General features: G+C 35.8%; 31 protein-coding genes, 2 long non-coding RNA genes, 1 other non-coding gene and 1 pseudogene across 75 annotated transcripts in view; 17 read left to right on the top strand and 18 right to left on the bottom strand.

Annotated features, from left to right (window-relative positions):
* The window catches only part of LOC105830999 (ras-related and estrogen-regulated growth inhibitor), a 90,195-nt gene extending 52,235 nt beyond the window's left edge, over window positions 1–37,960 (bottom strand). For 2 of the 5 annotated variants that reach the window (XR_004963286.1, XR_004963285.1), the window contains exons 1-4: window positions 37,070–37,960; window positions 19,923–19,979; window positions 15,271–15,347; window positions 1,940–2,121 (exon numbers count right to left, since the gene is read on the bottom strand). Coding sequence is in view for 3 of the 5 variants with exons in the window: in XM_012670789.3 (XP_012526243.1) it covers window positions 1,940–2,121; window positions 15,271–15,347; window positions 19,923–19,979; window positions 25,305–25,365 (377 nt within the window). In the remaining 2 variants the exon portion in view is untranslated. Of the gene's footprint in view, window positions 1–1,939; window positions 2,122–15,270; window positions 15,348–19,922; window positions 19,980–25,304; window positions 26,708–29,237; window positions 30,120–37,069 lie in introns of those variants that run through there. The other 3 variants (XM_012670789.3, XM_036286934.1, XM_012670791.3) reach the window with 3 other exon arrangements.
* Window positions 30,009–37,191, top strand: LOC105830996 (RNA polymerase II-associated protein 3). Its single transcript, XM_012670786.3, has 11 exons — window positions 30,009–30,143; window positions 31,185–31,674; window positions 32,126–32,405; window positions 32,649–32,865; window positions 33,092–33,253; window positions 33,464–33,591; window positions 33,882–33,985; window positions 34,171–35,089; window positions 35,302–35,425; window positions 35,834–36,004; window positions 36,870–37,191. Exons 2-11 carry the CDS (start codon window positions 31,511–31,513, stop codon window positions 36,947–36,949), a joined length of 2,349 nt encoding a protein of 782 aa, XP_012526240.2. The 5' UTR covers window positions 30,009–30,143; window positions 31,185–31,510; the 3' UTR covers window positions 36,950–37,191.
* Window positions 37,961–38,281: 321 nt separating the features above from the next.
* Window positions 38,282–38,353, bottom strand: Trnaa-cgc. The gene has a single exon. It is a non-coding gene; the product is annotated as a tRNA-Ala (tRNA).
* A 382-nt stretch (window positions 38,354–38,735) lies between these two features.
* LOC105831004 (mothers against decapentaplegic homolog 4) lies at window positions 38,736–50,848 on the top strand. Of its 5 annotated transcripts, none has more exons than XM_036286712.1 (12): window positions 38,737–39,619; window positions 40,005–40,214; window positions 40,545–40,693; window positions 41,117–41,396; window positions 41,728–41,994; window positions 42,500–42,637; window positions 43,609–43,773; window positions 43,923–44,096; window positions 44,197–44,451; window positions 44,529–44,810; window positions 44,934–45,064; window positions 45,404–50,848. In XM_036286712.1, exons 2-12 carry the CDS (start codon window positions 40,148–40,150, stop codon window positions 45,482–45,484), a joined length of 1,989 nt encoding a protein of 662 aa, XP_036142605.1. In that variant the 5' UTR covers window positions 38,737–39,619; window positions 40,005–40,147; the 3' UTR covers window positions 45,485–50,848. The 5 variants fall into 5 exon arrangements, with proteins under 5 accessions (XP_012526259.1, XP_036142605.1, XP_012526258.1 ...); XM_012670802.3 differs by having other exon boundaries at window positions 38,739–39,619; window positions 43,579–43,773; XM_012670803.3 differs by having other exon boundaries at window positions 38,741–39,619; window positions 41,743–41,994; window positions 43,579–43,773.
* A 466-nt stretch (window positions 50,849–51,314) lies between these two features.
* Window positions 51,315–52,787, top strand: LOC105831003 (probable 28S ribosomal protein S26, mitochondrial). 2 transcript variants are annotated; one of them, XM_012670800.3, is made up of 3 exons: window positions 51,315–51,469; window positions 51,799–52,035; window positions 52,176–52,787. In XM_012670800.3, exons 2-3 carry the CDS (start codon window positions 51,809–51,811, stop codon window positions 52,609–52,611), a joined length of 663 nt encoding a protein of 220 aa, XP_012526254.1. In that variant the 5' UTR covers window positions 51,315–51,469; window positions 51,799–51,808; the 3' UTR covers window positions 52,612–52,787. The 2 variants fall into 2 exon arrangements, with proteins under 2 accessions (XP_012526254.1, XP_012526255.1); XM_012670801.3 differs by having other exon boundaries at window positions 51,353–51,469; window positions 51,804–52,035.
* Window positions 52,788–53,274: 487 nt separating this feature from the next.
* On the top strand, window positions 53,275–68,915 carry LOC118644044 (Kv channel-interacting protein 2-like). Of its 2 annotated transcripts, XM_036286713.1 has the most exons (6): window positions 53,275–53,450; window positions 53,726–53,940; window positions 65,499–65,726; window positions 66,058–66,128; window positions 66,279–66,497; window positions 66,838–68,915. In XM_036286713.1, the coding sequence occupies exons 2-6, from the start codon at window positions 53,778–53,780 to the stop codon at window positions 66,946–66,948; spliced, it is 792 nt and encodes a 263-aa protein (XP_036142606.1). In that variant the 5' UTR covers window positions 53,275–53,450; window positions 53,726–53,777; the 3' UTR covers window positions 66,949–68,915. The 2 variants fall into 2 exon arrangements, with proteins under 2 accessions (XP_036142606.1, XP_036142607.1); XM_036286714.1 differs by lacking the exons at window positions 53,275–53,450; window positions 53,726–53,940 and adding an exon at window positions 62,436–62,571.
* Window positions 54,622–58,858, bottom strand: LOC105831001. The gene is made up of 4 exons (XM_012670792.3): window positions 58,694–58,858; window positions 57,044–57,271; window positions 55,712–56,885; window positions 54,622–55,512 (listed from the first exon to the last, which is right to left on the bottom strand). Exons 1-4 carry the CDS (start codon window positions 58,778–58,780, stop codon window positions 55,007–55,009), a joined length of 1,995 nt encoding a protein of 664 aa, XP_012526246.2. The 5' UTR covers window positions 58,781–58,858; the 3' UTR covers window positions 54,622–55,006.
* A 691-nt stretch (window positions 68,916–69,606) lies between the features above and the next one.
* On the top strand, window positions 69,607–72,778 carry LOC118645665 (palmitoyltransferase ZDHHC16-like). 3 transcript variants are annotated; one of them, XM_036287261.1, is made up of 7 exons: window positions 69,608–69,887; window positions 70,104–70,251; window positions 70,832–70,853; window positions 71,014–71,148; window positions 71,310–71,500; window positions 71,574–71,884; window positions 72,282–72,778. In XM_036287261.1, exons 1-7 carry the CDS (start codon window positions 69,841–69,843, stop codon window positions 72,370–72,372), a joined length of 945 nt encoding a protein of 314 aa, XP_036143154.1. In that variant the 5' UTR covers window positions 69,608–69,840; the 3' UTR covers window positions 72,373–72,778. The 3 variants fall into 3 exon arrangements, with proteins under 3 accessions (XP_036143153.1, XP_036143154.1, XP_036143155.1); XM_036287260.1 differs by having other exon boundaries at window positions 69,607–69,887; window positions 70,839–71,148; XM_036287262.1 differs by lacking the exon at window positions 69,608–69,887 and having other exon boundaries at window positions 70,125–70,251; window positions 70,832–71,148.
* A 2,804-nt stretch (window positions 72,779–75,582) lies between these two features.
* On the bottom strand, window positions 75,583–76,595 carry LOC118645584 (annotated as a pseudogene).
* Window positions 76,596–79,258: 2,663 nt separating this feature from the next.
* On the bottom strand, window positions 79,259–94,063 carry LOC118645583. Its single transcript, XM_036286960.1, has 16 exons — window positions 93,664–94,063; window positions 92,911–93,276; window positions 92,450–92,714; window positions 91,877–92,124; window positions 91,526–91,669; window positions 91,197–91,385; window positions 87,921–88,286; window positions 87,461–87,725; window positions 86,888–87,135; window positions 86,543–86,686; window positions 86,301–86,402; window positions 83,973–84,107; window positions 82,942–83,514; window positions 82,273–82,549; window positions 81,661–81,908; window positions 79,259–81,416 (listed from the first exon to the last, which is right to left on the bottom strand). The coding sequence occupies exons 1-16, from the start codon at window positions 93,728–93,730 to the stop codon at window positions 81,073–81,075; spliced, it is 3,981 nt and encodes a 1,326-aa protein (XP_036142853.1). The 5' UTR covers window positions 93,731–94,063; the 3' UTR covers window positions 79,259–81,072.
* On the bottom strand, window positions 85,592–89,090 carry LOC118645465 (serine protease snake-like). Its single transcript, XM_036286533.1, has 7 exons — window positions 88,671–89,090; window positions 87,921–88,286; window positions 87,461–87,725; window positions 86,888–87,135; window positions 86,543–86,686; window positions 86,191–86,402; window positions 85,592–86,049 (listed from the first exon to the last, which is right to left on the bottom strand). The coding sequence occupies exons 1-6, from the start codon at window positions 88,735–88,737 to the stop codon at window positions 86,212–86,214; spliced, it is 1,281 nt and encodes a 426-aa protein (XP_036142426.1). The 5' UTR covers window positions 88,738–89,090; the 3' UTR covers window positions 85,592–86,049; window positions 86,191–86,211.
* Window positions 94,064–95,550: 1,487 nt separating the features above from the next.
* On the bottom strand, window positions 95,551–98,749 carry LOC105827858 (serine protease snake). Of its 3 annotated transcripts, XM_036286532.1 has the most exons (8): window positions 98,664–98,749; window positions 98,161–98,276; window positions 97,893–97,953; window positions 97,428–97,692; window positions 96,855–97,102; window positions 96,504–96,647; window positions 96,152–96,363; window positions 95,551–96,010 (listed from the first exon to the last, which is right to left on the bottom strand). In XM_036286532.1, the coding sequence occupies exons 1-7, from the start codon at window positions 98,728–98,730 to the stop codon at window positions 96,173–96,175; spliced, it is 1,092 nt and encodes a 363-aa protein (XP_036142425.1). In that variant the 5' UTR covers window positions 98,731–98,749; the 3' UTR covers window positions 95,551–96,010; window positions 96,152–96,172. The 3 variants fall into 3 exon arrangements, with proteins under 3 accessions (XP_036142425.1, XP_036142423.1, XP_036142424.1); XM_036286530.1 differs by having other exon boundaries at window positions 97,893–98,276; XM_036286531.1 differs by having other exon boundaries at window positions 97,893–98,273; window positions 98,664–98,738.
* On the bottom strand, window positions 98,480–105,385 carry LOC105833736 (general transcription factor IIH subunit 3). Its single transcript, XM_036286534.1, is given in 8 exon segments — window positions 98,480–98,864; window positions 103,096–103,376; window positions 103,484–103,520; window positions 103,673–103,808; window positions 103,891–104,013; window positions 104,102–104,191; window positions 104,194–104,600; window positions 104,709–105,385. Coding segments are annotated over 7 exon segments (1,020 nt in total). The 5' UTR covers window positions 104,731–105,385; the 3' UTR covers window positions 98,480–98,864; window positions 103,096–103,171.
* Window positions 105,386–107,211: 1,826 nt separating this feature from the next.
* LOC118645582 (general transcription factor IIH subunit 3-like) lies at window positions 107,212–108,030 on the bottom strand. Its single transcript, XM_036286958.1, has 3 exons — window positions 108,021–108,030; window positions 107,418–107,920; window positions 107,212–107,337 (listed from the first exon to the last, which is right to left on the bottom strand). Exons 1-3 carry the CDS (start codon window positions 108,028–108,030, stop codon window positions 107,212–107,214), a joined length of 639 nt encoding a protein of 212 aa, XP_036142851.1.
* A 1,054-nt stretch (window positions 108,031–109,084) lies between these two features.
* Window positions 109,085–114,101, bottom strand: LOC118644045 (serine protease snake-like). 3 transcript variants are annotated; one of them, XM_036286527.1, is made up of 7 exons: window positions 113,878–114,101; window positions 113,135–113,331; window positions 112,006–112,647; window positions 111,530–111,838; window positions 110,909–111,158; window positions 110,328–110,575; window positions 109,085–110,086 (listed from the first exon to the last, which is right to left on the bottom strand). In XM_036286527.1, exons 2-7 carry the CDS (start codon window positions 113,199–113,201, stop codon window positions 109,749–109,751), a joined length of 1,854 nt encoding a protein of 617 aa, XP_036142420.1. In that variant the 5' UTR covers window positions 113,202–113,331; window positions 113,878–114,101; the 3' UTR covers window positions 109,085–109,748. The 3 variants fall into 3 exon arrangements, with proteins under 3 accessions (XP_036142420.1, XP_036142422.1, XP_036142419.1); XM_036286529.1 differs by lacking the exon at window positions 113,878–114,101 and having other exon boundaries at window positions 112,006–112,146; window positions 112,549–112,647; window positions 113,135–113,590; XM_036286526.1 differs by lacking the exon at window positions 113,878–114,101 and having other exon boundaries at window positions 113,135–113,598.
* A 345-nt stretch (window positions 114,102–114,446) lies between these two features.
* LOC105835392 lies at window positions 114,447–124,276 on the bottom strand. Of its 6 annotated transcripts, none has more exons than XM_012678630.3 (13): window positions 124,200–124,276; window positions 123,395–123,591; window positions 122,822–123,089; window positions 119,345–119,558; window positions 118,707–118,940; window positions 118,489–118,617; window positions 118,155–118,354; window positions 117,947–118,067; window positions 117,611–117,717; window positions 116,298–116,479; window positions 115,694–116,148; window positions 114,870–115,616; window positions 114,447–114,644 (listed from the first exon to the last, which is right to left on the bottom strand). In XM_012678630.3, exons 2-13 carry the CDS (start codon window positions 123,540–123,542, stop codon window positions 114,516–114,518), a joined length of 2,934 nt encoding a protein of 977 aa, XP_012534084.1. In that variant the 5' UTR covers window positions 123,543–123,591; window positions 124,200–124,276; the 3' UTR covers window positions 114,447–114,515. The 6 variants fall into 6 exon arrangements, with proteins under 6 accessions (XP_012534084.1, XP_012534085.1, XP_012534082.1 ...); XM_012678631.3 differs by having other exon boundaries at window positions 123,395–123,594; window positions 124,200–124,266; XM_012678628.2 differs by lacking the exon at window positions 124,200–124,276 and adding an exon at window positions 123,698–124,193 and having other exon boundaries at window positions 123,395–123,594.
* LOC105835395 lies at window positions 119,916–122,536 on the top strand. The gene is made up of 7 exons (XM_012678638.3): window positions 119,916–120,218; window positions 120,349–120,592; window positions 120,789–120,987; window positions 121,121–121,254; window positions 121,345–121,527; window positions 121,793–121,962; window positions 122,360–122,536. The coding sequence occupies exons 1-7, from the start codon at window positions 120,205–120,207 to the stop codon at window positions 122,484–122,486; spliced, it is 1,071 nt and encodes a 356-aa protein (XP_012534092.1). The 5' UTR covers window positions 119,916–120,204; the 3' UTR covers window positions 122,487–122,536.
* A 139-nt stretch (window positions 124,277–124,415) lies between the features above and the next one.
* Window positions 124,416–131,005, top strand: LOC105835391. 3 transcript variants are annotated; one of them, XM_036286519.1, is made up of 10 exons: window positions 124,416–125,105; window positions 125,355–125,767; window positions 126,715–126,840; window positions 127,005–127,298; window positions 127,440–127,592; window positions 127,733–128,126; window positions 128,459–129,368; window positions 129,495–129,621; window positions 129,710–129,852; window positions 130,731–131,005. In XM_036286519.1, exons 1-10 carry the CDS (start codon window positions 125,059–125,061, stop codon window positions 130,947–130,949), a joined length of 2,826 nt encoding a protein of 941 aa, XP_036142412.1. In that variant the 5' UTR covers window positions 124,416–125,058; the 3' UTR covers window positions 130,950–131,005. The 3 variants fall into 3 exon arrangements, with proteins under 3 accessions (XP_036142412.1, XP_036142414.1, XP_036142415.1); XM_036286521.1 differs by lacking the exons at window positions 124,416–125,105; window positions 125,355–125,767 and adding exons at window positions 125,907–126,161; window positions 126,371–126,599; XM_036286522.1 differs by lacking the exons at window positions 124,416–125,105; window positions 125,355–125,767 and adding an exon at window positions 126,027–126,599.
* Window positions 131,006–132,360: 1,355 nt separating this feature from the next.
* On the bottom strand, window positions 132,361–136,287 carry LOC105828407 (inhibitor of growth protein 3). Its single transcript, XM_012666717.3, has 6 exons — window positions 135,976–136,287; window positions 135,153–135,224; window positions 134,696–135,055; window positions 133,989–134,412; window positions 133,299–133,497; window positions 132,361–133,230 (listed from the first exon to the last, which is right to left on the bottom strand). Exons 1-6 carry the CDS (start codon window positions 136,001–136,003, stop codon window positions 133,114–133,116), a joined length of 1,200 nt encoding a protein of 399 aa, XP_012522171.1. The 5' UTR covers window positions 136,004–136,287; the 3' UTR covers window positions 132,361–133,113.
* On the top strand, window positions 135,715–137,526 carry LOC105828409 (anaphase-promoting complex subunit CDC26-like). The gene is made up of 2 exons (XM_012666721.3): window positions 135,715–135,994; window positions 137,026–137,526. Exons 1-2 carry the CDS (start codon window positions 135,919–135,921, stop codon window positions 137,244–137,246), a joined length of 297 nt encoding a protein of 98 aa, XP_012522175.2. The 5' UTR covers window positions 135,715–135,918; the 3' UTR covers window positions 137,247–137,526.
* LOC105828408 (general transcription factor IIH subunit 3) lies at window positions 137,448–139,084 on the bottom strand. Its single transcript, XM_012666720.3, has 6 exons — window positions 138,905–139,084; window positions 138,304–138,800; window positions 138,109–138,231; window positions 137,891–138,026; window positions 137,704–137,740; window positions 137,448–137,589 (listed from the first exon to the last, which is right to left on the bottom strand). The coding sequence occupies exons 1-6, from the start codon at window positions 138,912–138,914 to the stop codon at window positions 137,514–137,516; spliced, it is 879 nt and encodes a 292-aa protein (XP_012522174.1). The 5' UTR covers window positions 138,915–139,084; the 3' UTR covers window positions 137,448–137,513.
* A 144-nt stretch (window positions 139,085–139,228) lies between these two features.
* On the top strand, window positions 139,229–142,701 carry LOC105828406 (sideroflexin-2-like). Its single transcript, XM_012666716.3, has 6 exons — window positions 139,229–140,310; window positions 140,499–140,669; window positions 140,752–140,953; window positions 141,287–141,585; window positions 141,697–141,744; window positions 141,847–142,701. Exons 1-6 carry the CDS (start codon window positions 140,129–140,131, stop codon window positions 141,956–141,958), a joined length of 1,014 nt encoding a protein of 337 aa, XP_012522170.2. The 5' UTR covers window positions 139,229–140,128; the 3' UTR covers window positions 141,959–142,701.
* A 166-nt stretch (window positions 142,702–142,867) lies between these two features.
* On the bottom strand, window positions 142,868–148,250 carry LOC105828410 (sideroflexin-2). 6 transcript variants are annotated; one of them, XM_012666722.3, is made up of 9 exons: window positions 147,796–148,250; window positions 145,477–145,666; window positions 145,034–145,204; window positions 144,458–144,656; window positions 143,824–143,949; window positions 143,550–143,616; window positions 143,314–143,413; window positions 143,168–143,215; window positions 142,944–143,058 (listed from the first exon to the last, which is right to left on the bottom strand). In XM_012666722.3, exons 2-9 carry the CDS (start codon window positions 145,629–145,631, stop codon window positions 142,944–142,946), a joined length of 981 nt encoding a protein of 326 aa, XP_012522176.1. In that variant the 5' UTR covers window positions 145,632–145,666; window positions 147,796–148,250. The 6 variants fall into 6 exon arrangements, with proteins under 6 accessions (XP_036142428.1, XP_012522176.1, XP_012522177.1 ...); XM_012666723.3 differs by having other exon boundaries at window positions 147,801–148,250; XM_012666725.3 differs by having other exon boundaries at window positions 147,792–148,249.
* Window positions 148,251–148,969: 719 nt separating this feature from the next.
* On the top strand, window positions 148,970–151,256 carry LOC118644131. Of its 3 annotated transcripts, none has more exons than XM_036286524.1 (3): window positions 148,970–149,104; window positions 149,177–149,437; window positions 150,599–151,256. In XM_036286524.1, the coding sequence occupies exons 1-3, from the start codon at window positions 149,038–149,040 to the stop codon at window positions 151,192–151,194; spliced, it is 924 nt and encodes a 307-aa protein (XP_036142417.1). In that variant the 5' UTR covers window positions 148,970–149,037; the 3' UTR covers window positions 151,195–151,256. The 3 variants fall into 3 exon arrangements, with proteins under 3 accessions (XP_036142417.1, XP_036142418.1, XP_036142416.1); XM_036286525.1 differs by having other exon boundaries at window positions 149,177–149,457; window positions 150,599–150,751; XM_036286523.1 differs by having other exon boundaries at window positions 149,177–151,256.
* A 140-nt stretch (window positions 151,257–151,396) lies between these two features.
* LOC105834256 (PWWP domain-containing protein 2A) lies at window positions 151,397–166,854 on the top strand. The gene is made up of 7 exons (XM_012676591.3): window positions 151,397–152,102; window positions 159,290–159,611; window positions 160,208–160,436; window positions 161,261–161,939; window positions 162,119–162,674; window positions 162,786–162,920; window positions 163,104–166,854. The coding sequence occupies exons 1-7, from the start codon at window positions 151,942–151,944 to the stop codon at window positions 163,248–163,250; spliced, it is 2,229 nt and encodes a 742-aa protein (XP_012532045.1). The 5' UTR covers window positions 151,397–151,941; the 3' UTR covers window positions 163,251–166,854.
* Window positions 166,855–167,196: 342 nt separating this feature from the next.
* Window positions 167,197–174,673, top strand: LOC105834257. 6 transcript variants are annotated; one of them, XM_012676596.3, is made up of 6 exons: window positions 167,197–167,307; window positions 169,714–169,880; window positions 170,431–170,648; window positions 171,016–171,090; window positions 171,481–171,715; window positions 173,080–174,673. In XM_012676596.3, the coding sequence occupies exons 2-6, from the start codon at window positions 169,721–169,723 to the stop codon at window positions 173,193–173,195; spliced, it is 804 nt and encodes a 267-aa protein (XP_012532050.1). In that variant the 5' UTR covers window positions 167,197–167,307; window positions 169,714–169,720; the 3' UTR covers window positions 173,196–174,673. The 6 variants fall into 6 exon arrangements, with proteins under 6 accessions (XP_012532050.1, XP_012532047.1, XP_012532049.1 ...); XM_012676593.3 differs by lacking the exon at window positions 167,197–167,307 and adding an exon at window positions 167,314–167,513; XM_012676595.3 differs by lacking the exon at window positions 167,197–167,307 and adding an exon at window positions 168,935–169,077.
* Window positions 174,674–185,987: 11,314 nt separating this feature from the next.
* LOC105840426 lies at window positions 185,988–189,882 on the top strand. The gene is made up of 6 exons (XR_004963151.1): window positions 185,988–186,218; window positions 186,926–187,190; window positions 187,387–187,597; window positions 187,998–188,143; window positions 188,408–188,891; window positions 189,006–189,882. It is a non-coding gene; the product is annotated as a uridine 5'-monophosphate synthase (long non-coding RNA).
* A 1,735-nt stretch (window positions 189,883–191,617) lies between these two features.
* LOC114255021 (general transcription factor IIH subunit 3) lies at window positions 191,618–197,904 on the bottom strand. Of its 5 annotated transcripts, none has more exons than XM_036286510.1 (7): window positions 197,447–197,904; window positions 194,659–194,756; window positions 193,401–193,912; window positions 193,192–193,314; window positions 192,974–193,109; window positions 192,785–192,821; window positions 191,618–192,677 (listed from the first exon to the last, which is right to left on the bottom strand). In XM_036286510.1, exons 1-7 carry the CDS (start codon window positions 197,656–197,658, stop codon window positions 192,374–192,376), a joined length of 1,422 nt encoding a protein of 473 aa, XP_036142403.1. In that variant the 5' UTR covers window positions 197,659–197,904; the 3' UTR covers window positions 191,618–192,373. The 5 variants fall into 5 exon arrangements, with proteins under 5 accessions (XP_036142403.1, XP_036142404.1, XP_036142407.1 ...); XM_036286511.1 differs by having other exon boundaries at window positions 193,401–193,705; window positions 197,447–197,903; XM_036286514.1 differs by having other exon boundaries at window positions 197,860–197,880.
* LOC118645464 lies at window positions 194,743–196,257 on the top strand. Its single transcript, XR_004963153.1, has 2 exons — window positions 194,743–195,483; window positions 195,583–196,257. It is a non-coding gene; the product is annotated as an uncharacterized LOC118645464 (long non-coding RNA).
* LOC105833678 (protein pinocchio) lies at window positions 197,192–242,264 on the top strand. Of its 2 annotated transcripts, none has more exons than XM_012675597.3 (6): window positions 197,192–197,450; window positions 197,877–198,080; window positions 235,599–235,671; window positions 237,726–237,857; window positions 238,755–238,884; window positions 239,245–242,264. In XM_012675597.3, exons 2-6 carry the CDS (start codon window positions 197,927–197,929, stop codon window positions 239,353–239,355), a joined length of 600 nt encoding a protein of 199 aa, XP_012531051.1. In that variant the 5' UTR covers window positions 197,192–197,450; window positions 197,877–197,926; the 3' UTR covers window positions 239,356–242,264. The 2 variants fall into 2 exon arrangements, with proteins under 2 accessions (XP_012531051.1, XP_012531050.1); XM_012675596.3 differs by lacking the exon at window positions 197,192–197,450 and adding an exon at window positions 197,549–197,640.
* A 281-nt stretch (window positions 242,265–242,545) lies between these two features.
* LOC105833676 (succinate dehydrogenase [ubiquinone] flavoprotein subunit, mitochondrial) lies at window positions 242,546–255,086 on the bottom strand. The gene is made up of 9 exons (XM_012675594.3): window positions 254,419–255,086; window positions 250,442–250,865; window positions 247,041–247,439; window positions 246,135–246,303; window positions 245,884–246,050; window positions 245,346–245,572; window positions 244,929–245,073; window positions 244,529–244,833; window positions 242,546–244,327 (listed from the first exon to the last, which is right to left on the bottom strand). The coding sequence occupies exons 1-9, from the start codon at window positions 254,488–254,490 to the stop codon at window positions 244,241–244,243; spliced, it is 1,995 nt and encodes a 664-aa protein (XP_012531048.1). The 5' UTR covers window positions 254,491–255,086; the 3' UTR covers window positions 242,546–244,240.
* LOC105833677 (HMG1/2-like protein) lies at window positions 248,483–250,130 on the top strand. The gene is made up of 3 exons (XM_028192758.2): window positions 248,483–249,112; window positions 249,177–249,395; window positions 249,648–250,130. Exons 1-3 carry the CDS (start codon window positions 248,960–248,962, stop codon window positions 249,768–249,770), a joined length of 495 nt encoding a protein of 164 aa, XP_028048559.1. The 5' UTR covers window positions 248,483–248,959; the 3' UTR covers window positions 249,771–250,130.
* A 978-nt stretch (window positions 255,087–256,064) lies between the features above and the next one.
* Window positions 256,065–261,490, bottom strand: LOC105833671 (succinate dehydrogenase [ubiquinone] flavoprotein subunit, mitochondrial). The gene is made up of 10 exons (XM_012675576.3): window positions 261,144–261,490; window positions 260,669–260,955; window positions 260,333–260,471; window positions 260,068–260,236; window positions 259,480–259,675; window positions 258,798–258,995; window positions 258,107–258,301; window positions 257,500–257,643; window positions 257,212–257,322; window positions 256,065–256,702 (listed from the first exon to the last, which is right to left on the bottom strand). The coding sequence occupies exons 1-10, from the start codon at window positions 261,244–261,246 to the stop codon at window positions 256,616–256,618; spliced, it is 1,629 nt and encodes a 542-aa protein (XP_012531030.2). The 5' UTR covers window positions 261,247–261,490; the 3' UTR covers window positions 256,065–256,615.
* Window positions 261,491–262,336: 846 nt separating this feature from the next.
* On the bottom strand, window positions 262,337–274,861 carry LOC105833680. The gene is made up of 8 exons (XM_036286957.1): window positions 274,249–274,861; window positions 270,494–270,771; window positions 269,883–270,274; window positions 269,411–269,488; window positions 266,421–269,051; window positions 265,931–266,014; window positions 264,683–265,609; window positions 262,337–264,356 (listed from the first exon to the last, which is right to left on the bottom strand). Exons 1-8 carry the CDS (start codon window positions 274,397–274,399, stop codon window positions 264,152–264,154), a joined length of 4,746 nt encoding a protein of 1,581 aa, XP_036142850.1. The 5' UTR covers window positions 274,400–274,861; the 3' UTR covers window positions 262,337–264,151.
* A 2,145-nt stretch (window positions 274,862–277,006) lies between these two features.
* On the top strand, window positions 277,007–280,355 carry LOC105833685 (enoyl-CoA hydratase domain-containing protein 3, mitochondrial). Of its 2 annotated transcripts, none has more exons than XM_012675611.3 (6): window positions 277,007–277,408; window positions 277,671–277,736; window positions 278,118–278,309; window positions 278,384–278,571; window positions 278,716–278,876; window positions 279,084–280,355. In XM_012675611.3, exons 1-6 carry the CDS (start codon window positions 277,358–277,360, stop codon window positions 279,305–279,307), a joined length of 882 nt encoding a protein of 293 aa, XP_012531065.2. In that variant the 5' UTR covers window positions 277,007–277,357; the 3' UTR covers window positions 279,308–280,355. The 2 variants fall into 2 exon arrangements, with proteins under 2 accessions (XP_012531065.2, XP_012531066.1); XM_012675612.3 differs by having other exon boundaries at window positions 277,012–277,408; window positions 278,118–278,291.
* The last annotated feature ends 357 nt before the right edge of the window (window positions 280,356–280,712 follow it).

Genomic DNA, 280,712 nt, shown 5'->3' with positions numbered 1-280,712 from the left:
CATTTATCCGCATACTTGTCGAACCGCCGCCGGATCATCGACGGCAATACGTGAAATGTGACACGTGGCATCTAGCGCAGACCGCAGTGTCAGTATCGGATGCCGCCGATTCGAGAGGCAACCCGGTAGTGACCGCGTCGTTCGTCGCTCGTCTAGAAACCGTTCACGCGATATTTCGCCACGCCAGATCTGTTTACCTGTCCAGGTCGCCTGACCGACTTGGATGAGTCGCTCGCCGAAGTTGACGTGCCAGTCGGCCGATTAATTTATACTCCGTCATCGCGTGGCCGATCGAACGTTCGGTTCGTTGAACTGGTTTTTGCGAAAACGCGCGCGTCGTGCCGGCAAGGGGGAAAAAAAAAGCAAACGAAACTCCACGCACGCGCGCGGCAAAAAGTCTCTCCTCTCCAAACAAAAACATCGCGCGCAAAAAGCGCTCTCCGGCAATTCCGGTAGCTCGCGTATGGACGCAAGAAAAAAAAAAACGAGAACCCGTAGCGATTAATAATATGAAGTCATAACTTAGAAAACGTGGACGAGCGAATTAATGTCGAACGCCCGAGGGGATATAAGAATGTTACATAATACAACGATAAATCTCTTCTACGTGCACACTTAAGGGCTGTAACTTTCAGAGGACATGAGGGACCAAAGTGCCTCATTTTCCTCCACTGCGAGACCACGAAGTAACCGGTTCGCGGTGGGCAACGTAACTGAATGTGGCGAGCGAGTGCTGAGTAAGGGATAACGAAATCGTGCCGTGGGACAACCTGGTAAAAAGCCGCGAGGGGGGGAGGGGAACACCTAGAAAAATATAGAAATCGCGTGGCGCACGCGAAATCTCACCCTGTCCGGGAGAACGGCCGGCGAGGATCCTGTTACTCGCAGGTGGAAAGTGAAGTGCGGGATTAATAGAATGCGGGGCACACACGTATCTATACGCGCGCGCGCGTGCGTGTACGATCGGCCGGGATAAAACGCGACGCTTGGAGAAAAAGAGGAGCGATCGAATAATCGACGGTCCGCCGAGGGCGATACATGAAGCCGTGTGTCGCGCGAAATGATATTGTAATTCTTGCACCGAGCGAGCCACTTAGGCGGCCCTCATACGATCCGTATCGATGCAGTCGAATGAGCTCTGCGGTTCGATAAATTTCAATTCGAAGAATGGGATTCGGCGTCGCGGTCACGACCCTCGGCACTAAATAAAGCGCGCGAAATCGGCTATCTTGATTTACATGACAAATCCGATTTTTCCTCGGGAGAAGAATATTTCGCTCCTCGCCTCCTCCACTATTTGATGTTCTCTAGTTAAGGCCAACATTAAAATTCTAGACAAGTTATGTGTGATTCATGTAGCGATCGTAGTAATCACTGATTTAAAAAAAAAAAAAAGATTATTTAGAGAGATATTTCAATATTAACCGTGTGAGAACCCCTTAAGACGACAACCGACCAAGTGTGCCAGACTTGCGAGGCCGCCGGTAAAAATGGGTCACGTATAAGCACAACATTATTCACGAACACACGAACGTCGTATCGTTTTTCTTTTGATTTTATTAAGGCGAGGAATATATTCATCCGCGTTCAAGTATCATGTAGAGTGTCAGCAGTTACTCAACAGCGGATTGAACGGAAACTGCGGTAATATAATAGCAAATTCCGCAAGTTCCGATTATTAATTATAATTACAAATGTACGCGCGACGAACGCGGTGCACCGGAAGAGTTTTCACGCGCGCCGGGTGAGGTGGCAAAAAATTATGTCGCTACTGATTTATTAATAGTTACCGTTTTTACGACACGCGTTTACGCGCGCGGTTTATTTCGCCGTATATCAGTCGGGAGATTGTCATCGGACGTCGCCGAGTATAACACGCCCCGGTCCCCTTGCGCAGAATCGTTAATCATATTTCTAACAATATGTGATTTACGCTTACCGTGCGTGATCCAAATCTCTCTTGTTGCCGAGCAGGAGGGCGGTGAAATAGGATGGCAGGCGTAGATCCGCGAGTTGCTTGAGAAGTCCACGGGCTTCCTGAAAGCTCCGCTTACATGTCACGCTGTAAACCACGACGAAGGCCTCACCCCACCGTATGTGCGAGTACAGGCAGCCATTCTCCTGAAACAATCGATGGGACACGATTGATCGCTATGACATTCACGGATCGTGAGTCGGATTTAAATTTGACGTATCTCTATTCGTATCTGCCGACGTCCCAGCGCGTTTCAACGTAAGACACTCTGTCTCTCTAGATGCTATCGGCGAGTAGAAATCGATCTCGGATTTTAAATCCTTCCGTCATCTAAGAGCCCGCGTTTGCGGAACATTATTAAAATATTTAGGAGCTCGAACGAATCCTTAGGAATTTGCCCGTTTTCGCATTTCAGAATTTATGCTGTTTTCAATGCATTCCGCACCGGAATGCATCTATCTACGCACGCGGATAAAATTGTCTTTAATGACTATTTAAAAAAAAAAAAAAAAATGTGTGCCGGATGAACGCGATCAAAATTTGCTGCGCGTTGATTCCACAACTTGCGTTCGTAAATTTCAGCCATCACGTAAACCGCGGCACATCCGGCGGGAATGAGTTTTATAGACTGAGATAAATATATACCCGGTCCGTGTGGGTATGTACGGTACACACGCGGGCGTTATTTACGGTCAAATCTGTCGAATTAACATTGCACATGTAACGAGATCGTAAATAAGCGCCGCGAGAACGCCGGCAACGGTAAGCACGTTCCTTTTATGCAACATAGGGTTGTAACGTCTTAAGAGTATCATAGATATTTCCACTTCAATATGTTGACTACATCGTGTATCAAGTATTATTGTCCAAACAGAAATTCGATCTGAATCATTGATGCGTATAATTAATCATAAATGTAAACGATAATTTAAGAAACCTTGAAACACACAAGTGTGTTAAAATTACAGAAATAAGAATTTTTATTTTTTTAGAATAAAATCTCGAGATTATGGAGGGGGGGGAGGAGTAAATTTTTGTGAAACCTCTCTCTAATTATAAAATTTTTTAAATTATAGAGGCGCGGTCAGATAACTGTAATTTAATGGTCGAATTACAGAGTTCTTAGATAAGGAGATTACGAAATTTACATATTATCAAGATACTCTGGTTAAATTGTCAGAGTCTCGTTACTCTGGCGTACGTTTCGTACTTCGGAAGATCAAGAAAATTCAATTGTTCGAACAAGGATATACCGTCCTGTCTGTAGCGTCATCAATGTCGGCAGGCGTGCATCAGTCGCGTCGCGAGACATGCTCGAGCCGCTCATAAATATTTATTGATCGATTGTATTCGAGGCAATTGAACGCGATGCCGGAATTGCGTTCGCGCGTGTCGCGTGAATGCATCGGCGTGGTGGATTGTGCAATCCGCCGCACGCCGACGTGATTCGTCCAGTTATGAAATAATGCAGAACGCCTCTTGATTAAGCAACGCCTTTAATGCACTTTGCGTCCCCGTCGCGTAATTTCGTGAAAATGAGCCGCAATTATTCACTGACACCGTGTCTTCTCGCGGCTGAACGTGACAAATAAGCAACTGCGTACGTGACAATCCAATCTGCATTTATAATTTTGCCTGTGTAAATCCATCTTTGTATTTAATTTAATTTCGGGCCGGCAAATTTAGAGTGAACGGCTTTGAAATAAAATTAAGTTGGACCACGTTGATGCAATGAGATTCGATGTTAATAAATTTGATTAAAGGTACACATAAATTTATATATATATTTTTTTTAATTAAATAATACGATAACATATGTGTGTGTGTATAAATTTAGAATATTTTTCACTAAATTAATAAAGTGATGAATAATAAAGTAAATAGTTCAGATAGAAACAACTCTGTCTGTATCTTTTAAAAACTTTTTACAGAAAAAGCACAATAAATAATCAACAAATTAAATTAATATCAATAATTTCAAAATAATTTCTTAAAACTAAAATTTCGTAACATTTCATAAAAATTTTGAGAGTCGTTAGGAATTTGTTGGGTCAATAGAAAAACGTACTGGCTAAAAAAGACTATAATTTTCAACAAGCAGTATTCTTAACGATGCGACAGTTAACAGGACACTGGATAGAACAAAATGATCATACTGTCCATTCGAAATCGATTCAAGTGGGCGAAAATCGCGCGCTTTAACACCTACGTGATCCTGGCGGATAAGCAACAATCTCCCCAACGACAAAGTTATGTTTCTTCGTGTTCGTGACGCAGATAACGATCCCACGACTTTACATTCGCCTTTACCTACAATGCAAACACTGTCGGCTAATAAGCTTTTTCGATTATAAGACCGCGTATTACGCATAAATGGCTTTCCATATAATCAATGAATACCCGGGTATCCGAAACCTTGACTTTTAACATATACGACTCACGCATATGGCAGATAAAAAAAATATTACAGCACGGAATAAATACTGTTTGTATTTGATGTAGTTATGTAACAAAATATTTCCAACAGATTCAGTCAACTAACACTAAAAAAAAAGTTGACTACTGAAATTAAGACACAGTTTTCTACAATAACTTGTTAATAATTAATATTTCTAATTGAAAACTTTACGCACATTTCTATTCAATAATTTTTGTATAATTAATTCTAAACTCAAAATTATAAAACATCTGATACTTAAAATGTTATCTAAATACTAGTGGTGCGAATTGAGCCTGAGAAGCGGGAGTGCGAACGTGGACCCAGCGTATCCCGGGACGTATCTTTTCTTCATGCGACAATGCACGTTTCCACGAAAGCGACATCAACCAACCCGACGCTGCGGGACGTCGCATTATTGCTTGGCCACTGACAATGAGTTACAGTGTTATTACTCGTAGTTTTACAACGACAGAGTTCCTACCGGGTTCATTTCTAAAGAAGAGAGAACGAGAGAACAAGAGAGCGAGAGCAAGAAAGCGAGAGAGAGAGAGAGAAAGAGAGAGAGATGCCAGCAACTTATGGTTGATATAACAAGTAGCAGTCGTTCCAAGTGGAGGAGAGTAAAGTCAAGGCAATAAACTGAATTATCGTGTAACACTTTGAATCGCGCGCTACGATCGGTGTACATGAGAAAGATCAAGTTCACGGGTGTATTGGCCCCAAACGAACAAGTAGAAAACAAGAGATTATCGATATTTAATCGCGGCCTATTTATATTCCGGTCCATTTGTTACACCTACAATGTAACAGAATATTATTAATCTTGTTGCTTAAGTTGTTAAATTGATTCACCTCGAAAACATGTAGCCCATCATAATAAGAGCATTCGTTAAAAACATTCTGCGAGGTAGCCCGCGTCTCATCTCCTTGTTTTTCAATATAATTAACCGTTATTCTCGGAGACACAAGAAAGGCTACGCAATCTTTATAACTTTTTTCGAGAGACACTCGGACGCGTGTGACGCGCGACTTGTTTGCGCACAGGTGCACCATTGAAAAATTAAAGATAAGCCCGCCGAAGTGGAATTTCAATGCCGATCTGTAACTTCGTCATTGAGACGAAGACCGATTGACGTCCGTCGGCATACCACGGGTGTAACGACTTGTAGAAACATTTTTTAAAATTTCCGACAACAACGCGGCAAATTAATGTGACGCCGAGTATAAGATGATATTAAATTAAGACATTCCAGCAAAGAGAGTTCGTTGTAATTAGCCGTACTCGTTGTAATTATGATTAAGATTTACTTGGGTTAATTAAAAACGTCTTACAATTAAGTAAACGATCTTTTGTTTACTTCTAAAGAAACATGATCTAAAACAAAGTAAGATGAAACTTAATCAACGCCGATAATGTATATAATTATTTTCAATTCTCTCTGGTATAATATAATATCCAAAGAAGCAAATCGCATAGATAGAAGATTCAGAATATAGCTTACGGCAATGCGAAAGAAAGAATGCCGACCAATCGCATCCGGTACATCCAAATGGCATCGTTATATTCGGTCTTCCGTTCCCCGCCGTCCTCCTCCTCCCCTTGCCGGGGGCAAAGAGGGCGCGCGCTTAATTATCAATTATCTACCGGTCCTCCCACGAAAAGCAATCGCAATTACCGAGCCGGTCACGAGGCCAGGGAGACCAGTCAGCCCCCTTTTTCTTCCTCCCTCGCTCACTCCCACCCTTCCCCCCTCCCCCCCCCCGTCGTACGAAGATTTATTTCGTACGTGCACGCGGATGAAGAACAATGCGAGAATTGGGGAAGTGTGTCACCAGGCTGCCGGCACTCTTCATATTCGCGAGGCGGAACACACCTGGGCGCCACGCGGCGCGCAGCATCCCGGAGCGGAGCGGCTTGGCCGGCCGGGCCGGTCCGAGAGATGAGGCGGTATGATTGATACTTTATTGCGGTACGCGGCGCACACCGTTGACCCGCAAAACCATATGTAGATTGCGAGAAACGAAACGCGCGAAAATGACAACAAACCAAAATGAGATGAGTAAGAGAGGGCGAAAGAGAGAGGGACAGAAAAGGGGGAGAGAAAGAAAGAGAGAGAGAGAGAGGTCTCTCGGTGGGAGGAAAAAATTAATCTACTAAAAGTGGAACGTCCGCGCGATTGAGACGAGATGAAGTACGATTGATACTTTATTGCCGCCCGAGACATTGACCCATATATCGAAATTATAGACTGAATAATCGTATGTAGATTATAAAAACATGCAACGTACGACCGGTTGCACAGTCAAACTAACATCTGTTGGCAAACAGCACCGCCGCCGCTGTTAATCAACTTTCCCTTCCTCTATCGGGAGATCGAAATGGAATTAATCGGTCAGGTAAGACGAAAAAAAAAAAAAAGAAAAGTACGAATCGGTACTTCGAGCCTAGCTCCTCGAATCTATCACACTGGGAATAATAAGCTGCGTGATTGTTAACGCAATTGTTATCGAGAGTTGCGAGTGTATATAGAGCAGTCAATTGTTCAGAATTAATTATCGCGATATATATTATATTCACTCTGACACCATAAATCTCGACAACTGAATCGGAGAGACAGCTCTCCAACTATTCCCCCCATTTCGTTTCGGTCGGTGGCTAGCCGTGCCATTATCCAAGCGGTTATGAGAAAAGGAGGAGAAACGGTAAGACGATCAGCTGACGCGAGAATATTTGCGGAGCAGCCGCGGAGCAGCCGTTGGTGTAATGATATAAATCGGCCTTATAAATGGTTTCCGTGGTGGGCTTATCTCGACTGGCCCAAGATTTACGTGACGAGGAACAATGCGCGATGGAAGTATTAATCGCGCCGGTCGACGAGGTCGAGAGCTAGCCGAGAGCCAGTCAGCAGCCACCTACCCATTTGTTGCTCGACTTCCTACCTACGTGGCCGATTCCGCTGGAGAGCGCCTACCTGAACTCCCGTGCCCTTGTTAAAGCCGGGTTTATTATTATACCTGCGTTGTGGAACACCTATACTGCGATCTTCGTGATCGATATTGCAAGAGGGGCTCTCTCTCACTCTCTCTCTCTCTCTCTTCTTTTTCCCTCGGAAGCCAAGCGGAAATTCTATGAAACCCGAGCCGAGCCAAGTGCAATCGGCTCGCTCGCCAGTTATGCAGGAAAGTGTGCGATTATTACCTGTGCAACCCCGCGCGGTTACTTCAGATCCCGAAGGGACTGGGATATCGCCTAACTGCCCTATGGGGCAAATTTCTATTTGGGAATCTTTGGAATTCCGTATGCTCGCGATCCGGAAAAACTCTATTGTTGCGAAACCTATTATGTAGATCGCTTAGTGTCGGATTTTAAGAATTTAATTCAACTAACAGCATTTGGCAGTTGGAATTTCTTGTAATCTCGAATATTCGAATCTCAGGACAAATGAAAGTTTCTTCATCTTTCTTAAATCGCGCGCGATTTGAATTCAAGGTTATTGCATTCTTCAAAATATGCGCATATTCGGACGAAAAAAGACCCACGCGTTGAATTGGATTTTAATTCCATGGATTAAAATCGAGATAAATCATCGTGCGTGTCAGAAACCGTCCTTCTCGGATGCAAATAGAACCTGTGAGAGAGTGCATTCACGTCATTTATCTTGGTGGCCGTGCCAGTAAAGGTCTACCAGATACCATACAAGGTAATGAGAAATTCAGTAAATAAAATTAGCGCCTAACGGCGACAAGTATGGCTCAAGTAGGTGCACGCGATCACGTTACAATACCAAAGTGCTGACACTTAAATCGACAGAAATTGAAATGCTATCAGCCTGGCATTATGCGATCGGCATCTAAGAATTTCTAACAAGTCGCAAGATGTTCCCAATACACTTCAATCTGACCGAGTGAAATTAATCGAAACTTGACTCTTAATGATTCCTCGTTTAAAAAAACTTTGAAATTTCTCTTCTTTTAACTTTCTAACAGTATTGATTCTGCTCGCTTTGTTTCGTTAACTTGCGGGGCGCCGGGATGTGTGCAATGGAACGGGTTTCTTAAGCTTAATGAAGACAATTCGTTATCGTTTGGCGCAAACACAGTGGCGCTCTGAGATTAATGAAGTCCAGATTCGTGGAGACGCTGGCGGGCATCAGCAGCAGCAGCAAACGCCGGAACGCAAGAAGCGTTCCCGGCATCCGGGGGAGGATTTATAGCCGCTACTCGCGGATCTCCGTAAAGACGCGTGCCGCTGTCACTGCGGTCGGCGCCTGTGACAGTCGGCCCGACCGACTGTCTTCGTTAGTAATTGACATCACGATCCGCACGCCCGTGCGTCGGACGGACGCACGCACACCGCACCGACTGCAAAAAGGACCTCTCTCTCTCTCTCTCATCGATTTCTTCCCGACCTGTCGCTCGACGCGTGCCTAAGGTGCCACATTGCACGTCGCTAATTGGTAATCGGCGATGCCACACGTCGCGCGCTTTCCAAGAAAATTCGCACGCGCGAAAAAAAGATTTTACCAATTACCATTAGGTCTTAGGAATGGACGTCAGCGAATTCTTTCGACGTTATGCAATTTTGACAAACCGGCTGCGGTTTGCGAATTCTGTGCGGCGGATTGTGAAGAAAAAATACTGTCAAGTGCAGGAAGTAGTAATTCATTAAATCGTTTACATAAAATTGAATAGAACAAAAAATGAACACGGATTAAAAAAGGTACAAAATTGAACCTCACCAGAGAGCAAATCCGCGAGTTGTTGAATTTAGAACGCAAAGCCAGATGTGCTACAAAGTCTCTTATGTTATAAAACTGTTTTATTATATCGTCGATTTAAGTGCATGCATAAATTTCTTGAAAATAATTGTTAATAATATTTTACTTGAGCACTCGCGTTCCTTCTTTCTTCAACTTCCTCGAGATCTATCCGCATTCCCGATACATTTTCGCAATATTTCCTTCCTTCGATTTTCTTATTGCGCGGTTAATGAGGTGGCTCCGGACTGCCCATCGCATTAGAACGGTATTCGTCATTAACATGACGCGTAAGACGGTCAAAGGTAGGCACGCTAAACTGGCACGAGCGGCTGCAAGCACGTAAACGTTCGCGTGAACATAAACGCCGTTCATAGACGTCGGCATTGAGGGACCTCGTGATGCTTTCTCGATAATTAAGGCAAAAGTATCTCAACTGCAGTGTGCTATTCTTACGATACGGTGACATTAATGTTATTAAAAAAATTTTTATGTAAATTTTTACGGCATAAATAGTACGATATTGGACACCACAATTATAATCGAATTTTAAATTTTGTGATAATTTAGCATGCACTCATTAGCGTGCACAATCGAAAGACGCCGGTTACACTTTGTTTTGACTAAATTATTTAAAATGCATCGGATATGCATGAGAACGAGAGCATTTACGTTGAATATTTATTCGTATTTAAAAATACCCAATAAGAGTTGTATGCGCGACCCGTATTAAAATTTTGTGCAATGGATTTATTTATTAAAATACATTTCCGCAAAATTTCTATTTAAATTTCAAACCGTTTAGCACGTGCATTTCGATAGTCAGTTGCTTATAACAAAGAACGAATGAATTAATTATCCGTGAAAAAAGTATAAAGAGGCTTAGAAAGGCGTCGTATCAAGTAACAGAGATTAAACAATGTAACAAATGACATCTGTCGAAAGCAGAACCGGGCACTTCCTTGTTGGCAAATGCAGATCGCGGCCAGCCTTGCGTGGCGCTTATCTGCAAGGACATTTGTACGGTGAATCGTCCTGGTTGGTCGATTTTCAGGCGTATCTTAACGGCGATTGGGGGATCTCGGTATCCGCTACTCGAGCGTTACAACTGGAAAAAGTGCGAGAGCGCAACACGCGGACGTTGACCACGTGCGCTCAATGGGCTCGTGCACTTTAAGTGCCGGTAGATCGCACCCGGCGTAACCGTCGGGCCCGCGCGTATCGGGATATCAAGGATGCACGTTACGTAGGAATGTCGGAAACGGATAATTCCATAGATTAGACCGCGTTTAGGTGCGAGGCTTATGTGCCCTTTAAGCCGCGGCATCTCCTCGTAACGTCCGGCGCAACGCGATTAGCTATCGTTGAGGCGAGAAGTTCCGCTGCGGAAAAAGATACGCGTTTCACGCTAAATTACAACTCACAGCTATAACGAAGAGAATGAATCGACTCGAGTTACGTGCAGTTCCTATTTCAAAAAACTTTTACTTTTTATAAATGTTATAATACAATAAATAAGTATATTTATGTAATTAAAAATATTAAATATTATAATAAAATATATATTATAATACTTCATAATATACCGAGAAAAAAGTTTAGAATAATTAAAAAACATTTTACACTAGAACAAGCTCGGTTTTTATTTTTAACTTCTTTACAAATGTTATTAGTAGGTTCTTTAATATTTAAATAATTAATCCGAAAATAAAAAATCCAACAAAAATCACCTTAATAGTTGTTGTAATTTAATCCAGAAATCCGAAATAGTCATTTTGACGGATTTGATTATTCTAGTGTTAATACGTCATCTTTTTTACTAATAATAAAATCTAAAAAAAGTAGATAATTCTATAAAATAATGATTACCAATTTTGTTTCCAATTCATTCTGATTCGTAGAAAAATAATTATGATTCTACAATGCATTCAAAGATGAAGCAGATAATATTCAGCGTATCGTATCGCCGTCGAAATACAAGATGAGCCTGCAAATTTACATCTTCGTATGTAACATTAAATAAGCCGGGCGAGTGTATTATCGCAGTTAGATATCGCAAAAGTGAGGGGAATCCTGGGATAATTGGAAAGATTACACTCTACCGAACGTACGATGCGTTATGTATTTTACTGGCACGGCCAAGACCTTAGCTTACCGACGAATTATCGGCTATTTGTTCTAATATCCGTTGTACGACTTTCAGATAGTTGAGATAACCGAGGTTTCTTGGTCTCTCTGTCGTGAGGAACATGAAACCTTGGTTCCTCGGTAATTTAAGAATGCACGCGGGTTTGGAAACGTGAGGAATTCACGAACAGAGATCAAATTCAGAAAATTTGGGAACTGGGAGAAAGCCTGGCCATGAAAATGTGAAAGCACCGATCGAAGTTGACGAAGCTTGAAGCACGAAAATTTGAAAATTGAGATTTAACATGGGAGAAATTGACTTGGCTTGGAATTTAGATGCGCAGATGCACGCGCGGCTAAAAGGTCATATTTCAATGTAAAAAGTTAAAAAGTTTTAATCACACAACAGTCGACAGCTTTCGGATTTACTGAAGTTGAACGTGAGTTATGACCGACGCAACCTGATAAGAAAAATGCCGAGATGAAAACGATACGTTGCTCGTAAATGTTGCAGTCGTGATAAACAGCGCGTTATTCAGGATTGATTGATCCCGGCGCACGCGGTGGAGTTTCGCGGAGATTTACCGGAGAGTAAAGGGTACCGACTTAAAAGTCTCGTTCACAATGGGACCTCACGCGTTGAACGTGATATATTGGTACAGAGGAGTCGGAGAAGTGTCCGCTGAGATGGTGTGCACATTTAATGATCCGCTTCTTCTACGCGCGGAATCACATCGACTTCCTGCACCACTGCCACACTAATCCACATCGATATCGATCTTCCTAGATCCTGTTCCTCAACAACATTCCCGCCATAGTTTTCTTGCTAAACTAACTAAAGTCAAAATATTTTTTATCTAGAATTCAAAATTGTACAAAAACCTCTTTTTTGTATAAAAATTATTAGTATTTTTTTTAAATAAAGGTACATAAAGTATAAAGCCAATATTAAAATATTTGTGTATTTATAAACTCTGTGTCAAAATATTTTTTTTAAGAATTCAGTAATATCAGCGGGCGAAGGTGCATTTAAAACGTAATTTTATGCGAATACGTACAAATCGCCAGCATCGCTTCCTGTTCCAGATTATTTATTGTATCCACAGGCTAACGGTGCATGCATCCTTACGCGTTCCACGTACAAGGTTCTCTAAATGGACAAGCATTGTTTGCCAGCGAGTCGTGTAGTGTCGGTTAATGGTGCAGTTGTATCTAAGAAAGATAATTTAAATATCGATGTTATATCGCGAGTAAAATTAAGTTTGAGTCGCGAATCTAAAAGGAAAATAATACTAAAGAAGTAAAAATTAAAAACCAGTCGGGGAAAAAATAAAAATTCTCTCATTAATATGAAAATTCGATTGCCTCAACGTATAAATTGGAAAGATCCGGTGTGTCTTAAATTAAAACAAAAAATTGGAATATTCAAAAGTTCGAGAAAATTGGAGTAATCGTGATAACTTGAGAATCTAGGAAGTGAAGAGTATTAATCCTACATCCAACGAGATGTAGAATTCGAAGAATCGCGTCTAGCCTGCCATCCTGCGGATCCACGGTTCGCGGCCTTTTAAGCGACAGGTGCAAACATTCGGGGAGCAGCGCAAAAAAAGAAGCCGGTAATTGTAAGCCCCGGGTAGAAAAACCAGTTTGCTAAAAACAACCCGGGCCTGATCGAGTCTCGTTGCGGGGCTACCGAATAACCAACGGGTGTCGGTGTAGTAACGAGTGTGAGAAGCTCATGAGGCGGCTTTTGGAAATCTGTCTTAAAATGTCTCTTAAAACTTCCATCCCACGGGAATTATATTATATAATATATCCATTTCGTCGCCCGGGAGAAAATCTCGGATATATTCAATTCACTTTAAATTGAACAATAAATTATATTAGAATGACCATATCGATATAAACTATTTTTATGCGTTGCCGGAAGGAAAGTTGAACCCTCTTAACATTTTAATTACTTATGCGTCCCTTCAAAATTGCAACTAAATATAAATTAATGAAAATGCGGCGGTAAAGTTGTTCGACATTTGTTCTTTAGTGCGACATTCGTGTTTAACTCTAACGTAATAAACGCACGCGGTCATTCTGTCACGTTGAAGAGGCGCTAGAGAGTCGCAAATAAGCTTAAACTTCTGCAGGAAATACTTTCTATGAATGAACTTTCTCGCCGCTCATCGAGGAAAATAAGATACAATTAAATGCCAAAACAAATTGAAGCCGAAGCGGGATCCGTAAAAGAAAAAAATTGCAACTTATTCTCTCATTGCAAAAAGCTATCTTCCGTGGTATTATTAAATTACAAGGAACTGCCATTTCAATTAATATAACAAAGTTTGGAATTAAAAGTTTTGAGAGCTTGTGGAATTCTTAGAAATCAGAAATTTCGGAACACAATTTCATTTTTAATGTAAAACGAAACAAACAAGAAAAATTCGAGATTCAAAGAATTAGAGAACTAAAGCAACAAGATAGTCTTCAAATTTTGCAACTTATTGTTGGAGAAACTTCAAACTTTCAGAACATAAATGAAAAACTTGGAGAATCAAAGATCAATATATCAATAAATACGAATTTCCGTTGTGTTTACGTTCGTGTCTAACAACAACCTATTTCATAAAAAAGAGGAACAATGCTTTATACGACATGCTATAAGCGACCTCGCTGGAATTCGAACAAGCTCTCCGGCTGCGACAGGTGAAGCCACGTGTTGTTCGTGCAATCGCAGTCGCCGTTCACAGTCGCCTAGATTCGAATTTAAAGACGTTCGTTATTCAATTCAAATACGCTAACGGGCTAACGGGCCAGCTCGCAGAGTTTCCGCCTCAGCGCGATGTTCGTTACTGTATTCTAGAAGAATCGGGTTAGGAAAGGTCAGGTAGAGACGATCGACCTGGAGCCGGTTGTCTGCGAGGAGACTCGCAGTTAAGTATCATTTTTCAGAGAAAGTATCTGTGGAAAGTGTTTGTGTGTCTGGATTATACATACGTAGTATATACATTAAAAAGTAGAAAGCATTATACATTATTAAGTATTATATAAATTATCCTGAGAAATGCGTAAATTATACTTTAAAATAAAACGCGAGATTAATCTGGATATGTTACAAAGCAGCGTGCTAAATGTAACATATCATAATTAAATAAATATAATTATAGTTTCTTATATTTATAAATATAAATAGTTTCTAATGCTGAGATTAATTTCTCTTGGGTCTTAATGTTTTCGTCCAAAGTTAAAAATTTATTTATAGATCGCACAAGCAATTTTTGCGGCTAATAGGACACGCAGTGTCGAGTATTCAAAGTCACTCGGCAAGAACTTCGCGATTTGCGAGTCGCTCGTTATTTTGCCAGGGTATGATGGATGTGGGCCTTAAGGACTGCGGGAGCCCTATATTATATACGAGGGCCGCCGTTGAAAGAAGATATATTTAGACCGGGCCCTTGAAAGATACTGCCTCGTCTTGGAACGTGTCGTGAGGCGGATTCATTTTTGAAAGCGCGCGCGGGGCCTTTTCCTTGCGGATCACAGGAATGAAAGTTTCACGAAAGGACACAAATGCAAAGGATACCGTCGCGTCGATGCATTACTCTTGCGACACACGAGCGCAATCGAGTATAAATCAGATAAGTAAATTGATCCATCAAACTCGCCATTAAAGACAATTGCGCGCATCAAAATGTAAAAAAAAGAAATTTCATAATTTCGAGTACTTATTTAACAGCGGGATTATTAATATTTGGCTAAAATTTATAGATCAGTATTTTATTTAAAAAAAATATAGAATCTAAAAAATAATTTTTCCTTGCTCTTCCCCTTTTTTTCCAAATTTGCGAATTAAATTTATTCTTTTCTTTATTTTATTCTAAGATGATTAGTATTTCAAACAAATTATTTTCTTATAATTAAATAAAGTATATTAAAATTTAATTAGTTAAGTAAATTAAATATGATCGTTATAAACTTACCTCGCACCTGGACGTGTCAAGTATCTCAACCTCCGTCGTAACGTTATCAATAGTGACGCTGTGTCGGTAGAGAAAATCTGCAACAAGTAGAAATTCATATATTTAATTAATCAGAAAAAAACAACGCCTCTAGTTCGATTATTATCGCTCTAAGATCTCATATAAAATTCGCAAGATAAATCAAAGAACAACGGACGGACGCAATAATCTTTCGTAATCGGCGTCATTTCGACGATACTTTTTGATTTCTTTGGAAAAGTTCAAGCGACATTTTCCCAAGGATAGAAAACGCGGTTAATGCGCGAAAGTGCCGTAGCAATAACGAGAAATGACAATTCCAATTAGTTACGCTGACGCTCGTTGCTATGTCATTACGATCATTGACAATGACACGTGACTTTCGCTGGAAATTTGTGATCAAAAAGATTCGGACAGCCGCATATTTAAAGACATGCACTTTTGAATCGTTAATACACGCTTCGAATTATTCGCACATGTTATGCTCCAAAACGCCTATTAAATATTTGCATTTCTGTTACGTTTGGGCTAATAAATTCTTAAAATTTTGCATTTAAATCAAGGACTGTTGGATTTTTAGTGTTTCTAAAATCTTGCGTAAATTCTTGAACTTTGATTTTTGTCGCACCCCAAATTTCTGACTGGTGCAATTTTTACATCTTCAGCTTACACCTTCAACAGAATAAGCGAAAAAGGGAAACCTCATATTTCTCGGAGCTGATTAGAGCACTCGAGAAGTACGTGCTGGAGGAGAACAAGAAGAAGAGAAGACGCGGAAGAACATAGAACAATAATCCTAATAGGGGAGTAAGCACAATAAATAAACGATAAACAAACTCATAAACACCTCGTAGTGTCGGGCAGCGTGGAGTTGAAGAGAAGCGTAGAACAAGCAAATAAGGATGCTCGTTATATTAGCGGCCGTTACGCTCGAGAAAGTTTATTGCCGGGTAATGCTAATGGGAAAACGATTTGGCCAAGCATTGTGACGGAAAATTCATTGCATCTTGCGCCGCCTTACGCGAGAAACATCGCGTGTGGAAAAGGAAGCTTCCAACACCGCGCGAAACGCAATTCTGCACGCGGGGATTCCCTCTACGCTTGTGGAAAGGAATCGGACGATCTAGATAAGCTAGGAGATAGCTCAGACCGCAAGGATGAAATTTAACGAATGAAATTATTTCGTAGATAAGGTGGGACGTGCGCAAGAGTCTAGAAATCTAATTGTAGTCCCATCTAAATACAGGAACAATTTGCATATCAGACGACGACATGGAAAGTTAAATCTGTGATGAGAAACGTTGATAAAAGTACAAGATTTAATTTCTAAGAAATCGAAAGTACAGCGAAGAGATATAATAAAAGCTGTAAGCTAACAAAAAAAGGGGGGGGGGGCGACACACTTTCGTCGGACGCAACTGGAAACGCGACTGTCACCGACCACGCGGATTCGGCTTCTGCTCCGGAGTTCCATCTCCGGCACGTGATCCATTGTCGATCGAAGAAACGGGATGTACACGATGTAATCTTCCCCGGGCACGGAAAAACCGTTATCATCCGCGCACGCGCGCGAGAGAATCGACAATAACGACGAGACTCGCTTTCTAAATCATTGCCTGAAATTATTCCGCGCAAAGAGAGATTTGCATTGTTAATCGAGATCAAAATAATAACAAGTACACTGCATCGGCATCGTGGCGAGAGATGAAAAGGACCGATTATCTCCCGTAAAACAAACACGAGCCGCGCTCGTGTACGAATGCCTTGTTATTGAAATTGCCGGTAAAGAGATCATCCTCGATCTTCCATCGGGAGATCAAATTTAAGTCGTGCGGTGGAAGTCAATATAAAGTGGCTATATCGAAAGTATCATTTTGCATGTTTAGATGTCTAAATTTACGGGAAAGAAAAGGAGAGATTTTTCATAAAGATTAAGAGAGATTTAAAGAACGGAAATAGTTAGATCGTTAAACTCTTATATTTCTAGGCTCTTATGTCTTCATATCTTAGATAATTCTGTATTTTAATTAAAACATTTTTATACTTAAAATCCTCTATTTTTAGACTTTTAAAATTTACTTCTTTTTACAATTTACTCTCTTAAATCCTCAAGAAAACTTGTTTTCAAGTTATTTAATTATCATTCAATTAATCATTCATGATATAAAAATTTTAGAGTAATTTATTTATTTTTTTTACGGATTTTTATTATTTATTATTTTTCGGATTTATAAAAATAATTTTTATTAACGCATTAAAGAAATTTTCCACGTTTTGTTCGCGAGGATTAGCTGAAGGAAATCAATAACCCCGCGCTTTCACCGTTTGAGGGCGTTTTCTTCGGAAAAGTGATTCTCCAACGATCGGGAACGAAAGTGTGCACGATAATCCGCGCACGAGTCGCACGAAGTGTCGACGCATTTTCAATTCGTTTCACACGAGAGCGAGAAAGAAAGAGAAAAAGAGAGAAAGAGAGTCCATATGATCGGCTTGAATGACATTTCAATCTCAATTTTTAAAAATGAAAAATCATCATCAATGTTTCTTAAATAATAAAAAATTTAAAGACTTGATATTTTGGTATTTCTATAAAATACACAACAATTTTAATAGATTGTTAAAATGTTATACTATATATTGTCATAAAAATTTTGTGCGATATATTAAAAAAAAAGATAAAAGCAAAAATATTTCTTTTGAAGGTATTTCTCTCGTTAATAGAAACATTTGTCTAATTCGTATATATCTTTGGCACTTGTTGAGATTTATTTTATGCAAAGCGGTCTAATATCTTCAGACACTACCCCTCGCGTGTTTGTGTCACGGTTTTTTATCTGTGATTATTTTTATTATTTTTTATCGATCCTCAATGAACGGCGATCGTAGCGCTCGCGGCGTCATCTTTGAGGATCGATTAAGCGATTATCCCCCTTCTCGACCAAGAGGGGAACACCTGAGATTATCCGCTTCCTGGTTACATTCAAGAGTGATTATCCATCATTTTCCCAGGAAATTAATTAATACCGATGGTAGGAGAGAGCAATCACGGCGGCGCCCTTCCATTCTCGTTCGACATTATCAATCGCCGCATTATAGATCAATAGAGATCAAGATTGATTCCAAGTGCCAGTTATACATGAAAGAAATTCGATAAATCGATGATTGCGCTATTGTACTGGGAAGCTTTCCGCACATTACATTACGTGGATGCAAAGAAAGCAAAGAGAAACTTCGTACAGATTGACCTATAAGTCTTCTTGTAAATTATCTACAAGTCTTTTCATAAATTATCTATCGATTCGCAAAAAATGTGTTTTATATTTTTCATATAAACTGCACTCGAAAAATATCTATTTCGCGTATTTTTCTGAACTCGATTCAAATTATTAAATTACTAACGTCTACAATTTAATTAAAAAGAAAAATAACAAGAGACAAAATTACTAACATAAATTATTAACGTCTTGCGAAATATCAGAAGAAAAATGTGTAAGATATGTTTAATATAATCCTTGTGGCTTATGTCAACACGGAAAAAGTTAAATCCTTCTCCAAAAAGGAAGCGTAATCCCGAACACGCCGATAAAATCCCATTCAAGCAGTTTTATCTGCAATCTAGTCTTTAATCGAATAAATTTACGTATTTTACATAATATTCGCTTCAAGCGCATCGATTATCCGTCGCGATAATGTCCCCCGCGACTATCAGGGATTCGCGCGATAAAATGTCGCCGCACTCTCTCGCCGGCCAGGATATGCACCTTGGTACATGCAGCCGGCTCCTCGGCCGTATGGTAGAGGTGTTACAAAAATATATACGAGCGGCCGGCCGGTTCAGGGTTAAGGGGACAATACTTCACGGTGGAATTTTTCCGAGGCGGCTCGGATATCCGCGAAACTCGCCGTCATAGCTTATACGTCCGCGGGCGTACACGGCAATTATTACGGCGAAGTAGCCGGTATGAGTTATGGGAGAGATCTGCATTCTGCGCGCAGACCCTCCCCATAGGCTCTATTTCATATCGAGTGTTTAAATCTCCGCCCTCCACGGGTCCGCCGATGCTCATTGCGTTCTCTCTCTTTCCCTTTCGATCTCTCTCTCTCTCTCTCTCTCTCTCTCTCTCTCTCCTCTCTTTCTCTCCCTCTAAATCTCTTGCCGCTGCCCTACCCCCCTTTTATCCGTGTATTTCTGTGACCGCTAGAATGCCCTCGGGACTCCGCTCGCGAGGCGCCATGATTAAGATTTTTCACCGGTACCCTTGAATTAGAGTCCGGTTTCGAGCGCGAGAATATTTCACGGCGGATTTTTCCGTCCGCGCCGGAGCAACACGCGAGAAACACCGATCAAGATTTAGATTCGCGTTTTGTACTACGGGGTGAGGTATCTCGCGCGCACGCGAGTCGAAGCCGTTTCCCCACCCCTCCCCCCCCTTCCCGCCTGGGAGATATTAAGCCGATAGCGAGAGCGAGAAAGGAAACTTAGATACGAACTGGACATTTATCCCAGCGTACGACGCCTCGAAATTAGCAACGAATGGACGCAATCATTCACGCTTCGCATCGGCAATTATCTCGGAGGGAAGAAAAAGGGGATAATGAAAAGCCAAAAAGAAAAAAAAAGGAAAAACACTTACCACTGGTCGAGCTGTACTCGCCGATGTATCGCCTCGTCAAGTACCGCACAACCACCGCTGCAACAGAAGGAGAAAAAGGAAATTGATTAGCTGCAAAAAACGATCTCGCGCGAATAATAATCTTCATGGGCCGAGCCCGACGCGCTTACGTCTATGGAATCGTAATTGCAAGTAATAACATAAGAAGGCGTATTTTCGTTCTCTAGAAGGTATAAGAGGGACGTGCGCGTCTATGCATCGCGCAGGTGTTGAAACGCCATTAACTTATTTTCAATGTTAATAAAGAAACCATAAATATTCGCGGGGAACGGGTTCTCTTGTATGCGGATTGCCGATAAATTTCTTGCATCATAAATTCCGTTTCGTTGCGGCGCGCGCCGCTCTAAGACTCAACATGCTGACGACGACGTTCCTCGCCGTCGCCGTCGTCGTTCGAACGCCGCGAGACTTATTAAGTACATAGATTCGTACCGCTCCGTACTCGTAGGTACACCGTTTATAAATCTGTCGTCGAGTTCAGCCCGGCGACGACGGCAGCGGCGACGACGACGACGACGACGACGGCGATGGGAGGTAAGAGGAAATATCATGAAGAGAAGAGAGGAGGAGGAGGAGGTAGAGACACGAGCAAGAAACGGAATATAGAACTTCACATTCGTGAGCTATTTGCTGAGATGAGAGATAGAGTGCATATCTTCGAAATATCTTCGTGCAGCTGGACGACGATATTTCAACGCCGATTCAACGCGCGCCTGCGGAAAGTCGATGGACCGGCGAGAACTGGTCCCTTCAGAAAGAGACATTATTATTTAAGAATTATAAATTATGATATTACCCGCGTAAATCGCGCGAGTATTTTATATATTGCGCATTTTATCTAAGTAAATTAAATATCTCATAAATATAAAAGTGTACAATGCTTTATCTGTGGAAAAAAATTCACTCATCCCTTCCGTTTTATTACACCTTGCACATAAAAGTCAAATTAACCGTACAATGGAAGATCAATCACAGGTCGCGATATAATTAACATTTTACATTTATAATTAATAAAAATAAAGAAATATTCTGAAAGGCCGTATTCACAAGCGGCCATGCGAAGAAATCCGCGAATCATTACCGTGCCAAGCAACCTGGTAATCGCGAATGGAGCCATTCTCCCTTGAAGATGACTGTCATCAAATCGAGACGACGTCACGCGTAATCTTATGCAGGCCGCGCGAACCGGAGTAATTGATGTAGACACGAGAATGTTGCTCGTAATGCCTAATAGTCCCAACAGTAATCTGTGCCAAACGCCCGGGTCTAATGAAAGCACGCTCTCCGCCGTCCTCGAGTCGAAAGAACGCGAGGGAAACCCGACACTCTCGTATACCAGGGTACAAAGCGTTTATGAAATTCTTATCTTTCGTTGGGTCAACTCGAGCGCGCGATGACAATATAGTGAGCCCATGGCCGTACTTACGAAGGATGAGAAATAACCTAGCTGGCACACGTAGAACGCGAGACGTTCTATTGTTTGTCATCGAAGAAAAGTTCTGAAACAAATTCTAATTTTTTTTACAGAATATTGCACGAACTAGGCTTTTTTATTGAAGTCGATTGTCGATTATTTGGTAAAAAGAAAATTAAATTAAATGTAAATTATTAAGCGTTGATGCAGGTTGTTACAGATAAAGTTTTAAGTTTGTACTTCATTAACTTGTGTACCTGAGATTTTTTTATAGAAACTTTTCAATATATTCTTTATACAATTTTAAAAACGGATATTAAAAAAGTAAAATTGTCAAACACTACGATTTTTAAAATTAATCTGGAAATTTTCATTCCTACAATACTATAATTTCAGAATTATAATAATACAGGATATGTTTACACACCAATCTTCTTGACGACTGACGCCAGCCGGCTCTGGCTCCAAGAAACAAAAAATGTAAAATTAAAAATGGGGCCCCTCTTACGCACTCGCGAAATCCTACACGATAGAACGACTTTAAATGGCGAAATTATAAAAAGCGTCAGTCAAAATCTTTAAAAAGAAATGTGATCTTTCGACCGAGAGCATAGTGACCGCGTACAACGCGATAAAAAAAAGGACAGAGAAAAGAAAACGGGGCGGGAAGAAGAACGGAGCAGGAAGAAAAGAGCAGAAAAAGAAGAATAAGAAGAGGCAAGCCGATTAAGTCACCTGCGGAGAATTGTGTGTAATGTGAAAGAGAGATGCAACAGTACGAGCAAAACGCAGTCATTCGCGGTGCCATTCTGCTGACGTACGATGGTTGCCAGCGTTGGGTTCTATAGATAGATCGTTGGAGGATAAGCCGCTTCGGTGGATGTAAGAAAATAGTAATTATGGCCACGATCACTGTGGATGGAGGAGGACAAACAGATAAGAGAGAGAGAGAGAGAGAGAAGGGGGGGAGGGAGTAGGAGACAAAAAAAGATTGAGATAGTGCGGCGCGTGATCAACCAAGCGCATCCTCTCTTGTCTCGTTAAAATTTTCTCTCTACCCCGAAGATTCCAACGATCTTTTATTGATACAAATTTCGCTCAGCTGCATCTCGACGTTTTAACTTTATACGTCTCACCTTGGCATCGAATTTACATAATTTTTTTTTAGTCGTCACGGACAATTTTTATGTGCGCTAACAATTTTGTACAACAATAAAAAAAAAGAGAAAGAGGAAAAATAAATGTAATGCCGACTGAGCAACACTTTTCTTTAAAATGTATGGAAATAACGGGAAGTGATTTTCCTGAAAAAACGAAAGATTAAATCGTAATCGTGTAGAATGTGTAGAAAGTTATATATTTAAATCATTAAAAAGGTATAATAAAAGCCTCAGATTAATCCAGCTTGAGAAAAGAAACCCATTGAAGCTGGCAGCTTCCACGAGCTACTATTCCGTCTCCGCTTTTCTTGTGACACGGCAATAAACCAAGTCGTTTACACCAAATGAATTTATGAACACGTCTCCCCGGCTTGGGTAGCGGACCTCCAATTGCCTCTTCAATAAGCGCTAACGCAGATAAATGGCAGCAGATAACAATCTTGCGTTTCTCGCGTGGCCATAATTCCTTTAATGATTCCTCACTGTCGGGCGGTTTTTGCGAAATCTACTTCTCGCCGAAGAATTCACCAATTTACTCGGAAACGTTCGATTCATATGTCATGTATTATCGGTACTTTTTGCAAGAGCCACGTTTCTATTACACAGTCAGCGACGTAGTAACGACCGAGTTACACAAATTCCAAGTTCCCCAGGCGAGAATTTTCGTAGAGAAGAGTTACGGTTACGTTGCTTCGCGTGCAGGGACGTTCTCTCGCGGACTCACACCGCGTACCAACCGTCAGGTACGCACACGAAGATGCGATAATACGAAGAAATGTTACCGCGTAAATTCGGAATCCAGAATCGAACGCCGCGGGCGTCCACAGGACGGATGTATCGGATGTCCAGATCTTATTATACATACAACTTGCTGCCGCTGCAACCGTGAGGGATTTTTCGTGGCGTGATTCCCCACATTCTCCCCTTCCCCCTTTCCTCATTCTCCCCCCCCCCTCCCTCAGTCGCACGGGACGATATCCGATAACGTCCACGGAGGTCCTTATTATACTCGGCCAACGGGGTCCCCACGAGGGACTTTTAAGGATTCGCTCCCGTCGAGAGATATCCCTCTTTCCATCGCCGTCGCCGCCGCCGCCGCGTGAGAATGCACCGTTTTCGCCGCAAAAAGTAGAACGGACGACATTGTCGCGTGTTTTACCGCAATCACGATCGCACGGGGCAGTAGAACGGCAGCAGAGGAGGCGAATGCAGAGAGGCGCCGGGTCGCAATTAAATAAATATGTTCGCGCAGAAAAGATGCAACATCCGGACTTGAAACGAGGCCAGTTCGTAGCGTTTCGGGAATGGGAGCGCGACGACGTGTGGCTCGCGGTCGGCGCGACTCTCTCTCTCTCTTCGAAAATCTTATGATTAAAGATATTCAGGAATTTCTAGATCTAAATAGCGTCACAATGGAGATATATCCATATTCTTCTAGGACAATTGAAGGCGAACGCAACGTAGACTCTTCCAGACGACCATTAATATTGCGTCGACGTTCAAATATTGCGCAACAACATTCAGCGCGCTTTGAGAAAGATGCAAGTTCACGGTTGACTCCAGCGACTTAACAATGTAAAGATGCAAAATAATTGGCGAGCGAGAGGGAAGAGGTAGGGTAGGGGAGTCCGTATACGGACAAGATCGGAATAAAACGACGAGCGCGCCTTTATTAAGGTCCTAGCGGTTATTAATAGGATTTGTTCGAGAGGTCGGCGAACCGCCTTATCTCACGCCGGTTCGTTTGCTCGCTTTGTACGCGTCGCGCGACTGTCGGGTCTAACTAATGCAACGTATTATTCCGCGGACCGCGCGTATTCATCTTAACGGCACTTTCATTCAATGCCCTTACGCTCGCGCTCGAGCGCGCGCGCGCGCGCGCACGACGGTGCGCTATTAGACAACGCGCAGAAATTACACGCCGCGCGACGACGCGCGTATTAGTATCGTCCGCCGTCATAATGAACGTCCTTCCGACGTGATTCAATATTTCACGACGTGGATTGCGCACCATAATCGACCCGCGCGCATCTTTTCCCGCCGTTTATCATTCGCGCGCGAATGAATATCGCAACGCGACGAGCCTCGGACGACGTGTTCTCATTCCGAGGAGACAGCAACACGTTGTCTCCGCAGATGTGTACCGCGTTGCACCGCGATCTGATTTAATTTCGTGCAAGGTCGTAATACTTTTTCTCTTATCGTAGATTATAAAACAACGGCCCCTAGTAGCACAAAACATTGATGCAATATTGGAAAGTAACGTAAATGCAATATTGGTTCAATATTATAAAGTGTACGCTTCACCTTATTTAGCCAACTTGTCCAAGTGGCAATATTGGTTCAATATTGGTTGAGCAAATTTCATTGCAATTCAACACTCAATTTTTCATACTGAACACAATTGCATTCTACACAATTTGCAGCCAATATTTTATGATCAATATTGGCGTAACATTGAGAAAACGGTGTATTGTCAATATAACCAATGTTGAACCAAATATTAGTCAATGCGCTGCCAATGTATTGTGCTACTGGGAGCGAGGCTACATTGCGTGATTTAATTATAATTTCTCAATTCAATCCGAAGCAAATAAATCTCGTGCAAAATTGCCTCAATGATTGGAATAAATTCATCATTAATCGTGATGTTTTTAATTCAAAACTCCAAGGATGAACTGCCGTTAGTGCAGTCAACGAAAATAAAGGGAGAGGGGAGGGGTTTTCTTACACGTGAAGGTAAGTGAAAAGACAGAAAAGAAGGTTCACCTGATTTGCCGACTCTGGGGCCGCCGAGGACGACCACCTTGATTCTGTTTACGTTTGTCATCAGCTGCGTGGGCCAAGCGTCATTCGAGCCAAGCTGGCATCGCACATCGCCACACGGCGGACGCACCAATTACATCACTTTACACTCTAAGGCTCACCGTCCTCCGCAGGTCCTTCGCGAGGGACACTGACACCCACCGAAGGCCGATGTCCTTTTTCGAACACGCGACAACAATCGCGATACACTCGCGAAATTGATTATTGTAACGCACGAACGCCGATCGATCTCTCCATTAAGCTCTCACGTTTTCGCGCCGAAGAAAAGCAGAAGAAGGTTTATCTCACGCGATCGTAGAATCATTGATTATTATGGCGCAGCGTGGAGGCACAAAGGTATTTGGAACGGAAACAACAAGAGAGTTCCCCCTTTCGCTCTCGATCGGGATATTTAATCAGCGGTTATCTATTAATCATCAGAGCCGAAGTCGTCACCGCCGTCAGGTACCGAGGGCTGTTAATGGGCAGCGTTAATTAGAACTCGCTCCCCGCTAATTCTCGGCAACTCTCGGGAGAAACTCGACGTTGGCCGCCGATGCTCTCGGGTGTCGTTTTCCACCTGGGGAATGCGATTACGGGGAGCCCGCCGTTGCCCGCACGTCCGCGAGACTCTTCCTCACGCTTTGGGATTCTTTAAAGCCGCGCGTTGAGCAACACAGCCCCCTTTTTCCAGGTCGGTCTTACGCAACTCTCTTCTGCAAAACTCGCTTCGAATATCGTGCGCGACTGTTTATTATAACGACTATCTTATCGCGATTTCTCGGTATCTTGAAACCGACGAGTCCCGACGCGTGGCGTACTTCCGTTTGTCTTCCTCTCGTCCTCTTTTCTTTTTCCTCCCTCCTCACCTCGGAGCCTTTGTCCCTCGGAAAATCTCCACGATTCAATTTTAATTCTCTCCGAGAATTTTATTCAGCTTGTGCGTGCGTCAGTCAGGATTACGCCGCGTTCCCTTCACTTATCACTTCCGAACGGCTAATGACACCGCTGGCGATATTTATTTTTACAAGCGGAAGCCGAGGATTTCCAGCGGATCCCGCAACAACTGTCGACATCGCACGCAACTCTCTCTTTCGCCTTCCCCGTCCTTTTTCCTCACCGACGAGTGTCAATGCCTCCGCTCTGCTTTACGCATCAATTAACCGTGTGTACGAAAGAAAGAAAGTTCCGCGCTTCCTCCTCCGAATTCCTTCTTCCCTCTCGGTCCTTCGCCGGACGTCGAACCTCGATAGCTCGATTCGGAATTGCGGAGCCGGGGATCCCCTCTCCTTTCTCGCACCTCCTTCAAGAAAGCAAGGGTGACTTCCGAAACGTGCCCGGTTCGCTCGCTCGCTCGTCCCGCTGCGCTGCGAATAACAACACAAGCAGCGATTCAAGAAATGCCGTCTCTCTGGTTCCATTTATAACGGGTCGTCGGCCTTCCTCCGCGTCTTCTAGCTTGGCGCCGCCGACACGTCGGCGATTACGAAAAAAGGACAGGCACGCACGCACGCATGCACACTGGTGCGCATACGCGCGCGCGCGCAGAGACGAACCGCAAGAAAAGTAGGATGCATTCATCCCCCGCGGCGACACGCAACTTTTTGCTCCGCCGTTGTTTTTTTTCCCCGCCGTGAATACCGCGAGCTAATTTTAACGTTTCGAGAGAATGCGGCGGGTTTAATTTTGAGTAAGGGATTAAGTCATTTCGGAGCACGCGCGCTTACCGCTATAAAATATTGCGGCGGGCGAGTCTTCTCTCTCCGCCTACGTCCGATTGTCAAGGAAAGAAGAAAAAAAAAAAAGGTAGATTTCGCGCGAAGAAAGAAAGTCGTGCCGTAAAAATAGACCCTCCGCAAAAAGCTGTGGTTTACACAGTTAAGATTACTGTCAATCGAATGTGGTGCGGCGAAAACTCTCCCCATAATTTATACGTTACGCTTAATTAGAACAAAAAATCCGGGCGGCAATTAGTATGACAAACGAGCAAATAATGTAACGGGAAAGCAACTCGGGAGGAAAATCGGGAGGGCGATCGACGTAGCGGGAAGTAATTAATGGATAAACAATCAACGTAACGACGGAATGCGTGTGACGGTAATTGCTAATGGAAGAAAAAAAATCATTGATATACGAGGCGGTAAGAATCATCGAACTTTTCGCGCGCTGAAAATCGCCCAAGTCGTCACTTTCGCCTCTTATTCTTTCGCCTCTGCTACGCCTTAAATATTTCTAGATTAGATAACGCGTCCCGTATCACGTATTAAGCCTCATTATCTTTCAGGACGCATCGATATTGCGTTCGTAAGAAATTCTTTTCTTAACGGGATCTTATCGCGAGAGACTCCCCCGTCGCAATGTTGGACAACAAAGCCGTGAATTGCAACACGCGCTAAATTAAATCAAACGCGAATAGAATAATATCGCGAGTGTCGAATCGTATATTTGAATAATAAATTTGCGATCGTGTCTCGACAAATTTCTTAGTTAATTGACAAGTACGCTGTGTTCCGTGTAGCGAAGTGAAAATCGGATAATGACGGGGTTGTTAAAGTTATTTAAAAAATAAATTTCCATTCAAAAATCCGGCAAGAGAGAACGATTCGTCGAAATACGTGATTACAGCACGGCCAGCCGATATAAATGTTTATTAATCGTATAGCACATTCATAAACAAATCGCGATTCAGCATTTTCGAAATGGCAACAAATATGAAGTCATCGATGATACAATTAAGAGTCGCTTGATCGCCGCGATTAATTAACGCGGTTCTATTACAAAAGCGCGCTTTGTTCGTGCTAAATTATTTCCGCACAATTATCCCAGGTTGAATCGAGTAATTTTTATATACACAAAGTTAAAGTAAATCTCTGACGTTGCCTCGAATAACATTGAACGAAAGGAAATTATATTCATCCGAAAAATGACATCTGAGCCGGAATAATCTCGCGTAATTCAATCGAATATTTTGCGGTCGCGCGATTGATTAAGTCTTTCAGTTTCGGTCTTTATCTGCCTACTTAAATTTCGGCATGTGTCCACGAGTGCTTTCGCTCGTCGAGAGATCGGGAATCGGCTCGTCGCTCGCGAGCGAGAGGAGCGTGTAATCGGAAACTGCGGTATCGGTTTCCCCGCGCGTATACCAAGTCTACGAGACATGTAAATACTAGGTGCGCAGATGCGCCACACTTGTTTACTTAACGCGAGATCCGTTTCTCCTCGGAGAGACTAATCGCACAGGACTCTCGCCTCTCTCGCGACGATCGTTATGTATTTTCGCGCATCTTCCAAAAATTCCTCCGATCGTCTCCCCGATCTCACCAAACGTCGATTAACGACGATTATAATCAACTATAAGTCGATTTTTTTCTTCTGTCGCGGTGAAAATTATTACGCGGAGAGAGAAGAATCGGCTGGGAATTAATCGGCGAAAATTAATTACCGTGAGAATATCAATCAGCGCTGGAAGAGAATCGAGCCGTGACTTGGCGTTTGCGTCGAAATATACGCGGCTTGCAATTTCAATTAACGCGCGCGCGCGCGCGCGCGAGGTTCCTACATATATTAAATTAACTTTGTGATCGATTAACGTAGCGCGATCGCGGGCGTCGCGTTGATCGTGTCGAGGGAAAAGGCCGACGACCCGTGGGATTAAATAATACATATTTCTCCGCTTGCCGAGCGTTCCGCCAAGATATTTTCAGCCGCGTTGCAACGTGCCGGCGCGCGCGCGCGCGCGTCCGACACATTAATTAAGTCACGCGCGTTAACAAGAAAATTAACTTTTGTAATTGATTTTAGGGGCCGATCGATGACCTTTAGACCTCCCCCCCCCCCCCGAACGAAAGGCGAGCCGAAGTCGCTCTTGGCGGAATCCTTCTAGGCGGAATAAATTACCTGATGTCTCGACCGTTACACAACCGTTAAGTTGGATTCGGCGGAGTCGGAATTCGGCAATTGAAAACCGATGATACCGACTAATACATCGGCAATCGCTCGGTGCACAGCCGAGTGAGGGAGGGAAGGGGCCCGATAAATGTTTAGAAACCCGAGAACGGCACTGAAGGCTGAACTCTCCTCTAACGCATCGAGCACCACTCGCGCGATTATTTCAAGATCACGTCTCGACACTCGAGGGCTCGTGTGTCCACAACTCGACGACGGTCGTAGCCAGCAGCGGAAACGCCGATGAGATGAATCTTCCGGGAAGGATATCTCTCGATCCGCGAATTATTTCTCAGACGGGCGCGTCCCGCATTTGAAACTTTGCAGCACTTGACTCGAGGAACACGAACCCGCGAGAGAGAGAGAGAGAGAGAGAGGAAGAGAGTAAAACACACGACGCGTACCTCTCGCAACGCTCTCCACTCTCAACGAGCGCTCGCCGGCGAATGCGCGGCGCTCGCGGCCGCCTCGTCTAATATGCACTTAGCTGCGCTCGCTCACCGCGGGACCGGCACGGCGGCGACTGCGGCGGCGACCCAACGACGATGACGACGACGATGGTGACGACCACCGCTGCACGCCTCTTTCATTCGCCGCTGTGCGCCTCGCGTTGCGTCGCGTCGCGTTACGATGAGGTTGCGAGCCGACTGCCGTGTTAACAGGGTAAGCGAAGCGTGCTCGAGCGCGTGTCTGCGAGATGAGGAGGAGGAGGTTGTGTTGGAAAAGGGGAGAGTAGATACTACTCTCGGGCACGGTGCTGACGAAGGTGGAAATGCGAGTTTATCCTCGTTAGACATGCGTTGCTGTTCTGTTCCTCGCGGAATTGTAACCTCTCTGGAGTGCAATCAGGAAAAATCGGTAAACACACACTGCATGATTTTCAGTGGTAGATATTTAGAACTTGTCAATCAGTGAAATAAATACATTGATCTTTCAGTGATAATACGCTAATATTGAAGTCGAAATCACTAAAAAATAGTGTATACACATTAATTATCACAGTAACCACTGCCAATTCAGTGATTGTCATTCAGAGAGACAGCAGGCACACAATATTTATGAATCATATTCATAAATATTTATTATATTACTATTTTTTTTTAATAGAATATAAATATTTTATACATATTTTTTAAATATTTTTTGTGATCTATTCAAGATCACGAAAATATTTGTAAAATATTGAAATTATTATAAATAACTGGTGAATCTTTTATAAATATTGTATGCTGTCTATAACTCAAATAAATATATACGTAATTTGTTAGTTTTCTAGGTTGCGAAATTCTTATCCTTTGCAGATTTATCAGTCAAAATAATTACGTTTTTCAAAAGATTTTGGATTGTAAAAAATGTGAAGACATTTTTGGTATACTCTTTTAACATTTAGAGGATATATGATTATACAATTATTTTATTTTATTTTTTTTTGTAAAAATGTTCCAATTTGAAGTATGTAAGATCGGCAAAAATCCTCTGGATCAATATGATCCAGATTGTAATTTACTTAATTTTAATTTATCCTTTTTAAGAAATGTGTACAAAGAAAAAAAAGTAATATAGCCATGCAATAACATATGTGATTGTGAGCTGCCAACTACATAAAATACTCAATACAATAATATTTGTTATTAATGCAAGTACAATGTTGATACTGCAATAGCATATATTATTGTATTGAGTATATCTGAAGTTGGCAGCCCGCAACTACATATCTTATTGAATATGTTACTTTTTTTTCAGTGTATTCATATTTGGCGTAAAGGAATAATCCTTGTTCGAAAATTCAAATGTGTTCCCAGTAGTTTTTAATCGCAAGAGTCTTAAGATTCGAAAGTGCGACACGCGATCATTCAGCGTTCTCCTTCGTGAAAATTTACGTATACACTTACATTTCAGATTCTATCGATCGTTACGAAGGAAGGCCCGAGTCAAACAGAAAATCAACAACTCGCGTATCCGTGGTAACTCGATGAACTAAAGGGCGGCATCGGCGGGGGACAACCGTCAGGGTCGTGAGATCAGAGCGGAGTAGCAGTAATTGCAGGTGATTGGCATACGCGCTCTTGGAGAATCCAACGAATCCGGTTCGATCTCCGCTCGATCGCCGTTGTCTACGCCGAAGAACGCGTGCATGGAAAGAGTAGAACGACGTTTGTCGACTCGGTAACCTGAGCACAATTTGCGGCGTAATCTTCCTCGTTCTCCGCGTGCTCGTTATCGTCATGGGCAATGAGAGGGAGGAGGTGAATATAATCAACGTCGCGCAGAGACCCGAGAAGAAAACTCTGCTCGAGAGGTACAACATACCGGTGGAGCATATCTCGTACGAATTCGTATCGCAGTGCACCGATGCGAGAACACTGGAGCGAATCGTTCGCATCTTGCGGTGAGTGTTATACCTTATCCTCCACAAGAGAAATCCCGCCGGAAACCAGCCTCGGAAGGGCGAGGAACAACGTGTTCGCGTTGACGCTAATTGATTACCGTCGTTACCGTTTTTTATCTTGCACCATTTCAACAACAACAAAAAAAGTTTTCCCTCAACGTCTGCCAATCAGGTTTACCTGCGAGGCTGGTGGGGTCTCGCGAAAGCCCTCTTTACGCGAAATATTATTAATTCCATCTCTCTTGACACTTCCTATTTTGCGATTACCTCTCGGTTAATCCTCGGTACATTATGATAATTACAGTACGTACTGACAATTTTTTAATCTCCGCGCTAATCGTCAGCGAGATTTGCGACCCCACTGCTTAAAACGCCACATTATACCCGTTACTTTCCGGCATATTTATTAACGATCCGTCATAAACATCTCCACATGCGGTTTTAATACCAGTTCTGGGGAAGAGGGAGAGTATCCAGATTTGACGAGGCACACGGAGGAGCGTCTCGCTAGGATTAAACCGACGAGCACCGTACTGAGGAAGGCGGAGCCAGTTTTGAGACGAAATATGTTAAATGCGAACGAACGGCAGGAAATCGACGGCGACATTAGCAATTGGACGTGCGAGATGCAATCTCGCGAGAAAGATTTAGAGGAAGGAAAAGCCATCCTCGCCAATGGACAACCCTATTCGCATCCGGAAATTCGAAAGATTAAAACGGACGCTACTAAGGTATGTCAATATAATAATTAAAGTATGCAGAGAGAAATCCATTTCGTTAACGTATTAGTGCCTCTCGCTTTAAATTCGTATTTTGTGACAGTATTATTTATACTTTAAATTAATTTTTGAAATATCAACTGGCAAGTAATTATTAATTGACAAAAAATTAAATGTATACTTCTAATTATTTATGGATTATTATTAGAAATAAGAAAGTGACGTAGGGAATTAATTCGCGCGTTGTGTTTTAAGGACAAAAAGATGAAGAGCAATGAGAAAAAACGCGATAAGTCCAAACGAATTGCCTCGTGTGATTATGCGGCTTGGGATAAATATGACGTCGACACGGAAATAAACAGGATAGACCTGCACGACGAGCAGCGGCAGGCCGAAATGAAGAAGATCCAGGAACAGCGAAGGGAACTGGATAAAATGAATAAGATGGCACATAAAGCGATGATCGATAAACGTACGTTTCGTAAAGTAACGCCTTTTAAAATCACCAGAGTTAATTAAGAAAGCAAATAACTGCGTCAAATAGACTATTAATTTACCAGGTGTCTCAGAAAGTCCATACGTTTCGTTTCTCTCGTTAATTTCGACACAATTTATAATCTCGATCCTCCTAACTAATTTAATTAGAATTAAATGCTTCCAAATTGAGGTCTACTATATCTTTTATAATATGCTTTCAGTTTCATTAACCGGAACGGAAATAAACGTAATGGCGGAGCAAGAGAGAGAAAAGGGGAACGAAGCCTTCAGAGCGGCTGATTACGGGGAGGCTCTTCGGCATTACAACACCAGCATCGACATAGATTCGAATCTAAATGCCTACAACAATCGTGCTATGACATGTAAGCGCTCTCATTCCTTTACAGTTTCATTCTTGTTACAATGAATTAATAATCGTGATAAAACAATCGAGATATTCGAGTTTCTATTTAATTTTTTATGAAATATTTTTGGACTATTATTAGATAAAAAAGTTAGATTGAAAAATTGAAGATCGTATTAATACTATTAAAAATAAGATATTTTGCACTTTTTCATTATATTGCGTTCAGTTATAAAGCTGCAGCGTTACGAGGATGCGCTTAACGACTGCAACACGGTACTCGCTATGGATTACAGAAATATCAAAGCACTCCTTCGCCGAGCATTATCTCTGGAGCATCTCGAAAACCCGCACGAGGTATAAGAATTGATGTATTAATTTACAATCCATTTAGTATCTAAATTTCACGGTTGTTGAAAAGATAAATTACCAGTCGTTGGATGACTCGTTAATGAATGTCAACAAATCGTCCATTGATTTGATATTAATAAACTTAAAAATCTAATAAATTGATTTTGATTTGCGAAAAAATTGAACATTTCAAAGAAAAACTTCAATTGAAAAACAGTTTCTATTCAAATTTTTCCTCAAAGGTTTTATAATTTTCATATAATTCGTATGTAACTAACTGATGTATTATTTCATAGGCTTTGGCAGATTACGAAGCTGTTTTGAAACTGGAGCCAACCAACAAAACGGCAATATCCGGCGTGAATAAATTGAGAAAACCATCCGACTCGAGGAAAATAAGGTAAAAATAATATTCAATTTTTAAATCCAATATTTTATACTATAATTTTCATCGAATTTCGAAGATTCGAGCTATTACAATATTTATTATAGCACATTTGCCATGGTTAGAACAATTTATAAAGTATGTATGGTATGTAATCACTATATTACTGTTATTAAATTACTGACTAAATTCTTGTACAGGATGAAGATCGAGGAAAATATGAGCGACGACGAAAACACGGGCGGATGTATAAAGACGGAGAGAAATGTGAAAACGAGCAGCACTGAGTGTCCAAAACTGCGTGTTAACAGCGATATATGTTATTGCGACAGAGCGCCAGGCTCATCGCGAAGTATTGCAACGAAGCCGCATTTGAGAGCGAGTTACTGCGTGGAAACCAAGAGCAACAAAGCAGCCACAACAGCAGCAGCAGCACCGACGAATAAAAGCAACAAGAAAACAACGCGCGACTCATCGAGCGGCGATAAATTATCACCTGTTGCGGGGGATTTCGGCGCCAGAAATAAAACGACGGCGCACGAAGGCGCCGTCAGGAGCGACGATATTTTCGCGATTTCGCGCGAGTCATTTCCCGGGCCGCGTGCCGCAAAGGATAAACTGGAAAAGTCTATTTTTTCGTGCGTGGGTAAAACGAAGCCGTCCACGGTTATCATTGAGGAGCTTCCGAGTGACGAAGCCTACGAAAAGCCGACGGGATCTGCGGGCGGCTCTAGCGAGGCAAAGGTGGTCGCGAAGAAAGGAACGTACCTGACAGAAGAGAAAAGTGCCTCGACAAAGAAATCGTGTGCGAATAAAAATAAGGAATCGATTTCTCTCGAGAAAGAAAGCGAGACTAAAACGCCCAATAAAGTTCAGACGACTGACAAGTGTTGCGAGAAATCGAGGAAAACTGTCGGTTCTAACGAGGCAAGGATGGAAACGAAGAAAAAGACGGAAGAGGAGAGGAGAGATACGCCGCTAAACAAAAAATCAAATGTAGACAAGAATAAAAAGTTATTTTCTCCTGAAAAGGAGGGCAAGACTGAGGCAAGAATGTCAACCGAAGTTGTAGCTAACGAGTGTCGCAAAGAAAGCACAAAATTGGAATTGGATCTCCAGGTAGTTAAGATTACAACATACGGTGTATACTTTTTCATTTAATTGAAAAATTGGCAAATATATTTTCAGGGTTTCAAAACAATTTAATTTGTTGATAATCATACAATTATAAAAAGAAGAGTATGAAGTAATAGAAAATATAAAATAGTAATAGAAAATATAAAAAAAACGAGAAGTACATATCATAAAAATATTTCTGTAATCTGTTCCAGAGATTGGATAACATCGAATCTCCTTACGAATTTCTACGTTTATGGCAATCTCTGAAGAATGATGTTAATCTGGAGTTGCACGCGAAACTTTTGCGATGTATAGCACATGAAGATATGAATAAAAGTAAGCTTTACAAAGTATTGATTCAATTGAGTGTATTATTGATATTTAAATATTATTTACTATTGTGATGTAAGAGTTCATTATTCAATCTATTAATGACCGTTCTAACATTTTATATTATTAATTAAAATAGAGATTACTATAATATTTTTAATAACAATATTTTATAATAATACATCTAGTGTTTTAAACGAATTAATAATTTTTAATTCTACAATTCATAATTCGCATATGTTCTAACGGAATTTTATTTATAATTTCACATCCCGTGGTGTATTTTAATATACGTATATATTTTGTAAATTATAAAGACAAAATTCTAAAGAGAATTCCATCTTGAATTCTGACACAAATTTCAGGGCATCTAAAAGTGAGTCTGATGTTCAAGAAGTCATTTTAATTTTGCAGTCATAGGCAATAAATTGGATGCGACAATGTTCAGTCTTATTCTACGTTGCTTGGACCAACAATTCTGCACGCCGAAAGATACGGAATTGCTCACAAATCTGCTGTATTCTGTGAGTCGATTGAGTCGATTCTCCATTATCAGCATGTTCGTGGATTCCAGGGATAAGAAAGGTAATATCAATGAAATTATTATAGCAGCAACATGCAGAGTAATTGACATGATCAAATCAGAAGCAACTTATTTTCGCGAATCCAGATGGCTCGATTTTTTTTCTATAAAACTCTAATTTAATCGATGATTAATTTAATCATCAGAATTACTTAAAGGAAAATTTTTGACTATATAATTCATTGTTTCTAATCTCATCTTTTTTAAACAACGAAAAATCATTAAAATGTTATTTATAACGAAGAGTATAGATATTACTTGATAAGGTAATCGTCAATTAAATTAATTACAGTTTGGTCGAAAGCCTTGAATAATCAAAAAATATATTTAAATAGGATATTTTTAAATATTCTATTCATTTATACTTATCTACAATATATATTATATTCTACACTGAGAAAAAAAGTCAAACTATTAGCAAGTAAATGTTACTTGTAAAATTTTCTTCGGTATTTATTGTTTATGAAAAAAAATTTGTGATGACAAAACATACATTTCTGTGAAACATCTCTTTTTTTTTTTATTAATCGATTTTGTTAGGAATAAAATTTTACTTCGCCGTATTTCAATAAAGATTTATTTCAGTGAAATAAATTTATGCCCTACAAATAAATTTTTGAGTATCTTTTTCTCTCAGTGTATATACAGGGTGAATTTTAATGGCTGTTCTAACTTTTTACCATGAGAGATGGAATTACCGACTGCAATCTTTTGTATATGTCGTACATGTGTGTACTAAGATCGCAGTCGGTAATCCCATCTCTCATGGTAAAAAGTTGAGACAGTATTAAAATTCATCCTGTATATGTATGTATAGATTCGTTATATAGATCTACATATTTGAATAGATTTACGCGTTCATTACAGCTCTGGAAAATATATTGCGTTTCCTGGAAAAGGAGAATTCACCCAAAGTCTCGCAATTACGTCAGATCTATGTCACTTGAAGACCGCGTCATCGAATATAATTACGCATATGCGTTAATTCTCTATTGAATATTAGATTATTTAACAAAAAAAGAATACAAATTTGATTGCAACTAGGAATGTAAGAATAGACTACTCACCGTAACCCGAGTGCTCAGGCGAAGAGCAGCAATCTCCCCTCGCCCCCCCCCCCCTCTCTCTCTCTTTCTCTCTCTCACTTTCTTCGTCGTGGTAATTCTTCCTCGGCGATTCTCGGCGAAAACTCCAATTTCTCTGATGATTGACTAACGAAACGATCGCCCGTTTCACCGATTCGCGACACTCTCGATTACAGACACACAACATTTTCCGACCGTTGTGAAAATTCAAAAAGTATCATGGCGACAGTAATGGCAAACGGTCATCGCGGGGGACGTAATTGGAATGTTGTGTGCGTCGAGAAGAAACGCGATCGCGCGCATCGATTTCGACATGACCGTTCTCGTCGATGCGTTCGGCGCACTCGAAACACTCACCCGCACGCGGAATCCGCTTCCGGACGGAGACGGAACGCGAAAAACGCGGAGCGATCATGAGATTCGGCCGCGACACTTGGATCACTCGACGCGAACTGACCTGCGCCCGTGATACTCGCGTAGGTCACGTGACGCGCAATTGCGCGCGAAAAGAGATTGACACCTTTTTCACGGAAAATCGAAGTATCTTTTGAAATATCAATGATATCATTGATACAAATACATCGCAAAACATAAAGTATGTTGTACCTCGCTCGACAATTGGCGATTCGCGATAATGAAAACCAATGTTGAAGTAACAATACAAAATTTGAACGTATGACTTGTCTAATAGCTGCCCATTGGACGCGGTAAACGTTACTATGTTCAGAGGACAGGAGGCACAACTTAAATTCTTCGTGATTCTCTTGCGAGGGAAAATCAAATTTTCAATTAAATATCCGGATATAATTTGCACTATTTTGTGTAATTGATTTGTGTTATTTTGGTTAGTTATTTATTTTTAATTTATTGAATTATCGGTAGATGTAATTAGTATTGTATTTTAATATTATCTGTACGATATAAATTAATTTGCAATTATCTTAGTAATAATAAATGCGATTATGTTAGTAATAAATAATTTACATTATTATTTTCAGACATTTATAAATTGGTAGAGAAAAAAAGAGAGAAATGAATGAATGAATGAATAAAGATAGAAACAGAAAGGATTAAAAATATATTTATGATGTTAAATTTACTTAATTAGAAAATTTTTATAATAAAACAGATGAATTTAAAATTGTACATATAATATTAAATGTGTGTATATTAAAGATGAAAAAAAAAATGTATTGGAGGAGCTGGGATTTGAACCCAGGACTTTCAGCATGCGAAGCAGACACTCTACCACTGAGTTACACCCCCATTTGAAACAGCTCTGCTTAAACAAGAAGACATGAAACATGCCTCATTTTCTAAATTGTTTTTATATAATTATATAAGATCAAAACCAATTAAATTATATAACAGTACAATATCATATATCAAATATAATTTTATTAATCGCTATTTCTCATGAAAATATAAAATTGTTCTTGTTTAGAATTTAATAATTTATTATGTATATAAAATTTAATATATATTCTATATAAAGTCTGAATTGAAGATTCAATATTATATACTCTATTTTGATAATTTTAGTTTTTTTGTATTAATCATTAATTATATATTATTAACTGTATTTCTATATCTGATATTTTTCAAATTACAGTCTAACAAAATGGAAAAAATTAACTGCTGTAATTAACTTTTTCATCTCCGATAAGAATCGTGAAATGTTAATTTTTCCGATACCGCGAAGTTTTTTACTGCCAATCATAAATTCAAGGACATATCCTTGTTAACATTTATCTTAATTGCATTTTTTACACCGCATTTGAACATTGCTTAATTCTTCCTGCTCTTTTGCAAGGAAGAACATATAACTATCTCGTTTTTAAATGCTGACTGTGAAAACCTCAGCCGACACGAATCGATTATCAAAAAGATTTGCTACAAATTCCTATAACCGATTTTCTCTTTTATCTCGCGATCCCGTCCGCAGCTTCCAAATCCTCCAATGAGATCAGAGGAAAGAACGCTCTCTTCGCAGGCTGCCAACCGCGATGTAGAGGCGGCGTGAACCTGGTGTGAACCCGCCTTGAGAATCGCGGCTGGCAGCATTGTTCACGGCGACATCATCCGCGCCCCGCGGACATGTATTATTGATGCGTTAACCTATTCGAGACAACGCTCCGTCGGCGACCCGTCGCGAGTGAGATTCGCAACGGTTTACCGGTGTACCGGTCTGCTCCTGGGCGATCAACCGCGTGCGAGGAGTTACCGCGCGACCGCTGTCACGCCACGTTGAAATTGCGCCGCGCCGCCAATCCATCGTCACCACCACGACGACCACGACGACGACGACGACGTCGCTCGGCCACCGACGTCGCGCCGTAACGAGCGCGTCTCCCCGCGCGCAGCTGTCACTCGCGCATTGCTCGTTGCCGCCGTCCACGTTCGGTCCGGAGTGCAAGAAATTATACTCCGGCGATCGTCTCCCTCGTGCATGCTGCCCGCGCGCGTCACGGTCCCCGACCTCCCGTCGACCGCTGCGTCCTCCTCGACCCGGCCTCATCCCGCTGCTCGAACGTAAGTTCCACCAGCTCCGAGTGACTCGCTCGAAGTAATTTACGCAAACGTTTTCGACAGTTCATCAATCTGTCAATAAAACGTCATTATCAAGTTATAATTGAAATGTCATTGTGACGTTGGATAAACAAAGGCAGATTTGGTATTGATATGCTGTCTCCAACAATTATTTGCTTTACTGTCGAAGACGTGTACTAAGAACAGATAGTTCATTGAATATGGCTTAACTGTGTTATATTGGGTAAACAAGTGTGTTTCTTTCATACTATTTAGGAATACATTAGACTTTATTGTCTGATTGATTGTTGACTTTATCTGTGACCATGATCAAGAGAATAAAGAAGGGAGGTTATGTAAATAGAGGTATGACTAAAATTATTTACAGAAAAGTAACGGTGTGATACATGGATGAAAAGCGAGTTGCTGCTAGATGGTAGAGCGTGAAAGATTGGACTGTGCCAGGTCCAAAGAAAAGATCAGTGATTTGACGGAGGGAACGCGACAGTGTCCACCACGGCTTTCACCGAGATGGTTGGATTGGCGGGCGGGGGAAGTCACTTGTATCCCTCGCCCCCCATGCAACCGAATCCAGAGTGTAAATATTGCAGCAGTATTTGTTATGTTGTTTTAATCATACTGTCTCTTATTTTTGTTGCTGATTTATTCTTATTCTAAAGAATTTAACTATTAATAAATTATTAACTATTTAATAAAATTGATTGGAGTTTAATTGATAAAACTAAACGTAATTAAATTTTCAACAACTTAAATTACTTCAGTTTTAGTAATTTTTATTTCATTATTTATTAAAAGAATAGTTTTAGTATGATATAATATTTTCTAAATTTGTTACAGAAAAATGTTGAATTTTATTGTTATCTTTTTATTAATTTACATATCTTATTTTTTGTCTTTTTTAATACAGTGAGAGAAATGACCGGAATAGCACCTAGTGCACCAACCAGCGCCGATGCCTGCTTAAGCATTGTGCACTCATTGATGTGTCATCGTCAAGGTGGTGAGAGTGAAGGTTTCAGCAAACGAGCAATCGAATCGCTTGTAAAGAAATTGAAAGTAAATATATATATTTTAATATCGCTTATAATATAATTTAAAGCAAATTTTGATTTTGCTATTTTTTCCATAAAATACTGTACTTTTGATTTATTTTCACACCGTGTTTTATTCTTGCTCTAAAAAAGTATTACAAATTGAGTACACTTAATTCAGTTACTTGTAAATAGTGAATTTTATTCCATCACGACTATTATTATGTAAGAATAAATTTGAGCCTTGATTCTAATGTGCTTGCAATCAATATTTTGTGTATTTACATCTTATTTTTCGCACGAACATAACTGCAAGTTCTAAAACGAAAATATTTTTTATTACACTTTAAAAATTATACTCTACGCGATTTGCAATTTTTTTCCCGATTTTCTGTTATGTTTTGAAAATACTAAGATTAATATATAACACATTTAATTTGATTAACAGGAGAAGCGTGATGAATTGGACAGTTTGATTACCGCGATAACCACCAATGGTGCACATCCAAGCAAATGTGTCACTATCCAAAGAACTTTGGATGGTAGATTACAAGTGGCAGGTCGTAAAGGATTCCCTCACGTGATCTATGCACGCATCTGGAGATGGCCGGACTTGCACAAAAACGAGCTAAAACATGTGAAATACTGCCAGTTTGCTTTCGATTTGAAATGCGATTCTGTATGCGTGAATCCCTATCACTACGAGCGAGTGGTATCTCCGGGCATAGGTATGTTACGACATCTCGCATTAGAAATTATTTTTAATCCATTTAGTGTTTCTGTTTCCCACATATGACACTTTTTACTTCTGTTTTGCAACTTTAATTCTCCTGTCTCCCCTTCCCTTTTTTTTTTAATTTTTGCCTTTATGATTATGGAAAACACTTGATTAAGCTTAATTCTACTTGCAATTGTTCTTGATCATAATCATTCAACGAGACAGAAATAAACTGTGTATCCTGGGGTTAACAAATATAGAGTACTAGAGAAAAAGAAAATCAATTGATTGTTGTGGTCTTCTTGGTGTCTTGATGGAATGGGTTGGTTTCCCCCGCACAGACCCGTTCTTTACAGACCTATCTGGCCTGACTCTACAATCTGGCGTGGGTGTGGGACCTGGCGGAAGATTGGTTAAGGACGAGTACACTGTCGGCGGCGGCGGCACCGCTGCCGCGGCAGCTGCCGCCGCGGTCAGTTCTGCAATGGATGTGGATGGCGAGATGAATCAGACGATTCAACATCATCCGCCGGCCCAGTCAACCGCCTCAAACAATGCACAACAGGCTCAGCAGGGTTTTATACCCGGTTTGCCACCGCCCAATCCGAGTAAGTTGAATGTTGCGTGTTGCAACTTATATCTTTTTATTGATGAAGCTTCTACTTTATCGAAATTTTCATCAATTGGCTTTACACAGCGTAAATCTGTTTGTAATTAATGTGTCTGGTGGCTAGATAGTAATATATTTCAGTAAATTTCAATATTGATGCAACATACATTAACCAAGGACATATCTCTTTGTCTAAATATAAGAATATTAATAAGTTATTTATAAGACAAATCGCAAATTTGGCATGTGAAGGTTACGTTTCAGGAAAATTTATGCGGATACCATCTGACTATGCTAATAATATACGTGCTATTGAATTTGACGCGCTCAATATGATTGTTAATTATTAAAATAATTGCGCTAATGAGCCAGCCGCTTTCGTTTACCGCTTTCGAATGTAGATTTAGCAAAAAATATGCTTTGCAAATTTCTCTCTTTTGTTGCGTAATACGATTTTTATTTTGGCTTCATTGTTTTCTTTTCCTTCTGATTGTTTGGCACAGCCAGTACTGAGGGTATGTTTAGCGCCGGTGGGGGCGGCAATAATGGTAATCCCCATGCTAAACTGGACGACAATAATTGCCCCAGGCAAACCTGGATTCCCACGTCTCATCACTCGGCAGGCCGTAATATGCATCATCGTACGTATTTCATTGTACACAGCATTTATTTAAGAAGCTTTAGATTATATGTCGCTGATTAGCTATCGCTCAATGTTGCCAGTGTGCATTTTTCGTGAGTTTTACAATCAAAACAAAGTTTTCCAAATTAAATATAACGAATCATCAAAGAATATGTTAACAATATTTAATTAAACTTGTTGAGACATTTAGTGATCACCAATCATTCTAGATTTAACCATTTGTTTGATTGGGATAATGTTAGGATTTTGGATTTTGGATACATTAAGAAACAACAAAATAGACTTAATTTGAAAAAGGACACTGAATATCTTAACGATTCTTATTTTTATTTATTTGATGTATTCTCTATTACCAACTTTTAAACATGACACCGCACGTTAGCCATCGGAAATTACGTTCAGCGTTTTCATTTTTTTTTTTGTTTTTTTTAGACTTTATAATTAAGTATATATTAATTTTTTAATATATTAATCAAGCTTTTTTTATCTTTATTTTTATTGGTTAGCTAATTCCAGCTTAAATTAATACTTAAATATAATGCTTTACATAAAAGTAAAATAATTGTGTAAGCACGAAAAATAAATTTATTTCATAGAAAATGAAAAATTTATCTAAGCTGTGAATTAAAAAATTGTGAATATAAACAGAGAAATGAGTACTTATAATGATATTAGACTAATGTTTCGGATATCAACATAATATTTCAAATAAAAGTAATAAAATTTTGATTTTAAAATAATTTAAAAGTTCTGAAATTGGGAGTCATTATTTCTGACTAAGAGTCAACAGACTAAGAGTCGACTATTAAAAAACGTTTGGAATATTTCTTTGGAAAACTCTGATTCGCGCAACATTTCAGAGCAACGATAGCGAGGGTCACGTTCGTTGCGTTTTAATATTTTGTTGCCTGCATCGTGTATGAATTTTCGATTTTGCAGCAGTAGTACATCCTATGAGTCACACTGTAGGTAGCCAACAACAGTCATTGAATGCTGCGTCGAGCGGAACGTCTGGCGCACAGATTTTGAGTCCCGCGCAAGGACAATCAACCGCCGACACATTCTACAGCACTACTACACCCCCACAGGATATCAATCAACCCCCGACAGTCGACGCGTTAGCGGCTTCTCTAGGTATGTAATGAATTCTTAGCGCGCCTTAGATTTAAAAAACACAAAAGTATTACTATATTTCTGTAATAAAAATACAGCTTCTCTAAAAATCTAGATTTCTAGCATTTTTAACACAAAAACATTTTAGCAAATTATTTCTTTTAAAACAGGTGAAGGGCAGAACTCTCCCGTGTCACCTGTGCACCTTCACCATCCAAATGGCTTTCCTGTGGGCACAGCACCGTACAATTCCGGAGCGCCGCAATGGACTGGTGCCAATACTCTCACGTATACTCAAAGTATGCAACCACCAGATCCTCGCCATCTTCAGACAACATCATACTGTAAGTTAATTACGTTAAGCCAAAGAAAAAAAATTCTTCTTAAACCTTATAATATTTAGCGACATAATTTTTAATTGAATTTAATATCACAATGGCACAGGGGGTGGTCATGGAAATGACGTTAGTGGAAATATTGGAGGATTGCTCTCTACGCAACCAGCACCAGAATATTGGTGTTCCGTCGGTTATTTTGAATTGGACATCCAAGTCGGTGAAACGTTCAAAGTCAGCAGCGGTTGTCCCACAGTCACCGTGGACGGCTACGTGGATCCGAGCGGCGGAAACAGATTCTGTTTAGGTGCCTTGAGCAATGTGCATAGAACGGAACAGAGCGAACGAGCGCGTCTTCATATAGGTAATTATTATATAATTGTGAATTTTCAATTAAATATTCAAGAAAAAAAGATCTTTGACTAAAACAAAACATTTTAGGGAAGGGCGTTGTATTGGATTTGAGGGGCGAAGGGGACGTTTGGTTGAGATGCCAGAGCGAGCACAGCGTCTTTGTACAGTCTTACTATCTAGATAGAGAGGCGGGTCGGGCACCTGGTGATGCGGTACACAAAATCTATCCCTCGGCATACATTAAAGTTTTTGATCTAAGGCAATGTCACAAACAGATGCGAGGCCAAGCCGCCACCGCTCAAGCTGCCGCAGCAGCGCAAGCTGCAGCTGTCGCAGGTCATCTCACGCACGGAGCGCCTATAACCAAAAGTAAGAATTGAACACCTATAAATGACGCATTTTTTAAAATAGCATAATTATTTACATATAAATAAATTATTTAATATAACGTATATATGCATGATGTATATATGATGCCAAATTATTACTCAGGTCTTAGTGCGGCTGCGGGGATTGGAGTCGACGATTTACGACGACTTTGTATCCTACGTTTGAGTTTTGTTAAAGGGTGGGGTCCAGATTATCCGCGACAAAGCATAAAAGAAACACCATGCTGGATTGAGGTATGTTTCAAGATTTGACTTCACGAACATTTCTTAAATCAGAAATTCTCTTTTAAAAATAAAAAAGAATGATCGAAGATTAATGTGTGATTTAATAAATATTTTTAAAGACCAATGCATAATATAGAAACTTGTCAATCTCTTTTATCATGTTTCTTAACTTGAGAAATAAACATTTAAAGAATTAAATATTTAAATCAGAAAGAATTTAATTGTCATTTACTTTTTATTAATTTATATCTCTCTATTTATATATCTCTCTAGCTCATTATATCTTTTCTCATATGTATATTTTTTAAAAGATTTTATTTTTAAAATATTATTTTATTCATTTTTTAGGTGCATCTACACAGAGCGCTTCAATTGCTGGATGAAGTGTTGCACACAATGCCCATCGATGGACCGCGAGCAATCGAATAATTCCATCCGATTCGAATCATAAGAAACATGAGGAGAACATCACAATGTTGCTACTGAAATCGAGTGTGCAAGTGTTACGTCGTTTGAACAATCATACAAGCAATTTTGGCTTGGAAATGCGAGTGGACAAATCGGACAGACCAAATTCATCAGACGGAAGTGATCAAACGATTGAAACACGAAATTTGGCCGGGGAGCTCGGGGAAGAGATCTTATATGAAAGCTATTTATATATTTAACGACTCGTGATATAATAACCTGTGTAGGACAGGGGTTCCCAAACTTTCTAACGTCCATGTTATAAATCTATACATTTTGCATGTGCATATTTTTTTTATTATAGAGTGTACATAATGTATCTCTATTTTTTTATTTGCAAATAACTTTTGTTAAGCAATTGAAGAGAAGAAGGGAAAGGTCAATGCAAGTCATCACATATAATGCATAAATGTACGTTATTATGTTTAAATTTATATGTCAAGTTATATAATTGGAGATTTTTTAACTGTTTTTGTATTATTATCTCAAAATTTCCGTAATAAAATCGGAATAGGAATTATTAAAACAGAAACTGTTTATTAATTTTTTTAAATCTTAATGTGACTATTTTATAATTTTTTTTATGTAATATTTATTGCAATTAGATAGTTCAATTTGATGTTTTAATTGGTATTTTAATATTTTTTATTATTTCTTAATTGTATGAGTAATGAACATAGGTGAAATCGAATTATTGTTTATTGTGATATTTTATGCTGTAGTTTTTCAATACTGAAAATGATGAAATTGTTGCACGTTTTAACGTTGTGCGATACAAATTGTACTTACACTTTTATCTTAAGCTATAAAGCTTCTCACTTCTTTAATAAAGAAATATCCATTTTTTATTTTATATATATATGGTGTGTATCTTGAACATATAGGTGTTTATTTTAATTAATTTTAAACTTTAAACTTTAAACATATAGGTGTTTATTTTATTTAATATCTAATAATCTGGTTATTTAATAAAATAATTTTACTTGAAAAAAATTAAATTAGATTATATATTGGGAAAAGGTTTTGATTAAAAGTTTGATTTTAAAGATAATTCAATAATGTATCGCTGAGTAATTCGATGACGAGAGAATACAGCATTGTCGTTCCTCTTACTCTTCTCTTCGCTTTGGTAGTTTCTTAATGGTTTGAGAACCCCTGCTGTAGGATAACATATGTGCCACGGCCTTGCACTACCACCAACGTACAAAAGTGAAAGAAAACGTTATTTTTATTTACGAGATGTAATTTTTTACGGAAAGAGGCGACACGATTCGTCTCACTAACCGAGAGGCAGAAGAAAATAGAACGACAGTCTTCTATTTTGCTAAACGCGTGATAGGAAGTTTCTTCTCGGACGCGCAGTTCGCTAAGCTCACAGTGATACCAGTTTCAGAACCATTACGTAGTCACGACCCTGTTCTTTGAGATTAGCTTCGTAAGATATAACTGAATATACTGTCTACATTTATTACTTACCGCGAATGTTAAGCTCAACATTTGTATCAGACAAAAGGATGGTCTTACTTTTCTGAATTCCTGGATTTACGAACGTGAACTAAAAGAATAAATTAAAACTTTTTTAAATTTGTAGAGAGAACGATGGATTTATATACAAGTTTTAAAATTTCGCAGAACTAGAAGGAATGAATATCGATGAAATGATTTCAAACTTACCAATGAAATTTAACAATTGGATTTATGAATTTTGATATAAACGTCCAAGAATCTAGGAATCCAGAGATCTCGGACTGCAGGGATCTCAGAACCCAGGAATCTTGAAGTTCAAGGATCTAGGGATCCGAAGACATATAAGAGTCCTAGGATATAAGAATTATCTTTACGCACGCGTGTATACAGTAAGGAGATTTTCAAGACACAGTAATACATTTCTGCCAAGTAGCAAACATAGATAGTACGTAAGTATCACCCACGCATACACACAGTTATAATAATCCTTTGTGAGGATAAACTTTTTATATTTAAATTTGCATAGAGGAGAGATATCGTCATGTCACACATTTTTTCTGATTTGTGAAAAGATCATACTTAGAAAAAACATATTTATCACAGTTTATATATATTGTAAGCATAGTTATAATGATTATATTGGCAGAAATTTGGTACAGTGACGTTAGAATTATTTGTTTATTACGAATGGGTAACTTTGTTTATTGTCTGTTTTACAGTTTATAACCAAAAACTATTTTATATATAGAGACTTTGAAGTTCTATAATGAGCATACCTGCTCATTTTTTTTATTTCTTCGTTTCGTCAAATAAAATCTTTTAATTTCTTAGTTATTATTGATTATCATTATTATCATTATTGCGGTTATTGGAGGAGAGACAACAAAAAACTATAAAATAAATAATATGTATAATTTAAAACATTTTTTGTATAATTTAAAATATTTTTATGTATAAAAAAATTAGAAATTTGAGGAAATCTGAGAGCACAAAATTTGAAGATCCAAAAATTTTGGAATAAAGAGATTAAAATTTAAAAAATTATACCATATTACTATATTATTTAATATTTATTATATCTATATTACATATTGATGCTCTGAGAAAAATCGAAACAGTAAATTAAATTTAATTCAAGTGAATAGATTTCTCTCTCCGATTGCGTCTCTTCCAGTTAACCGCCGGATGTTATTACTATTACAACATAGTACTTGTTGAATAATTATACTTACTGTTTACCAGCTATTTTATTAAAATATAGTCGTACAAAATATTCTTATATATTATATATAATATTTGATAATATTATAACATAGAGAGTAATTATATATAAGAATGTAAGAAAGAAAGAGAGAGAGAGAAAGAAAGAAAGAGAGTCGACCAAATTTAACAGTATGCATGTACAAGGTGCCACCAAAATGATCGAAAATACAATATCTTTGTCCACCTTGTGCATATGTACTCCACACGTATACATACATATTTTATTCCAATTGATTATGTATTCGCGAAAACGCAGAAAAAATAGATGTAGAGATAAATGTTTAACGCTTATTTATGACACGTGATAGTATTTATCGATTCTCGCTTCTTTGTTGCAATTCAGCCTTAGTGTTGCAGAATGAATGAATGAATTTTTCCATAAGAATTGGAACGGAGAAGGGGAGGAAAATTGAAGGAGAGATAGAGACGAGGATTGAACGTTACCGTTTAAACTAAGTTCGAGAAAAAATTTGCACTCTGATATAAGTATACATAAAAAAGTTGTCCGGCGATTACCGTATTACTTTTCATCGATAGATCTCCTGACGGAGAGTCCGTGTGCTCGTCAGGGAATCTACGATCGAGAGGAAAGATAATTCAGTAAACGCGGAGAGCGTGTCGATGTACACAATGCCTTCCTTTGATCGACCAATGAAATGTATACACAGCTCAAGTATGTCGTCGACAAGAGATTCTTGCTTACAAAGCCAAGCTAGAAACACATGTGCCATCATTTTTGCGTGCATATAAGGAAAGATATAAAACTTAGAACTTCTTACAAGACTGTATTTTTAACTCCAGAAAGACTAAACGCGTCCCCCGTGAATCCAATAAGAACCTAAACTACCGCTGATCTATAAGAATTTAGACTCAACCGCGAAGCATAATATTTCGAAGCATCCGTAGGTCTAAGAAACTGAAAAAAAAAGAGATTCAGACTTCGACGATTGTATAGATTATTTAAGAATCCAGGAACGGCTCCGAGGCCCTAAGGATCCTCTACGATTTTAAGTAAGGATCAACTAAGCTGCTAGAAGGTTCTGTGAACCTGCAAATTCTGTGGTTCTACATAATAACTCGAGTTCTAATCCGATCGTCTTAGTACTTAGAAATCTCCTGATAGAGCATAGAAAGAGCAGAAAAAGAAAATGCAGCTCTCCTGAAACAAGCCATGAATTTTTTTACGCATACATCAAGATAAAAAGAAAACCACGAAGGGGCGGAATAAGCGAATGAGAATACCTAAAATTAGCGGTTGGAGGGCTCATCGACATGCTAAATGCCAGATTAATAGCTTTTCTTGACGAAGAGACTTAAATAATATATTGAAGTTGATCCACAGCGATGTTTCAGCCGTCACTTATACTGCCACTTTCGAGTTCATGAATTTTGCGAATGTTTCCGTTCTTGATGTGCAGAAGAACATCATGTCGCAAAGTCCAGTCGTTAGAGGATCGCGATTAAATTATCCTCGTGTCGTCTTTTTCACTCACTTTTTTATTCATCATCCGGAGCACGATCTTTAGCATGGCACTGCCCAGAGCCCTTCAACTTCGAAGTCCAAAGCTTCCGAAAGGCGAAAAAACTGCAAGATGTTTGTTACAAACTGCTTCTTCGCCAAAAGAATAGAACTGAGAAATAGACGTATCTTTTTTTTTCTTATTTGCGTTTCTTCGAGGCAAACGGCACAAACTGGTCTGCGTTTAAGCCAAAGATACTATCCTCCGCGATGAGATGCTGCTGAATGTTATAAAATGTAAAAAGTATATACGAATATGACGTGAGATTTCGATTCCTTCTCGCGCTAGGCGTTCCGAAAGAGAGGCTGAATGAATTAAAAAGCGGAAAATCGAATTAAAAGTTGACGAAAATTTTTTTCTGCGAAACTTGATGACCAACTTCACCGGAGGATGAAGAACGCGCGAGTCTCTCGGAGCGTCTTGCGCGTGCACGAAATATAATTTTTCTTGCGTAATTATTTCTGCACATGCAGGCGGAATTATATCGCGATTCTCTTTGATTTGAAATTTAGATTTTGATGTTCGCCGATGCATGAAATTCCGACTACGTTCTATCCGCGAGTGGCGTAACAAAGAGGGAGAGGAAAAAAAATGGGAAAAAGAGTATTGTATAGATACAAATTAATATCTGTGATTATCGTCGATGCAGATATATTTTAAGTAATTTCTACAGCGTTCGGGCACATTTGTAAAAAAGGAATGAAAGAGAGGTAGGAGGAAAGGGGAAGAAAAAAGTAAAAAAAAAACAATAATGGTAACCATATACGGCGATAATACTTTTAGGACGATTGTTGAGATAAGATTTATCCGTGTTTGTGTTGAATGCATATTGTCGTATTACGTGATGACAAAGGTTAATTAATTACGCATTAATTGTAATTAGGATAATTAATATATAGTGCGAGCACACGCTATTGCTGTTTCGGGAAAAAAGGGAAGGGACAAAAAAAAGAGAAGAAAAAGAGGGGAGACACGAGGGAGCTCGAATGAATGTGTTTCGCGGAATCCGATTTTGTTGTTGTACATTACATCGCATTATACACGATCATTTTCAATAAACATATTCTATAAATGACTTCTCTCTTTTAGACATTCGATCTTCACGTCCAAAGTTTATATCCATCCGGAGATAAATTTCTAAAAAAATATTAAATAATATATTTCTAAAATATTATCTACTTTTCTTAAAACAAACAATTTTTATTTAACAAAAGTAAAATACGTTTAAGAAAAATTTAATTTAAAAAATTCTGTGATTGTAGGTAATAAAGCTATTATTTTGAAAGATGCAATATTTTCACAAAATGTGCATATAAAAAGTAATGTAAAAATGAATTAAACCTTTATTTAAATTATTATGAAAGAGACTGCGTTTTTTAATGTGCTTAAGATATTTATTTAAAAATTCACGTTTATTCTTTTGATTTACGTTACATCATACTTTTTATAATAAAACTCCTAACAATTACATAGAGTTACTTACATTTTTTTGTTAAGTTATTGGTATAATTAAAAATGTGACTAAGAATAAATGCGCAAAATTTCGAATGCGCAGGCGCAGCGATCAATGGAGAAAAAAGAAAGAAAAACACCATAACCTCACTTTAAAGAGCAAGGAATTGGAGTAACATACTAACATAACCAAAGTTTTGAACGGAGAATCGAAAGCGTTACAAGATTTATTTCAGACATTGCGGTATTACCATTTTATTATTTTTGTCTATTAACATTTATTTATTATTAGTATTAATTACATTATATGTCAAATTTTGTAAGAGTTTGAACCCGGTGTCTTTTGTACATTTTCTTGATTTTGAATTATTAAAGAACATTCGTTGCAATATCATATTATTAATGCAAATATGTTGAATATCTACTTAGAGAAGTCTTGGAATATTTGATAATAAGTGTGATATAACAGATTAAATTAAATGTATAAACAAATAAATATATGAATATATAGCATTGTAGTAACAATGTGTGAATATTATAATAACCGATAATTTTTTAAATAAATTTTACAAGACTAGAAACAATGCAGACCATGAGAATAATGAACACCCTGACAATGGGACTCTGCGAGACATTTGTTCCAAATTCTGTCTACACACAGTGCGTGCGTTGGAAGAGAAAACCAATTTGGCTGCCCACGGCAAAATCTAAAGTATTTCGTGTACCAAAAAGGCCTGTCATACCAATCGAGGAGAAGGAGGAGCTCCAACGTTTATATAACAATTACAAGACATATATGACATCATTTAGGTACATGCACAAAATATATTCTACAGTTTTGTAACTCTGATTTTGACTGATAAAATATTTTAGATTTATCTAAAATATTCTAGCCACTAAAACTGTTATATTCTCACACAGCTTGAAAACTAACGAATATTATATTACAGGGCATATTTATGGCAAATTGCACAAAAGAACAAGGTACAACTTGATAAAGCAGATAATGTACAGCTCGAAGAGGAGGATTTTAAGAAGTGCAGTGCTATAAATGACGAGTGGAATGCAGAAATAGCGGAGAAACGAGAGATCAGGCTAGAGGAGATGAGAGCAGAACGTAGAAATACTATCCTTCAGAATTTATTAAGACATGAGCAGAAGAAGGAGATGAAGATTGCGAGGCTTAACGAATTGGTTAGAAAAGTCAAGGAAGAATCTGTCACATTCATTACCGCGGAGAATGTGGACGCTGCAATCGAGGAGTGTCTGACAAAGGTCGTCAATCATAATCGCGCATTAGATTTGGAAGGAAATTGGCACGAAGGAAAGTATCCTCCTGTTCCACCTCTTGAAGAGACACAAAAATCAATGGCTGTTGAGCAATAACGTTCAAAAATTTAATATCTAGGTTACTTAAAGAAGTAAAAAACCAAAATTTATTAAACCTATACTTTTTCAAGTAATCTAAACTTTTGGAATAATGATGATAATCATGATAAGTACGAGCTGTTGTATTATAGATTGTAATAAATATAAAATAGATACTCCAATATTGTTCCTCACTATAGATAATTTAATATTCCTAGAAAATTAGGCGATTAATAAAAGTTTAGGCAATCTCATAGAAAGAGAGAGAGAGAGAGAGAGTGTGTGTGTCAAAGAGAAAGAGCATATTATTCTATTTTAAGAGACTATGATTATATGTAATGATCAAATTTAAAAATTATGACAAGTTTCATTATAGAAAATTATATAAAATAATAATACATGAAGAATAATATATAATAAACAAATTTAAAAACACGGCTAATTAAAGTATCAGTTGGTTAGTCAAAAACTTTTGCGTCCTTATCGCGGACTTATGGAGAGCTTACGGGAAGTGTTTGAAGCGGTCTGTATAATTAGCGTAGCGCGCCCACAGAGTACCTCATTAAAACCGCGCAACTGGAATGCAACCCGATTGCATCCGCGATACGCGTATGTATATACATATACATACCGGTGACTGCCTACTGCTGCTATTTATCTGCTTCCCTTTAACATGCATTTCAAGCAGTCTTTCGTGAACGACGCGCCGACTCGCATCAACGATTTCGCTCCGTCTGCTCTTGAGACTAAAAGAAACTGAAAGAGAAGATTCGAAAACCAAGCGACAAGATTTATTAATAAACAAAATCGACAACAGCCAACTCAAAAAGACGTAGTGTTTTCTGTGCAATTATTAGGTAAATACAGATTATTCATGACTTTGTTGAAAAGTTATACCAAGTTCTCGGAAGTTATTTTTTATATCATAAATTTACAAAATTTTGTTGTAAATTTAATCAATACAGTTTTTGTGCTGTGAAATTATGATTTTCTAAAATTTTTTAAATTATAATTGATGTTTTTTTTAAATTGTTTACGTTTAATTTTTAATCCTTCCATTAGAATTATTGAAATTTGTAAAGTCGATTCTTTTCATTAAAAAACGCAATCAATCTAAAAATGTTTTCCGAAGGATTCTAAAGAATCAAGTGATTTAATTGTCACGGATCAACGCATCAACGAAAATGTATAGTGTACATGTGACACCGGGAAGATCCACGGATCGAAAGAAAAACTCTGACGACATGGGCAACGAAATCAGAGCGTATGAGGGACGAAGAAAGGAATCGATTTCCGTGAAATTGATAAATTACATTCGTTCGCAGTTTCAGCCAGATGTTGTATCAGGTGAGTCGAAAAAAGTTAAGCGTTTTAAAGCCTGCGATAAATTATTGAATTTTGATTATAATCGCTAGAAATTTCGCTAACTTTTGCGTTTACGTGTTTTATAATTATCAAATGTGTAATTATATATAAATTGTGCGCATGTAATAGGCGTTTTTTTCTTGATGCATGAACTTTATTTATTACATTTTATTTATTAATATACAATATTCTGCAGCTCTACTGCACAATCTAACTAAAAGTATATAAGGAACTTTCATTTATTATTCTATATAATTTCTTATTTATATTTATTTTCTATATAATATATAGGAAATATATATATATATATATATATATATATATATATATATATATATTCCATATAACTCCTATTAATACTTCTCTCTTAAGACTTGAAAAAAACATAAAAAAAACATCACACAATTACGACCTCACGTACATAATTCAATAAAGTACTTAAATAATAAGTACTTTTGATGGATCGAAGTAGATTGGACATAAAATAAGTATTTTATCTCTAACCTATGGAACACATTTATCCTTCCAAGATATCAAGTCTTTTATCTCGAGGCTTTTATGCTTCAAAATAGGACCTTCAATGATTTGCGATAAAAGCGTTGTTTTATTAAGAGATAGATCCGTCTATCTCCCGAGGTAATAATATCGATTATTCAACATTTATTTTTGCTTGTTATTGCTCTCTGTTCGGTCATCGCTTTCATTTCAGTTACAAGCCACTGAAATAATCGTGCATGTCACTCGTCGCTGATGCAAAAGCGAAAAATCGCCTCGCTAATGTCTCAATTGAGGCATTGCACAAAATAATTATTCAATTGCGTCACTTGCGTGTTACACAAAGATGGATGAACTTTGCTTGTCTCAATTCCAAAGAACAATAACAAGATCCTTCCGTAATTTAAAAACGAAAAAAAAAAAAAATCGCGATTATATTGGAAAAACGATTGCTCATCGTTACTCCGTGGTATGATGAATGCTATGCATTCCACTTCAAATGATTTTATTCTAGTTACTTGTATGCTGTCGTATTATTTCGTGCGCGCAAACTTTAAGTCTTCGCTATATCCGGCGCGTTTGGAATTTCGTTGATCCGACCAACGGTGACATTGTAAAAAAGATGATCTGACATCTGGATGTCGTTGGCGATGGATGACTGCGCGTATTGATTCATCCACACATCATTGATGGAAACATTGTTAGTGGTCTCTCTCAAGTCGTTGTTAGTGATGATAGTCGTGTGTGTCGGCACGGACTGCTCGACCGGATTGCCAAGCACATTCGTCATTCGCATACCTTGTGACGTGTCGTTGTATAACATCCAGTAGGGTGAGAAAGAATGTTGCCGTTGCTCGGCGGTGTATCTTCGTTCGATCGAGCATCCGTTAATCGCCAGGCTGGATCGTTGAGAGACGATCGGAGCCACGTAGCAATAGACACAGGATGTCTGACTTAACTTCGAGTAATCTACTTGTTTGGAAACGTGGTAGTTCAGAATATTCTCCAGATTGGTGTTGGGCTCGGGAGTCCACTTCGGCCAAAATTTCTCCGTTGTTCCTGATTTATGAAATATCAGTTAAAACGTCACGAAAACAGAACGCGCTCTTTGAAAATAAGACAATATTATTTAAGAGAAGTTTATGAGATTTTTTTAAATATACGTATACACTTTAAATCTTATCTTTACGCTTACGTTTATATATCTTTATATTGTCTATTTGTAACAATAAAAAAATAAATAAAACAAAACGCGCACCATTTACCGGTCTCTGGAAATTCTCTGTACGAGTTTCTTGATTAACATTATTTTCATATCCTGTCACAAAATTGTTTTGCTGTTGCTCAAATCTCTCGTTTAACGGGTTGTTCATCTCTTGATGAGTGCATCGAGGATAAAGGTATTGATACTGTTGCTCGTTTGTGTAGATATTTTGCTGCATGTTGTTCTGATCAAAAGTATCAACGTTGCGAAAATATCTCATACCCATCTCCCCATTGTGCTTGCCAAAATTCTGTAGATAATAAATGTCGGAGGAATCGTTAGTCATCATGTCCGTGGTGCCTGTCGTATAGTTAATATTATCCTGCGTGTCAAAGTTAAAATTTTGTCCACCGTTGCAGGCAGTTTCTGTCTGATACTGATAAGCCAGATTTTTATCTACGTTTGCGACGGCCCCAGTAGGATCCGTGTTGTTGTAATAAATTGCATGAAACACCTTGGAGGATTGCTGTAAATCGCCATAGTTGTTGTCAGGCACTTCCATTACGCTAGTTATCGTCCAATTCTGATAGGAATTCGGCTGATTTTCTACTTCACTGGAAAACCTATACTGATTTTCTCCGGCTAATACGCCCGTAACTTGTTGAGGAACCAGGCTTGCCTCGTTCACCAGAAATTCGCCTCTGGAATTCTTTAGCAAATTAGTGTAGTACTCGTTAGTGTTTACATTCAGCTGCTCCTCGTTTTCGTTACACTCCGACTCGGCGGTCAGGGTGTCGGAATTGTCCAATATATTACCGGTCCAGAAAAGAGAGCTGGCAATCTCGCCTAGATTGGCGCCCACCGGCGCCTGTAACATTCTCTTCAGCAAGAACGAGCCCTGCGAGCTTTCCTCGGGTTCCTTTAGCACCTGGTAACTCGATCTTGATTGGTCGTTCGAGATCGCAAGTGGATCCGTGTCGTTAATCGGACTCGTTCTCGTATAGCTCGGCTCGACAAGAGGAATGGTTTGAAGATTGGGCGACATCGGTGCCGTCCGCAAATCTACGATACTCGGATCTTCCACTTGATTATTGTTATTATCGCATGCTTCGAATTCTCGTTGAAAACTTTTGAGCAGAAACTGCTTGAACTCTTCGTAGTGCGGGATTTTATCATCTTCTTTACTCACGATCTCCTCCTCGGCACCAATCTGTAAAAACGGAAAGCACTTTGTCCGAAGTCAATCATTGCCGCTTGTTGGTTGCATCGTGCGAAAACAAATAGAATATAAAGATAAAAAGGATATGGAAGAAAGAACGAGACCCCTTGATCTAATTTTTATTGATGCCACGTTGTGATCAATCGTGAGAATTTATAGTAACTCACCCACTGATAAGGCGACTGTTGCTGCGGCTGCTGTTGCTGATAGTAATAGGTGTCGTCGGCCATTATATAGTCGGGACTATGTAGCGGCGTCGAAGTCATCCCGAGCTTAGAGTCCCTCGACTTTCTGGTCTTCCTCTTGCGGTTCTTCCTTAGCTCGTGTAACATTCGGTAGAACTCCACCTCATTTCCGCTTCTAGCGGTTTGCAGAACCTTGACCAGTACTTTCTTCTGCAATTCGGGATCATGATGAGACAGAGGAATCGAATGTACGCGACAATCAGCGAAGCTAAATGGGAAAAGGATTCTTTTCACGTGGAAACATTCTCGAAATGCTTCCAGAGAATTTATAAATATTTGTATATTCTTGACAAAATTATATCTAATTCATAACTTTTTACATACGGGCACACATGTTTATTTGTGATTTTAAAAAAGTATGGAAACTCTGGATTGAAAAATGATAAATTAGCGTTTCGACTATTTATGTCCATTTTTACCAATGCGATCGACTTACTGGTTAATAACAAAATTATAATTAATTCCAGGAATTAAGAAAAAGTTAAAGAATAAGTTAAGAGATTGAAGTTAATTAAAGTTAATCTACATTAATAGTAGTGGACATTACGAAGGAAATCTGATAATCAAGATTTCAGGAATATCGAAATTGTGGAAATTGTAATAAACACAGTTCTAGCAGAAACGAAATATATTTCACAATCAAACGATCATATTAATACTACAAAAAATACAGGAAATTAGTAGCTAATGATTAATATAGCATGAGCATTTTTCGACTCGATCGGCGGTTGGTTCTCGGGCCGACAATATCTCTCGTCTCCAGCTGCTTACAGAAAGTAAATAAGGATGGAATCTACAGATGGAATTAGCAGACGCGTATGTAAGTACGTAAGGAAAGTGACGGTTATAGCTCTAAATTCACTGCCGGTACTGAAAATCTGCACTTCATGTTACGTGTACCACAGATTTTCAGTACCGACAGTAAATTTCAAAACGCAACCTAAGTCATTTGCTTCAGCTGTACTTAGCTACACTCTACATTCGGATCTTGGAGAGGCGGTGGAAGAAACGCGATGGAGGGGAGGGGGTTAGTCCGTTGAGGCGTCGCAATTTGTTGTAATTTTTGGTTAGGATCTCACGTATCTTCCAGGATCTGCGTTTACGCAGATGAGAAGAAGCGATTTGTTCTTGTCGAGAACACGGGCAATCGCGTCGCGACGGCCGTCCACTTGGAAAGCAAGCGGAACCAAGGTGAAGACAGGGATAACGGCGGATATTCGAATGGGCCGGATATCCGGAATCCTCCTACTGCCCCTCCCTCTGCGAACGGTAAGGTACGATGACAAGGACGATTTTGACGTCGCAGCAATAGCTTCAGGTGATCGAGTGTCTCTTGGTTAGGAATCGCGTGTCCACGCTGATCACCACCACGGCTCAAATCGCGAGGGGGAAGGGGGGGGATTATCTTGGTATTCTCGCCCCGGATGCGTCGATGCTTTCCTTGGCTCGCAACCGCCGATCGATCAGGGGAACGAAACCGGGAGATCGCAAGGGAGATCAAGGAGCGGACGGGAAGAGAGAAATGGCCATCGCGACGCCTTCGTCGCGGCGGCGACGACGGCGACAGCTCACCTTGATGTTACCCGGTACACGATACCTCACGGCCAGGGCCTGCAGTTCCTTATAGGACAGCTGCGCGATATCGCTGCCGACGTTCATGCTGCTGCTGCTACCGTATGGCGGAATATCGTCTGCTTCGTCGCTCGTCCGATTTTCGAATTCGAGCCGACCCGGCTTTTAGCGCGAAATGCCGTAAAGTCGCGTTCTCAGCGGTTCGCACAGGTTCCCGCAATTCGATAGATTTTCGAAGACAATCGTCGTCGGGGGCGTAGGGGAAGGGACGGATACCAGCGAAATCACCAATCGCTGGCGGGGTGCCTATCGATTGGCTCCTGCCGCGAAATCGAGCTTTCATTGATCGCCGACTTGGCGGATCGTTTCCCCCAATTCGCAGGGTGAAAATTGGCGCGCCAATCCCGCGGGAATATACGATTCGAGGAAAAGGCGCGAGGATGTAAAACCGGCTTTAAGCGACGATCGCCGCGCTACATTCGCGGAGATATTGCTGGTGCGTCTCAATTACGCGTGACACGTGCGTCGTGACATTTGATTTTCTCATTCAACCTGAAGCCTCGTGGCGGGATTACGTATGGATAATACCATTATAAGTACGAAAGAAAAGTTCACTTAGATCTAATCGCAGACTCAACGAGCTCCGTTTGTGCATGCTCCGTTTCTGTGGCTCAATTAATTTAGCGAATGTCAACGAATGTCAATGAGCTAAGTTCAGATTTTTCCATGGCCGCTATTCCGTTGGCCGATCCATGGTTATCGATAGTTGTCGGTTCGATAACTGTCGTTGCTCATATATTTTTTTATATCAAAATACGCAACGACACTTATCGAACCGAAATAAAAAATAAATAAATAAATTGCAAGAAACTATACAGAAAAAAAGTAATATAGCCAATAACATATGTAATTGCGGGCTGCCAACTACATAAAATACTCAATGCAATAATATTTGTTATTAATGCAAGTACAATGTTGATACTGCAATAGCATATTACTTTTTTTTCTGTGTACGAGAGAGAGAGAGAGATAGAGAAAGGAGGCAGAGAAGGAAAGAGACAAAGGAGAACTCTTGTATCAAATATCAACGACAAGTGAAAATCAAAAAAGAATAATAAATGTTAATTAAAGCAACATAAGCAATATGTATTGACGAACTGCGTCGCAGACGGACTGAAATGCTACTTTCGCGCGTGCTACTTTTTGCGTATCGACTCGCAAGTTTGTTTACACGGAAAGAAGTTTGTCGAAAGTTTATAAAAAATTTACAGATCGAGATTGAGACGTACATACATATGTATATGTATGCCGCGTGTGACAGTTGTAAGTTCAAAATGGAAAAAAAGATTAAAAGTCAAAGCATCAGCAAGTGGATATTAAAATTAACCCCGTGGACTTTTTGAAAATTAGAAAATTTTAGATGTGTTTAAAGCTTTCTTTAATTAAAAGAATTAATGCACAAAGAAGTATTAACCAGGAATAGTTTTTACATCTCAGCAGCGAGGAAATAAAGTTCAACACAGTAATTTTTATTACTGATCGAGAATTTTATTTCTTTTAATTTTTTCTTATTTTTAAAATATATTGAATATAAATTTATATAAATAATAATCTCACCTAAATTATAGCAGGTTGTTTGTGCGAAAAAGTAGACTATTTTCGTTAAAAATTATATTTGGATATTCATTACGTTTTTTTAATTTTAATTAAGATGTCTCTATTTCCAATTAAGGATCGAGTTTTAATTATGGGTCAAATTTGCAAAATTAAATATTTTACAGACATACATATATTAATAAAATTGCAAATAATTTTTTCTATTCTTTAATTTTTTTGTAGTTATTGTATTACAAAACCACTCAATCGTTGCTTAAAATTATGATACTCTTAGTATATTTGATATATTAAACATATAATGACACACATTCAAAATGTAAAATTAATATCTATACATTAATGCACATTTAATTATGCTAATCCATAATTGAGATTGATACACAAACGGTTTTAAATTTATTTTTTTCAAAATTTTTTAAAATTTGCAATCGATTTATTAAATATATAATTAATTTTTCTTTAAAACTGTAATATTTACTGCTTATACATTAACAACTTTTTTGTTAAATTTACATAAATTAATGAAAATTGCTTGATTGATCCATAACTGAGACTGTCACCTTATTGTCACATCATCTCAAGTGCACAGACTTTACAACTTTTAGACGATATTGACGTTTTGGCGCCCTACGTGACGCAAATAAGTGTAAGAACGTTGTGAATTAATAACCGTTCGCTATTTTTGCTAAATCCAATGGAGATTGATCCGCTTTACTTCGCCGACTTACCTTTATACAGAATCGATATGCGGATATTTGTATAATAGAAAGCGAACCGTCACATGCGTTTAAGCGTTTTAAGCTTTGAGAAAAATGTCGTGCTCTCTTTCTCTTCCTTTCTCTCTCTCTCTCTCTCTCTCTCATAAACGAATAAATCTCTGAAACGAGAGTAAAATATATTAAGAAGCTTTAGCCCAAAGCTTTGGTTTATTAAAAGAGAAACTTTCATTATTATTCTGATATATATCTGATACACGCTTCAAGTTGTGCTTGACAACTTAATAACTCTTGTCAGCCGCGAATATGTTTTTTTAATAACATTGTTCATAAAATTAATGGGCAAATACCTATTTTTAAGCTGAGGCAGCCAGTAATTGAGGTTACTGACTTGACTTGTCAGTTCCGATGACGTCTTACGAACTGGTTACTTCAACAATAGAATTATTATTGGAAGGATGTCGATGAGCCAAAATTCAAATGAAGCAGTTGGCAATGAGATACGCTGTCAGTCCTCTGTTTTGTGATATAATACAATGTTTACCATTTCTTAAGAGCTTCGGAGCTTTCGAGGCCTTTGAGAAAGCCTTTCAAAGGTTCCAAAACTTTTTATTTTTAAAGCTTTCAGTTTTTGCGGTATTCATTTTAGTTGTATTTTTTCAATTATATTTATTATATAACTGTAGTTTTATTAATTTTTTATTAAAAAATTTGTTACCATTGATAAGAAATATAAATTTTCAAACAGAAAATTCTGTTTAATATTTGATTAGATGGACTTAATTTTTTCGAAGATTATTTAATTTTTAGATCGAATTGGTAGAATTAATTCTCTCTTGTAGTAAAGACAAAATCTATTTTATTATTTCTTGTTTTTCAATATTCGATGCTCAGCTATCAATTATTCCTGAGGGAAAAGGATAGGAGTTTTAATTTTTTTCAATACAAATCTGTCGTTTGGAGATTTTATTAAGAATTAATAAGTTTTTTAAAAATAATTTTGCGACATAGTATTGAAATACTCGAGAGGAGCGATTCGAAACTTTCGTTCGACGTCGATTGAGTCGTCGCTAACCACCGGCTGTCGAAGATCGTCGCACTTGCGCGTTAAAGGCGACGTGTAGCACGTTTTTCCATGGACCCCCCGCGGTGGTTCAGTGTGACAGCATCGGCGTAGTGTGTGAAACGTCATCTCCGCAGTCACCACCGCACAGCATCCCGAAGGACGGACAGACGGCAAACCCGCAGCTGCAGACAGCGACGTATCCCCCGCGCAGCATCCGTAACTGCGTGGCGGTCCAGCCTTTGTCTCTCGCTGTTTCTCTCCATCCCTCATCATACCGCTCTCCGTGCGCGTACGGAGCTCCTCTCTCTCGTTCAGAGGGAGCACATCTCGGGGGGTGATGCGTCGCGGCGCCAATCAGTGGTGGTGAAATCGAGTAATCCCGAGTAAATCCCGTCCCGCCGCCGATATATCAGGGGCAGGTCGAGCAGGAAGTCTGCGCGCTTGCTGGCCGATGAAGGCGCGTAAGAGCCGCGACAAACGTAAGTCCGGAAGGCAAGAACATCTGTAAGGAGAAAGAAAGAAAGAAAGAAAGAAAGAAAGAAAGAAAGGAAAAAAAAAGAAAGGCTGCGATCGAGCTCTTCCTCCTGCTTCCTCGCCCCGTGTGTGTCCGTGTACGGCACCGTTCGATATACGTACCCACTGCCGTTGATACTTGGACCAGTCGATCGACTACTCAGCGGAGAGCGTCGTTGACGAGCGGAGCGACAGCCAGGGGTGATAACTGCCGAATGCAGCACCAAGGTGCGATGATGAGCGACCGGGTTTTCAATCTCTTCTCTTCTTCTCTCTCACACACCCTACTCACCCCTGTGGAAATGGCCTGATTATCTATCTGTCCGTCTGTCTGTCTGTCCGCCTTGTCCGTTTGTACGTAGTAATCCCTATGAATGGTAGCTATTGCGTAGGTTGGAGTACAACCCCTTGTCGCACCAGAACTTAATGTGTCAAAGGTCATGTCTGTGTGTGTGTGTGTGTGTGTGTATGTGTGTCGGCTTGGTTCGAGCCTTCTGTATCTTGGGATGGATATTTTAGGTCGACGACATCCTTTCTCTGATCTTCCAGGTCTCGCTTATTGATCCTTCGGATTCTTTCGGCGTTTAAATATACTCGGCTTTTGTAATTCACAAAGCTGTCCTCTTTCATCTCACTCGACAGATTGTTCATTTATCTCTCTGCAGCGCGATGTTGCACAAGATCATTTCTGCATTTTTAACTTCTTAAATTCTTTAAAATTTAATTCTAATATATAATTCTTGGACTCTTTCTCTCTCTTTCTCTTTTTCTCTGAATTCTTATAGCTTTCTCAAGAGTCTTGGATCTTCAAATTTTCCAGTCTTTCTAACTGATCCTAATATTGATATAACACGTACTTTTTTATAAATGTAAATTTTTTTTACATTTATAAACAGTTTGCTTGTTTTGTAGAATTTAGGATTTCTTGAATTGTAGAATTTAGGATTTTTTTGTTTTCAAATTCTTTAAAAGAGATATTACGTATTTTTAAGTTTTCTTTCCTTAAATTTATAGATTAAATTCTCCAATTCTTTTTTATTTTTTCTTGCAATGTAACATTTCTTAATAAAATGACAAGATTATTTATCAACTTATATAAAATAAATTAGTCATAGAAATTAAAGTCTTATATTTTTTATCTAGCAATATACATAAACAATATTTATACATATGTAATGCTATTTCTAATTAACTCCTTCATAAATACAAAATCTTCACTTCAAACAATTTATTCCGAAGACTTTATACCTGCTCATTTCTTCATGTAACATTCACAAAAAGAAGGGGTGGGCAGGAAGTAAGGGGTAGGAGCTGCAATGTTACCATGGCAACCCCGGATACCCGGGACCAGAGCTAATAGTCGCAGCACGCGTAAAGGATGAACAAATGTCGCAATTCTTTAGAAAATGATCTTTGATATCATCAGTAAATTATAGAATTTGCAATTAAAATTTCTCTACATCTCTCATTCTTGCTTGATTTCCATTGTTCAGATTGTTGGACTGCCCCGTTTTTTTTTACTTTTTAATCCCTAAATTTCTAAAGTACTCTTTAGGTATTTAGATTTTAACATTTTTTGCAGCCCTAAGTATATTTGTAAACTTGAATGCTCAGATTTTTTAGTCCCTACATTTTAGATCTGTTTTTGAGTCTAGAATAATTTTTACGTTTAGAGTTCTCTTTTTTTCCCTATATTATAGATTATCGTCTCATTGCTTAAACAGGTTGTAGTTTTCTTTTAGGACTGAACTCTTAGCGAATTTCTATCGTAGTTGAATTAGCTAGTAATACAGCATTAAACTTTCTTAATTTAATCAATTGATTTGATAACAAACGTTACGTTGATAAAAATGTTTTAAAAAATAAAATTGCATCTGTTTTATAATTTGTATTTTTATTTACAAGAAAAGTGTTGAATTACACTTTTCTGCTTTTTAGAAAATATTTGTTCTTAGAGTAAGAAAAGAATCGCACACGTAGTTGGAGAAAAACACACATACAATTAATTTATCACAAAAAGCATTTCCGATCAAATCTTTTTTCGGAACAAATCAATCGTCCAACACTATAGAATTCATATTAATAAACTCTTTTCACTTTCAAAACATAAAGAATATATTCTCGACTATCTTGTTCTTCAAATCTTTTGATCTTCTTCAATTCTCTTGTTGAATGATTCACACTATAAAGATGAAGTTGCTCGTTAAAAATAACGTTATTAATAAAAACTGTTATTTGTAAAATTATTAATTAACATTGTTTATAATTTATGTTGAAATTTGATTAATATTTAATATTAGTTCAAGAAAATTAAAGAGAAAATTATTATACATATAAAATTAATGTAGTATACTTTTGTAATAATAATTATATTTTTTAATTTTTTAATATTTTTTAATTTAATTTTTTAATATTTTTCTATTTTGTAAAATACTTTATTTATTTTTAATACAAAGAACGTAGTTTATAAATTCATAATTTTGGAAAAACAAGCAACTGCATGTAGTACGGATCACCTCCACGATTTCTCTTCACCCCTGTTGTCTCTCGCCTCTCACGACTTCTCCGCTTGCAAGTCTATACGCACTGTGTAGGTCCCCCCTAGAGTAGAGTATATCCCTTCTTCAGGGTTGCTACAATCACGATGGTTCCCTCAAAAAAGAACAATAAAGCAAAAAGAAAAGAACCCCTGAAAGTATCTATCTCTCTCAAAGACAAAAAAATTTATAGAAACCTCCCTTCTTGGTAATCGCGGGCGATGGGAGTTTGTCGAAATCCTTCGTACGAAGGGTTGTCGCTATCCCGTGCTCGATGACAAGAGGAGGGAGGCGCGAGAGGGAGTATCTCGAAGGCGCGACGCAGTCTTAGGAGTGAAGGGCTTGCGAACTTGCAGAAGGAGAGCTTGAAGGACTCGGGGGCGTTTTAGGGAGCTCCGGGGGTGCCGCGCTTGCCCTTAGCGGCCGACACAAGCCGGAGGAACTTGCCACCCTCGCGGCCACCACCAGGTTTTCCCGGAAGGAGATCCAGTTGATCTATCGGGGCTTCAAGCAGGAATGCCCGAGCGGTCTGGTCGACGAAGATGCCTTCAAGCAGATCTTCTCGCAATTCTTTCCGCAGGGAGGTAATGAAAGGATGATGATAATGATAATGATAATTTCAATTACTCTGTTGAACGGTAACACTGATAAACCGTCTTGTTTTCTATCATTGTACGTTTTTAATTGTAAATAAAATAAATGGACATTTTTATTATAATATTATAAAAACAGCATTTTTTTGGATAACATTTTACTTCATCATCTTTTTTAAATTTCATCATTTTGAAAGATATGGATTTTTCTAAATTACGATATTCATTAGATAAATAAGTCTAATATACGATGAAGCCGTATATAAAAAAATTTTTTTTTGAGTTATCATTACCATCCCTTTCTGATCATCACGTGTTATAGATGCAAGTCAGTATGCTCACTATGTTTTCAACACCATGAAGAGGAAACCGTCCGGCAAGATAAGCTTCGAGGTGAGCGATGTCGTAGACAAATGTTTTAAAAGGAACGCAGAAACGTTTCTATGATTTTTACTTTAAATTTACCTACTAGACGATCACGTCCATATTGTACACAAAACTTTACAGTGTCAGTTAAGCGCTGATTTTTTTCCTTTTAAATAGGAATTCCTCACTATACTATCGAAGGTGTCGAGAGGGTCGGTGGAGGAGAAGCTACAATGGGTGTTTGGCCTGTATGATCTGGACGGTGATGGTCTAATAAGCAAGGAGGAAATGCTGGACGTTGTCGGCTCCATTTACGAGATGCTGGGTCGTTATACGCAACCGCAAATCCTTGAGCCGCACGTGGCCGCCCGCGAACACGTCGATCGCATCTTCCACGTGAGTAGTAACACCTTTAATACTCACCACCTGAGTGTTGACACCTCTAATTGACTAAAATGGAAATTCCTACAAAATTAATATCAAAATTTTGTACATTATATAATCAATAGAGGCATTTTGCAATTTCTTCCAAGACTTAGCTACTAATTTTATAATTCACTATTTCTTCTTAAAAAGTGTAAATATTTTTTCTAAATATCTCTTATTATGTAGATTATTATATTTTTTAATTTTATTTATTTTATTTTATTTTTTTTATTTTTATTTTTTAATTATAATTAATAAGTTAGATATTGTGTAGCATCGATTAAAATTAATATTTTATGTATATTTTTAGTTGATGGACGCGAATAAGGACGGTGTGGTGACCATCGAAGAGCTGGTGCAGTGGTGCTCCAAGGACGAGCAATTATTGCGAAGTCTCGATACTTTGGATACCGTATTATGAGATCTTTATCAGCGATTTCAAATTATCAATTATCAATTACGCTTTAAGCAATGACTATAAAATATCGTGAACTTTTCCATCAATCTATCCTCCTCTCTTCATACAGATAAGAGGAATATACAAATTCTCAATAATTTAATGATTACACGTAAGAAAATGATTGAAAAAATATTTGAAAAACTCTTTTGAAAGACAGAAAATGCAAATTAAATCAGGGTATGCATTATGAAATTGCATGTATTATGAAACTTTTTGGAGTGGATTCCAAAAGAATTATTCAATTATTTTCAAAATTTTTATGTGTTTTTTTAAGGAAAACAATAGAAATCTAGGAAATAATTAAACGATTTTAACTGGAATCTATTCTGAATAATTTTATAATACATATCTTATTTGCAAATCGCGAGCTTATAATTTACAAGCACAAAGTGCAATAATTCAATGTTTGTGAGAAGAGAAATTCAAGCGACCAACCAAAGTATCGATGCTCGAGACGTGTCTTTAAAAAGAGACCCTGGACCCTTTCGCACATGTCTTGTAAATATGTATGTACCTCGTTTACACACCTACCCAGTCTTTCAGTACAACTTCAAGTACACTTCCAAAACGTCACTCAACGATCAAGGATCTGAAAGAATCGACGATTTAAGTTGCTTTCGAAATTTCTTAAAACTCCGCAGCTTTGAAATGTTTGAAAAGTTGAAATTATATTAAAAAGTATCTCCAATTATTGATATATGCAAAATTGTTATTCATTAATTATCAATAAAGTAAATCGTCGGTCTGTTCAGATACTCAATCTCTTTCTTAAAAAAGACGAATTAAAAGTAATCGATACAAATTTGATCTGCGATGACAGAAAGGATATTTATAATTTAATTAAAGTTGAAAATCAATTTTAACTCAATTTCCTTATTAATTCCCAGAAAATGTAACGTTTTTCTTCTTAGAAATTTTTCGGTTAACTCTTATATTTTTAGAGGATTGCTATGTAGTGTTGCGAAGTATTTAAACTTCGAAATCTTTAATGATATGCATTAATCAATTGATTCTTTAAAGGCGCAAGTTTGCCCTAGCTTTTTAAGATTTCTAAATTTTATCTTTCAATCTTATCTATGTATTATCGTGAATACCAAATTTGGACTTTTAAAATATCGATTACAAAACAGTACTCCTCTCAGGCCAAGCGAGAAAAACCAATGTTCTCTTGTTATTACTTGGCCTATACCTCGTGTGATTATCCTGTACCTTATTATTATATAATATTAATGATATATATTGATACATAGAATTATATTATCAGAGTTAAGGTATCTCGTTGTCTGCCATACGTGCCATGTCAAAAGGAATATTTCTCGCATTTTCTTGAATCTTTTAATATTATTACATTTCTTGTTTTTTAAATTTCTTTAAAAGAAAGAATTTTCTTTTAAGATTTATAAAATTCTTTTATACCTTATTGAAATCTTAAATCTTTATATGATATCAATTATTCGCAAAAGTTTTTCATTTCTGGAACGCTCCAGTCGCATGGGATTTTTAATTATTAAGCATTCTTTGATTTATAGATATTTTGTGTTCAACTTCTAAAGAAGAATATCTTTTTGTATAATTCTATTCCGATCTTCATGGCAGATAAAGTGTTAGTACTTATTACAATCGTTCTCAAATTGTTGAAGTTTAAGAATTTAATCCCTCTTATTGAAACGAGCTATATTATGTATATATACATTATATGCATATATGTATATATACATATATAAAATCGACTGTTAAAAGCATTCTCTGAATTTATTCTCGTTCGCAAATATAATTGCGATTTTTTCGCCGTTGTAAACGCAAAATGCGCCTTTTGCGTGTTTAACAAGATTAGCGTGTAGCATGTACATACGTGTATGCATTTTTGTTAAAACGTATGTACACTCGTGCATACCTGTGAAAAAATAAATTTACCTTTGTACCACGAACTATTGTGTCATTTATCTTTAATTATTTATTATTAAATTCTCTTTCTTAAAAAATATATATACATAAAATAATATTAAAAGATATATATAAAACTTGAATATCTATATTTTTAAAAATTAGAAATTAAAAAATTTAACATTTTTTAAAAATATTTATTAGATTAATGGTTCTATTAAAGAAACTTGGATTTTAATTAAAAAAAATTTTTTTTTTATGTATGTTTACAGTTTACACTTTTATAGATTCTTATTTAATATTTCTGTTACATATATCTTACAAATTTTTGATAAATAATTCCATATATTTGATAACTCTTGAATTTGAAAATCCCGCTTGCGAAAAATAGTGGAAAAATCAAAACTTATACTCGGTTTTTCTTTTTCATTCTACTGATGCAGATTGCAGTTCTGATTATTATTCTATTTACTATTGTACATATTAAATATTGTATATTTAACATTATGGACGGGATTCATAGACCGATCTTAAGCTCAAGCATTGTCTTAAGTCTAGCTTCGAGCCGACTTGAGACTTACTTAACCAATGAAATAACAGCATTAACGTCTCAAGATCGTGCTTAAGCTGGAACTTGAATAAGATTCGACTATGAATTCCGGCCTATGTATGTAAATTTTTCATTGACGCATTTTCCAATTAAGCTGCCTGCGCTACCTGGCCGGCTGGCCCGAAATCTCTTTTGAAAACAAATATGGCGAACAAGACTGTATTTGCTGATCGATCGAAGCAGATCGAGGTTATCGTTTCTTGCCGCGGAAACAGTTATCAGTTACAATACTTTATCGAATGTCTTATCAAAATGTGCAAAGTGCGACATGATGATGAGCGAACGCATGTTCACGAGATATAACTCTACTATGACAAAATTATGAGTACATTTAAGTGGACTCGACGACAGAAGCGAAAATGGCAAGGATACAGTGGTCTTTGACGAAGGCGCCAAGTGTTCTTCGGTAAATCAATTTTTCTATCCCTTGAAATTAATATTCACCAGTCCTTTGTTAAATTGTTCTTTTTGATCGCACCAAGATTATTCCTATCTCTACTACTTTGTTTATGTCAACACTGTATTAAAAATTATTGTTTTTTAACTCATTTGTTGCCTCTATAACTAATATTTTATATGAATCTAACAAATATAACGATCTGATTTTGACCTGTGTTTTAAGGGTTAGTTTAAAACAAAGGTGGTGGCGGCTTCAAATCGTTTTTAAATCGCTGTTCTACAATGACTTTTTGAATTGGAGCTACACATGTGATATACTTATGGAACCCATGTTCTGGTTTGTCGAGAACTTTACTTCCTTTTTGGGTCCAGTAAGTTTTTATTATTCATTTTTATATTATATTACAAAGTATTGTATTGGATTTATGACACAACTTTTTAATATATTTTTAGCACAAAGATTTTATTTTGTAATACGTTTATATCAAATAATTAACTTTGAAATTGACTTAGTTGAAAAATCAATAGACTATTGATACTTGAGACTACTTGAGACTAATCTTTGTCATAGTGAATTGTCAAATTTAAAAAGAAAACTGATTGGGTTGACATATCCTAATCAATTGAAAAATATTAGAAATTTTTGAATTGCAGTTATGTTCTGTTGTATTAACATTAAATTTAACTGTAGTTTTTTTACAGTTGGTTTATTTTATTTATATGTGCTGCAATAGCAAGTGATATATATTTCATGATATTATATGTGATATTATAGTATAATCATGATATTATAGTGACATGATATTATATTTATTATATTGTATGAATAATATTCCACATAGAATGCTTTATTTGATACAATTATTTTACAAAATATAATTGAATTTATTACCTTTATTTTACTTAAGGCAAGCTTTGTGATATCCACAATATATTTACTAAGCGCTACAGTTTACAGGTTTTCGTTGTAATGGTGAGTCTGCTGACTGTCAGTATCGTATGCATCGCATATTATGTGGGCCTACCTTGGTGGTGGGAACGAAGTCCACTGATGACGATAATTTTATTGCTAATTGGAAACTGGCTACTGGTTAATGTTTGCTTTCATTATTATATGGGCGTGACTGTGCCAGCTGGCAATCCACCACAGGGTGGTCTTATCCCAGAGGCTGTAAGCATTTGCAAGAAGTGCATCAAGCCAAAACCACCCAGAACACATCATTGCTCTGTTTGTAACAAGTGTATCCTCAAAATGGATCATCATTGTCGTATCCTTTGCATATTTCATAGATTAATTTTATATATTTAATTATTTTTTATCAATTATTTTTAACTAATTATTTTTTATCAATTATTTTTAACTAATTAATTTAATTTAAGGTTGTTTTGTAAAACATTCTGTGATAAATCTTCCTTAATCAATGTACAGCATGGTTAAACAATTGCGTTGGCCATTATAATCATCGGCATTTCTTCCTGTATATGGTTTACACCGTAGTTGGTGTTACATTCATTATGATATTCGGTGTACGACTCGCCTATGAGGAATTCTATCCTGATCAGGAACCAGAATTGGATGGCCATCCAGTACGTCTCAATAATTCAGAAATAATTCCATTGGTATGTTAGTTAATTAGACAAAAACATGTTATTGTCTTTTGCAAACTGATAAACGTGCACTTGATTGATGCAGACAGAATCGTTGGAGCACTTGAGCAAGGAGGAGTTGGCAGAAATAGCAAGACAAGTGGCAGAAACTGAAGCCAAAGAATGGCGAAAAAGACTGATAATTTTCGCGGGTCTAATCTGTGTCGCCACATTTGCAGCGCTGGGTGCCCTAGCTTGGTGGCACGCAGGTCTCATTAGTCGAGGAGAGACTAGCATTGAGGCACATATCAATAGCGCAGAATCGAAGAAATATCGAGCTCAGAATAAGTTCTATCAGAATCCTTACGACTTTGGACCAAAAGAGAATTGGAGATTGTTCTTAGGAACAAAAACTAGGTATTAAAAGAGTTAAAATAAATACATCTTAAAACGTTAAGCAGCGCCCTCCGATTAAAATACAAGTAATAATGTTTCATAATTTATACAATAATTTTGCGTGCATAAAATTTTTAGCCAGACATGATAATTAAAAGAATTAAACTTTACAAGACTAATTGAATTTCACACATTATTTAATATGTTGATTATACTAAAAGCATTCTTTTTAATTTGCGCATATTTATTCAATTTTAACATGAAAATGATTTCGATTAAAAAAAAGTAATCACTGAAAAAAATTTTATTCAGTATCTATTTTTGGCATTTTGTCACATGTATTATTTTTGCATTGTTGCATTATGAAAAAATGTATTTACTATTATCCTTTAAATATATTAAATATTTGCTGTTGCAGGAGCTGGTGGCATATTTTATTCCCATCAATTTATGGTCCTTACGGCGATGGACTTACTTGGCGAACTATTCACGATAGCAAAATTTCTTAATTTCTTTTCAAATTTTTGAGATTCCGTATAACATTCATGTCTTCTTGCAAATTCTCTATTCATATATTTGAATATTCTAGTCAAAACTCCAGACTGTTTAATTACAATTCAATTGAAAAGTTATCGAAGTGGCATATATATAGTTAACTATTTGCAATAATTTTCTCGATAGACAATAATTGGAACAAGTCAGCTTTTTGAAATTACAAAATTATTCTAACATAGGAAATTAACATTACATTTTCAAAATAATGAGTAGAGAAAAATTTGCAAATGCCACAAATTCTTTAATCTTTGATTAATTTGACTGGCTAATTATTTGATAACTAACTGATAACTAAGTTTAATACTTGATTTATAGTATTATACAATTTAATAAAGAATGTTTTTTATATCTTTCATAAAAGGCGAATAAATTGCAATTATTATCCTTGCGGCCAGACATTCTCTTCGATCCACTGAAGATAATGGACACTCTAGTATACACGCCAGGACTCGTAGCACAGGCTTGATCGAAGTTGGTGACACCTATTTCTTGATAGACGCAAATTTTATAAATACTATGTTTTTATTTCTGATTAATCATTCACGTTTGAAATATGCGCGTTTCCAAATGGTAAAATCCGATTGGTTGAAATTTCGGTCATGCCGCCATTATGCGCAATGTCTCATCCGTTCCGTTTCATGCATGATACGCATGATGTTCTAGCTTTTTTCTTAGGCCGGTATTCATAGTCAAATCTTATTTCAAGATCGTCTCAAGCAATGTCTTAAGATGCTAATACGGCTCTGTGATTGGTTGATGGCATCTTAAGACAGTACTTAAGATGATCTTAAATATAAGATCCGACTATGAATACCGGCCTTAGGCCCGGTTCCACAACTCACACAACTCATGGTTAACTGCTAACGGGAGATTAATCGACTACCTATCTTTCTCTATATTATTATCTAAGGAGAGATAGAAAATTTATTAACCTCCCGTTAGCAGTTAATCGTGAGTTGTGGAACCGGGCCTTATAAAGTTAAGGAAAGGAAAAATATGTATTCAATTATTCTTCTTTAAATTCAAATGTGATTGGTTAATATCTTACGACTTACAACTTCATAAAGTGTGCTTTCCAGCAAGACACAGTGTAACACAGTCTATTAGTGTGAGAAAGAACATATCAGTGTGTCTCACTCACACTAGTGGACACTGTGTTACACTGTGCCTTGCTGGAAAGCACACAAAGTCTCTCTCTAGTATGATTAGTTATATTATGTAACAAAAATACACAATTTAGATTAAAAATTAAATAAGTACATTTATTAGTACAGATCTAAAAAGCTTGAAAAAAGTTCACTTTCCTCATTTTTACTCTTTTAAAAATATTGTTAATATAATAACAGATCACTTATAATAATAAACTTATAATAATAGACTTCGGATTAAATTTTAGCTATTATCTATAGCTATATTATCTTTTCCTTGCCGTTAATTTAGCTATTATCTAGTTTTTTTTAAGATACTGGTTAGCTATCTTTTTTTTCAACTGTTGGCAACCTGGGGTGCGTTCCGTTTCACGTATAATACGCATGATGCATCGTTCATCCTTATTGTTTGTCAAACGTTAAACTGCGTTAAACAAGGATGAACAATGCATTATGCGCATCATGCGTTGAAACGGAAACGCAGCCCAGTACAGCCCAGTATCTGCCAGTATCCCAGTATTGCCAGTATCTTAGAGGAGGGATTCAAGGGGAGCCATAAGTCATTACAAAGAAGTGTGGTGGTGGTGACTCGTTAGCCGCTCTCAGGTTCCTCTCTGAAAAAGGCCAACAAAATGGCAACTGGTACGTTTAATTGTAATTATTTATTTGATAACGGTTTTTGTTTACTTATTTATTTGTAAATATTTAGATATATCCAGAGTCAAAGATCTAAACGAAGAAATAAAAAAAGATCTATTGGACTGCTTAATATCGATAGTGAGATGGTGTGTTGCTGCACTAATATTATTTCTAATTCTAGATTATATGAGGCTGTTTAATGAAGTTTATATAAAATTAGATATATAAGTGGCACAACATAAAAGCAATCTGTAAATAATTAACACAGTTATTTGGTAAGTTTTTATCACTTTTATTAAAAGATTATTAAATCCTAAATTAATACTTCACCCAATTATGTATAATATATTATTTTTACATTATTCTCAAAAATTTTATTCTTATATTGTACTTAAGTCTTTTTTATTGTAGAATTTGATGGCATATTTATTTCCTTATCTATGATCTCTAATTTACGATCCTTACATGAGTTTTCATCAAAAACTATTCATTAACTATGTTCAAATCTTAAATCTCTTAATTTTGAAAATCAGAAAGTCAACATCAATTCTATATTTTATATTAATTCAGATTTCTTTGTGATTATTTTATTTTTTTATTTCAGTATTCTAGTCCAAATTGCAAACTGTATTGCATTATCTTAATCGCATTATTTTAATTAATTATCTATAATTTTTTAAATAAACAATATTTAAAGTAAATAAACTTTTCTTAAAAATTTCAAAATTATTCTCATATAAGATAAATAAATGTCATGTTATAAAATAATGAAAAGAAGAAACTTGCAAATGCTATGAATTTTTTAATCTTAAATTAATTTGACTGGCTAATTACCTAACAAGTAATGACTAATTATGTAAGACTTGATTTAGCTAATACCATTTAATAAAAAAATATTTCTTGTTTCTTTCCTTAATAAAAGTCAAATAAACTTATTATCCTTGGGGCCAGACATTCTCTTCAATCCATGGGAGATAATGGGAGAGTCTGATATAAACACCAGGGATGTCGATCAATCCACAGTCCTTACTGAAGCTGAGGATAATAATAATGATTCATAATTTATACAATAATTTTGCGTACACAAAATTTTTAGCCAGAGATGATAATTAAAAGAATTAAACTTTACAAGATTAATTAAATTTTATACATTACTTAATATGTTGATTATACTAAAAGCATTCTTTTCAATTTGCACATATTTATTCAATTTTAACATGAAAATGATTTTGATTAAAAAAAAAAGTAATCACTGAAAAAAAATTTGTTTAGTATCTATTTTTGGCATTTTGTCACATGTATTATTTTTGCATTGTTGTATTATTAAAAAATGTATTTAATATTATTCTTTAAATGTATTAAATATTTGCTGTTGCAGGAGCTGGTGGCGTATTTTATTCCCATCAATTTATGGTCCTTACGGCGATGGACTTACATGGGATAACTAACTGATAATTAAGTTTAAAACTTGATTTATAGTATTATACAATTTAATAAAGAATGTTTTTTATATCTTTCATAAAGGGCGAATAAATTGTAATTATTATCCTTGGCCAGACATTCTCTTCGATCCACTGAAGATAATGGGACACTCTAGTATAAACGCCAGGACTTGTAGCACAGGTTTGATCGAAGCTGGTGATACCTATTACTTGATAGATGCAAATTTTAGCAGAATGGATTTCATGGACTATTTGCAGAGGACCACCGATATTTCCTTGGCAGGAGTCCTTGGACCAGTTGTTAATAAGATCGCCAGCACAAAGCATACTTGTTGTGATATTGTGTGGAACTTGAATAGAATTGTTGTATTTTAGTGTACATAACGAATTGTCTAGTAGATCCAGTTTAGCTTTTTGCAATGTATCGCTCAGATCTCCATCTGAATGCATATAATTTAAGTCAATATTCTTAACGTATTCAAATCTGTAATTCTCATAACAAAGGTTTAATAATCCTCATAAAAGGTTTTGCATGTATTAGGAATTCTCTAAAAATGTTTAGTAAAAATTCTTAATAAATGTAAAGCCCTTAAACATTTAAATTTTTTAATCGATTTAGCTTTACTATCCATTACATTTTTTTCTTGTTATTTAATTACTGGTTACTTACCGAATGCAGTGAGACTCCAACCAGTAATTAAAAAACTTGAAGGCACGGTATCATATTGCTGAAAAAGACGCAGGTCGTATGGATGTACTAAATGAGATTGCGTTCATAAGTAATACTAGAGCTACGTCGGCATATAGCTTGGGTGTATTATAGTCCTTATGTCTTATAGTATCCTTGATGGAAACCGTGATGCCTGTCTTGTCTGTTAATTTATGATAGCCTATTCTTGCATCAGTTGGACTACCACTGCAAGAAGATATATTGGAAAGGATTGATTTTGTTAATTATCCTATAAATATAAATTGGAAATTTTATTAAACTCAAAATTTTTAATATGTTTAAACTACAAAACTGGATTTTTAAAATTTCATAATTTTTTTAAAATGTAAAATATATGTTATGTTACGTCGAAGAAATACTATGAAATTAGTCTTAAAGAATATCTTCGCGTTTTAATATTTTGTAAGTTTTATGATTGTGTATATAAAAATATAATTAACTTTAAAAGTTTTTTTTTTCTTCAGTGCATTTATAAATGGTTTAAGATTTAAAAAATGGCAGAAGTATACTTTGGTCCATGAGTGCAATGCGCAGCGGATAGTACCCAGGTATGCGAAATCAGCGTGCCACCGCATGTCAGAATGAATTCGTCAGAATTGCGTCTGCCCAGAGCGACCATGTGAGAAAACTCACCAACAATAGCGGTACCTCCGACCACCGTGGTTCGAAAGGTAATACCAAGTAATTTGAACCTAACATAGTGTCGGAAGGATTAAATATCAACTGCAATGTTTTTTCTGACGATGAACTAGTCGTAGTTGTTATCGAGGGCGTACCCGTAATTTCCTCCACATATTCATCACACTCTATGAAATTTATTTTATAGATATATTTATTATATATAGATATTATTACTATTGTTGAGTGAGAAAAAGTAAGAAGAATAAAATCAGTCAATAAAATATATCGAAATCGTACGTGGTATTTAAGAAAAAAATGTTTTACATAAAAATTGTAAGATTTCAACAAATAAATAAAAAAATAATACACATTTGAGTTTTTCCGTACTTGCGCTTAAAATAAAATAAATATCGCCATTTGATGCATTTATTGAAATCTTACAACCTAATACTTTTTCCTTACTCTGTACAAGGAAAAATGAATCATTCAGATGATTAAAATGGTAATCGTTCAGATGTCTAAAATGGTGAATATTTTATAAATGTGTGCTCGAGTTCTTAGATACACTCATTTAGATTTTTATATCTTCTACTGCACAATATTTTGCTAGTACATTACTTTTCTATTTTTACATTTTTTTATTCTATAAGCTCTTAAAATATATAATCGTACTTTACTTACTGCGTTCTGAAATCGTTTTTAGTGATTTGTTGTTTTAATAGATAAAAAATCCTTTAATGGTAATCGCCTTATTAAGATTGGCGATTTAGGAGAAGTAAACGGACGAGATGTAAAATCTTTATGAAATGGAGCTGAACTAGTAAATGCTGATGTAGATTCTGGTGTATTAGGTAAGCTTGAGATTAGCGATTGAGGAGAAGTCGGTGAAAAAGATATTATAAAATCTTTATGAAATGGAACTGAAGTAGTAAATACTGATGTAGGTAGTATTGTATTAGATGCTGATGTACGATAATATGGTCGTGGTGTGGAAGGTAATCTCTGTATAGTAGGCTTTGGTGATGAGCTTTGTGAAGGATTTTTATTATCATTGCGAAAGAAATTGTTGTCAGGAACGATTATATCGGATGCTTGTGATGTAAAACCATTTGACAAGAATGAAGGCTTAAAAGAGAGATTAATCTGAGAGTTATTATTCCGATCAGAAAAGACTATACTGATATTAAGTTGTAATGAATTGTTATTTGGCAAGTATAAATTTTTATTTTTGTTCTTCAAAGAGCCATTGTCTAAAAGATATACAAGTAAAAATATACTATAATAATTGTAGAAAAGCTTTCTATAAATATGTACAATTGTATATTATATTGTTTAATTTATATTACTTTATGTATATAAATATATTCTTATTCTTTTTATGTACATTAATTTACAATATAAATTCTTAGCATTCAATTTGCCAATATAAAAATTTTATGATGTAAAAGTTTCAAAAAAGCAAATATCAGTATCAAAGATTTTAAAAATCATATTTACAACTATACAGATATCGCTATCTAATAAATATACATAAATATATTTGAGTTTGATAATACTATCCACATACAACAAATAACAATCCAGCAAACAAGGTACTGACAAATAACGACGTCTTTAATTTCAATAAAACGTTAAAATATTGTTTGACGTTATCTTGTTTCCTGAAAATTATTTCACAACGATAATACAATAATACGACATTCATATTTATTAATAACTATCTAAAAACTGTAAAATAATCTAGTTGTCATGGCAATAAGTAGCACTTAAAATGATTACCAATGATAATTCTGAATTTTTTCTATCTGTGGACCAGACAGAGACCACATCAAGGATAATGAAGATCGCAACCAAGATGAAATAAAAATCCATTACTGAAGAAAAACGCGTGAAAGATGTACCAGGATAATCAGTATTTGATATCAACGCATAGAAATTTGACAATGAAGATAAGCTGCTGCAGCGAGGTGCGCAGCAGTGGAATCTGCATGTGTCTCTCTGCCAAAATCAGAATGGTAAACGATTTTAACAATATTGAGGTGATAATTCCATTAAAGAGATTAAAGAGATTGAAGAGATTAACGTTAATGTAAAAAAATCAGATGCAGATAATAAAACACGAAGTTAATTATACTAAAAATTAAATTAAATGATAAAAATCTTAGAAGTATAAATTATTATATTTTTGTAAAAATGTGATACAATTTTTAAAAAAATACAATTTAGAATACATTTAGAATAATAATTTTGTAAAATATAATTAGTAAAGTAAGTTTGTTTATTTACTCCTCCCTCTCGGGTTTTGGGGGACTTCCTAGCTGTTTTTACATCGATTCTACATTGTGTGTAAAATATGATTAAAATACATAAATTATAATCAACACATTTAAATATAACGACTTCTTTATTATTTATAAAGTTGATATAGTTAATTATTATATTAATGATACATTTTTTTTAGAATACGTATTTAGTAACAGAATTAGTGAAAGACTTAATTTTAATTTTTAATCTTATATTTTTATGGAATATTAATTGCTTATTTAATTTAATTTAATATAATAGTTAAATTTGTTTTAAAAATATAAAGCTTCTTCTTTTCTTGTAACATAAAAAAATATAATAAAATAAGAAAAAGAAGAGGAGAAATATATGCAGACAATATTCATACAGGATAATTATCAAGAGCATACTGATCGTCTATCGATCAAACTGGATAATTTATAATTCTAATAATTAAAACAGATAAAACAGTTATTACTTTACATAAAAATATGTAAAATAAAAAGATATTGAAAAAATAAGAGAAAGGTAAGCCAGTGATCGAAACCAAATCGAATCAATTTATAACAAAGTCAATGTATAATAAATTTATTGGTTTCCATTTTCAGTAAGTTCCGCGCAGACAACAGTGCAACGAAATACATCTCCAATCTTTCACAAACAAGTTGTATAAAATAACTGTTCTGCAGTTGATGTAAAAGCTAAGCGATGAGTAAGTCAATTATAGGTAAAATGCTTCTTTGTGCACTTCCTCAATGTTATGAATAAGACCAAGTAACACGTAAGAGATTTACATAATCTTATGCGTTTTTCCGATAATAAATATAGGTGCGTCTCTCGTCATGCAAGCTCCGTCTACAATAAATGTAATAAGCCTTATACCGTATAAAATTGAGTAATCATACTCGATTATTCTTCTCATATTAGTATAATAGGTCAATTTCCCACGCCTAAAGACTTACTTAAGTATTATAGACATATCATAAATGTGGTCTGATAAGTCACCAGGACTTAAATCCGATGAAATCGTTGACCCATTCTGCGGATAAGGATTGACGATCTACAAATGACACCTATACAGTAAGACAGTTGATAACCATTCTGCTTTTTTACTACTAAGATCTGTCGAAGTTCAGAAAGATCTTGTTAATCTGAAACCAAAATTATCAATAGCGGTACTTATCAGCGGTGATTTTGAAAATTGTTTAGATTAAATTTCATTTTTTTCAAATAAATTTTTAAACATACATCAATTGTGAAAATATTCCGCGTTCGTTTCCATAAATCATTGTAGAATAGTAATACAATTAAATCCCACTAATTATCCGCGATAAGTTTTTATTGCCAATAAAGTTTAGCAATACATTTTTATTTAACATAAATATGACCGATTTAAAAAAGAAGTAGAAAAATAATAACGACTATTGAAAATTATGTTTATATGAGAATTTATTGATATTTTGTCAAATATATTGTTATATTTTTTATCGTCAAAACATTTGTTTAATATTAGCCTCATAATATACTTAAATGTTCATCATTGTAATAGAAAATAGTGGCATATTTTATTTCTGTTAAAATTATTCTTCTGTCCACAAAATTATTTTTATAGGCAAATAAAAATCACTATAAAATATTAAACAAAAAAATTTAGAAATGCCATAAATTATTCAGACCTTAATTAATTTAACTAATTAGTTATTTGATAACTAACTGATGACTCGTGTAAGAATTAATAGTCAAGTAGAATGAAGAAAAAAGATTTTTTACTTTTCGTAAAAGTTGAATAAATTACGAATCTTGTTCTTTTGGCCAGACAATCTCTTCAATCCATTGAAGGTAATGGGATACTCTAGTATAAACTCCAGGGACTTCAGTAGTTGCGCAGCCTTGACCAAAGCTGGTGATACCCATTACTTGGTAGACGCAAGGATTATCAGGATGTATTACTTGCAGAGGACCACCGGAATCTCCTTGGCAAGTATCCTTGGACCAGGTACTAGAATCGCCAGCACAAATCATATTCGACATGATACCCTGCGGAACTTCTCTATAACTAGTGTATTTTGCTGTACATAACGAATTGTCTATCAGATCCAATTGAGCCTTTTGCAATCCATTGCTTACTTCTCCACCTAAAAGTATATAATTTAATTTAAATCTGTACTTTATTGCTCTTTGGATAAATACTCAACTTTTATGAAAAAAAAATTTGCATCTATTACGGGAATCTCTTGATAGAAGTTTTTTTTATAACTGCAGAGTCCTCCTCTTATAGACATTTAAATTTTTTAATGCATTTAATTTTATCAATTTTTCTTTAAATTCTACTATTTTGTAACATGCAAGTTTTGTGCAAGAAATTATCGGATTACATACTGAATTCAGTAACACCCCAGCCGCTAATCCAAACTCGTGTAGGCACGGTATTGTGTTGCTGAAAGAGACACGCAGGTCGTATGGATGTGTTAAACTTGACAGCGTTCTCGAGCTGTATCAGAGCTATGTCGTTATATAGCGTGGGTGGATTGTAATTCGGATGTCTTATAATATTTTTGATGGCAATCTTGATGCCTGTCTTGTCTGTTAATTTGTGATAGCCTATCTTTGCTTCATTTGGACCGCCACTATAAGAATATATTAGATTTAAAAAAGATTAGATTTGTTAGAGTTATCAGATAAATAACTGCGAGATCAATTTCATACATTTTAGATTAAATCTTCAATTTCTAATATATTTAAATTACAGAATTAAATTACACTTCTAACATTCTATAACTTTTTCACTTAAGATATAGAATATATCGTGTCGTATAGAAGAGACAGTAACGGAATTAGGCTTGAATATTTTCTAACTTCGAGGTTTCATCCGATTTATAATATCTTTGCATTTAATAAGATTACTAGCAAAAAACGAAAGAAATGAATTTTTATTATCGGAATTTTTAAATGCCTTAAAGCAAAAGTGAAAAAAATATTTATATAGCGTACTTTGGTCCATGAGTGCAATGCGCAGCGGATAGTACCCAGGTATGCGAAATCAGTGTACCGCCGCACATCAGAGTGAATCCGTTGGGATTGCGTTTACCTAGGGCGACCATATGAGGAAACTCGCCGACCAAAGCCTCAGTGCCACCGACCACTGTGATACCGAAGGTTACTAAGCTATATCTATCGCAAGCACTAATCGTGATCACGTTCGACGATGAACTAGTAGTAGACGTTTCCGAAGATGTGCCCGTAACTTCGTTCACATATTTCTCACACTCTGAAATTTATTTTATAGATATTGTTATGATTAATGCTCAATACTTATATAAAAAATAAATTATACATCAGATTTATAAATGTCTGTTTTTACATTACGACTATGTACTTGCGTAAATTCTTCTCTTATAAAAATGTAAACACTAAGCATCAGTATTAAATTAGCCAGCAATTATTAATTATTTTGAGTATTAAAAGTACTAACAGCAGTGATTTTAATACTTAAAACAAGCACTAATTTACTGGCCAATTTAATATTGCTCAGTATTACATCTTTATAAGGATTAGATTCTTAAATTTTTATATCTTATCATTGTTGTGTGTGTACTACAATGCTACCTTTATATTTAGAAAATTGTTCTACAAGTTTTTGAAATGATACACAATACTTACTGCGTTCTGATACCGTTCCCACAGGTAACGATAGATTTTGCGGCGATAAGCTTAAAATTGGAGGAATTTGAGTTTTAGGAGAAGTAGAGGTCGTAGTACGAGATGTCGTAGAATTATTATGAAATGGGACTGGATTAGTAAATGCTGGTACAGGTGTATTAGATGCAGATGTATGACAATAAGGTAATGGTGGTAGATAAGATCTCTGTGTAACAGGAGTATTAATTTCTTTATTGAGTTCTAACTTTGTATTAACTTTTGTATTGATTTTAATACAGTTCACGAAAGGATTCTTATTACTATTAGAAGACGGATTATAATCATAATCAGGAAAGACTATATCGGAACCTTGTGATGTAAAGTCATCTAACAAGAATGGGTTTGAATTACTCGGAGGAAAGGGATTATAGTTATTATCAGGAAAGACTATATCGGATGCCTGTGATGCAAAGTAGTTTAACAACAATAGGTTTCCATTTTCGTTGCCGCTTGACGATTGCAAGAAACGATTGTTCAAGATATCTGAACTATGTTGAACTTTATTTGAGTTCTTTTTCTTTGAAGAATCATTATCTAAAACATAAATTAAAAATTATAGAAAAATATAGAAATTTTTCTAAGTATTCTAAATATATAATATATAATTGTATATCTACATATTATCTCCTCTACATTAACTTACTGCATATATATATTTTTCCTTTTTTAGATTAATTTACAGAATAAATTCTTAGAATTTAAATTTAACAATACAAAAATTTTAAAACAAATACATATTTTAAGAGAATTTAAATAACAGAATCAAAGAATTTAGAAACTTTCCTTACACAGATGTCTCTTATTTAAATATCCATTTCCTTTTTATGTAATTTTTTGATATGTATAGATTTTTTTGGATTTAATAATAACAACCGTAATACCATAAATAATAACGATCACAACAATATTTGACAACGCAAAATAATCGAAACTTAATTGTCCCATGAGCAATATTTGAAATGATCAATAACGATAATATTAAATTTTTTTACCTGTTGATTGAACAGAGGCAACATTAAGGATCAAGAAAATTGCAACCAAGTCAAAACAAAAATTCATTATTAAATAGAAACACGTAAAATACACAAGGATATTCAGTATTCGACGAACATTTGACGATGGAGGTCAGCTACTGCGACGATTAACAGCGATGGAATTTGCGTCTCCCTCTCCTATCTCTCCCCTCCCATAATTTTACAGAAAAAGGAGAAGATGATGGGTAAAGGAAGTAAAAAGAGACAAAAACTGAATTCCAATATTTAAAGTCAGTGCTGAAAATCTATATAGGCAGTTACACCATCCTGGTTTTCGACGCGTTTCTTTTCCTCTTTGAGTGCATCTCGATATTCATTGTTAAAGTTAAAAATTTATACTTTAACAATGAATATCGAGATGCACTCAAAGAGGAAAAGAAACGCGTGGAAAACCAGGATGGTGTAACTGCTTAATAGTATTAGAAAAGATATAATATACGTTATACAAGAAAGATTATAATTGTTTTAAAAAAGTACGCAAACAATATAATATAATTACAAAATTAATTGCACAATTAATCCAATATGTTAAAAAGTAATGATAAATAACTTCAATTTTCCTTATAAAAATGTAATACTAAAAAGAAAAACTTGGCGCTGCTATAAAAAATAATAAAAATTAATAATAACAGTTTATAAAATTATTAATTATAAACAATTTATTATTTATTTATACTACAATGAATTGTTTTCATTATTTTTTAGCACATGGGTGCCTATTTATGTTTGTTAGAAAAAAATCTTACTACTCGTGATTAAGAATATAATATTTAAACAAAATAATTTAATAAACAAACAATGACAATTTTGGGATTCTTTTTACATAATACGAGTTTGCCAAAAATGTGGCAACACTGACTAACGTTAGCTGTCAAGAAAATAAAAATCTTTATTTGATTTATTATAACAAATGAATTGTTTAATTCGGAAATCCACAACAAATCAATATTATATTTTTGTTTTTATAAAAAATAATTTCTTTCTAATTCTTACTCATACATATAGGCTGAAATCGGCTTGACATTTACAACACCTTTTTTATAAATTAAATCTAAAATATCAAAAATCGATTAAGTTTACTCAGGATATGATCAATTTAGCTATTATGATTTTGTAATTAATCTAAGGATTTTTCAAAATGATGATTTGTATAATAATTATAATGTTATAGATTATATGCGAAGAATAATCTTGCTACATGTATTATATGTATGTACACTTGTCAGAAAACACTACTGTATCTCTTGATATAGATGATAGTTTAATTACTTAACACACAGAAGTACCAAACGATTGTTTCTGACCGTTTCTATTTTTTAAGATTGACGACTATGCAAAAAGTATACTTCTAGCAAAATATTCAATGTACAAAACATGCAGCTGAATAACTAAACTAACGACATTTGTTCTCAAATTTAATGTATTTTCAATAGATAGTCAGTAGTCATCTTTAATCTTTCTAGGTTCCTTGTCTGTCTGATATATACTTCTGTTAAAACATACATAATTTCGAACAAATAGAATTGGAAAAAATTCTTAGGATAAAAACAGATATTAGATGGTTTGTATAAAGATGGTTTTGTATGGTCAACGTAATGTACGTATTTATTTATTACTATGAAATACATTTTTCACTATTTTCATCGTCAAAAAATTTATATAATTTATCGTCATAATGTTTACTAGCTGTTGAAGAGACTGATGGCATATCTTAGTTACATTAATTTATAGCTTTTATGGCAATGGGCTTACATGGCGAACTATTTACAATAGTATATAGTATAATGTCTTGATTTTTAAAGTTTAAAAGATTAATACTAATCTCGCATAGTATAATAATCCATACTTACTCACCAATTTTCTATTATGAGTTTTTTAATATTCTAATCAGAATCACGGTTTTATGTTTCAATATTCTAGTTAAAATTACAGACTATTCAACTGCAGTACAATAGATAATGAAGTAATATATTCAATCAGTCATTTGCAATCTTTAATTCTTTCAATAGGCAATAATTAGAGCAAGTTAACTTTTCTGAAATTACAAAATAATAAATATAAAAACATTGCAAATTTTTAAATTCTTTATTCATTTCTGACTAGTTATTTACTAACTAATTGATGACTAATTATATTTTAATTTAGCTAACAATTTAATAAAGGATGATTTTTATACCTTTCGTAAAAATCAAATAAGTTATTCTTCTCCTGGCCAGACATTTTCTTCGATCCACTGAAGATAATGGGACACTTTAGTATAAATGCCAGGAATTCCCATTCCGCAACCTTGACCGAAGCTAGTGACACCGATCACTTGAAAAAGACATTTACTACTAGGATGGATTATTTGTAGAGGACCCCCAGAATCTCCTTGGCAAGCGTCTATTCCTAGTAAAAATATAAAAATTAAATGTAAAGAGAGAATAATAGAAGCGTTAAAACGGAACTTTTATGAAGCGTAAATCGAAACAATGAAATGTAAAAGAAGCGTTAACGCATTCAATTTAAACTTTGATTTATATTTTTACCGGGGTTTTTCTGACCACCAGCGCAAATCATAGTCGGTTTAACACCATATGGAGCTGCTAGGGAACTGTTGTGCTGTTGTGTACACATCAAATTGTCTACCAGATTTAGTTGAGCTTTTAGCAGTTCATTGCTCACCTCTCCGCCTGAAAACACATAATTCAATTAAAATCGGTATTCTTACAAATTTTTAATTAATAATGAAAAGTATTTATTACAAGCAGTTCTGACAGAAGTTTTCAATCAATTAAAAGTTCTTGTACATTTAAATTTACAAGGTTCTTTCTTTGAGTTCTATGATTCTACAGTTTGCGAGATTACGTATGAGACATTACTGGATTACGTACTGAATTCAACAACGCCCCAACCACTAATCCAAGCTTGTGTAGGCACGGTATCATAGCTCTGATAAAGACACGCAGGTCGAATAAGTCTGCTAAAGTTGACGGTGCTCACGAGCTCAACCAAACCTATGTCCGCATACAGCGCGGGTGGCTTATAGTCCTCGTGTCTTAGAGTGCGTTTGATAGGAATTATGATGCCATCTTTATCCGTTAATTTATGGAAGCCTATCCTTGCGTGAGTTGCACCACCACTGCAAGAAAATACAATAAAAGAATTAATTTTGATAGTTATTCCAAAAATCAATTTTATAAAATCATTTGATCCGCAATATCTAATATATTTAAATTATAAAAATCAATGGATTTCTAAATCTTAAAAATTTCTTTTAAGGTATGAAATATGTCATATGTCTTTTAAAGGAACATTACGGAATTGAGGAATATTTTGGAATTTCGAAGTTTTTATTGATCTATCGTTGCATTCAATATGATGTCGATCTGACAAATGGAAAGCAATAGGTAATGACTTTTTTGTCAGAATGCTTAAGTAATTTAAAATAAAAGAAAGAAGTGTACCTGCCCCCATGAGTGCAATGCGCAGCGGTAAGTACCCAGGTATGAGAAATTAGCGTGCCGCCGCAATTCAGTTGGAACTGGGGAGTGGGTTTGCCTAGAGCTACCATGTGAGGAAACTCGCCGACCCGGGCCTCGGTGCCTCCAACCACCAACTGATTCACTGTACCGTCGCAGTTTTTAATCACTTTAATTGCGCCCGACGACGTACCAGTCAGAGGCGTTATCCAGGTCGATCCCGCAATTTCTTCTACATATTCATCGCATTCTAAAATTTATTTTACAAATAATTATATCATTCATGTTGAAGATATAAAAAAAAATGAATTATTTATCAGACTAAAGTGAATCTAGACACATGGTCTGTTACATTACAAACGTAAACTCGAGTAAATATTAGTTTTTTACATTTTTGTGTTCGTAAATTTGTTTAATCCTACTTGAAATATTTGATTTTACTTACTACGTTCTGACACTGCCGAGTTTGTCGGGAATTTGATGTAATACGGATCAAAGATCTGGTCAGCAGAATAAACTTTAGAAGTAGTCGTACCAGGTTTTGAAGAACCAATAGATTGTGTATTACTAGGTATTGACAAACTAATAGGACCTTTTGAATCGGTTTGAATGGAATTAAGGAAATCATTATCAAGATAACTAGGAAAGAAATTAGTATTAACAGTAAAAGTTTGTGATGGAGTAAAAAATCGGTTTACGTTATTTCTTATCGTTGTCTTTTCTGTTGTCACTTGTTGCAGAAAAGAATTATTCAAGATACTTGCACTAAGCCGAACATCGTTTGAATTTTGTTTCTTGTTCTTCGAGTCATCTAAAAAATATTTTATCAAAAGTTATAAAAAATTATAAACATTTGTAAAAAAAGTATATATATACATATAATTATATGTGGATTTTATAAATATAATGATGTATTTTATAATTGTTTTAAATTATTATTTTATAATGTAACATTCCTTAACATAATTACAGCGTAGAAATTTCAATTTTAATGTTTTATTCAAATATTTTTTATAATGTTGTGAACAACTTAAAATTACATGTTTGAAAACGTTACACATTATCAAATATTGTAAATTAAATGTTTGTGTAAATGATATCTTTGCTGATATGGAACAAAGTAAAATAATCCAGTCATTCTGACGATGTGTAACACTTGAAACGAATATTTACAATAATCTTGAATTTTTTCTACCTGTGGAACAAACAAAAGCTGCATTGAGAATCAAAAAGATCGCAAACAAAACAAAACGCAAATCCATCACTGAAGAGAAACATACGCGTGAAAATCACACAAGGATATCCAGTATTCGATGTCAAGATATTATAACGACATAAGCTGCTGCGACGATTAACGACGAAATCTGTGTGCGTCTCTCTCTCCAATTTCTCCCTCCTGATTTTACGGAGAATGGTAGAAGGTGATAAATAAAAAAAGTATACAGATACGAAGAGGAGAAGAGAGTGCTTGGAAGATTAGAATGGGGAGCAGTCCTAACAGTACTGGGATCATGACCCTACCAAAGATATCGTTATAGAAGTTGGAAAGTTTAGTTAAAATTAATTTAAAAAATAATAATTACATTAATAATTAAATTGTAAAATCTTAACAAAATATTATATGTTAAAATGTTGATAATACAATTTATAAAATGTTTTAAACATAATAGTAATTTTATAAGTATACATAATAATTAAAAACAGTATATTTTAAATATGAACATTTTATCTTTCATATAAAAATTGACACAATTATTTACTATTGGGTAAAGAAAGTAAAAAAAGACAAAAGCTGCATTCCAATATTTAAAGTCAGTGCTGAAAATCTATAATACATGTAACGTATCTTATAAATTTTTAACTTTAACAATGAATATCGAGATGCACTCAAAGAGGAAAAGAAACGCGTGGAAAACCAGGATGGTGTAACTGCTTAATAGTATTAGAAAAGATATAATATACGTTATACAAGAAAGATTATAATTGTTTTAAAAAAGTACGCAAACAATATAATATACTTACAAAATTAATTGCACAATTAATCCAATATGTTAAAAAGTAATGATAAATAACTTCAATTTTCCTTATAAAAATGTAATACTAAAAAGAAAAACTTGGCGCTGCTATAAAAAATAATAAAAATTAATAATAACAGTTTATAAAATTATTAATTATAAACAATTTATTATTTATTTATACTACAATGAATTGTTTTCATTATTTTTTAGCACATGGGTGCCTATTTATGTTTGTTAGAAAAAAATCTTACTACTCGTGATTAAGAATATAATATTTAAACAAAATAATTTAATAAACAAACAATGACAATTTTGGGATTCTTTTTACATAATACGAGTTTGCCAAAAATGTGGCAACACTGACTAACGTTAGCTGTCAAGAAAATAAAAATCTTTATTTGATTTATTATAACAAATGAATTGTTTAATTCGGAAATCCACAACAAATCAATATTATATTTTTGTTTTTATAAAAAATAATTTCTTTCTAATTCTTACTCATACATATAGGCTGAAATCGGCTTGACATTTACAACACCTTTTTTATAAATTAAATCTAAAATATCAAAAATCGATTAAGTTTACTCAGGATATGATCAATTTAGCTATTATGATTTTGTAATTAATCTAAGGATTTTTCAAAATAATGATTTGTATAATAATTATAATGTTATAGATTATATGCGAAGAATAATCTTGCTACATGTATTATATGTATGTACACTTGTCAGAAAACACTACTGTATCTCTTGATATAGATGATAGTTTAATTACTTAACACACAGAAGTACCAAACGATTGTTTCTGACCGTTTCTATTTTTTAAGATTGACGACTATGCAAAAAGTATACTTCTAGCAAAATATTCAATGTACAAAACATGCAGCTGAATAACTAAACTAACGACATTTGTTCTCAAATTTAATGTATTTTCAATAGATAGTCAGTAGTCATCTTTAATCTTTCTAGGTTCCTTGTCTGTCTGATATATACTTCTGTTAAAACATACATAATTTCGAACAAATAGAATTGGAAAAAATTCTTAGGATAAAAACAGATATTAGATGGTTTGTATAAAGATGGTTTTGTATGGTCAACGTAATGTACGTATTTATTTATTACTATGAAATACATTTTTCACTATTTTCATCGTCAAAAAATTTATATAATTCATCGTCATAATGTTTACTAGCTGTTGAAGAGACTGATGGCATATCTTAGTTACATTAATTTATAGCTTTTATGGCAATGGGCTTACATGGCGAACTATTTACAATAGTATATAGTATAATGTCTTGATTTTTAAAGTTTAAAAGATTAATACTAATCTCGCATAGTATAATAATCCATACTTACTCACCAATTTTCTATTATGAGTTTTTTAATATTCTAATCAGAATCACGGTTTTATGTTTCAATATTCTAGTTAAAATTACGGACTATTCAACTGCAGTACAATAGATAATGAAGTAATATATTCAATCAGTCATTTGCAATCTTTAATTCTCTCAATAGGCAATAATTAGAGCAAGTTAACTTTTCTGAAATTACAAAATAATAAATATAAAAAAATTGCAAATTTTTAAATTCTTTATTCATTTTTGACTAGTTATTTGCTACTAATTGATGACTAATTATATTTTAATTTAGCTAACAATTTAATAAAGGATGATTTTTATACCTTTCGTAAGAATCAAATAAGTTATTCTTCTCCTGGCCAGACATTTTCTTCGATCCACTGAAGATAATGGGACACTCTAGTATAAACGCCAGGAATTCCCATTGCGCAACCTTGACCGAAGCTAGTGACACCGATCACTTGAAAAAGACATTTACTACTAGGATGGACTATTTGTAGAGGACCCCCAGAATCTCCTTGGCAAGCGTCTATTCCTAGTAAAAATATAAAAATCAAATGTAAAGGGAGAATAATAGAAGCGTTAAAACGGAACTTTTGTGAAGCGTAAATCGAAACAATGAAATGTAAAAGAAGCGTTAACGCATTCAATTTAAACTTTGATTTATATTTTTACCGGGGTTTTTCTGACCACCAGCGCAAATCATAGTCGGTGTAACACCATATGGAACTGCTAGGGAACTGTTGTGCTGTTGTGTACACACCAAATTGTCTACCAGATTTAGTTGAGCTTTTAGCAGTTCATTCCTCACCTCTCCGCCTGAAAACACATAATTCAATTTAAATCGGTATTCTTACAAATCTTTAATTAATAATGAAAAGCTTCGTATTTATTAGAAGCAATTTCTGGTAGAAGTTTTTAATAAATTAAAAGTTCTTGTACATTTAAATTTACAAGGTTCTTTCTTTGAGTTTTACGATTCTACAGTTTGCGAGATTTCGTATAAGGCATTACTGGATTACGTACTGAATTCAACAACGCCCCAACCACTAACCCAAGCCTGTCTAGGCACGGTATCATAGCTCTGATAAAGACACGCAGGTCGAATAAATCTGCTAAAGTTGACGGGGCTCACGAGCTCAACCAGACCTATGTCCGCATACAGCGCGGGTGGCTTATAGTCCTCGTGTCTTAGAGTGCGTTTGATAGGAATTATGATGCCATCTTTATCCGTTAATTTATGGAAGCCTATCCTTGCGTGAGTTGCACCACCACTGCAAGAAAATACAATAAACGAATTAATTTTGATAGTTATTCCAAAAATCAATTTTATAAAATCATTTGATCCGCAATATCTAATATATTTAAATTATAAAAATCAATGGATTTCTAAATCTTAAAAATTTCTTTTAAGGTATGAAATATGTCATATGTCTTTTAAAGGAACATTACGGAATTGAGGAATATTTTGGAATTTCGAAGTTTTCATTGATCTATCGTTGCATTCAATATGATGTCGATCTGACAAATGGAAAGCAATAGGTAATGACTTTTTTGTCAGAATGCTTAAGTAATTTAAAATGAAAGAAAGAAGTGTACCTGCCCCCATGAGTGCAATGCGCAGCGGTAAGTACCCAGGTATGAGAAATTAGCGTGCCGCCGCAATTCAGTTGAAACTGGGGAGTGGGTTTGCCCAGAGCTACCATGTGAGGAAACTCGCCGACCCGGGCCTCGGTGCCACCAACCACCAACTGATTCACTGTACCATCGCAGTTTTTAATCACTTTAATTGCGCCCGACGACGTACCAGTCAGAGGCGTTATCCAGGTCAATCCCACAATTTCTTCTACATATTCATCGCATTCTAAAATTTATTTTACAAATAATTATATCATTCATGTTGAATATATAAAAAAAAAAAGAATTATTTATCAGACTAAAGTGAATCTAGACACATGGTCTGTTACATTACAAACGTAAACTCGAGTAAATATTAGTTTTTTACATTTTTGTGTTCGTAAATTTGTTTAATCCTACTTGAAATATTTGATTTTACTTACTACGTTCTGACACTGCCGAGTTTGTCGGGAATTTGATGTAATACGGATCAAAGATCTGGTCAGCAGAATAAACTTTAGAAGTAGTCGTACCAGGTTTTGAAGAACCAATAGATTGTGTATTACTAGGTATTGACAAACTAATAGGACCTTTTGAATCGGTTTGAATGGAATTAAGGAAATCATTATCAAGATAACTAGGAAAGAAATTAGTATTAACAGTAAAAGTTTGTGATGGAGTAAAAAATCGGTTTACGTTATTTCTTATCGTTGTCTTTTCTGTTGTCACTTGTTGCAGAAAAGAATTATTCAAGATACTTGCACTAAGCCGAACATCGTTTGAATTTTGTTTCTTGTTCTTCGAGTCATCTAAAAAATATTTTATCAAAAGTTATAAAAAATTATAAACATTTGTAAAAAAAGTATATATATACATATAATTATATGTGGATTTTATAAATATAATGATGTATTTTATAATTGTTTTAAATTATTATTTTATAATGTAACATTCCTTAACATAATTACAGCGTAGAAATTTCAATTTTAATGTTTTATTCAAATATTTTTTATAATGTTGTGAACAACTTAAAATTACATGTTTGAAAACGTTACACATTATCAAATATTGTAAATTAAATGTTTGTGTAAATGATATCTTTGCTGGTGATATCGAACAAAGTAAAATAATCCAGTCATTCTGACGATGTGTAACACTTGAAACGAATATTTACAATAATCTTGAATTTTTTCTACCTGTGGAACAAACAAAAGCCGCATTGAGAATCAAAAAGATCGCAAACAAAACAAAACGCAAATCCATCACTGAAGAGAAACATACGCGTGAAAATCACACAAGAATATCCAGTATTCGATGTCAAGATATTATAACGACATAAGCTGCTGCGACAATTAACGACGGAATCTGTGTGCGTCTCTCTCTCCAATTTCTCCCTCCTGATTTTACGGAGAATGGTAGAAGGTGATAAATAAAAAAAGTATACAGATACGAAGAGGAGAAGAGAGTGCTTGGAAGATTAGAATGGGGAGCAGTCCTAACAGTACTGGGATCATGACCCTACCAAAGATATCGTTATAGAAGTTGGAAAGTTCAGTTAAAATTAATTTAAGAAATAATAATTACATTAATAATTAAATTGTAAAATCTTAACAAAGTATTATGTTAAAATGTTGATAATACAATTTATAAGATGTTTTAAACATAATAGTAATTTTATAAGTATACATAATAATTAAAAACAGTATATTTTAAATATGAACATTTTATCTTTCATATAAAAATTGACACAATTATTTACTATTGAGTAAAGGAAGTAAAAAGAGACAAAAGCTGCATTCCAATATTTAAAGTCAGTGCTGAAAATCTATAATACATGTAACGTATCTTATAAATTTTTAACTTTAACAATGAATATCGAAATGCACTCAAAGATGAAAAGAAAGGCGTGGAAAACCAGGATGGTGTAACTGCCTAATAGTATTAGAAAAGATATAATATACGTTATACATGAAAGATTATAATTGTTTTAAAAAAGTACGCAAACAATATAATATAATTACAAAATTAATTGCACAATTAATCCAATATGTTAAAAAGTAATGATAAATAACTTCAATTTTCCTTATAAAAATGTAATACTAAAAAGAAAAACTTGGCGCTGCTATAAAAAATAATAAAAATTAATAATAACAGTTTATAAAATTATTAATTATAAACAATTTATTATTTATTTATACTACAATGAATTGTTTTCATTATTTTTTAGCACATAGGTGCCTATTTATGTTTGTTAGAAAAAAATCTTACTACTCGTGATTAAGAATATAATATTTAAACAAAATAATTTAATAAACAAACAATGACAATTTTGAGATTCTTTTTACATAATACGAGTTTGCCAAAAATGTGGCAACACTGACTAACGTTAGCTGTCAAGAAAATAAAAATCTTTATCTGATTTATTATAACAAACAAATTGTTTAATTCGGAAATCCACAACAATTCAATATTATATTTTTATTTTTATAAAAACTAATTTCTTTCTAATTCTTACTCATACATATAAGCTGAAGTCGGCTTGACATTTACAACACCTTTTTTATAAATTAAATCTAAGATATCAAATATCGATTAAGTTTACTCAGGATATGATCAATTTAGCTATTATGATCTTGTAATTAATCTAAGGATTTTTCAAAATGATGATTTGTATAATAATTATAATGTTATAGATTATATGCGAAGAATAATCTTGCTACATGTATTATATGTATGTACACTTGTCAGAAAACACTACTGTATCTCTTGATATAGATGATAGTTTAATTACTTAACACACAGAAGTACTAAACGATTGTTTCTGACCGTTTCTATTTTTTAAGATTGACGACTATGCAAAAAGTATACTTCTAGCAAAATATTCAATGTACAAAACATGCAGCTGAATAACTAAACTAACGACATTTGCTCTAATTTAATGTATTTTCAATAGATAGTCAGTAATCATCTTTAATCTTTCTAGGTTCCTTGTCTGTCTGATATATACTTCTGTTAAAACATACATAATTTCGAACAAATAGAATTGGAAAAAATTCTTAGGAATAAAAACAGATATTAAAAGATGGTTTTGTATGGTCAACGTAATGTACGTATTTATTTATTACTATGAAATACATTTCTCACTATTTTCATCGTCAATTTATATAATTTATAATTTATATAATTCATCGTCATAATGTTTACTAGCTGTTAAAGAGACTGATGGCATATCTTAGTTACATTAATTTATAGCTTTTATGGCAATGGGCTTACATGGCGAACTATTTACAGTATAATGTCTTGATTTTTAAAGTTTAAAAGATTACTAATCTCGCATAGTATAATAATCCATACTTACTCACCAATTTTCTATTGTGAGTTTTTTAATATTCTAATCGGAATCACGGTTTTATGTTTCAATATTCTAGTTAAAATTACGGACTATTCAACTGCAGTACAATAGATAATGAAGTAATATATTCAATCAGTCATTTGCAATCTTTAATTCTTTCAATAGGCAATAATTAGAGCAAGTTAACTTTTCTGAAATTACAAAATAATAAATATAAAAAAATTGCAAATTTTTAAATTCTTTATTCATTTTTGACTAGTTATTTGCTAACTAATTGATGACTAATTATATTTTAATTTAGCTAACAACTTAATAAAGGATGATTTTTATACCTTTCGTAAGAATCAAATAAGTTATTCTTCTCCTGGCCAGACATTTTCTTCGATCCACTGAAGATAATGGGACACTCTAGTATAAACGCCAGGAATTCCCATTGCGCAACCTTGACCGAAGCTAGTGACACCGATCACTTGAAAAAGACATTTACTACTAGGATGGACTATTTGTAGAGGACCCCCAGAATCTCCTTGGCAAGCGTCTATTCCTAGTAAAAATATAAAAATCAAATGTAAAGGGAGAATAATAGAAGCGTTAAAACGGAACTTTTGTGAAGCGTAAATCGAAACAATGAAATGTAAAAGAAGCGTTATCGCATTCAATTTAAACTTTGATTTATATTTTTACCGGGGTTTTTCTGACCACCAGCGCAAATCATAGTCGGTGTAACACCATATGGAACTGCTAGGGAACTGTTGTGCTGTTGTGTACACACCAAATTGTCTACCAGATTTAGTTGAGCTTTTAGCAGTTCATTGCTCACCTCTCCGCCTGAAAACACATAATTCAATTTAAATCGGTATTCTTACGAATCTTTAATTAATAATGAAAAGCTTCGTATTTATTAGAAGCAATTTCTGGTAGAAGTTTTCAATAAATTAAAAGTTCTTGTACATTTAAATTTACAAGGTTCTTTCTTTGAGTTTTATGATTCTATAGTTTGCGAGATTTCGTATGAGGCATTACTGGATTACGTACTGAATTCAACAACGCCCCAACCACTAACCCAAGCCTGTCTAGGCACGGTATCATAGCTCTGATAAAGACACGCAGGTCGAATAAATCTGCTAAAGTTGACGGGGCTCACGAGCTGAACCAGACCTATGTCCGCATACAGCGCGGGTGGCTCATAGTCCTCATGTCTTAGAGTGCGTTTGATGGGAATCATGATGCCATCTTTATCCGTTAATTTATGGAAGCCTATCCTTGCGTGAGTTGCACCACCACTGCAAGAAAATACAATAAAAAAATTAATTTTGGTAGTTATTCCAAAAATCAATTTTATAAAACCATTTGATCCGCAATATCTAATATATTTACATTATAAAAATCAATGGATTTCTAAATCTTTAAAATTTCTTTCAAGGTATGAAATATGTCATATGTCATTCAAAGGAACATTACGGAATTGAGGAATATTTTGGAATTTCGAAGTTTTCATTGATCTATCATCGCATTCGATATGATGTCGATCTGACAATTGGAAAACAATAGGTAATGACTTTTTTGTCAGAATGCTTATATAATTTAAAATAAAAGAAAGAAGTGTACCTGTCCCCATGAGTGCAATGCGCAGCGGTAAGTACCCAGGTATGAGAAATTAGCGTGCCGCCGCAATTCAGTTGGAACTGGGGAGTGGGTTTGCCCAGAGCTACCATGTGAGGAAACTCGCCGACCCGGGCCTCGGTGCCACCAACTACCAAATGATTCACTGTACCGTCGCAGTTTTTAATCACCTTAATTGCGCCCGACGACGTACCAGTCAGAGACGTTATCCAGGTCGATCCCGCAATTTCTTCTACATATTCATCGCATTCTAAAATTTATTTTACAAATAATTATATCATTCATGTTGAATATATAAAAGAAAATGAATTATTTATCAGACTGAAGTGAATCTAGACACATGGTCTGTTACATTACAAACGTAAACTCGAGTAAATATTAGTTTTTTACATTTTTGTGTTCGTAAATTTGTTTAATCCTACTTGAAATATTTGATCACATTTTACTTACTACGTTCTGACACTGTTTTTGCCGAGTTTGTCGGGAATTTGATGTAATACGGATCAAAGACCTGGTCAGCAGAATAAACTTTAGAAGTAGTCGTACCAGGTATTGAAGAACTAATAGATTGTGTATCACCAGGTATTGACGAACTAATAGGTTGTGTATCAACTCTTGAATCGGTTTGAATGGAATTAAAGAAAGGATTATCAAGATTACTAGGAAAGAAATTAGTATTAGGAGTAGAAGTTTGTGATAGAGTAAAAAATGGGTTTACGTTATCTCTTATCGTTGTCTTTTCTGTTGTCACTTGTTGCAGGAAAGGATTATTCAAGATACCTGCACTAAGCCGAACGTCGATTGAATTTTTTTTTTCGTTCTTCAAGTCATCATCTAAAAAATATTTTATCAAAAGTTATAAAAAATTATAAACATTTGTAAAAAAAATATATATATACATATAATTATATGTGGATTTTATAAATATAATGATGTATTTTATAATTATTTTAAATTATTATTTTATAATGTAACATTCCTTAACATAATTACAGCGTAGAAATTTCATTTTTAATGTTTTATTCAAATATTTTTTATAATGTTGTGAACAACTTAAAATTACATGTTTGAAAACGTTACACATTATCAAATATTGTAAATTAAATGTTTGTGTAAATGATATCTTTACTGGTGATATCGAATAAAGTAAAATAATGCAGTCATTCTGACGATGTGTAACACTTGAAATGAATATTTACAATAATCTTGAATTTTTTCTACCTGTGGAACAAACAAAAGCCGCATTGAGAATCAAAAAGATCGCAAACAAAACAAAACGCAAATCCATCACTGAAGAGAAACATACGCGTGAAAATCACACAAGGATATCCAGTATTCGATGTCAAGATATTATAACGACATAAGCTGCTGCGACGATTAACGACGGAATCTGCGTGCGTCTCTCTCTCCAATTTCTCCCTCCTGATTTTACGGAGAATGGTAGAAGGTGATAAATAAAAAAAGTATACAGATACGAAGAGGAGAAGAGAGTGCTTGGAAGATTAGAGTGGGGAGCAGTCCTAACAGTACTGGGATCATGACCCTACCAAAGATATCGTTGTAGAAGTTGGAAAGTTTAGTTGAAATTAAAAAAATAATAATTACGTTAATAATTAAATTGTAAAATCTTAACAAAGTATTATATGTTAAAATGTTGATAATACAATTTATAAAATGTTTTAAACATAATAGTAATTTTATAAGTATACATAATAATTAAAAACAGTATATTTTAAATATGAACATTTTATCTTTCATATAAAAATTAACACAATTATTTACTATTGTTATGTTAATAATATATTTTTGAAAAATAAAATTAGAAACAGAACCAATAAAATATTTAATTTTAATTTCTTGTAACATAATAGTTTTATAAATAGTTTTATTAATATAATTATATTATTAAACTGAAAGTTTATTAATAATGATTCGTTTTGAAAATACAAAGTTGTCTTTGGCTTGTAACATTCTCGATAAAATAAGAAAAGAGAAGGAAGGAAAGAAGAAAGAATAAATGCGAACTGATATTTGCCAAGGAGAAATATCAAATAAGTATACTGTATACTTCGATCAACTTCGATCAATTTAATTGATTAATTGGGAATCTCCGATTCTGACGCAATTGGTCGAAGTGGATAAACCAGTTAGTTACATTCCGCACAAACTGACGATATAAGAAAATATAAAAAAATTGGAAAAAACAAGCAACTCTGACATTACTCATCAATGTACAGAAATGCTTGTAAATATGCAAATAAAAAATAATAATTTCTCCGTACATTGCACGGAGAAATCGAAGTAGAAATAAAAGAAGTACAAGCAAGTACAAGTTACTTAATAATAAATAAAATGCAAATTAATCAATATTTAATAAATTAAAATATTGGACATAATATAAATTATTACATAAAGTAGATGTACACACACATACGTGCGCATATAAAAAAATGCATAAAAGATTTTATTATATTTTGATAAATGCAAAAATGCTTTATGTTCTTTTTTTACTTGATGCTCATATGATATTACAAAACCATTTCAATTTTATTTAAAAAAAATTACTTTAACTTCTATCTTGTAAATTCTGTGTGTGATTGAATAGAATTTTTCATATATAGTTTCTCTGACAAATCGGAGAAATGACAAATTCCACATTTTACAAAAAAAAATGTAAATTTGTTTTTATTTATTTCTCTTTAGTTAATTTTTTGCAACTCCTTGTTATTCTGATTAAGACAAGCATTAAAAATACGAAATAAAATGTTTTATGATAATTTCGTGTCTTTGTAGCATTACCGCACAGACTAGATTAAACAACATCCTAGGTGAGACATTTAATTGTTTCGAAATTCTGAATATGAGCCAAAAAACCTGTTTTAATTTTTAAGTTCCATGCTAAATAAAATATGTACGACTCAAGCTACAATAAGTTAGAGATAATAACATCATAAATAAGATTCAAAGCCACATCATATCGTAATCAGGATAACAGCAAAAATAGTCGGAATAGATGATTAATTTATGATGCATTATACGTTACATACGATTGTACAGAGCTACATTACACCTTTTATAACTTATAACTTGTATAATTTTATAAATTTCTTTTAACATACCTTTCTTTTTTTATTCAATTTTATTAAACTAATAAAAATACAAAATTTAACACAAAGGATACATATACTATAAAAATTTCATTAAAAAATAAATTAAAAAATAAATTTTTGACAAATATGTTTACAGTATTCATTTTATGCAATTTTTCAAAACATGTTTGATTGAAGTAAAATTATATAATAATTATAATATTAAATTTATTGTTATTGATACCAAGTTTGAAGTAAATCTCAATTGACATTATATCTTACCTTTCAAAGTCGATTGGTCTATCCTTTTCGCGGAAATTGAGTTTCCACGATAGCGTACATGTACAGTATAATAATAATGATCCTACGTAACTTCTTCAGTGAAAAAAATATCTAATCACGATTCGTTTTGTTAACGTCAATCATCTTTCTTTTATGGTACAATTCAGTTATATAAGATGGATATACGTGATTTCCCTGGCGACACTGTCACAATTTAGCAAAATGCAAATCTCGCCTCGAACGAAAGATCGAAATGTAAAATCAAAAAAGTATTAGGCCTAGAGAAAATTCTATCAAAACCGCTACGACTTTGGACCGAGAAAGAACTACTTAGAGATTGTTTTTAAAAACAAAAAATAGACATTAGAAAATTTAAGAAAATCTTAAAACATTAAATATTGTAGCAATTTCTGATTAAAATAAAACCCATAATATAAATTATGAATAAAAGATTAATTAAACGAGATTTGTTAAAATTATATATTTAATCAAAGTAAAGAGAAAATGTATATTACAGAATAGATGCAAAAATATGTACACATGACCTCTTTTTTTAGTACCTTAGCAATATTAAAAATCTATAATACATGTAATGTAAACTATAGATTAGTTATAGATTAGTAGATGTTTGCTAAATAACAAAAAAAAATCATTCAAATGTACATATATTTGTTTAATATGCCAAAGTTTAAAGAGAATAAGAAAGCATACATAATTATTTTATTTTAAAATAAAGAGAATATTTTGTTTAAACTAATTTAGAAATTAATAATAGATAATACAAATTTTGTTTCGCTTACAAGTATTTATTAGTACTTCATCCAATTATGTCTAATACATTATTTTTGCATTATTCTCAAAAATTTTATTCTTTTATTTATACTTAAGTCTTTTTTATTGTAAAATTTGATGACATATCTTATTTCCTTATCTATGATCCGTAATTTATCAAAAACTATACATTAACTATGAATCAAATCTTAAATCTCTTAATTTCGAAAGTGAACATCAATCCTATATTTTATATTAATTCAGATTTCCATGTGATTATTCTATTTTTTCATCTCAGTATTCTAGTCCAAATCGCAAACTGTATTGCATTATCCTAATCACATTGTTTTAATTATCTATAATTTTCTAACAATATTTAAAGTAAATAAACATTTCTTAAAAATTGCAAAATTATTCTCATATAAGATAAATAAACGTTATAAAATAATAAAAAGAAGAAACTTGCAAATGCTATAAATTTCTTAATCTTAAATTGATTTCACTGGCAATACAAACGAAGTAAACAGGTAATTGTCACAATTAACGATTCAATACAACTCTCCTTTTTACCAATCGAACGAATTAAATTTCGCAGTGTAACATAGAAAAATATTGTAAAGTCGCGCGTGTCTATTTGATGAGTATGTCGCGTCTCGTAATAATATTTGTACACAATTCAATGTACGCGTTATATAGTTTCTTCATAAGCGGAACACAAATGAAATGAATCTTTTGTACAATTTAACATTTCATATAAATAATAAATTATGAAATGAATCTTTTGTACAAGTTAACATTTCATATAAATAATGAATTGAGGTGCTTAATGACAGTCATGGATGATGACGAATGAATTCGGTTTTCGTAATCATACGTAATCTCCACGCTGACCGGTATATCCTTCTTTCTCGTAAGTACCAGATGTATTGAATTTACCTCAACCATACGCGCGATTAAATTACCAGTTCTCGAATGATTCACCAATCTACCGAGTTTTTCAGTCTGTTACATCAACACTCGATATTTTGATCTTGTGCGAGTCTTCTTTTTCTTCTCTATCTCCTGTTCCTCTCTCTTTTCTCTCTTTCTTTCATTATTTCTATTCTTATTGCCTGTTGCCTGGCATTATGCAAGGTTCACGCTCTGTCGATAGTTATAGCGTTTTCGATCGGCTTGGGTTAATCGCTCCGGGAGCGATTAATAACGTTATAAGGCCAATCACAGCCATTCTTCTAAAGAAGGAATAACTGTGATTAACCAGTTCAAAAGAAAGGAACCTGAGACGGGTTAACCCAGTACCGGTCGAAAACGCCATTAGTCTATGCTCGAACCCGACTATTAATTATCTCTGGTCAAAACGTAGAGAGGATAATCACACAGAAAACCAACTGATGTAATTACAAATATGTATTTAAACATTACATATGTGTAATGTTTAAACTTAATTTAAACGTCCGCTCCGAATTGTTTTTTTTTATTCAATAAGCATTAAGTAAGTAATAAAAACTTACCAACTGTGTTAATTATTTATACGTCGTCTGATTGCCATCGAATGTTATACCATGTATACGCAATTCTATTTGAATTTTATTCTGCAAGCTGCGCCAATAGCATTGGGAATATTATTAGTATAGCAAAACATTCCATTATCGATATGATGAACCTCTTTATATCTTTTATCATTTCTTCATTTGAATATTTGACTCCGACACAGAATACAAATAATGTGTGGCGAGAACCAAACGCCAACTTTTTCTTCATCAGTATAGGTCTCGGCATTTTGAGTATCGTGCTTAAAAAATTAATAAGTTAATTATTGTTTATGGCAGGTAAACATACAGGTATAATTTTAGTAGACATAGTATAAATTAGTATATTAGTCATAAAAAAAATACTTACTGACAAGTGGTGCATATTGAATTGAACTTGCAGAAAACTGAAAAAATATAATTAATATAAATATAAATTAATACAGAAATAAGTTTAACACAAAATATTCAATATTATTTAAATGTAATTTTATATCTTCTATCATTTTATATGTTGAAATACTCTTATAATAAATTATCAATACAACTTTACACTTACTTGTAAAACATTTAGAACAAACATATCCAATATCAATAAGCTCCTGATGACAAAAACATGCTGCTCTATAATCCACTTTTACTGGCGAAGGAAGAACCAATTCTGACCTAACACTAGGATCAGGCAGGAAAACACACTAAATTATAAAACAAATAATTAATTATGACGTATATTATAATTTGCGTTAATTATGATAAAATTAAGTGTAAACAGTTTACCAATAAATCCTGCAGTAATTCATCAAGCTGTAGCACCTTCAAATAATTACCACCAGTAATGTGACAGCCTTGTTGCAATACTATCAGCTCCTGATCCAGACTGCACACATCTAAAATGACATTCTGAAAGCAGTGTCAGATGAATCTCTTTGCATTACAAATCAATTCTGTTATTGTAATAACATAAAAATTCAATAAAAAGACAAAAAACCATTCTCTTTGCAGTGAAGAATATATTTATGTAGTTCATGTACTGAGTTGCTGAGTTGTTGCTGGTTGTAATGACTAGTATTCTAGTCTGACGCAACTCTGACCAGCTATCTGTTCTCTCTCTAATCGAGCGATATAGCATAATGCCATGCTGAGCGCACCAGAGATGAGACTTTCTTTGTTCAGTGGAATATCCGTAGGGACTTCGTTGATAACCTGCTGTAATTGTTGACACACTGTACGTTCCACCATGATAAACTTTTCATACTGGTCATCCATCTGCCTTATTTCTGCTGTGGTTTCATAAGGGTAGAGGAATTTAGCACTGTGACCATGGCATGCCATTATTGCCAATTCATTATTAGATGACTGCACGAGATGAGCTTTCGCAAAGATAATTGTGGAGTCTAAACACTGTGATAGTATCTTCATTTCTTGCTTTACTATCCGTTGTAATGGATTTACATCCAGAATGATCACCAGTAAGCTCGTCTCTATTTCTATATATTTACAAATAAATAAGTAAACAAAAACCGTTATTAAATAAATAATTACAATTAAATTCAATAAAATAAATGGCTTAAATTTATACATATATAGAAACATATCCACGCAAACGTAAGTTGCCATTTTGTTGGTCTCTTCCAGAGAAAAACCTGAGACTTGAGAGCTGCTATGGGGTACGGGCCACAGCACTTTTTTTTCTATTTCGTAATGTCTTCCGTCCCTCCTTGATTGCGTTCCAAAACTTTCTTCTTCTTTTTAAATATAGGCCTGTTCTTTGTCGCTGCACTGCTGTACTGGTAATAGGCAATAAGTTAGAATGGGAAAAGATATTTCTGTCAAAGGCTGTTTTCCTTTTACGGAACACAATCGACACAAGTATCGTTCTATCTTTGTTACTCATTGAACATAAAAAAGATAGAACGACGCTTGTGTCGATTGTATTCCCTAAAAGAAAAGCAGCCAGGGTCCAGCGTGCTGTCCCATGGGCCTCGGAAAACGGAATCGGAAAGGCGGAATGGAGGGGATCAACCAATTGTAAGCTTTTCGTTCCGATTTTCAACCATGGGGCTCCCCATGGAGTGAGGGTGCTGTCCTATGGCAGCCGGAATCCGAAAAACGGAAAAGTAATAGAGAAAAGATCAGCCAATCAGAAATTTTGCGCGTTTCTTCTAGTAGACAGTTAGGCACGTTCAAAAGAACACAACAGAGATTGATTTTTAACTTTTCATTTCATTTGACAATATTTTCGAAAATCTTTTTCACCATGAATAAAAACATATCAATGGTAAATTAATTTGATTATTTTATTTACTGTAATTATAATTTTTTGTAAGATACGTATTTTATTAAAAGAAATAATAATTAAATATTCTTGTAAATATAAAATATTAGGTTATTAAATAAGCAATATATTTTGTGTCAAGTTTTATTTTTAGTTTAAAAGAAAAAAAAACACTTTATTTGAAATTAAACTAGAGGAAGAATATTAGAAATAGTTAAGAAAAAAATAAGAAGAGTAAAAAGAAAAGTAAAATAAAGTAAGTCATTTATACACATGTACATAAATTATAATGACGTATGCTAGATTATAAAGAGTGTTATTGTCAAATTAAGAGAGGGAGGGAGGGTGAGAGAGGGAGAGAGAGAGAATACACAAACATATGTAGGTTACATACCTTTTTATATGTAAATACGTACATATAAAAATAAATACATACACATAAAGACATTATTAGCAATGTTATTCTCTATTTTGTTGTTACCCGATATTCTTCCTTATTTCGTCTTTCTCTCTCTCTCTCTCTCTCTCACTCTTTTATAATAATTTCTTATTGCAAAAATATATATACTATCCAAATAAGATGCTTAATACTACAAAGCGTGATATCCAAACAAAATTACCTTTTAAAAAAAAGTAAAAAAAAGGCGCCAAGTGTGTGTGTGTGTGTGTGTGTGCGCGCTTCTAAGAAAAAACTATTATATTAGGTAAATTGTCTTATTATTCTATTGTTTTATTATCTTAGTGTTTTTTCTACAAAATGATTGATATGAACTAAATGCGCCAACTATGTGTCAACCTTGAAACGGAAAAAAAATAGACCAAGTACATAAACGCACGCTTTCAAAAATAAATTTAAGATCAATTTAAGGTTGACGCATAGTTGGCGCATTTAATTCACACACACACACACACACACACACACACACACACACACACACACACACACACACACACACACACACACACACACACACACACACACACACACACACACACACACACACACACTTGATGCCCTTTTTACCTTTTTTTAAAAAGGTAATTTTGTCCAGATAACGAAAATGATAGTGCTCGGCCGACACTCGCTTGCTCTAAGCTCTGATTGTTCCCGTCGCTGTTGTCTCTAATCTCGTTGTTGTTCTTTATCGGGCATCCGCAAAACGTCCGTCTACGTTGTCCGCCGCATTCGTAATCTGCGTATGTACACTCGTACACTCTGTCGTCTATTTACCATCTGTAATTAAACGTCGTCTAGAATTCATCGCTGCTACCATGTGGACCGTGTAACCATTAATTTTTTGTATCATGTATGTAATGTTTAAACTTAATTTAAACGTCCGCTCTGAATTGTTCTTTTTTAGGATTCAATAAGCATTTAATAAGTGATAAAAACTTACCAACTGTGTTAATTATTTATACGTCGTCTGATTGCTTCCAATGTTACATATGCCATCTATACCAAGTTTCATTTGAATTTTACAGGGCAATATAGGAAGCAACATTATATATATAATTGAGATTAATAGTGCAACAAAACACCATCTTATCATGGGTCTCAATCTTAGTGGGACCAACTCCCATATATCTTTTAGCTTTTCTTCCTTTAATAAACATACAGAACAAACATATCCATCCTCGATAATTTCCAGACAAAAACATTCTGCATTTCTATTCACTAGCAGACATTTTATTAGCAGAGGAAGAACCGGTTTTGACCTAACACTTGGATCAGGCAGGAAAATACACTAAATTATAAAGCAAATATTTAATTATGATGTACATAATAATTTGCGTTAATTATGATAAAATTAAGTGTAAACAGTTTACCAATAAATCCTGCAGTAATCATCAAGCTGTGGCACCTTCAAATAATTGCCACCAGTAATGACACAGCCTAGTTGCAACAATGTCAGCTCCTGATCCAGACTGCACACATCCAAAATGACATTCTGAAAGCAGATAGATCTCTGCATTACAAATCAATTTTGTTATTTTAATAACATAAAAATTCAATAGAAAGACAAAAAACCATTCTCTGTGCAGTGAAGAATATATTCATGTAGTTCATGTACTGAGTTGCTGAGTCGTTGCTGGCTGTAATGACTATTATTCTAGGATGCAACTTCTGACCGGCAAACTTTTCTCTCTTTAATCGAGCGATATAGCACAATGCCATGCTGAGCGCATTAGAAATGAGACTTTTTGTGTTCAGTGGAATAGGGACTTCGTTGATAACCTGCTGTAATTGTTGACGCACTGTACGTTCCACCATGGTAAACTTTTCATACTGGTCATCCATCTGCCTTATTTCTGCTGTGGTTTTATAAGGGTAGAGGAATTTAGCACTGTGACCATGACATGCCATTATTGCCAATTCATTATTAGATGACTGCACGAGATGAGCTTTCGCAAAGACAATTGTGGAGTCTAAACACTGTGATAATATCTTCATTTCTTGCTTTACTATCCGTTGTAATGAATTTACATCCAAAACGATCACCAGCAAGCTCGTTTCTATTTCTATTTCTATTTCTAAATATTTACAAATAAATAAGTAAACAAAAATCGTTATCAAATAAATAATTACAATTAAATTCAATAAAATGGCTTAAATTTGTATATAAAAACGTACCAGTTGCCATTTTGTTGGTCTTTTGCAGAGAAGAACCTGAGACTTGAGAGCGGCTACGGGTCACCGCACTTCTGTTTCTTTTTTGTAATGGCTCCCGTCCCTCCTTGGTTGCGTTCCAAAACTTTCTTCTTCTTCTTAAATCTCCCCACGTGGATATCCGACCCAAGAAATAGACTAAGAGCTAGCTACATAAAAATAGCATCAATAACCATCGTGGAATGTCTACCTAAAAAGGTTCTTTAGTATTGCCGAACCACCAGTCTTCCTAAGCGGTTAGGAAGATTAAGACGGGGGCCGGACTAAAGATAGTCACGACAAAAAAAAGAATAAGATTTAAACATAAAATCTGCGGGAATGTTTAGTGTTTATTAAAACAAGATGTCATAATTATTGGCAGACTGTTTCCTGGAAGAGAAAGTGTCGGCAGACTACTTCAAAGTGGCGAAAAATTAGCAATAAAAAAAATTATAAGATAAAAATTAATATAATTGTTTATACGTTTAGAAAATGATATGCATAAAAGGCAGAAAGTGAAAGATAACATCGAGACAGACTGCGATAAAGAGCGCGTATTGTAGTTCGGATGATCGCAGTGTGCGCTTGCTGTGCTTAGCAAATAATAATAAAATAATAGTAGAGAATAGCAGAGAATGATAAAATTTAAGCTAAAAACTTACGCTATCTCTTTTATAATTTTAAAATAAGTTCAATAAACCGAAGCAGATCAAAATTCGGATGCTAGTATATTCGTATATAGAGTTAAATGAATGTAGTGATTGCTCATAATACGCTATCTCATGATTTTATTGCATTCATTTCTTTTCTACTTTACTTTTCTCTGTAAATGTAATTTAATATTTATTGATTTATAATTTTATATACTATTAAATACAGGAAATTGAAAAACAACATGAGATTTTTTTATCTATCTTAAAAAAGGTATGTAATGAATATTCTTAATTCTATATTATGATATCCTGTATGGTAAAATTCAAATAGAATTTCGTACACATGGCATAACATTCGATGGCAATCAGACAACGTATAAATAATTAACACAGTTATTTGGTAAGTTTTTATCACTTTTATTAAATGCTTATTAAATCGTAAATTAGTACTTCATCCAATTATGTCTAATACATTATTTTTGCATTATTCTCAAAATTTTATTCTTATATTATACTTAAGTCTTTTTTATTGTAGAATTTGATGGCGTATCTTATTCCCTTATCTGTGATCTTTAATTTATAATCCTTACATGAGTTTTTATCGAAAACTATTCATTAACTATGGTCAAATCTTAAATCTCTTAATTTCAAAAATTTTAAAAGTCAACATCAATCCTATATTTTATATTAATTCAAATTTCTTTGTAATTATTTTATTTTTTTGTTTGTTTTCTAATCCAAATCGCAAACTGTATTGCATTATCCTAATCGCATTATTCTAATTAATTATCTATAGTTTTTTTGATAAACAATATTTAAAGTAAATAAACTTTTCTTAAAAATTGCAAAATTATTCTCATATAAGGTCAATAAACATCACGTTATAAAATAATAAAAAGAAGAAACTTGCAAATACTATGAATTTCTTAATCTTAAATTGATTTGACTGGCTAATTATCTAACAATTAGTGACTAATTACGTAAGACTTGATTTAGCCAAATACAATTGATTAAAAAAATATTTCTTGTTTTTTTCCTTGATAAAAGTCAAATAAACTTATTATCCTTGCGGCCAAACATTCTCTTCAATCCATGGGAGATAATGGGAGAGTCTGGTATAAACACCAGGGATGTCAATCAATCCACAGCCCTTACTGAAGCTGAGGATACCGATTACTTGAAAGAGACATTCTCTGTCAGAATGGACTGCTTGCAGAGGACCACCAGAATCTCCTTGACAACCATCCTTGGTCCAATTACCGTGAGGATCACCGGCGCAGATCATGCTTGTTGTGACACCGTATGGAACTTTTTCGGAACTGTTATACCGTACTGTACAGAATAAATTGTCTACCATATCCAGTTGAGCTTTTTGCAGTCGGTCACGGTCCTTTCCATCTAAAGACACATAATTTAATTTGAAAATTTAGGCTATTATCTTATACAAATATTTAATCATCATAATAAACAACTTTGCATGTGTTGCACATGTGTGTAGAAATTCACGTTAGCACAGATTCTTAATAAATGTAGAATTTTTCAACATTTAAATTTTTTAATAACTCTATAATTCGCTCTTTAAAATCTGTAATTCTGTAACTTTCAAGTTTTCGATCAAGAAATTATCGAAATTACGTACTGTATTCAGTGATGTCCCAACCGCTAATCCAAGCTTGAGTTGGTACGGTATCATAGTTCTGATAAAGACACGCGGGTCGTATAAGTGTGCTAAACGTGACGAAGTTCGTAAGCTGTACCAGAGCGATGTCCGCATACAGCGCGGGTGGATTGTAATCTGGATGTCTTATAATATTTTTAATGGCAACCGTGACGCCTGGCTGGTCCTTTAATCTATTGATGTCCATCCTTGCTTCAGTTGGAGCACCGCTGCAAAAAGATACAATTATGTAAAGTATTAACTTTGTTAATTACTCCACAAATAATTTTAAGATTTTTTGATTTGTAATTTTTTAAATATACATTAATAATAGATACATTTTATGGTTTCTAAAACTCGAAATTTCTCTCAAGACCCATAAAATATGCTATGTTACATCGATAAAATTCTGTAGAATTAGTTTTAAGTGGTATCGTCAAATTTCGAGATCTTATTTGATCTATTGCTGCATTCAATAAAATAAAATAACCAGTAGGAATAAAACAAAAAGAATGTTTTTTCGTCGACATTCAAAAGTAAAAAAAAAAATAACAGAAACATACTTTGATCCATAAATGCAATGCGCAGCGGTAAGTACCCAGGTATGCGAAATCAGCGTGCCAGTGCACATCAGCATGAACCTGTTGAAATTGCGTCTACCTAGGGCGACTATGTGAGGGAACTCGCCAATTTGGGCCAGATTATTACCGACCACCAAATGATTTGCACGAAAACAAGTACTATTTACGTCCGACGATGAACCAGTCAGAGACGTTATCAGATTTACTATTTCTCTCTCATACTCTCCGCACTCTGAAATGTATTTTATAGATATTATTGTGGTTTTAATAGGTGCGTTCGACAAAGCAAACCTGAAACGTCTGAAGAATCCGTTGACACATTCTGTCTTTGTTATTTATTAGCATTGAACAAAGATAGAGTGAGGTAAAAGAGCACTCCGACGTCTCAGATTTGCTTTGCCGAACGCAGTATATGTTAAAGAGATATAAAGATTTGTTGAATATATTTAACAAAATAAGTCATTACATGTATGTGTCTAAATGTGTGACCTGTTATATTACAAATCTATAAATCCTTGGACTTTTAGATTTTTTGAGGTTTTTAAATTATTTAATTTTTTAAATTCTATACGAATTTTTGAAATGCAATTGCCTCTTACTTACTACGTTCTGAAATTGGTGCCACTGAGTTAGTGGGTAATATATCATCCAATGGAGGCGAAACTGAATTTGAATGGTCATTTTGAGAAGAAATTGGTGTACGAGATGTTGTAAAACTATTATCAACTGGTGCTGGTGTATTAAATATTGGTGTAGATGTATAGTAATATGGTCGTGGTATATAAGGTCTCTGCATAACAGGTCTTGGTAAACTAAAGTTTAAAGGAGAGTCTGTAATCGCATTCAACGATGGATTGGTCACAGGCACTGTTGAAGTCGTGTTTGCAATGTCTTCCACATAGCCCACACACTCTGAAATTCATATTATAGGTATTATTGTTTCATATGTTAAATATTTAAACATTTATTAAACATATAAAAAGTTGAATTATTTATCAGATATAAATGTCCTATTACATTATATATATTTTTTAACAAGTTCTTGACAAATATCACGTAAACAATCACATTTTACTTACTAAATCCTGATATCGGTCTTTCTGAGCCGATTTGACAGTTTAGATTGATGCGTAGTGGATCCTTTGATCTTAATGGTGCATGTGTAGTTGGATGTTGAGTTTCAGAAGAAGTAGGAGATGTGAAATTATCAACTGCTGGTGCTGGTGTATTAAATATTGGTATATGAGGTGCTGGTGATGTATAGTAGCATGGTGTGTAAGGATTTTGTATAATAAATCTTGGTATGTTAGATGTATTTGTATTAGACACATTAGATATATTAAGTACTGAAGTAGGTGATAATGTATCGTAATAAGATGGAGGGATGCAAGGTTTTTGCAAATCAAAACTTGGAGATTCTGTATCTACTTTTGTATTGTTTCTAATCGAGTTAAAAAAAGGATTCTTATTACTATTAGGAAAAAGATTGTTATTATAAAAGCTATTATTACGAAGGGTTATATTAGGAACTTGTGATGGAATGATATTTGATAAGAATGGGTTTCTTGACGAAGGCAGGAAAGGATTTGGAATAGAGTTATTTTGAGAAAACTCTGATATACCTTTGGGACCATTTATGGATGGTTGATAAAAAGCGGAATTATTTAAAGAGTCTTGACTAAGTTGAACTGCATTTGAATTCTTTACAATAAAGCCATTACCTAAAAATATACAAGTCAAGTTATATATAGAAAACAAATATTTTCAAAAATACATATAACTGTACACGTTATTTTTTATATATTATCTCACATATAATTTTTGTTTTTTTATATATCACTCTATATATATATATATATATATATATATATATAATAAATTCTTAAAATTTAAATTTTTTGTTAATATAAAAATTCTTAAAATAAAAAAATTTTAAGAATGCAAATAATAGAATTAAAGAATTTAAAAAATCTTTATAATAAAAATATCATTATGCATATCTATTCTTTATATCTTTTAAATATATATAAATTTCTTCGCATGCATAAATTTAATAGCGTTCACGTTTAATAATGTTCACAAACTGTAAAAATAATCGCCACAACAATACGACATCGCAATAACGCAAAATAATTCACTTTCCATCATTAGAATCGTTCCTACTAATAAAAATAACACTTGAAAAAACAATCATGAATTTTTTCCTACCAGTAGACCAAACAGAGACTACATCAAGGATTAGGACAATCGCAACTAGGCCAAAACGAAAACCCATCACTGAAGAAGAACACGTGAGACACACAAGGATATTGAATATTGGAAGTCAAGGCATTTGACGAGATAAGCTGCTGTAGCGATTAACGGCGGTGGAATCTGCGTGTGTCTCTCTCTGCCATCTCTCCCCCCTAATTTTACAGAAAATAGAAGAAGACGATAGGAAAAAAAACAATGAGATGAAGCGGAGAAAAGAGCGCATGGATAATCTGAGTAGAGACAGTACTGGGGTCATGACTTTGTCGAAGATATTGATGTTGCAGCAAGTTAACTGGGAATAAGTAGCTGATAAAATAAGTAGCAACCATGTAATTATACTAAGAGTTTTTTGTGTATATTAAAATTGTGATAAGTATGATTTAGAAAGTGTTTAGGATAAAAATAATGATTAAAATTAAAAATAATTTTGCAAGTATAAAGTATAGTTAAAAAGAGAAAGAAAATATATTTTAAGTATAAATATTTCAGTACTAATCAATAAAATTGACACAATTATATAAATTTATCATCATTATATCAATAATATATTTTCAAAATTTATATTAATAACCAAATTAATAAAAGATTAAATTTTAACTTCTATTATAACGTTTATACTGTTTATTAATTGCTGATTATTGCCGATAAATTTTAGAGTCAATGTAATAATTGAATTTTAGAAACTTGTCTTTATATACCTCGTAAAATTGTGATAAACTAGAGAAAAGCATAGGAATAAAGAAAAGATAGTTGAGGAATGACATTCGCTAAGAATAAATATTAAATGAACACTGTTCTTCGTTCAACGTTTCATTGATGGGAAATTCCTGATTCTGACGCAGTTACTTGAAGCGGATAAACCAGTTAGTAAAGAGAGGGGGAGCGGAGAGAGAGAGAGAGAGAGAGAGAGAGAGAGAGAGAGAGAGAGAGAGAGAGAATGTACATGTATGTATTACAGTGTGTGATAAGATGTTGAAAAACAGGAAAAAGACAAGTCAATCTGGCATTACCTATCAATATACACAAATATAATACATTCGTAAAATAAAAAGTAAAAATATACCTACTCAAAAAATATTACGTAAAAAATAAGTTATTTAAGAGTAAATAAATTAGAAGTAAAAAAAGTACATTTAATAAATTATACATTAGTACTTAACATAATAATAAATTGACTATTCATACACACATACATACGCGTGTGCGCAAAATAGTATATGAATTTTTCATTATTATGAAATAATTTTAATAAAGAAAAATACCTTACTATGTAAACATTTAAAAAACTTTATTACACTAGTATATTTACATATCTACATATTGTCACAATTTATATTTATTTCGTGTTCACATGATATTGTAAGAATACTTCAGCTTGATAGATTCCAGTCTCGTAAGCTCCGTGCGTTGTCGAGTAAAATTCGTCGTGGGTAGCTTCACCGGCAAACAGTATAATTGGTACATTCTGCCATTTGCAAAAATTAAAAATTAAAAAAAATTAAATTATAAATTGTAAAATAAATTTTAATTTATATTTATAAGTTTAATTTTTCATATTTTTATTTTATCTTGATTACACAGCATTAGAAGTCTAAAAAATTTATCACACAAGACATTGATTTCTTTTGCAATTTAAAAACGTCAAAGTTAAATTAAAAAATGCTAAGTAAAACGCGTTATATGATCTTACCTTTTCCGTCTTCGTGTCATTCTGCAACATCGTTGCCCAGATCGGCTCAGCTAACGTTCTAGGCGAGATGTTATCCCCCTCGCAACTTTTAGTGATATGGCTGTAACCGCCTCTCACATATTTATTCCCGTTCCACTTAGTTCGGACGCATTTTTTTACCGGTGGAATATCATGACATCGCAAATGACGTGTCAACAGATTCATACAATCTTGTGCGATAGTCTCCTCTGTCAAATCCTCGATGATACACGCTCCTCGTCCGCCGACCCACACTATAAGAGTGGCCGCATGAGTCGGCAGGACGTCGAATCCTGTGACGTCCTTAGTCCATTCGGGTAAGGACTGGCGATCAAGATTCCTGCTCCAAAGCAGCTGAAAACCATGGATGTTTCTTTGCCACCAGGGTTCGCCGAAATCCAGGAAAATTTTGTTAATCGTTCCAAAACCGAGATTCTCAATAGCGACGTTCAGACGACTCGGTAACAACGGTTGAAACATTTTCTTGTGATTTTCCTTCAAGTAGCCGAGCGAGCAAGTGACTATAACCGCATCGGCGAAAATTTTCGTCCCGTCAAAAATTTTCACGGTAATCGGAGAATCATTTAGAGAATCGAAAGTGTCCCGCCAGTGAATAGTTTCCACGGAAGTGGTTAAACGCACCTTTTGTTTATCCAGATTGTCAACGAGAAGATTCGTTAAAGAACTATAGCCAGACTTGAAGAGCAAATGTTCTGGTCCACCAACGTACTGTAAAAATTATTTTACACAATGTCCCTTATACACAATGTCCATTTTTTAAACATTAATTAAAAAATTAAGTTTACCTTAAACTTTCCCCAAAAAACCGCTGATAAATCGTCTAATGAATAGCAGCAATTATCCACCAAAAGAAAGCGCACGTTCCAATCAAAAATTTCTTCTTTCATCCTTCTCTCCATCGGAGAATCATTTTTCTCGTGTAAATAATCTTCAAATCTACATCTCAGGACAGAACCAATATTCTCCTGCTTCTTCAGAGGTCTTCGAGATTCGCAGATATCGTCTGAAACGGTTCGTACGAGATCGTCGATTTCGCGAACCAAACTCTCGTTCATTATTGTTCCGTCGTCGCGCAAGAAAATTCCATCGCCATCCGTGCCTTGAATGTTCGACAGTAAATCATTGCTTAAACAATACTGAGCAAGCCTGCTTTTGTCACCATGTAAAAATTGCGCTCCGCAATCTATCCAGCCATTATCCCATGGAACGGAATAAATTCTTCCTCCAACTACATCTTGAGCTGTAAGAATAATATGGTTTGAGAAATTTTGTTACATTTATATTTTTTTTTTGTATTCATACTAATTTATGTATTTTTCTATTTCTTCATATACATTTTATGTTATGAATTATTAGTATGAATTAATGTTAAGAGATATATGCATATACCTTCAAGAAGAAGATAATCTGTAAATCCCGCATCCTCCAGAGTTTTCGCTGCCGCCAATCCTGCAATTCCTGCACCTACTATCACGACTCTCGTCTTTTCCGCTCCTCTTGTGTTCGTGTCAATCTCTATCCGCAATGCTTCGTCGAAGTTGTCAATCAATTGATTTAAGTGATTGCACGTTCTACATCATTCGAGTGTAGTCTATTAGTCTAATAAATCTCAGATAAACACACATACACACATACACATACACACACACACACATATATATATATATATATATATATATATATATACATATCTATACTGTTTGCTATTTTTCTATGAGCTCTTTATTCTATATATTCTATATGTATAAGTAAACTACACAATTTATTTAAAATATTCTTGATGTATTAATGCATTAATGATTTATAACAAGCATGACAAATAACTATAAATAGTACATACTATAATAGTATATACACAAATAAGTAATATCTTTTACTAACAATGTTATGGTATATATTTCATTATATTTTTAAAATTTTACATCAATTTACAACAATAAATTTACATTATAATATACAATATACTTTATACAAATTTTTTACATCTTACAAACAAATATTGTAGTCACCCATGCCTTAAATATATTCGGCTGTTGCAAACATTGCAAATTGCAAAGATATTTCTAGTTTTCCATAATCCGTTCATTACGAAGGTGTAGTTGTAGAAGATGTAGTTAAAGATGGGAGTTTAATTGCCTAAGAAAAAGCATGCAATCAATATAATTGCAAAATTATTTGTGCAAAATTAGGAACCAATATGTTCAGTAACAATAAATAAGCACAGCAACATTCATTTCATTTCAATTTTATGCAAAATAAAAAAATATGTAAACTCGAATATTAATAATAAGCTGAACATAATAACATAGTACAACACAACACTGCAGCGTGCAATAAGAAGCAAAAATAAATGGAAAGAATTATTAATTTATAATGCATTATGTATTGCATATGATTGTATAGATGTATTACATCTTTTATAAACTAAATTTTACTTAACACATAACTCCCTTTTTTCATTCCATTTTATTAAACTGGAAAAAATTTTAAATTTATAGTGAAAAATGTACTATAAAAACTTTAATAAAAATAGATTTAAAAATTAATAAAAATTTAATGGAAAGAGAGAATTAATTTCTTGCAATCTTTAAAGCATGTTTGATTTAAATAAAATAATAAAAATGACTATTACAGATATTATTATAAGACTCATCACACGTTGATATCAGGCTTCAAGTAAATCTCAATTGACATTATTTTACCTTTCAAATTCGATTATTCTATCCGCTTCACGGAAGCCAGTTTCTACAGCGCCATGCACAGTGGAATAATAGTGATCATGCGTGGCTTCTCCAGCGAAAAGGATTACCTAATCGTAATTTGTTTCATCAACATTAATAGTTTTTCTCTCAAAATCAATTTTAAGTTACGTGAGATAAAAGTACATGAAAAACTAAAGCTAAAAATAAAAGAACATTTAAGTATTATGAAAAAAATGAGTTAACATAAAAGACTATAAGAAGACTGACTATAATATTTTAAATAATAATTTGCATAACAATTAAAAATATTGTTATCTTTATTTTGGAATTACATACAGGTTTACTTCCATTCACAATTGGCTCGGCCAAATCTCTTGGTCTTATATCTATTTGCTCGGAAAACATGCTTTGAAAACTATACGAGCCTCGAAAATGTTCATCGGTGTACCATTTAGACCTAGAAATAAAAAAATAAGGATAGTAAAATGATAAGTTAAAGCAGATCTGATTATTTTTCTTTCAATCAATTGGAATATAAAACTACCTTAACATTCTTATTGGCTTCACAACAGTGTAATGTTTCTCAAATGATTTTTTTAACAATAAATATAATCCGTCAAGTACGTCAACATCCGATAAGGTTTCCATATGTCTCGCATTTTTTCCAGCTATCCAAGCACATAAAAGATTTGGCTGATGTGCCACAGTAAAAAATGAAAACACATCACAAAGCCATTCTCTATTCTAAGATAAATATTTAACGCGATTAGTAGAAGAGCAGTAAAAATAACAAATTGGTAAAATTAATTTTCAATAACAAGTTATTGTTCTTTATCATCTATAAGCTTAGATAAATGTACATTCAAATGTTTGCTTACTTGACCGTAAGTTTGCAGGAATTTCTTATCTTTGTCCGACCAGATAAAGTTAAAGCTGACTTTATCCTCTGGCCACCATCTGTGTGAAAATTCAAGGAAAATCTTGTTTGCTGTTCCAATATTTAATCCCTACAACAAAATGATGTTACGTAACAAATAATGTTAATTGACATCAACTATACAATATACCATTTCATTTTACAGTGTTATTAATAAACCTCTATCGCGCGCTGTTTCTTCTGCGACAAAGATGGCACGAACATCGTGGAATGTTTGTCCTTCAGGACGCCCAAAGATCCAGTAAATATTACATGTAACGCAGAATACTCGCATCCATCTCTGGTAATCACAGTCACGTTCTCATCTGAGCTATAATTAATAGTTACCACAACCTTTCCGAACTCTATTTTTTCCATCACTGGTAAGCATTCCTCTGCGTTCGGAATTTTTTGCTAAAATAATGATATTTTTAATTAGAAAAAAATTACTAAAATTATAAAATACATATTAATAAAGTGCTATATATGATTAAGATATAAAATATTAAAAATATCTTACAAATATTTATTGTACACTAAACTTTAATTAAAAGTTTAAATAGCACATTTAACTTTAATATATTATTGTAATATTCTTTTAGTTTTCATATATAATCCTCTCTCTCTTTTTTTGTTAATTGTATTTATTAAATTAAACTTATATAGCTCAATTTTAAGTATTTTGACTATTTCTTTTTGACAAAATACCTTTAAAAAAATTTATTGAAAGTTCCAGCATTTTGTAAAGTGTAAAATTATTGAAAATATTTTTATTCAACGCGATATTTTCGGTTCAAAATTATTAAATAATTTCTTACCAATAATAAATCAAAAATTGTCTTATAACCACGATTCTTCCAATCCAAAGTAGGATCGCCCTCGCATTCCCAATATTCTGTCAAACGTTTTGCGGAGACGTCAAACCATGAATCGCTGCACTGTATAGAGTTTTCCATCTTTTCTATCCAAGATAAATATTCAGCAATTCGAGCACGATTCGTGAATGGCTTCTCATCAAAAGCTTTATAATATCTACAACATTGTAATAAATTAATTATTATAACGCATTAGCAATATTAATATCTAATTTATATCTATATACAGTGTTTTTATCTAAATTTAAATAAATGTAAGATAAATAATTAAATAATTTTTCTGTTATTTTTATTCTCAACTGTTACAATGTTTTATAAGTAACTTCTGTTAAGTGGTATATTAATTTAACTTTAAATTCACGTTTTATATATGTATAAATTTATTACATTATAAGCAAATTTTGTTGAATAAAGACAAACGTTTTTATACTTCATATCTTTTCTTATTCAAATTTTGGGCGGGTAAGCAAGTTGATGAATCATCACCCATGTGCTGAACTGTGGGAGGGGGGAGACATTGACCAACTACAACAGCATGTTGTAATCATTCTGTCACATATGTAGAAAGCATAGCCTCTAAGTGATGATATTTTTAAGTTCTAATAGACTGAATTGTTTAACTTGAAATCTGCATTTTTTAAATATAGGTTTGCAATTATCTGAATCATGGAAATACAGTGCATTCATATAATTTCTTCCGCAAATTACTGTAAAACCAACTACAACGGTAATGCGGTCAAATTCCACTGATTACTTTTGACAAGCACTTTTGCTACGAATAAAACTTAGCAAGACATAGTAAGATGCTTCCAAAAAGGTAATAATATTTCTGAATATTATATTACTATTTATTATTATAAATAATTATTATAAATAATTTTATTACTTTTAACAATAATAGAAGGCTCTTACAAATTTAGATATTATTAATATTAATATAATTATAGGAAGGTAGATCCAGAATTGGAAAAGTTAAGAAACGAAGTGGACGGACCACCAAATTTAGACACAACCATTGTAAATATCCAAAGAGAATCATCACGTATTCACGCTGCGTACTTGTTCGAACACAGTGGCAAAGCTACGCTACAGAAATTATGTTTGTTATTGAGCTCCACAGCAACAGGGAAGATGTACGATGGATGGCAGGAGTTTGCAGCTCACATGGGCTTAACAATGGAACAGATACGTGTAAGATTATCAGACAAATTATAATGAATTATATAATTTCTGATTATAATAAAAATTATACAAAAATTCAAGCTAAATTATATATATATATATATATATATATATATATATATATATATACACACACACACATATATAATGTACATATATATAATAGTAATTATAATGTAAGTATAATATTTGTTTTATTGGTTAGTGCATAGATTATGACTTCAAAGGACTTCAGGATCCAACATATTACGTACTTCTGACTTATGTGCAATCTCCGGAGGCAACAATGGACAAAATTTTGAATGTTTTGCAAAAAATGCAACGACTCGATATAATAAATCAGATTAAGGATTACGTATACAATCTAGTCGATGTTGCGTTGCAACATGCCATGAGTCATGATGGTAAAAAAAAGTAACATTCCTTTTTTACAGATATAAACGAGTCAAGTCAAATTCAAAAGATACATCTTTGTAATGACTATACATATTTGATTATAATAATATAAGATTAATTATTCGTTTTCGTACATTTTAGGATCTAAAATAATTCGACCTGGACATATACCAAAAGCACCATTAGTTTTAAGCCCCATTTCAACAGTGGAATACAAAACCGAAATGAAAGAAAGCGAATCAATGTTTATACCACAAGACAATCAGCAGAAGAAGGTTGCTCAACTGATTTAAATAATTACAAAAATTTATTAAAGGTTAAATTAAAATTTGTTAAATAATATATTTTATTATGTCACATAATAGCATGAACAAACATATGGCTGTATAGTTATGCTGACTTTTGCCGACGATGGTTTATCAACTGCTGAGAGTATCACAAACATATTTAGATCCAAACAGCCGCGAATCGGCGTACTTATATTGCAAGAACAAGAAAAACACGTTTATAGTCGAGCTGAAGAATTCATAGACGATTGTTTTAAACAGGTAGATTTATTTCTTCCCTTTCTTTGATGGCTCGAATCGAGCTTTAGCATTCTAAAGAAAAACAGCCCATAAACTTTGTCTTCCTAATTTAATGTCTTCCTAACAATTCTTATGAAAAAAAAATGTAAATTTTTCATTTAACATTCATTCTTTGAGGTCAAATTTTAAGCCTTTTCGAAAATTAGAAATATTTTTTTGAATCGTTAATTATATATTAATTTTTTACATTAATTTATAATATGATATTAAATTAATCTACTTTTAGGTTGATTACGTTATACCAATTCTGACAAAAGAATACATTGAAAGAATCAATAATCCAGTAAAAACGTACGAACAGATGCATAACAATTTAAATAGCAAATACTTGAAGTACATATATTCCTTACTGAGATACGAATATGTAAGAAATCAATGCTGCAACAATCGTGTAAGGTACATATAAATGATACGCTTTTTGAAATCTTAAATTGATAAGCAAATTCGTATAGTAGATAACAAATCTACGCTGAGAGAATTTTCTCTTAAAATTTACCCTCAAAATCTGGTAATTGTAGGATAATGTGTTAACTCAAGGAATTTTATTATACTTTTGAATAAAATTTACTAAAAGTATAGTAAAATTTACTAAAAGTATAGTAAATTTTATTAAATAGTATGGTAAAATTCCTCGAGGTCACACATTATCCCACAATTACCAAATTTTAAGAGAAAATTATCTCTGTGTACAATAGATTAATCTTTAATTGATGTTTATAAGAGAATATTGCTTATATCGTTTACAATTAATGTAACAGCACAACAGCTATTATTAATTGGTCTTTGTTATCAGATGCATTGTGCCTGATAAAGATGTTTGTACGATTGTACGAGCAAGTCTGCATCCCACATTGCAAGCGTGGTTTCGTGAAAGTGATATCGACGGTTTTGTGAACAATATTCTCTTCCATAAAATTTAATGTAAAAAGATCATGAGTGCTTAAACGAAAATAATTATTTCATAATCAACTTTTGGTTCACATTTTCTTAAAAACCTTTAAAAATTTATAATATTGATGGGTTTTTCAATATTGTCTAAATTAAATTTTAAATAAAAAACTTTGTGGATTTATAGAAAAACTCAAAAATTTTGTGAACAACTATTATAAACTAAATTTGTTGTAATTTTTTTTACAGTCTATTTTTTTATGTTAACAAAATAAAAAAGCACATTGTATCTACTTGTTTTCTAATTAATTTGTCTTACAATTATTAATATAAATTTTTAAGTCTGGATAAAAATAAAAATACTCACTCTCTTATGAAGTAATCCCCAAAAGATCCCTCTTCCTCTTTCAATTCTATCTGTTTCATTTTATTCATATTATTAAAGTAAATCATCAAGGCTTCAGTACTTTCTTCATTGGGTATTATTTCACCATTAATATTAGCAAATTCATGTCTGCTAGGGTCAAGTAGAGCAATAAATGAACTCAGCAGATTGTGTTTGGAGGCAAGTTCATACACCACATTTCCAGATTGTCCATGAACCCATTGAGCTCCGAGATCCACCACATGTTCACCTGGAAATATTAAAACAGTCAGATAAAGTTTCTCTACAAATATGTAAAGAAAATTTTAAAAATGCAAAACTGAAACTCTCGACATTAAAGTTATCTAGTAAACCAACAGTAATATAACATCAACATAATTCCACGCTTAACAATATAAATGTAATATGTAACATATGTTGCATACATTGGATACAACATTAACATTACTGTTAGTTGATATTTACAAAGTAATAATCAAAGCTAGTTATTATCTAATGATAATAATAAAAGGAATTCTTATTAAGCCAAGATTAATTAGGGAAATTATTATTTACCGAAGTTCTTGGTGTATATTCGGCCACCGATTCTGTCATTGGCTTCCAGTATCACAAAATCGCTCATTCCCCTCTGCAACAATCTCGAGGCAGCTGCGATACCAGCTGCGCCCGCTCCGACAATCACGACTCTCGTTTCCTTCGGCATATCGAGAGCTCCTGACGACTGCTGTACTGCGTCAAACAATCTCGCCGCACTGCTGAAAGAACGTCTCTGCGTATTGTCGGAGATAAATGTGAATAATGGCCTTAAATAGACTTGAATTGGCTCAAACAGATAACGCATCGGATTAGACGGATTACCGGTTAATAAAAGGGATTGTACTGTTATCTTGGCACATTGACAAAACACAATCTCCCCACCTTCTACGAAGCGAGATATGCAATTAATCCCATGAAATGTATTTAATCTCCAGAGATTGTAAAAAAGTTAAAGGGAGGAAAAGTAATTTGATTTTCTTCCCTCGCGTTCGCCTTTTCTGCTAATCCAATTACGGCAGTTGCGTCTCGCGTAATGTCATTAACCATTACTTCGCACACATCTAATTGATTTTATCTCGCTGGCAAGAGTATCGCAACGAATTTTTATTCAACACTTTGGGATAGAACCTCCAGCGAAAAATTCTGAGGATTGAGAAATGTGTCCACGTGCGATCGCGAAGTCTCTTTCGTGCCTCGTAAAAAGTAAACTTATTCTACGGAGGAACCGACGGACGGCCGTCGAGAGTGCGATGACAACCGATTAATCATTCGGGAAGCAAAGATCCGGCAAACATTGTTTTCAACGGATTATGCTACAACTCACGTTGGCACGCGTTCGCCACATTACGCGTGAAGAATTTTTACTGAACTGGCACACGCGTAAGCGCGACTGTGCGCATGCGTGAGATGACGTACAGGACCGATGGTTCTATCTTCGAATAAACTAATATATGGTAAGTTAGCTAATAAGTAAATATCTACATTATATATTTAAACCAGCATAAATAGATTTCATGTTTATATGTATATTATGCGTCTGTGTAGACACAATAGATAATTTATTTATACCTAAGCTAAAATTATATATTTTGCGCAATAAATTATATTTACAGTCTTTTTGAAGAGGGGAATTTTATAGAGCTGATTCTGAGTATCAACGCTATTAAATTGTTTGTCAATTTAATTTGTAAAATTACGTATTTTCAATCCTCATGTAAAGAAAGTGTTTCAAGACCGGTAAAATTGCAACACGCAAGCTAATAAGTGGTCTTACTTACAAAAAATGTAATACTGAGCAGTATTAAATTGTATTACTCATTATTTCAAGTGTTAAAGGACTAACAGCATTACTGTTTAATTGGAGATAGTAAAAATTAAACAAAAATTATTATTTGGCACAAATTCGCTGCAGATAATATAGGCGATCTTATTTTATTTTTATATATATTCGATATATATGTCGTTTAGTGGAGTTAAAACAGACTATATTTAAAAAACAAAATAGAATTGAAATTTTATTTTAAATTTTGCTCACAACTTCATTCATTTAGACACAACCTATTAAATTTTAGTTATGTTTTTTATAATTATTTATAAATTGACAAGTATTAATTATAGACGAATTAACTCCGTTTAGTAATATATTTGATCAATAAGAATTAATTCAATTTTCTGTCTCCAAAATGTCTAGAATTTCTTTAAAAACTCCCAGCACACTCCAACATACAAGGTAAAAACATCCAATGTTAGAATTAAAGATTAATTATAAAAATATTACAAATATTATATATATAATTTTAATTTAGTCTATTTTTATTTTTTATTTCTTTCAATTATAAAAGATGTATTATATTTTCTTTTCCTTAATTAATTGTATATAATTTACATTAACTGTGCCAAGATTGAATAATCTTTATGTAGCATTTATAGTTTGTTGACATCTAAGAGGGAAAAGTGCTTATTTGTAGAATACTTTTAGAGACAAATGGCTGAAAAAAGATTTAAGATTAAAACCGTTCGGATTTTGTTGTTCCCTCGATCATTTCGATCCTCTTACACGATACGATCAACGAATGCCGCCTTACAAGTCTTCACTGACAGCAATAACTTCCGTTCACGAATGTCCAGTGATTAAATTGCAAACAAAATTTATTATGCCCCGACTTTCCCGAGAGAAGAAAAAACTGCCCAAAACAAAAGCGTCAGACATGGTAGAACACCAATGGTTGAAGAATAGTGGATTAAATTATACCCAGTTTGAGAAAAACAATCGCTTTATAAAACGATATCTAGAAGATGAAATTGCATTGGCAAAAGATATTTTTTGGGCAGAAAAACGAAAAATTCATGAGGAGAAAATCAGTAAAGCAATAAAAACAGCAAAGAAGAAAAGTAAGTTTCCTTCATTCAGTCAAAGAATGTAAAAATGTTAAATAGTTAAAAACGATTATTTTTAAAATGTATTTTATATATATTTCGTACAATTAATATCATTTGTTTAACTTAAATTTTATATCTTAATTATAATAATGAGTACTAAATTAAAAAAAAATTTTTTTGAAATAGAAGATAGTTGAAAAAAGTGTTTAGTTAAAAATTGCAATAAATGTTATTAATTGTCTAATTTATGTGTGTGTATGTAATCTATATTAATATCTATATTAATACATTAATAATTGAAATATTTTATTTCTTTTTTCTTATTTCTTTTTTCTTTGTAGACAAGAAATACTCACTAAAGTTGAAGACGTACCCACGATGGTACCAAGATTTTTCTCCGGATCAAGTAAAAATGAGTGATTTTAAACAGATCTTATTTTGATGAATAAAATTCAAATAAAATACATAAAAAATAAGTGTTTTTAAAATAATAAAGTTACTCTCATTAAGTAAAAAACAATGTTTCTCTTGATCTTGATATTTAAAAGACTTTTAACTAAAATAAAATTACGCGACTCATTCTACATTTTAAAATTAAGTTCTATAAATTCGTAGATAAAAAATTTAATGAAACTGGAAAATGTAATGCACATTGATTATGAAGAGACAAAGACACATGGCACGCAAACAACACTAATAGCTATCGGCGTCATTTCAACATTTTTCCAATTAAAGCCGAGTACTATAAAAGAATTACATAAATTATGCAACTTAAATAGCGTCGATTTTCTGCGTAAAATTTATAGAATCTTAACAGGAAATGATTTCTGCGAAGAAGGATATAGTATATATCTTATTATATTTTTAAACCGAAATAAAAGAATTATTTAAAGCAACTTATTATAAAGCGAGTTATAACACTTCTTAAATATAATTATTTATGTATATTTAACTTTCAGAGAAAGTTTATAATTGTAATGAGAGGATAATACTGTCAGCTATTGCATTTTTAACACTACCAGAGACAGTAAAGGAATTGCACAAGAGATTGCCAGCAGTAACTGTGCCAAAATTGCCACCAAAACGTAATTATATTTATGATTAATAAATTAATGATTATTAAATGTTTAATCAACTATGTTTTTTATTATTATTAAGTTATATATTATATTAAATATTATTAATTATTTAACAATTATTTATTATAAAAATAAATAGATATTATTCACTATTTGGTATAATATTTTAGCAAAACTAATAACATGTATGCCGAGGCGAAAAAATATCTGTCCTTATAAAGAAGAATTATTTACACGTCCTGATTGGGCTAGTTATCGAAATGCTTTGCAGAAATGGCGAAAACATTGTAAACTAATTGCAATTCCAAAAGTAATCTTACCACTGAATGAATATTATGGCCAGTCTTTTATTAATAAGAAATTAGAGATAACAAAAGGGGAAAGAGATATCACTACTGAGCATTTTGATAAAATCAATATAAAAGAATTACAAAAAGTTTCCTCAACTATGTATGACCAGAAAGGTAAAATAAACGAATTAAGCAGAATAAATAAACTTTTAAGGATAATAACTTAGTATATTTTGATAGCACAATAAATAAGTATAAATTTTTAAAAAAATATAAACTTATAAAGAGATATAATAAATGTTTTTGAATTTGTAGACTTTAAAGATGCAGATTCTTCAAGAGAGAGAAATTTAAACTCGGAAGAGTTAGCAACTTCTAACATTTTTGGACTGCCAGACAACGGGAAAAAGTTTGATTTTATTAGGAATCTTGACGAAAAGCCAGAAATTGCAGAATATAAAATTTGCGGTATAAACTGTTACAATCTTATTGCTTTTTTTTAATCGAAAATAATTGTATAATAAAAAGTATAATAATATTCATAAGTTTTAAAAATAATATCAGAAATTTATATGCTTTTATTTTTCTTCAAACATTAAAAAATTTAGACCTGTCGAAACCGCTAGAAGAGATTCAAAAATCTTGGCTGGAAAAGAAAGACCCTGTAACTTACGAGATGGAAGTAGCCAATGTGACACCCAGCAATAGCGACGAGAGATTCTTCGCAGTGCTGAAACTCGGCGATCGGACTAAAAAAGTTTTTCCTAGTGGTAGAGAAAATTTGTCAATAAATTGGCAAGAGTGGCTGCAACACGTTGACGAAAACTATTGGCAGTTAGAAGAAAAAACTGATGAGTTAATTAAGAGTGTGCAAACAATCTTCAAGTCGACATTTCCTGAATCCGTTTGCGATAGTTGCTGCTTGTGTCGACAGATTAAAAAACTTGAAAAATTACAACAAAACAAGATTGACAAAACATTGATCAGTGAAGAAAAAAATACGTGAGAATTATTAATTATTATTAATTTATATAATTTAACTTTTACGGCCAATTAATTAGATTAGAGTAATTTTTAGTAATTGTAGAATTAGTAATATTAATATTAATTTTAAATTTCTTGAAAATATAAATGTTACTCTTGTGATTTTTATTCTAAAGTTTTAGGAAATTTTTAAAACTTTTCTAAACTTTTTTAAACACATTTTAAATTCTTTTTAATTTTATAATCTTTTCTCTATAAAACTTAAAAAATAGAAAACTAAAAATTAAAGTATAAATGATATAACAAAATAAAATATAAGAATATTATTTATGAAATATTATTATGAAAAGGGATTTGATGGCGATGCAATCCTCAGAACAGAATCAAGCAGGATCATTAATTAATCAAGTTGCTTCAGAGGATAAGATTAAAACAAACATCATTATCAACGAGGTTACTACAGAGGCCGAGCAAATTCAAAATCATATAATGGGTATTCAAGAGGACAAAATACACGTATTGCAAAAGTTCGAACCTCCTGCATCTTCTATTTCTGTTAGGAACATTCCATCTTGTTTGTGTGCCATTCAGCAAATGACTGATAAGGGCATAAGTTTATCTGTAAGTAAGGAAGACATTCCTTGGACTAAGGAAGAAGGATTATGTCCCGGAAGGAAGTATAGACCAAATGAAGCAGGTGCATATTCTTGCAAGACGTATCCTGGAGATAAATTTTGCAGGCATAATCCTTTTATAAAAGAAATGATGAAAATGGAGAGAGAAAAAATAGAAAAATTAGAAGAATTAAAAGAAAAGACAGAATTCATTGAAGCAGTTAAAAAAGAAACTCTAGTTCCTAAAAAGAATATTTTTGAGAAAAAAACGGTTAAATTTAATTTTGATTCTGATTATCCTGTATATGACGATTCTTGGAACATATCGCGAACTGCGCCCTCAAAAGTAACAAAAACAGATTATGAAACACCTTTGAAATTGACATCTTCAACATATAAAATAGTAATGCAATCGTTGAACAAGGAAAATAGCAACAAAATAGAAAAAGATAAAGAAATTGACAAAGTAGTTCGTGAAAAGAATGAATATTCTGAAGAAACTGTTGACAAGATAGATCATCAGCAAAATATATCGCACAAACAAGTGATCGATAAGACAGAAGAGAAGATTGATGAAAGGAGTCATCGGATAAACGACGATAAAAAATATATAAACAACAACTCTGATCTTATAGCGATTGTAAAGGTGTGTTTATAAATCTTTTAACCAGATAATTTTATATTCAATCAATTATTTCTTTATGACTAAATGTGATTAAACCAATAATGTTGATTAAATTATATACAATCTAAAAATAACTTAAAATGTTAGGCCGAATTACAGAAAATGGCTGTAGAAGGTTACATATTTGCCAAATTACCAAAATGTTATTTGATGCCACAGCTTCAGGATTGGATCATGTACAGGGAGGGTGTTGCTTTCTCGGAAACCGACAAAAGTACTTTAATAACGGAATTAATTTTTTTAAATCTTTAATTGTTTCCTATTATTTTTTACTCATTTCTTTTTTCCCCTGTTTTCTTAAGAGAATTTGATGCAAGCAACTCGTGCCGTTTGGGATTTAATAAATTTACACATACCAAGAGAGATTGAAAAACCATCATTGCATATGACAAAACCTCAATTAAAAAGGTTGACCTATGATCAGGTCGAGAGGATGAAGAAAAAGGTTAACTATCAATTATCATTTTTATTATTTGAGAATTTATAATACAGTTACACACACACACACACACACACACACACACACACACACACACACACACACACAAACACTTGAGCAAAAATAAAGCATTATCTATTTTGCTTCTCATAAATAAATAGTAACTTTATCAAAAAATATTCGTAATTTTTCAAAAAGTATTACACAGACATCTCTTCTCTCAACAAATACGCGAATTAAAAATAAAGATTTACAGTTTCAAAAACTGTAAATTACATTTGTGTGCGATTTTTAATTCATGTTATGAAACATCGTACAATTCATAAAAATGTTTTGATTTATTTTTAATTGTATACGAGTAGCTAAAAAATCAATAAGTCGTTTACTAAAGTACCGATCTAGAAAATAAAGATTTCAAGTTGTAAAATAATTTTTGGAAAAATTAATTATGATTATTTTTGACGAAGTTACACTTTCTTAAATTTTCCTATCTTTAAGAATAGGTAATGTTTTAACACTGCTGTCAAAAGTATTTTAAATTTTGATTTCTCAAATAAAATCTTCATGAGTAAAGATCATGATTTTTACTTGTGCATGTTCTATGCTGACTGTCTTGGCAAAAGAACTCTCGATAGTTTGTCAATGCCTTTCAAAAAATGGCAATTAATTAAAAATCTTATATATTCTGAATGGATTTGAATTGGGATCTTTAGTATAAAGAGCCGCTATACATACCAAATTTGTAATATTTTATAATTTAAAAATTTTTCCGTTTTCCTTCTTTATTTTTAATAATTCTCGATATTAATTTTTGAAATCATATAAGTTCTAATTATTTATTTTTTAATTTAGAAGAATTAATTATTAATTTGTGTTTTAAACAGATCGGAAAAGTCAAAGCGATATTCCATAGCAAAGTACGTAAAGCACGTGTTTCTTATTGCCGTATGATGTGGAAAACCATGGAATATGGAAAATTTCCGTCCGCATCGTTCAAGAGAACTTTTTTCACATATATGGCTAGCAAAGAAGCCGATGGACATGTTTATAAGCCGTGGTTGCCTTCCGAAATACACCAACGAGATTTTAGTTTTTGTTGCTAGTAACTGTTGATTAATTCACATACAGCATTTATTAAATTAATATTAAATTCTTTAAATAATTAAATACATACACACATGCGCATCCTCAGAATGTCCTCACGATACAAGATTAATGTACGTGATAATTACCGATTAAGCGATTAGCGATCCCACTCGATCAAGAGCTGACCTGTTCCGTGTCCGTTACGTTTCGGAAAGAAATAAGCGAACGCAATTAATTATATTAGAGAGGTCTTCAAAAATAAATTACCGGCTCCATCAACGATACGTTCATGGTATAGCAATACGAATGGGTCACCTGGATTAACTCAAGAAGCAGTAAACATTTTAAAAAGAAAATGTGAAGCTGTTGGTGATAAGAAACTATATGCATGTCTAATGATGGATGAAATGTACATAAGAAAATAAGTTGAGTATAGTCACGCTGAAAAAAGATTCGTTGGATATGTTAACCATGGATTAATAATTGAAGAACCGGAAAATTTACCAGTCGCAAAAGAAGCATTAATGTATTAGTTAACCGGAATCAATGAAAGGTGGAAAATACCTGTTGCGTATTTTTTGGTGGACGGATTAATAGTTGAGGAACGCGCTGAAATTACAAAAAGAGTAATAGATTTTGTCACCACGTCAGATGTACAAATTATTGCTTTAACTTTCGATGGATTGCCTTCAAATATTTCGATGTGCAATGCATTGAATGCCGATGTATTAAATGACAAAGCGTTCTTTACACATCCACCAGATGTCAATGATATTTTTATATTTTTCGATGCCGCACATATGCTGGAGCTTATAAGAAATAATTCGATACACACGCACACTCGCACCAGCTGATTGTGGACACTGTTTATCTGGAGTGGAAATGCTTTTGGACAATTGGGTTTGGACCATATAGATAATGTCTTTAAACCTACATTGGTAAACAATTTGTTATAGGAAGGATAGTAGTTAACTACAAAATTGAATAATCAAAAGTCAAATATTAAAGCTGAAAGATATGTAATACCTTACTTTAAGAACTTTGTTAATTTTAAATAATTTTCAATTTCGAATTTCAAGTAGTTCTTATAAAGGCATAAACTTTAATTTCTTAATTTTTATCCCATTTTCTAAAGTTTTCTAAATAAATAAAATAATATACAATTTCCTATAAATAACAGTATTATATAAAATTAATTTATAATAAACTTTATTTGCAAAAAAGGATTAAATTTATTCGATGTAATTGTAATTGTTTTGTTATTTAGAGAGCAATCTAATTTTTAAAAAATTACAACATTCTAATTCAATATAAATAATGCTTTTCAACAATAATTTTAATTTAACTTAATTTAATCTTAGCAAATTTGAATTATGCTTGTATACATTAAAAAATGATAAATTTAATCAAGAGAAATATGATCACTTATTTTGGCAATGTCGCCTCATTGTATAGATGATTTTATTTATACACCATTTCGCTACAATTCTTTCGAAATTAGTAGATTCCGTTAAAATGGCTTCGAAAAAGTAAGTCGCTATTTTCAGACGAATTCTATGTTATTTCGTTCGGTTTTCCTCCATCAAAAGTAAATTCTTCATTTGCAACTGCATTAAATACTGGAGGTTTAAATTTTACAGGAAATTAAGTTTTTATTAAAAGCTTATCTAAAATTACTTAAAAAGTGAAGATTGTTTATTTACAATTTGTCGGAAAATGTTCTCTATTATAAACAACTAATACCTAAATCTAACTTTTTGACGAAGCAATCAATTTCAAACTCGCCGAAGAATACATTATAATAATTCTCCTATTTCCCGAAACCTTTTACATTTATTTTGTTCAATTTCCTTTATTGCTCGACGATAATAGCAGTGTGGGAAACACACTGAAACGTTTACAAAATCCTTCGGTTTGATATATCCGTTAAATGTATTTCGAAATTTTGATAGAATGTTATCGTTTCCAATTGTATGCTCGACCAATAGCAAAAAGACCGTAGGTCGAGATGACGATGCGGATTCGAAACGGCACATTAAAAAAGTTATACAAAATCAGAGCTAATGACGGCTTTCTAACTAAGTCGGTACTCGATGGATAGTGTCTAAGAGGTAGTAGCAGCAATGCCTTCTTAATGTGGTCAGCATGGTTTCCTAGTTTCTTCTTTTTTTTCTCATCTAATCAGTTCTTCCGTCCGCCACGTCTCTTCATCGAGGACGTACACTGAGGGCAGTACCACTTCCCCTTTGGTGGCGCGGTGATGCCCACGCATGGGTAATGGAACCATTCAAAGGGACACTAAAAGCATTTTTTATAAATTTCTATCCGCTCGTAATTCGTATCTTACAGTTGCCGATGGATCTTACATCTGAATTGTCGCAAGCAACCATGTCACCGTATGACACTTGATTGCATATACAGTAACGCGGCTCGTTCGGATCGTACGTCCAATCTGGATTGTCCGGGTCCACTACTTGTGTAGTTGTGGTAACCACCGGTGGCGACACGGGCTGTTGCACAGTAGCCGCGATTACGCTCGAACTCGGCACGGTGGCTGTTACTTTTCTAGAATTAGTAACAATAATGTATTGTTTGAGCAATTGTATAGAAAAATACTTCTACAAAATAAAATAAAAATATATAAAGCATCTCAAATTTAACAGAGATTTCGAATTCAAAGTATCTAATACCGCATAATCCTTTAATTAAAAATATGTTAGAGATGTTTGAGTTAATTCTGAAATGTTACTGTTGGAAAAGTTTAATCCAATTCGAATTTAGCTACGTTTTATTATGAAAATTTTAAGCTTAAAATAACATTTAATAAAATTTTCATATTAAAATCTATAAAGTAGAAATCTAAAAAATTTCTTAATTATATAAATTAATTTTTACTCATAGTAGTGTTAATGTAAAAAAGATATGAGTAATATTCCAGGATTAATATTAATTGATTTCTAATCCAAATGATTAAAACTTCTAGAGACTCTAAAGAGAATTTATCGAGCAGTTGTTGTTTGTTTTTTCCTTTAAATGCTCCAGCAAATTCTACATACTTTTTATGCTTCTTCGTTGTCTCCTGAATGGCGGCGATGGCGGTTTGTGCTGCGCCGGCCAGTTCCCTGCTGAATTCCGCGGCGTGTACGCCGCCAGTGTTGATGGCCTCGTAGCTTGCCTTCAGACTGGCCGAACGTCTGCCCTGCTGCATCGATTGCGTGGCCGCGATCGCTTGTGACGCGGCTGCTGCAATAGCATTACCGCCGGCGCCGATGTGACCGAGATTGTAGCACACGGATCCCACGGAATTGGCAATTGTTGCCGGGGCTGGCGCGACACTACTCGTCGCAATAATGGGCGCGGAATTCGCTGACGCCGGCCGTGATTCCGGTAGACTCGTAGCCGCCGGTATCTTCTCGATCGCCAGCCGCTTCTCAACCGACGTGGAAGATGCATTCGAGTCCCGCCGTTTCTCCGATCGAGCTAAAATTTGCATGAAATTTAAACAATTTAAGACTATTCATTTAAAAATCGTTATATATTAGAATTTATTTGATTAACAATAAGTTTTTAATAATTAATGAATTTTATGAATTATACTGTCGTCAACGTTAATGTTTTTGTTTAATATAATACGTCTTTAAAAGTTCAGCATATTTTGTCATCTACATTGAAAATCATTTAAATGAATAAAAAATTAGTTCAAACGATTTTTAACGTAGACGAAAGATTATAAATTCATATTATTAGGAATGTTTATACTTACAATGACTGTGATTGTCTCGCGTTCTGCTCGGGGTAAAACTGTAACGATTCTCCTTTTGACTGCTATTCGTGGGTGGCTGGTCCAACTCGAGGGATCTCTTCTCCAGAATTTCGGTGATGCCCTTATTGTCCGCTTCCAGTTCCATCTTAAACTTGTGCAGCTCCTGATCGAGCCTCCTCAGGTACCTGTCCACTAAGTCGTACATCTGATTGGCTAGGTGCACCTTCTCGTCGGCATCCTCCAAAGTCTTGTAGTACTCTTTCCTGATAGCCTCATATTCCGCCTCTTTTTCACTAGGCTTCATCTTCTTAGCGTTTGAGAAGAATGTCTTCACCTTCTTCTCCAGGCTATCCATAGAGTCTGAAAATAGATTTGACGTTAGCTTTATACTTTAGTTATTATTGTCATTTTATTATCCATATTTTTTGTGTTGTACATATATAATATAGATACATACTTTGTACACCTAGATCCATCTCCCTCATTTCAGTAAATCGATCTCTTAGTTCTTGTGGTAAATGTTCGATCACTGAAACCACAATATGAATATCAGCAAATATTACATACATCATTAAATTTTAAATTTTAACATATAATGTAATTCCTGCATTAATTGTTTACGTTTTATTCTTAATAATCTCAATGATCAAATTGCGGTGTAACAAATACTTTGATTATTAAATGACTTTTATTCAATTTATTTCTTTGTCTTTATTCGCAAACTTATTAAGCACGCATTAAAATCAGTACTCCTTTAACATTTTATTCCAATACAATATTTTATTGCTTATTCTCATTTTGTATAACAAAAAAATACATAGTTACTGTGTACATTAGAATTACATGACTCTAAAGGAGGGAGGATATTTTAATGAATTTTTAATTAATTCTGGAAATACATGAAGACAGTGAAATTCAGGTAGTGGCCCGCGAATTCAAATGGCAATTTATTAATCTCTTTTTCTCTTGCGAGAGGAATATGCGTCTCGTCGCGTCGATAAAACGCCGCGACGCCTAACCTCTCGGCGCGGGACCTCACGTCGCCAAGGCATCTTAGGGCGACCGCGGATCACCCACGTCGCGATCGGCGCGCAAAAGGAGGCGCGGCGTCGCGACGGGTCCGCGGAACGCAAAACAAAAATGGCTGTGCCCGCTGCGGGCCCGCGGGCGGGCGAGTCGGGTCACAGCAGGTCGCGGCCGCCTAGGTTAATCGCGCGCGCCATATGAAGAGGAGGTTAGGATCCCGCGGGCGAGCCGTGCGCGCTGTTTCTTGTACGCACTTTCGACGTAATCCTCGAGGTAGAGCATCTTCCCACGTCGCCGATCACCCGCAATTGATACAACTTGACTAGTTAGACGCTGCGCGTCGCCGGGTGGCCGTGAAATTCCGCGGGAACTCGCAGGAAAACGCGCCGCCCGTCCGAAAGCGTGCCCGCGCGCGTCCAACCCTTCCGCGGCCGTATTTTCGTGGCGCTTTCAGCACACTTCCTCGGGGCCCGGCCTGGGGTATTCGGCCAGGATTTCCACGAGGGAGTGCGACCGCCGCTATGAGATTTGTCGAGCAACAACGCGATTGGGGCGAGGAAACTTTGGTTCGGTATTATTTGGGGCATCGTCTAGTACATCTCGCCATATTGCGCGAGGGGCAACAAGGGGACGTCAGGGACGTAGCTCGCGAAGCTCGGCACTTTCGCTCGTCTCTCCTCCCCCAATTGATCCTAAGCCGATTACGGGAGATCTCGGAAACCACTGCACGTTTAATTTTGAAATATTCACAGTCAGCGGAATTCGTATTTCTAAGTAATATTGTCGGCGAAAAAAGCTAGAAAACAAAATTTTTCTTCCTTTTTCAATTTGCACATTTGTATTTTATTTATTCTTGGATTGATCCTCGGCGATTAAACAGCGCGCTTCAGAATTTATATATATACTCGCGAATTAATTTTTGAAATTTTTTTTTCATTAAATTTTAATTACTCCTTAGAATAGTGTGTCATATTTCTCTGATGATAATATTACTGTAGGTGAAAATTCATTCGCATAATCAAAAATTATGCGAATGTAAAACATTTTAAATAATTTTTTTACTTTTTTTTCTTTATTTCCGTTCCACGGTAACGTAACTGAACTAATACTATTTTAACGTAAAAAAATCTTTTAAATATTATTTTAAACTATTAATTTTAATAACACGAACTGTATTAAAAGTTGAATTAGTTTCATCTACAGTAAAAATTTCCTACAATTAACACTTTAGGGCTAAATTAAATTGTTTTTATTCATAAGATTTATCCTGTTATAAGAAAATGTGATGCTATTTTATTTTTTAGCAATGATACGACGAAGTCCAACTCGGATAGAAATGCGTCTGGATGACCTGCAGGTGTATGAGGAGATAAGAAAGGCGCACGAGTCCAAAAAAGATCCTGAAAAGAAAGCGTCGTCGTCTATGAATCCGCCCATGTGGGGCGGAAAGATTCCTCAGAACGAGATTCAGGAACGGATCGGTTATGTGCCGCAACACTCATCCACGCACAACCGAACGACGTAGTAGTCTACTTGAGATACAAATCACAACATGGATACAACCCTCGTTTATGCGTTTGAACATAATTTTGATTTCAAACAATTCGGCACACATTTACACAAATACGATTTATACAAGATGTATTTAGAAAAATACGACTTTTTTTTATAATTCAGTTTCCGCGATTAATTACCGGTTATGATCAAGTAATCATAATCTTAAGAATTTTTTTAGTATACTTGCTGCTTTTATTTACAAAATGTATAATCGCTGTGTGTGAAGTATATGAGGTTAGTGTACGATATCCACATTCTTCTTCTTTTTCTTCATCTTCATCGGCATAGGTCCTGGCATTTTGAACACCGTGCTTAAAAAATTAATAAGTTAATTATTGTTTATGGCAGATAAACATATATAATTTTAGTATACATTAGTATAGTATAGTATAAATTAGTATATTAGTCATAAAAGAAATACTTACTGACAAGTGGTGCATATTGGACTGAACTTACAGAAGACTGAAAAAAGATAATTGATATAAATATAAATTAATATAGAACCAAGTTTAACACAAAAATACTCAGTATTATTTAAATGTAATTTTATGTCTTCTATCATTTTATATATTGAAATATTCTTATGATAAATTATCAATACTTTATACTTACTTGATAAACATATCGAACAAACATATCCAATATCGATAAGCTCCTGATGACAAAAACATGCTGCCCTATAATCCACTTTTACTGGCGGAGGAAGAACCAATTTTGACCTAACACTGGGATCAGGCAGGAAAACCCACTAAATTATAAAGAAAACGATTAATTATGATGTACATAATAATTTGCGTTAATTATGATAAAGTTAAGCGTAAACAGTTTACCAATAAATACTGCAGTAATCCAGCAAGCTGCGGCACCTTCAGATAATTGCCACCAGTAATGTCACAGCCTTGTTGTAAGAGTGTCAGTTCCTGATCCAGACTGCACACATCCAAAATGACATTCTGAAAGCAGATAGATTACAAATCAATTCTGTTATTTTAATAACATAAAAATTCAATAGAAAGACAAAAAACCATTCTCTGTGCAGTGAAGAATATATTCATGTAGTTCATGTACTGAGTTGCTGAGTCGTTGCTGGCTGTAATGACTAATATTCTAGGATGCAACTTCTGACCAGCAATCTTTTCTCTCTCTAATCGAGCGATATAGCACAATGCCATGCTGAGCGCACCAGAGATGAGACTTTCTATGTTCAGTGGAACATCCATAGGAACCTCGTTGATAACCTGCTGCAATTGCTGACGTACCGTACGTTCCACCATGGTAAATTTTTCATACTGGCCATCCATCTGCCTTATTTCTGCTGTGGTTTCACAAGGGTAGAGGAATTTAGCACTGTGGCCATGGCATGCCATTATTGCCAATTCATTATTGGATGACTGCATGAGATGAGCGTTTGCAAAGACAATTGTGGAGTCTAAACACTGTGATAATATCTTGATTTCTTGCTTTACTATCCGTTGTAATGGATTTACATCCAGAACAATCACCAGCAAGCTCGTTTCTATTTCTAAATATTTACAAATAAATAAGTAAACAAAAACCGTTATCAAATAAATAATTACAATTAAATTCAATAAAATAAATAACTTAAATTTATATATAGAAACGTACCAGTTGCCATTTTGTTTGTCTTTTCATAAATCACTTTCTATAACTAGAAAAAATTTTCTTTTAATTTTAAAGTTACTGCAAACATTTTATTATTTTAGTCCAGTTATGGACTATGGAAATAATTAGACGCTAATAATAAATAGATATCAAATAATTCATATATAAGCGCTACTGCACTCTACCAACTATTACTAACACTAACTGACAAGCAAAGAGAACCAGAGAACAAGAGAGACATGAGAGCACAGCCACCGCGACATCAGCGCCAAACGTGCTATGCATGCTATGCACATGAATGTTAGTAAGGGCCTAAACACAATGCCAGGCAACAGGCAATAGGAACAGGTAATAAAGAAAGAGAGAAAAAGATCCTATTTCTCTTTCTCTCTTTCATTATTTCTGTTCCTATTGCCTGTTGCCTGGCATTGTGTTTAGGCCCTCACTCTTTGTAATTATAACGATCGTAACGACTATTCTTTCGAAAATGACCATGTTCCGATTTCGTTTAAATTTTGAAAGTTAGGTTTCTTTTAGAGAGAAAATACATATACGAGAAAAATTTTTGGCAACTCGTTATTAGGTGTAGTTAGGGATCTGAATTTCATTTTATGCATGAAGATATATATTCAATCGGAGGATCACTAAATAAATATTTAAAAATATAATAATTTTTTTGTTAAATTTATAGGAGATAATACTTTTTATATTATCGCTTTATGTGCTTGAAAATATGTACATACAAGCGGTTGTTAAAACAACGAAAGTAAAAAAACAAAAAAATCCGTACTAGCTGTTTCTTTTTCTTTCTATTGCACACGATATTGACATGTGACATAAATATAAAACGCCTAGTATGCTTTATTTTATTAATGTAAAAGGTTTCGTTTATAATTAGCTTATGACATAAATTTGTCAAGTCCTACTGTGACAAAGTGCATTTACATTATATAAATTGAAATAACTATGAGACAAAGAATGCCGGAAATTGTTTCAAATTAAATTATCACGTACTTTTTATCCTTAGTCTAAAACTGTGTAACTATCTCACCAAATTTATGTAGCATAATCTCTTCTCCAATTCTTATTATATATTATTCTTATTATAGTTATCTACAAAAATATTTGCCTGTAGTTTCTACAGACATAAATATTTTTGCCTATTTTTATTAATCATAAATCTAAATTATAATAATGAGAGAGATGCAGTTAATTGGCTGACTAACAATGAGAAAAAAAGGTGATCTTGGAAGTGAATCTAAAAGCAGGATTGACATCGATAACCCACTTTGGAGCCAAGACACGTATCTCGGAAGATGGAAGCATTACGCTTTCATCACCGATTGCCGCACGGTAATCGTGCCGAAGAGCGAATTGTGGGAAGCAAAAAAACTTTGCGAGGACTACAAGTAAGTTACGTTACGATAGTAAAGTTCTCTCTCGTTCTTTCTCTAAATTAATCTTTTTTTCAAAACTTCAATTTTGAAACAATCAAATTTTATAAAATTATTAAATTAATTTAAAAAGTAATATTTATTATTATAAATCATTTAGAGAAATAATCAACTCGTGATTATTACATTTAACTATTATTCAGAGCCGGAAAGGAGCCGAAGGGTCTACAGAGAAGGGACATAATTTACGCGAAGAAACTCAGGGACAGCGCTTTCCATCCCGATAATAATGAGTTTATGCATGTAATAGGGAGAATGGCCTTCCAACTGCCCAGTTCCATCGCCATCACCGCCGCTATGTTGACCTTTTACAAGTTAACTTTCTGCACAAATAATAAATAATGCGTCCCATACGCGACGAATTTTCGTTTAATTTTATGGTGCGATATACTTCAGAACCGCCTTCGGCGTGATAGCGTGCCAACTGGTTAATCAGGGCTTCAATGCGTTTGTTAATTACACCAATCGAAACGCGATGAGCGACGACCCGCAGGACACCAACGTTATCCGACAGGCGTTTGTGCTCGCCACCGCGGCGAGCTGTGCGGCCGCTTTGGGATTCAGAAAGCTCTTTTCCGGCAAAGGAACTCTCTTAGCAGTTAATTCATTCTAAATCTGATTTTGCTATCTCTTCGTTTGAATTTTCTATTCCATTCAAATATAAATATTCAAATCTGTCGTAAAAAATATTTTAATCCTTTTCTACTAAAAATCTTAATATTAAAAAAATGGCATTTATAGTAGTAAAATTTTCTAAAACCGTAAATCTAATATAATTCAACTTATATATTCGATATTTTTTTAGTTTTACTATTTTTTGTACAATTGTCGTTTTATTTAAGAATTTGAATTTCTTTAATTATAAAATATCGAAAAGTTATAATTATAATCGAGGAATGCAAGATAAAAAACGAGTATATTTTCGTGGCAGAGATTTGTTCCGTTTTGTGCGGTGGCTGTCGGCAACATGGTGAATCTCCCCATCATGAGGCAGCGTGAAATCGCACGAGGTATTCCTATATTCACCAAGAACGGCGACGAAGTGTGCGTCATGAAGTCACAGCTGGCCGCCGTCAAGGGCATCTCCGAGTGCATCCTCACGAGGATAATAATGGCTGCGCCCGGAATGCTGATGATCCCAGTTATCACGCAACGAATGCGATTGTATCGTTGCTATCAGCTTCGTCCATGGATCGGTTTTCCCGTTGAAATCGGCTTGCTCACACTCTTGTAATTTTCGCAGCGTATTCACGTGAATTGATGACAAAAAGAATACAATGCAACTATCGATATGAAATATTTTTGGTTCAAGTATTTTAATATAAATGTTTTTCTTTCTAGTTTGTTGTTTATGATTCCTTCGGCGCTTGCCATTTTTCCGCAGAAAAAGTAAGAATTTAAATTAATTCTCTCCATATTTTTGGATAAAAGAATTGATTTTCTTTTAAATTAAAAATATACTAACTTTTTAAAAATTAATTCTCTATTAAGCTCGATGAAGCCGGAACTGTTAAAAATATATCCGGAAGAATACGAAATATTTCAAGAGAGAATGGGTCAGCGTAAACATCCAAAGAAAGTTTATTATAATAAAGGATTGTAGATAAATAACAAAATATACTTATATTTTATTTTTTGTAAATATACATGTATATGTATTATTGAATTTTTTATTCAATCTGTGAAGCTCTAAATTTTCAAAATATCTAATTATAAGAATGGATAAAACCATATATAAGTCAAATAATATTCAATTATCAAACTACATTTATTAACACAATAGTTATACTATAGATAATACTTTATCTTTTATTATAAATTATATATCTTAGTAAAAAATCGATGTTGAATTGATGTCTCTTTGAATCGATCAAAAAGATATAAATTTGACGTTAATTCAATTCCTTTCGATCATATTTCTCACTAAGATGTAATAGAGTTTCTTATTGTATCTCTGTGGCAGCATTTTTACTTTTGACAGGCTTCTTGAAATTTAATAATATTAATGTAACATTAAGTAATATTTCTCTGCATTTAAGTAAAATTGCATTAAAAGTATATTTACAAATTAACATTAAGATGAGGAACAATTAAACGCTTATTAAAATAAAATTATTGCTGTGTAATTGTTTACAAAATAAAAAGCACTAATTTATATTGTCAATATTTCATCCTTTACTATTTATTGTTTCTATTGCATCGCATATATCAATTTCTTTCATTGTAAAATATTTCAGTCTGCTAACGAAGTTTTATTTATCAACCTATAAACATTTACTTTCCGCAACTAATTAATTTAAATCTTAATTTGACTATAAATACTAATTTTAATATTATTATTAACATCGGTGTGACAATTCCTAATTTAATACTTTAAATCATAAAAGAGCTGTGCGAAAAATTTTATCAGCAAATTAAAACAATTCTCACTATAATAATTGACTCTAATTCAATAAGTTATATTAATTTTGGACTCGTCTCTGATCCAGCAGAAGAATTTACAATTTCTATGTCATTTGAAACAACCATATTTATAGAGGAATTATATGGAATAACACTTATTTATAAAACTAGAACTTTTCATAACATTATAACCCCTTGTTAAAATATAAATATGTCGGCAGTTTGCCACCTTCGCAGTTTTTCTTCAAAAGCTCATAATTCTCCGGTTCCCAGCGTTGCAAGGTAGTCGTCTTGATGGGACTGTAAAACGTCACATAATAAAATAAAAATAATAAAATAAAAATAACAAAATAAAAATAAAAATGATATAAAGAGTTCTCTAATGCAGGATATGAAAAATATTGCTTACCAATTTTGTGGGAATAGTGCACACGCTGTCGGCACCATAAACGTCAATCTAAGGTTTTTGATGGAAAATTCATATAATAATTAATATAATAATATAAAATTACATAAGGTAAGTAGACATAAAATTTAAAAAAGTGTTGTACTCACGAAATTCCGCACATCATGATTTGTATCGGCGCGTGCAGTGGTTTAATTCTTTGCATCCACGCGTACTTCTCTAATTTTTCCATTATAGGAGGTAGGATAACTGTAAAAATTAATTATCGTTGTAATTATTAGCTACTTAACATATATTATTATATAATGTAATAAATACATTTGCAATAAATTTTTATAAGTAAGTAAAATTGAGATGGACATTTAATCGATTGTTCGATACGTACGCATGCCAGGCGCGCACATAACAATTCTTGAGATGACGACTTGACTGATGCCTTTCACAGCCGCGAGCTAAAATCGTTTAATAATATTTATTTATAAAAAATTCTAATAAGAATAATATAAAGTTTCATAAGATATACAACGATCCTATTCCATTATTTTGCTATTATGTTTCGTAAATTTAATTTAATAAGATAATATAAAGATATATAGATTTTTGTACGTGTTATGGATAAAATTAAACAAATTTAGTAACCGCCAATAAGTAATATATACCTTTGATTTTGTAAGTTTTTTGCCGTCTTCGTCATTGAGATCTACACCGTTCATAATTTCGTTCTGTCTCATTAGAGGGATATTAGCGCAATTAGCGGCTGCCACTGCGGCAAACGGAACGTATCTCTGAAATATATTTTTCTTTTATATTCAACAAGCTGATTTTCAGCAATTTGAGATGAGTCTTAGACACTTTGTTTTAAATTATACAGGATGATGCAAACATAAAGATTTCAATAAAATCAATTACTTTAAATTTCGTCAAAAAAAAAAGATCCTCAATCATTGATGTTAAAGCCAAAGCTATTAAATATTAAAGAATCAAATTTAAACCAATTCCTTGAATTAAAAACATTTTAATTCTACTTTTAATTTCCATGTATGTTGAAATTTAATACAAAACATATAAATAGTTAAAATAACATTTAATTAACATATTTTTTAACAACTTAGTTTTAAAATAATAAAAGTTATATATTAATATAATAAATTTGAATTAAATTTAACATTTCTTGAGTTAAATTGAGTTAAATTTTAAACTTTATTCAATTACTCAAATTGAATGTAATTCGAATTTCGTAGTTAACAGTGTAAAATTCTGTGTAGTTTTTTAAAGTGCCCTCGTAAAACTTACAGCCATTAGAGGACTCGCGCGCTTCTCCCAATATGATTTACATCCTATCGCAGTTATCATCGCCGCAACAGTAGCACTAACGTAAGCTACACCTAGCTGATTGGTCGTTATAGGACTGTTAGCGTTCCTATTGGTGTAATTGACGAGCGCGTTGAAAGATTGGTTGACCCATTGCCAAAAAACTACCGCCTGTGTTGTTCTAGATCAAATCAACATCGTGTATTAAAAAAAAGTAAAAAAATTGGTTAAAGATTATTCAAGTTTTCGAGATGACCAAGAATAAAAACGAGAGCTTATTTAATAAGGATAACATGTTTTATTAAAATCAAATAATCAAATTAAATAAAAATCAAATCAAAGTAAAATTAAATAAATAAAGTTAATACTTTTTTTGTCTCGGCTCTCTGTCAAAACACTTTTAGTTTGTTCAAAATATGATTAAATATTATTGACAAATAATATAATAAAATATGATCTAAAGATGATTCTTTAATATGATCAAAAGAATCTTCAAAGATCGTAACATGGAAATAATAGGATGAATTCAATGAATCGGTCAAATTTTTTGTAAAATACCTGTAAAATTGAAGCATAGCACCGGTGATGGCCATTCCTCCTGGCACCTGGAAGGACATTCTACCAAAGACATTCTGCAGATCACCGGTGTCGGGATGGAAGGCCGATTCGTACAACTTCTTCGCATAGATAATTTGCTCTCTAGTAGTACCAGTTGGCTCTTTACCAATTCTACAAGGTACACAAATTTTCAAGCTATTAGACAATACAAAGCATACGTACAACATCCAATTAGCGCTTTATTATTCCTAATAATAAATTTCTATTTAAGTTAGAAATTGAACTTAAATTGATGGAAGTTGAACATAAATATCTTAAAATTTTCAGCTGACTAAAAAGAATTGATAGATATACTAAATATATCATATAGAAATATGTTCGATTATATTCTTATAATATTATTAAATGGTAAAAATTTTCAGACTTGGTGTATTTCCTATCACCTGTATTGTTCGCACAACTGTTTAGCAGCTAGCAGCTCCGATTCTGATTTGACGCAAGTGCGAAAGTCCGTCATCCACGCGAAGTATTTCCATCTTCCTACAAAAGTGTTCTGATCCCACAAGGGTTTGTCCAGGTCCAATCTTTCATTCGTCATCGTGTCCAATTAAGAGATAATTCCAGCACAAATCTCTAAGCAGAAATATAATTTATGAAGAACTTATACTGATACTGATAAATTATAAATTTATAAAATTAATTTTGTAAATTGAATTATTTTAATATTTTTCTTTTCAATATGTCATCAATATGTTTATTCATATTTATAAATTGGAACATTTTTGTTTGATTTATACGCGCGATAAAGAATGTACAGAGCGTCCTAAAAAAGGAATGCTGGGCTGGAGTAATATTTTTAGACAAGATATACGTACTGCAAATGTGTTGTACAAATGAATCTTAAGTCGGACTGTGCAAAACATACGTTTCGCATAAGCCGTGCTTCCTTTCGTAATGTTACAAGAAGTTAAGACAAAATGAGGATATATTTATAGGTTCAGTGCGTGAGCTTTGTGCTTGAAAATAGTGCGCTGCGGCCGAGCATTTTTAATATACAGCAATTTTCGCTCCTTCGCAACGAGATGTTATGTAACATTTTTTCTATAAGCAGAATAAACATAACAGATAACGCACACATGCATATATATTTATGGAGCAAAAGATAAATTCTTAGTACTTATTGTTAGTCATATTGTCTTTGGAACAAATTTTGCGTGAACAAATAACAAAATATAATAATAAATCAGAAATTGGTATTGTAAATTAGTCTTTTATTATCCAATGTAATTTTTTAAGTCGACTTGATGTCAGATTTTTATGTGCTTTGCTCACTTTTATATTCGTTGTCAATAAAGTCACCTAATTTTGCATTATGTCTATAAAAAAAATACAAATCTATGATTTATATTATCTTCCAAATTTATTTATATGTGTGTGTATTAAACGATTTATAACTAACTTATTAAAGATCATTGTTGACAATAAAATTCTTTAAATTTTGGCGTATTATATCAAATGTGCCTTTTATATATTTGATGGGAATCGAATTTTAATATTCCTCTTAATCTTCTTTGATTCGAAATACAGTTGCAAACGTAAAACTATAAAAGCTCGCGCTTACGAATATACATTTGGTTATCAATTATATGATACAGTTTTAATTTTTTATAATAATTATTTATTGCAAATCGCATAATAGCGATTACTCGTGTGTAATTTAAGAAAGATTGCAGATTAGGATAATCCATTGTATAAGAAAGCTTTGGATTAAAACTCAAAAGTATCGAAACAGCCGCAAATAAATATACAAATCTGATAAGCAATCAGTATATTAAATAAAATTAGAAGGGTATTCTGCGTGAAAATTGAATATTGAATTGTTTGCAACGTTATGATGAAATTGATAGATAAGCATCATTGTGTATTATCAGTGTTGTGCCATTCATATATCACTGCTAATCATTCGAATGCAAGAACATAATTGCGCAAGAACGTATCACGCATCTCAAGGGCCCTGCACACTCTTTCAATCGAATCATCAAGAATCATCAAAAGCAACAAAAAGAGAAAAATTATAAACAATTAAATAAAAATCTGCCTTTTCCGTTCACATTATTCAATCTTTTCATTAAAATCTTAATTTAAATTAATCAGTACTCGTAAATTAACAATTTTTTTATAATAAAAAATATAATTTATACATAAAATTTTGTTATTTTTTATTTTTCTTTTTCTTACTATATCAATACAATTTGAGACTGATCAAGCAAGATCTTTTTCATCTTTTTGTTATCATCTAGTCAACAGTGGAACTGTCACAGATTTTTTACAGCTGTCAATGAGAATGTGTAAGCACGGCTTAACATGCGTCGGCACATTACACGCACTTTCAACGCGTTATCAACATGCCCTCTCGCGCGTCACTTTATCTCCTCCAGTCCAGCACTCTCACAGCCAATATTATGTATCGACTCTGCGCTCTCAGAAAAGTTGCGGTTGAAGTAGCGACCTAGTTTTCGATAGGGCGCACCGGCCACGACAGTGGTTGAACCATAGACATCTATGGATTGAACTAAATAAACGGCCGGTCGCCTTTTGACATGAAAAATGACAACAACATAGGACCTGGGTGAGGAGGAATCGCGTTGCTATCGAGCCGCAAATTGAACCCGGTAGGAAGGAATAATCCGCCCTCCGCTGCCGTCGTCTCGACGCGCTTATGCAACGTTTTATTAAAGCATAAAACTCTAGTACTCACTCACCCTACCGTGAAACACACGCCGCCGCCTCCGGAGCTGCGCTCGGCCGCTGCTCCGTCTCGACAAGTGCCGGAACCGAGACGTCGTCGCCAAGAGGAGAGCGATACCGCGTGCGGCGAACGGCGTGACAAGACCACCCTTGCTGTACGCTACTGACGCCGGCGAACGGGCCCTTCGGCGGGGAAGTTGAGCGCTAGGTCGCGTTCATACCGTTTACGGCAATGTTGCTCCGCGACTGACAGAGGAGCCAATCCTGAAAAATTTTGAAAAATCAGAAATCTACGAACAAAAATTTTCGTAATTGCATAAATAAAATTGTGCCATTGATGTTGTATCGTGTCACTTTCCCCCTCCGAAAATTTGACGTCGGTTGGCAGCATTGCCCAGCCGCGGAACGAATATAGCTCCGGGAAGGGAGCGCCCTTCGAGCGTCCGCCATGTATACGGACCTGCTGGCGTGGCAGCGGAGGGGCGCCCTCGGCGCGCGCAGGCGCACCAGGAGCGGCGGCGCGCAACCAGCTGTGTAGGCCGCCAGACCTCCCCTTCTACTTGTCAGGTCGACATTCAGTCCCCCCACCTACCTCCTGGCCGCCAAAGCTTCACGCCAGGGTTGCCAGGTCTGGCGCAATTGCGCCAATGTGGCTCCTTGATAGGTCAAAATGGCGCACAAAATTTAAAATTTGGCGCTTGGCGCAATTGTGGCTCCATAAAAATAAAATTTGGCGTAATTATGGCTCCTAAGGGCTCCAGCAGATGTCAGCGCGACGACGTCGCGTATAGAGACTCTGTAATCAGAGACTGGCCATCATCAGGGGGCCACTTTTAATTGGTCCGACTGCCACCAGACGACGCAACGATTTTGTAATACAGAGTTCTTTTATATTTAAGTTTTTCTAAGTTCTTTTTCAGTAATTAGAGCCACCGCACAAGCTTTTTCGTAACACGTTACGTTACGTTAAGTGCTCCATAAACCTAAGTTCGTACTTAAAATTAAACTTACATCAACGCACAAAGAAACTTTTAACGTAAGTTCTTAAGTTCTTACGTTAAGGATTTCTTTGTGCGTTGATTTAAGTTAAATTTTAAGTACAACTTAGGTTCGTATGGAGTACTTAACGTAACATAACGCGTTATGGAAGAGTTTGTGCGGTGGCCCTTACTAGTATGTTCTTTCTAGCTGCACTGTCGCACTTGTGCAATAAGTTAAAGACAAGTATATTTTTTCGTCTGATATCTTTTTTAAACATGCCTAAAAGAAGTGAAAAATTACGACCATTTAACCTGCAATGGTTAAAGGAATCATGGGCTGAAGGTACTTTTTGTAATTAATATTATAGAAATATATTTTGTAAGTTTCAAGAACTTATAAATTTCTGCTTTTTAGGTTGGTTAATTGATGTTACCAAGGAAAATCAATTGCACAATGCTTATTGCAAAGTGTGCAAGTCGTATCTTAGAGCACACAAAAGCGATCTTCTGAGGCATAAAGACAGTGCAATGCATGAACACAATATAAAAAGTCTTGTACCAGATATCAAACAACAAAAACTGACAGACAAGAATCATGTTACTGTTATTTCAAATGAAGAAAAGAAGACTGAATTGTTGCTAGCTGTTTACATCGCAGTTCATTCATCTATAAGAAGTATTGATCATCTCACAGATGTATATAATCGTATTTCTAGAAATAATTTTATAAAGCTTCATCGAACCAAGTGTTCACTTCTAATTAAAAAGGTCATTGCTCCAGCTATTTTGGAAGATCTGTTACACGATATAGGAGATTGTCCTTATTCTCTAATAGTCGACGAAAGTACAGATGTAGCGACGATAAAATATTTATGTATTTGTGTACGGTATTTTAGTAGAAAGATAAACAAAATTTTGATATGTTTTCTAGGATTAGTTGAAGTAGAAAAGGTAACCGCAGATGAATTATATTTAAAATTAAAAGAATTTTTAACAAATTGCGGGTTAAAAATTACAAATATGATTGGACTAGGGACTGATGGTGCAAATAATCTCTGCGGGCGCCATAATTCTTTATATACACGATTAAAAGAAGATAATCCTAAACTTCAACTTGTTAAATGTATTTGCCATTCACTCAATAATGCATCGTCCAAAGCAGCTGAGGCGTTACCGTCAAATTTAGATTTTCTCTGCAGAGAAATTTATGCATGGTTCAGTCATAGCTCTCTGAGAAGAATTGAATATAAAAGATTATATGAAATTCTAAACAAAGGTGACAAACCTTTTCACAATTTTGTGCAATTATGCTCAACACGTTGGCTGTGTAGATATAATGTAATAAATATATTATTAGAGCACTACGATGAACTAAAAACTCATTTCAGATTTGTTGTGAATAAAGAAAAATGTTATACAGCCAAAATGCTCAACGAAATGTTAAACGATGAGACTAATTACTTATATTTTATTATTATTAAACCTATTCTTAATGAAATAAATAAAGTAAACGCTATTTTTCAATCAAGTTATGTAGAAATCGGAAATGCGATTGAAGACTTAAAAAGACTTGTTTTTTTTATTTCTAAAAAAGTTTTAAAACCCATATTTACCAAAAATATTAATGACATTGTAAAAAACGTTAATAACGAACTTGCATATGTGGAAGTAAGTAATATTGATTTTGGAATTGAGTATTATAAATACTGTCATAATGCAAAAGAGAATTTGTCAAAGACTAACATTGATAATGTGCAACATCGAGTTGGTGATTATCTTAAAAAATTATTATTAGAATTAGTTAAAAGACTGCCACTCAATATTGATTTATTTACAGGTATGCAACTTTTAAACCCAAAAATCTGCCTTTCTAACACTACCAGACCAAAATTTTGTGATCTTCCCTTTATTGATATATTTATTAATGCAAATGATTTGAGTACAGCTGAAGTTGAATACAATTCATTAATTAATGTTAACTGGAATTTTTTATACGGAAATAATATATTTGAAAGTAGTTTTAGTTTTTGGCCTATTGTAGCACAACATAAGAATGCTGGAAATTTTTTAGCTTTTAATACAATAGCACAATATGTTTTGAAAATTCTAACTTTGCCAATGTCAAATGCAGCGGTCGAAAGGGTCTTTAGTGTTATGAATGCATCAAAGGACAAAATGAGAAACAGAATGGCAACTGAAATGTTAAATGCACTACTCATGATTAAGTCACATTGTTATGCAAACCAATTTTGTTGTAAAAATTTTGTTTGCACACAGCAAATGTTGGAAAACTTTAATAATAAACATATGTATTTATGTAAAAACACAAATGCGTTTGAAGATGAGCAATATAAAGAAGATATGTATATCGTAGAGGCTGTGAATGAAGATAATAATGTTGACAAAACTACAAACTTTTGTAGTTCAAAATAAATTATAGAATATGCTACAGAATAAGATGTATGATTAAAATATACTTTTATAGAGAAATAAAATCTCGTTTTCTTTTCTTCGCACATTCGCATTCTTGTCAATTAAAAAATATCGATTTAACTGTAATACTACTACCTAACTAATTAACTTTATTCAGTTTTTTTAGATAACATAATAGAAGTACACAAAATAATAGAATATTTACGATTAAAATCTTTTTAGTTCCATGAAATGAGTATTGTTAAAAATCTGTCCTGTAATATGCTTTTAAAATGTTTTCAAACGTTTTGGTGCAAAAATGTTGCCAGGACTGGCGCAATGTGGCGCATTCGGTTGCCAGGACTGGCGCATTGATGTATCTAAAACCTGGCAACCCTGCTTCACGCCGCCCGCCTCACGCGGTCCTCCGCACGGCGCACACCGCCGTGGTCGTCGTCGTTCCTCACGTCATCCGGTTCAAGCAGACGGCGGGCGAGCGAGCGAGCGAGCACGAGCGAGCGGAAGAGAGAGGGAAACAAGGGGCGGTGCGTCGCGGCGCGGAGCGGCGCGGAGCGGCGCGGCGCACGAGACGACGACCACGACGACGACGACGACGACGACGGCGGCGACGACGACGGCACGGGACGAGCCGCTCGCTCTTCTCGGCTCCGGTCGGCTCGGTTGTAGCGGAGCGAAGCGGAAAGCGCAAAGCCCACACCACCAGCTTACTCGCACGCTCGCTCGCAATAACTCTAAACTCGAGGCAAGATGGCGGCCGTGGCGGCGGAGGCCCCGTCCGCGCATCTCGCGCTTGCCACGGGCGAGAAGATCCTCGTGACCGTCGAATCCGCGCTGCCCGACATCCTCGTGGTATCCTTCGTCCATGGCGCCAAGTGCTTCCAAGGTGCGCTCCTCGACGCCGCTAAGAGGTAAGATTAAGGGAGAAAGAGAGAGACAGAGGGTGAAAGAGAATGTGAGAGAGAGAGAGAGAGAGAAAGAAAGACCTCGTGTTGTAACTTGTTCTTCTTTTCCTGTTTTGTTCCGTTCATTAAGGGCCTTTGTTCTGTCGTCGAAACAATGTTTTCAACCCTGACCATCCCTCGGTTTTGAAAAAAAAAAAAAACTTGAGAAGAAAAGGGCGCCCTTATGCGGGTACCGCCGCTGAAACCTAAAGGTTTCCGACGGGGTCCAGAACGGGGCTTGGGATTAGATGATTCATCGATCTGGCGATTCTTAGATCCATTGTTAGGATCAGGTTTTTGTAGGAGAAATGATTGGTGCCTGTGCCTGACACGCACCGAATGTCGATTAAATTTCGCTCGCTGAATCATTGATCTCTGAGGTTTTGCATTTCTGCACTCCTCGCGTTTCCAAGAACAATGTGTACCTTCGGAAATCGGTCGGTTCCAAGGTACTCTGGTTGCTATCTGGACAGAGAATGACGAATACTTCGTCGGAATGTTCAATAGAAAAGTTGATGACTAAGTCCACTTATGATTTGTTTGAGATTTTCTAGAATGTGATATTGGGAAATGCTAGGAATAGGCGTCAAAAGTCAAAAGTCCAAATTTAAGAAAAAAAAATCTTTAAAAACTTTGTCTTTTAAACTTTTGACTTGTCTTTCCGCGTCAGATGTAGGTTCATGTTTTCGATTAAAGTGACAATTGTTTACCAAACCGGATATTAATGACTAGACTCTTTTGTGTCGTTCTCTGGTTATTTCCTTCAGCTTTGTGTAGATGTCTCGGTATCCCGGGGTACCTAGAAGTTCTAGAAGTTTGCGAAGATGTAAATCCTTAAATATCAGTAAATTATTTCTTTAAAATTATAGCAATTGATTATAATACAAGTTTGAGAGAAACTGTTAGTTGTGCTCGAAATACAAATGCTAATAAAGCTTTTCTCGCGGGTTTAATTATTTCAATTTTGTGTAACAATTTTGATATCCTGCAGCAAGAGACGCGAAAATCAGAAACTCTCAATTTCGAGCATCCAAAAATTCAAGGATGTCGAAATTTCACGGATTGCACAGCTGCAAAAATTCTTTACGACAGTTCTTATCTTCGAATTTACAAATCCAAGTAGATTCCGAAATTGCCACATATTAAAGCTACACAGCTATGACCAAATAAAGATTAGAATAAAAAGCAGAATGATCTATGATGTAATAACAATCGATGCTCATGATCAATGTTCAACTATTATAAGGTTTGGTTGGTAGCCGCGCGTAACTTACAATCTTCAATGTTATATCGTTAGCATTCAGAATATTACGATATTTCAAATTTAAAAATTCAGATACCTGAAGCAAAATCGTGCCAAATGTCTGGCAGCGTCAGGATCCCAAGGAGTTATTATATAATCGATCTAAAATTGGGCGGGGGTCACACAAAAGTGCCGTCGACTTTCTCGCATAGCACTCTTGGAATTCAAGGATCTCTCTCTTTCGAGTCTAACTGCATATATATTTTATTTATGATATGTTATGATATGAAATGTATGAATCATGAATTGGGAGGAAAACAATTTCTTCTGCAGAATAAATATGTGTATGTATATTTGTGTGTCTGCACTAAAAAAACTTGATTATAATAATCCAGCCTTGGTCAAAATTAGTCAAAACCTTAGTGAAATAGTTTCAACTAAACTTGAGATAATTATAACAAAATAATGTAATTATAACGAGAGGTTTATAATTATTACCAAACGTTTTGTTAATATTATTATAATTTTGTTATTATTACAACATTTGTTTATAACAATCAAATATTTTAACAATATTACTAAATGCATTTCACAGTTTTATCAAGAATTTTTTTTCGTTGTGCGTAAAAAAACTAGCGCAACAAGTTTCTCCAAAAACTTTATTCCGAGTTGATTTGTTATTTCGAGATAACTTTAGATTGTTGACGCAAAAGATATATTAGTTACTTTACGGAATTTTAGGAGGTTTCTTTTTAAGGAAACTTTCCCAATTCTCACTTTGCTTTTCGAGTCAATGTTTCATTGTGCTTCCCTGTCGCCTTTAACTTTCTAAACGCCATCTGAAATTTGAATCGGAAGGTTTAAACTTCGAGATTCCGGCATTAAAGTATTAGGATACGATTCGAGATATTTTAATTATCGGGATTAAGTTGCCGCGGAAATTGCTCGCGAAGGCGATGCCGTCCGACGGCGCGCGATGGCCCTTCCGTCGGCCTCCGCGAACTTGTGCACACGAAATGTCTCACTTCTTCTCCTACGTAAGACGTAAATAGGTCCGAATACCGAAAGCTCCGATAAAATTTGGATAACTTATCTTGTATACTTCAATAGGAAGCGTTATGTAGCATACGGGTAGCGTACGCGCGTTTTCCTGCTGGCGCCAGGCAGCGATATGGGCGTGGAGGTTTCGCGAGTTTCCTCAAATTTCACACGACTCGGTTGTCGCGAAGTCGTCATATATAAATGAGATATATCACATCCTCCATCCCGTATTTTTTTTCCCTCCACTTACACAGACACACGCGCGTACGTGTAATTACGTGTATACGCGGTGTCGCACGCTTTCCTTCCATGAGAGGCGGATTCATCCTCCATGTGGAATTTTTTTTCGACGATAACCGACGAAAGGAAGGTCGCCGATTATTGGGATTCTGAAGTTCGCACGGTAGTGTCAAAATTAGGATTGCTAGTTAAATTAGTCTTGTTTTATGCAATGATACACTTGATACTACAAACGCTTCGAACTTTATTGACCAATCGGAACAAAGAATTTTACGAATTGACCAGTCAAGCAAAATGTACAGTCTTAACCCTCGAACAAATAAGAGATCGACGAGTGGCGAGTAAATTACGGACGAAGTTTCTCGTTCGATAAAATTTTTTGATTAACGCGACGCAAGCCGACTTCGAAAGATATGGCGGATGAACGTTTTTCACTAGAGTCACCCGGTATATGTTAAAGAGACTTCGCTGTGTCGTGACTCACGGTCTTGCATAGTAAACGTCACCTTTGTAATACAGTCGTTGCCGACTTCTTTGACAGTCGGGCAGTTATTTCGATTATTGGGAAATCAACTAAGTAGTCGTTATACTTATAAGTTGATCGCTGTTGTTACAGGCACATGATAATGTTAATCCGCGAATTTGTGAGAAAAGAGCTCTATAGCCAGGCCAATAAAACACGCGCGTAGGAAACATCTTAAACTAAAATTTACTTAATTATTATAACCACCGAGTTTATCGAATACGGTCACATTAATCAATGAATTACGTTATTGAAGTTTTACCGTGAAACCGTTGAGGTTTATTGAACTTTATTATCCGTTACTGCAACACGCGAATGTATTAAATTTCGCTAATATAGAATTAACTGAATTCGCCGAGTGTCATAATTAAAATGAATATTAAATCGTCAAAAGCTATTTATTTGGCGGGTAAACTCATTTTCGTTCGACGCCGATTGCGATTATCCAATTTGTTGTTGTTCCATGAAATTGGGGTGCAATTTCGATGATTTCGAAATCGCACCGATCCCCGATTACTCGATCTCGACTTCAATTGGCCCCTTCCCTCCCCTCCGGATCACTCTCTCGTTCGAATGCCTCGCTTATTCGAATGGCAGCAATTTTGCTCTTGCAATCGCGCTAGTTTTGCCCGTTGCTCAGACAGTTGTCGTTTTTCTCAGCGCATTTTTCTCAGAGAGGGCGGCCGGGGTTAGCCGCCCTGTGAGCCGGACTCGTCGTCGCTGTGGCCGAACAGCTGTTGCCCGTTTTCTTACCCCGCGCCCTATGTTTTCTTGTCCAAGCCAAGCGGCCAATGGCCGCCTCGTGTCGCAATTGCACAACCATGCCTATAGGCAGGGCTGTAAGCAGGGTCGAGAAGGGTCATTTGAGATCCGATGATCGATCGATTGGCGATACATCTTAATTCAGAAAATTAATTACCAGGCAATATTCAATCTCGACCCCTTCTTCTTATTACGTTTGCTTTTCTTTTGTTGGCTTTACTTACTGCCGCAATAGTTGATGTCACTTTGGGCCTGATTAATAACATTTGGGATAACAATGCCGGCTGTTGTTTTAGTGTGTTTCTTATTTATTGGTTAATTTTTTTGTGCCAATTGCATCGTAATATGTATTTTGTAAAATTTTATTACGTCGAGCTAGATAAAAAAAGACAGGCATAATCCAACGGTAAAGTTCCTGTTTACGGCCCTGAATGCTTAGTCGGGGCCACCGACCAACCAGGCCTGGCTTGTGTCACGTTGTGCACGACGGTATGGCGTGGCAGAGGTTCCCATACTTTTCCGCTATGGATAGATATATACTATAATTCAACACAGTCCACTTAGAGTTCATTCTAGAAAAATCGGTGGTACGTTTCTGAAGAACTTTGCAAAAGATTGATGAAGTATTTACATTCATCGAATGACAATGCTAGTCTCTCAATAAAGGTTTTTGTTCAAGAGACTGATTCAGTTTTTTTTCTTTTTTTTCTGAAAAGATCATTGATATTAGAATTAGCTTTTCAAAGAATTTATTGGAACAGTCTTGAATGGACTCTTAGATGGAACTCATGATCTTTATGTCGTGGTATTGTACGAGATTTTAATTTATTTATTCTTTTAAATAAAATATTGTGACTTTTTTTTCAAGCAGACTTTGTTTCAGCAGAATCTTTGATTACATTGCGCGCCTTATCAAATACACATTAGGAAAGATCGATCGCAAATCGACGACTAAATTAGCAGATGACAGTCCAAGGACATGAATTTATTAGTCTGGGGAACGGTATTTATCGATCTGTTCGACATCGGGCCAAAATACGTTCCAGCTGTGCGGCTCGCGTATGATCCAAGGTTGAGAACCCCGACATAGTGGTCTCGTGTTCGTCAGGAACAAAGGGAATATCGTCGACGTCTCTGAGAACGCCACCATTTGCGGGTCGAAACGTGCGGGTGTGTGCGTGGACACACAGAGTAGAGGAACAGCCACGTATACATCAACGCCATAGTTCACGTTAACCGTCTGTTTTATTAACTTAAGAAATGAGCCAATTATTGTTACACTTGTTTTTCACAAGATAATTGAGAACGCCGGGAAAAATATATTAGAATCTTATTGCGGCTGATCGCAAGATTCGATCGAATTGAAGGTCGTGGAATAAATCGCCGCTCGGTTAAAGATGTAAATTGAGCTAAACTCCGAGATTAGATAAGACAACGATTACGATTTTGGAGTAGGAGACCGGGACGGAGAGGGGAGACTTGAATAATTCTAGGATTAACAAATTTATGGCTTTGTGCGGGATTCTCGTGCTGCAAATTTGTTTACAAATTGGATAAGCAGCGATAGCGGCCGGTCCCCTTCTAATTTATCAGTTCCATCATAATCATTTTCACGTCTTGGCGAATCTGCTGATATTTCCGATATTCCCTCCCGGCCATTTTTCTTCCCTCGGCTGACTCGGAATTTTCGAGGGTCTGCCTCGCCATCGGGATCCAGAAAATATTAATGGATGTACCGTCAGAGGCTGTCGCTCATTGTACGCGCCTCTCGCGAATCAATACCATGACATGGCCGCGTTGTCGGTGCACAAGAAACCGACGGAGCATACCCGAAAGCGTTGCCCAATCTTCTGAACAGCCATTCTCATTTCACATTGGTTTCTATTGAAAGCTTCGGCGCAACGACGACGGCTTAGCTCGCTTGCCGACGAATGTAGGGAAATTAATCTCAAAGAGAGTCGCGAGAGATTTAGAGAACTCGAGTAAAATCGAGTTTTAAGAATCAAGGGAACAAACCATTTATCATTTTCGACAGTAGAAGTCTGTGTATCAATCAGACTTTTCTCGAGTTAGGAAAAATAAGTCCGAAATACTCTATGAAACGCAAATTTTATATCGAAAAAAATCGAGGGAGCTAACGTTGTAGGAACGTCTTACAAAGGAAAACCTCTTCGATTCTCTCGAGCTTATTGATTCGCGTTTATATATGTAAGGTGATACAAATGAATCTATCGCTACGTGTGCGAGAGAGTAGGGGCCTAATCAGGTAGTCAAGCAGTCTCAACCAATCCCCAAGGTAACGGCGTGCGTGTTGTAATGTTCAATTTCAGAATTGTTATCGGAAAATAACCAGACAATATCGAAAGAATGGTTTTGCTGAAGCATTTGAAAATTTACTTAGATCTCTCTCAATACAGATCTAGAAATAATTTTGTTGAATCGTTAAAATAATTATATATAGAACTGAAGAAGCTGAAGCTATTGTCCAAGCTAATTGCTAAACTTTTTGTAGCATATATTGCTCATTATGTTAAAGTGTTTCGTATAATTATTTTGATTATTTAATAAATAGCTCTTCAAGCCTTTGTATCTAGTTAAATTTATATATGATATTTTAGTAAAACTATTATTTACAAATGACGGAAATAATGATAAGATGTCATTATTTTCTTGGATAATTAGTTTAGTTTTTGTTTAAATTTCTGAATAGGATTAGCCGAAAAAGTTTATTGGCTAGAAAAAAAACTATGATAAATTTTAGTATCTTAGATTTTATTTAATGGAATAAACTAATAAAAATTATATGAAATAAAAGACTAATATATATGATTAAAATATGTTTATCTAATTTTATGCAAGAAAATATTTTTATTTTATAAGTCATACTAATAGCTACGTTAAAAAAAAATGAAATTAATCAATAGTAACGAATTAATACAATTTGTAATATTAAAGTCTCTTTTATATTAATAAATTTTATATTAATTTCTAGTTTTGTGGGAAAAACAATAATAACAATTAAAATTTTTTTTTAATTACATAGATCTGTTTTGCGCTATTCAACATCTTATTTTAAAAAATTAAAATGTATAATAAAAACTAATTTGCTTGCTAATGCTTGAATTGGAAAAGACTTTCATCTGACTACGTTACTTTATTGTTTTCTTTTTATTTTATCGTTTTTTAGTAAAAAAGTTCAGTTTTGCCAGTTTTCTCCGGAAAATACAGATTTTATCACTAGTATGGATTTTATCACTAGTATGGAGCTTAAAAATATGGAATTTTGCCAGAACCCTACTTCTGAAACGTTAATTAAAATATGCGTTACAAATTGTATTTTTGTAGGGGCCTTCCCTGCGGTGTTCAACCCCCGGAGCCGGTACCGGACCCCGATGGCGATAAACTGGCAACAATCGCAGCGCGTTTCAGTTATTTCCAGGAGAAGAGGAGCGCGTCGTCGTCATCGGCGGCCGCCGTCGTCGCCAAGGTCGACCTCCGCAGGAATATCAATCCGCCCGCTAGGTACAAGAACGCGAGGCCTACAGTGAGATTGAGGCCCCGCCAGGTGCTGTGTAGTAAGTGCCGGTCGATCTGCAACGAGAACAGTGAGAACGTTGACGTCAGCAGAAAGCGGAAGCATGAGGACGCTCAACAGCAATCGCAGCAGGTATGTGAACGTTATTTAGGATTGTACGTCGTGTACATAGAAAAACGAATATTTTTAAGAACATTTTTATTCTTGAAATGTAAAATATTGAAATAAGATTCCATAATATTAAACGGTAAAGCAAAAATTTAATACAGATTTGAAAATTACTTTTAAATAGTCTAACAAAAAGTTATTTTTAAATTTGCATCTAAATTTTTAAATAGGAAACTTTTCTCGGGTATGATGTGTGTTGAGCATTTTTTTTAAGGGAATTTTTAAAGAATTTACAAAGACAAATATATTGTTATAATATTAAATTATTATTATGTTAATAATATTAAAAGTATTAAAAGTATTTGAGAGCAGGATTCTTAGAAGCTATAAATGAAATTTATGCTTTAAGAAATTTGTAACTATTGGCATCATTAAAAAAGATATAACGTGAACTACTATCAATTCTCCTTTTTAAAGCTCCGATAAGCGACTACTTTCTTCGGTAATGTTATAACTCGTCGAGTTTGTAGAAACTCCGTCGAAATCACTACAGGTTTGATAGATATTCGGAATCCGAATTATCGCATTGATGTAACTGTTTTCTTTACTGATTCTATCAGCTGATTCCGGGGTCCACCAGAAGAAGCGACCGACGTTGCGGTCAGCAACCGCAAAAGACGCAACGGACGCTGTTGTCGGAATATCGGACAGAAAACATCTCCAATCAAGCGACGGCGAAGACGACAAGTTCGAGTACCGACTCGTCGAAACTGGGAGCGTCGTTGATCCCAAAACTATCAAGATTGCAGCCTAGTGAGATCACCAATCAGGAATCCAGTCAATTATCTGGTATATTTTAGCTATCTGTTGCATTTTCGATAAAGTACTATTAATATTAATCAATTAATACTATTACCGAAAAATTTAAGAGAGATAACACAACAAAATTATAGTGTTTACTAAATTATAGTTATAATTATATTAAAAGTAATTTGTATAATTCAGATGTGTGTGTGTGTGTGTGTGTGTGTGTGTGTGTGCATAAGAAAAACTAGTTTAGAATTTATTTTTCTTCAGTGAACAATTTGCTTCTGCGTATTATGTTTTCTAATTATGACGTTGATTAATTGCATATTTTATACGTAGAAACCTAGAGAGCGTTATATTATTATACTAATAATGAGGAGCAGTTGAAACTGGTTACGTAAACAGAAACAAAATCGTTTTAAGAATTAAATTTTTTGTAATCGTTTTAATATACGGCTATAAATTTTAATAGAGTTTTTTGTTAAATAAGTTATTTATATATGTATATACACAAAACAGTAAGATAAAAATTTATTTTTATAGGATTAATTAAGTTATTATATAAGTCATTACACACACACACACACACACACACACACACACACACACACACACACACACACACACATTGTTTTTTAATTTATTGCATTCTTTATTTTCACGAAGAATTTTAATATTCATATATAACTTTAAAATAGTTTTAAGAATATTCAATCTTTGATCTTTTACGAAAATAATAATAATAATGTTTGAAGATTAGGAAATTATTTTCGGACTATTAAATTTTTTTGACAAACTAATTAAGAAGTTTTAATTGACGGTAATCTTGGTTTAAGCTTGTATTAAAAACTGAACGATTATTTCAGACAAAATGAAGGTCGCGGCGAGCGCCCATTGGCCTGTGAGACACGAAGAAGAGGCGTCCTTGAGGAACGTATTGACGTCGCAGGAACGGGTAGTGGAGTCTACCGCTGATTGCGACAATAATCCCTCGACGGCTTATTGTGCTACACCGAGAAGACTTAGTAGTTCGTCGGTGGAGAGTGCGAAGATTCCTGAAGAGGAGGATAAGAAAACCTTCGCAGCCGCGGACTCGACAATGAGACTGAGAACCGGCAGAGTGCCGAGGAAGAAGCGCTCGGTGGGATCAATGGAGGATCTGTGGGATGAATCGGTGTTTGAGGATCCCACAAGGACTGCCAGGACCACGCCGGTAATCAAGATCTCGTTTGGTGCGCAGGGCGAAGGAACAGTTCTCAAGATACCCGCAAAACCTCAGGATCCTGATGCGTACGAGGAGACGGACGATGCCGATGATGCCCAGCAAGAGAAAGATCCTTTAGAACTGCCCAAATCTTTCGGTGACGATTACGAGGGCGAAGAGGATGGGCAGGAACAGGTGGATCCTCAGAAGCAGGGCGACGTGGTGAAGGACGCTAGCGCGAAAGCAGCGAAACGGGCTCTAAAGAAAGCTAAGAAAGAGGCTAGAAGAAAGATGTTAGGCGGAGTATCACCAGCGAGGTCACCTTGCAACGGATCGCCGAGGTAAGACTACAGCCAAGTGAAAATTATATAAATTTAAAAAATCTGTGATTTGTAATTATGAAATTATTTTATTGTAATTAATTTTTATAAAATTTATTTTATTTTATATAAAAATTTTTCATTTAACATCTGTATTTCTAAAAGAATTTATCAATTTATTGTTATTTCAATATGCCCAGGTACAATCCTACATACGGAGATCCACTTTTATATCATCGTCGGAAGCACAAAGTGAAGCATAAAAAGAAGCATAAGGAGGGTAGAAAGCACAAGAACCAACAACAACAGGAACAACCGCAATCTGAGCAATCCTCTTTGGATTCTGTAGATCAATCGCAGGAGCAACAACAACAACAGCCACAACAGCAGCAGCAGAATTGGAATGTTTTACCAGGCGGCGGTGAATCCTATAGAGCCATTAAGGAGCAGTGCCTGAAACAGAAGCTGTCGATATCCTTGAAGAGGCTGAACACGAATGCGTACGCGCGTTGTGATTATCCTGTAAGTAATGCGTCCTCCGGTTGTAAGAGTTCCGGAGGTAGCAGCGATGAGTTGAGCGAACACGAACCGGAAGTAGAAACCGCGCCGGATTTTCCACCGCATCAGTCGCATCCTTTGGTCATGCGCCTTGCTGCCACTCCCGTGGCGCATTGTCTTACGGCGAACGGCAGGCGGATGGACGTGGGCGATGTCGTATGGGGCAAAATCCATGGCTTTCCCTGGTGGCCTGGCAAGGTACGCTCAAGATATTAATAAATATTTTTAGTATAGAATATCATAAAATATATGACCATCATTGTCAGCTTAATATTTACAACTATTATTGAATTTTATTATGATATGCAGGTATTAAGCATCACAGTATCTTGCAAAGAAGACGGTACCTCGTCGGGTCCTCAGGCTCATGTGGCTTGGTACGGATCGTCAACGAGTTCGCTGATGTCCTGTGATCAATTAAGTCCTTTTCTGGAAACTTTTAAGGTATGCTCATTTAAATAATAATAGATAATAAAAATAAACATAATAAATAATGTAATTAAAATATAACAAGTAATTAAAACTGCTTTAAAAGATACAAAGTAGCGATATTCGGAATTATACTCTAATGATAGTAACACGCAACGACTTTTGGAAATTTATTATTAATAGTGGATTTAATTTCAGACGCGGTATAATAAGAAAAAGCGCGGCCCATACAAGGAAGCGATACGGCAGGCCCAAAATGAGGCTCGAAGTCAAGTCACGCCTAACTCAACCAGCAGCGTGTTGAACGTTTGCGGTTCACCCCGTGAAGTCAACGTCCTTTCCTAAGGGAAGTTCTCTGACAACCATTCCTTACTAATGAGCATCCGTCGACGTGATGATTGAAGTACTCGCGGCAAGAGAGTGTGCTGATTGGCATAATTAATAATATCTTTAAACTTATTTAATATTTCTCATCCATATGCGCTTTTTGTGAAACGTTTTTTTCACATTTACGATTGTTGCAACGAGTTTAAACGTTTGGACCTTGCAAGATCTTGGAAATTTTTAATTATTTTGCTCGAAACTTAAGTCTACAATCGTTTAAAATTTCTAAGACTTAAAGTTAAACTCTTTGGAATTTCAGGGACTGATTTTTTTCGCTTCTTTATCGTAATAATTATTGCTGCTAATCGCACTAATGACTGAAGTCCGAAGAAATAATGTTCTTATGTTATGTATGCGGGTCAACACTAACTTTCCCCGAGCGCTGAATTAACGACGGACTTGTCATGTAAAATATGAAATTTTGTACATACCCATTTGCGCTAATGAAATAGTTACTGATCAGTGTTTTGTCAGCCATGTCTCGCTATCAATCGCTTGGAGCCAGTCGCGCCGGCGTTGATCTTTGATTGACATGTTTCCACGCTGATATTTTTTCTACAATGCTATACTACAATTTATACTACTAAAAAAAGTAAAAAAAAATTTATTGATACGATCAGTAATTAATTTTGAGATATGTAATCTTGAAATTTGTATCGTTCTTAAACATATACCGTGTTTTTAAAGGAGCTCTAAGATTGCATTATCTTCAGATGTCTTCAAAAGCCGAGAGCTTTACATTCTTAAATATAAACGAGATATTTGCAGATTTTATATCCTGATAAGATTGAGATATTCTCTAATGTAACGATGTTTGAACTATAATGTTATAGGATCCTGAATCACAATACGTTTTTTTATTCTGAAATATTTTAACTCTGCGGCATAATTGTATTTGTTAAATGTAAATTTTTATTCTTTTTTAACAAAGATGGTCAATGTCTGTGTCATCGACTGACTTCCAGCGAATCGAGTCGCGAACGTTTACTGCCATCGTCACTGGCTTTTCTGTCCTCGGCTTACCAAGCGGACAGTAGCGCGCAAAAGTCTTATTCTAGATACTTCTATCACAAGTATTCACTGTGAGGTTTATTCTTTCGTTAATTAATCTCTCAAACGTCTCGGCGTGACTTGCGATTATCCAAAATTGATAATTATATGTCATGCGATTATCTCAGACTGCACATTATTACAATTTATTATGTGTATATAATAATGAACATTTATTACACATATATGCGGTATATTTTTCAGATTTGATATGTACATACATACAAATTAAGAATATGTATTTATATACATATATCTATATACATATATCATTTAATTTTTATCTATGGCGTGTTTTGGCTTTTTCCGAGACGAGTGAAGCAGCGATTCATATTTGAGGGATTAAATGTATAAAAATTTTTGATATATTGATAATAGTAATTATTTTTTCCGACGGTCGCCATAGTGATTCAAGTCGCAGATCTAGCTGGACAAGTGCGCTTTGTTTGCGTGTGTGCTTAGAACTGTATTTAAATGTAAATTTTCCTTCTTCTCCGACAAAGACAGCCAATGTTTACGCTTTGTGCCAACACTGCCGTGTAATTAAACAATCGATTGTTTGATATTCGAGCAACGATAACTGTAAAGCGAGTTTACAATAGCTTGGTAATTTTTGATTAGAAAAAACTAATCAACTAAAAGCATATATATTTCTTCTAAAAAGGAATATGTGAAACAATAGAAAAAAATTTTTTTGTAGTTACAGATGAAAATTAATAAAAAATAAGTTTTAGAATTCTGATAAAACTTCAAGTTTTAATTACAAATTATCAAAATTAAGAGATAGCTAAATTTTAATTTTATAACTTTGGAATTTATATAAAAATATGAATTATTATAAACAGAAAACTTTTTGAATTATATTTATGACAAATTATTTTATATTTTGCAGAAAAATCAATGGTTAAAAATCGGTCATTTTCTGTAATCTAAAAATAGTGAAGATATTGTGAAATCGCAAATAGTACTTAAGAAATCCTGATTATTGTTACATCGATGTTGTGCCACTGCCTCGACATGATTTTCTTCCACGAAAATATTTCCATGTTTGATCGAAGTCATTGTCGACTGATTTGTTTTTTTTGTAATATTGAAGTTGTATATATCTTGTGGATAAAGCTCTTTTTTGTAGAACCTTCTTATTCACAACGCATACATATTGAAAACCGATCGTCAGAAATTAGAAAAAATATTAGGAATTTGTTGATTAAAAATTTAATATATAAAATAAAATATATATTTTAAATCTAAATATTACAAATTATGTGTATTAGAAAATATTAATAATTTTTAATAATTGAATGACTAAATTTGATTTATCAAATCTTGCGAATGACTTTTGTGAGAACATAAGCATAAAGAGCCCTGTGAAATTGATTGCAACAGCCTTTTTGTTTAATTTTTAATTTAATAATTGAAAGCGAGTGATCATATTCTTGCGATCGTCTATAAATAGGTGCGAAAACAGAATGTACGTATGAGAAATAAAAGTGGAATAAAAGAAGAAAAGAATGTGTAAAAGAGAGAGAGAGAGAGAGAGAGAGAAAGAAATTGAGAGAAAAGAAGAGAGTGGAAAGATAAGGTGTTTTAAGTAACTGTGATTTTTTTGCAAATGTTTTATATATATTATATATATGTATGTTATATACATAAATATGAATTAATTTCTACACATAATATAAACGATGTTTCGATGTCGCTGTGTTTATACGGACTATAGGCTAACATATCGTTAACAGAAATAATGATGACGATTATTATTATTATTATTATTATGGACGATGATTATTATGATTATTATGATTATTATTCCTTATTATTGTTATGAAGCTCGAGTGTTGCTGATTGCTTGCTGTAAGTATACGAGGATGGATCGTATCTATTAGCGCATTTTTACCGCCTCATTAAACAAATCGAAAGGGAAATGTTCAAATCATCATGAAGGAAAAATTTTGTGTATTTCTTATTTTCTTATTACAAAAAGATATTTTCTTTGTTTATTAAGAAGCTTTGTTGCTCGTACTTACGAGGCGCCATTTTACATCGCGTCGGCCGCTTTTGTTATTTAATTTTTTCTCTTTTTTTATAACGTTTTGCGTTAAATAAATATTTCTGTGCGGCAGAGAGAAGGCACTCGTACGATATTGTTTCGCCATAAATTGCATTTTCTTTAGACGCATATTAATTGTTTAATAAAATATAATCTATTATATATTATTGGAAAATACATAATGACATTTGTAGTAATACTTTAATACTGATAGAAAAAGTCTGTTGATTTAGAATAGATTCTGCTTTCATATTTTGTAACAAAAACGAACATTCTGTAGAGACTCAAACTTTCTCGAGAAATATTTATGGCGAATTAATTCCGCCGTACGAATGCTATTTTTACGCATAATGTGCGTTGATTTAGGAATCACAATTATTATTAATTTACGAGATATAAATGTTGCAATTTGGCGAAATTTTCAGGTAGGCAAATGATTTGAATAAATCGGCATATCTACCTCAAGAGTTTTCATCTTTATTTTTAATTTCCCTACAATATTTTTCTAACATAATCCAATCAACATCCTAAGTGTGCGAAAACGAGACTCTGAGCTCAAAATCTTTTACACAAGCATGTTAATAACTTGCAGCAATTAATTAATTAAAACTAATTATAATATTTGGTAACGGGAAAAGAAATGCGGAGATATTATATTTAAGGATTACGTCTAATTGTCACTAAACTATAACCGCTTAAATTGAAAATCGGGTTTGGTCGGAAGGGGATGCTTCCCTTTGGCGCGCGCGCAAGTTGCCGATAAGCCGGCTTCCTTTGATTTTCTGGGGTAGAACCGGCGTGCTGCCGGCAGAAATATTCTCTCTCGCGCGCGCCGCACCCTTGTGTCGTTGGCGTCGCGACGCATCGCGACGCGACGCAACGCGAGGATGTATCGCCGGCAGGTGTGTGAGCTTTCAGGTAATTCAGCGATGGATTAGTCGAGAGAAAGTATATCAGGTGATAACTGAGTTACACTTTCCCCCTTGCAACATGACTACAAATGTCACAGTGTGACTACCAGTGATCGGGGTGTTTACGGGCTGCAATGAGCGTGAAAACGGCTCGATTAAACGTCGCTCGTCTGCGGTGCGTGAAAATGGTTCTGGAGAATCATCGAGATTATGGTTCGTAATAAATTCCGAAATAGTGAACAAACGACGAGTTTTGAAAAGCATTTGGAATTTTAATTTCAGGTTTCTTTAATTCAATCAGCCACGTGCAATTTCACTAATTGTATATTATTCGAATCGAGGGATTTAAAGTCAACAGTCGTTTCTTACAAGTCATTTCTACAACAAAAATTTAATGATGCTCCGGCTTGAAACATTAGACGTGCCGTCGGAGCAAAAACAAACAAAAGTTGAAATAAATAAGAAACTTACTGCTGAGTTAGTTTCAAGAACATTATATTTTAACAGAAATTTTATTGTGAGCTTAATTTGTATTTTAAAATTTTTATTCAAAATCAAAAACAATCTTTATAACCTACAACTTGGATTGTAAAAATGATATCTAATGTTATAATAGCGATAAAGATTTGTGATTATTACAAGTGACTATTAAACTTTAAAAAGTAAGAGTAACTCAAAATTTGTTAAAAGAAAGAAGCGACGTGGCTGATCAGACACCTTGTATGTATATCCATTACTGATTACAAATTTTCTATTTACTGGGAGAAAGGGGATTGTCATAATTTTATTAATTTTTATTTATTAAATTGTTGTGGTAGCGTTCTGATCACGTTATACGCGAAACCGACAGCATGTTATAACCACCCCTTGTAACGGAGTCTCGTGCAATCGATCGGACGAACACACGACGTGGCGCACTCCTGGAAAAATACCAGTCTTCTTACAACCATCCCAGATATAATGTGTCGCTTTGGGAATTCTAAAAATTAATTTGCAGAACTCCATATCGCCTCTTTCGAATTTCTCCTTTCATCAGAGAAATTTTGTCGTTTTTTTATTAATATTATAAGTATAAGTATATACAGGTATACATAGTCTAAATATTCACGTAAAAAAACAATATTTTTTTATATTTCCTACTCAAAGAGCAATTAAAAATTTTCAATATTGCATCTTTTTAGTCATTAATGTTATAAGTTACAATCGGTCATTCGATGGACAACATATAATCACGTAATTTTAATATTTTTAATAAGAAGAATCTGTAAATAAGTATTAACAAATCACTTTTACAATTTTACTATTTTGAATATGTAAAGATCGAAATTACAAAATCATAAAGTGCAACGTGTATGCTTCCAATTGAAAAATTCTACCTTCGCAGAGTCTATGCTTTTTACCTCCCCTTAATTTAAACAGCCAATCTTATGAATCAATTAAACACATAACGAGAGTTTTGAAAGTGTCCATCAAACAAAAAAGAAAGAGAAAGAGAAGTAACACTTTACTTCGCTCTTTAAGGACTCCGTCGCTCAGGTCGCTCTCGTCTTTTTCACGCCACCCTCTCTTTCTTACCCACCCCTTTTGCGCGCAAGCTCTGTCCACTCGCTGGCAGCTGCAGCTGCGCGAGTTCCTGCACAGGAGTAGGTGCACACCCTTCCGCAACTGCAGTTGGCAGTACGCTGCTCCTCGGATTACTAATCCGATGTTGCTTGTAAATTTGACAACGATTCCGATTTCGCCGAGTTTTCACTTGGTAGTGCGTCGTCCTGACACGGCACGTTCATTACCATTGTCGCACACATCAGTTTTTTGATAAATATTTTTGCACATTATAAGAAATCGAACTTTCTCTGATAAAAATTGTCCCGAGTGATGCCTAATCGTTATGGGATTGCTTAACTGTGGCGATGATTGATGGGTTGAAAGTGAAAGTGGCGTAAGTCGGCAAACCTGCCGCTTTGTCTTATCGTATTATTCGTGTGTCGTTACAGTATAAAATTATTCTGTCATATCTTACAACCCATTACTATGCATCTCTTTGTGTCAACTTGGGGACAATATGGAAATTAACCCTTTGTCCATACGACTGTCGTAGATTGATTTCTCGCTTATTGTCTGTCGAGATGTAGACCTTTACATTACTCTATTGTACCGATATTTCTACTAAATCGATATCCGTGAAACAACTTCTTTTAATTTAACCAATATCTTCTATAACTCTTTTGCACGATTTTATTCTACCTAACGCAGGGTTATGAATTGATAATCATGTTTCATCCTCTACGTATATTATAATCTCGGACGAGTAATGATACACATGTGTCGTCTGAAGATGTGTAATATATAATATTATATTTAGAATCATATATAAATTACATGATGTTGTAACTTGAACCACGTTTACTTACAGACAAATTATGATACACGTGCCATCGGAAATCGCGCACAAGTATGATCGGGTGAAACGCAAGGGGGTGACTTTCCTAACGAATCTGTTTAAATCGAGAAAACTGGCGGTAGGAATGAAGATTAACGAAGACGAAGAGATGGAACGTGCGCCTAGGGTGGAAACTCCTGGTGAGATATCGTTCACCTCTCATAAAATTTCTTTATCTTTAAGACATCTCTAAATATACTTCAGTAATGCGAGAATCTGTGAGGTTTTCTATCTCGTTAATTAGTCATTGGTTCAGTTAAACTAAAATTGAAAATTTTTAATAAATATTTAATAATTTTTAAAGGTCTTTGTGTATTGTTAATTTAGGGATGTTAGATACAAAAATACAAAATACAGAAATATTAATATGGATATTATTTAACGATACTAGCTTATGCAAGTCTTTAATTAAAATTGTAGAAAGTTTGATGCATTTATTCCTGCATCTCGCTCACAATATTTCAACGTATTCCTTCAAATTAGCAAAAGGCCTAACTGATAAAATTATCCGTCTATAACAGAATAATACCGATTGTTTCGTATTCAATAAATTCAATTAATAAAGCAAAGTCTCAGATAATGTAAATTATATGCGTTGACTGAAGGAATACTTTATATACGAGTTCTAATGAAGGCACCCACGTACACGCGCGCACACGTAATCGATAGCACGAGTAATATTGCTTGCAGCAATTATTACCAATGCTTATCGCCGAAGCGGCTCGGAGAGTGACAGCACGATGTCACGAATTCCATCGACCTTGAGTGTGACAGCGGTGGATGTCGTTGTCTCCTGTCAGCCGTCACCCTCGCATTCGATTCTGACCCTGACACCCGGTAGAACGCGTAACATCGATCAGGACATGGAGGCACTCAGGCTGAGTCGTCAGGATAATCCTTTCCTACAGGTTCGACCTGGTCATTACCATGCTGCCTCATGAGACGGGCGATTTTCGCGAAACTTTTCCAATCCCGTGCAATTCGCAAATTTTCTGGAATGATTCGAACTTCATAACGTTGTTTTATTATAATTTTGTAAAAGGTATTCTTGATCTTTATATGATTTATCAATTTTTTATCGGAACTTTGAAATTTAATATCTAAACTTTATAAATTAAAATATTCTGTGGTTGAATTTTTTTTTCTTAACTACAGAAGAAACGAAGAATCGTTGCAATATAATGAATTCTTCCATTTCGTGATAATGCTTCATATGGTTATTACTTTGTAATACATGTAACGACGTAATTGTGCAAATTTTCTCTAATTATGCAGGTGTTAGCGAGTCGAGAGAGCCTCGTGGAATCGATCGAGGAGTCCGAGTCCGACGATGCGATTTTAATGTCGCAGGTGAGGTACCTCATCAACTTTCATAAACTTAATAAAACGTTAGAAATTTACGTATTTTCACGCGGCATAACAATTTGCTTTTTCCCCCCTATCATTTACAACTTTTATGAGAAGGGAATGAACTTTTATAATTGCTCCAAATTTTATTCCCAACTAAAGAGTTTAAATAAAAATAAAATTATCGACCAGTTTTCGCGCAGAATTATTTGGGCGCAAAGATTGGAAAAGAACGTAATAAAGAGTGGATTAATTTTCTTGAAAAGAAACCATAAAACGGTAGAAGACAGAGTAAGCTCGTTCAGGAGTATCTACACTCCTTCTGAAAGAAGTATTTGACATTTCTTTCTAAAGGGCGTTTAAAAAGAAGTACAGAAAGACAGGTGTTTTCAGGAATACGGTGATGCGGATCCGCTCACCCTCGCGCAGATACACGAGCACCTGGTACGCAGTCCACCCCCGGCTTCGTGGCCCAATTCCACGGCCTTCCAGTTTCCCAATCAGGATGAGAGTACCACCCCAGGCAAAAACGATGCGGCACTTTTAGTCAAGAGCCCGTCAAAGACGCCCTCGCATCGCGGTAACGATCACGAGCTCTCCAGGAGCGAGACGACGACCGATATTAGAGGTGAGAATTTTAACGGGGATATTTAGGCGTGCAATGTTTGCCTGAAGAATTATTTAAAGGAAGCTTTAATTCAAATTAATTAATTAAAAATCGATAGTAACTTGATACTCGGATATTTATAACTGAAATGTTGGTTTCCTTTGAATTGAACCTTATGCAACATAATTACAAATCATATAAACGTAATATTAAAAAAATGTATATAATGTTTAACGCCAGCTAATATTAGAAGTAAGAATTTCATAACGATATTTAAAATATAATCATAACATAATACTCTCTTAAAAAAACATTATGTTTAAAAAAATTAATTAAAACTGTTAAAATGGCTAAAAATTTGAAACTCGAAAAGTTACTGCTTGTTTATATAATTTATATATAAAAATGTTAATTTTTTCTTTTTTTTAAGAGAGTCGTTATGTTTGCGGCAATGATAAATTACATAAAAAGGAAATATGAAAATAGTATTGTTTAATCGAACTGAAAGTGGGATTCTTTGCGTGTTAAGGCGAAACAAGGCCGACACGATACTGTGAAAATATGGATCGGAGCTTCAGCAAATCGATCCATTCACGAGAGACACTTACGTCCAACCTTGACATTGCACTCTAAACTCTAGACACGCGCGATGCCCCTCTCCACCCCCCTTTCTCTCTCTCTCTCTCTTTCATGAATATACATGTATATTGCCTCTTTCCACTTTTAACTCGATTAAATTAAGGTTCCTGAAAGTGGGCGATCGGAAAGTTATAGCTTTTTATTCTACTGATAAAATTGGATCAATAAAAGATTACATATGTAGGATAATCCAGGGTGAAAAAGGATTAAAATTAATAGCACAAAGCCTTAAGGCTATTGACAAAATATATTTTATTGTGAGATAAGCCAGAATCGTGGAGAGTCGAGCTTAGTCGGAACACGCATTTTTCCGTCTTGCCGACGATTGTCTGCTCGTCGCACATCTCAATTCAAGGTTCAGGATAACAAAATTAATACGACGCTGTACATAGCATGTGCGGTACGCGTGATATAGCAGAAACAATACTAATTAAGTATCTACGTGATCGAACAGAAGATACACAGCTCAACCGTTTTGCCCCTACACATATATGATAAAACTTAACTAGATATTATTTATAGAAATTAATAAAAATTACACAAATTGTGACTTATATAACGTTGTATAAATTTTCCTGTGCACGCAACTAAATATGCAATAATAATAGATAAATAAATAATGTATAAACATACGTGCTTGCATGTACATAAATTTTTCTATAATTAGAAAATTGCCTATAATGGTTTAATTAATCTAAAATACTTTTAATTATTTCTATTAATTATGCTTTTTTTAAAAATCTTAGATCGGCATTCTCATCCCTTCTCGTTACTACATCCGACGCCGATTCGCTCCTTGTCGGAAGTTCGACGACTTCATCGATCAGCCGACGATAGCGTGCAGCTCATGTCGAACGAATAAACTTCGCCAGGACGTGGAATCCTGATTGGAATAAATTTCTCGCAACTGAAGGATGTCGGTTCAGTTCTACCGAATGTCCTTCAAGAACAATGATTGCTGACTGAGTCGAAGAAAATTTCGTTCGTGTAAACGAAATTTATGATCGATTTCAAGCAAAGTTTGTCCCAATTGAAAGAATTGAAAGAAGATTAATAACGCAAGATATACGAAGGATCATTGAGATTTTCACGTATCTGATATTTGGTCAGATTGAAGCTACAATACGTTTGAGGTTTGAGGAAAATCTGAGGGAAATTACAGAGCGATTAATGATAATCAATCACATTAATGATGATTAATAGAGCGCAACAAGTATGATTTTTAAGTGCGATTAACATTCCTTTCACTATATAAGAAAGTAAAAGAATGCGCATGTTGAAAAAAATAACGATGTCATCGTTTTGAATTTCGACAGTTTATCAAATCACATTTTTTTTGTTAACTAAAAATCGTCTCTTAAAATCATTATGAAATACAACTTCGATCTTTGTCAATTGATTTTAATGATTTTGATTATTATGTTTGATGTTAACAATTTCTTCTCAAAAGTCACTTGTAATTATAATCGCGTGCTTTTTCAATAGGCCTATTTTTTTACGAAGCCATTCAATAAACGATCGAAGTACAACATCGACGTTATTTTACTTGTATTTAAATATTAAATATTAAATTAATGTCGTGTTTTTTTTTTAATTTTTATTTGCGGACAGTGTATTAAATGACTTACATTAATTACTCGTATGAACCAGATATTCTTCGGAATAAGTATTCACTTTTTAACTTATTAAAAGAGTATGCCAAGTTGAGTTTAAGATGTCCAAAGATGTTACGGAACATCTTATATATGTTAGTTTACAGGAGATCTTAAGAATTGGACTATTGAACAATTATTGTCAGACTAACAAAGAATATTATCTCTATTAAATCATCAGCTGAGAGATGAATATTTGACGTATTATGTTTCCAAGCTTTAAATTTATATAATTTGGATACCTTTAATCTTTGTCTTTCAATGAGCAATATGATCGTTAATAATCGTTAAAGTACAATGCTTAAAGTAATTATTAAATTATTACTCATTATGAACGATATTGGAATTTGTTGTTGATACGATAGTTATTGTTGAGGCACACGTCTGTAATTATTCGTGCAATTTAGATGTCTATTTTATGTAGCTGTTTTAGAAACATCACATTTACTTGTAATCTTTTCGACCACTTAAAAATATTAATTAATCGATCTTGATTATTGTTAAGCTAACTAAAACATTTTTGTCGACAAGTTATATATCTATACACTGTATAGAAAATTCGGTTTTAACTAATTGTGAGGAAACTGTGAACATAAAATACATCAATTTTCCCATTAAAACTCACTTTTAGAGACAATTTCGAAAAGACAATTTAACTTAAGGCACATAAAAATAATAAATCCAAAAATAATATTAACTGACGATGCGCCAAATGTACAGGCCTCAATGATATAATTCCTCAAATTAGATAAATTAGACGAATAGCGATAAGATCTTTTTTATAGGGCAAAACAGCAGATAAATTTGTCGATAAGAATTTACTTCCAAGATTGAAAGTAATATTTCTTTTAAAACGATAAAAACCGTTGTCAATGAATTCTCAACGAAATCAGAAATATCCCAGGTTGTCCTTTTGCTTTTAGAATAATAATTTTTTATACAGCATTAACAAGATATGATGTGCTCTCTTCCTGTCCAATGTAAGAAATGCTATTATTATAAATTATATAAAATAATATTGGAAATCTTATATAACAGGAAATCTTACGTAATAATTAATTAAAATTCTTATATAAATTGTAACACTTAATATTTAATTTATTGACATATTTATATAATTTTAAAAATCAAATATTAATTTAATATACAATATGTATATATTTACATAAAAAATAAGAAATTAAATTTTATTGAAATTATTTGTCACTTACATGAATTATTATAAAAAAGAATAAAATCTATTAAAAAAATTTTTTATATTAAATTTTCCTTTAAGTCATTAATTATATGTATACGTTTTTTTATTTATTTCTCAACATTAAAATTAATATTGAGCACGTCAGTTTTTTTTTGCAGATTTCTTACAAATTTCTTGAAAAATTTTTGATACGGTTTTTTGATAAGTTTAAATAATAATAAGGACGGGTGGCCAATCGAATGCAGTAGACTCTTATATTTATCACATAGAAATAATACTATTAAAATACTATCATTAAAATTTACATACTTACATCTCTCATCCCATGTATAAAAAGTCATATAAACCAATCGTTAGGACAACTTAACGCATTAATATAAAATAATATTATATTAATAATAGGAACGGTCTTCATTACAAAAGTGTCTAATACGTATATACATCTCGGTCATGGCCACCCGGCACCCAATAGCGTTGGAAATGATTGGTGCAATTTTAGCAGGGTTTATATGAGATAAAAATCAAGTAGCGGAGTACGTAGAAAGTTTATTATTATGAAAAAATTAGAGTCCAATCAACTTGGCCATTGAGAATTGAAAAATTAATTATATTATAATTGTACTTAGACCTTATAAATGTTAGAGTTTGAAAGTTTTCGTGCTCAGAGTAAAGGTACGAAAACACGACACAAACTGAAAAAAGAAAATAAAAGACAGTAGAAAGACTAATTTAATCTAGTCGAATGTGTGTATATAGTATACGGATTGCACGGAGAATCTTCATAGACATATAACATGTTCGGAGCAAAAATAAATTATGGGCGTTATTTGTTACCATTTCATGGTGAACATTTATGTATACATTCTTTTTAAAAAGATGTCGTAGTTGAAATATTTACTAACATTTTTGTAATGCATCCTAGTCAGTAACACATGCCTATTACAGATTTTTTAATTATATTTTTTGTTTAGCATGCGTTTATTTATGTATATAATGGTTAATAAAATTAAATTAGTTGCATTAAAAGTTGCGTTAAGATTAAATTAAAAGTTAATTTTGACTAGCATTATTTATGTTAAATCAGAATGTTATAACTTTTAAAAATTTACTCTAAATAACCTAACAATTACAATATTAAATAAATTTAATATCTATTTTTAGTTTTAAATTAAGTTTCTAAAATAACAAAGAATCATCTTTTTTTATATGGAAATATTTTTCTTTTACAATTTTTTCATTTAGGTTGACATTTTCAACTTAATTATTGTTAGAACTAATTAAACTTAAAAGTTAAGCTATTTAATATAATTGAATTATGTTAAAAATGAACTTTTTAAGTTTATTTAACTTTGAATTTTTTAATTAATTACTATTTAACCTCAATATATGTACATTTATTAAAAATTCTTATTTGTGAAAAATAACTGTAAATGCCGCTCCTGATCTAGAACTTGCAAGAATTATTTTGAACATGTATAATCTTAAGTGTGGATGTATAATATAAATTAAATAATACCATTTTACATTTAAAATAGAATTTACGTCACGGATTTAATCACAGATTTAATCATGTCTTTCTTTTTGAACAATTGATATAGTAATAAAAACTTTACTAAGCGTCTATAATACTCAAGATTCTTAATATCAAAATATCAAGATATAATTAAAGATCTACAAATGACGCATGTTAATCTAACAGTTTAGATTAATTTGAAAGGTATATATTATAAATAAATTCATAACATCAAAAAATCAACGCACAGTAATGACATGAAGAATCTGTAGTATGCAAATTTGACATAAAAGGCAAAAGATTACCGTAAAAAAACTTTTTCAATAGCCAAAATGCTACAACATAATTTTATCTTACTATGTAACGGCCTAGAATGTGTGTAATCGATCACAATGAATATTGATGACAAACGAACACTTTCACCAAATATTTTCACTTCAAGGAACTTCGAAGAATTTAAACATATATCCGCAACTTTGTTACGCAAGTTTTCGTCAAGCTTTAAATAAGAAAAGGAAAAGAATTTTCTAGTGAATGCACAATTTAATTTAAAATATTCTGCATTCTGCAAAATTTTCGTTATATATGTAGAATATAATATTAGATTCCTCATATAATGTCTCATAGACTGTATTGCTATCATTTATCTTATAACAGTTTAAAACATATTATTTAATGATAAAATTAATTAAAACAAATTGTGTTGGTGGTAATATTGACATCAGTTGTTAAAATTTTACTTATTTTTGCAATTATCAATTGCATATTGATTTGAGTGCGCAAAAACCAACAGGAAAACAAAGTGAAAAGCAGCAGCCGTAATTAACTTTAAGTATAAAATATCTAAAAAATAATAAAATTTTAAAGAAGGTTAAAATATGGTCAAAAATATATATTATAAAATAATAATTATTATTATTATTAAATTTTTATTTGTTGTTCTCTAAACTGTACGCGAATATTTTGCTATATTTATCAATGTTTTATCTACATTCTATTTATATTTATTTATATTTTACTATTCGCTTTTGCAAACAAATTTAAGAATATTATTAATATTATTAATATATAACATACTTGAGTGGGTGTATTAATGAGAGACATAGAATGTCCAACACGCACAAACACATACACACATGGACACTTGCGTTTTGCGATCACGCGAAGATCACGTTGCGATCCCTAGAGATATGTTTGTTGTTTTTGAATAAAAGTGAAATATATTTGTGTTACTGTAAATATAACATTATTTTGCGTAATTACTTCCTTCCCTCCCTAGTTTTCGAGGCACTAATATAATAAATGGCATCTTTCAATCTATTTTTCAACAAGCATTTATTTTAAACAGCGATAATAATACTAAATTAATGAAACAAAACAATTGAACACTAAATAAATTTTCAACGTAAAAATATTCAAAGTAAAAAAAGAATCTTAAGATCTCGGCAGATTAATAAATATTCCCATATCACAATTAATATGAGAGTACATAGGGTATAACGATTTTAATATTATACATTAAATATACATATATGTAGAATAATCCAGAATAAAAAAGGATTAAAATTAATAGCACAAAGCGTTAAGGCTATTAACGAAATATATTTTATTGTAAGGCCAGAATCGCGGAAAGTCGAGCTTACAAGGGAACCTCGCAAACTAAAAAATTCAGATTTTAATAAAACTTTGCATAATTGTAGAGAGGATGAATACATGAATTTAGAAATTTTTAGTTAGTGCCCAAAAACGGTTTGAAGGAGTAAAACCACCCTTCAAAGTTGAGACATTTTTGCGGTTTTTCAATATATCTCGTAAACTAAACAAAATATTAAAAAATGTTTCATACAAAAGTTTTACAGCATAAATACCTCCATTTAACTACGCTATTCATTTTTCGGGAAAAAAAATTATAAAATAATTTTTTTTTCAAGTAAATAGCCTACTTAAATAAAGGTATTTATACTGTAAAACTTTCGTATAAAACATTTTTTTAATTTTGTTTAATTTACGAGATATATCGAAAAACCGCAAGAATCGTCTCAACTTTGAAGGGTGGTTTCACCCCTTCAAATCGTTTTTGGGCACCAACTAAAAATTTTTTAATTCATGTATTCACCCCCTCTACATTTATGCCAAGTTTCCTTAAAATCGGAATTTTCTAGTTCGCGAGGTTCCCTTGTTAGTCAGAATCCTTCCGTCTTGACGAAAGGCTTGACGTCTGCTCGTCGCACATCTCGATTCGAGGTTCAGGATAACAAAATTAATACGACGCTGTGTACATAGCATGTGCGGTACGCGTGATATAGCAGAAACAATACTAACAAAAGTATCTACATGATCAAACAGAAGATACGAGAACATATTGCTCAACCGTTTCGCCCCTACATGTATAATGAATATATAATGAATATAATGAAACAAATATATAATAAATATGATGTAAATATAATAATTTTGTTATACATTAGTAAAATTTGTGACTTGTTAATTTAAAAGAATTAATTTCAAAAGAATTATATACATTAGTGTCAAAATAATATAAAATTATCTATTAACTCAACGTAAATATATAAAATAATATTTTATTTTAAGAATATTTAAAGTGCAAAATTAAATAATTTGTGGAATAAATAATTAATCTTAGTTATTATTTATTGACTTAAAACAATAGGTTCATTTTGAATCTAAGTTAATTTTAATCAGATGCATAGGATTGGGAACAGCATAGAATGAATAGATAAAAAACTAAAAAGCAATACCGACCTAAATAATAATGAGTAATAATAGTGTGTAATAAATTTATATTAAATTTGTAATTATTTGTTAAAAAATTATATAAGACTTTTTTTAAATCGCATTATTAAATTAAAAATATATTGTAATATTATGTACAAAATATCAATATAAAGATGCGACAGTGTCTTCCGCCTAATGTAGAAAGACACGCAAGATCCTTTTCAGTGAGTTAAGTTATCTTTTTAACACACTAGAACATTACAAGCTGCGCGCGCGCTATTTGACTTTATACTTTAAAAATAATAATAATTGCAATTTGATTTTCTCTATCTTTCATTTACATTAATCAAACGTCTTCTGCAATTTTAAATAAAAAAATGTAAAGTTTAATTATACATACATACATACATACATACCTACCTGCATACATACATACTAACATACATACCTACTTGCATACTTACTGCTATCTTGCTATCTAGCTACCTAGCTACCTAGCTACCTAGCTACATATTTATCTAGTTACGTTCGCTCGTTTGCTCCCTTCCTTGCACCCTTTTTCACTCACTCACTCACACACTCAGTCACTCACTGGCTCACTCCTCGCTCACTCCTCGCTCACTCGCCAGCTCGCTCACTCGCTCACTCCCGGCACACTTCTCGCTCACTCCTCGCTCACTCCTCGCTCACTCCCGACTCACTCCCGGCTCACTCCCGGCTCACTCCCGGCTCACTCCCGGCTCACTCCCGGCTCACTCCCGGCTCACTCCCGGCTCACTCCCGGCTTACTCCCGGTTCACTCCCGGCTCACTCCTCGCTCACTCCTCGCTCACTCCTCGCTCACTCCTCGCTCACTCGCCAGCTCGCTCACTCGCTCACTCCCGGCACACTTCTCGCTCACTCCTCGCTCACTCCTCGCTCACTCCTCGCTCACTCCCGACTCACTCCCGGCTCACTCCCGGCTAACTCCCGGCTCACTCCCGGCTCACTCCCGGCTCACTCCCGGCTTACTCCCGGCTTACTCCCGGCTTACTCCCGGTTCACTCCCGGCTTACTCCTCGCTCACTCCTGGTTCACTCCCGGCTCACACCCGGCTCACTCCCGGCTTACTCCGGGTTCACTCCCGGCTCACTCCTCGCTCACTCCCGACTCACTCCCGGCTCACTCCCGGCTCACTCCCGGCTCACTCCCGGCTCACTCCCGGCTCACTCCCGGCTCACTCCTGGCTCACTCCTGGCTTACTCCCGGCTTACTCCCGGCTTACTCCCGGTTCACTCCCGGCTTACTCCTCGCTCACTCCTGGTTCACTCCCGGCTCACACCCGGCTCACTCCCGGCTTACTCCGGGTTCACTCCCGGCTCACTCCTCGCTCACTCCCGACTCACTCCCGGCTCACTCCCGGCTCACTCCCGGCTTACTCTCGGTTCACTCCCGGCTCACTCCTCGCTCACTCCCGACTCACTCCCGACTCACTCCCGGCTTACTCCTCGCTCACTCCTGGCTCACTCCCGGCTCACTCCTCGCTCACTCTTGGCTCACTCCTGGCTTACTCCCGGCTTACTTCCGGTTCACTCCCGGCTTACTCCTCGCTCACTCCTGGTTCACTCCCGGCTCACACCCGGCTCACTTCCGGCTTACTCCGGGTTCACTCCCGGCTCACTCCTCGCTCACTCCCGACTCACTCCCGGCTCACTCCCGGCTTACTCTCGGTTCACTCCCGGCTCACTCCTCGCTCACTCCCGACTCACTCCCGACTCACTCCCGGCTTACTCCTCGCTCACTCCTGGCTCACTCCCGGCTCACTCCTCGCTCACTCTTGGCTCACTCCTGGCTTACTCCCGGCTTACTCCCGGTTCACTCCCGGCTTACTCCTCGCTCACTCCCGGCTCACTCCTTGCTCACTTCTTGCTCACTCCTTGCTTACTCCTCGCTCACTCCTCACTCACTCACTCACTCACTCACTCACTCACTTACTCCTCACTCACTCCTCACTCACTCACTCACTCACTTCTTACTCACTCCCGGCTCACTCCTGGCTCACTCCTGGCTTACTCCCGGCTATCCCGGTTCACTCCCTGCTTACTCCTCGCTCACTCCCTGGCTCACTCCCGGCTCACTCCCGGCTCACTCCCGGCTTACTCCCGTTTCCTCCGGCTCACTCCTCGCTCACTCCCGACTCACTCCCGGCTCACTCCCGCTCATCCCGGCTTACTCTCGGTTCACTCCCGGCTCACTCCTCGCTCACTCCCGACTCACTCCCGACTTCACTCCCGGCTTACTCCCTCGCTCACCCTGGCTCACTCCGGCTCCTCCTGCTACCTCTTGGCTCACCTCCTGGCTCACTCCGGCTGCTTACTCCGGTTCCACTCCCGGGCCTTACTCCTCGCTCACTCCTGGTCACTCCCGGCTCAACCCGGCTCACTTCCGGCTTACTCCGGGTTCACTCCCGGCTCACTCCTCGCTCACTCCCGACTCACTCCCGGCTCACTCCCGGCGTTACTCTCGGTTCACTCCCGGCTCACTCCTCGCTTCACTCACGACTTCAATCCGACTCACTCCCGGCTTACTCCTCGCTCACTCCTGGCTCACTCCCGGCTCACTCCTCGCTCACTCTTGGCTCACTCCTGGCTTACTCCCGGCTTACTCCCGGTTCACTCCCGGCTTACTCCTCGCTCACTCCCGGCTCACTCCTTGCTCACTTCTTGCTCACTCCTTGCTTACTCCTCGCTCACTCCTCACTCACTCACTCACTCACTCACTCACTCACTTACTCCTCACTCACTCCTCACTCACTCACTCACTCACTTCTTACTCACTCCCGGCTCACTCCTGGCTCACTCCTGGCTTACTCCCGGCTTACTCCCGGTTCACTCCCGGCTTACTCCTCGCTCACTCCTGGCTCACTCCCGGCTCACTCCCGGCTCACTCCCGGCTTACTCCCGGCTCACTCCCGGCTCACTCCCGGCTCACTCCCGGCTCACTCCTCGCTCACTCCCGACTCACTCCCGGCTCACTCCCGGCTTACTCTCGGTTCACTCCCGGCTCACTCCTCGCTCACTCCCGACTCACTCCCGACTCACTCCCGGCTTACTCCTCGCTCACTACCGGTTCACTCCCGGCTCACTCCCGGCTCACTCCCGACTCACTCCCGGTTTACTCCTCGCTCACTACCGGTTCACTCCCGGCTCACTCCCGGCTTACTCCCGGCTCACTCCTGAATCACTTCCGACTCACTCCCGGCTCACTCCCGGCTCACTCCCGGCTCACTCCTCGCTCACTCCCGGCTTACTCCCGACTCACTCCCGGCTCACTCCCGGCTCACTCCCGGCTCACTCCCGGCTCACTCTCGGCTCACTCCCGACTCACTCCCGGCTTACTCCTCGCTCACTCCTCGCTTACTCCTCGCTTACTCACTCGCTCACTCCTGGTTCACTCCTGGCTCACTCCCGACTCACTCCCGGCTCACTCCCGGCTCACTCCCGGCTCACTCCCGGCTCACTCCTGGCTCACTCCCGGCTCACTCCTGGCTCACTCCTGGCTTACTCCTGGCTTACTCCCGGCTTACTCCCGGTTCACTCCCGGTTTACTCCTCGCTCACTACCGGTTCACTCCCGGCTCACTCCCGGCTTACTCCCGGCTCACTCCTAAATCACTTCCGACTCACTCCTGGCTCACTCCCGGCTCACTCCTCGCTCACTCCCGGCTTACTCCCGACTCACTCCCGGCTCACTCCCGGCTCACTCCCGGCTCACTCCCGATTCACTCCCGGCTTACTCCTCGCTCACTCCTCGCTTACTCCTCGCTTACTCACTCGCTCACTCCTGGTTCACTCCTGGCTCACTCCCGGCTCACTCCCGGCTTACTCTCGGTTCACTCCCGGCTCACTCCTCGCTCACTCCCGACTCACTCCCGACTCACTCCCGACTCACTCCCGGCTTACTCCTCGCTCACTACCGGTTCACTCCCGGCTCACTCCCGGCTCACTCCCGGCTCACTCCTGGCTCACTCCTGGCTCACTCCTGGCTCACTCCTGGCTTACTCCCGGCTTACTCCCGGTTCACTCCCGGCTTACTCCTCGCTCACTCCTGGCTCACTCCCGGCTCACTCCCGGCTTACTCCCGGTTCACTCCCGGCTCACTCCCGGCTCACTCCCGGCTCACTCCTCGCTCACTCCCGGCTCACTCCCGGCTTACTCTCGGTTCACTCCCGGCTCACTCCTCGCTCACTCCCGACTCACTCCCGACTCACTCCCGGCTTACTCCTCGCTCACTACCGGTTCACTCCCGGCTCACTCCCGGCTCACTCCTCGCTCACTCCCGGCTCACTCCTCGCTCACTCCTCGCTCACTCCTTGCTTACTACTTGCTCACTCCTTACTCACTCACTCACTCACTCACTCACTCACTTACTCCTCACTGACTCCTCACTCACTCTCATTCACTCACTCACTCACTTCTTACTCACTCCCGGCTTACTCCTGGCTCACTCCTGGCTCACTCCTGGCTTACTCCCGGCTTACTCCCGGTTCACTCCCGGCTTACTCCTCGCTCACTCCTGGCTCACTCCCGGCTCACTCCCGGCTCACTCCCGGCTTATTCCCGGTTCACTCCCGATTCACTCCCGGCTCACTCCCGGCTCACTCCTCGCTCACTCCCGACTCACTCCCGGCTCACTCCCGGCTTACTCTCGGTTCACTCCCGGCTTACTCCTCGCTCACTCTCGACTCACTCCCGACTCACTCCCGGCTTACTCCTCGCTCACTACCGGTTCACTCCCGGCTCACTCCCGACTCACTCCCGGCTTACTCCTCGCTCACTCCTCGCTTACTCCTCGCTTACTCACTCGCTCACTCCTGGTTCACTCCTGGCTCACTCCCGGCTCACTCCCGACTCACTCCTGAATCACTTCCGACTCACTCCCGGCTCACTCCCGGCTCACTCCTCGCTCACTCCCGGCTTACTCCCGGCTCACTCCTGGCTCACTCCTCGCTTACTCCCGGCTCACTCCCGGCTCACTCCTCGTTCACTCCTCACTCACTCATTCACTCACTCACTCACTTACTCCTCACTCACTTCTCACTCACTCTTATTCACTCACTCACTCACTCCTTACTCACTCCTCACTCACTCCTTACTCACTCCTCACTCACTTCTCACTCACTCACTCACTCACTCACTTACTTACTCACTTACTCCTCACTCACTTCTCGCTCACTCTCACTCACTCTCACTCACTCTCACTCACTCACTCCTCACTTACTCTCATTCAGTCACTCACTCACTTTTCACTCACTCCTCACTCACTCTCACTTACTCTCACTCACTCACTCACTCACTCACTCATTCACTCACTCACGCACGCACCCCATCCAAGTCGCTAACCCATGTGCACACTGCAAACGAAGTAAAGTTCACACGTGTTTGCAGGTTTTCAATACAATGTCTGGTAACGGAATTAACATTTACTCATTTTACAAGTACACCCATAAAAAAAGTAAACAAAGACATTGCTTCGCGTTGGTCACACACAAACACAGACACACACACACACATTTAAATTTTTGTCTACAAATTATGGATTTCTTACTTACCGACATTAAAAAAAATTTTTTTTGAGTCGCCAAAAATCCTTGCATATGTTTTTTTTCACTAAATGTAATTTCCAAAATTTGAACTAAATTGGAGATTGATCCGTTTCGGAAGCTAAATTATTTGTACATATTTTTATGTCCGAGTTTGTCAGGTATTAAAAAAATTATGATAAACATTTATAAAAATATTTAAAATAAATATTTATACCATTATTATCAAAGAATATAAAAAATATTTCAAGTTTATATACCACTAGACACCACAGACGCGTGCTTCGCGCGCGCTACTTAACTTTTTATTTTTTACTTTTTAAAAATAAATTACAACAATAAATGTATAGATAATATTTATACAAATTTGACAGCTGTCAAAATTCAATTGCAATGACAGCTACTCTTGCAACACGAAGTAAGCGCAGCGAGAGAACCAATTGGTATCGCGGAAAAGCGACAACAATGATCTTCGAGAAATGCGAGCAATCGACTTTACATGCCTTTTTTTAGATAGGATAGGATAGGATAGGATAGGATAGGATAGGATAGGATAATTAAATAAATATATAATTATACATATATAATATACAATTGATATATGATAAAGAGCAATATACAATTAAAAAAATTATACTATAATCGTTGGTCTTTAAATATAGATATATGAATGAACGGAAAGGTATAAGAGCGAGGGAATGATAACGCGACAATTTTTATATGAGAATGAGCGAGAAAGTAATGAGAGAGAGCAAGATGATTACAGAAGCCTGGAGCTTGAGCTTTTTTTCCCCCTCTTTGTATTATTATTCTCATCTCGTTCATTCCTATTATTGTCTCGCTCGCTCTCCAGGCTCTCCTGTGGTCATCTCGTTCGCTCTCATTACTTTCTCACTCACTTTCATATAGCTGTCGTTCATGTGATCCCGTCTGTGCGCACTCCACGAGAAGTGGCGTATGCGCAGTGCGCACTGCGCACCCTTCCAGAACGTTCGGTCCTGTTCGGAGCGGACCGTCGCCGTGCCGGTGCCGCGTGCTCTGTCCGCGCCACTCTGCGCCACTCTCTGTCGAGCCGAGTTGTGAGTGACACGTAGTGAATGTGAGTAAATGTGAGTGAGAGTCGTAAGAGACAGAAAGCCACTTGTGTGAAGAAGAAGAAGAAGCAGCGACACCGGCAACACGTGATTCGCAAGCAATTGTAAGAAGGTAAATATTCGCGTTATGACTGTTGATCTATACGAACGTACGAATCCCTCTTACTAAATTCTTTCTGTTTTGCCTTTTTTGGCTTTTGATTTAATTCTGTGAAGTGGATCGGCTAACTATATCATCTTCTATTTGGATAACTAATACTGTCTCTCAACTAAAGATTTTAAAAGTTTGCTTTGCCTTTATATTTCAGATCACTCATCTCTCGATTTGCGACGTTCCTATTAATATTATTCTTTTTTGTTTTGCTTATACTTTGCTTTAAAAATAACATCTCAATATATTCTGACTTTTTACTAAGAATTAACATTAGTAATGGTACTAACTATATGAACTCTCTTTCAGACTTAAATGTTTTATTTCTACATATTTTATTTAATATTTTATTCTTATATATATTTAAAAAAAAATGCATATTTAAGAAAAAAGAGATCACCGCGCTCAATAGAATTACTACAAAATATGCCTATACTAAAAACTTTTTGTTTAATACAAGGATTTGTTCACACGCAAGTTTCTCTTGCATGTGAATGCAGTTCGATTAAACAGGATTTAAATCATGTTTTTTTTTGTCCTGTTCTATATTGTACGCTAGCAGGATATCTTTTATTGAAGCACTTTTTGAGCATGGCTTACAGGCTTTTATATATAAATTATCTAATACCAAATATTAAAAATATTGCTATATTAATAATTTATTACAGATAATTATTTGAACCTTTGACAATTTTATACCATTTTATATTGTCGAACTCTATTTCACTGAAACCTCGCCATCACTGACGACAAGTTTAAATTAATTTGTGGATCTTAACCCTGCTAATTTGTGACATTTGTCCAGCCTTGGGAAGAAATATTGTTATATTATATATAACTGACCCTCTTGCTCCAGGAGTTAATTTTAGGTCTTTGACCCTTTTTGAGTCGAAAATCCTATAGGGGTCTCTGAAGAAGAAGAATTGTAAGAAGGTAAGTAGATATTGCATTTGCCTTTTTCTTGTTCTCTAAAATTCAATCTTTCTTTGTTTAATAATATAATAGGAAATAACATTATATAATAATGTTATAATTTTACTTTAAAATAATTTATAAAATGTATCATTTTATTTTTAAATAATACATAAAGTATATCTTATAACATCTTTAAATTTTTATAATCTTTTAGAAAAAAAGAAGGAAAGGAAATAGGTTGGTAGACAGATAGATGTAGAGATAGAAAGAGAGAGGGGAAAGAAAGAGTCTCGACTTTTGTGGAAAGAAGAACTAGAAAAAGAAGCAGAAGGAGAAACAGCGATTTTTATAGAAAGAAGGAGCGGAGAGAGAGAGAGAGAGAAAAGGAAAAGTGTGTAGAAAGAAGTAATAAAGAAATATATCAGGTAATAATATAATAAGAAATTACATTGTACAATAATGTTATAATTTTACTTTAAAATAATTTTTAAAATGTATATTTTCCTGTCTTAAAAAAAGCATGTAATGAAGCCTCTTTTCCATGATGATTAGTTCTTTCGCTGCGCTTACTTCGTGTTGCAAGAATAACTATCATTGCGATTGTATTTTGAGCTGTCAAATTTATATAGATAGTTATTGTTGTAAAACATTTAAAACTAAAAAATAAAAAGTCATAGCGCGCGTGAAGCGCGCGTCTGTGTCTAGTAGTATTAAGTTAAAAATTCAAATTTTTGCTTGTCGAATTACATTCTGAAGCTACTTGTTTCGCAATCAAATGTTTAACACTGCGCACGAAAAATTTTTTAATACGCCGCATGATTACAGTTAAGATGGAAACGCTCTTAAAGGAATTGGCTGTAGAACTATATGATATTCATGCCATAAAATTCGGAGAATTTAAGACGAAAATCGGCTTAATTACACCGATATATTTTGACTTGCGTATGATAATTTCTTATCCGAAATTAATGGTAAGTATAAGCATTTGACGAATTTAGGATCTTGATTAAATTGTAATCAACTTAATTGATGATTAACTTATTAATACTACTTTTTTAAGTTGGAAAAAATATTATTTTCTGATGCATAGAAAAAACATTAAAGACATTAAATTATATGATTAAAAATTTTGCTGTAAGCAACTTTGTTAATTGAATTAATTAATTTAATTAAAATTTAGTGGAAGTTACTCTTATGAGATGTGTATAATATTAATTCATATTTTTATTGTATAGCTGAAGTTATCAAAAGCTTTATGGACATTGGTAGACAACCCTACCAAAGTGTCCCGAATCTGTGGTGTCCCATATACAGCACTACCATTAACTACCTTGATATCAGCGCAGGAAGAGATTCCCATGTTAATGAAGAGAAAAGAAGCAAAGTCATATGGTACAAAGAAATTAATAGAGGGTATCTTCTCACCTGGCGAGAACTGCATAATCATCGAGGATATTATAACAAGTGGTAGCAGCATTTTAGAGACTGTCGATGCCTTAAAGAAGGAAAACTTGAATGTGAGGGAGGCCTATGTGATAATTGATAGAGAACAAGGTGGTAGAAAGAATCTCGAAAATCATGGGATCAAAGTTAAGAGTCTCTTTGTGATAACGCAATTCATGAAGTATCTTCTCGAGGCTGGAAAGGTTACGTCTGAAATCGTCAAGGATGTTAATAATTATTTGGCAACGAATCGGGCACCAAGCATTTCCGTTCAAGGTAAATTATCTATTTTATGATCTATTATATTGTATACACAAAGTAATGCATTGTAATTTATGACTTTATAGTTTAATCATTATCATATCTATTATCTATTGCTTTTATTTGTAGATGTGCCAGATGACAGATTGAAACTGCCATATAGTAAACGCGCCAAGCTAACGACGAATCTATTGGCCTTTGAGCTGTTTGAGCTAATGGAATCGAAACAAACTAATCTTTGCTTGGCGGCCGATTTAAAGGAAACGGACGCGATTTTGGAATTGGCGAACATAGCAGGGCCTCATATCGCAGTGCTAAAGACTCATGTGGATGTCGTAGAGGATTTCAGTGAGAGCTTTGTTCTTCGGCTTAAAGAATTGGCAACGCAGCACAAATTTCTGTTGATGGAAGATCGTAAATTTGGCGATATCGGCAATACGGTATCGTTACAGTACAGACATGGCCTGTACAAGATTGCCGAATGGGCCGATTTGATCACGGTGCATCCGGTATCGGGCGCATCTGTCGTCAACGCGCTTAAAAAAGGTCTAGAGAACATCACCGAGCCGCGCGGCATTTTCCTCGTCGCCGAGATGTCGAGCAAAGGTGCACTGACTACCGGTGATTATCTGAAGAGCGCGGTTTCGATGGCGGAGGAAGCTTCTGATCTGGTGGTAGGTCTCGTGTGTCAATCCAATCTCACAGCGCAACCCGGACTAGTTCAGTTAACGCCTGGTGTCAAACTGTCTAAAAGCGGGGACAGTCTAGATCAGCAATATAACGATCCGCGATCGATTATCAATGCTGGTGCCGATTTAGCAGTCGTCGGTAGAGGTATCACGGAATCGCCTCATGGTTATTTAAAGGCCATTTTAGAATATAAAAGACAACTGTGGAACGCGTACGAGGAACGAATAAACATAATCAATATGTGATAGTATATATAAATATATAATACATTGTATATTAAACTTTGTAAAAGTAATGTATATTAAGAGGATGCTAAACTGCTCGTCAAACTTGATCGAGGTCGATAATGTAGAGTCATTTAGACACGTCATTAACAAAATTTTGTATGTATTTCTTTTATAGATTTAGAAATCCTTTTCTAGAATTAAAGTTTTTTTTATGTATTTATGTATTTATGTATTCCGCACACTGTTATCGTCTATACTTTAATTGTGGAGAAGGATTTTAGAACAAATTGTACAATTTTGTCGATAAAACAGATAGATCCCCTTAAACACGGAAAACTTTTTCTAAGGTTCCTAGGCTTATTCTAAAAGCACAGTATTCTTTGCTAAAAGGCCAAGTGCGCCTCATGCTTATTTTATACGTACAAAGTCTAAAACTTTTATACGCAGCAAATGTTTTCACGAGTCGACTACAGAAGTCGATAATAAAACTATAATTTTCTAACTTTCTTTCGTTTTTCGTATGAAATTCATTGCAGCGCACCGCGTTACTATCTGTACTTTAATTTTGGAGAAAGATTTTCAATTTCATGCAATCAATAAAAAGATTTCGGTGTCCAAAAAATTAGTGATAAAACAGCAGTTTAGTATCCCCTTAAGAGGATGCTAAAGTTATCCTGTCTTACTAATAATTTTCTGGCTCATTAATGTTTTAATTGCATTTACAGAATTAAAAATCCTCCAGGATTAAAGTATAGACAATAACAAGGACGGTCTACATTATTGACCTCGATCAAGTTTGATGAGCAGTTTAGCATCCTCTTAAAGAAGACAATATATTTACGATAATAAGAAAATTGTATATACAGCATAGAACTTATACTAATGGAAGCGGAATAACGTATACCGTCCGTATGCCGAAACTGTGTCCAACATCTGTGCGACAAAGATAGGTAGAACATGACTTGAGATGAAATGAGACAGAACTAGTTTTCTGTCTCATTTTATAACTTTTCCTCACAATGCGCATAAGCGGCCGTATTTGTAGGTATAAGAGAGAACTAGTTTTCTGTCTCATTTCTTGGACACACTTAAACAGGTTCTTTTCTCCTTCCATTAGTATAAGTTCTATGATATACAGGCCCACAAAACATTAGGATATACGTAGTATATACAATGTATATACATCCATGTATATTACATGTACTATGTATATACAGGGTGAATTTTAATGGCTGTCCCAACTTTTTACCATGCATGTGCATGACATATAACCAAATGTTTTACACAATATGTAAATAATATACATTTCATATACATGTGTACATACAGAGGACCGTCAATGTACATCATAACGATACATTTGCACATTCTATGTATATCCCGTTTATATACAGTGCACCACGGAAGTATAGGGTGAATTTTAATGGCTGTCCCAACTTTTTACTATGAGAAATGGAATTACCGACTGCAATCTTAGTACACACATGTACAACATATGTATGTGCAAATTGATGTAAATTTTTTGTGGCATAACGGTCAAACAAATTATTAAAAATATCTTTATTGTTTGAGATAATATAGCATATTTTTGGTAGGAATATCTTACATATTCATGCGTCAGTTTGTTTACTAGAATTTATCATCATAAAAAGATTTATGATACAATGTAAAATATGATTTATAATAAACAGATTTACAATATCAAGAATGAATTTCCATAGAGACTTTACAATGTTTTGTAAATTTCTAAACAAAGGTGCAAGTAATTTCTTTCAATTCAGTATTCAATATTTTGACTTGCTTCTTAAAATAATTAAAAACCTGTAATTTTTGTATTGTTTTATTTAACCAAATATTATATTACAAAATGAAATTTCTAGATACAATACAAATATGTTACCTATGGAAGCGATACAATGATGTTCCCCGTTCTTCGGGTTGAGCAGAAAACATGTCATAGTTTTCCACAATGCTATAAAATGTCTTTGAGACATTTTTGGCACGGTTTTGAGCCAGATGGACTGTCTTTTGATGCTATCATCGAACGCAAGTTGCGTAAACTAGAGCACTGTCTCTTTCTATTCAACACCAATAGAAAGAGATAGTTACATGAAACTTTTCACTTTTCAAGTTTTCGCCTTAAGGAAAAAATTACATGATCGCTGCCCTGAACTGGCATCGTTAGTTGGGATATCACTGAGGCCCGGTTTCACAACTTACGGTTAAATTAACTGGCCGATTATTCCATTGGAATTGACCAATCGTATTTGTCGTTAAGCAAAATTAACAAATACGATTGATCAATTACAATGGAATAATCGGCCGGTTAATTTAACCGTGAGTTGTGGAACCGGGCCTGAATACAGTACATAATTTCGATAATTTTTTGATCGAAAACTTGAAAGTTATAGAAGAACAGATTTTAAAGAACAAATTATAGTTATTTAAAAATTTAAATGCTGAAAAATTATACATTTATTAAGAATCTATGCTAACATTAATTTCTACACACATGTGCGACACATGCAAAGTTGTTTATTATGATGATTAAATATTTGTATAATAGCCTAAATTTTCAAATTAAATTGTGTCTTTAGATGGAGGACCACTGCAATACGTCGTCTGATTGCCATCAAATGTTATGCCATGTATACGAAGGTCTATTGGAATTGTATCATACAGGCTATTATAATATAGATTTAGGAATATTATTAGTGCAGCAAAACATTTCATTATCCATATGACGTACTTCACTATATCTTTTAGCCTTTGTTGCTTTAGATATTCGACTGTGACAGAATATACAAATAATGTGCGGCGAGAACCACACATAGACTTGTTCTTCATCTTCATCGACATACGTCCCGGCATTTTGAATACCGTGCTTAAAAAATTAATAAATTAATTATTGTTTATGGCAGGTAAACATACAGGTATAATTTTAGTAGACATAGTATAAATTAGTATATTAGTCATAAAAAAAATACTTACTGACAAGTGGTGCATATTGAATTGAACTTGCAGAAAACTGAAAAAATATAATTAATATAAATATAAATTAATACAGAAATAAGTTTAACACAAAATATTCAATATTATTTAAATGTAATTTTATATCTTCTATCATTTTATATGTTGAAATACTCTTATAATAAATTATCAATACAACTTTACACTTACTTGTAAAACATTTAGAACAAACATATCCAATATCAATAAGCTCCTGATGACAAAAACATGCTGCTCTATAATCCACTTTTACTGGCGAAGGAAGAACCAATTCTGACCTAACACTAGGATCAGGCAGGAAAACACACTAAATTATAAAACAAATAATTAATTATGACGTATATTATAATTTGCGTTAATTATGATAAAATTAAGTGTAAACAGTTTACCAATAAATCTTGCAGTAATTCGTCAAGCTGCGGCACCTTCAGATAATTGCCACCAGTAATGTCACAGCCTTGTTGCAACAGTGTCAGTTCCTGATCCAGACTGCACACATCCAAAATGACATTCTGAAAGCAGTGTCAGATGAATCTCTTTGCATTACAAATCAATTGTTATTGTAATAACATAAAAATTCAATAGAAAGACAAAAAACCATTCTTTGTGCAGTGAAGAATATATTCATGTAGTTCATGTACTGAGTTGCTGAGTCGTTGCTGGCTGTAATGACTAGTATTCTAGGATGCAACTTTTGACTGGCGATCTTTTCGCTCTTTAATCGAGCGATATAGCACAATGCCATGTTGAGCGCACCAGAGATGAGACTTATGTTCAGTGGAATATTCATGGGGAATGCCCATAGTAGAATATTCTCGCTGATAATTCTCTGCAATTGTTGACGCACCGTATGTTCCATCATAGTAAACTTTTCGTACTGGTCATCCATCTGCCTTATTTCTGCTGTGATTTCACAAGGGTAGAGGAATTTAGTACTGTGGTTATGGCATACCATTATAGCCAATTCATTATTAGATGACTGTATGAGATGAGCTTTTGCAAAGACAATTGTGGAGTCTAAACACAGTGGTAGTATCTTCATTTCTTGCTTTACTATCCGTTGTAATGAACTTACATCCAGAACGATCACCAGCAAGCTCGTCTCTATTTCTACATATTTCCAAATAAATAATAATAAATAAAATGTAAACAAAAAGGTAATTGTTCAATTTAGCTGCGCTAGTGCAAATATTGATAAAACTATGCTCATTCGACGTGTTTTTGCACGAAACGAATCTGGCAGAAAAAAGCGCCGCTCTGCCCCGCGAAATGAGATAATAATCGTTAAGATCCAGTACTTGATAGGACATGTGAACTTTGTTTGCAATGTGTACATGGTTTAGCGACTTGGACGGGGTGGGGTGCGGAAGGGGCCGTAAGCCCCCTGCGTGCGCGCGCGCGTGCGTGCGTGCGTGCGTGCGTGCGTGCGTGCGTGCGAAGCATTCTCTGCACCACATGGATTTGCGACTTGATATTGTAAATAAATACGTCGCTGCATTTCGTCGGTATGACAGGTTTCATAACCTGTCAAGTAGTGGACTATGGCTGCGTTCCAATATTCATTGCCAGTACTGAAAATCTATAGTTTACGTCACATATACTGTAGATTTTCAGTACTGACAGTAAATATTGGAACGCAGCCTCTAATGATTAACATCTTGTTTCGCGGGGCAGAGCGGCGCTTTTTTCTGCCAGGTTCATTCGTTTCGTGCAAAAACGCGTCGAATGAGCATACTTTCACCAATATTTGCACTGGCGTAATTAAATTGAACAATTACCAACAAGAACCATTATCAAATAAATAATTACAATTAAATTTAATAAAATAAATGGCTTAAATTTATATAGAAACGTACCAGTTGCCATTTTGTTGATCTTTTCCAGAGAAGAACTTGAAACCTGAGAGCGACTACGGGTCATCGACTTCTTTTTCTTCTTCATAATGGCTCGAATCCTAGAGATGTTTGTCGAAAATCGATATTATCGAATATTCGATATTTTTTTCACTTCGATATAAAAATATCGAATAAAAAAAATATGAATAAAATATCGAATAAATACTTTTAACCTATTTCAACAACATTAAAAACGAATATTTTTTTAAAGAGATCATTTTAGAATACAAGTCCTTAGGGCCATCACACACGAAATAACATAAGCTGCATATGCATAGCATAAGACCGTTGAACCAATGAGCTCCTAACATAAAGTCGCTATATTGATATACATAAGATGCTTATTGACCTAGCGTTCTTAAGGGCCATCTATAATGGAGTGTTTTAGCCGTAACAGCACTAAAACTACAGCAATGCTGTCAATAATATAAACGACGTAGCAATAATATACAAGCCGGCTATCATAGAGAGGTGACTAAAAACTAACCCCGAACACCTGAACGCTCATCGTAAGCACCCACTTGCGTTTATTTTAATTTTCACTTTTGGTCAATCATTTTCTTGTAATGTTAAACGTGAGTAAACAGTGATACTTAATGTATCTAACTGCACAGTTATTATAAAAATGTTAATTAAATTTGTGTGAACTTGCATGCAGTTGCTAGGATATAACATCCAGTCGAACATCGATTTATTAGGCAATGTGACAAAATCGTATCTTTTCGCCACCTTCTATTGTGCCATGAATTGTCTAATTTTAAATAAAACATTGCAGGTACTAATTAGGTATGTATCATGCACAATTACTTTATACTAGTTTAATTGAAACAATATTATGACTTAATTGAAACATTATAAATGTTTTTTTCTTCCATTTTTTTACAGAAACTCTTATTCGTATGTGCGTTTTGTCGGCATGTTAGTATTATGTATTTTTTTTTCTCCAATTGCGCATTCGTTATATTGCTGCGTTAGTTCATTTCTCCAATGAAATTAATTATTAAATCTATGAAATTAAATCAAAGTTCTATCAAAGCGTACAAATATTTATATTTATAAAAAAATTATATGTAAATCATTCGTGACTTGATGAAAATAAAATAAATTTATATATTTCTTTACGTAGGATTGCACACATGATATTATTTCGCTCATACACATTGCACACATGACACTATTGCACATAAGCTAAAGAAACAATATTAACACATTGCACACATGATATTAAAACATTCATACACGTACATTGCACACATGATATTATTACGCTTAGCAGCGCGAGAACTTTATTAGGATCTCGTCAAAGCTATCTCGATAACGTTGCTGAAACTGAAGCGAAATCTGATGTTTCATCTCTAAAAATACGTTTAATACGTATTTCTTATATATATAATTTAGTAATACTTTAAAACTGAAAGTTCTTACGTGTGCCTGCTTTTTATAATTCTTTTTCGTTTAACGAGCTAGCGACCATCAATTATAATATAGAAATTGAATCGGTGTCAAGCGTATAATGTACATTTAAAATTATTTCAATAAATAAATCGTTTGTATTACGTATTATATATTTTCCTATTACCTGTTTTGATGTACTACGATCCTTTTCTAAAATTCATATTTTTTGAAAATAAAACACGCGTTTTGCGCCACGTGTAGACAACAATGATATTACTTATTTGCTACAATAAATAAATAAAAAGTTATTATTTATAAGTTTTTAGAAAAAGAAAATAGTAATGAGAAATTAATACACTAAATAAACAGTTAATACTTTTATTCTCTATAATGAATTATAAAGTTGTGCAAATCTAAATTTCGATAAAAATTAATGGTTTATAAAATTAATTTAATTATGTTAAAGTTGGACGAATAAAACTAATTCAGTTTAAGTTGCGTTAAAATTAAGTTAATTTAAATTAAAAGTTAATTTTAAAAATCAATATTAAATCATATATCAGTATTTATTTAATTTACAACGTTCTAATTTAATATAAATAATACTCTTAAAATTAGATTGTTTTAAATATTTTGTTTATATAATTCTATTACAAGAAATTATTTTTTTATTTATACAGATACATTCTTAAGAAAAAGATTAATAATTTACATGTTTTAAAATATAAAAAAACTAAGTTATTAACTTTTTAACTAGTTTCTACCTAAACTTGATTATAATGCACATTATTATCAAAATTAGTCTTTAAAATAATGTTACAAAATGATTCAAAAACACAAATTAAAAAACTTCATTTTTTAAGTTAAGTCGTTTTAACAGACCAATGATGTATATTACAAAGCTGCCCGTGAATCTCAATTTCTCTTTCCAAAAATATACGGATTTAAGGAGTTCAAGAAAAGCTGTGCAGTTTTGTAAATCGCAGAGACCAAAAGGAAAAAAGGAGCTCGCGATATCGTCCTGAAGTTGGCCGCGCGCCATTCGTCGGCAAGCGGCGATTTTTCGCGCGATAACGCACGTCAGGTGTCAGTCGGCCGCTGCTTGTCGTCGCGCGCGGATCATCGAAGGAAAAAAAAACGCAGAGAGAAAAAGCGCGGGGAAACAGTAAGAAGGGGGGAAGAGGGAACGTCACGACGCGCGACCGGCGCGACGGTTACTTCGAACCTCTCTCTCTCTCTCTCTCTCTCTCCCCCTCTCCCTCTCTTTCACGATAACCAAACGTTGCAAAGGTGACGACAACGATAAGCTGAGCTGAGCATGCCCACGTGAAAAGCGCTTTCGTATCATCGTTACACAGGTAATAGCTGCCGCCACGCAATATCCATGTAATTCCGTAATCGTGCGCGATGTACATATATATACGTATTTGTCGTCTCTTCAGCTTCACAGTCCGCCCGCCGCGGCCTCTTGTCGCGCGCTGAGAAAGTCTCGTGAAAACGATCGAACGCCGCGGAACGTGTGAACGTGTCCAGCCTTGAAATACTCGAGTAATTAGACCTAAACATATGTACACGCGTGCACGATAAAGAGTGACACGAGACAAGAAGCACATGATACTTTATTGTATCTGCAATAATCCTTGTCGGAACGGAGACGCGCGTCGCGTTCACGTTCCGCGGCGCGGCTTGACAGTTTCCACGATTCCGCAGAAATGCGAGCGTAGTATTTCACACGCGGGCTCACTCACTCAAAACTGTCTCCCTCACCCGCGATATTGTTTCAGAGAACCGAACCGCCGAGATTTTCCCTCCCCTTCCCGGCGCCTCGTCCGCGATGCATCGGCCGGCAACGACGGAGGCGACGGCAGCGACGACGCTGACGGAATTCGAGGAGAGCGTGTCCTTCGACGCGGACGATCCGGATTTCGCGCCCACGCCGAGCGTCCTCCTCTGCGACGCGGTCGTCACGTCGTTCGACGTTGGCAAAGGTAGGTGGTAGACATCCGCACGCAGACCCCGACGATCCTGTACCTAATCGTCTGCTCCTCCGGCGGCGCGTTCCTCATTTCTTCTCAGCCTAATTTTAGCCTCATTTCAAACTCGTTCCTCTCGCTTCGTTCCTCTCAATTTGCGGCGGAAACGACGCATCACGAGGGGTAGAGGAGAGGGGGAGGGGCGACCGTCGGACGTTCGGCCGCGATCTTTATTATTGCCATTGATTATTTTCGAGAGGTATTAAGCTTCAAACCGCTTTTGCCGCCGTTCTAAAAGGAGTAGCTTTCCGTAAATAACCTAACCTACGCCCGGAAAGCTCAACGGCCTTCTCGCGCTGTCCTCCTTCCCCTCTCCCATTCTCCGAAACGAGACAAGGCGCGACTGTTTTAGAAAAGTGTCTCTCCGATTAGACGTCGAATTACGCTCGCCGTTTGCTCATCAATTGAATTGACCGTTATAATTTGAAAAAATAACGTTGCACAAAATACAGTGTGCCACTGTTATTTTTAGACCGGCTGTGTAAAGGTTTGAACAAGAAGTTATTGGTGTCGAGCCCGTGCCACATTGTGGCGTGCCGAAGTCTCGTTGTTTTATTGTTGTTTTATACTACTTTATACGAATTAGAGCGTGTTGAGGGGAATGAAGAATTTAATCTGAGGGAAACGGCTGAAGAATTGTTGGCTTTTAGCAACAATTGCACGTGAAAGAATGAACGATCGTTAATCGATATATGATTTATTCAATTTTACGCGTCGGAATAAAAGAAAAGAAGATTGATTGAATAAAGTAATAAACGATCGTCTTTTTTTTGCACGTAATATCATTAATAAATAATCTATGTATATGGATTATAAAATATTACCAAAAATATAAAATTTTTAAAAATTGTATTATATCTATATAAACTTTGAGTTTTGTATTGTTTTTATTTACGAAAAGCTAAGTATAAAGAAGTAAGAAAACAATTATCCATGTATTAAATATATTTCTTGAATTATAAATGTATATGATTATACATAGATAATTTTTTCTTATTTATACTTAATTTTATCTTTTTAATTAGTTTTTGACTTTTTAGTTAGTGTTGTAAAACTAAAATGTTTTTAAAGGCGCCAACAGATGGTATATTCTCGATTCGTCCGTTGATATCGCGCGAAATGTGAAATTTTGTGGGAAGCGGGCAAATTGAAAGGAATTGATATTCGACTTTCTAAATTAATATTCTGCAAAACTTACAAATCAAATCGATATCAGGAATGCGAATTCTGAAACTCTCTCGAGTTCTCTTCTCACTTTCATCCTTCCGTGCACAAGTTAATAATACATTTCCTCGATTCAAACAATTCAACAGTATATCGCTTTCTAATTCACGCTTCATTCGATTATATTGCTATACACATGTTTCATAGTTATTACTTCAAAATAGAGATTGATCTAGATCGTTTATCTAATCGCTCGCTTGAGATAAAGGGTGTTAAGTCGCCACGGCATATAAAGAGAAAACCTAAAGTTACAAAGGAGGATCCGAACGAATACAATCAAAGTTTCCAGATCAATCTCGGGATCAATCTCGAGGAGAACGATTCTTCGCAGTTTCCGCGATACCGGTCATCTGTCTTGCTTTGGATGTATTCCGTTAAGGTGGGAAACATTCTTTCCCGCGTTTGCATTCGTATCGGTGTGCGCTCGTACACCCGCAAGCGGGCACGCGCCGGGGCGCGTGACCGATGCGTGCGATATCGCGCGCTCCGACGATCGTGACGCGCGTGCAGATTTTGACGCGCGCGGCGCAAAAATTCGCACGACCACATTCGGCCACTCGGGATCCCCGATGAATAATGAAACGTTCGCGCGGGGAAGCCGTCTTTTCCTCGCGGATGACGAAGAGACCGCGCGCTCGCACTTTCATCCGTCCGATCTTTGTGCTCGGCCCCGATACGAACGAATTATAACGATGATGACACCGGGCGGTGACGGAAGTGCTACATTTGCAAAGCGAAATCTTTTACGTAACGGAATTTTCCTCGCGTGCGTCCGTTCGAGGCCCGAATGCTCGATTAGCCTCTTTCCCCGCGAGAATCTTCCTAGGGCACAAAAGTCCGTTATATGACAATTTAAAACGCGTCTGAGAGAGATAATATAACGTGTTAGTTTTTAATTTTATGGTAAATATATATAGAAAACACTTCACTGATTTTATTGTCACTTATTAGATAAATTCTAGAGGAAAGTATCCTGAATTTTGTGCAGGGCATTAGTTTCAGAGATTATACAATAACAAATTAAAATTAAAATTTTTTTGTTCTTTTACTCGTGCATTATACTGATATTGGATATTGGAACAATGAAATGTTTTTGTACACCGTACTAGTCTGTTTACCTTGTAAATGCAAAAAAATTATAGGTATTTTATCAATAGTGCGATTCACCGATTTCTCGTAATTCGTCAGAGGCTTTTATATGCAACTACACGAATTTTTAAGCCTCATTGAGAATCGTAACAAGATTTTCTCATTGAGCGAAAGGTTATTCACGCACATATTAAATATCCGTGGTGTAAAGCAAGTGTAAAATTAAATCGTGAACGTATGCTTATTATGTGTCATAGCGTGAAATATAAAGCTACATAAAAAGCGACGCAAATTTTACTGTGAGTCTGTATCATAAAACATGGTTTTCGTACTCTCATTTGAGCATAGAGGACACGTGCAGATTTATTGCATATTCTTTAATAATGCGTCCTCCAAGACACGCATTCCTCAGGGATGAACTCAGATTAGTCATAATACTGTTGTTAATTGGTCATATTTTTATCGTGAGATTTTTCAATAATTATTTTAATATGAAAAAGAATTACGACGTTAAATATAATTATTTATCTGAGCTTTTATATTTCTTTTTAATCTCCTGCCATAACTGGACAAAGCGATAAAGTGAATTTTAGGTAAACATTCGAGTTTTAGATAGAAATAAAAAAGTTATTGATTCTAATTACAGGATCAAGTTACTCACTTTTTAAATATTTTAGTAAGCCTCTTACTATTTATATAAAAGCAATGAAATATTGAATAATATAATTTCAATATATTTCTACAGATACAAGACTTTTTAAATCGTATAACATTTATACGTCGCTAACGCTGTTTAATCAAAAACACGAGAAAGGCGGAAACCCAAAGAGCCGTAATATTTTTAAACGAAGACTCATCTGCGTGAGTTTCGCGTATTCAATTTCGCGGAATCAATTCCCGCTCGTGTTGATCCAGCTAACAATCCGCCTACTCTTTGCATATTCCCGACTGCGCCGCGATAATCCGCGATCTTCGTGCGCGGGGATGAATCAGCACTCGGACGAAAACGAGGATCTTCTCGGAAGGATCTCACGCGAGAAACGCGGCGAGCTCCTTATCGTCGCTGCTGCTTCTCTCCCTCCACCCCACTCTGTCGCGGTTGCCCCGCGACTCTATTATTATATTATACTCACACGCACGAGACGAAGGGCACGAAACTCGATCTACCGACAAAATTGGATCCGCGACGGCTATCGCCTTTCTTCCCGAGAACTCGACGTGTGTCCGGACCGACGACGCCGGTGGTGGTGGTGTTAAGTATACGTCTCGCACGTGCACTAATCGTGCATGGAGATAAAGAGTATCCTTTGCTGCATATGATAGAGAAGGAAGGAGGGTATGAGAGAGAGATGCCCCTTAAATTTGTTCCTTCCACCGAAGGGTATCATTTATGTTCTTTGGCAGGTTCATTGTACTATAATCATAAGGATTGATAATGTTATTATTCAAAAAAAGAGCATGTTGAAATATTATATATAATCAGGGGTGGGAAAGTTTCTAATTTTTAGAACTAGAATAAGATAACAAGTAAAACTGAAATTAAAGGAAAAAAGTTTATAAGTTAAAGCTAAAAAATATGTTTTAAAAATATCAAAATTTTAATTTTAAATATAACTAGTTAAAAATTAAATCATTTAAATTATCTAAATTGAGTTAAAAGTTGTTAACTTTTTAAATTTATTAACTTTTAATTTTTTTATTAGTTACTACCCAACCCTGCATATAATTAATCAACCGGTTCATTAATGCCGCATATATGCGCGGGAAAAAAAGTGCCGCGACTGGTAATACCGCATATAGTATATGCACTATGAATATTTCTTTCAATTTTCAACGGATTTGCCAGCGAGTCAAAAAATACCTTACAAGTAAACTTTCATATAAAATATATAATTATTAGCTCTTACTAGTTTTGGCACAAAACGTTGATTTTGATCCACCAGTGGACCGGTTAAAGAAAGAATTATATTTATACGTATAATCTTGTTTGTGATTTTAACTTTAGATAAAAACTAGTTAAACAGTTAAAATTAATTAATTTCTTTATATAATTTTGCATTTTTTAAATATATATAATTGTACAGTTTTCTACTATATCAAACGCATTGGTTTCTCATAATCGCTCGTTAGATGGCGATCAAAAGACCTTTCCAAATGGAGAAGCTGAATAATCATGAGTAGTGCTCAAGCTGTTATATTACTTTTTTTTACATAATATTTTTAAAAAATGAAAAATACATTGATGAAAGTTAAATCAAGTTTTATAGAGTCATCACAATCATATTTTGTTGCGTATCTTGTACATACGAAATAAACGAGAAATTTTATATTCGCCCCGCTTCCCGCTCTCACTGTGGTTCCGGTGAGATTGGAATTTTATTTCTTGAAATAAATTTTTATTGATATTTTTTATGTAATTTTTTAATATAAAGACATCGTGATTGATTTACATCGATTTTTTAAATTAATTTGTTTTAATTTATTCTTTTACACGTTTCGTCTCTGCGTAGTAAATTTTTTAAGCGCTTGAAAACTTTAGTTTTTTATTTACGTTGTTGCATAATCCTGCGCCACATTTCACGGAAAAGAAAAGATGTTAAAAAATTGCTTCTTATGTAGAACATTCTGCTAAAAAAAAACAGACAAGTTTCAAATCGAGAGATTGAATTACGCGTACACGAGTGTTCCATTTCGTTCTCCTTACACGTGGCTCGTGTATACATAGCTGATAATACACGTTAATTAATGAATTCATGGAGAAATTCCTATTCTACGTCTTCTATCTTCTATGTTTTTCAAGTAAATAGAACATAATCAAACGTTCGACAGGAAAAAAAGGGAAAAGATTCGCAAATCATGAAGTGCAATTAAAGAAATGATTATTTGCTTTTTAATCTTTCCATTTGCATTAATAAATTGCAGGGTTGCGTAATAACTGAAAAGTCAAAAGTTGAATAATAATAAAGTTGGAAACCTGACAAATTAATAAAATAAAACTTTTAACTTAGTTAATTTAAATAATTATATTTTATCTGTTAATTATATTATATTCAAATTCCTAACAATTACATTTTAATTTAATATAATTAATGCTTTTTAAAATTATCTTTTAATTATTTAATTTAATTTAATTTAATTTTAACTGAATTTTTCATTTATTCTTACAATGTAACTAACGAATTAATTTTGTGAGTTTAATTTAATTTTGTAACTTTAATTTAGTTTGAAAAATATATTAACTTGCGAACTCAGGCAAATTGTTTCATCATCTTGAGAGACCGAAAATTAACAGGTCTAGTATGTACGTTTCTGTTTTAAACGCATAAAATTTTCCGCAAAAACAGAGGGTCGCTGAGTTTATCAAAGACCCCCTGCGTACATGTGTATAGACGTCACGATCTTTCAACTTTGACATTAACGCCTGCGATAACAATAATAAATTGTCCGACATTACGTATGCTAGTTATCTCAGAAATTGGTTTTCTCTTCGGCTGATGCAGGCGTGAAGTTTGGCATTCTATTTTCAAAATATTGATAAAATTTGGAGATTTTTGATACTAAATAATTTTAAACATATCAATGAAGTAGAAGGCCCTATACGGATTTGGAAAAAATACGCATTTAAGGGTCGACAACGCATTATCGGGCTATCCCGCGAAAGACTGGTTAATTTTATCTGCCAGCAACGAGAACTCGTCGCTCACGTTATGTACTTTGCGATCCAAAGTGCAACGTCTAGACATGTATTATTTATCTTTTTTTTTGCGACGACGACGGCTGATATTCACGTGACAATATTTCCATAATTTGGAATTTGATCGCATTAATAAAATGTTAATCTGTCAAATAAAAAGCAGACATGCCATAGTATATTTTTTATAATATATATATATATAATATATTCTGACGTGACAAAACGTCCAACGTTTTTAACTTTATTTTTTTTAATAGACAAAATCTTTCTTATCGTTTGTCTACTTCGTAATTTTTGTACGATGCAATAATATAATTAACGTTATCATGATACTAAGTTAATAAATCAAATAATATATTATTTATAATGAATGTAAAGTTGCGATTTAAATATCATGCAAATTATTTATGAATAGTCAGACAGTATGAAATGTTTATTTATCGGAGTCTTGGCCGATGCATCTTTACATCGCGACATTCAACATGACCGGGCTGACTATTACCGATTATATGCACATTATAGATCATCGCCTACGATACGCGATATCGCCACGAAAGTTCCACGAGTCAGTTTGCCGATAATAATTCGATCGCATTTCCGCCCGACGCGACGCGACGCCAGTCCGCGACGTCAATTGTAATTTCACATGGCCTTGTATTACGAAAACGCCAGGGGCAGACCTTTGTAAGCTTTGTAATACACTTAACGCGATAATTAGTAGTTACATAACATCGCGAGAAACATAACAGGAAAGACCTAATTCTCTTTCGTAATTTCTTTAAACATATTCGCTTCAAGGGATTTACGAGCGCACGAGTTTTCATACAATGTGTTTATGTAAAATGAGCGACGAATCAAATTGAATTGTTATTAAGATCATTCTGTGAATTCTGTGAATTCTGTGAATTCTCGCTTCTCTGACAGAGATTATTCTTATTACGTCGATTTGATAGTGAAATTTTTCTTCCTTATATTTTTTTCCAAGACAACATTTTCTTCTCAACCACCAGTAACGTGTATTGCGATTTGAAGAATTCTACATTAAAGAATATCTGAATACACGACGCGTGCTTGGAGCATGAGCCAGAAGTATGAATCAAGCCTAATATATCTTCAAGGAACTGCCTTTGTCCGAGTATGTCAAACTCTTTATCGGCGTGATCCACTTAATGAGACGAGCGCGATGGAGGGCGTCGTATACGGTATACGTGATAGGTACGTGGCGGTGTAATGTCAAGTTCGCGTTTTAATGCCGTGACGGTCATCGACGCGATAAATATCTGAATGTGTATCCCGTCATTGATACGTTTATAAATAAGCTGAGACACGCATTATATATAACTATTTGTACATGCGCCGGTGAGGATAAAAATTCTACAAATAAGAGAAAAAAAAAACAAGAATAATAAGACGGCAAGGCAAAGGTAGACGAATGCATTTTTATCGAAGCAAGACAGTCTGAAAGCAAAATAGAACAGGCAGGTGAGCAATAACGAGACAATAAAGCGAAAAATTTCCGCGGAAGTCAGTCTTAATAATAATTCCATTCGACTTGAATGGCGGTAGTTGCTCTTTTTTTTTATTTTGCATCTCGGTTATGCGATTTAAACGGGTGGAGTCATGTGCGCGCGACGTCGAGATTGCAATGTCAATAACAAACCCTGTTGTCTTGAGAAAAGAGTTGGCGGCAGAGAGATAGAGAGAGAGAGAAAGAGATAAGTGTGACGAAAACATATTCAGCGACTCACTGGGGGTCTGATAACCCCGGATCCCGAGAGAGGAAGCCATCGCTCTTTTTTCCTCACATTTATCACCGACACTCGTATTGTTTTCTATATTAAACGGTTGGTTCGTGTGTGGTCGTGTGCGGGCGTACCAGCGATACGGCATGACATTTACGCAGCAACAAATTGTGTAATAATCCCCGTCAGTTTACAGGGAGATCGGCTTCACTTTGAAAGATGATAGCAGACTTCTGCGGCCCCGCGATACGTCGCTGAAAACGAATCCCACGCGTCGCCTTCGATGCAATTGAGATAACGTTTTACGATCGTCGTGCTTCCTTTATTTTACAATCGGTAAGATGAGGCGGCAAAATAGCGCACAAAAGTTTCACCTCTCTTCGAGAACGAGTGATCTGAGAAATGTCAAATTATATGAATTATATGAATTTGTAGACGAACCCGAAGGAAAAAGAAAGAACATCTCAATATCCCCACGGCTGTCTTTCTCCGGAAATATGTCGTAGAAAATGCAAATTGCTCTTTCTCTCTTTCTCTCTTTTCTTTTTCGTATTTTATTATACATGCGTCGTGCACATATCGGACAGGAACGAGTTCTCGTGACGATCTCTCGGGACGTTTACTAATGTATAAATACACTTTTACTTCTTGCTCTATTAAGTCGTTATTTAACGCTCTAATCGCGATGATGCTATGTCGTCTCGCGATTTTCCCTCGTGTCAAGAGAGACGGTAGTCGCATGACATTATTGTATCCGTCTTCTGTGAAGAGTGCACGTATCTTTATTCATACGACTTATTTGTTTGCCCCATTCATTTCGCCTTCCTCATTCCGGAATATTCATCCGGGACGATCGTCACGAGCGAACCGTGATAAATTCACCTTTATCTCGTTACACAGCTTAACGAAGCGAATAGATGCTTTTCTTGAGATTTTCTCACGTAAAGAGTTTTCCTACGTAAATTCAGTTTATGCAGCGTCTCTACGTAAATTGTTCCGAGGCGACGACGCACATCCTCAGGTGACAACTTGTCATCCATTCATCACAGTGTGTACGTCCAACGCTGCTCATTATAATTTTTCTTATTTTTGTCGCATCTCATACGTAACGAAATTTATTAACGATTTCTTTTTCTCTGCTCTTCTAGCATCATCGAAAAATGATAAATGAGGATTTATAGAATTGCCATCTGTTGTCTGGTTTGAATCCGGACTGTCAGGTTTTCAGGAGTCCTGTCCGATGTCCGATTTACAAGTTAAATCAGACATATGTGTGTCCAGTTTTTAAGTATACCTAATTAATAAAATAAAATTTATGAAAGAGGAAATTTGTAAACAGAGTTTAGATTTCAGTGACGTTGCCTCATTCCAAGCGTCTACTGTAGCCGTGAAAAACTATCATTTAGCATCGACGATCCTCTGATTTTTGTAAAGTAATGTGAAGCTATGTGTAAAACATGATTTAAGTTTGATAAAATTTTATTCTATATTAAACGATAATAGTTTATTATTTTATTTAAGCAAACTGTTTGGAAAATAATATTGTAAGTAATTTCCATTAAATTTTGTATTCATTTTACTTTCATGATTACTATTTCTGTTCGGTTAGGTTTTATTACAAAAAAGGAAATGTCCGGTAATTTAAGATTCAGCAATCCTAGATTTACGTCGTATAACTTTTTTATGGCACTAATTTTATAGATAAAGTATTAATTTTAGAATGCTACCGGATGTTTTTATCCAGATGTTAATTTAAATTTAGTACAATTTTACTCGTTAACTTTTTGATATTTTAAAATAATTTTTATTAAAATTTTTTCACACAAAAATATTTCAGTTATTTTAACAACCTTGCGACCTGTAAAGTAGAAAAATTCTTAAAGGTTTAGAGAATTCTTAAAGAAAAATTCATAATTATGGGTAAATTTTCCAGAACGTAACATTAATATAAAAAAATATGAGAAGCACTCTAGTAGCAAAGAATGTTAAATTATGATTCTTGAAATATTTATTGTAATTGTTCAGTAAACTGGGCTTGTCGGCAGAGTTCAAACAAATCTTTATTAAGGCGGCCTATTTTCAACCGGACCCCTATGTAATACAAATTATATGAATAAATACATATGTATTATATATATGTATATATACATATATATACATACGACACGCACACACACGCACGCGCACGAGAATAAGCAATTTCCTTAAATGAAGGAAGTGGACAAATGCCTAACCTTCTCTCCAATAGGAGTCGCAACCTGAATGGCGCTTTACGAACAGTAAAATGCGTTCACGTGATTGACATGTGCCGTTTCCCAAGTAACTCGACCCCACGTATTGTAAGATATCGATTTCGTGACCGATCGGTCTTCGCACGAGGCACGTATTTTAATTGGCACTTATAATGTATTTCCCTCGATTCTCTAAATTATATGAATTAATCCTTGTTTAGTTTTTTGCGATTTGATCCTGTAAATACCAATAATAATTTGGAAGAATATATTATATAATGTTCAGAGAGTCTATTTTTATATATAACGTAACATAAATATAAAAAATATTTTTATTACGCCTTTAAATTATATTTTTTTATTATCTTTTCAATGATATTACATTACACGTGTAAAGTACCTATTATTATTTAATATACAATTAATGTATAAATTTTAAAGAAAACGTGTTTTTTTTTTATTTTTTAAATATTCCGTATAAATAATATTCTAAAATAACGAATTATAATATAATATTATGTATTAATATTATTATTATTATATATTAATAAAGTTTAAAGAAAATATATTGGAAAGTGAATTCGCTCAAAATTTCACTTCAGTTTGATCTGAGGAAAGTAGATCCTGGATCATTAACCGTCAAGGAATCCCGATGTTCCCGACGTTCTTATTGCGATTTATCCTGATTCGAAGCTCGTCCTGACCGAAAAAGAACACCGTACACGGTAGAGAGCGGTTATTTTTAGCACGGGTGTTGTATGTCGTGTATCTTTTATTAGCTAAGCGGTTTGCATTCAAAAACATTCTTGATGAAATCGCTGATAATTCGGATTGCATACGTGAAACCACTTCGGAAGGAATGCGCGCGCGCGCGCATGCATTGCGTAATCCTATATCAATAATACGTCTTATCGCTGATCTCGAAAAAACTTTACACGATTGATCTCATGATGATACAAATTCCCTTGAGCTTGTAATAATGATACAAGCGACGTGTTATTTACTCCATTATTTACGTTTTCTAATGATATGATAGTGCGGAAACAATAATCGATAACAATGGTCTAAAAACGAAAACACTCTTACTTTGCGAAAGATTTAACTCACAATCAGAAAATTAAGGCCGATCGCTTATCATCTCTTCATTTCGAATATCTTGATTAAAGGTAATCAAAACTGCGAAATGGCGTGCCATTAAATGTTGCTTAACACATAAATTTTACTTTTATCATCTATTTTTAAAAACCGTAACAGATGCAATTTACACACAATTTTTAACATTAACATTTGTACCTCGCCGTTTGTCGAGACCATTTTCTCAGCCGCCAGATGGTCCCGAGAGCTGTTTGTCTTCGTATGTAAAATCACCTGACTCCCGCCGTCGCACCGGTGCAATCCGGCTCGTGATACGTTCGAGAAAAGCTGCGTTAAGAAAATAATAGCAGTGTCATTGTGTTTACCGGGTTCAACTGTGTTTACGGCGAAATATGCACCATACGCACTACCACGTGTCGACTTTATGATCCACTAATAAATTAAATTTATAAATAGCCGCAAATAATTCAAACCGAACTAAAAATAACCAAGCGCGTCGGATAGTTTTTAGTTTGTCCAAACAATTATTCCGCTTCGCACTTATTTTGACCCGCACTTCCATCTTGAATATTCTTATAAGTTGCTTTATCATTACCGGGTATTGTTTGAATGGCGGATTTTTTTAACCTTTGTTCGGGTTCAACTCAAGAGAACGACACTGTCTTGAGGTGACATTTGAAAGAAAAACTCAAAGTTACATAGAGATATCGCGTGTGCATTTATTTTTATTTAAAAGTTGTAGTTTCAATGTTTGTCTCTCGTTTAAAACTGTACCGAATGGAGTAAATTTAATTAAAGTTTTATATTACAGAATTTTATAAGTTTTTATTACACGAAATAACAAATTTAGAATATATTTGAGTGAAAATGCAATATACTTATCGAAAACTTAACGTCGAACTCGTCTTCGCGCACGTCATCGTACGTACTCGCAGCACATTTTAATCCCTGTGCGTGAAGAATTACACCGACAATTGTGACGTAATCGATATTGGAAATGACAGTCTTTGCGATTTACGCTGCGGAAGTCCATCTCTCTTTCTCTGTCGGCGGTTCTGTTGCGGATTGTGAACAAAAAAAAAAAAGAAAAAGTCCCAGTTTAGTGCTCTTATCTCAGGTGTTTGAACTCCGCTGAAACGTCGGATAATGAGAGCGTTTGGAAAAGTTCTTTTTTTTTGCCGCAAGCTCGCTGGTACGACGATCACGCTCGTCATCGCCGACCTCGAATTTCGCAACGACACACGCTCGAAACGTGGCCGCGAGCGCGCTGCGAAACCGTTTATCTGATAAGGTGCGAAAGGTGGCCGCGTTCTTATGGCAGTCAATTTCCTTCCCGTGCTCTTCGCTCGATAATAACTTAATGAGCGCTGATAACTCAAAGATACGGGGGTACGTGATTATACGAGAAAAAAGTCGGTCGACCGTTTTTGTTTCGCGTACATTCGGATCGATAAAAAGGATATTTGTGTGATAAGCGAATATTACTTTTATGCCGGAATTTATAAAGTTCAGAATAACGACGGGAAATTATATAGTGGTATTATATAAATACGGACACGCACGTAGCGTATATTTATATAATATAGTTATGTATATTGTATATTTTCTTAATTTTGCGAATTGTTTAAATTACATTTTTATTTCTAATTATTATTATTAAATTATGTTTCTAAATGTAAATAACTGTCGAATCTTTTAACAAAATTCTTTTACATAATTTTTTTCTAATATAAAATATGCATTACATAAAAAAAAGGATATTACATAAGATTCATAAAAATACTTAGAATACTTAGGAAAAAGGAAAACTTACTATAGATTAGATATTTCTATTTGTGTAAACGTGCACGTGCACGTGCTCACAGTAATGTTCGTGCTCTATTTTTTGTTTGTTAATAGAACGGAGATGTTTAAGGAGAAATTTGAGACTTGAGAAACGAGTGATGAGAAATCGGGAGAGATTGTGGCTTATCGAAAAACGAGAGACGCCAGAATGATAATTTCTACGATAAAGTGCTGCTGGTCTGGTCTCGAACGTGCGCGTAGCTCTGAACTTCAGCACGCGAGATAAATCACGCGAACGGGACAAAAACTTACTGCGCTTATTGGGGCAATGCACGCGCTGCAAAAGTGATTTACATATGATGAATGATGAAATCCTGAGGCTGAGCGAATCAGAGCGAAGACGCGACCGGAATCTCCCTCTAATTCGAACGTGCAGTAAGATTTATCAGGGAAGCTTCCTGACCGTTCGATAACGTAATAACGCCACGCAGGACCTATGAACTTGGTGTCTGGAATCTCGCTTTTTAATATTCATAGGAAGATTACTACCGCTTTGCTTGGGTTTCTTCAGTTTGCTTTCATTTAATTCCGTCTCGTTGCTCTCGATGACTCACTGAAAAGCAAATTGCTGTCGATTTTGACTTGCGATTTGCTCACACAAATTGCTCTGTAGAGCCAAAATTATAAACTTGAGGTCCGATTTTAACATATATATATTTTTTTTTTTACTAAAAATTCAAATTTCTGTTGCCCAATAAAACTTAAACCATAGGAAACGCAGTAGGATTTGATGCTTTACATAATTTTGCTATTAAAAGATTTTTTAGAATAAAAATTTATTTAATATTAGCTTAGATTTTTTAACGGGATAACTTGACAAAATTCTTAATATGGAAAAAGTAGTGATTACTTTATATTTTTAACACATAATTGAAATGAAGTACTGTCATACATATATCAATTTTGGAATTATAAGCCAGCTCTACCTTCACATAATTTATATAATTTACCTAATGGATAAATGTGTATAACATCCATTTAATAAATTACCATATAGTTTATTCGAAGGCACAAAATATTGTATAAAATGTTAGTCTAACTAGCTATCGAACCATGGTGCTTGTAGCGTACTAACGTATAGATTCATGTGCCCGGTTGTGTCACAAGATCACAAATTGCACTATTAGCTTGCACGCAAGCTCGAAGGAAAATTTATTTAATAATCGTTCAAGGTCGTATTCATTTCCACATGTTTATATAATTTTATATAATTTCCTTAATCATTCTTAAGTCAGTAATTGAAGGCACAACTTGGAGCATCCAAAGCACTGTATATCCGCGTTAGTGGAATAATCGAGGAGGCCGATGAGGAATCAGGCTGGTGTGTCCTTGTGTCATCGTACAAAATTCGTGAGCATGCCATTCCTATCGATCGGTTGTATAAGTTTTATCGCGAATTTTCAATTCATGGAAAGATAATGCGGTAACGACAGAATGCCGCGCATAAATTTCTCATAAAATTAATGCACTCGTGCTCGATTGAAAATCGGAATATTCAACGTAACCTCTTTAACAGGAAAGATCGCGGAAGATCCGTCGTTTGACGGAAAAGCGAGTGCGTCGTAATAAATATCGAATCGACGAGGCAAAAGCGCCTCCGGGAAAATTCAGCGTTCTGAAGGAGCGAGGTCAAGATACAGGCTTCCTTTGCCTTGTTAAATAAAATATAAGGTCGCGGCACGCAATGGTACAGATCATTTATTTATTTTGTTGTTCGTGCGGTACGGCAATTACTGAACGGACAGCCTTTCCTGAATGTCGATCGAATGCACGCGAATCTCGAGGAACAAAACGTTTGCCCCAAACGGGACACTTTAGCCACTGCACGGCTTACACGGGATTTTTTATTCGCAATCTCTATTCGAGTTTGATTTACAATTAAATGTGTATTGAAATGTTTAGGGAGAAAGCCGTTTTTCTTTTCGAATTACTACTTTTTTTTCTTAACTCTCTGATTGTGAAATAAATTTGAATACACGCGCCAGAAAGTAAAGCCGTTCTAACTTTGTTGAAAAATTTACCTATCAGATAAATATGTGTCTGTTTTTATTTATTTCAGAAAAAAATGTAGATAGTCACATACTTACCTGACGGGTAAATTTATCAAGAAGTTGGGACAGCCGACTGACTCTATGAGCTAAACAGATGCAAAAAGATCTGAGTGGAATTCTTTCACGACGAGTTTATGACGATCCTAACAATTCCTGTCCCGAGGCTTTCAAGTTCGAACGTTTAAGATCAACCGTAATGAGAAGCGATATACGTATAATTGCCATTTATCGACAAATTATATAATCAATATAGCAACGCAAGAAACTTCGGCGAATCGCATTTAATGTATGTACGTTCGTGCGGATCGACATTAGCTACGATTACGAGATTCTTCCTCGCTATATTACCAATATAATGTTATGATATTATTTCGATTAAACTAAAAGGAATGTATATACATGTATAAGAGCCATTATGAATAGAACAGTAATGTGAATCATGCTCAAACACGTAACAATCGAACGAAAAGTTTTACGTGTATCGATCTTAATTTTACATTATTAACAGTCATTATTATTCTATCGTTCTTACCATGATGACATACGACATTTTGAATATTATGGATCACGTTCTGGATATATAATTATAAATTCATGAAAAAAAAAATTAATATCGCGGTAACTCAATTGATGACTTTAGCTTTCTGGCAAAATGTATTGAAAGATAATTGCAGTGTTGAAATAAGTTTAATCGAGGAAATGGCGTTTTTGCCAAGTTAAGAGTAGCGAATGCTTACAGGCTCGAGAGACACATTCGCGGAATTGCATCTCGCATAATCCGCAAAAGCGTACGAGAGGTGCATCGACACTCGGTGCGTCGTCGTACGACTTATCGCTCGCTGCTCATTAATCCAATATGCCTTAATCGAGTTAGCTAGGAAAAGCGTTTCAAGGTCGCGATTTATTGGACGGACGGGAATTGAAGCTCGCGACACAAGCGCGCGAGATGCAACAGGAATGCAAGCTCCAATACCTATCTGCGATCGCACTCGTCAACTATATATTTTTACAGTAAAACAATTTACGTAAAACTGTCGGAATTGTGAGACTATTAATTGGAATGAAGCCTAACATTAATAAAATAATTTTGAATTATCTATCCAATTTATCATACAGATGCTGCACACTTTGTTTGTTCTGTGAATTAGGCTTTCGGTTAATTAATTTATTTGCACTTGGCCTACGTGAGCGGTAGGCAATTTACTGATATAAAATGTAAAAAAAAAAATTGTTCAATGCTTTCAACACAATGTGCAGCAACGAGCCCTCGTTAGAGGATACTGGATGTACTGAGTGCACTTTGAAACGTCGGAAGCAAAATGCCAAGGATTATGCAAGATTTATACGCGGCTCACATACGTCTCCCTTGCTGAATAACATTAGCATTCTCGAATGATCTTCTTCCTGGTTTACAAAGCGTTTTAAACTTTAAAATAGCATCAAGCGATCGAATTGTCGTGTAAATTATTTTCCGTCCATTTTTCCGACCCAATCTGATATGTTTAAAAAATTTCATATAATGAAACTTATATTTCTGCGTAAAAATATATTTATCGCGGATTCGGTAAATAAAACAGACTCGAAAGGAGTCTATTTCATTTTGACCGATCTCGAAAAGAGGCAAGATTTAAGAATTTTATGCAGGTCACGGATATTGAAGAATTGCATCGCTCTTTGTGAATCTTGTTTCTCCTCTTTTTCTTCTATAGCTTATTTTCCGGGAAGGTCGCCGACTTGGTAGTTGAACTTGGAACCTGTAGAGCGGCCTTGGGAGGTCAGGGACTTGTTTTCGCATGGGAACAGATTGGCTTGGTGTTATTTGCTCCTATGTTTACAATGACCATGCTTTTTTGGAGAATATAAAAGAAAACTTGAAAAAAACTTGAAAGTTCAGAGTTTTTGTCCTGTTTAGTCCCATACATATTTCTAAACCAGTATTATGACTGTTAGGAATTTCTGCATCACATTTTTTTAAACAATATATTAAAATAAGATATTGCGTGGTTTTACGATAGTTTGAAATTGGCTTGTGCTATATTGGAACAAACCGATGTTTAAATTTGAAATAGTTTCAAAAAACAGTTTTAAAATGATGAAAAATAAAAACAAATTTAATCTGAATAATTAATAAAAGAATTGAAAAATATAATTGACACACACACAAAAGACAAAACAAGTTATATTTCTATATATTATATATCTTTTTAATTGTGTTTTAATTAATTTGTTAGTACATTAGATATCATAATGCTGATTAGAAAGAAATTTTTCAAAAATATTATTAAAATAAAAGACAAAATTGAGTTTTGAAAAATTAATAAGTCTAAAGAGTAATTATTAATAAAACAGTTATGGGATGCGACTTTCTTCGTTTTACAGAAATTTATTTGAAACAAAGAAAGGGAAGAAGTTACTACGTATTTTCACTCATCATTTTTTTCTTATTTTTTAAAATGTCAATCATATTCGAAATACAATATTTTTTCTTTTTTACCCTTTTTTCTTACATATTACAGTATTCTATTGTTTCCACAAAAGATTATCATGAAGGTATACTAAAGGTAATATTTCATCTGTCTGAAATATCCGAACTTTCTTGATTACTGTTTAGCAGAAGTTCAACGAGATTCTCGAGCAATTCAACTTACTTTGCTACTCCACACACAGCTCAATATATTTCTTATAAAATAAGATGTATTACAGTTAGGATGAAGTTCGATGTAGGCACGTTCCCACAAAATTTCGTGTAGCTATGTGTATTCGCCTTCTTCGAAGAGAAAAAATGTTCTATATACAATGATTGAATGTGATCTCATCTTGCTTTCTGTTCTCATGATTTCATCAGACAACTCTCGTCGAAGATACATAAAAGAGTCAATTTTGACAGGCAAATATTTTTTTTCCCGCTTATAGGTAGTCTCGGGTTACCGTTGTGCGTTTCCCACACGGCCGATTTATCTTTCCACAGAAACGATGAGAAATTTGTAATGAGAGATATCGTGTCCGCTTTCCTGGAAAACGTTCGCGGGCGTTTTATTGCTTTTGTGTCTGGGGTTTTAGCTATAATGTGCATTTTACCGCAACCTTGCGAGTGCATTACGCAGATTAAATGGCGCTTCTCGGACTTGGAACACTTGTCACGCGTGTGCACGTGTGCGTGTCACAAATACATACACATATATGTATGCAACATTATTTCCATTTATATTGATCTTGATGAGATTTATGATGAATTCTGTTTACAGGATAAATCCATTGTCGCGTAAATTAGCATCCTCATTTTTAAATGCAATTTTGTGGTATTATTTACCTTTATGTTTTACTATTTAACTTTGTAGTCTCTTAATTGTTCAGTAATTACATCATTAATTTTTAAGGAGAATTAATAGCTTTTCAAAGCTATTATCACTTTTGTTAAGAAAATGTTTGAATGAATAATTCTATTACCGTAACATCTTTATCTTTAATTCTTTTTACTAATTATATTAATTTTAATGATACTTGTTAATATTTTATTCCTTTTTACTTAATTATTTATTTACCATGTATCTTTACATTAGCTACTAACATTATTACAATAAATTACACATATACATATTATAATTGTTCCAAAAATTATTTAGAAATACTATGTGTATATATACAAGTATTTTTTAATAATGTATAAACTGTAATATATAATGTACATGTAATAATGTTTGCTCTGTTCACGGTTATCTCTTTCTCTTTGATTAAAAAGAGAAGATTGCAGGAAATTTAATTACGCAGAATATTGTGAGCAACCAAAGTCGAAACATAATCGCAATACGCAAAAAATTTACGATAGAATGAAATCCGCGCATATACGTATATCAACAGTAGACCGTTGGTTTCTTTTTTTCCCGTGGATCCAAACACCGCCGCGCTTTTTCCCATGATTTCATTCGTCGCTCCGCTTGCGGACGATGTATTTGCGAGGTTGTTGCCTGCATTTCGTGGAATGCAGACAGTGAGAGAGTCGCAAAAACCAATGTCCTCCTATATCTCGCTCTTCCTTCCTTCTCCCCCGCCCTCTTTCTGTTCTTCTGGCTCCGTTTTTTATTTTTGTTCTTTATTCTGCGAATATCTCACCGCTGCGCGTATGGCGAATCCACGAGCCGAGGGTGTTTACTACAGCGGCTTTGTGACTTCCGAAACGGTGCATTAAAAAAAACTTACGAACTTTATCAGCCACGCAGTGTCCGTCTGATTTATGTTTATCCATGTTTATGCTGTTATCTCATAAGACATGGTCCCAAACTTTCCAAAATTTATATTTCTCAATAATCAGATATATGTATAAACGTAATAAGAAGAGTTACCAATATATTCTAATATTTTTTATCATCAAATATATAACGAATGTATATATAACCATTAATTTTCTCTACTTTTTAATAATTTTCTCAATTTTACTATATCCAAACAACACATAACTAGTTTATCGCTTTGTTTTTTCGCTTTAATTTTATAGAGCTGATCGATGATCAGTTTAGCTTGTAAAAGATTCAAAAAGATAAAAAAAATATATTATTTTTATTGAAGTCTTAAAAACACGTTGACTCTTACTGCTTTAAACCGAACTGTCAATTCTAAAGAGAAACAATTACGAGCGTCTAAATACACTTAAATATTTGTGAAACGCTAAAAATAGCAGGTATCGAATTACGTGCGCGAATGATGATAATCTTGAAAAGCGAAAATGAAATAATGTCAATCGATTTATCTCACGTACGTATTTATTTGGGACCGCACAAGAGAATTAAAGAGTATATCGATATATCTCTTCGGTCACGAAGTAACGTTCAGTCCGACATATGGGCCAGAACCGAAATTCTGCTTTTATATTCTTTTTTCTTTGCGATAAAATTAATCAGCGAAGCCACGCACGATAAAAATCTCTTATCGATGGAAATGACGGTGACCGTACCGTGTTTAGTATTCTAGACTTCAATAGATCGATAACATGAATGGAAATTTTTTTTTGATGGACGTTAATGTTAAAGAGAATTTTTTTTCGATAGAACAATATGTAATATAATATAAAGTATGTAATGTTATGAAGAAAAAAAGTCATAAGTACTAACATCAGTATTTACTGTAATATTTTTTAGCATTTTACGAGTATTCTTTAAGTACATGTCTAGGAATCTGCAATTATTTTCTTTTCCAATCAATTTTTCGGGATGGATTTTAATTTAATGTGCATGCATAAAATAGCAAATTAAAAAAGTTCTTAAATTATAGAATTGAGACCAATTGCCTGCACGTTTCGTTATTTATAAAAAGAATAAACGAAATAAAATGTATTTGTGCACAATCATCAAATGCCTTTCTCTATTTCTAGTTTTAAGCGAGATCATTTAAACCTAGTGCTAGTCCGATCGATTAACGTCACCATGAAACGATTCGCGACTTCTTACGACCGGCTCGAACTAGTTTCACTTAAAGCTCGTATGAGACGGAGACGTTGTTCGACATTTTGCCTACGACATCTGTGATAATGACGCAGTTGGTGCAGGATAGGATAATTCGGGCATTAATCAAAAAGCTTTATTTCGACATTTTTCGGTCTTTTTAATTTTCATTCTTCATCACACAATCATCTATCAATGATATTTTATTGATAATATATATGGATATATATCAAAAATTGTAATTTTGTATTTGCTTGGCATTTCGTTTTTTATCGTAACATATGTTATTACACAAAAAACATACACATTGAATGTTTCCATCAGAATATATTGAGAAATAACATTTTTCCTATTTGACGATATCAATAAACGATATTACAAAAATATGATCTTTTAAGAAAATTATTTGCACAATATTGTTTATAGCAGTAATAAAATATTAAATAAATAGAAAAAATTGAATAACATATATATATATATATATTCATAAAATTCTTTTGATATTTACACGATCTCTATTTTTATTTTAAATTAAAAGTTTATATTTAATATTCTTTTGCACGTTGAAAAACGATATCTTGTTTATTCGTGCTTGCATTTTCGTCATGTGAAAAAAATTAATAGTTTCATGTCCCATATCTGTATGAGAATATTATCATTATGTCTCTTCAATTTTATGAATTTTTTAATGTCATTTTTCATGAATAACTTTTTTGTAACATATACAAATTGTTTAAATAAGCAAATATATATCGTGTATATTATTTACGTATAATATGTTTGTATATGTGTATATTTGTGTGTGTGTGAACATACATACACACACACACACACGTTAAATTAATTTTATAATATTTATAATTAATGATTTATAAATTATTATTACATAGATTAGTTTTATTTATATATATATTGTTGAATTTGTTGATTACGAAAAATCTTAATGAACATTTTGTTGTCTTCTTAAAAGGAACATTTACTCAGGATTAATTCGAGGCTAAAAATTTCGTTACCTATTTACGATCTCGAAGGCTAATTCACGAGAGAGATTAACGAAATTAATTTGCGAGCCAACGAATACAATCCTTGAGTCGATTGTATTTCCTCGATTATCAATGTCAGTTTATCTGTTTGTTTGTCTTATTCATCAGATGTGGAATTGCTCACAGGCAGCCGATAGTATAATAATCAAAGGTCTTTCCGACTGATCGTAAATTATCGAAATTGTTGGTGGACGACGTCGCGACGATCGAATTCGCGAGCATCACGAGCGCTCCGTGCTACATTATTTCGTTCAAGGCCTACATCGCGGTCTTCCGCGGAAATTCATTTCATGCAATTCTTCAAATTTCAACATGTTCCCCGTCCTTGAATAGACACGTTTCACGGCCGTTTTGAACCGTCAGGTTCAACAATTCTCCCGTTTTCTTCTGATGTTACAAGTCCATGTAGCGCGTTGAAGGAACACTGCATGCTTTACTGTTATATGAAATTCATATTATCAGGCTTAAAATTAAATTATTCTTTCACAAAATGCGATATGTGAATATTATATAAATATTTATAATTATCAGCTTTTATTACTTATGCGATGTTTTGTTTTTATCGAATTTGATACGACGCTTGATATAATAACAGTATTACATAAAATGTATATATAAAATGTATAGGGCATATCTGATTTTATTTTTTTATACAGTTTAATTTCAGCACAAAGATTCAATCTTTGATTCACGAGATTAAATTCGTGAGATTAAATTTTCGATTGAATCAAATATATTTCTGATAACAGTCAGTCTAGAGGCTTGTGATTGCTTCCGAAATTCATTACGATACTTAAACATAATCATTTTGACTAGAACTCGCAAGTACGTAAATATGTACGCTTCCGAGAGGGGGACGTGCGTATTCGGGTGTATTCTTTTTCATAAATTGTGTTTACCATCATTTCTTCTCGTGATAACGAAAGCTATCTGTACACACGCTCTTACTGACGTAAGAACGTATTAGGAAATGAAATCGCGTTTACATATATGTATCAATATACATTTTATGTAACCGCGCCGTCGTCGTACGAAACGTACTCGCACAACTCGATCGAACAATACCGTCAAGTATTTCTTCCTCTGAGAAATGGTATAAGCCGTGCACAGATCCGGATTCTACACGGCTGTTCGTATCAACGTGTGTTACCGGAAAGCTAAGCCGCAAAGTAATTTTTCAGGTCGGCTGCATAGCGTAAGCACGCGCGCGTAGAAGAGGAGCATCCTGCTTTCTTTTTTCACACTTTACGAAACATTCTCCGCATTACATTTGCATAAAATAATAGCTGAATAATAGCATGAACTCTCCTCCCGGAAGGAAATAAATCCTTTTGGATTCGGCAAGTGTAAATATGATGATATGATTTCTGCGATAAAAAGTTTTGCGAGTAACGATTCAGGACGTCCGGCGCGAGTTTGTTTTTTTTTTCCTCCCGTTCATAGATTCGCCGAATTGACGTCGATCGAATCACGCGATGGGAAGTTGATGAAACGTGACAGGCGCGAGCGAATTACGAAATCGCAGGATGAAAAATACGTTAATCTCCCGGGCGTCACGAGATCCGCCGACTCCCTCACGTGATCTTATCACACGATGGGATGTTAGAGAACAGCGTGAATAATTATTGCTTCGCGATATCGCGCGGTTAAGACGATCACGAGGAGCGAGATACTAGCGTGGCTTTTATTACGCGCTAAATTATCGCTCGCGAGCTCGATCGTTGCCTCTTCGTGTCGCAGGATCATACGCCATCCGAATGATCAACTGCGACAACAATCGAAGTATTAATTGCGGGTGCATATACATTCGTCCACGTGACGATTGCAATGACGAATGACCCGCTAATTAACCGTGGCTTTATGTGATTTGTGACGTGTCGGAGGCACGTGGATAACCACATTTAAGAAGAATTTTAGTTACAGTTATTTTGTTTTGCTTCAATGATATATCTAAAAAGAAGCAGTTTATGCAGTTTTTTTCCTTATTGTAATTAATAAATCAGAAACTATTAGAGAAGAGAAAATTATTATATATATATATATATATACATTATTTGACAATATTAAATGTGTATACTCAGTAAAAGACGATTATTTAACAATATTAAATAATGATAAGAGTACTCAGTAAAAGATGATACTCTTATTTATTTATACAAGTGTCGTTATTTCCACACATTATTTCCAATAAAATCTCCAAAATTTACGATTTAAAGGTAAATGGTCAATATTTTTTTTCACTTTAATACGTATTGTAAATCACTTTTGTCCTCGCAAAATTGTTCTTGCATCTTATGGACGTATTTTAAGTTCTTTTAAGGTTTTTTTAAAGAAATTTAATTATAACGAAGTAAACATGGTAGAATTCGATGACGTCATTTAATTACATTAATGCCGTCATGACGCTGTTATTGAATCATGAAAAAATCGCTGACATTCTTAACTATCTTATAAGGTCCTTGTGTATCCGTGACGTCACTCTGAACTTACTGACCGGCGATATATTGATCTGAAGGTATTATTATACCGTGGCTTTTCCATGCGGCAAACTCGTTCGAGAGTATATCCTTATACTTTTAATAAAAAGTATACTCGAGACGCTTAATGCTCGCTTTGGGAAAATTGCGCCGTTTGAGGAAACATCTCCCGTGCAAAAACAAGAGCGCGTGCGACCGACGAGACGCCTCGTGCGTTTGCAAATAGAACCCGGCGGCAGAACACGCGAAGAAAGCTGCATCTAATTGTAAGTGGCTGGCACGTGTCTCCACGTCGCGGATATCGCAGCACGCGGCAGTTACGTACATGCGTCGCCGTGTCCGCGTGCGACGATGCACACGCACTTCATGCGCTTTTACGCACAGGTGTGTGTGCGCGCGCGTGCTCAAACGTTGAAACGGTTTCTCCTTGCACCTGAGAGAGAAAGAGAGAGAGAGAAATATCGACCAATTCACCGACCACCTACACATTTTCCCAACCACGTAGGTTGGTACTGCCCACACATGTTCTACGTGTAATAATGACTGCACCACGTGTGTAACGAGAAAAGCCCGAGACTCGTATACAGAACGAGAAACGTATTGGCACGAGATTGATGAGCGACGGAATTACCAAAGGTTGTCGAATCAATTCTCAGTTACATTGAATTGTTATCTTTGCAGCAAAGTTCCATTGTCATCGCGAATTACATTATCTCCAAAGACCACGTCGATTATTTGGTTCGATCATATCTTCACTAGAGAAACGCGTGTCTCTCGCGACTGCTCGTTATTTCTCTTGTTTTGAGAATTGAGAATGATAGTCAATATCTAAGGGTAGTTAGCACAGTTGTTAGCAAGTTTTTATGGGACGTTCTTGCGTGGTTGAGCCGGGAAATTAATTTTTAATCGCGGTCATGACGTCCCGATTCGCGACTTATTATAACGACTAACTTCATTAATAATGAAAGCTACGAGTGTTTCTATTTTAAGAAGTTTGTATATGGAAATGTCCTGAGAAAGACATTCCACGCTGCGAATTATAGATCGTTTAAAGTGGGCGTAACGGCCATGGGAGTTGCTGGTTAAAACTTTACGAGAACCTATTTCCTGGATGCACCTTGCACGCCCTTTACCATTTATCGAGTTGAAAAACCCCGGGAGTCATTGATAAAGTGCAGAGCGCATGCGGATCTGGAAAATTCGCTGGGGAACGAATATTTTTAATGGTCACAGTCTAACAGAACCATACCTTTTCCACGATGAATTAATATTACAGTTGAAGCCCCGAGATATGTATGCGCTGCACGGTTCAATCTTTGTTAAGTATGAGGAAAATGAGAAGAAATACCGTAGGAGGAAAGTACTTGTTTTCCTCTTGGATTTTCTGCAACTTTTAGTGCCACGTGTAGTCAACTGTCGTTTTATAATTAATTCCATTGTGTACGTAGAAAAAGGGCAGACTTACCTTATTGGGTTTAGAAAGAGAGTGACATTAAAAAAAAAACTCGGTTGTGTCTAAAACGAATCATAATAATTATGTGTACATAATAGAGAGAGAGAGAGAGAGAGAGAGAGAGAAAGAAAAGCAAAGAGAGAATAACTTTAAACAAGAATAGGTTTAAATACATCATAATCGTGTAAATATAATCTTGACGCATTTGACATAATCAAACAAATTACAAAATTGGTCGTTGTTGTAAATCGTCGATGAATATGCTCGATAAAGCCCGACAAATTGTAGCGAGATAAGTAGATCATCGATATTTGTTTCGTGCGTCATTCAGTTGATCCGACAACATTCCGGACTCGAGTATCGACTCATGATCGCAAAGCTTCTATATGTCATCGACGAAAGTTGTAAATAATCCAGCTGGAATTTATTATGCAGAATGTACATCTTACGTGTATCTTTCGTGTATTTCAAGGGTAGACACATTAATATTTTTTAAATTAAATTTAAGTTTAATTGAAATGAATAGCTTATGTAAAATTATTTGTGTTAAAAAGTGCGTTAAGATTGAGTTGAATTAAAAATTAATTTTAAATTATTTATAAATTTATATATAGTTTTTTAATTAGATTATTTTAAATAATAAAACAATTACAACATGGATTAGCAAATAAATTTACCACTATATTTTATATGTAAATTAAATTTATATAAAATTAAAACATAATTTTTTTGGAATGTTTATAAGAATTCTTTCTTTGCAATTTTTTTTATTTTTGTAAGTAAATTTTATATAGGTATTTAACTTATAAAAGAAATTAATAAGTTAAAGTTTGTATCTTTTAAAAATAACTAGTTGAAGTTAAAAATTAACTTTATTATTTAACTTTTAACTTTTTAACTAGTTATTACTCAACTCTGATATATTTATACAAGATGTGTAAGATCGAATTTTCTATGAGTTCTTTATTTAATTTTCTCTCAATTGTTTTGTGTCAATTATTTAAAAAAATGATAACCGAAGTAATTAAAGTTGTTTAATATTAATAATTAAATTAATTTTTATTTTTCAAACTGTGTTAACAACAACAGAAACTTATTTTTACTCGATACCACGCAAGTGAACTTTAGTTTCATGGATTGATTGGGGTTTCATAACTTTATCATACTAGTGGGAGGAGAGGACAGAAATACAAAATTGATATTGCGATAAAGTTGCCGGAAAATGATATTGAAGTAATAAGTGTCTACGGCTTCTCATCCATCACCCTAAACGTAAACGATGTTTTTAATGTATTCTCGCTATAAATATTACTGTTATTATAAATTATCTGTTCCGACGTTTTCTATACATTTGAAAATGTTAAACTGTGTTGTAAAAGGGAAAGTCCCTTCCACCCCGCCGATGGTGAGAGATGTTGAACGCTTCCTTGTCCCATTCTTATCGCTAATATTTTGTCGAGAAGCCTCGCGGATGATTCGACGAGCTTTCCCAGGATACCTGTCCCACCGTACAAAGGATCTAGGCAACATCCTTTGAGAAAGCCGCGCTGCAGCGTGAGAACTGACGCGCAAAGTCGTTCGCTCTTGGTAAGGGAATCGATAATTCGATATTCGTTCCGTGAACTTCGTAGACTCAACGAGCTGGAACATTAGCTTCTCGTCGGCAAGAATAAAAAAATAATATGCGCTCGATAAGCTCTCGTAATTTATTTTTTTTCCCAATTTTTTTGTATGTGTTAACACGCCTACACTCATTTAAATTAAATATTTTTTAGCGAATTTAAAGGATCTAAAAGAAAAGCAAAATTGAAGCTGCATTACAGCATTGCTAACACAATATATTGTAATACAATCTTCTTTTATTTATATATCGAAAAAAACTAAAAGTAAAGTAAAATTGAAATTGTATTTTGCAGTATATTTTTAAGATAAGTGAGATTTTTAACAGGATACTGTAATACAATCCCCCTTTTTTATTTGCATTACAAAGAAAGTGTTTTATTCTCTTCGACAGTTCTTGATATATCTCTGTAGAAGTTAATATCGGGCGTCGGATGCACGCATTGAGAACCGCTACGCCGCAAGAGTGGGCATATTGACTTGATTTGATTTCGACCAATTTACAAAATTCTTTGTAAGATAATTAATAAAAATATCAAAATGCAAACACAACGATAGGGAATGCAAAACGCGGTCGATTGCGTCAGCAACGTTAAAAAATTTGGTCGGTGACGAAAAGCACCCAAAGCGCAAGGCATATACTGCGCCGCGTCGGCACTGTCGTCTGTCGTGTCGACAAGAATTCATGCCGCGCTTCCCCCCGCTCTCAGCTTCTCTACCCCCACCCTCCTCATACCATCTCTCACCCCCATCCTATGCCATGGTGATATAAGGACCCCGCCCGACCGCGGCGCTTCAGTTCAGTTTGATCTGCGACGCTGCGAAGTGTACGACGTTCACGTGGTCTCTCTCTTCCGACGTTCACGTTCGCTTCGTTCGATTTCCGCTCGTTACGACCGTTATTAGGGACGCGCCGTCCCCCCGAGAAGGTGCTTTCTTTCCGCAACGCATCCGACGCCCCACGTCGTCGTTCAGTTCCGCGCCGTTGTGGCCTGTGTGCGAGCTGTAAGCGCGCGAGGATTTCCAGAGATTTTCCACGGAGGTTTCGATCGGAGGGATTTTGCTAACACCGAGACGAGTAAGTCGAGCGTTCATTTAATACAGCGGGGGAACTCCCTTATAAAGAGCGCGGAATGAGTGAGAGCGAGTGAGAGGGAACGACGGTGAACGCGCGCGGCGGAGACCGACGACGCCGTGCGTATCGACGCGACGCGGCGGCAGCGACGGCGGCGACGGTGGCGGCTTTTGCCTGCTGGACGCCGTGAGATGATTCCCGCGTGAGTTAGGGACGACCGACCACCGACGCGTCGGTCCCTTTCTTTGATCCGCTCTCGGGGGCATCCCCCGGAAATTGGAGACGTTAGTACGCCGGGGCCGCAGTCCGTTTTTGACAATCCTTTTGGGAGAATTTTTCGCACGATACTTACCGGTAGCCAGAGTCTTTTCTTCAGATTTTTTGTTAAAAGATGCATTAATCACTTTTACTCTTGGGATACTTATCTATTTTTGTTCGAGATTTTAAGTATTAAAATGTGGTAAAATGAAATATATCAACGTTTACATTCTGTCAATCTTTTGTTCTTCAGAAATTTGTCGGTAACTGTAGTTTCTCATCTTTTGTTTAAGATTTCAATTTAAAAATGTGCTAATCACGTTGCTAAAATGAAATGTATCAACTTCTACGTTCTGTCAATCTTACTCTTCAGACATTTGTCAGTAACTGCAGTTCATCTCTGTTTTTTTGTTTACGATTTCAATTATTTAAAAAAGGTGCTGATCGCGTTGCCAAAACGAAATAACTTATGCCTACGTTCTTTCAATCTTTTACTCTTAGCAAAGGTTGAAAAACTTTTACACTTGTGGAAATGTTGAAAAACATCGATCGGGCGCCCAAAGATCTCCAAAGAGAGAGAAACGTGCGAGCGTCCCGTAAGATGAAGCGTCAAAACAAACACGCGTGCTGCCAAGTTAGCAGCGGGCTTGGCTTAGCTCCTGTCGTTCGGTTTTCTCCTCGATATTGCGATATTCTCGACGCGTCTCTCGTCGCGTAATCAGTACCGTCTGTCTCTATTTCTTCCTCTTTGCGTAGCAGAGAAGCTACGTGAATTCCCAATTCTTCCGAGAGACACATCCGCGCGGCGACCCCTCGGCGAGGAGACGCTTTCACCGCAATTTCGTTCCGAGAAAGCCAAGAGGTCTCCCGACAGAAGGAAAGAGAATTCTCTTTTATGTCGCAATGTGGAATTACGCAGTAAAGACGAGAACGGTTGTCGCGGTTCTGAATTTTGTTGGCGGCACGCGCACGCCTGTGCCGCCGTCAGAAGAGGATGATTGACACGACAGGAAACAGGGGAGACTGACATCCACGTTGCGGAGTACACACAACGGTGAATTCGACGTGACACAACACATACATACACACACATGCGCGCGCGAGGCTCGACGTGGACCTTGTCCCGTGCCGTAAATGGCCATGCAATTTCTATCTCCCGTCAGATGTTGCGAACGAAGTTTCGCTAATAGCCAACGCGTTTTCAACTACGATAAATCATAAAACGGCCAAACGGGTAGGAGAGGGGAAGAATATAATTAGGATATTTCATTTTGCTGCGGAAGGACTAGAAAGCCCCGCGCACGTCGAGGCGAACATGATGGATCGCGAAGCGATCGCTTCCGCTATAACGTAACGATTTGAATTTTTAACGACGTAAGAGCTTAGGGATAGGAAGAGAGCTGTCCTATTCGCCGCGATATCGCAAGAGCGCGCGCGCGTAGGTGGAACAATGGCACGAAATTACCATTTGCCATTGACGATTCGCCAAAGCGCGGTTAAGTAATCGGTTGCCGAAGGACGGCGATCCGAAGGCGGTTATTTTGCGTCGTCGTGCACGCGGCGTGCGCGGTTTTTTCTCTCTTCTTTTTCCCTTCTTTTGCTCGCTGCTGCGCTGCTTCACCTTCGTCGCTCGCTCGCTCGCTCGCTCGCCACGTCGAGGAGAATCAATACTCTCTCGCGTGCTCCTCTCGGGTTCTTCGTTCGGCGCCCAACAGGCGGCCATCGACCGGAAGATTGCATCGCGCTTCGTCGCGGCATCTGCGGCAAAATCTCTGCACCGAGAGCGATCGTGACTAATTCAATCGCTCGCGATTAAGAGGGAAGCCCCGAATTAAACTTTCACGATCGTAATGACGATCGTAAACGTAACTTCTCGGAGTAAACGCTCGGATTACTCAATTCTCCGCCGCTAATGACGAATCTATTGGGGACCTTTCGTTAAATTATAAATCTTAATTGAATTGTTCCTATTGAAATGAATATTTCTTCAAGTTCCTTGAGATTGATCAGCCTTTTAGTAAGCGTTAAGTAAAATTATTAAACATAAATTAGAGTCAATTTGCTAATAGGTGTAGTAAGCTTTTGAGCCGTAAAATTCAACTAATCACAGTCAATTATTCTCCTTATATTCGACCGTGATTAGTCAATTTCTTATCTACCTATATATTGCAGATCGATCCTTATAGACTTTGATGTCAGCACCGAAGGATTAATGTGAAATTAAAAAGAAATCGGCGGCCTCCGATCAAGTCGAAAGATTAGCTGGAAGAAGATGCAAGGCCGGCCTCTCGCATAATCGAATAATATATCGGAAAGGAAATCTTTTACTTCTATATATAAAAGTAATAAGAATTCAAATAAGAATTTAATTAGCAGTACCGGGAAAAGTGTGCATTCGATGAAACGGCACAACGCTGACCGCGTTTCATTCGAGATCTAATCGGAAACGGATATCTCGCGTCGTTTTCGCGAAAATCATTCAGCTTAACTTTAAGTAGGTATACCACTTTCAAAACACAAACGACGACGCAGTTATCGCCCGTAACGAGGTCAGTCCTTCTGCTCGTCGCTTCTCCCGCCGCCCGCCGTGAGAGAACGACCGACGTCGTCGTCGACGGACGGACGGAACCCGTTACGCCGCCGGCGTATGGGCCGCGCGAATTCCTAAGTCCCCGGAATTTTAATTTCTCAATCCTGTTAACGCTTCGTGACATTCCAGCGTTCCCGAGTCTCGCTGGTCTCGCCCTCGTTGCGCTGGCTGCAACTGCGTCTTGTACGCAGTCGATTGCCGCTCGGCCCGTCCCGGAATGCGGCACGCATTCGAGGCGCCGATCCTTCGGCAACGGTATTATGTAAAAGAAGAAGAAAAAAAAGACCACTTGACTCATCGGTCGGTCGAGAGTAGATAGTTTAAAACGATCCGCCTAACAGTTCTATTGTGTAACCCAATGAACGCGCGGAATTAGCTTTTGCCTTCAATTTCACGGACCGATCTCTTTTTCTGTTCTATTTTTGTTATTTATTGTTCGTTGTTGTTTATTTCTCGTTTGGAGAGCCGTCCTCCCCGAGAGAGAGGGAGGACGTCTTCCTTCCTTCCTTCGTTTGCCGACCGACCGCGTGCAAGACACCGCCAGGCCACTTTCGCACGGGGATCTCCTTCCAGTCGACCTGATTCCACCCTGGCCCGACCTACGTGCATCTATGTGTTGTGTGCGTGGGTGTTATCCAGAATAGCCCGGGGTCGATCGATATCCCGTGCAGCTCCCGCGTGCTCCTCTCCTCGTGGGTTTGTTGGCCTGATTTCCACTTTACGCGACGGAAGCGCGGCCCCGGTGGAGCGGGCTGCCCTCTCACGACCGGAAACCGAAGAGAGCACCGACCGCGTTTGAGTTTGTAAACATCTGGAAGAAATCATGGAGTCGCGAAAAGGCTCTCTCCTGAAAACACGATTTTGTCATGTTTTCCTCTTCCGAGGAAGGAAATTCCCGTTGTACCCCACTCTGATACCAAGCCAAACGACCCTCCGGACGACTTTGCGAGTTCTTCATGTGTATGCGCGCGCCACTTGCATTTTGCCTTCACGCCCTCGTCTATTCCTGTCTAAACGGAACGAAAAAGACGGCTCACGTGGACCGGGGTAACCGTGTTTCTCGGGCCAGTTGCCAACCTGGGGTCCGCGTACTGGTTTCGTAAACCGGGCTCGCGTCCCGAGGGCTAATCTTAGGATTTAATTGTACGCGAGAGGGAACGGCCGCCTGCTCGCCTTTAAGGGGAATCGTGTAACACAAAAGAGAAGCGAAGATGAGAAGCAATCAGGCGATTTCGATAAAAAATATTTAATTTCCGTTCAGATAGTTTCTTTAGATAATTAAACGGTTACGATTTGTTGTGTAACCGTCCGTGTATCCTGGGATGAGTTAATTACCCTTTACTTCTCTTTGTCTTTTAATTTTGACTGAAATGACAGCGCGTATTTTTCCTCGGAACACGTGTGTGCAAATCCTAACAGGAGATGAGTAAATTAAAGGATAATCTGTCTTCTTATGAATACCCCGTGCGTGGCTATAGCGATGTATATCCTGATTAGAACGCGATCATTAACGAGGGAATATTATGCCGTCTCGGCGCGCATGACCAATTAGCCCGCAGTCCTTGAAGGTGACTTGCGAAACGGAAATGTCCGTAGGTTAGCAGAGATTAGTTACTCGCTAATTCGTTCGTGTATATACATATCGAAATGAACGTGTTTCACGGAAGCACTTTGCGTTAATGGAATTATGGTACTTACATTTAATATTTTCCCGGATTCGTTAATACACGGATATTAGTAAATGGACGCGTGATTGAATATCTCGACCAGTTGGTAAAAACATGCCAGTCACATATCTCTATGGAAAGTTTCTACTTAAAATAATTTATATATATATAAACTATTAAAAAATACTTTTTTACTCCAGTATGTATTTTGATGATGTAAGATTATTCTATATATTTTTTGCGGTGAAAACACGCTTTCTCAAACGCTTTGTTATTTGCCCCGAGATTGCGGCGATTAATTTTCTGAGGATAATTATTTTGTCCTCCGCCCGACGTCGAGACGATTAAATCCGAATCCGATCATAAAGCTCTATCGAAGGCCGGAGCGCACGTATGTTGTCTCTCAAGAGTGACATCGACCGGTTTCGCGAACGTTATCGCGAACCGACACACTCTTCTCGGGCGGGGATAGAGGGGGGTGTTATAAATAATTCCAGGCGCGGGCGAGAGTGGCATAACATCACAGAATCGACGTTATCTGTGTCGTCGTTGACTGTTATGGCGTCATTCATCTCGCACGCGTAGACATCCTCTCGCCCGCCTCAGGAAATCTGCTCCATCGATTCCGAGGCGTCATCTTCGTCGTAAAAGATGGACGCGGAGTGATTTATAACCGTGACGTTATCTCCCTTACACTTAAATCCAACGATATTTGAGAGAGGCAAGAGAAAAATTGCGAGAAATAACGCGGAATTTCTTTAGAGTTCCCTCTCCTTTAATATTAGAAGTATTGGCAATTAAATCAGCAATAATTTTTCAATATTTGTTTCGAAGGAGTGAGGGAGGTGAGAATCACGCGCAATTTACGCGCCTTTGTAGATTTCGATGCGCAAAATCATCGTGACGCGCTTACTCGTTCATTGAAAGTCGCCGGACTTTAGTCGACGATAACTCAATCTTCTTACGAGATTATCCGCTCTTCGAGAATAGTGCGCAAATGGAAAGGAATTAGACTGAAGTTACGTACGCACGTATATACACATACGGTGCATGCATATGTATGACGAGTGTCGCGTCGGTATTATCCGGTTATTTATAGTTCTCAGCTTTATATTTGCGGCTTACAGTTCTATTTTCGCGGCAACGTTACCTACTAATCCCGCGGTTTTTTAACGCGAGGATCTCGGGTTTATCCTACCATGATATCCCTTTCATCCGGTGTCTTTCATTCGTATTTTTCTTCTTTCTTCCCTTACGTTCGCTCACACCTCCGCGTGCGGAAACTCGAGAGAACAGGCAATTTAATTCGCAAATTCCCCCCCTTGGAAATAATCAAGTGTGATCTTTATTTTCACAAGTGAAATAAATTTCGCGATACGGTCGGAGTAATTCTCGAAACTGCTTTTTACGTATAAAGCAAATTCTATCTTCGGGATAAGCCGTAAGGTCCAAGTTATTTTTCCCCTCTGAAGTCCGAAGTCCTGGCGCCGCGTCTCGTGAGAAATTGCGTTACCTTCGCGATTTAACTCACTGAGTCATCGTCATCAGATCCCTCGTCGCTCAAGTGACGTGCAATTGCGTACGACTTGATTTCCGAAATTACCGTCGAGCATCGGATAGCGGTTCCCAGTCTTTCCGGATCGGCCAACTGTCCGTTTCTCGAGGTAAATATCTCGAGCGAGTTCCACGGATAGAAAGGCTTCGTTAAGCTCCTCGATTTGTGGCGAAAATCTATCGCGAGTGTAAATATTTTGCCGGTAGTCAATGCAAATTGCAGTACTCTTTTTTTTAAGGCACAAAAAGTGAACGAGACCGCAAATCGCTCTGTTTATACGGAGAGCATCATCACGGTTACGCGTGATCGTAATTCATTCAACGAGGAAAACCGTCCGAGATTGATAGCCGTGTACGAGTCAACAATAAAAGTCATACCGACATATCATAAGCATCGACACATCGCGAGAGGGAAGCACGCCGATAAAAATAAATAAATAAAACGTAGAAAAAGAACATTACCGCTAAAAATAAATCTTTATCAGTAATTCATATATATATATATATATATATATATATATATATATATATATATATATATATTTATATGGGGTTACACGGCCCAGCTGATAAGCTCCCAAGGCTCGCTTAGATTTTCACGAAGCAGTCCGCAATTCCGGGAAGTCCCGCGAGCACGTGGGCGTACGTGTATCCTTTTTCGTGGCCGTCCCCATGTACATACGCACGCGCGCGCGATAAACTCTTATCGGCGCGACTCGCGTAGTTCGGCGAGATTATCCTCCATGCCTGGAGCGAGGGAGGGGGAGGGCGACGTTATCGAAGTGGGCTGCGGTTGCTTAATCCCATTTCCGTTCGATTATATTGAAACGATCTCGGACGATGGACGGTTCTTCTCGCTTCTCGCGAAGCCGACCCCGTAGGCGTGTACCGATTACCAACGTTTCGAGGAATGCCGAGAATTTGCCGCGCAGGATGACTGGGACTGTTTTTTTTTTTTTTTTATCAGCGATTATGCTATCGCGCGTTTAATGAGAATCCGAGAACGCGCAGAACACGCGCGACGCGTGTGCCCGCCGCGCGCCTCGTCGGCGACGGGATTCCCCTCTCCTCCCCCTCTCTCCCTTTCTCCCTCGGGGGGTTTAATAAATGCAAATGCAAATCGATCGCGGTTTGCGCGCGGCGTAGTAGGTGCTAGGTGCCGACGACGCGAGATATCGATCTGACGGCCCCGTGTGTACTTTTAATATGACCCGCGTCGAAACGCGAATCGATAGCGCGATACTAGCATACGCTGACAGAAAAAGGACACTTGGTTCAAATCATTATTTGAATGTAGTACTACTAGTAACATTTTGTTGACAATAATATTTATTTCAAACGAATAATACTTTCTACAAATTTTTTATAACCAAATAAATATTTATTTAAGTCGAGCATCCCTTTCCATCAGTGCAAGTAGTATCTTAGGATCTGTAGTATCTGTTTCCCCATCATCGAAGAAAAAAATGATAAGTCCGCCGCATCGCGGTCTTTCGGACGCGATTGCATTTTTTTACTTGTATATTATTTTATTACGTTATTTTTTTTGTAAAATAAAAAATGTAAAAGATTGTGAAATAGCGGTAGTAGAAATTACTTTGGGTCAATTTTGTGTATCTTCTTGACGTGCAATGTACGAAGAAGTATCTCTCTGTCGACTTATTTATTTTGTAACTCCATGCGGACAGTGGGTTGCGACATTATTTATTTATACATCATCGCTGTCGAAGGAGCTGCTCCTCCTCCTTGGCGCCCCGTTTATCCCCTCGTGGGAGAGTTCGCTTCGTTGGCGGCTCCACGTGTCGGTCCGTGAAAAATAACTTTCTCCACTTATTCACAAGATCGCAGAATTATTTATTTCCTAATTGGTCCATTTCGTAACGACTCTCCCGCCGTTGATTTGTTCTCTATCGAGTGTGTAATTTCTTTTTTTTACATCATTGACTTAAATTTTTTGGATTTACACTGGGACTTTTTGCGTGTTTTGCAAAAAAAAAAAAAAACGAGAACCGAGAAACACGGCGAGTCGTAAGGTGTCATTTCTCGAGTGTGTCGCACGATACTTTTACTTTGTGTTGCGTAAAATGATTCTCTTTTTGGATGTGGGCCGATCGCGTTGTCGGTAAAATAAACGAACGATAGACGAATTCGCGAGAGTCGCCTCTATTCGCCTTTCGCCCGGTAACACGTGACAAAAAAGTAAAGTGCTTCATCAATAGTCATAAGCGCGCGAACCACACGCATATGTGTCGACCTGTCGATATTCGCGTAGAAAGCAAGAGCAGCGTTTCGTGCCAAGGTGAGATCGCGATGAAATCCGCTTACGCGATGCCCTCCGCTCGTTGTCGGTTGCGTACACGATTCTAGATTCTTACACGAATACGGCGCTCTAATAAATCACTAAAAGCTAAAGCACGCTAACTCTAACGTACACAGACACGTTACACGATAACCTCCTGTGCGGCCTTGGTGTTTAAACTTAAGGACCACAATCACGGAAAATTGTGCGCGAAATTGAAGGTTTTATGCTACGCTGAATTGAGTTTCAAGAGGCACCGGCCACGCGTAGGAAGAATGTCATTCCTCTTAATATTTTTGCGTGGTCGTCCCAGGAGAATGTGGACGGAAATAACTGCATAATATTGCAATAAACTTTTATGGTGGCCACGCACTCTTGGGCACCTTGAGATTCGGTGAAAGGCGCGCATACGATGCGAGATGTAATAATTATCAACCTTGGCCTTTGATATAATGCCGATTCTAACGAAATCTCTCCGGTAACTATTATTGCGTAATTTTTTATGCATAACCGTGCATAAAAGTATCGTGCGTAAAAGTATTGTGCGTCTTACTCGTTACGTGTATCAACATTTCAAGATCCCTTATCGACGTTATCGGATTCCGGGGATTTTCCGGTGGCTCATTTGTTTGTCGATGTTCTCATTTATGCGTTGAAAAAATCTCTGAAGTTGCTTCCGAGAGAGAGAGAGAGGGGGAGGGGGAGGCATCACTATTTTAAATAAGCATTTGTTCATTATATTTAAAACTTTTTGAAATTTATTTGTATAAATTAACTTTGTATGTGCTATTTTCATCATCCATGTATTTTTGAACGAATTAAAATAGATTTAAATATAATTCGAGGTTTTAATTAAATTTCTTTTAAAACGAGATGTGAAGTTGAGTGAAGTATTTTGTAAATTCTGAAAATGTGTAAAACTTTTATTTCGTTTGTTACGAATGTGCTCTTTTTTTTAACTCATCTATGATTATAACTCATGAGATTATAAATGATCGATTATAAATAATTTTCTCATTTATTTGTTTCAGTATCCACTTATCAGTGCAACATGTCGGTCACTTCCGTGCAACCAGCCACGACCGAGAGCCTTTCCCGCCACGGGTGAGTAAAATCATCGTCAATCTAATCCTTTCGCGAACCTCGGATTGGATCGAACCGCATCGGACAACCGCAATTTATAATTGCAAATATCTGTTCGACTCGCACAAACGATTTTTCCTGCTGCGGAATGCGTAGTCGATATTAAGCAGGTTTTCCCGTCGCGGAAAAGTAGGCGATACGAAATTTCAGATCGTTTAATGTTTAATGACATGTTCTAACCTTCGCTGCATTTTTTTTTCCGATAAACTGTATGGCCTTGCTCTATGAGAAAAATGGAGTACACGTGCGGCGTTTCAGACTAAATATAATAGACGATTAGAGGCGGGGCTCGTTATCTTGCAAAATTTATCTTAAGCATGGAAATGTGTGGAAATACGTGTGAAAACATTGCTTAATGAATAGCAAATGATGAACATCTCCCCGGAGGCTTCGCTCATCGCCTAACCGGTTTCGTAATTAATTTCGTCGCGGCTGATTAACGCTAGACACGAGCGGTGCAATTTTAAACGCGGGGGCGCGACCGCAACTTCTCGTTTCTCATTTCCGTCGAAACACGCCGTGTAAACTCGACTTCCTACGCAACGTCCTGCGGAAACCCCACCGGAAACGCCAATCGGGAAACATCGAACCGTTTACCGCTTACGTAAACCAAATCGGAATCATTTCCCGAACGTTGATAATCGAAAGGGAATTGCAATTTCAAAACTCGGAGAGCTGCAACTAAACTAAACTGAACGAAGTGTTTATCGATTCGACTCGCGGATTTATACCCTCGCGTTTTATCGGTACGGAAAAAATTTAAAACCTTCACGCGCGTGCAGAGAATCGCAATAAATTACCGGCGGCTCTTAATTAAATTCGTCGATTAAATCGAATCGCGCGGCTGTTTCAGCCGTAATTTCAAATACTCCCCATAATCGCAGTGCACTCCAATTATTCCACGGTCATCGTTACGTCTCGACGGTAATATCGCGGCAAGAATCACAACGTGGTTTTTTTTTCCCGTTCTGAAACGCGCCGATGAGTACGGCGATACCTTTACTTAAAAAACACTATATTACGTACATGCGCGAGAAAGGACAAAACACACGTCTCTTCGAGTCGCCGCCGTTTAATTAAGGAGTTACATAATCGGCGTGACGCAGAGCGGACAGGCACGATCTTCGCCTCGCGATTTACGACCTTTCGGGAAAGCCTTCGTTTCCGCGGCCTTTGTTCCCAAATCCCCCTCCGTTCTACCTGTGCAACCTACGCCTGCATAGCCGCGCGGACGACCGCGCGTCGTCGTGGGCTCATCACGCGTGCGTTCACGTTGCCGTCACGTGAACGACGAACGCGGGGCTTTTTTTCCTTCCTGATTATCAGGCGCGCACGCTCATTCGAGCTAATCGCGGGGCGGGCCTCTCTCTCTCTCTTCAGCCGGCTCAGGTTCAAGGCGGCGAACCGCCCGCGAATTTTAGCCACGCGATTTCCCCGACAAATCGCATCGCCGGGAATCACGTGTCCCGCGGATATTTAAGTTTGCCAGACGAGAACCTTTGCCCCCTCACGTTCTCCTCTCCTCTCCTCGACGATGAAGGGTACCGAATCCTCGAGAGAGAGAAAGAGAGAGAGAGAGAAGGAGAGAAAGATTGAGGTCGGCATGGTCGGCATTACGCAACGAAAACTTTGCACTAAGAGCTTCTCCGCTGAATTAAATAGACCAATAACGTCTTGATTATGAAACGATTGCTTTGAGCTTGATTTTGCTTACGTTGCCACGTGTATACGCAAAGCTAGGGAAAAAACCATGGAAGAAACTTTTAATAGGATTTGTTCGAGCTCAATGAATATTAATAATAATTATTATTAATAATTTAAACTAGAACTACTTTTAAATATAAATCACACGGACAAGTATAAAGAAGCGCCAGCTGCGGATCTTGATGTCTCATATTACTTTATAAGTAAATTTTAAATGTACATATTCTTATGAATTGTGCGCCGAGCATCAACGAACATTGCCGACTGGTAAGATTGGCTAGACTACATGGATCATCGTTTTCGATTTGCAGGAGCAACATCTCGTTGTCGCATCATAGCCTGTGCGGGAGCGTGGACGACGGTCTGCAGGGCTCGCATCCGCAGTACCAGGATACAATCCTCACGATCGAGGAGCTGCGCGCCCAGCTCAACTCCTGCTTCACGTAAGTCGAGATTTTATATTGTGCGAATTCCCAGACTACACCGCGGACCGTGGGAGTTGATCGAGGGATTACGCAACCTCACGTTATCGAGTGATGTGCCGGACAATGGAATCCGGTACGATCTGGTGACTTCAATTCGTCGTCGCGCCGCGTTTAATTCTCCCCCAAGTCAATTCGGGAGGCGAAATGTCCCTCTCTTAATGAAGATTATTATTGCACGCTCCTTGGCTCGCGTGAGACGTCGAAGCCAAAAACGATCGAAATTTCGGGACGGTTTTGGACACGGTCGCCGGAATGCGAGGGAAACGCGGCTAGTAGGGCTAGAGCACGCCCTAGCGTTTGTATATCCGGACGGTGGACGCGCGGATATTCCGGTAAATCGATGCCCTACATCGTGGGGCATGTGCGGCCTCGGTGCAATGCGCGGCATTTCCCGTGAAATATTCACGCGCGGTGAGACTCAAACTCGATCAAAAAAACATTCGAGGCGTAGGAAAAAAAATTCCCGTTCCCGTTACCTACTCTCCAGTTTCTGCGCGAGACCTTTATTCACGATAGAATTCTTTACTCTGCACGTCAACCTAGTTCGTCGTAATTCCGCGTAAATTCCTCGGTGTTACCTGTCGATTATTTTTGCTGTTACAATTTTGCAATGTATATCAACCTTGCGCAAACCGGATGAATCGATCGAATTGTTAAACCGGATCCTGAAAGCTGCCTATAGTTTTGCAGATCGCTCCTTCGCGGGCAAATCGCGTCGCGCGATTTCCGTGTCGCGCCTCTATTATTAGCATAATCGCGCGCGTATGTGTGTGTGTGTGTGTGTATATATATACATATGTGTGTGTAATTCGTGACGACGAGCGATTCATTATCGTTATCTTGTTCTTTGCACAGATGCGGGGTGTCGTGGAGCGAGGAACACGTCTCTTTGGACTGCAGCGAGTGCGGCGGCTACTCCCTGCAACGGCCATGCCCGCTCTGTGACGGACGTTGCCACACCGCGTGGAAGCGCGACCTCACCATGGTAAATATTCACCCTTTTTCTCTCTCTTTCTCTTCTTTTTAGAAGAATCGATCAATTCTAACGTGACATTAATTTTCGCCGACTTTTCTCATTAAATCGTCGATTAAATTTATCACTTGTCTTCATCGTTCATTTTTTCTTTGCGAGGGATATTCATTTTATTTTTGTTGACTAATTGAAAGGCAAAAATGTAAATATTTCGCAGTATTAACTCTATTATTAGTGATGATTCAGCGATAATTGAGAGACTTTAGCATTTTTACAAAATCGCGTAAAACTTCCCTAATTTTGATCTGAAAATTAAAAAAAAACAAATTTGTAACTTAACTTACGAGGTACACACCTGTTCTCTTGTTGCAGTCCCATGCGAGTGGTAAGGCGAGATGGATCGGTGAATGCGGTCTGAGCTGCGGACCTTCTCTGGAGGAATCACTGGTACCCGCGTTGGAGAAACTGCGGGCCACCTCGTGAACGGCGCTGACCAGAGCACCGAAAAATATGCACAAGACTTAAATCCATCACCATCCATCTAACGTCACCCATCACCATCGTGTGCGAGACCCAAGAGAGAAAGAGAAACGCGTGCGTGTGTGTGAATGTGGACCGTGGATGATAGCATTATGTTCCTGAGGAGGACGGCTGACAAGGGAAAGAAGGACCTGTTTCGAACCCTTGAGGCTTCTTCCCCGCAGATACAAAGCCGTACCTAGCTGGTCCCTTGACATCAGGACCACCTACGTTGTATTCATTATCGTCTTTCAGGCGAAAGTACAAAGCTACGCGATCGACGTCCGAATTCTACGAAGAATTACTACGTTGTACTAAGCAATTGACTACGTTGCAGTGAATTAAGTTTTTAATACTACTCATATTAATACGAACGCTAATTTACTTTCGAAAGCTTTTACGCCAATTCACTGTGTCGTGAAATTTATTTCGATTCCTTCTTCGATTTCTGATCAAAGAATTAAAATTATACTTACAATTTCTGTTAGGAAGCAGAAGTTGGTCTTTTCAAATAATTTTTTTGCTGCTGATATAAAATTGAATTATTGTTACAAAAATAGCTTTGCAAAGTTGATAAATAGATAACTTGCCAAAGAAGAATCTCTATGTTCGAGAATACATCGACGTATTCACGAAATAGATTTGATTGTTCTTTGGAATATTTTTCGATTTTAGATTTGTTAAATTTAGAGTGGAAATTTATAATACAGAAAGAATCACAAAAAAGCAAGAATGAATCGAAAGTACACACTTCCAATTTCCCTTTCTCAATTTATTCTGTAAAAATCTTTCCTCGGTCTGTATATAAAATTCGAGTGTATAAAATTGCGAAACTTAAATTATTTTACGCGAGAAAAAACTAAGAGAGTGTAATCTCAAACGATCACACAGTTTATGTGGATACGAACGGAGCATTTTGCCTTTAAACTGATTCGCGCATAAATTATATTTCGAAACTACAACAGCCAATGTCTTCGCGCAGAATAACTTTGGTAGTCGTGTTTCAGAAATATTTTTATACCATTTAGTTTAATCAACTTATTTGTTTAGAATTATTTATCGCTCATATATATATAACAATTGAATTTTTCGATATATTTTTCGCATCATGCATATGAATCGGTCAATTTAGAAAACTATAAGTCCATAACTCTCAAATTAAAGTAATCTAAAAAGTTCTTTTTTTTTACGAAAGTATACTAAATATTTTTATATTGTGTGTGATATAATGATATCCTTACCACATAATTAATAATCATATAAAAGCGATCTTTGTAGATACATGTTTTTTTACAAATAACACATCTTTTCTGAAAGAATTTTAATTTATCGATTCAAAGCGTTTGAAAACGACCGATTTATTTGCTTAAAAAAATTCAATTTTTTTAACCACGAATTGATTATTTATAAATATTTTTAATGTTTTGTATCGATCAAAATTGCCATATTTTTCCGAAGCGCTAGACATTTACATGACGTAGCAAATGTCACAACTTCGGAAAACTTTTAATGATGATAGTTTAAATTTTTGAGTCGTCCCTACAACACAACATGCAAGAGTAGCCAAATCTTTAAATTTACTTTTTTACGTAACGGATGTTACATCTCGGCCTCTCTGGCGCGTGATGAGCGCGAATTTGCATTACGCGAATTCTAGGATAATTATTAGGCGACAATTAATCGATCGAGCAATCTGACGGCGAGAAGTCCATTAAGGGGTCTTTCGTCCGAGAGCACGACGTATCAATTTCGTAGATAAATAATTATTCGATATCCCTCGCTTTTAATTGTCACAACTGTATCATTGGCGAAATAATTCGAGCTTGCTGACTGTATACGATAAAGGTTTAGTCAAATTTTTGCCTCTAGCGAGGATTTAGTGTTAACATGACGCGATTCAATCGTCATAGTCCTAAGGATCCGGCAATTGGTGTATTACAAATTCAAGAATTATTTCCATAAATAGTAATTAAGAAGGTTCATCGTTCGAAGCGTTATTGTACATTAAAATTGGTACGACGAGAAAGAAAATTTTAACAGAAATACACTCATATCCATTCGTAGTGAAAATTATACAAATTTCCTTGGGTCTATGAAAGTTTAAAAAGAGTCGGTTGTATTTATAGCGTTTCTTGACAAAGATACGTCTTGCTCGCTTTAAATCATCCGCTTTTCTGTCGAGCTTTTTCTGCCAAGTGGTGGTTGGAAGAGCAGCTCGACCCCAAGTACGTGAGGACGCGCGGTTTAACAATTGTACTCGACACAAAGAGAACCACGAATGCCCAAAAACAAAGATCTCATTACAAAAAAAAACTTGAGAATCAAAATCAAAGTTATACAATTCTTTAATTATGTAAAGCAAATAATATTTTTATTTTAAATATCTTAGTGGAATGTAGAATTATTTAAATGTATTCACATAACTTATACTATGAAATGTGTTCTTACATTTGATTATTGTTACTATGGCGCTCGCAGAATTTTTTGTGTCGAGTCATTTTGGAAAGCATTTACGTCGTGCCAACAACTTTTTCGGATTTTTATTATTGTTTTATAAGAGTCCCGCGTGCCGAAACCTTTATTAGCGAGATGCATGTAGGAACAAAAGGATGTTTTCGGACGTTTACTGACTTTCCTCGGTAGCGTATATACTACATATATTACGAGTGCGAGTATACATGCTCATCAAAATACATTCTCATTTATTAAATTAAAATCGTAATGTGTAAAAATTGTCTGGAGTATTAGCTCGCGGTGAGCTTTAGTTTAATGCTTTAGAAAAAGTTCTCGGTAGTAGTTTTTATTTAATCTGCGAACTTCTTATTTATGACGAATACTGCAAAAGTATGGGTTTAATAAATACTTGCAAAAAATCCACCGTGACTTTGTTAATATCCTTTTTCTTTATATATGTACATATCCTTTTATGATTCAAGATAATTCCTCGAAAGGGAAATGTGAACCGATTTATTTAATTTATATCCGCATATTATTTTATATTTATTTTCTTTATACTAAAGAAAAATCAACTCGGCTTTTGAATTTCTTTTTCGTGGCAGAATTATTTAATTCAAAGCATCTCAAGCAAGATTATTTTGTAATCCAGCGTCAGATACATTGTTTATGACCAATAAATAATCCACTCAATAAACTATTTAATTCCGTCAGATAAAAGGTGTATCAACGCTTTATTGACATTTTCGCGATTTATGTACATTTCCACCATAGCTAAATAACACGCTCACACAATCTTTTTTACAAATCGAGCCTATAGTATTTTGTATGTCTCTGTGCCGCGTTCTAATATTTCATTTAACTCACGTTCTATAAAGTACATAATATCAGTACGACGTTGAAAGACAACATAAAAGTTTTAATCCATAAAATTTAAATACACACATGTAATTATGATTGTAATACTCGTTTAACTTCGTGTTGTCCTTTTTTGCATTTATCTAATATTTGTTGTAATAATACCAAACTTGACAAAATAAAATAATTATTTCCATAAATTATTTTGATAATAAAAAAGTCTCTTGTTAAGAGCATTTTTTAAAATAAATATAATTTTTACAGTTCTATATGTAACAGATTCTATAAAAACAAACATTAATATCGCTTCTATGTTGTCTTGTACAATATTTAAGTAAACAGCCGCAATGAAAAAATACGAGAATAAAGATACTGTTAAATAAATTTTAAATATGTTTATAATTGCATTTGTGCGTAAATAATATCTATAGATATGCCAATTATACTTTGATACTTTTCAAGCAAAAACATAAGAACTTATGCAGAGCATGTCAATTATAATCAATATTAACTTATTTTATTATCGATTTTTTAATAGGATTACACCCTAAGTATTTAAAAATAAATCTTTGAAACAATTCTTCACAATGGTAAAAATATATATAAATAGCTACAATGAGCATCAAATTGATATCAAGAATACAATCGTATTGAAGTCCAGCAATACAGCATAAAAATACTATCGCGTATAGCAATAATTTTAAATATCAACGCTTTATTTTTAAATAAAAATATTACTAAATTTTTTACATTTAAATTTACAATCTAAAGATTTTATAATTTTTAATTTCACAAATATACAAAAAAAGTGCATAAAAGATGAATAATTATGAAATATTAGTTCAAAAAACAAATGTACTATCAGCGAAGTTCTTGATGACCTCTTGAAAAGTTTGGAAGTCTTACACATAAATTTATAAACGAAAGATCAAGTAAAATGACCTTTAATTGAGTTTTTCGTTGATATTTCTTTATCACTGCACGCGAAATTTTATCACTGTACGTCGTACTGTGACCTGAGCGCAATGAAAACATGTAATCAGATACATTGTACTATATTACAGGAGAGAAAACGCATTTCCTGAGAAGATCCATGTTTTATGGACCTCCTGTTACATACCGCGAATAGCTCTATTTTTTCGACTATTACTTGTTGAATTGAGTACCGATTCCGCTGAGCGAGATCGTGCATACTCCCTCATGTAGACGAGAGGACAATAATCTCAGCACTGGCATCCTACAAGGACCATTAATCTTGCTCGCGCGACTCGCGGCGCAAGCGAGTGACAAGAATCAACTTTGGTGCATAATGAAATTCGTGTGTATATGTATATGTGTGTGAAATAAATTAATTAACAGGTTTGCTGCGCAATAATAGTTCTAGCGCGAGGTGATGTTTCTTTTGCGCTAGGTAATTGATCTAAATAATGCTTAATATTAGGCTGCGATCGAGAATTGCGCTGAGACCGAAATTCGGTGGCGATTGATGAAAGTCCTAGGACGATGGATTTTAATATTGTCCCTTTGTAGAATTAGCCTAGTAGGAACGAATCGCTGGCGGAACCGTTGCGCATTCCTCTTGATTGAGCGTAACGTCGATTACCGGTCTATAGTCGAGAGATACCTTAAATAAATGAAATGGGATTACAAATTGCGAAATAGATAAATTATCGATAAGTATTAAAATAGAGAATAATAAAAATCTACTAATATAAATATTAAACGGAAATTACAAATATAAAAAAAAACGGAAAAAAACATTCATTAATACAATAATTGTTGGATAGCAATCTCACTACTATCTGTAGATTGAAATGAAAAGTACCTCTCCTGTTCTCAGATTGATCTTCGATAACGTGTGCTTCCTCCAATGTTGATCGAGCGGTTTCGGTTGCTGGGTTTCAATCGATTTACTATAATCTAATTCATCGATTCTCTGTTTATAATCCTCGCGAGCGTGTGCACCACGACTCTCTTTTCTATTCTCCGCCGCAATAATGGTCTGCATCGCATTGATCATGAGATTTTGTAACTCGAGCGTCTCTATTAAATCGGAGTTCCATATTAAAGACTTGTCTGAAACTTTTAGCTCGTCCAGTTTTTTGTAAAGGTCGGTCATCTTTTGACAGCCTGTGAAAAAAAATATGTTTTTCACATAATGTGTTACACGTTTTTAAATTCGACGCGCAATTGTGTGCGAGAAAAACATGAACAGTCTTTTTTACCTTCTTTTAAGCTGTTAGCGTCCCTGAAGACCGCTGCGTGCGTTTGCATGGTCTTTTGCATAGTCAGCCTCAATTCTGCAGTAGAAATGGAACCGTTGGCGTTTCTGACCCAGTCTAAATTAGCTACGGTCTCTTCACCCGCGTTCTAAAACATACAAACAAAATGTTATCCATACATTACGTATTATTTGTCTTCCAATAAAAATAAAATGTAAAATATAAATTTTAGTATATAAATACTAAGTGTCCCAAAATTTACAACTCAAAATATTATAACAAGATAATTTCAAAAACTTCAACAAAATAATTAACTAATTCTTTATATATCAAAAACTATTGTTAAAAAAAAATACAATTAACTATATCTTATTTAATTTTTCGAAAACTTTCTTGCTATCTAAAATAAGATAAACTTACAGGTTTTAGGGGCCCGATTGCCTCGCCAGGTTTGTTCTCTTGGGCAATAGTTTTAGCGCAAGCACGTCCGAATACGACTAAATCCAATAAAGAGTTGGCACCCAGTCGATTAGCTCCATGAACGGACGCGCAACCTGCCTCGCCACATGCGTATAAGCCGGGCACTACTTTGTCCTGATTATTTTCCCTGGTTAATACTTGACCTTTGTAATTCGTTGGTACACCTCCTGCAAAGACAAATTAAATATATCATTTATTAGCATATTGATTGCATATAAGCCCAACAAACACAGATATAACTGTTGCATAATATATATAAACATAATCTAGTTTTATCTAGTTATATGACAGTTATATATTTTATTAATTATTAGCGTAATTTGCTATATATAATTTGTGCATAAATATTTCTTAATAAAAAAATATTAACTTTAATATTCAGAATAAAAAGTATTTTTTTTTATTAATCAAAAGTCATTAAAGTTAATATTCATTAGAACCATTTACAGTCTTTCAACACTTCAGTTAAATCACATACCCATATTGTAATGGACAGTGGGTATGACTGGAATAGGTTCTCGAGTTACATCGACACCAGCAAATATCATCGCTGTTTCTGAAATTCCTGGCAGTCGAGCGGCTAATTGTTCAGGTGGCAGATGATGTAGTTGCAAGTAAATATGATCCTTTTCTGGTCCAACGCCTCTAAGCAAAGAAAAGGAACTATATTTACCACGAATATTTACGAAGACGCGACAAAAGACGTGTCTTTACCAGTCGATGACTCACCTGCCCTCTCTAATTTCCATTGTCATAGATCTAGACACTACGTCGCGCGATGCCAAATCCTTTGCTACCGGCGCATAACGCTCCATGAACCTTTCTCCCTCGCTATTTACCAGATAACCTCCTTCGCCGCGGCTGCCTTCCGTGATCAGACATCCGGCACCATAGATACCTGAAATGAATGTTTACTGATTTATGTAAGGAATTAGTTTAAAATTCAATGTCAAAAATAATCGTACTTGAACACTGAAAATTCATTTCATTAAGAAGTACTCCAAAGTTTCTATATTGAAGTTCTTATTAATTTATAAAAATTATCAGCATATCTCAAATTTATTTATAGACATCTGTTATATTACATGGGTAATCTGATATCGAGATATTAGATATTAAGAGTGGTTAAAGTGTGTCACATCTCAAAATATTAAAAAAATTTTTTAATTTCATAAATTGTTCTAATTTTACATTTTAGTATCTGTGTAAAATTTGAACATAATTCTTTTATTTGTTTAAAGGTTATTTGATTTTTTGCTTACTTTTAATTCTTATGCAAATTCGCATTTTGAAGTACTTGTTTACAAATTTGATAAGAAAGTAACGTTACAAATTAAATAAAAATTTTTACTTACTAATAAAACTATAAAAAGTATTGGTATAAAAGCTAATTTGGACCCTTTTTACTCGTTTAAAAGTTACCTATCTAAAATTGCAGCAAAATAGGGTCGTTTTCGCTGCATTAAGGTAAATTTTTTATTTTTTTTTTCCTTTGCAATTGTTTTCAAGACGAATATTACAACCAAAATTTTTCGTCGTTGATTGCCGCAATAGCTTCTTTTTAAACTTGCAGTTTTTTAATTTTGATAAGCTTTTAGGTGGTATTGTAAAATAAAAATATTCTTAAGAATGTACCTGTAGGATGAAATTGCACAAACTCCAGGTCTTGATTAGGCAGATTGGCCCTGGAGACCATGGCAGTGCCATCCCCGGTACAGGTATGCGCGGATGTGCAGGAGAAGTAGGCGCGTCCGTAGCCACCGGTGGCGAGTACCGTGTTCTTAGCGTGGAAGCGATGCAGCGTTCCATCTTCCAGACAGATCGCGATCACCCCGCGACACTCGCCGTCCTCCATCAACAAATCGAGAGCGAAATACTCGACGAAGTAATTGCAATCGTAGCTCAGCGACTGACCATAAAGTGTATGCAACAACGAGTGACCAGTTCTGTCGGCTACGCAACAGCATCGATGAGCCTGGCCGCCCTTGCCAAACTTGAGGGATTGACCTCCGAAGGCACGTTGATAGATTTTGCCTGGACAAAGATGGTGTTTAATTAATTATTACGCAATGAAAAATATTTAGTTACTTTTATCAAAATTATAATGATACTACTGTAAATTATTTTCATTCTAAATCTTTAGAGATTATTTAAATGTAAAGCATAAGATTTGTATGTAAGGATTTGTCTTTTTCAATACTGAATACTTTTAAATAAATAAATTTTGCGGACAGAACTTTATCTGTCTTTAATGTTCCTTAATTTTCGTTTATTAGTATTGTTTGCTCTTAAAGTTAATCTGCAATGTGCACTTTATTTCCTGTTTCTTGTTTTTTGCGTCTTCGTGCACTGTTTTATCGAAATTGGCGAGATAAGTAATAGTTAACAAAAGAGACAAGAAATATGATTGTTGATAAAATAGCTTTCAAAGTTAAATGTGTTTATGTTCATAGCATTGAAGGTGTTAAGATATAAATGATAGGTCTTGACAAAGGCGCTTATCAAGGCTAGACTTATTCATGATAAATTAATGTAATAGACGTGTGGAATTTTAAGAATATCCTCTAAACATTCGTTGTGGTCCGTAACTTTTTATTTCATTATTTAAATTCTCAAGAATTATTGAGAATTAAAAATGTGAAACAAAGTAATAACGAATATATTAAAAACAAGTAATTGCAACATTCAAGTCTAATGATAGGCGACAATCTTCAATTGCCTGGCAACCGAGCAATAACATTTGTTATTTCCAGGGTGTTTTGAAAAATTCGCGTTTTATTTTTTCGATTGCGGGGGACAAATTCTTGCTTCCTACATTCAACTCCTTCTTATCCACGAGTAAGAATGCATTGATGCGTTTGCGTGAATATTGACCGAACAAATACACCTTTTTTTGAGGTCACTGTAAAATCATGGAGGACGACAGTAAAAGAGAAGAAAATAACGAGGTGACGGGAGGCGTAGAAGAGGATGGCACCGCGGGGCAACAAGACAGAAGTTCTGATAATCAGTACCAACAGATACCGAGACCCTCCTCCGGTCGTAAACGCACGCGAGACGAGTGAGTTACGTAAACACAACCGATCTGTAATTAATAAGTTGAGACATATGTAATATATGACATGTGATACGTGACAAATAACAATACCTCCAGATTGCTGGCCCACATAAACCGGATCTATTTTAACATATTGCGATTGAAAAGAAATGAGATTCGCCTGGGCCGCTATTCCGTACACGGTTACTAATAGTTGTCGGTTCGAAAACATGTTGCGCATATAATTTCATATATAAAAATACGTGCGCAACTTATTACGTGTACGGAATGAGGCCTATTCTGTAACTCTTAACGACAGTTCGGTATCTTTATATTGTGGTTGCGCAACTTTTTTGTCATATGTAATATGTGCGCAACGACAACGTAACGATATTGACACTGTCGTGAAGAGTTACAGAACTGTTGAAAATGCACGCGTGTCGTTCGCATAATTACATGTGATTTGTTTGTCATTGAGAAATAACAATTGTTATTTCTCATTTGTAATAATTGCACGATGCATCGTTTCGACAGAACAGACTCCAGGCAGCATGGCAGAAGGCCATCTCGCTCGCGATCAAGGTCGAGATCAAGATCAAGCAAGCCTACGCGAAGGAAGCAGTGGAGAAGCGCAAATGCCTTTCTGAACTTTATGCAAGACTTTAGGCAGGTAACGCAAAAACGATGGGGACAATATGTGTGAGCGTCATATAAATGGTACTGTCGAATCGCAGAATTATAATAAGGTAAAGAGCAAAGATCTGTTTCGCCTTGGAGGACAAGAGTGGCGACAAATGTCGTCCGCGGAGAAGATGCCCTATGTAGAAGCGGCCAAGTTAGCGCAGCAACAGTCGCAACATAACAAAGTCGCACAGCAGAACAAGCCGAACACCAGCGACTCCTCGAAAAAGCCCGAAAATCAAAGAGATATTCAAAAGAGGAAAGAACGAGAGGTTCGTCATCTACGCACTTCTCACATTTTTTGCACGAAATTGACATCCTACAATTTTTCTATGCATTTCCTTAAATCTTGTTACCAAGATTAAAATCGATTAATTATCAATAACTCATAGAAAAAAAGTTTACTGTATACATTTAACATTTATATGTCATTAAAGAAATGCCAAATTAGATAGAGCTTGATAGTTTTATTAATTATATAATTTTTTTCTTTTACCACAATTGTATGATCGTTTACGTTTCAGGAAAGAAAAGGAAGAAGACATTCCAGGAGTAGAAAGGGCGATTCCGACGCGGAGTCAGATTCCGCGACATCGGGAACAGGCGCGACTATGACCAGCGAGGACGTTTCGGATTTGAGTTCTTAGACGACAATTTATTAATTAATTAAATCGACAGCAAGAGTGTCACGAAATACGTGCACGAAACAATTTACTTCGATTACGTGTCTTGATTGATTAGTCCTTGGTTGTGTCGTTTTGAAATTCGAATAAAGTAAAAGATCTTCTAAAACAGGTTTATTATCAAGTTTCCTTTAGCTATTCTTTCAGTTTTTTCAACTCTATCTTTGTATAATATTTATTTGTGAATCTTTACACTCGATCTCTAATTATCGCAGATGCTGGAGAGATATGTAATATATATTTTACATTCAAAGTAAGTTAAAATTGTTTAAACTACAAGTTGCGTTAAAAATAAGTTAGAATTTTAAAAAGCATTATTTTTATAAATTAGGCTCATAATTTTTTTAAAAAATCATCTCTTCTAAATAATAAAACAATTTAGATTATAAATTTAAAATTTTATTTGTAAATTAAGTTTATGTAAAGCAACAAAGAATTCTCGATTTTTCTTCTTTGACATAGATACGTGTACATAGATACATTTTAATTGTCTTTAAAAAATGACTAGTCAAAGTTTCAAATTAACTAAATAAAAAGTTATTAACTTTAAGCTAGTTACTACCTAATCCTGTTTGTATTGCAGGTACATGATATGAAACAACTGGTCTATCTGTTTTATCTCCGTTCTCACTCACCGTCCGTGGTACGGCTGAAGGGCATGCCGCAGTTCTCCAGCTCGATGACGGCCTTCGGTGCCTCGCGGGTCATGTAGTGAATGGCATCCTGGTCGCCCAGCCAATCCGAGCCTTTGACGGTGTCGTACATGTGCCACTGCCAGTTGTCGTCCTCCATGTTACCCAGGGCGGCGTTGATGCCGCCCTGGGCGGCGACCGTGTGCGACCTCGTCGGGAACAGCTTGGTGACCACCGCGGTCTTGAAGCCCTCGGCCACGAGGCCGTAGGCCGCGCGTAGACCGGCACCGCCGGCTCCCACCACGACCGCGTCAAACGTGTGGTCCACCAATGGGTACTGCTTGGAGATCTCGTCGGAGATCTTGGCCGCTCGGTCCGGTGTATGGTGGAGCCTGCGGTTGCCGAGCAGAGGCAGTCCCAGCTTGTTCTGCAAAACGGAAGAGAAGAAACGGAGCATACCAAGCGAACCGCAGAGCTTCGAAGATTACGACTGAGCGCGCGCTTCCCAATTAACTCGATCGCTGACTGTGAAACTTCCACTTCTCTTCCGTAAAACTTTGTGATGTAAAACTCAAAGAGGTGAGATGAAAAATCTGTTTCGACGTAATGTAAAATTCGAATTTTATCGAAACAGAATTTAGAGTGTATACCGGTGTACCAGAAGGAATAAGAGAGAATCCAAGAAGCAAAGAGGATTAATCAATCTTTTAAAACGTTGATTTTATGTGGATTTTATGAACATTATAATATGACATTTTATCAATGTTTTTGAATTGTTGTAATCCTAATATTCCTAAATAGTAAAATTACAGTGTAGAAATATTATTGTTAACATTCCACTCAAGTATTTTTCATAATAACGTTGTGTACAACATTAAGAACTACATGTTTGAAAACATTACATGTTGTAAAATATAATAACGTGTTAATGATAATATCTTTCTGGAAAAACGATAGTTTATAGCTTCCTGCTTTTGCAGACTCTTAACACGCGGCTCGCCGAGGAAGCTACTAATCAACTTCCTTTAGGGTTTTAGAGCAGATTATTAGGTAAGACGTTACGTAGCCACGTCGTTATTTATGAGTCACAAATATTTGCGATTGCGTGTCTATACGTACGTACGCGTGTGTATTCAATTCGATGTTCTATTTGTGAGACAAGCGTCCTCAGGTATACATAAAGCGTAAATTCTCATATCATTTCTTTATAGGCTACATATTATAATCAAATATAATTGCCTAGTACACAGTTAAACATTTTTATATTATTTCTTATATTATTTCTTATATTATTTGATCCGTATGCGTTCACGACCAATTGTACAATATTACAAAACGTTTTCTGCCGCACAACAAAAATACTCCATTTCTTTTAGAATATAAAAGAATCATCATGATGAAATCAACATTCAAAGATAGGCATTAGATGAGCGAGCGGCTATTAAATACTTGTAACACTGAATGCTTTCGCAATGCACTTCACGGGAAGCTGACATAATATGCACATTTTCCTAACATTCCTGCGGAGTAATTTAACGTGTCTTTATAGACAATTGCTCGTAACTATTGGTTAATTAGTACTATCGTTGAAAGAGAAGTGTAGATTGCGTAACGAGTCTTTTCGATTTGCCGTGTAAACGCGTGGCAAAATAATTAAAAGTGATAAGTACGTCAACACGCTCGAGCATGGCAACTTACATATAGAGTGTGTGGAGAATTCCACACTCAGAGATTAATCTGAGTGTGGAAATTCCACGCTCGGAATTTAAACAATTTGTTCCAAAATTATTTATGAATTGTGACGAGAGCTACCGCCTATGAATTGTAACATTATATGAATGGGATAGCCAAAAAAACTGTAACAAATTTTTATAAAATGGGACTAATTTGTTGAAAAATCAAATTCCTTGATTTATCAAACCAACGAATGACATAGTATTAGTGCAAAACAAGTTCAAATCAAATCTCTTTAGATTTGAGATTCTAACACTTATATGTCATTCGTTGGTTTGATAAATCAAGGAATTTTATTTCTCAACAAATTAAAGGCCCTATTTTATATAAAAATTATTACAGTTTTTTTAGTTACCCTCTCCCCCTCCCCAACCTAACCGACAGCAGAAACTCCACACTCGGAATTTTGCTAAGTTGCGCTCGAGATATTTGTGGAAAATTATAATTTTCTGTGGCTTATCGTCAATCTATAGTGTACTCGTATTTAAAGATAAGACGAAGAACACCATTTCCATTTGATCCTAAGATACAGCGCGGTGATAACAATAAACATTTTCGACGTTCTCCCAGAAGCAAAAAAAAATAATAATTTAACATCGCCTTGATACGTTGAATTCTGCTCCCCAAAATATATGAAACTAATCCGACTGATTTGTTCTAACACTCGATCTCGTGTCGGGGTTTAAAGAAGGTAGCTTCGTCAAATATTTGTCTGGAAATTCAGGCAGATCCGTGTCGGTGTGATTTCAACCGTTAAAAGAGAGATATCGCGGAGGCACGTCGGTAATTCCGGCGATATATTCCCAGTTGTAAACTTCATTATCTTTTTAATAAAACGCTCTCGACGACGATGCATATAATTCGCTACCAGACGATAAGAATCTTTGATAAGAAACCTCGCTCGGCCTTATTTCGTAAGTATTTCGTACGCGATTAAAATTTGGCACGTGAAATCTCTCTCGAGAGCGTCGAAAATAAAACCCTCCAAAAAAACGAAGAAGACGCGAAAATAAATTCTCATTATCAATCGAGGAAATTCTGCGAATTTTCGCCAGGTGCGCGCCTCCCGTTTTCATTATCTCGCTGCTATCAGATTTTTCATATCGCGTATGTAGCTGCGTCCTCGGACAACACGCACACGTCGACGAAACGTCGTAAAGACGTACGTGCGTGAAAACGCAATGAGAGAGAGAGAGAAAGAGAGAGAGAGGATCTTCATGACGTGCGTGTTGTCTGGATCTTCGTTGAAAAACTATAATACTTGAAATCTAATTTTGAACTCCAATTAACGACTGCTGAAAATCCTTGATACAAATCCGAGGCCGTGCATATAATATATCCGATTCTTTTTATCTCGATTACTTTTTATTTTGTCGTGGTGCAACAGTGGACACTAAACGTCTTTCGTGTCAAAGGCGCGACCGCCAAAACCCCGTTTCCCCGCCGTTCTTTCGAATCTGATAATCTGGCAAGTATCGATACCTCGCTCAAATTAGTCGACGTCAACGTAAAAGTGTAGCTCTCGGCTCGACGTAGCTCTATGTAGCTATCGAGGCACCGTTAGACGGCGTCTAGCAGCCCCTGTCGTCGGCCGACGCGGCCGAGCATATGGAGAGGTATCCGGAGATCCGGTTCTTCTCACCCCGCGGCAAGGAGGGACCACCGAGTCTCTCTCTCTCTCTCTCGAGCGAGGGTGAGAGCATCCCCTCGGGTCGAAAGAGAGATACGCGAGGGGACGTGGCGGAGTGCAAACGCGCGCATTTCTTCGTCGCAGTGGCCTCGCGGCGCGCACCTTACGTAATTGATCGGCCGTTCTCGCGTGCACCTCACCACCCGTCGCGACGGCGAATAAAAAATTACATAAGAGCCGGAAGAAGATTCGCGAGACGTTACCCTGACCCGCGCGCCGACGAACGAGTCCGGATCCGACGTGGATCGGCTCTCACGGTTAGATTCCCTTTTTTTTTTCCTCTTCCTTTAAGATGGCGCGACGCCACTGAGTTTTCTAGGCCAGGTGCGCGTGGCCGAGAGAGAACTACGCTCTCGGGTTCCGAGAGTTCGGGGTTCGAGTCTCCCGGGGTAACTCCCGGGGAGGACGACCCCCTCGCGGCCGCCGATCGTCCTCGCTTCCTCCCCGCGAGGGAGGGACGCGGCCGATCGGCGGCGTCCCGTCCCGTCTCGTCCCGCGGGGTGAGAATCCCCAGCCTCCTACTATTGTTCGAATTTCGTGGAGCGCGAGTTCTCACCAGCGTCGCCGCCCCGGGCGGGCTGCTCCTCGACAGCAACGACGCCGACAGCTTCAGCAGCAACCCACTCATCCTAGCCGTCGATCTGTGCCTCTGTGTGCTCGGCTACTCTGTCCCCCGGTATGCCCTCGCGACAGACAGACAGACAGACCCCGCGCGTACGTAACACGCGACCAAACCCTCAAGGTATTATCGGCTCGGCTTCGAGATCCGCTCAACTCGGCGGCTCGACACCGACTGAGACGCCGAGCGTCGCCGGAACGCTGCGCGCGCACAGTGCTGCCAACGCGCCCGACGAAACGTCATTCCGCACACAAGCGTGTGTTTCGGATTCGCTTTCTGCGAAATGTGCGTGTGTCGAAAATATACCACGCAATTTTGAGAGCCGAGAATCCGATCTGAAGCATTTTCTATTCTCGATCGTCACGATTTCAATGTGTATTAGAAAATGAAGATATTACACGTGTCCGCGCGCGCGCACACGTAACCTCACTTTCAATCCCACGCACGCGTGGTAAAGCAGCAACGTGAAGTTAGGAGGGAGCTATAATTTCTCTCTATTTGAGAGATTTATTGTATATTTTTAAATATTTAAATCCGTAACAAATGTGCTTGTAAAGATATGATTTTTTTTAACATTCTAGCTTCGTTTTAGGTCTAGTAAACAATAAAATAAGCTGACAAGAAAACGTGTTAATATATTAATAAAAATCACACAAAATTATGTTTGCCATGTTATTATAATAATATAATAATATGTAACGCTTTCGCACAAATATGTTGCATTTATTAATGTTGTATATAATCGATATGAACAAACTTTGACCATGTTAATGTTTTTAAAACATATATTGCACAAATAAAGCTTTTAATTAACTTTATTTTTTAAAAACTCTATTTATATTAAAATATACACCAATTATATTTATGAAGATATTGGGAAAAAAACACTCAATGTATATAAATATTTTTTTAAAGTAAATAAATTAAGTAGGCCTTATTACAACTAAAATATCTTATTGTTAAATACAAAATTAACTCTAAAAACTTTATATAATAGATTTGTTTGTCTTTTAACTGCATTCCTTTTTATGAAAAAAGGGGGCAAGAAGAAAAATCTGGCAAACGTGAATGAAGCGTTGTTTCTTTGAACTAACTAAAGTAACTAAATGAAGCGGAGAACGATTAGTATCAATTTCTATTCCACGCCACCCGGTATAATTCAAACGCGGAGGCGTAACGTGACGCGATAAGAGTATACGTATATAACATGGATTTTATTATGGATATAAAGGTGTACACGTGGAAGTTGCAACAATTTTTTCGATGTCAGAAAAATTGCTCGAACGGTATTCTTATCGCGCCGAACGCTTAATTTATTTATCTACATTGTCCGTTTTTTGCATTAGTTACTACTAAATAAAATGCATGTTATAATATAATTTTTAAGTAAGTCCGATATTTTATTTTATAAATAAAACTATTATTCTTTGTTTTTTTACACAGCAAAAATTGTAACATTTTAAAAGCATTAATTTAGAGAATTTGCGGCTAGAATATGGAACATACGGAGACGTATTTTTTTAATTTATAGGCTTGTATATATTTAATGTACTGAAATAAATAAAATAATTTGCAAGCATTTGTATCCCCTATAAAAAATTTATTGAGGACTTATCAGCGCGATGTCGTGTTATCAGAAGGTATAATGATTTATCTCTTACAAAACAAAATTGCGGATATAGTGACATTGCTAAAACGCGCTGAACCATGATCGATGTCTCCTTCATATAAAAACAAAAGAAATGGAGTCGATTACGAAGTTGCATCACCATTACATAATTAATTCTTTATCACAGCCTTCGGCGAGCAAACGTTTTTCTAAAATTCATTAAGAAACGCGACGCCACTTTTCCACGTTGCAAACTAATTGGCATTAATTATTTTTTATCAGTGAACGTCCATAACTGACGTGCGAAGCGACTTTGTACGCAACATATCCGAAAAGAACGTAATATTTAAGAAAACAACCAGTTTTCTTGATGCGATCTTTCTGATTTTTTTAATTACCCAGCTTTCGAATTTCGCGCAACTGACTTCAAGCGTGGGAATAGCGATGACGCGATAGCCGATTAAGTTTCATAATCGCACCGTTTCCATTTCGTTTCAATTATTCGACGATTACTCATTTCTTGGATCAATACGCGCGAACTGCAGGGGGCACATGCTGGGCCTCGGTTTCGTCTAGAGTCGTGTCGATAACAGGCCGATAAGAGATGAAAATCTGTAAACAGTGCGCGCGTCGCGCATTAAAAATCGCAATCTTTCGCGATAGTAAGTAATAATCGAGAAGGAGTCTCAGCTTGAAATATACCATTCTATATCTCTAACAAAATGCGATGAATTAAATGTTTTTTTTTTTTTACAATTAAACTAGAGATTTGTGTCGATTTTTTTTCATGTATAAGTATCGCTCATACTTATTAGTAATTATATTTCGTTATCTATTGTAATGAAAAAAAAGCGCTTTTTAACCTTTAGGCTGCCGGGAAAGCCACTTTCCTGGCTCTGAACAAAGTTCGAAATTTTACATAACGTGTATGTTATTTAAATGGAAAAAGTTTTGGATAAACAAAACATTATTTTAATGAAAAACTGTCGGTAGCGTAAAGGTTAAGCGTATTTTAATTTATAATTTCCAAATAGCTTGGTATTTTATCAATGATATACCGTATGTGTTTTATTGACTTCCGTGAGAATGTTTTCATTAATTTTTTTGAACATTTTACTAACCGTTCCGTCCTCCTGAGCCCACGTAAGCGTATGTTTACGCCAGTGTTCCGGATAAGGTCGTTTCTTTTGTCCGTCGAGCGGTTTCGTGTAGTCATACTCGTCAACTCTGTCCTAGAAACAAAATGAGCATTCATAACTCGATTTCAGCCGGTCGAAGAATCCGCAATTAAGATTACGTTTACAGACTCGAAAAATCGCACGCGGGATTATTACCTGTTTGCGTTAATTATCTATACAGATTTAATGTTCTAATTTTTTATAACGTAAAAACAATTTCTACATTTGAACCTTGAAATCTTCCCTGGCGTGCGAGCCTCTAGATTCCTTTCGATTTTCGGCCGCGTATACGGTATTCATGCAAACCAGCATCATGTTTTGCAGCTCCAAGGCCTCGACGAGCTCGGTGTTCCAAATGAGGGACTGATCTTGCACCTAAAAAAAACATTCAGAAGCAGATCCACATGTGCGTCTGGGGTCTAGATAAAGCGTTTCACATATATTATCATCTTATGCAACGACGCGTTACGCCACCGACCGGTAATGTAATATAGCGGTGCAATTATTCGTGCAATCATAACGAAGTATTGCTGATTCAGTACTGAAAAATGTGAAAAAAAAATCTTTCGATTTTATATAATTTAACAGAATATCACACGAAAAACTTAAAACACGTTCGAAGTTGTAGCTTTGCTCTTTAAAATGTGTGTTTAAAAAGTTGTCTGCGGTTTCCTTTTCTCGAAACATTTTAACTTTTCACGAGAAAATTGCAAGCATTTCCAGCGACTTCTGCCAGCCCTGCAGCGTATTTCATTTAATTGCATTTTTTGTTTTAAGAGTTTCCAAATTTTACTGCTAAGTAATTTAAAAATTAATGATGAGCGTCGATCGAGCTTACGCATAAATCTGGCAGATCGCAGGTATAGAGACGGGACATCTCTCTGCATGCCCGTTGCAGAATATCACAAGTTCTGAATACCCCGCAGTATCTCTGCATCGTACGTTGCATCTCGTCCCGCAGCTCGGCAATGGGAACGCAGCCTTTCGCATAACGGGTTGCATCGAAGCGACAAATCGACTGCTCGCCGATGTCCTGCATCCAAATCGCTCTTTGACGGCATGCATTTATATGCTAATTCGTGATTCGTAAAACGCGAATCTTCCTTGCGCCAATTAGGCGCGCAAGTTCTTCTGCGACTTCAATATACAACTTCAAGGAAACAACATGGGGTCCGAAACATTTGTAGTATCAAATTGACCGCGCCGTTATTTATGAAAAGAAACTTTAAAAATTAAAGAATAAATACAAACTTTAAAAATTAATTGGAAAAATTAATTACAAACATAAACAATAAAAATTGTATGTATAAAGTAGTTGGTAAAATATAATTATGGAAAAATTTAATTATGGAAAAAAGATTCTTTGTCAAATAATCCTAACATATATCAGCGAAATGATTTGAAACATAATATCGAAGAATTATGAGAATGGTAATTTGCAATAATTTATATTGTCCCATTAAATTCACGACGATAAAAAGAAGATGAGGAGCGTTTCTGAGGCATCCCGCGTAATTCTTTTTCCTTACTGACGATAACGCCCCGTGACGTTCGCCAGGCCTGGCGATACAATCTATCTGGTCGGCGATGGTTTTGCCGAAGACCACAATTTCCAGAAGACTATTAGCGCCCAGGCGATTAGCACCGTGAACGGACGCACATGCGGTCTCGCCGGCTGCCCAAAGGCCTTCGATCGGTCTGTCCTCCTCATTTTCTCGCGTTAATACCTGTGAAGGTGTTACTTATGTAAAAAAGATACAGTCACGGTATCAAATAACCGTGAACAGCAGTAACCATAAATCTCAGTTATCCGTGAAAATAGATTTACTTGATCTGTACGAATAATAATCGAGTGCCGCGCACTTACTTTTGTCAATAAAACTATTAAACGCCTTAGAGTAATAATAATACGATTATATAATGTAATGCGTTTATTGGATTTATAATATGATTAAAATAATATTATTATTATAAAAAATATAATTATAAAATCTTCATTTTATAAAATATACTCGACATATAAACATTTAAATTAAAATATTGTACATAATAGATAAAAAATAATGATTAAAATGACGATTAGACTGGCAATCTTTAGAATCTATTTATAATGATTAGATATGGTTAGTTGCGCATCTCTGATACCGGTCAATTAAGGATAATAGAATTAATCATGAAAATGAGTATGCGTAATTATATTGCGTTTCTTACCTGTGCACGCCAATTCGTGGGTATGCCGCCCATGTTGTAATGCACCGTGGGAATCACCGGGATCGGTTGCTTCGTCACATCTACTCCGGCGAACACCCAGGCAAGATGCGAGATCCCGGGCAGCTTATCCCGTATCAGTTCGGCCGGCAGATGATTCAGTTGCAGATAAATGTGATCCTTCTTCTTCCCGACGCCCCTGCAAGAAATAACGCAAAGCAATGTATTTCTCCTGGAAAAAAAGACCACTGACATGTTCTTACATCGTGTAACTTCTTCAGCATAACTAATGGTGTATTCCAATTTTCAGAAAATTGAGATGATGGATAGTCAGAGAGATTTATAAGAAATAGAGGTCCAATCTCTCTCAGTTATTTCTTGCTTATGTGATTAAATATAAGTACTATATATTATACAACTTATTCAGTTATCTCTAAATAAAAAATCTGCACGATTGAAGAAATTTTTCTTTCTTACATAATCTTCATCCTTCTTTCCATATTTATAAATCAAGTATCTCATGGCTTTTGGCAGAGAAAGAGAAGGACCGCTATTATAAAATTAATTAGAGTTACGAAGGATTGCACCAACCTTCCTTCGAGTATTTCGACAGTCATAGCTCTCGACACAACGTCGCGGGAAGCTAGATCCTTAGCCACGGGCGCGTACTTCTCCATGAAGAACTCCCCTGCGGAATTGACGAGTTTGCCGCCTTCTCCCCGGCTGCCCTCGGTTATGAGTATGCCGCTGCCGTAAATACCTGCGGTACGGGAAAGGGACCGGTCGGTCAAGTCAAGAGAGTCAAATAAGGGAGAATAAAGTCGTCGGCGGGATGTGAAGGCAAATCTGAAAATACCGGTCGGATGAAACTGAATGAATTCCATGTCCTGCAACGGCAGTCCTGCCCGACATGCGATCGCCATGCCGTCGCCGGTGCAGGCGTGCGCCGCGGTGCAGGAGAAGTAACATCTTTCGGCACCACCCGTTGCAACCACCTGCGAATTGGTAGTTGATATTAACATCGGTATCAATTTATTGCCTTAGTATCGTTAAAAATAAGTGGCCATTTAGCTGCATCAGAAAACAAAAAAGAAACGTAATTATATTAATAAATAATTCAATATATTCTTCTTATAAATTAAACAAACAAGGTGTAAATAAAGTAATATATGATCTTGTAGTCTTTTCTCACTGTGTGATGAGCCCTGAATCGATGCAGAAGTCCAGTCTCCAATTCCCAGGCTAGAATCCCTTTGCAGCATCGGCCGTGCATAAGCAAATCGAGGGCGAAATACTCGATGAAGTAATGCACGTCGTAGCGAAGACTCTGTCCGTAGAGGGTGTGAAGCAACGCGTGGCCGGTTCGATCGGCGACGGCGCAGGTTCGCTTAGCCTGTCCGCCCTTGCCAAATTGCAACGACTGGCCACCGAAAGCACGCTGATAGATCTTACCGTCTTCCGTACGACTAAATGGACAGCCTACGATTTTTTACTTTATTTTAATTTTTATTTAACACAAATCTTGCATTAAAAAAAATATATATTTGTAGATAATAAAATATTATTAACGTATACGTAATTTAACCATAAATATAATAATGTTATAAATCAAAACATATAGAATATTACATATTCTCAAGATAATCTTCGTAATTTATTGGATTTACCGTAATTTTCAAGTTCGTAGACTGCTCGAGGTGCTTCCCTCGTGAGTAGATGAATAGCATCCTGATCACCCAACCAGTCAGATCCTTTCACTGTATCGTACATGTGATACAGCCAATCGTCCTTCTTCTCTTCGGCAAATGCGGCGTTTATGCCACCCTGGGCAGCTACGGTATGTGATCTAGTTGGGAATAGTTTTGTTATTACTGCCACACGGTATCCCTTTTTACCAAGACCAAAGGCCGCCCTTAGTCCTGCGCCTCCTGCTCCTACTATAACTACGTCATAGCAGTGGTCTATTAGAGGATAGTTCTGCAAGTCAATAAGCGTAGCAATTGAGCAATTAAAAATATACACTAATTAAAGAATTCAGAATTGTACATTAATTATTAAAAACATATGCACAAGATTAAATGCGCTATAAAAATATTTTAATCAAAATTAAAAAATAATAGATACAGGGTTAATAGTTGTATTTTCAAAGATAAATTTGTATATTCTAAAAGGATACAATTAGAAGTTGACAAAGTTATTGACACAAAAGTATAGTTATCACGTCAGGAAGTTATGAAATATAAAGAGAATGAAATAAAAGTTTATCCTGTCTTTTAATTTATATGGAATATTTCGTTAACTATAAAGATTTTAATAAAATGTACTTACACTGCTGTTTTCGTCCACACCGCACTTTGCCTTTTCCGCTGGGCTAACGTTTACGTGAAAGCTTCGCGCATTTCTAATTGTTGCGTGAGATTGTCTCACGAATTTCTAGGGAAAAAATTACTGTTTATTTCAAATTAAGAAAGGAGATGCATCTAGTATTAGTATAAAATCTTACCAATACTCCACGCGTTTGTATTAGTCGACTGATCGACCGATGCAGCATTTTGGCAAATATTTATTTGTTAGGTTATACTCTTTAACAACTGTCATAACTAGGATGAAGCTCTTTCAGCTTCTGCACAACTCATTTGTTAGATGGTAAAACAAATGCTAGAAATTTAAATATCTTAATTATCACATTTAATTTAAAGTTTGTCATCACATATAAACTTATCATGTCACATGTGACACGTATGTAATTATTTTTAATATTCTTGGTACAGAATTGAGAGAATTAAGATAAAAAAGGATTGTGGATAATTAAGATAAAAAAGGATTGCGGTTCAGTTTTCTTTCAAAAACTCGACAATTATTAAAAATTCGTATAAGCATTGCAATTTATTGCACTTGCAAAAATACAGTTTCGGGCCTACATAATTTAACTCTATTGCATATGATTAGTTCGAGATGCATTCTTCCAAGTTAGGCATCGAGTCAAACATTTATTGCAATGTTTCTTTTTAGTGTACATTAGAAACACTAGAGAGTCAACGTGCCTAACAAATTTTACTCTTGTTAAAATCATTACAAGTAATTTTAGCAAAACAGCTTATAAAACCTTATTTAATGTATTTTCTTACATCTCATTCACAACTATGAGAAAATAATTTTCCTCTTTTTTTCCAAAATTTCAAAAATAGAATGTCTGACGAAATGTCTAAAAAGTGGTAGATCGACAACTTCCTTGAATTTAAAATCTGACATCTATGTTTTCACCAGTGGAAATATGAGGAAGTCTCCAGTTTTCTTTTACTTATTACCTAGGTACTTTTACTTATTGCCTAGGCATAGGCTTTGCATACCGAATTCTATATATTTTCTGGAACAATTCGTATATTAATCCGGATTTTCAGCATGCATGTAATAAATAACTTTTCCTTACCGTAATAAAGAATAAATAATAGAAGAATGAAGAGCCACTTGTAAAGTTGAATTGTGCGTTTCTATATAGTTGCACATATTTAATTCACTTAAAATTAATTTTCTTTCTCGCAATATTCGATTAAGACGTTTGTCTTTATTGAGATTAGATTGGTTACCTTTAATGTATATATTGCTGGCATTTTGCACTTCATTATTTCTTATTAGCATTAATTGAACGAACGTTTATATCGTCACCTATCTAATCGCTAGCATTTCCTAATCTTATTTTATAAACAACCTTGTTACACGACATTAGATACAAAAATCCTGCAAAGACTAGGCGAATTAAGCGAGTTGATAAAAATTGAGTTCATTTTCACACAAACGCCTAAAATTCATTCATTAGCAAACTATACAACTAAAAGCATATGTATAAAGTATAAAGAAATTCACTTTAGTATATTTTAATTCCAAATAAAAAATTCGTGTTTTTTAATGCGCTGCTCACAGACAGAAAATGGATTAACTAAATATATATTAACAATTTTTAAGTTTTTACCATTCGCACTTTTACAAAATATATAAATATATTGATTCTTCCTAATTCTCTTCCTATTTTTAACAGGAAACATACTTGCATAATTCTCTTCACTTGTATAAACTTATCAAAAAGTCGCACTTGTGAATTTGTAGAAAAGGGGACGGACTGCGCGATCGCTCGGCGACTCTCGGTGTACATACATCATGTGTTTGTGACAAAAAGGACGACCATCAATCAAATACGATCATCATTATCAAATATATTACTAGATACACTATTCAAACATAGCGAGCAAATCGACGCATTCTACAAAGCAAACTAAAGGAGATTAAAAAAATTCTTTTCGGTCAGTATAAAAATCGCTACCTGATAAAAGTTGCTCTCGAAACTCGGAGATTTACAAAAGTCGCCTGAATTACATAGCGCTCTATATATTATCGTGATAAGGCAGTTAAATCCATCGCCTAACGATCAAAGAACATTTTCAGAACGGACTCTCGATCTCGTAAAATGTTTTCGAAATTACAAATTAGAGCGTACTCTTCTCTTCGAAAAACATTGATATTCTCGCCCTCAAGAAAAAAATCTCTCTGGAAATAAAAAACAATAGAGTATACTCTTTTTGTCCAGAGAATATCCTTTCGTTAATATTTCTTCTCCGGTTCATTTTTTCCGAATAAAAAAAATATATCAATACAATATGATTAGCGACGCTCGGAGTATTCACAACGCGAGCCTTCTGACGCCGCACTCGCAACAGAACTTGGCGGTTTCCGGAAATCGCAGACCGCACTCGTGACAGAACTTGGACATCTTGTACTTGGCCGCCGTTGTAGTCGGCGATGTTTCGTTCCTGGGCGCGTCCTCGTCGAGGCGGTCAATCGCATCGTTGGCGCTGCGTCCATGGTGTGAACATTTGCGATTTAAACTAGGGAGGCACAAATCGAACTTAACTTTATGCACGGAGAACGCGAGTGCGAATGGGCGATGATTGAAGACTACGACTGTTAGTCGTCAAGAAGCAAGTGATTTTTAGATTTGTAAATATTTTCCTGTTTTATTAGATAAAACATTCTATTGTAAAATTACATTAAAATATATAAAAATTTAAAAACTCATGAATTTTAAAAAATACCAAGATTTCTTTGCAACCGTTGTATTGCAGCCGTTCCAAGATTTATCTCATATTTTATTATTACTTGATTGATCGCGTGATGAAGATGAATGATAAATATGAACAGTTTAAAGACCAACCTGCTATAGGCAGAGTCGTTGCTGATTTTGCTGTGATCCTGCGGTTTGTAACTGTCGGGCGAGGACAGCTCCTCGTCGCTGATCAGGCTGCCGTTTCGGAGTCTATCACCACCAGGGCTGGACAGGTTGAAGGACTCATTATTAAGGAAGGATCTCAGTCCGGGAAACGTGTCCCCCTCGAAGGACGTCATCAACTCGTCGAACATTGAGTTCGATCGCTTGATGTCCGGCTCCGAGGAGGAGACGATCGAGCTAAGACTGAGGTTGCTGCCGGATAAAGACGAGTAGTTATTGTTTCTCTGATTGAGACTCTGATCCGACGACCTCTGACCTTCGGCGATCTTGGAACCTTGGGCCTTTTTCATGTCGGTCAAGATCTTCCTGTCAGGACCCGAATTGATTCTGGGCGCAGACGAGACTCGGACCGAATCGGATCGGTTGATCAAAGATCTCGTGCTTCTCAGCGCGTCTTTCTCGAAGATCTTGTGCGGTCTGTCGGCGCTGATGACAACGCCGCGACGTTCATCAACGCCACGCTGTTCGTCGACGCCCAGCGCCTTCGATTTATCGATAATGACTCGTCTACCCAATTGTCTGATGGGTTTTGAACTCGCGGAATCTGTGGCATCTTTGCCCGCGAGATCGGACTTCAGGAAGACCTCGCGCGAGATCGAGTTGGTCTCGGTGGAGTCGCTCGAGAAATTAGACAAGAGGTCGTCGAACTCAGTTGGTGGCGCTATAAGGGACGACCTCCTGTCGGAGGGAGGATATTTTACAAAGGCGGAGGAGTGCGAGAGAGGATAGAGAGTATCACGAGTCTGTTGGAGCTTGGGACTCCCTATTATAGACTGATCGCTCGTATCCGACAGCAGGTCGTTCATCTGCTGCTCGGCCAGCAGAAAGGGATCATAGTCCTTGCAGGTGCCGCTGAAATTAGAATTTGATTAGTATATAAGATTTTAATTCCATTTTTCTTTTCACCAAGACTTTCTTGCACAAAATAGCGACACGAACATTGTACAATTCTACTGTAGATAGGCTGCACATGTGCTAATCAATTTCTCAAACATTTACAAACGTGCATGCAAACTCGAGTGCGCGTGGTGCAATCGGCTTGCTAGATATAGATTCAGTGCCCTAGACAGTGAACTAGACTAGAATATAGATAATTAGAGATTAACACCAATAAAATAGAATAAAATAAGTTATGCCCTTCTCTCCTCACTGGCTCGGCATCCTGGAACTTACGTTCTAGCCTTAAGTACGAGATTAAAGTCCGGCCTTCTGCGTACATAATTGCACCAGGCAGGACGTGTCTCCAGTTCAATTTTCCTACAATATTTTTAACGTGTTAACTACCTAACAACTGTCTTACCGTATGTACAGAAATAATAAAATAAAAAAGAAACGATTCTACGTTTGTGCAGTGCGATTAGTAATATCGTACTAATTTTTTTACCAATTAAATTGCAACTTGCACAAACTAACTTGCTTATACTAATTAAACATTATTACAATATGTCTCCTAATCAACTGTGCGAAATTGCCATTGTAATATTTAATACTAATCAAATCTCGATTATGTCGGAGTGTTATACGCTACACTAAATATAAATCTCTATCAATTAAATACTCTAATATCCTACAGTAAAAATAATTAAAAAAATAATATCAAAATGTTCGAGGACAACAATTCTACTTGTGATATTAAATTTCCATTGCTTTCTACTGTCTCTACCTTCGATTAATTATGGGTGCATTCAGGACAGGAGGGAGGATGCGGATTCTAGGATTTCTCTTAGCAAGCTTGTATTCCTCGCGACACGCAGGATGGAGACTAGTCATCCTGCTCCGCGAAATCTTGGATGTCCTCTTCCAGTACGATCTCTCGGAATCTCCTCTCGCTTCGGCCGCGTCATTCTTTATATCAGGCAAATTCCTGGACACCTTGCACCGCCTGCTCGGCCTGATTATCTCAATGGTCTCACGTTCGTAAGCGCAGTTCTTATCGGGCCGTCTGATGCTCGCGAGTTCCACGAATTCGATCGAGGATATCAGGGAATCGGTGCTACCACGGAGAAGATTCATGCTGTCCCTGATTCTGTGCCTCATCTCGACGGGATCGACCGGTCGGTCTCTTCTAGTCGCCCCGGAAGCGCGCCGTGGAAAATTCACGCCCGCGTTCTGAAAAGTCTCGCTACCGCAATGCCGCGACTCCTCCTCCTCCTCCGCGTAATCCGTCAACGTGACTGATGACCCTAGACCATTAGCGTCCGGCGTATTACGTTCCCCGACGTGCGTAGTATTATCGCTACCGTAATCGAATTCGCTGTCTACGTTTTTCTTGCGGCAACCTTCACCTGTCGTAACTTCCGTTTTAATGATCGAACAGCCGAGCGGCCTTGATTTATCGTTCACACAGCTGTCGTCTGAATCCGTGTTGAAATCTGCCTTCTCATCTTTCGTGTTATTCTCGATATTTTCGAAATTGCCTATAGAACTGAAGCCTTTTTCTTGAAATTGTCTGTTGCTTTCGACGTGCAAAGGCGTATTATTCGCGGGTGCACTTAAGTAATCGTCGGCAGCAATTTTCGCATTTTGCGGAAGCGAATATACATCAAAGTTTAATCTCTTCGAATTTCTCCTAGGCTTTTTATTACGGATTATACTGGTTAAACCGTTCTCACATGTTTCTTCGTCTATTTCAATTTTTTCAGCGTCTCTTGAATTTTCTTCTGAGCTAACAGTCCCACGGGATGCAGGAAATGATATTTCTCCGATATTTTTTGTTAGAACTAACGAATTGCGACAGCTATTGCTTTGATGTGCTGACGTTTCATTTTCAGGACTCAATTTACAATCAGCTTGATTATTGCTATTGTTTAAAGGTTTTATCTCACTTACATTAGGTTGCTCGCATGTAAAAGTTACTGTACTTTCTTGCAATGCAAGTGAATCATCGCATATATTACTTTCGCATTCTATTTCGTCCTTAGGAATTAGATAATGACTATGATCGATAAAATTCTTCGATACATTCAATGCACTTAAATGCGCTATATTGAACAAGAAAGATTTAATTAGTTGATCGGATTCGGATAACTTCTGTTCCGTTTCTTCGGTAAGTCTCGTGCTTTCAATAATTCCCTCATCCATTGTTGTCTGTGGATCTTCTTTATCTTCTTTACGAACACTTGGTTCAGCCAATTCTACAATATTTGTACTATTCGTTTTATCGATGTCTTTTGTACCTTCAGTATTTATTTCTATTTTCTTAATGTTAAATTTCGTAACTTCAGCCTTTTCATAGCTCGCGCTTTGCTGGTGTTCTTCTTTGTTATTTATATCAAAATCTTCCGTTTTACATGTTGTCACTTCAATCTCTTTGTTATCAATGTTCTGGTTGTTTTCTATATTTTCATAATGTGTTTTTAATTCTTCTATTGTACATGTAACCGTCTCATCATCTTTTTTATTTTCAATGCACACTTTTAATTCTTTCATTTGTTCAATCTTAATTTCTTCGTTGTTTGTCATGGTTTCTCTTTTTAATTTCTTTTGATCAAATTCGCAGATTGCGTCTTCCTTATTTTTCAAATAAAATTCTATGCGAGGACTGTGCTTAATCGGCTTCCACTTGCCGTGAAAAATCTCCGATGAAAGATCCTCAATATCGTCCGAGTCTTTTATCAAGTACGTCTTATTTAAATTCTGGATACCATCCAGCCATGTGATATCATCATCTTTCATTTTGTCAGTCTTGCTGTCTTTCGATTTATCAACGGTTCGAGTAAAGTTGTTTCCTGCAACTGATGAATCTTTTTTTGTTCTATTTCGGCTTTCAGTTTCTTCTTTCTGATTACATAGTCGATCGAGATCAAGCAGCTGAACCTTCTGTGAGAAATTATGATCAGCAATAGGATCGTCAGACCGACGATTATCCTTCTTATGACTGATCTGCTTCCATGTCACTAATTGACCGTCTTTTTGCGTGTCTATACGTATTTTGCAAGGCTGCACAATCATTCCTACAATTTTATCATTCACGGTGACATCGTTGATTCTCGGATAGCCTTGACTTCTGGCAGAAACGATGTTTTTCTGCATTCTGACGGAACAGGTTTCTCGATTTCTCGCATCGTCGTTTCGAATGCGTTGAGAGATCGTCTCGTTTTGGTAAAATTGTTTTCTGGAGACAATAGGTGACGTAACCTCATTGAAAGAGACCAGATCGTTAATTCTAGGTCTCGCAGGAGATACGGGAAAGTGAAGAGAACGATGGGAAGATGTCGCAAGGTGGACGGATCGACAGGACGTTGATGTCAATAGGGAGTCGGGATCTTCCTCTGGCCTGAGGAGATGGAAGCAGGATCAAGGACATGTGCCTGATGTTCATCAGGAGAAGGTTGTCGGGATTAAGTAGAAAAACAATTTTATGAAATAAGATAATTGAGCGAAAAATGTTTTTCAAAACATGTGTACTTTTAAAACATATGTGCTTTTCAAATATTGTATTTCGAGCGTTCTTATTGTAAAATGAAATCTAAATATTTTTGTAATATTTAAATTATCTCGATAATTTTTTATCACAATTAATTATAAGCTTCTAAATAGCCTCGTCCTCTTTCCTTCTCCTCATGGACAGCACTAAATGTCTATACTTATCTTATAAGGCACAGATTCTGACTTTCAATATTTTATATATAAAGAGATTGATCAAAATCTCACCTGTTCATACGATCGGCAAGGCGCGACTTCATAGGTCCAGACGACGTAGGAGAATCCTTAACTTGCCCAGGACGTCTCCTGTGAAAGTATAAGTTCATAAAATAATCGGACGCCAGATCACAAATCAGGAAATTTTTTGTGTAGTCATAATCTATAAAAAATTAGGAGAAAATTATGGATATTAAAAAAAATTTTTTTGTAAAAGAATGATTAAACTCAAACAAAAAGTCATCGAATTTAATTCTTGTTCTTTTCTTCTTACTAAAAATACTTTTTTAAAATAACAAAAAAAAATAATATGTGATTCTTCTCATACCTTTTAAAATTTTTTAACAACCTATCGAAAAACTTCGTTACCCTTTCTTAGTTGCATTACATTATTAAAGAATAATTATTGTTGTAGGTTGTTCTCTTTCCACAAGCAAAGAAAAGAGAAATCTGCAACGGAGAAAAGCTTGAGAACCAGACTCACACGACGGCTGGTTTCTGCTTGGCTTGAGGACTCTCTCGATTGCAACTGAGACTCGAGATAGTCTCCTTTGGCTTAACGAGCGCCGGCGATGACACTGAGGCCTTAGCAGCCTGGTTCGCCGCCGAGCCCGGGCTGTACTTCTCGCGATTGATGGCTCGCCGGTTCTTCAAGGTCGGCGCCCTATACCTCATACGCGCCTCTAGTCGCTCCTTCGCTATATTGGTCGCCGGGCTCATCGGCATCCGGGTGACCCTGTCTTTGCACCAAGCCACGTGACGATCATAGGCTTTGATGCCGAACTGCCGGTTGCACGTGGGGCACGTGCCCTTCTCGTTGGCACGTGTCGGCGCGCCCGACGTGGTCAGCGAATTGTATTGTTTGGTGGAATCCATCTGGAAAAACAAATTGACATAAAAATTTATTTGTGAGTAACAAATTCAAAAGTAAAACACATTTTGTACAATAAATTGTACAAAACTGGTAATTAATTGTTTATTTTTAACTTCTTTAATTTTTTTCTTTAATGTAACCTCTGTTCGAAATTATTTAATGTAAATTTTAGATACGAAACAAAACTATTTTCAAAGTAATTAACACATAAAAGGACTCACGACATCGCCGCGCGCCTCGCGGATCGTCCGCAGGAAGTCGTCGTGAGTCTTCTTCCAGGAGGATCTGATCGTTCTTTCGTCCTGATGATGTCGCCGCACCTCCTGCTTCGGCAGGAATTCGGCCAGCTCGGTGCCCTGGATCCTTTGCTTGGCCGAGTCGAAGGGCTTACGCTTCTTGGCGGCGGCACGCTCGCATATCCTCGCGTGCTTCTCCAGCGACTGCGGCATGAAGGTCCGCGCGCAAATCGCGCACGGCAGCAAAATCGACGGCGGCGCATCTGCGGCCATTTACACGGTCCAACGATTAGTGTGGGCAAAACTTAAAAAACTCCGCGTAATAATAATAGATGTTCTATATACGTATAGATATTTTTTCTCTTTCTATCTCTACGTGCTGGGCCACGAGCTCCGAATTTCGGTCGCCGGCCGCGTTTTTATTCGTCGTCAAAAGCGATTAACCGAGATTCGCTATTCACTCGGTGATTCGAACGTCTTTTGACGTACGATGTGACACTTTTTTTTTACAAATTAATAAATGCTACATTTTCAATTTCTTTATTTCCTTTTTATGCCCCGCGATACTATACGACATCTGTCACCGAGGTAATATACGGAGATATCCGATCTGACTCACCCCGTACTAATCGCTATTCGCTCTGACAAAGGCCGCGAATCCGCGGATAATCGATATTTTCGCCGACAAACAAGTCGAGAGATTGCCAAATACGACGGCAGATACACACGTCACGTAACGAAACGCGCGCGCATCGTGTAAAGACGAAACACGTGTATACGTCATAGCAGCTAGTCTCATTGCCGACGAAACCTAATTAGGCATCTAATGCTCAACTTTTTCTCCGAAATAAATACATTTTTCAAAATACATTTTCTATAAAAGTTCCTTCTCGCTACATTGTGTTCCAGATGATAATGATTTATATTTATCATATGTTTTTATCTTTTCTTTTTTTTTTCTCAAGACAGCATTTCACCGATTTTATCTTTTATTTAAGGCTCGGCTCTCTCACTTCACTGATGTCATATAAACAATATCGCGAGATATTTCCTTAAACAGAATTATGAAAATACATACAATAATTTATGTACGTTATCTCTGTATCTGGTCGCATAATCTCGCTTTCGTTCTCTCCCGCGGAAAAAAAAAACGCGAGACCTCGGAAACACTGCATAGCGATGCAGAATGCAGTGATTGGAAGTGTATCTAAATTGCAAATTGCACTTTCTTCGATCGCCGCGGATAGATATTGCGTAACAACTGCAGCTGCAGTGTTCTCTTCTTGCGAGAGATCGCTTCGCGAGGTGCCCCAGTTATTACGAGCTATGCGTTACGAGATAACGTCCCCGTTCGATGAGACGCCATTCATTTTTGAAAGGCGGCGCGAAAATCCCACGTCTCCTCTCCTACGGGAATTTCAACGACACTAACGGATCCGTTCTCGCAGTATTTTACATATGGTGTCATCGATCCAAGAAAAAAAGTATCATTTTTTCAAATGGTCGCGACATACGAGGTCGCAAAAAGCAAATCAATTCTCCGCTTACGCATACATGTATAAAGCTTTATTTACTTTCATTAGACTTGCAAATCTCCATATTTGATTAAAAAGACATCTATTTTATCTTTTGTTTATTTTATTTATTTTTTCAACAAAAGGAGAACAATGTTCGGAAACTTTCTCCCATCCCTGCCAATTCACGAAGCAGCACTTTCGCACATTCGAAGTAAGTCATAAATCCAAAGTAATCGAATGGCAATCGTCGATGCATCCGCGACGACGGTTCCGCGATACCACGGATGAATTTTAATCGCGCACTCGCCGGAGTCTTTCATCCGCGCGGTCGAATCCTCACGTCAAGGGAGAGAGACTCTCGCTTTCTCGCGGGCCCAGGGTAACGCGCGCGCGTTAAGCAACCGCGATTCTCAGGTGCGCGTGCCGCGCGGACGCACCTGCGGCGCCGACTCGCGGGGACGCCGAGGACGCCGAAGAGGCCGAAGGGGTCGCCCCCGCGGGGCTCGCCTCGGCTCTCTCGCCTCTCTCGGGCGAGCAGGCTTCCTTTTTTAGGCGTCACCGCGAGTTGCCGCGCCGCGCGAGTCACGCGTGTCCCCTATCTGTCACGAACACGCGCGAGAGTATCCCGTTCCTTCCGTCCTCGGATCTTTTCTTCTCTTTATTATCTCCCGCTCTCCTCCACTCCAAACGAGGAGACGCAGTTTCGTCACCTGTCATCGATAGCGCGACAGAGTCTCTCGTTTTCTCGTGGATTTTTAAAAGGATCGTTCGATCGCGTATCAAAGATCGAAGTTTTATCGGATTTTTTTTTGTCTTCAATGCCGACGTAAGACGAGACAGCCTCACGCGTCTTTTAGCTAAGTGCGTCGCGAGAATGCGGGTCATCGTATTTACCTCCGTCCGCGACGCAAGTTTCACGTTCATTACACAACGCGTGTATCACGTATCGCATTATTATTCATGACGCGTATAAAATCCTTTGAAAAATCCTCGCCGTATGCCATTGTGTCGCCCGTTCGCTTTTAGACCTGTTTTAGGATACCCAGTTTTTATTAAATTTTCTACCGAAGATTTTTTACTCCTTTTTCCATCTGCTCTTCGAGTGGGTAGAACGGCGGTGAGATATGATAGAGATCTCCGGCGAGAGATTCCTCTCACGTGTGAAGGCGTAACAACAAAACGGCACGACGCTATTAAATGAGCTCATTGCGTCGAAACCGCTTAGCGACGCAACGCCCACGGGCAAGGATTAATCTCGCTTACGTTTTGCTTCTAGAATCGCGCGTATTCGGAGGAACTGACGAAGGCTTTTTTTTTTCTTTTCCACGTCAGAGCCGTTCGTCTCTCGTCTAAGGTCGACGGGACTCTTAATGCAATTGCTAAGTCGGTGCAAATTGATCAGTATGCGCCGCGGAGGCGCGTTATTACGATTCTCATTGCCGCTTTTAGACGTGTGCGAGTAGCAGGAATATAAATATTTTCATCGACATCAAACGTGAAGTGAAAAGAAAAACCTTCGGAGTTGAATAGCTGTTCGAGGAATAATGATTGATGATAATGATGTGCAGTTACTGAAGCTATTCTATTAATTTAAAGCACTTTATAAATCGCCGTGCAATTTACATATGTAAAAAGAAAGATGAGTTAGAGTAAGGAAACAAAATTGTTTTGGCAGCTTTTGAAATTTTTCTTAAAAAAAAAAAAAAAAAAAAAAAACGAATAAATGTTTAAAAAATAACATTTATTTATGCAGTAATAATAATGTGCGGTGCTCTTCTTTAATTGCAGTTACATTGACTATTTTAAGTTGGAAAGTAAATTTTGATGTCTGAATAACAACCCACGTAACCAAGTATGCAAGCACATAAACAAGCGCGACATTTTGAATATGTATAATATATGATGACGTAGTACTTAACATAATTTCGAACTATACTGGTATTCACACAGGAAATTTCAACCGCGTTAACATTTATAAATATTTAACATCCATTAACTTAATTTCAATTAATCATATTGGTCGCTAATATTCCTCATTCTTATCACAAAGCACACTTAGTGAGTCCTATGTGGGGCCAGATAAGCACGTATTCTCGTTCCCGACGATTTACCGATCGTTTGAAGGACTTGAACACTCGCGTGAACGATATTCGATAAGCTCAACGATTCGAGGAGTAACGATGTCGAGGAAGCGATGCTGGAGTAAGGGAGGCGCAGGCTCACCTTCCTCGGGAAACAGCTCGATCCGTATCTCGCGAACGGACGACAGTGGACTCTTATCGGTCCCGTCGTGGAACAGGGGCCTGTCGTGGAACGGGGCCTCGTCGTAGAACGGGCCCCCGTTCGCGAGTCTCTTCGGGACGCAGCACAGCATCTGACTGCGAGCGCATCAAGACACCGACTGAGAGAACGCGCGAGGTCGGACCGGCCTCTTGTAAGAGCGGCGCTCTTACAATCGCTGTAACCGCGAGTATCTTCGCGACGGAAGTTTATTTTCGGCCCCCGACTCGCCGTCTCACAAAGCGAATCTCTCCTCCTTCTCTCGCCTCTTTCTTTAGTATACCTTGGCCAACGCCGGTAAGTAAAGTGGGGAACCGTAAGAAAAATATTCGATGGTTCCCATATATATTCTCGCAGTAAAGTAAAAAAGTAACGCTGCTAAAAATCGTTTCTGTGCAACGCAAGATGCGGATTTTCTTTTGGATAATTATGTAGTAACGGCAAATATCGCTTCTAATTACCTAGTATCTTACTATTAGCAAACTTGTTATTAAATTTATTAGTTTATATAAAGACACAAATTTTTATTTTTTTAATTAAACTGTAATGATTATTTCTTTTCTCTACACAAACACATGTAGTTTTCAAATCTTTTTAATCCATACAAGAATTGAAAACTTTTACATATTTTCATGTATAATATATACATATTTTCTTTATATGTGTTATAGAATTAAATGCAGAAGTATGTTTTTTATATTTTTTCGAAAATTGTGAGTAAATACTCTAAAAATTCTCAGTTCAATTCGAGAATAAATGTAGGATAAATTTTATAATCTGTGAGACTATATGAAAATTCTCAACATCATGTCGGATAAAAGAATTCGAACTTAGGACTTTACAAATATAAGTTGATCAATTGACTCCGCATAAATTTTATGCGAAGCAACACTCCAATGTAGTTGTTTTTGTGTATGTGCATGTTTCTTTACTTCCTCCTTCTACACTAGTAACAGTGGTAACCATAACAAGTCTGTTTATGCTACGTATAGTAAGTAATACAAGGCAACGAACAAATCGAATTATTATAAAAAGGAGAAAGAGAGAAAATATATTTATCAAGCCAAGATTTTAATTTATTCTCTATTAAGCATCTATCGAAACAAATTCGGACAAAACAAGCAGTCTATGTGATGAGTGCTATTAAAAGCGTTATGACGATTATCTACCACGTGCATCTTCTTCGCACTCGTTCCACGTGCACCCACAAAATCCCAAAGCCTCTCGATCCCTATTACGAAATACAGGTCGACAGCTTCTCCGCCGTCGCGATATTTCTCGTAACTGTATACCGGTGGCCGCGCTGTTTACCCTATAATTAGAATGGACGAGGACCGTGCGGATCGAGCGCGTTGAAGAACCGGAAGCGGACCACGACGACGATGACGGGAAAAGCCACGGGAGAAAGCGGGACCAGCCCGGGAATCTCTCGGCTCTGTTTGCCGCACGTTCGTCGTAAATATGCACGCACGACAATGCACACTCGCACTTACTTACCCTCAACTTCAGCCATGTTCGTCGTTAAGGGAAACACTGGTCGTTATGGGAACGCCGTTCCCTCCTCGAAGAACAGCATCGATGCTTGAAGCGGGGATCACAGTTGCGCCCTTCTGGAAACCTTTCAATTTCACATATTTTTAATTAGAAATCTAGTGCGTAAAAGAAACTTTTCGCACGAATTTTTCATATATATAAAACTAAAGAAACGCATGGAAAAGTTTCAGAGTTAATCCATAAAATATAAATCGTTCATGTTGAAAAATTATGTTTTTAATTAAAACCAAAAAATTAAATCAAAGATTAATAAGAGTATTTGTAGAAAAAATGTAGATAGTAAATATTCAATGTGAATATTAAAAAAAAAAGAGCACAGATGGTAAACAAAAAGTAATAATTTAAAGGATTATTTAATACATTTTTCACTGTGATATATATGTTTTCATATTTCTGAAATTTGTGAAATTTACAAAATGTAAACCGTCTGTCACTTTTATTTCTAATTTTATTGAAAATTGTGTTTCTTTCTTTACTTCTCTTTAGACATCTGCCCTCTAGGAAGACGCTCTTTAAACGTCGGACTTTGACATGTGTCATTCGGAGAGATCTGTTTAAGCTGTTTACAGTCCGAAAACATTGTGTACGCGTCAGCTGATCATCAGCTGACGCATGCGTCGAACGTGCAGATGCCACATGTAGAAAGCAATCAATTTTCGATTAATCAAATCTGCAACTAATTCACATGTAGAAAGTTCTGATATATATATAATTCGTCATCTCTAATTTACTCTAATCTTTTCTCAGTATTAACGAAAGAGTTGATTATTATATTATATGTATAATTATTTCTGTATTAATTATTTTTATAACAAAATAGTACGAGTACTTGAGAATTTAGATTAGAGAAATTGTTATTAGTATTAAAAGCATTTGTTTAATATAATATTCAATCGTTTAATTTGTTTGATTTTGTACAATCAACTTTTTTGTTCCTTCTCTTCTTTCCTCTCTTAAATATATATTTCAAATGCAAAAGTACAAAAAAATATGAATGAAACAAATTTCTTAATAAGAAATCTACATCTTTAAACTGTCTTCTAAACTCATTAAAAAAAAGTTACAATAAACCATATAATTAGTACATATTTCATAATTATAATAATTAGTTTTTTTTATTGCAAATATTTCCTTTCATTACGTTATTATTATTTTATTTAAAATGTTTTTACAGCGCGTGACAAGTGCTTATTAATCTTAAGAGTGGATAAGCCTTTGCTATTTTTATCATTTTATTAATGACAAAAATTTCAATTTCAAAAGGGGTACATGCTTTTTTTTCGAAACTACGCGGGTTCGTGACGACAATATGTCATGTATTATCGTATCGTGTTACGGCGTGACAGCTAACCTTCCTGAACGATAAGCTGTTTATTATGCCTTCGGATCAAGTCTCGCGTCAGTATAAGTTGGCATCGAGTTCAAAGTACGCCTCGCGTCAAACTAACCTAAATCTCTTATCTCGAATTTCATATTTACAAGATAGTGTCGTGACAAAATGATAGTAACCTCAAGATTCGTAGTAAAAAACGGCTCCGCCGTATCTCAGGTACTTTAAGTTGTAATTATACAATATCTAAAAAGACATAACTATGTAATTTCTGTACGATTATATCATTGTTGCGACAATGCACATGTGTGCATGTCACAGGTATTTTATTTGCATTCGCTCGACACTGATTGGCTCGTGAAAACAAAAACGAATCGCGGGAAAATTTCAAACGGCGCGCGGAAGTCTGTTTTCTTGCTAATCGGTTTTGATATCATTGATAATTATTAATTTAAATCTTTTACTTGTAATATTGTTACAGGGAAAGTATATTGCAAGAACGTTATCCACCGAGAAGAAATATGTCAAGACAACTGAAAAAAATGGGGTAAAAATATTATTAATTTTTATTCTTTTTGTGTATGTTTAATTGTATTTGTGTGTGTAAAATTTTACACAAGTAGACATATCTTTTATCCATAATTGTAACTTCAAATAATTTAACTTTGCTTACTGTTACCGAATTTATAATAATTTGAAAACTTAAAGTCTGGAATTTTAATTATCAGTAAAAACTATCTATAATTTTCACTCATTTGCAATTTTTATAACAATTATAATGATTTTTAGAATTAAATCTTGCAAACTTACAATCCAATTTGTATCAGTAATATTATAATTACAATTCAATAACTTTGTTAATAGTTAGTTATTAACTAATTTATCTTTAAGTCATCGTGCAAGATCATTGAATTTAATTTTGTTCCAGGTCAGAACCATCAGTTTGTGCGACTCTTCTTCGCGCAACTCTTTATCATTGGAGATGCTGAAAACTTTAGTAACAGAAGTAAAAAAGGACGAGAATAATAAAGACCTTCGATCGATCGTATTGACGTCCGAGCCAGGAAAGGTGTTCTCCGCTGGACACAATCTGAAGGAACTGGTTCGTAACGTTTGCGAGGTTTCTCACTTCCATAAGAGCTTCTCTTTGTACTCGTCACACAGAAAAAAATATCATGGGCTCGCATCGTTTAGATGGGTGCGAATGCTGAGTCCCACAAGGACGTGTTCGAGATCTGTTCGGAGCTGATGCGGGCCATCAGTCAAAGCCCAGTGCCGGTGATCGCAGCGGTGGATGGTTTGGCAGCCGCAGCCGGTTGTCAATTGGTCGCGGCATGTGACATCGCAGTGTGCACAGAAAGAAGTTCATTCTCCACTCCAGGGTACTTTCGCGAAGCTCATTCTTCATCATCTATTATCAAACAATTACCATCTTATTAACATTACATATTATTATTTCTGTATTATTAAATGTATTATTAAATTAAAAATATTAATTAATATTTTTTATTCAATGCTTTTCGCAGGGCAAATCTCGGGATATTTTGCTCGACGCCGGGTATACCACTAGTGCGCAATATGCCAAGGAAGAGTGCAATGTACATGCTTTTTACGGGATTCTCCATTTCCGGAAAAGAAGCTTACGAATGCGGTCTCGTTAGCAAAGTCGTGGCAAACGACAAGCTCGGTGAGTCGCTAACGAGAAATGATTGAAACGCATCATTAGGAAAAATATTATAAAAATTAAACCAAAAATTTATAAGTAAAGCTATTTAACAAGTTAATTATTAATTAAATTGTAAAAAGATGTAAAATAATTGTCTTCCTTCTTAAAGTTAATTAGAAAATTATCTTCTCTACAATTATGTATTAATATATTTAACTTCATTTTCAGAAGAGGAAGTTCGTCGAATTACAGATGCAATCAACACAAAGAGTCGTTCTGTTGTGCATATAGGTAAAACGTTTTTATATGAGCAAATGACTCTTGATATATCGACAGCGTATACCCGGGGTACCGAGAAAATGGTGGACAATTTGAAAATGAGAGATGCACAGGAAGGAATACAAAGTTTTCTAGAAAAAAGAAAGCCAAATTGGTCACACGAAAATAATTAATTACATCTATGTAATGTTTTTATATTGTAAAGCTTTTTTTATAATTGATATAAAACTTTTTTGTGTAATTTCAATAATAAAACAATTTCAAAAATATTTTGTAAAACACATCTCTTTAAATAACGTCCATAGTTTAAGGTCAATTGTTCCAACTTTTTAGTGATAGGTAGACTTACCTATCAGCTAAATATATGTTTGTCTTTATTTATTTAAGAAAAGAAATGAAGATAGACACATGCTTACCTGGTAGGTAAATTTTTTTTGAAAGAAATTGGAACAATCGGCCCTTAGTCTATTAGATACACAAAAAAATTATTGTAAATATGATGAAAGCATTACAGAATCGAAGATCAAATAATGTTGTCATAAAACACCACCAAAAATCATGGAAAGATTATTTAAGTTTTTAACGTACAACAATTTTAAGAACTTCCAGTTTATTATAAAAAATGCAACCTAAATAATTACACTTATCAATATTTTTTTTATTTCAATACATTTGAGCCATAAAGATTTCTAAACCACTAAAAAGTTTACGGAATTTTTATGTTACCTTTTGTTGTAAATTTTTTACAATTTTCATAGATGTAATAATAAAAAGTTATCAATAAATCTGAATTTCTGTCGATAAATATTTGGATGTAATTATTTAACACAAGTTTCTTAATCGAAACAAAATCGTTTTGTTTTAAAAGAATCAAAATCTTAGCGGTTATTTTCTAAATTGTAATTTTCTATCATTATTTAAATCGCTCTTTAGGTTTTTAGATCTTTAAATTGTATAAGATATAATAATTCAATTTTGTGTAATATGATAAAAATAAATAATGTTATTGCACAAAAAAATTTTAATCAAAGTCAACAAAGCTCATGAGATAAACTCAAAAAAGAAAATGCACACGTGTCATTTCCCTCATATTGCATTTAATAAATAAGTTTGATACAATTACTAATCATAAGAAAGAAATGCTAATCGATATTAATTTAATATTGATTAAGAATAATAACTTGATTATTTGGTTAAAATAAAATTTTTATTAAAAAGAAAGTTTATATTTTATTTAAAATGTAATTAAAAATAAATTTACTGTTTAATAAAAATATAAAATCTTATTCGTTCGTGTACGCGCAATAGTGTCCAATGTGTGTATTAAATAAATCACGTCAGTAAAAATACGAGAACAGAAAAATAATGTGGCACGTGGTGCTTTTTATTTAATTATTTCTCAAGAATTGCGTTATCCATAAACGCTTTTCTGTTTTTTCTCATTTTATATATTTTTATATAAATATATTTTTTCAATAAACAAATTTTTAATAAACGTTAAAAAAACAATTATTAATATGTTCCAAACTTTGCCAAATTATATTTATAGTATTTATATAATTTGTCAATCGCAATTTA

This window comes from Monomorium pharaonis, chromosome 5 (assembly GCF_013373865.1).
Source record: "Monomorium pharaonis isolate MP-MQ-018 chromosome 5, ASM1337386v2, whole genome shotgun sequence".
Lineage (NCBI taxonomy): Eukaryota > Metazoa > Arthropoda > Insecta > Hymenoptera > Formicidae > Monomorium > Monomorium pharaonis.
Note: the sequence above shows the minus strand (reverse complement) of the source record. Positions and strands in the feature narration are given on the sequence as shown.

What these genes read in the sequence shown, in the direction of transcription:
- LOC105831004 (XM_012670802.3), top strand. Translation starts at nt 40,148, where the DNA reads ATGGTTGGATTGGCGGGCGGGGGAAGTCACTTGTATCCCTCGCCCCCC. An exon ending in AGGCCGTAATATGCATCATC is followed by an intron (nt 42,638 to 43,578) that starts GTACGTATTTCA and finishes TCGATTTTGCAG; the next exon opens with CAGTAGTACATCCTATGAGT. An exon ending in ACGAGCGCGTCTTCATATAG is followed by an intron (nt 44,452 to 44,528) that starts GTAATTATTATA and finishes AAAACATTTTAG; the next exon opens with GGAAGGGCGTTGTATTGGAT.
- LOC114255021 (XM_036286510.1), bottom strand. Translation starts at nt 197,658, where the DNA reads ATGTTTAGGTCTAATTACTCGAGTATTTCAAGGCTGGACACGTTCACA. An exon ending in TGGCGGCAGCTATTACCTGT is followed by an intron (nt 194,757 to 197,446) that starts GTAACGATGATA and finishes AAACATCTCTAG; the next exon opens with GATTCGAGCCATTATGAAGA. An exon ending in TCTTCACTGCACAAAGAATG is followed by an intron (nt 193,315 to 193,400) that starts GTTTTTTGTCTT and finishes CACTGCTTTCAG; the next exon opens with AATGTCATTTTGGATGTGTG.
- LOC105828409 (XM_012666721.3), top strand. Translation starts at nt 135,919, where the DNA reads ATGAAGAGGAGGTTAGGATCCCGCGGGCGAGCCGTGCGCGCTGTTTCT. An exon ending in CTTTCGACGTAATCCTCGAG is followed by an intron (nt 135,995 to 137,025) that starts GTAGAGCATCTT and finishes TTTATTTTTTAG; the next exon opens with CAATGATACGACGAAGTCCA.
- LOC105831001 (XM_012670792.3), bottom strand. Translation starts at nt 58,780, where the DNA reads ATGAACGTCGGCAGCGATATCGCGCAGCTGTCCTATAAGGAACTGCAG. An exon ending in AACAGTCGCCTTATCAGTGG is followed by an intron (nt 56,886 to 57,043) that starts GTGAGTTACTAT and finishes CTTCGGACAAAG; the next exon opens with TGCTTTCCGTTTTTACAGAT. An exon ending in TTTCCAGAGACCGGTAAATG is followed by an intron (nt 55,513 to 55,711) that starts GTGCGCGTTTTG and finishes TTCATAAATCAG; the next exon opens with GAACAACGGAGAAATTTTGG.
- LOC105834257 (XM_012676592.3), top strand. Translation starts at nt 169,211, where the DNA reads ATGATTGATGGGTTGAAAGTGAAAGTGGC. An exon ending in GCCTAGGGTGGAAACTCCTG is followed by an intron (nt 169,881 to 170,430) that starts GTGAGATATCGT and finishes TATTGCTTGCAG; the next exon opens with CAATTATTACCAATGCTTAT. An exon ending in AGGATAATCCTTTCCTACAG is followed by an intron (nt 170,649 to 171,015) that starts GTTCGACCTGGT and finishes CTAATTATGCAG; the next exon opens with GTGTTAGCGAGTCGAGAGAG.
- LOC105833685 (XM_012675611.3), top strand. Translation starts at nt 277,358, where the DNA reads ATGATAGTAACCTCAAGATTCGTAGTAAAAAACGGCTCCGCCGTATCT. An exon ending in ACGGCTCCGCCGTATCTCAG is followed by an intron (nt 277,409 to 277,670) that starts GTACTTTAAGTT and finishes ATATTGTTACAG; the next exon opens with GGAAAGTATATTGCAAGAAC. An exon ending in TGGTTCGTAACGTTTGCGAG is followed by an intron (nt 278,310 to 278,383) that starts GTTTCTCACTTC and finishes CGCATCGTTTAG; the next exon opens with ATGGGTGCGAATGCTGAGTC.
- LOC105833677 (XM_028192758.2), top strand. Translation starts at nt 248,960, where the DNA reads ATGCATCGTTTCGACAGAACAGACTCCAGGCAGCATGGCAGAAGGCCA. An exon ending in TTATGCAAGACTTTAGGCAG is followed by an intron (nt 249,113 to 249,176) that starts GTAACGCAAAAA and finishes GTCGAATCGCAG; the next exon opens with AATTATAATAAGGTAAAGAG. An exon ending in AAAAGAGGAAAGAACGAGAG is followed by an intron (nt 249,396 to 249,647) that starts GTTCGTCATCTA and finishes TTTACGTTTCAG; the next exon opens with GAAAGAAAAGGAAGAAGACA.
- LOC105827858 (XM_036286530.1), bottom strand. Translation starts at nt 98,730, where the DNA reads ATGGATTTGCGTTTTGTTTTGTTTGCGATCTTTTTGATTCTCAATGCG. An exon ending in TTGGGGCGTTGTTGAATTCA is followed by an intron (nt 96,648 to 96,854) that starts GTACGTAATCCA and finishes ATGTGTTTTCAG; the next exon opens with GCGGAGAGGTGAGCAATGAA. An exon ending in TGGTGGTCAGAAAAACCCCG is followed by an intron (nt 96,364 to 96,503) that starts GTAAAAATATAA and finishes TATTTTTACTAG; the next exon opens with GAATAGACGCTTGCCAAGGA.
- LOC118644044 (XM_036286713.1), top strand. Translation starts at nt 53,778, where the DNA reads ATGTATAGTGTACATGTGACACCGGGAAGATCCACGGATCGAAAGAAA. An exon ending in TCAGCCAGATGTTGTATCAG is followed by an intron (nt 53,941 to 65,498) that starts GTGAGTCGAAAA and finishes GCGAACTTGCAG; the next exon opens with AAGGAGAGCTTGAAGGACTC. An exon ending in ACGTCGATCGCATCTTCCAC is followed by an intron (nt 66,498 to 66,837) that starts GTGAGTAGTAAC and finishes GTATATTTTTAG; the next exon opens with TTGATGGACGCGAATAAGGA.
- LOC118645582 (XM_036286958.1), bottom strand. An exon ending in TCTTCACTGCACAGAGAATG is followed by an intron (nt 107,338 to 107,417) that starts GTTTTTTGTCTT and finishes ATCTGCTTTCAG; the next exon opens with AATGTCATTTTGGATGTGTG.
- LOC105828408 (XM_012666720.3), bottom strand. An exon ending in TCTTCACTGCACAGAGAATG is followed by an intron (nt 138,232 to 138,303) that starts GTTTTTTGTCTT and finishes ATCTGCTTTCAG; the next exon opens with AATGTCATTTTGGATGTGTG. An exon ending in TTGTTCGATATGTTTATCAA is followed by an intron (nt 137,741 to 137,890) that starts GTAAGTATAAAG and finishes ATCTTTTTTCAG; the next exon opens with TCTTCTGTAAGTTCAGTCCA.
- LOC105828407 (XM_012666717.3), bottom strand. Translation starts at nt 136,003, where the DNA reads ATGCTCTACCTCGAGGATTACGTCGAAA. An exon ending in GCGAGACAATCACAGTCATT is followed by an intron (nt 134,413 to 134,695) that starts GTAAGTATAAAC and finishes TGCAAATTTTAG; the next exon opens with CTCGATCGGAGAAACGGCGG. An exon ending in ACAACGAAGAAGCATAAAAA is followed by an intron (nt 133,498 to 133,988) that starts GTATGTAGAATT and finishes TACTAATTCTAG; the next exon opens with AAAAGTAACAGCCACCGTGC.
- LOC105828406 (XM_012666716.3), top strand. Translation starts at nt 140,129, where the DNA reads ATGAGAAAAAAAGGTGATCTTGGAAGTGAATCTAAAAGCAGGATTGAC. An exon ending in AAACTTTGCGAGGACTACAA is followed by an intron (nt 140,311 to 140,498) that starts GTAAGTTACGTT and finishes ACTATTATTCAG; the next exon opens with AGCCGGAAAGGAGCCGAAGG. An exon ending in GCTATGTTGACCTTTTACAA is followed by an intron (nt 140,670 to 140,751) that starts GTTAACTTTCTG and finishes GATATACTTCAG; the next exon opens with AACCGCCTTCGGCGTGATAG.
- LOC118644131 (XM_036286523.1), top strand. Translation starts at nt 149,038, where the DNA reads ATGCCTAAAAGAAGTGAAAAATTACGACCATTTAACCTGCAATGGTTA. An exon ending in AAAGGAATCATGGGCTGAAG is followed by an intron (nt 149,105 to 149,176) that starts GTACTTTTTGTA and finishes TCTGCTTTTTAG; the next exon opens with GTTGGTTAATTGATGTTACC.
- LOC105835395 (XM_012678638.3), top strand. An exon ending in ACATGCCATGAGTCATGATG is followed by an intron (nt 120,988 to 121,120) that starts GTAAAAAAAAGT and finishes CGTACATTTTAG; the next exon opens with GATCTAAAATAATTCGACCT. An exon ending in TGCTGCAACAATCGTGTAAG is followed by an intron (nt 121,963 to 122,359) that starts GTACATATAAAT and finishes CTTTGTTATCAG; the next exon opens with ATGCATTGTGCCTGATAAAG.
- LOC105828410 (XM_012666722.3), bottom strand. Translation starts at nt 145,631, where the DNA reads ATGACGAATGAAAGATTGGACCTGGACAAACCCTTGTGGGATCAGAAC. An exon ending in AAAAACTTACAAAATCAAAG is followed by an intron (nt 143,617 to 143,823) that starts GTATATATTACT and finishes AAACGATTTTAG; the next exon opens with CTCGCGGCTGTGAAAGGCAT. An exon ending in TATGTGCGCGCCTGGCATGC is followed by an intron (nt 143,414 to 143,549) that starts GTACGTATCGAA and finishes TAATTTTTACAG; the next exon opens with TTATCCTACCTCCTATAATG.
- LOC105834256 (XM_012676591.3), top strand. Translation starts at nt 151,942, where the DNA reads ATGGCGGCCGTGGCGGCGGAGGCCCCGTCCGCGCATCTCGCGCTTGCC. An exon ending in GGAATCCAGTCAATTATCTG is followed by an intron (nt 160,437 to 161,260) that starts GTATATTTTAGC and finishes CGATTATTTCAG; the next exon opens with ACAAAATGAAGGTCGCGGCG. An exon ending in CTTTTCTGGAAACTTTTAAG is followed by an intron (nt 162,921 to 163,103) that starts GTATGCTCATTT and finishes ATTTAATTTCAG; the next exon opens with ACGCGGTATAATAAGAAAAA.
- LOC118644045 (XM_036286527.1), bottom strand. Translation starts at nt 113,201, where the DNA reads ATGGGTTTTCGTTTTGGCCTAGTTGCGATTGTCCTAATCCTTGATGTA. An exon ending in AAGACCGATATCAGGATTTA is followed by an intron (nt 111,839 to 112,005) that starts GTAAGTAAAATG and finishes TATGAATTTCAG; the next exon opens with AGTGTGTGGGCTATGTGGAA. An exon ending in TTGGGACATCACTGAATACA is followed by an intron (nt 110,087 to 110,327) that starts GTACGTAATTTC and finishes ATGTGTCTTTAG; the next exon opens with ATGGAAAGGACCGTGACCGA.
- LOC105833671 (XM_012675576.3), bottom strand. Translation starts at nt 261,246, where the DNA reads ATGTACGATACAGTGAAAGGATCTGACTGGTTGGGTGATCAGGATGCT. An exon ending in CCACGAATTGGCGTGCACAG is followed by an intron (nt 258,996 to 259,479) that starts GTAAGAAACGCA and finishes ACACCTTCACAG; the next exon opens with GTATTAACGCGAGAAAATGA. An exon ending in ACGCCAGGGAAGATTTCAAG is followed by an intron (nt 257,323 to 257,499) that starts GTTCAAATGTAG and finishes TTTTGTTTCTAG; the next exon opens with GACAGAGTTGACGAGTATGA.
- LOC105833676 (XM_012675594.3), bottom strand. Translation starts at nt 254,490, where the DNA reads ATGAGTGGGTTGCTGCTGAAGCTGTCGGCGTCGTTGCTGTCGAGGAGC. An exon ending in TGTGCAATTTCATCCTACAG is followed by an intron (nt 246,304 to 247,040) that starts GTACATTCTTAA and finishes CATTCATTTCAG; the next exon opens with GTATCTATGGTGCCGGATGT. An exon ending in CAATCGGGCCCCTAAAACCT is followed by an intron (nt 245,074 to 245,345) that starts GTAAGTTTATCT and finishes TGTATGTTTTAG; the next exon opens with AACGCGGGTGAAGAGACCGT.
- LOC105830996 (XM_012670786.3), top strand. Translation starts at nt 31,511, where the DNA reads ATGGGCAATGAGAGGGAGGAGGTGAATATAATCAACGTCGCGCAGAGA. An exon ending in AATTGGAATTGGATCTCCAG is followed by an intron (nt 35,090 to 35,301) that starts GTAGTTAAGATT and finishes AATCTGTTCCAG; the next exon opens with AGATTGGATAACATCGAATC. An exon ending in GGATTCCAGGGATAAGAAAG is followed by an intron (nt 36,005 to 36,869) that starts GTAATATCAATG and finishes CGTTCATTACAG; the next exon opens with CTCTGGAAAATATATTGCGT.
- LOC105833678 (XM_012675597.3), top strand. Translation starts at nt 197,927, where the DNA reads ATGCATCGGCCGGCAACGACGGAGGCGACGGCAGCGACGACGCTGACG. An exon ending in GAGAGCCTTTCCCGCCACGG is followed by an intron (nt 235,672 to 237,725) that starts GTGAGTAAAATC and finishes TTCGATTTGCAG; the next exon opens with GAGCAACATCTCGTTGTCGC. An exon ending in GGAAGCGCGACCTCACCATG is followed by an intron (nt 238,885 to 239,244) that starts GTAAATATTCAC and finishes CTCTTGTTGCAG; the next exon opens with TCCCATGCGAGTGGTAAGGC.
- LOC105835392 (XM_012678627.2), bottom strand. Translation starts at nt 123,680, where the DNA reads ATGCGTTATCTGTTTGAGCCAATTCAAGTCTATTTAAGGCCATTATTC. An exon ending in AGATTATCTTCTTCTTGAAG is followed by an intron (nt 116,149 to 116,297) that starts GTATATGCATAT and finishes TTATTCTTACAG; the next exon opens with CTCAAGATGTAGTTGGAGGA. An exon ending in ATGACACGAAGACGGAAAAG is followed by an intron (nt 114,645 to 114,869) that starts GTAAGATCATAT and finishes TGCAAATGGCAG; the next exon opens with AATGTACCAATTATACTGTT.
- LOC118645465 (XM_036286533.1), bottom strand. Translation starts at nt 88,737, where the DNA reads ATGGATTTGCGTTTTGTTTTGTTTGCGATCTTTTTGATTCTCAATGCA. An exon ending in CATTGCACTCATGGGGGCAG is followed by an intron (nt 87,136 to 87,460) that starts GTACACTTCTTT and finishes ATTTTCTTGCAG; the next exon opens with TGGTGGTGCAACTCACGCAA. An exon ending in TTGGGGCGTTGTTGAATTCA is followed by an intron (nt 86,687 to 86,887) that starts GTACGTAATCCA and finishes ATGTGTTTTCAG; the next exon opens with GCGGAGAGGTGAGCAATGAA.
- LOC105831003 (XM_012670800.3), top strand. Translation starts at nt 51,809, where the DNA reads ATGCAGACCATGAGAATAATGAACACCCTGACAATGGGACTCTGCGAG. An exon ending in ACATATATGACATCATTTAG is followed by an intron (nt 52,036 to 52,175) that starts GTACATGCACAA and finishes ATTATATTACAG; the next exon opens with GGCATATTTATGGCAAATTG.
- LOC118645583 (XM_036286960.1), bottom strand. Translation starts at nt 93,730, where the DNA reads ATGGATTTGCGTTTTGTTTTGTTTGCGATCTTTTTGATTCTCAATGCG. An exon ending in CATTGCACTCATGGGGGCAG is followed by an intron (nt 92,125 to 92,449) that starts GTACACTTCTTT and finishes ATTTTCTTGCAG; the next exon opens with TGGTGGTGCAACTCACGCAA. An exon ending in CTCGGCAGTGTCAGAACGTA is followed by an intron (nt 87,726 to 87,920) that starts GTAAGTAAAATC and finishes AATAAATTTTAG; the next exon opens with AATGCGATGAATATGTAGAA.
- LOC105833680 (XM_036286957.1), bottom strand. Translation starts at nt 274,399, where the DNA reads ATGCTGTGCTGCGTCCCGAAGAGACTCGCGAACGGGGGCCCGTTCTAC. An exon ending in CGAGCTGTTTCCCGAGGAAG is followed by an intron (nt 270,772 to 274,248) that starts GTGAGCCTGCGC and finishes AAATGGCCGCAG; the next exon opens with ATGCGCCGCCGTCGATTTTG. An exon ending in GCGAGGCGCGCGGCGATGTC is followed by an intron (nt 270,275 to 270,493) that starts GTGAGTCCTTTT and finishes TTGTTTTTCCAG; the next exon opens with ATGGATTCCACCAAACAATA.
- LOC105835391 (XM_036286519.1), top strand. Translation starts at nt 125,059, where the DNA reads ATGTCTAGAATTTCTTTAAAAACTCCCAGCACACTCCAACATACAAG. An exon ending in AAAAACAGCAAAGAAGAAAA is followed by an intron (nt 125,768 to 126,714) that starts GTAAGTTTCCTT and finishes TTTAACTTTCAG; the next exon opens with AGAAAGTTTATAATTGTAAT. An exon ending in AACTATGTATGACCAGAAAG is followed by an intron (nt 127,299 to 127,439) that starts GTAAAATAAACG and finishes TTGAATTTGTAG; the next exon opens with ACTTTAAAGATGCAGATTCT.
- LOC118645665 (XM_036287260.1), top strand. Translation starts at nt 69,841, where the DNA reads ATGGCAAGGATACAGTGGTCTTTGACGAAGGCGCCAAGTGTTCTTCG. An exon ending in AAGGCGCCAAGTGTTCTTCG is followed by an intron (nt 69,888 to 70,103) that starts GTAAATCAATTT and finishes CTGTGTTTTAAG; the next exon opens with GGTTAGTTTAAAACAAAGGT. An exon ending in TTCTTAGGAACAAAAACTAG is followed by an intron (nt 71,885 to 72,281) that starts GTATTAAAAGAG and finishes TTGCTGTTGCAG; the next exon opens with GAGCTGGTGGCATATTTTAT.